Consider the following 256,150-nt stretch of genomic DNA (forward strand, 5'->3'; position numbering starts at 1 on the left):
GCACAAGGAGTATCCTGGGCTGACAGGATAAGCGATCTTAGGAGCAATGGGAGCCCTGCACCACTCCCTTCTCTGCTCCAGACCAACAAAAACTGGACAGTGGGAAACACATTGCTCTTCATACCACAGCTTGATCCATTTGTCTGGGAAAAAGAATGTGAGGATGAGGAAGGTTGGTGATCAGGCTATGCTTGGCACACAGAAGGGCTCAGCAAACACCCTACTGAATCAATGAACAAAGCTGCTGGGAGCAACCTGTACCCTGGGGCAGGCTGGGGCAGCCAGTGCTGCAGCTCCCCTTTAGTCTGAGTCCTTGGTGCTCGGCCACGGCTCTGCAGACCAAGTTCAGAGCGTTCACTGCCACTCTGGACGCTCCAAATGTCACCTAACTGGGACGTTAGTTGGACGTTGGGAAGACCTCTCAAACAGGTGGGTCAAGATCTAAAGCCTGACCCAGGGCCATCATGCTATGCCCCAGACTGGATACCGAAACTGGTAGGGAAGCAGTCAAGCCACTGGTGCCAATGACTAGGCACTGTTCTTATACCTGAAGGAGGCAGGAGATAAACACGGCATTTCTAAGGACAACACATGGTGCTGCATCTTTATTCTATGTCTGGTCACAGCAAACCTCACATGCTCAGAACTGCAGCCAGGCTGAGTGCCACGGGGCTACAAGCAGGTGGAGCAAAGGAAGACCATCTATCTACTCTGTTTGCAAACACTCTGGATGGAAAGCATAGATGCCCCACTAGCCACTCGGAGGTGACAAAGCCACATTCCCATCTCCAGACCCCAGGGGCATCTCTGAAGGAAGACATTCTCATTTGGAGCTTCCAAAATCCAGGGCACTTCTGGGACCCAAGCCTGGTTCCAACAAGTCATTCTGAGTCCAGGCTCCACTGCTGACGGGAGCATCTGGAGCTGGTGTCAAGGCAGCCTGGGGGCTGAAAAGGGCCTCAGGCTGGACCACAGAGCAGCCTGGGGAGGAGAGGGGCCCTGGGGCTCAGGGCCGACGATCCTTCCTACGGAGCTTGTGTCCCACGTGGGAGCCTCGCTGAGCAGCTCTCACCAGGCCCTTGAACTGCCCCTGTAGCTTCATCTTCTTCCTGCAAGAACAAGGGTCACGTCTCCCTGAGACCAGGCAGTCCCCCTTCCCTTAATGTCAAAAGATAGCGCCCGACCCCGACACCAGCTTGAACAGGGAGAAGGGGTGCTGCCAGGAGGTGGGCAGCATGTGATCAGCACAGACCATGCCCTTTGTGTCAATAATATTTGAAGGTGCACGTGAACAAGTAAAAATAGAAAACTGGAAGAGACTTGAGCAATTGAGTGGACAGTGTAATGAGCACGTGCCACCCCAGCCTGCACACAGCGTACCTGCGGTTGAGCTTGGTTCTGTTGAGGGGGATGTAGGCGTAGGGGTCGAGCCGACCCTTCTTCTTCACGTCACCCTTTGCTTTCTGCTCACCCAGAGAAACAGAGTCAATCGGGAGTGTGGGTTTCCCTTTCCACCCTTGCCCCTGATGTGACAGGCCGTGTCCTCCCTTCCCGTCATTCTCTGCCTCAGGTGGTGCCCAAGAGCTCCTGCACCCCGAGATGGCCACCCAGCAAAGGCCTGGGCCACAAGACATCTGTGTGCCCCTCGGTGTGGCCTCACGCTGGCTCCACAAAAGGTACCTCTTGGGGTGGTGATGGGCATTCGTCCCCCGAGCCCCCACCAGGGGAGCCCTTCCCCTGCCCCCAGCTCTTACCTTTGCCTTGTACTCAGCCCCAGGGATAGTCTTCTTGGCCACAGGGCGATGGATGCCAGAGCCTCCCGCTAAAAGGGGAACACAGAGGCCATGAGTCAGGCAAGCCAGGGCACCTCCTCCTGGGAGAAGGCGACGGGCACTTCTCAGAACACTGCTGGTGAGATGAGTCACAGCCAGGACCGGATGGCTGTCCCCTAGCAACAAAGGACGAAGACCCTCCTCGAGAAAGGACTGTCCAGTGACTTGACAATCAGACCATTGGGCTCCTCAGACTGATTTGAATCCATATAAACCTACCAGTGACCTCTGGGAAATATATATATTCTCGACTAACATAAAATAGCACACTCTCTCCAAACTGGACCTTCTCCATTTGTTCTAGAAGAAAGATCACAGGCTTTGAAATCAGGCAGACTGGGCTTCAACTCCAGGCAAGACTCTTAACTTCCTGGAGCCTCTTAAGCTTATCTGTAAAATGAGGCACTAAGGCTGGATTTCAGGTCAGCTTCACATCAACACCGTGAGACAGAGAGGCAGCTCTCATCCCATGGTACAGACGTGAAAACTGAGGCTTCAAGACTGAAGTGCTTCCAAGGTCGCTGTCATTTCCAGTCTGGGCTCCCACACAGTCATGGATGGAATCCCATAGTGCTGGCTGAGGACAGCTCTCTGAGATGACCCAGATGATCCTCCTCTACAGCTAAGAAGCCAGAAGCTCAGAGAGGTAGTGTGGCCAGGCCAAGGTCACACAGCTGAGAGCAGCTGGGCAAGCAGTCCTGAACCCAGGCTCCTGCTGCATTGTATGGTACCGCGACTTCTGCACCACACCTTCTTAGAGCAGAGCAGGTGAGCTGGGACATGGCCTGTCGGGCCAAAAAGTGGAAGCAGCCATGGCATTCTTCTACTGGTTGATGCCATGGGCTGTGAGCAAACACTTGCTACTGGGATCGGGGACTTCCTACACGAGCCCCTGGACCTCCAGATGCAGAGCAAGGGGCTGGGAGCAGGGACCCTGCAGGGGCTGCCTGGGGGGAAGGAGGCAGAGGTGAGACCTCCCTGGCTTTGGGCAGCCACCCTGGTACCTCTAGTACCTACTCCAGGAGCTCAGGAACAATTGTACAGAGCGACCCCCTGGGCAGGCCTCTCAACTGCCACCTTCAGCACAGGACTAACCTGGCCGACCCAAGGCCATATAAGAGAGACCCCAGGAGTAGGGTGGGCTGCAAGTCTCAGAAAATCTTGGGTGGGTGGGCAAGAGATGGGGCTTAGGGGCTTCCCAGAAGGGCTGGGGGTTCTGTACACAGACTTCCTAACCCCAGGTCCCCTGGTCCTCAGCCCAGTCTTAGGCGACGTATCAGGCAAACTTCGCTGGTGTCACCTGAGTGCAACCAGGCCTTGCAATCTCTTGGCTCTGCCTGCAACACACTCAGCCTCGTGCAGGTGACAGGGTACCTGCTCCAACAGAGAAGAGAGGAAGCCTCACCTTGGTACTGAGGGGGCATCTCTAGCTCCTCGTCGTCAGCCTCTTTCTGCTTAAGCTTCTGGTGCTTTTTCTATAAAGAAGCAACAAGCAAAGTTCATGAACAAGGGGACGTGATCATACTTGCTAACGGCAGCAGTAAAAGCAGTCATAACCTGCATTAGCAGAAAAGGTTCCCTGCCAAGCACTCGATCCCCCACTTACAGATGAGGACACTGAAGCTCAGACAGGGCAAGTAGCCAGGCAAGGTCACACAGCTAGGCAGCGCAGACGTGGGGTTACACTTTTAACAACCCCTGTGACCTTGGGCAGGCTGCTTATCTACTGTAGCCCCCTCTGGAAATAGCAATGATAGAGTCCCCACCTCCTGGGAGGATCAGTGAGGCGACACGTGGGGCTCTCAGCATTCCCCAGTGGTAGGTACCCAACCCCATGTGGAGCTGTCCCGTGGCAGCATGGAGGCCGGCTACTGCCCCTGCTGCCTGCACAGCATATGCCCTCGGGGGAGAGACAAAGGACCATCTCTCTTCCTTCAGCTGGACAGCGGAGCCAACACCGAAGGAAGCATTGGGTGCTTCGGGGGACCCAAGCCCCCACCATGCCCTGCAAAGGGGTTGGCCGTGCCATAGCACGCTCCAGACTGCCTGCTGTGTGCACCCCCAAGGCTCCACTGAGAAGTCAGGAAGCAGGGCGGGTGACTCTCTGGAGCAGGGAGATGGCGAGAAGCTATGAGGCCCAAGGCTTAGGTCTTAGGGCCCCGGCCCTCTAGCAGCAGGAATTACTACTCACGCTCTTGAGGCCTACGTCTTCCATGAGGTCACCCATCTCCTCATCCTCGCCTGGAGCCAAAAAGAGAGAGGTCTGTGATCATGCAGGGACCTCCCTACTCCATCTTCCCAAAGCCCACAAATTTCAACCTGCCTCCTCCCGGCTCGTCAGGCTGCAGGGTCTGTCAACTGCAGCCCCAGGAGACTGGTCCTGTGGAGGACAAGATCCTGACTCCTGCCCCTTCCTCCTCCCTATCCTGGGCCCTCTGGACAAGAGCCCCTCTAGGAAGTGGTGACCCGACTTCTAAAGTAATTACAGCTTTTGTTTTGGATACTCTAAGAAAGTGCCAGGTTTCCTGGGGAGCCGGGCACTCCTGCATACACTCCACTTTGTGAGGAAGACTGCCAGTTCCCCTACTTGAGAATCTTTCCCCTCCCCACACGTGGGGACATAAAGAAGCGTGAACCAACAAAAAGCGCAGGCAACAAAAATAAATTAAACTCCATTAAAAATGTTAAACTTGTGTGTGTCAAAGATGAATGTCCCAGGATGAAAAGGCAGCCTGGAGGATACGAAAGTATTTACAAATCATACATCTGATAAATGGTTACTCTCCAAGATAGTAAAAGATTGTGAAAAGAAGAGAAGCGAAAAGCAAAGGACAAAAGGAAAGATAAACCCATTTGAATGCAGCGTTCCAAAGAACAGCAAGGAAAGATAAGAAAGCCTTCCTCAGCAATCAATGCAAAGAAATAGAGGAAGACAAAAGAATGGGAAAGACTAGAGATCTCTTCAAGAAAATCAGAGATACCAAGGGAACATTTCATGCAAAGATGGGCTCAATAAAGGACAGAAATGGTATGGACCTAACAGAAGCAGAAGATATTAAGAAGAGGTGGCAAGAATACACAGAAGAACTATACAAAAAAGATCTTCATGACCCAAATAATCACAATGGTGTGATCACTCACCTAGAGCCAGACATCCTGGAATGTGAAATCAAGCGGGCCTTAGGAAGTATCACTATGAACAAAGGTAGTGGAGGGGATGGAATTCCAGTTGAGCTATTTCAAATCCTAAAAGATGATGCTGTGAAAGTGCTGCACTCAATATGTAAGCAAATTTGGAAAACACAGCAGTGGCCACAGAACTGGAAAAGGTCAGTTTTCATTCCAATCCCAAAGAAAGGCAATGCCAAAGAATGCTCAAACTACTGCACAATTGTACTCATTTCACACGCTAGTAAAGTAATGCTCAAAATTCTCCAAGCCAGGCTTCAGCAATACATGAACCGTGAACTTCCTGATGTTCAAGCTGGTTTTAGAAAAGGCAGAGGAACCAGAGATAAAATTGCCAATATCCGCTGGATCATGGAAAAAGCAAGAGAGTTCCAGAAAAACATCTATTTCTGCTTTACTGACTATGCCAAAGCCTTTGACTGTGTGGATCACAATAAACTGTGGAAAAATCTGAAAGAGATGGGAATACCAGATCACCTGACCTGCCTCTTGAGAAACCTGTATGCAGGTCAGGAAGCAACAGTTAGAACTGGACATGGAACAACAGGCTGGTTCCAAAGAGGAAAAGGAGTACATCAAGGCTGTATATTGTCACCCTGCTTATTTAACTTCTATGCAGAGTACATCATGAGAAACACTGGGCTGGAAGAAACACAAGCTGGAATCAAGATTGCTGGGAGAAATGTCAATAACCTCAGATATGCAGATGACACCACCCTTATGGCAGAAAGTGAAGAAGAACTAAAGAGCCTCTTGATGAAAGCGAAAGAGGAGAGTGAAAAAGTTGGCTTAAAGCTCAACATTCAGAAAACTAAGATCATGGCATCTGGTCCCATCACTTCATGGAAAATAGATGGGGAAACAGTGGAAACAGTGGCTGACTTTATTTTTTTGGGTTCTAAAATCACTGCAGATGGTGACTGCAGCCATGAAATTAACACTTACTCCTTGGCAGGAAAGTTATGACCAACCTAGACAGCATATTCAAAAGCAGAGACGTTACTTTGTCAACAAAGGTCCGTCTAGTCAAGGCTATGGTTTTTCCAGTAGTCATGTATGGATGTGAGAGTTGGACTATAAAAAAAGCTGAGTGCCAAAGAATTGATACTTTTGAACTGTGGTGTTGGAGAAGACTCTTGAAAGTCCCTTGAACTGCAAGGAGATCCAACCAGTCCATCCTAAAGGAGATCAGTCCTAGGTGTTCATTGGAAGGACTGATGTTGAAGCTGAAACTCCAATATTTTGGCCACCTGATCCAAAGAGCTGACTCATTTGAAAAGACCCTGCTGTTGGGAAAGATTGAAGGCAGGAGGAGAAGGGGATGACAGAGGATGAGATGGTTAGATGGCATCACTGACTCAATGGACATGAGTTTGCATAAACTCTGGGAGTTGGTGATGGACAGGGAGGCCTGGCTGCGGTTCATGGGGTCACAAAGAGTTGGACATGACTAAGCGACTAAACTAACTGGACTGAACTCCACGATAGAGAAAGAACTTCTTATAACTCAATAAGAAACAAACAACCCAATTCAAAAATGGGCAAAGGACTCGAGTAGACATTTCTCTGAAAAGATAAATGGACAATAAACATGAAAAGACGCTAAACATCATTAATCATTAAGGAAATACGAATCAAAACCACCATGAGATACCACTTCAAACACTCCAGGATGTATACTATCAACAAAATACAAAACAGCAAGTGTTGGTGAGGATGTGAAGAAATTGAAACCCTTGTGCACTGTTAGCAGGAATGTAAAACGGTACAGTTGTTGAAGAAAACAGTACGGCAGTTCCTCAAAAAATTAAAGACAGAACTACCACATGATCCACTTCTGGGCATGTATCCAAGAGAACTGAAAGCAGGCTCCTGAAGGGCCATCTGTACATTTATGACCATAGCAGCACTATTTACAATATAAAGTGGAAGCACTGCTTATGTCCACTACTGGATGATGAACAAACAACACGCGGTCTAGACGCAAAACAGAACAAGGAAAGGAAAGGGAAGTGAAGTCGCTCAGTCGTGTCCGACTCTTTGCGACCCCATGGACTGTAGCTACCAGGCTCCTCTGTCCATGGGATTTTCCATAGTACTGGAGTGGGTTGCCATTTCCTTCTCCAGGGGATCTTCCCGACCCAGGGATCAAACCCGGGTCTCCCGCATTGTAGACAGATGCTTTACCGTCTGAGCCACCAGGGAAGAACAACAGAACAAGGTCAGACTTAAAAAGGAATGAAATTCTGACACACGCTGTGACATGGACAAACCTTGAGGACATTACGCTAAGTGAAATAAGCCAGGCACAAAAGCACAAACATTGAATGATTCTGCTTATATGAGGTACCACAACTCACATTCAAATTCGCATTAATACAGACAAAAACCAGAATGGTGGCTGTCAGGGGCTGGGGGAGGGGGAAGCGGGGAGTTGCTACTTCATGCAAACAAGAGTTTCAGTTTTGCGAGATGAAGAGTTCTGGAGATGGGCTGTACAACAATGTGAGTGAATGGTACACTTAAAAAATGGTTAGACAGGGAATTCCCTGGTGGTCCAGTGGTTAGAACTCCATGCTTCAACCACAAGGGACACGGGTTCCATCTCTGATTGGGTAACTCAGATCCTGCATGCTACGTGGTGCCGCCAGGAAGAGAAAAAAAAGAAAAACACAAGAGACAGAACTTTGAAACGATCGGCTGGAGGAAAGACAAAGCGAAGTAAACCCAATGTCACAGGAAGTGTGTGACCAAGTACAGAACCTGGGCGGTCCCTGGGCTTGTGGGGAGTTCTGGGGGAACACAGCTAAGGCCGAGGGGCTGTGGAAAGGCCACACTAAAGCCTGCACTGCATCTTAGAGTGGAGAGGGTCTGGGAAGATGGAGGAGGGGCCAGGGCGGGGCACACTCAGTGTCAGGATGCCATGCAAGAAGGGAGCAAGGAGATGGGATACACTGAGATGAGAAGGGGGCAGTGAGAGGCCAGAGCAGGAGAGAATTAGTGTCGTCACACCCACCCCCAGTAAGTCTATCATCTCATCTTTACAACCACCCTCTGAGGTCAGTGCTGGTGTTACACCCACTGTGGGGCGAGGGAACCGAGGCACAGAGAGGTTAAGAGACTGTCCACCATCCCAGAGCTGGCTGGCCCAGCTGCCTGGGCAGCAGTGGCTGTGCTAGCTGAGAGGCTGCAGTGTGCCGGCAGTGAGAACCAAAATAAAGAGGAAGACGCACATTTTAGAAGACCGAGGCTTTTGTGATCTTACGTGACACGGAGAGATATATGTGCAGAAAGGGAACAGGAAAGATGAAACAGGACTCGGAGGTGTTACACCTGAGCAGCCCCTGGACAACAGGAGGCAGTGACTGGGGTAGCTGGGAGGGGCCGGCTCTTGCCAAGCTCTAAATGAGCTTCCAGATCTCAGACTAGTTTACATTTGGAATTAGAAAAAAAAAAATTTTTTTAAAGGAGGGGAAGCAAATAGAACAGAACAGAAGAGAGATCAAGAGAGTGTATGACACAGGGTAAGAGGAAGTACTGCCTTTTGAAAGTTTTGTTTCAATTTATGGAAGTATTGAATAAGTAGCTGAGTTACAACATAAAAAGATTTCTTAATGTGGTCAGCAAAGTTTGAGAAACTCAAAAAAAGTTGCCTGAGATACAAGCTCCTTATATCTGTTTTCACCTATGCTTCCCCGAAGATGGTCACTGACTGAATGACCAGATGGTGAACGGATGCGTAAGCAAATGCATATGGTCACTGACTGAATGACCAGATGGTGAATGGATGCGTAAGCAAATGCATGCAGCCTTGGCCCTCCTGCGGCGGCAGGTGGCCCCACCTTTGGCGCCTTCCTCTTCCTCCATTTTGGTGTTGGCATCCTCCTCCTCTCGGATGATCAGCCGGCCGTCGGCGCTCACCTTGAAGCCATGGTCCTTCTTCTTGCCCCGGCCTGGCCCAGGCTGTGTGGCTAGTGGGGTAGAGTCAGGCAGTGAGGAGGTGGCAGGCCAGTCCTTACCTGCTCACACCCTCATCATAACCCTCGGGGCCCAGATCTGCGCTTTGGATGGGAACCCGCAGTACAACCATGTGTGTATGTGAGAGGTGAGGGTGCCTGCCGGCCTCCCTGGAGGCCATCCTACTTCCGAACTCGCCCCAAGGCAAGCCTGTCCTCTGTGCCCATGGGCCAGACGTTTCTTGCTCACCCAGGACTCGCTGGGCCACCTTGGGGTCCAGGAAGTTGAGGGGCTCGTCCCCGCCCCCCTCCTTCAGCCACGCCCGGCTCCTCTGGCGGGCCAGTCTCCGCTGCTCCTTGCCCCGACTCCGCTCCTCCTCTTCGTCCTCCTCATCCTCTGAGTCAGCCAAAATCTCCTCGATGCTAAAGACAAAGAAGCCCCGAGTCAGGGAGCTCTGGCAGAGGCAGGGTGGCAGGGCACGGCCTGGGCAGGTTTCAGGTGGGGGGAGACCAGGTCCCCAGGACCTGGCCACGGGGCTCACCTGTCGCCTTTGCCCTGGACAGGTTCCTCCTCCTCCTCTTCTTCCTCTTCCACGGCGGCTTGGTTGAGGGCCCGGTGTTTCTTGGCCCGGGACTCAGCTTTCCGGATGTTTACCAGGACTTTGTGGTACTCCTCCGGCAGCAGTTTCTTCACCAGCTCAAACCTGGGGGGTGAGGGGGCACACAGGTGAGCAGTGAGGTGCCGGGGACGGGCAGTGTGTCCAGAGTGAGGGGTCCAGCTGGAGCCCTTCCAGTGCCCCGGCCCAGGGCCTTCTTGGCAGCGGTCCTGGTGGGACTGGAAGCCCCTCCACTCCTCCCCTGCTCCCTCCCAGGCAGGGCACAGACCCAAACTTGCGGATGAACTTGGTGAACAGGTTCCGAAGCTTCATGCGGAAGTGCCGTCGCATGTCATCCGAGAGCTTTGCGATGGCTCCCATCTGCAGGGCAGAGTGCAGGCTTGAGGGTGAGGCACCCTGCCCTGTCTGCCCCCCACCCCACGGCGTTCCCCTGGTTCCACGCGTCCTGTCTGTTTCCCTGTATTAATCTACGGCTGGACCTCTCTCCAGCCTTCGTGAGGCCTGGACTGAGAACCGTGTGGCCGGCAGGTGTCATCTGCGCTGTCCCTCTGTGGAGCTCCTCTGAAGGCTTGTACTGACTCCCATCACTCGGGGACAAGTCACCGCCTAGGCCATTCTGCCCATCCATGGCCCCAGTTAGATGGCAGGCTTTAGCGGGAGGGGGTAGGCTGTCCTGCCTCTCATCTGCCCTTCTTGCCTTGACCCAACCCAAGGCCAGATGCAAAGGCAATCAAGAGCCCTGATGCGACTCAACCCAGCTGCATGTGGAAAGAGAGGCGGGGGCGCTGTGGATGTTTGGCTCAGAAGACAGTCCCAGCTTGCCGCATGCCTTGCGCCCAGCAGGAGGGAGCCAGGGACCCAACACCAGACGGTTCTTCAGGGACCTGAAACCAGCAGCGGCATCCAAAGGAATCTTCTCAAACCCAGAAGATCACAGTGAAGAGGGAAAATGCAAAGGGAGCTTTGCAAGCTGCCCAGGGCAAGCCCAGGCTCCAGCTCTGTTCCAGGACTACTCTCACCTGCGCTGTGGACAGGGGAAATCCGGCCTTGGTTGGCCATCTATAAGACAAGGGGTGGCCCTGCCCTGCAGAGCCCCTGCTCCTACGGAAGGGCGTGGGGGATGACAAGAGGGGGCCCGGGCGCTGTGCCCCTTACCTCCACCACCGGCCCCTCCAGGGCTCCTGCACGGCCTCCTGCCGCAGAAGACAGCACATGGCTAAGAAAGTGTTGGAAGCCGCCTGACCTCAAGGCCCCACTGGGTCTCTGCCGGCAGCTCTCGGGCCGTGTTGCCACCGGCCGAGGGGAAGGGGACACTCACCACCAGCTGCACGTGCTTGGCCATGTGCGCCACGTCCATGACGACCACTGCCACCTTGATGAAGCCCAGCGCCGACTTCACCACGTCGCGGGTGCGCGAGGCCAGGAGCAGACACACGTTCTCCAGCAGCTGCTCCACCGTGCTGGTCCCCATCAGACCTGTGGCGGCCAGAGGGCCACTGTCAGGGACACCGGGAGCCCCACCCAGACCCCAGCTGGGCCAGAAGGTGGGAGTTGACCCCGGAGAGGCTTCTGTGCACCTGGCCAAGGACTAGATCCTTTCCATGAATCTCTCCTCTAGTCCCTCAGCCACCCTATGAGCAGGTGCTATGCTTCTCCCGTTTTAGAGAAAGAGAGTAAGGTTCCAGGAGGATCCTGAGTTTGTTCAGGGTTGTTAAGAAACAATGGTTGATATGAAGCAGAACCTTAACTAAGATCTGGGCAAGGGATCTAACCTCCCCCCGCCCCTACCCTCCGGGACTCTGGCAGCTGCGGAAGGAGGAAGGCCGAGCTAGGCAGCAGAGAAGGTGGGAGGCAGTTGGGCTCAGGTCCAGCTCTTCATTCTCCCTCCCAGGACCACTCTTCATTCTGGTAGCCACCCTGTCCTGACCTCCTGGGCACTGTCCTACCCCGAGGGCTTGCCAAGCCTTCAAGGAAATAGCGCTTACCTTTAAACTCGAAGAGGAGGTGGGTCAGGGCCAGGATGCTGCAGCTGACCATGGTCACTGCGCCCACGAGGCCGGGGTAAATGAGGATGAGGTAACGCTGCAGGGCCTCTGTGGGGCAGAGAGCAGGAGGAGTTGCCTGGGGCAGAGCCCCCTGCATGCGCTGCATCGTGGGCCCACCAGGAAGGGGGAACTCCAGCCAGAGAGGAGCAGCCTGCCCGGGGCCAGGGCCAGACAGCTCACACTACCTCATCTCTCTGACTAGTGGCTGAGGGGTGCCTCCTCCCCAAGCTGGGAGCAAAACATCCATCCCAGCCCCAGGCCTCCCAGGCTGGGAGTAGAACATCCATCCCAGCCCCAGGTCACCCAGGCCTCACCTTCCTGGTTTGGGCCAAACCGAAGGAAAGCGTGGCCCATCTCCACCAGCAGTGCGAAAGCATTCTTCCGAGCTCCCACCGAGACCTCCTTGGTACAGAGGATCACCTGCCGGGACAGCCCGTTAGCATGGGTTCCCCAAGCTGGCCACCCCAGGGCTGGCAGCCTGGGGCAGTGGGGCCAGGTAAGGGCGCTCACACTCCCTGGCCACCCCCACTCCCAAATCTGCCTTCAGGAGCCACATTCACACATGCGCCCCATCTCCCCACCCCCCGCACCTCCGGGACAAGGGCACTGATGAACTCCTCGTGCTCGGCCGAGAGCTTCTTCACAACATGTATGAGGCACTTCAGACGGGGCTGCGGGACAGGGCGACAACAGTCAGGACCCTCAGTGCCGCCTTCGCCCCGGAGGCCCCTAAAGCATCTCCAGGCAGGTCCTCTTCCGGTGCTGCCCATCCACCCTCGGGTGGAGTGGGGCCCCTGGAGTCCGCACCCTCTTGGCAGGCGAGGAGGTGCTCCGCAGCGAGTCCAGCAGGGTCTTCTTCAGGTCATCTAGGTGGCTCTGCACGAAGCGGGCCCCGGGGCCCTGGGGGCTGGCACACACCTCCTCCAGCACACGGTAGGCCTTCTTCTGTATCCCGTGGGTCTTGCTCTGGGAAGGGGTATGATGGACAGGGTGAGAAAGGAGGCTGGGCAGGCCTACCCATCCATCCACCTGCCTCAACTGTCACTCAGGCCAGTAACATCCACAGAGCAGCCACATGAGCTGTGACCAGCCCTGGAGGGAACCCAGCGAAGCCTGCCCTCTGGAGCTTGCGAAACCTGACTAGAGGGTAGGGAGACCACGGATGGTGAGAGGTTGACTCTGGGCCAGGCAGGGGACGCTGAGGAATGAAGCCCCCCTCCCTCCCTTCTGCTCTTCCAGGGCCACCTCTCTGGAGGTTGGGTGACCCCGCATGTCCCACCAAGGGCACTGCTCACGCTGCTGGGTAACTGCTTATTACACGTTGTGGTGGTGACAGTTTTCAGGAGGTCACGTTGGCCTGACTCTTGCCTGGTGGTTAGCTGCAGCAGGCAGGGGATGGGCTAGGGCCCACTGTGTCTGGAACTCTTAAAGCTGCCTAATGAGGCCCGAGTGGCAGCAGGGGGATGAGGGTGGGTGGGGTGAAGGTCAGGGCAGGTGCGGATGGGCCCAGTGAGTGAGTTAGGTCTCAGGTCTGCAAGAGGCATCTTTGAGCAGCTGAGGCCTCAACATGGCATCCACGTGACAAGAGTCCAGGACTAGATAGGTACAGAGGGCAGCCACGCCACAAGAAAGCAGATGAAGACTCGGTCTTGGGCGGCAGCAAGGCGTACAGACAGAGACATCCCCCTAACACACACACACCGCAAGGAGCCCCCACTTGCCCCAGGAGTGGTCGTGCCGGGCTCCTGGCCTCTGTGGCTCACCTCTAGATAGGGCCGGATGGTGGAGTAGAGCTTGCTGATGGCAGCTTCATCAGCATGCGGAGCCAAGGCCACAACCAGGTCCAGGACAGACAACCTGCTCGGGGACAAGAGACCAAGGAGGGGCTTAGCAGAGGCTGGGGAAGGGCGTGGACTATCTGTGTTCTCGTGTCTACTGGGGACAGAGGAGGTAGAAAAGGTCAGGGGCAGGAGGACAAGAGGCCTCAAAGGAGCCCATGAATAATCACTGCCTGTACCTAATTCAGCACTCATAAGATGCCAGCTACTGTTCCTGACCCTTGACATGTGTCAACACCTTCAATGCTCACAGCAACTCTCTTGCAAGTACTATCATTATGCCCATTTTACAGATGAGGGCTCAGAGTAAGTAAATACCTTGTCCAAGGTCACAGCTCATAAGTGGCAAAGCTGGGATTTGAACCTATGCAGCACGTCTCCACGGTCCTGGCCCCTCCCTAGCAGACTACAATGCCACTCTGGGAAGGAGCAGCCGGTCAGGCCTCGTGGAGGAGCTGGGTCATTCAGCACCTCAAGACATTCATAAATAATTCCAGAGAGAAACACAGGGCTTCTGCCAGCACACCCTCTAGTTCCCTGGGTTGCCCCAGCCCAAGTGGGGTACTCACCTGGTGAAGTCAGAGCTAGAGGCGTCCAGCACCTTCTCACTGGCTTTTTCCAGGAAACCATTCACCAGCTGACAGCCCAAAGGGATAAGGAGATGGTTGTTCAAGAAAAAATACAAAACACACATACACAAAAGAGAAAATACAAAACGACAGCAGGTCACAGGACTACTCCCTTGTCTCTTTCTCCTCCTCTCCTCCCTATTTAGGGCCCCAAGCCCAGTGCGCTGCTGACATCAGTCCCTGTTCTTCTTGGGGCAGAGGTCCCAGTGAGCCACGGTGGGTGGAGTCTCGACCTCGCCAACACCCCCAACCAACCCTCACCTACTGGAGACTGCTCCTCCCCCTCGTCCACCAGCTCACCTGAGGCTCAGTAATGGTGAGGTAAGTTTTGATGGTTTCCAGCACAGCCCGCCGAGGAGCTGGGGTATCTCCAGCTGCAGCAGGCTGCCCGTACAGGTTGAATAGGATGGGCAGAAAGTTCTTGGCAAAGCGGCTCACTTCGGCACGATCAGCCTCTGGCAGGAAGACCACAGTTTGCACAAAGGGGCAGAACATGCCCCCACCTCAACGGCCACTGGAGCTGCAGCCCAGAGGCATTCTTTTGAGGCACCTGTGATGGGACCAGAGGTCTGGGGTCCTCTGGGACAGGAGAGGCTGAGGCAGAGCACAGAGAATGGGGCCACCCCAGTCTATAGGGCCAGCGAAGGACCAGCCCCACATAAAGGCTGGACAACTGCCAGCACGTTGAGAGTAAAGAGAGAAAGGGCGCAGTTTTCAGCGTCCCATCAACTCAAGTCCCCAGCAGACACTCAGGCCCTCGCAAAGGATGGGTGATAGCTCAGGCAACGAGCAGGCCAGACGGGGTCAGGGAACCCAGGCCCCCGCAGCCACCTTCCACCAGGCCTGACCCCGCACGTACCTGCCTCACAGCCCTTGGTGACGAGGCTGCGCAGGGCCTGGCACACGGTGACCCTCAGGTCTGGGCGCTCGCTGATGGCCGTGCCCAGAGTCCGTGCCAGCCCTTTGAAGGCGGTGGCCACGTCTGTGGGCCTCGTGCAGAACCCAGGCAAGAGGGTCCAGATCTGGAGAGGGAGGGGATGACTGAGGAAGGTGATGCCCAGCAACCCCGTGCCCACCTGTCCTCCCCAGTCCCCCGACAACCCCCTTACCTGCCACTGTAGCGTGTCATAGATCTTGGACTCCACTGTGCTGCCTGCCTGGGCCAGGTCCATTGCTACAGTGACACAGGACACGGTCTGACCCTGGGCACACTCCTGGCCAACAGGCCTCATCTTTACCCAAACCAAAAGCCCACTGATGAGGAAGGAATTTGGGTGATTCCTCCGCTCCACTTATTAAACAAACACCTGTTTGTTTGAAAAAACTAAAAAGACCCATGTAAAATAGAAAGTGACATCTGCCCACACTCTTTCCCCGCCAATCTTCCTCCTCTCTTCCGTTTTTGTCACATTTCTCCAAACACATGCACACTTTTAAAAACAAAAGAACTGTACTATACATATACTGTTCTGAAACCTTGTTTTACTAGACAATAAAGTTGGCAACATTTGTTGAATAACTTCTACAAGTCAGGCTGAATACCGTGCACTTTCATGATTATTCATTTAATCCTCACACCATTGCGATTACTGGCCTCATTTCACAGATGAGGCGCAGACCCAAGGTGGGAGGATAAACCTGCCTGACATCACCAAACTGTGGAGTGGCTGAATTGAGATCTGAATATAACTGGTTCAGCTCACCATGAACTACACAGGTCCATTCCCACATCAGGTCTTTCTTTACAGAGAGCAATCTGTGTCCCATGGGGGGCTTTACCATGCCTGACTTCACTGGAGCCCCATTGAGGGATGTGGGGGCTGTCAGGACTTGTACTGGGAATAGCTCTGCATGTGTATATCGGTGTGTACTTGTCTCCCTTGGTGGCAGAAGAGGCCCCTGTGTGCCTGTCTCAGGGCAGGGTCCTGTAATGGGGGAGCCTGGCCATGCCTTGGACCCCACTGATGATGGCGCCCTAGCACTGGCCAAGCACCCACTTGGCCCGGGGAGGCTGCCGCACATCCTAAGGCTGAGGTGCTGGAGCAGCCCTTCCCGATCCCTCCAGGACTGCAGTGGGCCCACGGTACCTTTCCTCTTCAGGGTGGTGGCCAGGGGCAGGAAGTAAGCGGTAAAGAAACCGAGTCGCGTTTCCCGGACGTGGTCTCGGATGACGGGCAGCAGCCAGCTCCGGGGGAAATCCAGAGTCTCTCTGGGAGGAGGGAGGGAATGCCCGGTGAGAGAGGTGACGGCCTGAAGCCGTCCTCCACGGAGCCGAGGGGCAGCGCAGGCCCTCTTCCGCCCTCTTCTACGGACCAGCGCTGCACACAGAGCTGTCACCCCAGGGCGTGGACACCCTCCCAGGGGACAACAAGCCGTGAGGCTCTCCTGGGGCTGGTATGGAAGCCAGGCAGGGCCGCACTTACTCAGAGCCGTCGATTTCCAAAGGCACGGCCTCTAAAACCACCTCGGGGCCCATGCTAGCCACCGCAGCCCCCACTGCGCGGTCCAGAGCTGCCGTGTGGGGGAAGTGGGGGGAGAGGCGCAGGTCACACAGCGACTGGAGACACTAGGGCACAGTCAAGGGACCAGGCGTGAGATGGGCATGCAGGACAGGCACCATAGCTGAGTCTGGGCCAGAGGCTCCAAGAGGATGAGGTCAGGAGCGCAGGCCCAGGTTATGCTCCCTCGGAGGTCAAGGGCCAACGACCAAAGTAACCTGTCCTTGACCCCTCCTCAATGCCTCAGGATTTTGTAAAAAATTCTGTATTTGTTAGTAACGTGTAAAAATCAAGTGATTTTACATACAAATGTAGAGTTCCAGTTTATCTAGAAAAATGGGAACGTCTGGGAAGCGCAGACCCACACGGACTATTAGTAAATTAATAGGTGCTGTGGAGTGGCTGCCCCTGAGCTGCGCCCTCTGGCTCTCCATAGCCCACCAGAGCCCCGCTGCGAGCCTCATTCCTTGGCGACCTCTCCTAGGGGTCTGATTTGCCAACCTAGCAGCGCCCAGACCAGGCCTCTCAAGGCAGCCCCCGCCCTCCCAAGGTAGCTCCTTTTGTCCCACCAGCATCAGGGGGAGACAGTGAGGGCCCCACGAGGCCTGGAGCCTCCACTGCTGGAGAGGGGTCTGCAGCCTGTCCTCGGGCCCCTACCTGCTCCTGGAGCTGAGGAGGACCTCTGGGTGATCCCTGAGCCTTACATGGTTTCCTCTGGGCCCTAGTAACCTCCCTGGGACTTAGGGCTGCTTAAAATGCTATGCTCACTTGTTTTAGGAAATTTGAAGAATTAAAACATAACAGATAGAGGTGAGGAAGAATCACACTAGTTCCCTGTGAGTTTTAAAACCATCACCTCCAGCCAAGACTAGCAAGCAGGCATTAGGGGGTGCGGGTGGGGGTGGTTCTGACCCTCTTCTCATTCCTTCCATGTTGGCCCAGTCAGTCACCTTCCTGGGGACACAGTACTGAGCACCTGCTGCGGGCCCTTGGCGTGGGTGAAGGCGGGGTGGGAGTGTGGATGAAGTGCAGACGTAAGAGAGACACATGCCCCTCCAAGAGGCCAAGGTCTAACAGCCCAGTGCCACCTCCTGCCCTGGCCCACTCACCTTCTTCATCACAGGATGGGCCTGCCTCCCACAGGCTTCGAAGAAGACACACAGCAGCTGCAGCACAGAGCTCCATGCTGCGTGGAATCTGTACGTCAGGCCCTCCTCCACCGCCCTGCCAAGGGAGTGGGCAGTCAGGGTCACGAAAGTCCATGGCTGGCACCAGGAACTACTGACCACAGCAGGGCAGGGCTCCAGGGAAGGCCAAGGAGGGGAACCAGTATTTATCAAGTGCCCTCTGGGCTAAGAATCTCATTTATATAATCTTCACACTTCCAGAAAAGGCTGTGAGGTTATTTGTTTCATCCTCAGATGCTGGGAAAGATTGAGGGCAGGGGAAGGGGTTGACAGAGGATGAGATGGTTGGATGGCCTCATTGACCTGACTTTGAGCAAACTCCGGGAGATAGTGAAGGACAGGGAAGCCTGGCATGCTGCAGTCCATGGGGTCACAAAGAGTAAGACACAACTTAGCGAATGAACAACAACAACAGATGGGGAAACTGAGGCTCAGAGAGACTAAATACCCTTCATTGAGCCTCCAAAGCGCATGCTGTCACTGTCCCATGCTTTCTCGGTCTGACCAGAGGTAGGAAGCTGGGGTAGGAACAGGTGGTCTGGACAAGAGGGAGGAAAGCCACAGCAGTGGGGGGTGGGCAGGGCGCTAGCCCTTTCTGGCCTGTGCGCACTGCAGTCAGTTCATCTCTCAAGGCTGAGCTTCAGAGGCTTTAGGCAAGAATGGCTAACAGGGATCAGTGTGGGGAAAGAGGTGAGTTGGGGGGTGAGGTGGCAGTGCATAAAAGCTCTACTCAGTCTTCCAGAAACTTCATTCCAGGTCTTCGTAAGGAACGGAGCCCAAAGCACACCCCAGAGCTGAGCAGACAGACCCAGAGGCGACACCAAGCATCCAGGCCCCTTGGTGCTCCGAGGCTCCTCGCTGGTGGCGGGGAGGGCGAGGTGGCCCCATCTGTGAACAGCCCCTCTCACAGTGGTGTAGAGGGCAGCCCAGCACGTAAGAGTGGACTCTGCAGTCAGGCTGCCACTTAGCAGCTCAGCCTCCCCAGACTGTCAGCCGGGTCAGCACCTATCTCCTAGAACCACAGAACTACCACTAGTTTCTATTTATTGGTGCTCAACTACACAGCAGGCACTATCCTGCGGACTTTACATTTAAAACCTCATCTATGCTCACCTCCGTTAGCCTGATGAGGACCCTGAGGTGGAGGACGGGCCCCCAAGCCCACACTCACGAGCACAGTGACACTACAGCACCTGGGCTGTGACCAGCATGCACACGACAGCCACTGCTCTGGCTGTGTGCGCAAGGCCCGCCACGCTGACGAGAGGAACGCTTGTCATCAGGAGGAGCTTTCGACAGGCACACCTTACTCCCTCCTAACGCAGAGGCTGCCTTCTCACCTGAACATCTTGGCAATGCACTGGGAAGGGCCTGAGGCTGAGGAGGTCACGGAGCCAATGTCGGCCATGTGGGGAGCGACACATTCTTTCAGGATCTCCTGCAAAAAAGAGGCCACGGCCATTTGGGCCTAAGCTAGCCCCCCAGTGCCACTCTGCCTTCCCAGGTGACTGCTCCCTGAAGCTTCCAGGAAGTCTGCCTCCACTCCGAGAACCTCTTCCCCAGGATGTAGCCAGAGACCGTGGGCGAGCTCTGGGGGAGACAGGGCAGCAGGAGACCCCCTCAGACTCTGTTCCGCTCACTAAAGCTGGGGCTGGGGGTAGCGGTACCTGGAGGCACTGGGTGGCAGCTGTTACCACTGGCAAGTGGGGGGAGAGGAGGCAGGTCGTCGCAGTTCCAAAAAACCGAGGGAGGTGGCCCAGCCCCAGATCCCGATGCAGCCTGTCAAGACAAAAGGCTTCTGTGGTGCCCGGCCCGAGGCCTAGGGGACTCAGATGGCCCAGGTCTGACAGCAGCCACAGATCCAAGGGGCACCAAAAGGCCCTTCCGGTGGGCAACTGTACAGAGTGCTGTCAGGCAGGTAACAGCTACACGCGGTACGAGGTCCAAACAGGTCTCCAGGGTGCAAAACCAAGAGCATGCCCACCTCCCCACACCGTCTCCCAGACTGACTCAGATGCACTTCCCTGGGGAAAATCAAGGCTAAGTTTCTCAATACTCTTCCAGAAGATTTTATACATATACAAACACACAAAATAATAACTGCCAACGCTTATGGAACAATTATCACATGCCAAGTTCTGGTGTAACAACAAACATTAATTCACTTAAACTTCGTAAAAATAAAAACAACAACTGAGATTAAACCCTATCACAATTCCCATTTCAGAGATGAGGAAACTGAGGCACAGAGAAGTCAAATAACTTGTCCGAGGCCACCCAGCTAGTGGGGTGGGGGTGGGGGTGGTCTAGATTCACACCCTGGTAGTTTGGCTCAAGAATGCAAACCATGACACACCTTGCTTTTTCTCAATGTATCTTGGAGATCTCCCCACATCAGCATGCACCCATCTACCTCAGTTATTTCCAACAGCTGCGTAGTATTCCACTGTTCACACCTAACCAGTACCCACCCTGGGACACATCCAGGTTGCTCCTAGGTGTTTCTGCCATACGGTCACAAAGAGTTGGACATGACTGAAGCGACTTAGCACATCCTACAATTAGGGGAGTCCTCCTGTAGGCTAAACCCTGAAAAGTGGAGAACAAAATGATCCGGCCACTTTCTGGCACTTCCAGGTAAAGAGCAGTTTGGTGCAGGAAAAGAACATGAGCCTGGCAGACGCGGCACTGCTTCCCCACAGCTGCATGACACGCTCACACACAGCGCTTCAGTTTCTGGTTCATGAAATGGGCTGAGACCTTCCTCGTGGGGTGGCAAGATCAGTGAAATGAAACACGGATGCAGAGTACCCAGAACAGTCTTCAGAGGGCCAACCAGAAGCCTTCAGAGGACAGAGGATGACATAGGGGTCGAGCCGTCGGGGACTCGACTCTGGCTCCAGGCAAAATGCAATCACCAACTGACACTCTGTTTCATTCTCAATCTTATTTGGGATAAGTGGAGCTACCCAGTGGCTACTATAAGAGTGAGTGTTTTGTGTGCATGCTAAGTCGCTTTAGTCATGTTCAACTCTTTGCAAACTTATGGGCCAGATTCATGGAATTCTCAAGGCAAGAATACTGGAGTGGGCTGCCATGCTGTCCTCCAGGGGATCTTTCCAACCCAGGGATCAAACTCACGTCTCCCACGTTGGCAGGCCAGTTCTTTACCACTAGCACCACCTGGGAAGCCCCGTAAGTGTTATGACAGAGACACAAAACAGAAACTGGGTTCGAAGGACTGAGAATCCCAGAGAAGCAGACCATTAACCCAGGTGGGACGTAGGGTGGAGCTGCAGAAAGCAGATGATACCCTCTGAGAAGTAAACGACTGCACAGGGTGACAGCCGGGGGTGACAAGAACGGCCCTTGGCCTCCACCCTTCAGTGGGGAAGATGCTCTCAGAAGGCCTTGTTGCTCCTCACAGCTGATTGGTAATCGCTCCGGCAGGAGAGGCAGCAGCCCTGGCTAACCCAGGCTGTGCTCCCCAGCCCTGCCTTCATGAACTCAAGAGCTAGTCTGCACACACTCAACACAGAACCACCGCCACCCCCAGAAAAAGCTGAACCCCCTCCAACTTCTAGCTCATGGCCCTCCTGTCTGCAATGCACGGTGGGGAGCCAGGACCGCCCTCTACCGTGACCTTACCTGACCAGGTTGATATGGGCTTTCTCCATGACCTTCAGCCAGGCCAGCAGGGGCTGTAAATCATTCTCGCTGGGAACATAGTCGTACAAGGCCTAGGAGAGGGACCAGGAACAAGCAGGTGACAGCAAAGTGTTTCAGCAGCAGTCCAGTGACAACACCCCTTCCTATCACTACACGACAGCCTGCACACGGGGCCCTAGAACTCACAGCCCCCTTGGCTTTCCTTTCCCTGATCCATGAAGCCCTTCTGCTTCCGCTTCTAGGGGAGAAAAGTCTTTAGGAGCAGTTGAGAATAACTTGGTTAACACAACCCTTTGTGAACCTGACAAAGACCAGAACACTTCTCTGGAAAAATGCATGTGAACACACACACACACACATTTTTACAAACAATTTTTCTGGGGGGCTGGGGGGAGGGTTGTGCTCCCTTCCCCAAATCCACCTAGAGATCCCTGTTTGAGGTACCTGCTACCATGAGACCATGCTGAATGGTTTACTATGTTATAACTACCACAAAGTCAAGGGTCAGGGCCCCACCTGTGGACACTAATGTGGCTTTGGTGGATGGTCTCCTGGCTGTCTACCCACCTCCTATGCTGGGACAGTCCAGTCTGGCCTATCCAACCTCGCTCTGCAGACAAGTAACAGGGCTCCCCCCAGCACAGCCATGTCCCCCATTTCCCCATCCCTCTGTTAGGTCTCACTGTGATGATCTGGGCGTTGAGCTCTGCCGGCAGGGTACTTGCACGGGGCTTGGCATGGAAGAGGCTGTGAAAGGCCTGCATGGCACAGGCTGTCACCAGCTACAAAGGACGTGGAGGTTAGTGGGAAACTCACTTCGGAGGCCAAGGCAGCCCTGGGCTCCTCCACATCCCACTCCAGCTGGTGGGTTGCGGGGGGAGACCTGGGCCCCCTGAATCTCAAACATGCACCCGACGCCTAGATACTCAGACACAACTGTTGCTTTAGGAAGTCTTGGCAGCCACTGGGAGATTTTTTAATGATTTAAACGACATCAGAGAAATGTGAACAACATGTTTTTAAAATTATGGACTAAAAAAACAGGCTACAAATGGTTGGCGTACTATAATTAAAACTGTATCTTTATGTGTTTTCTTATCTAAAAAGAAAATGTCTAAAAGGATACACAGCAAGCTGCTTGTACTATTTATCTTAGAAAATGAGACTTGGCGGGAAAGAGACCTCTATTTTTTACTTTATACACTTCAGAGTTTTTTTTTCTTTCTAAGCAACGATCAAGTTATTCATATATTAAATATTTTAAAATACGTTTGTGAACAAACACTGTATGAGAACATATAAAGATTAACAGAATTGTGCTAGGATAGCAGAAATGCATGGCATCGCTTTTATGTGTCTTTAGAGCGTCATACTGATCTTACTAAATTACTAAGTGAGCAAAAAAAGAAGGTGAGAGAGAAAAATATAACCATACGCATGGATGGGGCGGAGCTCAAGCAGGGGAGAAGTGCTACCTCACCAGTCCCACCCGATCCCACCTCCTCCCTGAGCTCATCTCCCAGCTCTGGGGGCGCTGTCTGCCCCACTCCAGGGATGAGATGCGTCCTCAGGTGTAGCCAAGAGCAGGGTCGGGGCCAGGAGACCCCAACTCCCGCTTTTGGCCTGAACAGTGAGCTTCCCGAGTGCCAGCACACAGGCCTGGGGTCTGAAGCTCTGCCCCCCTCCTCCTCAGTGCACCCCCATGCACTGGGGCATGAGCTCACCACATGGTTCAAGGTCATGACCCGCAGGAGAGTCTCGCTGCAGCTCTTCACCAGGCCTTCTGGGAAGCAGGGCAGTAGGTCCTTCAGCAGGGTCAGCATGTGCAGCATGGTGGTGGCCTCCTTGGAGCCTGGCAGACAGAGGGGCAGCTGAGACTCCAGCCCACTCTCTGCAGCTGCCCCCGGCCCTGCCCCACCCACTCCACCGCGCTGCCCCACCTCCGGACTTCTCGATCTCCTGGATGCAGAATTTGGCAGTAGAAATGGCAGCAGGGTGATGGGCAGGGGCCTTTTCACCAAACATGAACTCACTGCCCTTGAGGATGGAGCACACCCCATGTTGGGCAGCCTTCCGGATCTGAGGGGCAAGAAAAGGGGACAGGGCCGGGTCAGCACTCAACCAGCAATGTGGGTGGTTGTCATGACCACCAGCAATGAGCAATGATCACATACCCATGCTGGGGGCATCCTTTGCATGGACTCCCGGGCTGATAAGTAAGACAAACCTGGGTTTCAGGTTCTGCTCTTCTACTAACTCACCAACCAACCTTGAGCGAACCAAACTACTTAGTCTCTGAGCTTCAGTGTCTCATCTTTACAACACAGATTCCTCTGTTTATGCCATCATCCAACAATACAGAGTGGTCACCAGTTCAGCAGTGAACCAGCAACTCATCAGGAGATAGGAAGTAAAGAAATGTATGCTGGAAGATAAAAGTACTTTGCAGACAATAAAACAGGGGCTGTTACTTTTTTATGCAATGATCAGGTAAGTGTCACTCCAGTGATATGACATTCCAGCAAAGACCTAAAGCAAGTGAGAGAACCGCCATGGGGATTCGCAGGGAAGGAGGCACAGGCCTGCCTGGGAGCAGAGTGCTCAGCATCAGGAGTGACTCAGGACTGTTATGACTGATACATTCCCCCCAGTTATAAATTTCAGGAGGAAGCAACGTGACCGAGCACCGATTACTGGGCACTGGCTACAAGCCAGGACCTGGACCAGGTCTGAGGAAAACTCCCGAGTGTCGCCATGACCTTGCAGCAAAGTTGATTTTATTATCCCTATTTACAGCTTAAAAAACCAAGACTCAGAGAGATTAGGTAACTTGTCCACAGTCCCAGCACAGTGAGTCAAGTATTCAATTCAGTTCTGTGTGACTCCAAAGCCCCCTCCAGCCCCCTCTCCTTCCACTGTAACTAAATACATCACTGACCAGTGAGGCAGCAGAAACTCAAAGAGGCCTGACTGTGACCATCCCTCCTGCAGGAGTGAGCAGACAGGGCTTCAGGCAGCAGCAGAAACTCCGGATAGGAGTCCAGCACTCAGGTGACCTCCCTGGGCCAACTCAGCAGCCCAGCACCAGCGGGCTTCCTGGAATGGGAGTGGCCGCCCCCCCACGCCCGGGGTCCCACAGGCTCACCTTGGGCTTGGTGTGCACAGTGAAGCTCAGCAGCCCGTGGTACACCTGCAGGGTCACAGGGAAGCTCCAGGCCTCCAGGTCCTGCTTCCGCAGAAGGGTGGCCAGACAGGAGAGGACCTGAGAGGAGAGGCAGAGACCCTCAGCTCCACCCGCTTCAGCCACGTGGGAGACAGCCCGGGTTCTCCGGGACTCCGGAAAATGCCAAAGGGCTTTCTGAGGGTCCACAGAGTGCCTACACCCCTCCCAGGAAGCGTGAAAGCTTTAGCCAAATCAGGTGGGCTCTGGAAGATAGCAGAGAGACACCCAGACCCAGACACTGACCCATCGGAGGGCAGAGGTGGAGCCACCGATGGCCTGGGCTGACATGATATCCACGAAGGCCTTGGAGGTATCGGAGAACTTCTTAATGAGCACAGGACTGGGCACACTGTGGGGGAGAGAGCAGAGACAGTGAGAAGCCCAGAGGGGTCTCCGAGGGCTACTGGTCTGGAGGAGAAGCTGGACAGAGTGGGGCAGCGCGGGCTCCGTCACGCAGCTGGCTCCCCTGTCGTGACACCCAGTTCAGTGCGTTTCAATGGCCCCTGAGCTCCCCGCCTCCCTCATATTCTCCACCACTACCAACCCAATGGCCCCTTATAAGCTCCCCTCAGTCCTTTCCCAATGTGTCCCCTGGTTGCAGGTCCCCAGACAAGCAGGCCCAACATTCCACCTCGTCCCTCCTGCCCCGCTGGCCGTCATGGCTGTCCCTGCCCACCACCCCAGTCACACTCTTGTCCTGTTACCATCCCAGGCTACCCGGAGCCTGAGCCGGGAGACTGCCACTGGATACTTAGCATTTTTTTGTTCTTTTTAATAATTCCTGTGTTACTCCCTCCCCTCCAGCCCCTCTCCCTTCTTCCCTCACAAGGAGCCAGGACTCACCGCTTGAGGACAAGGTTCAGCAGGTAAGCAACAGCAGCCAGAGACTCCGTGGACTCCACCGCTTCCATGGTTGTCATCTGACCAGGCCACGGGGTGGGAATGTGGGAAGCATGTCATGCTGGGCAAATGGGGTACTGGGGCCCCGTGCACCCATGGGGATGGTTAGGACCAAGAACCCTGGTGTCAGAAGCTGAAATCCCAGCTCTGTCACTGTGACTCTGGACTAGCAACTTAACTTTTCTGTGACTCAGGTTTCCTCACTTGGAAAACAGGGATAATTAAGTTGTCATGAGGTTTAACTGAATTAATACACATCACACTTAGAACACTGCCTGATGTGTGATGAAAACCATTATATCGCTATTTAGTTTACTTCATTATTCTAGAGCAGAGGTTAAAAAGCATTTTCTGCAAAGAGCAGCCAGATAATAAATATTTCAGGCTTTGAAGGCCACATGTCATCTCTGCTGCATATTCTTTGTGTGTTTTAACTATCTTATAAAAATGTAAAATCCATCCTTAGCCCTCAGGCTATACAAAAACAGGCCATGGGTCAGATGATGCCCATGGGCTATAGTTTGCCCCTTCTCCACAGTGGTGGTTTTCAGACTTTTAAACCCTTAAAAATTATTGAGGATTTCCCCAAAGAGATTCTGTTTATGAAAATTATATCTATTGATATTTATCATATTAAAAATTAAAATGGAGAATTTTTTTTTTAAACATAAGAATATGCAAGCACAATTCCATGAGCTGTTAAAATGTCTTCAGACATTACATAACTTCTGGAAAACTCTCAGGTACACTCACGACACAGAAAAAGGTAAATGATGGTCTAGTAGTACTATGGAATAATTTTGACCTAGCCAAGCCCCCAAAGGGCGTCCCCAGTGGCTCTGAGGTAAAGAATCTGCCTGCAATGCAGGAGATGTGGGTTCAGTCCCTGAGTTGGGAAGATGCCCTGGAGAAGGAAATGGCAACCCACTCCAGTGTTCTTGCCTAGAGAATCCCATGGACAGAGGAGCCTGGCGGGCTACAGTCCACGGGGTCGCAAAAGAATCGGACATGACTAGAGACTAAACGACAGCAAATCCCCTGAAAGGGTAACCCCCAGACTACACTCTAAAAACAATTTTATTAGAGAATCCCCTGGGTGTAAGCCAGTTTTATCAACTAGGAAAAAAATAAAAGAGAGGACTGGATTTTGTTTTATGAGAATCATATAGGAAATCCCACCAGCCTTACCAAGCCATTTGAGAGTAACTGAAGCCCTTTCACCTGTTCCAGGTTGTCTTTCTCTATCCCTGCATGCAGGGGTCCCTGTCTTCTCTCTACAGCCTGAAGAACCTGCTCCCCAAGTGCCCACCAGCAAGTTGCACTCACTCACCAGCGCAGCAAAATACTCCGTCTCAGTCTCCTTCCCACCCTGGGAGCGAATCACCTCTGTGACAGCAGCCAAGACAGCACAGATCTGCACATAAGGGAGAAGCCATCTGTGACATCTATTTCCAATCAAATCCCACCCCAGGGTAGCCTTTTCTCCTTCCTCCATCACGAATTAATCTCCTGACAAAGCCCAGAGCAGACAAGTTCCCCTCGCACTGAGCCAGGGGAACACATCACAGGGCCCAGCAAACTGGAAGACATTTGCCCCAAAACCCACCTCTAGTGCTCTACCCATTATAGAAATACCTGCACAAATGTGCAAACATTTGTGCACAAGTGTGTTCACTGCAGCAACCAATTGGAACAATAAAGCAGCCATCAACAGGGGATTAATAATGTAGTATCGTATAATAATGACAGATTCGAATACTATGTAACTACTGAAAAGAATGATGACCAATTATACAGATGAATTTAGAAATTCTGATCAGTGGGGGAAAAGTTGCAAAATAGTGTATATACAATATAATGGTGCTTTCAGTAACCTAGACAAAGTCTGGGTAAAAAAGTCTAGAATAGTATTAATAATTTGATAAGAGGCTGTTGAGAACTTGAGATCTGGCTAGTATGACTGAGAAACTGCATCTTTAAACATCTTAATTATTTATATTTAAAAACAAATACTTTAGCAAATACTTATGGGGAAACAGATTTAGAACTACTTGGGTATAAGAATCTACTTTTGCAATTGTAAGTTTCATGAACTTTAAATACTAATCAAGTACTGCCAATGAAAAGTTAGCATCCAAATGGAGATGTCAGACTAGATTCTGAAAACTCAGTACAGTAAGTATAATGTAAAAATACAGCACTTTTAAAAATATTGATTATAAGTTGAAATGACAATATTTGAAGTATACCAGGTTACAAGAGAGATACATAATTAAGGTTACTTTCACCTGCATCTTTTTTTTTAACTTTTATTTAACACAGCTGCTAGAAAACTTAAAATCCTGTGTGTGGCTCACATTACATTTCTGTTGGACAGCACTGTTCTAGAAAAGTACAGTGACTTGTCAACAGTAACCACCATAAAGAAGGCAAGCTGGGAGGCCAACTTCCATATTTTATTCTACTCATCTCACTTTGTTATCATTTATAGTTTTGACACTTCTCATTTAAACAATGAAAAAATATAAATATATATAATTTAAAATTATAAACAAAAAAGGTAACATTTAGGTCCTATTAGATAAAACATTTTCTAACCACTGTTATTCAGCGTTAATTTATTTAACAAATGTTTTCTGAAAACATTCTATATAAAAAGGCCTGTGTTAGGTATAGTTGAAGAGAAAAACCGTTTGCAAAATATTTTTTGGACATTTGGAAATTGTCTGGAAAATACACTGAGGGACTTTACACTTAAGATGAGAAGATACTCTTAGAAAAAGCGGAGTGGAACCTGCCCTAGGAGATTCAATAGGTCAGGGACACAGAGAGTAGGAAGGGTGACACATCACCCAGAGATTCCACCTGTTGTCAGCAGACAGCAGTCAGTTGTGTCCCCCTCCCCAGCTAGCCTCAGGCTGTCCTGAGCTCCCCCCTACCTCCTTGTGGGCAGCCGAGTTGGACTCCCAGAAGCGCTGCACTTTGCTGAAGGTGACGTTTGTGCAGTCAGACAGGCCGCTCAGGAAGGTGCCAGAAGACTTCTCGGTGAAAGCCGGCGTCACCTCTTCTTCTTCTTCCATGGCCGTCTCAGGGGCTTCGCTTTTGCCCAGGCGCAGGGACCCTGACTGCAGCTCATTATGCAACTTCACCGCATCAACTGTCAAGTCGCTCTTTCCTGAGAACCAGCGATAAACAGTAAGGCCCCCACTTCTACTCGAAACTCCTTGGCCAAGAAAACAAGAACCACCCCTAGGAAACAAAACCGACAGAGTCTGGGCTCCTAATCTGAGAAGCTAAATTCTGAACGCAGTCCGCCTCAGCAGCCCACGGTACTTATCAGACCCAGAAAGGGAACCCTCCAGCTAATGGTTTCGCTTGTGTGAGTCGGCTGGGGGCTGCAGTGAGGGGCCTGGGAAAGAGAAGAGGGTGACAGCGCTCTGTGAAGAGCCAAGATTACAGACGCAGACACTCGTGGTACCCGAGCCAAGTTATCTCCCTCCTGTGAACTCAATTTCCGTATCTGTTAAATGGGGAGGGTGGGCCCTTACAGCAGGTTCGAGATTGGACATTTTAACAGCGAAGCGTCTGGTGCCTGGGCCCCAGAGCGGCTTAGATCCATCGAGACTCAGGCCGACCCAGAACCCCGCCGCCCGGCTGTGCCGTGATCGCGACCCTGCTACCTGAAGGCCGGCTGAAGAAGCGGCTGCGGGCGGCCTGGCGGTGGCGGCAGATGACCGGGTTGCTGTCGCTGCTGTGGCCTTTCTTCCAGCGTTTCAACTTGGCCGAGACCCCGGAGGGCAACTTCCCCGAGCGACCCATGCCTAGTAGGCAGGGAGAGAGGTTAAAGGATTGGGTTCGGGGAACTAAAATACACGCAGGACCCACGTGGGTTCGCAGCCGCTCCACTTCCTCTTCCTCTGACGTAACTTCCTTATTCGCGTCCGTTTCCATGGCAAAATAATCAACATCCGGTTTCACGTAGTCTCCAGGCTCCACACTCGGTTGAAGGAGAGGCTGGAGGGAGACCCCATTCCTAGGAAGGAAGCTCTGGCTAGGGATGTTACCCCACGGCTACTGCTTCTTGGCCACAAGAGTGAACCTTATTAGACTGGAATTCCTTTACAGGTTAAAACACAAACGTACATTTATATTATTTTTTAAAATCTAATTTCAGGGAATTCCCTGGTGGTCCAGTGACTAAGACTGCTCTCCCTATACAGGGGGCCTGAGTTCGATCCCTGGTCAGGGAACTAGATCCCACGTGCCGCAACTAAGACCCTATGCAGCCAAATAAGTAAAAATAATTTTTTAAAAAAATTATTTCAAAAGGTAAGCATAGAAACCAGGTGGCGCCAGTGGTAAAGAATCTGCCTGCCAATGCAGAAGACACAGCAGACAAGGGTTCAATCCCTGGGTTAGGAAAATCCCCTGGAGAAGGAAATGGCAACCCACTCCAGCATTCTTCCTCGGGGAATCCCATGGACAGAGGAGCCTGGTGGACTGCAGTCCAGGGGGTTGCATGCAAAGAGTCTGTCCGCGCGCACACACACACACACACACACACAGGGTCCTGTATAGCACAAGGAACTATATCCATCTCCTGAGATAAGCCACAGTAGAAACATGGAAAAGAATATATATATATATAACAGAATGCGTATGTGTGTATAACTGAGTCACTGCTGTACAGCGGAGATTTGCACAGCATTGTAAATCAACTGTACTTCGATTGAGGGAAAAAAAGAAAGAGTTAAAACCTGGCCAGACCTGAATGAAAACCAGTTCAAGCTGGAAAAAGAGAAAAGCAGCCAGTGATGCTTCAAACCGCTCAGCTATTTTCATTTATTACTGGGGATATGCACTTGCTAAACCACTCTTGCCTCATTGTTATTGTTACTATTCAGTTGCTAAGTCTTGTCTGACTCTTTTTGACCCCATGAACTGCAACACCCCAGGCTTCCCTGTCCTTCACTATCTTTCCGAGTTTGCTCAGACTCATGGCCATTGAATCAGTGATGCCATCCAACCATCTCATTCTCTTATCTCATCATAGCACTCAATTCCCACTTACTTAATCTCGTCTTCTCCTAATTTCATTTCAGAAAATGAAAGTGAAGTTGCTCAGTCATGTCCGACTCTTTGTGACCCCATGGATTGCAGCCTACCAGGCTTCTCCGTCCATGGGATTTTACCAGCAGGGTACTGGAGTGGGTTACCATTGCCTTCTCCAAGGGATCTTCCCAACCCAGGAATTGAACCCAGGTCTCCCAAATTGCAGGCAGATGCTTTACCCTCTGAGCCACCAGATAAGTCCAAAATGGCATGCGCCGCCTGGGAAAAAAACCCGGGTCGCAAGAATGGGAATCTTGCGTGATACCACTACACCAGCTCCTGCAATCCAGAACTGATTGGATTCCATTGCAATCCACTCCCCTGGGCCCCTCCCCAAAATCCTTTAGCCAGAACCCAAAGTTTGCAAAAGAGCTTCCCTCCCCTCTCTTGCAAAGCAGCATTCCAAGATTCCTCCAGAATTCCCTTCCTCAGTTCAAATCAATAAATCTGATTTTGTCAGACTAAAGCTTGATCTAGGGTTTTAGGCTGATTAGGCTTTAAACATTCATTTTTTAAACTTTTGTTTTTTGGCTTCCACTAAAGTTAGACCCTTCAATGAGTCAATCTTAATGTACCAGAACTTGACAACCACTTTGCATCCTGCTTCCTTCACTTAATACAATGTGAATTTCCGCCATGTGTTACAAACTAACTGTGTCCTCTGCCCCCATTCAAATGTTAAAAATCCTAATTCCCATAGCTCATGGTATTAGGAGATGGGGCTTTTGGATGGTGTTTTACTCCTAAGGATGGACCCTCATGAAAGGAACTGGCAGAGCTTCCCAACCTTTTCCCACCATGTTTCCACAAAGCGAGAAGGGCCCTCACCAACCACACTGCCCCTCCCCCACCCTCCAAAGTTTAAACCAGACGTAACTAATCTACAGTATTAGAAGTCAGGATAGCAGTGTTCACCGTGGCAGTAGCTGAGAGTGGGCACAAAGAGAATAGTAACATTCTAATTATTTCTGAGTAAGGAGTTTACATGGACATTATCACTGTGTGCTAACTCACTGAACTATATACTTACAATTTGTGCACTTTTCTGTGTATATATTACACTTCGTTGTTTGACTAAAAATCAGAAGTCATCTTTGCACACAGGGCAGAGAGAGCATGAAGACTGTTGACATGACAAAGCACCATTGCAGTTAAGGCGGTGAAGGTAGCTGAGCGCTGACTCCAGGCCCTGAGCCTCCAGCCGCAGGAATCACCACCAACTCCTCTGGTCAGGCCCACTTCTGGCACAGAGGCTGAGTTTTAGGTCTGAGAAAAAGGAACTAGTGGCCTGAGGAGTAAAAGGGAACCAAACTTGGAAATTACTATAAGCAAGCCAGTGCTCATGACCAGCGGAGAAGGAAATGGCACCCCACTCCAGTACTCTTGCCTGGAAAATCTCATGGACGGAGGAGCCTGGTAGGATGCAGTCCCCGGGGTCTCGAAGAGTCGGACACGACTGAGCGACTTCACTTTCACTTTTCACTTTCTTGCATTGGAGAAGGAAATGGCAACCCATTCCAGTGTTCTTGCCTGGATGGGGGAGCCTGATGGTCTGCCATCTATGGGGTTGCACAGAGTCAGACAAGACTGAAGCGACTTAGCAGCAGCAGCAGCAGCAGCAGCTCATGACCAGAAGTCATGATGTAGGGACAGTCACTTGAGAAAAGACAGAGAAAGTGTTGGGCTCAAGTCTGGACTTACTTTCTGCATCACACAGAGCAAGAATTTAACCTCTTTGAGTCTGCATTTCATAAGGTGGTAAAAATAATACTGAACCCACTGGTCTACTCTGAAGATTGTGTTAAAATGATCACAACACGGTTTAAGTGTTGTTAGTGGTACCATGTGAAGGGTGCTATGGTGCCCTTTTGCCACCAGAGGGAGCACTGCAAACAAACTGTTAAAGCCAAAGCCCTACAGAGACAGCAGCGAAGACTAAGCCACCTGGGGTTTTGCAAATCAGATGGGGAGATGAAGAGGCCCAGGGCAGTGGCCGCCTTCAGATCCTTTTCCCAGAGAGCAGGCACGGTGGACCGGCAAACTGAGCCTGCACCATGACTGGATACGGCCCCTGGATGCTCAGTCTGGAGCAAGCGTTGGAGGGGCCACAGGCTCCCTGCTGGCCCTCCATCCTGAGGCATCTGCTCAGAGTCTCCTCCGGAAGGCATGTGGTGCCAGGAGAGGGGAAAGAGACATCCAGATGGCCTGAGCACATTCTAGCACACTCTTCCCCACCCTGCACCCCAGGGCTCACCTTTTTGCTGAAGGACTAACCTCCTCCACCCTGAATTCCACCAACGCCTTCCACCCAGAGGCATTAACTGTCTCCAAGACTAGCTACGTATATATGGCTCGTAAAGATGACTCTTTACATCAGGTGGCCAAAGTACTGGAGCTTCAGCTTCAGCATCAGCATGAGCCGACTCATTGGAAAAGACCCTGATGCTAAGAAAGATTGAGGGCAGGAGAAAAAGGGGCGACAGAGGATGAGATGGTTGGATGGCATCACCAACTCAATGGACGTGAGTTTGAGCAAACTCCAGGAGATAGCAAAGGACAGGTCAGCTTGGCGTGCTGCAGTCCATGGGGTCACGAAGATTTGGACCTGACTAAGTGACTGAACAGCAACAAAGGACCACTCACGTTTGTAGGATGGATTCTCTAGTCGAACCCTCAGAGTTAGAACTCAAGTACCACCACTTGCTGTCTGACCTTGAGCAAGTCGCCTTACTCTCTGAGCCTGTTTCCTTCATTTGTAAAATGGAGATAAGAATGCCCACCCATAGCATTTTTGAGAACTAAATAAGACAACACATGCAAACGTGCTTAACACTATCTGACATATAATGAGAAGGCAACAATTGTGAGCTGACTTATTGAAAAAGACCCTGATGCTGGGGAAAATTGAGGGCAGGAGAAGGGGTGACAGAAGGTGAGATGGTTGGATGGCATCCCTGACTCCATGGATACGAGTTTTGATGGCTATCTCCATCACTAACTCCAGTATATAGTGAAGGACAGAGAATCCTGGCATGCTGCAGTCTATGGGGTCGCAAAGAGCTGGCCATGACTTAGCAACTTAACATTATTATTATCCAAAAAAAAAATCTTCTTGAGTTACAAAGCACCTTCTCACCTACTATCGAAGTGAGGAGGAGAGAGAGAGCACATGTCCTCATTTCACAGACAGGTAAATATGGTTCCAAGGAGTTGAGTGACACCACTAAGGTCATACAGTCAGTCAGTGGGCAAAAGCCAGGAGATCCAACTCTTAGCTGAGGAGCCCCCTCTGTAGTCACTGCTCTTAAAACTCTCTTTAAGGCTTATGTGGAAGTAACAGGGCTGCTGCATCCAAAGCACTGAGCCCAGGGCCACAGGAAAGCCGTTTTTAGATTTGTGGGGTTGTAATCTCTTATGATGCTAAGCAGGAGGAAAGGGAAGTTGAGGTTTAGCCTCTTGCCCTAAACAAAGAGGAAGTGATGGTTTGGATGTTTGAAATGGGGCTCAAGCCCTGAGGGTAGGAGAAGGGCTTTGTCACCCTGGGCAGCCCATCGTGATCAAGCAGTGGAGTTGCAACTCCAGAGTGTTTTCCTAGCTGCTGGAGTTGTGTTAACAACCAGACTTTGGGCTTAGGCAGGCTTGCATTTGGAGCCACATCCTAGGTATGACCAGGGACAGGTGACTGGACTTTATAAGCCACAGTTTGATCATCTGAAAATGGAGCTGCTCTTTGGAGACAGAAATGAGATAACACATGCCAAATGCTTAGCACCGCACCTGGCACGCGACTGTTGCAGAAGGCTGGGTGCACCTGGCTTCTGGGGCAGTGACATTCATTTGGCAAAGAAGAGCTTTTAGGAAGAAGAGCTTACTTCCTAGAGTAAGTCTGGGGGCTGAGTGAATGGCCTGGTGTACTAAAACTGACAGAGAGGACCAGTATCTGGGCACAGCAGGTGTGAGCTTGCTCAACAGGAGAACTGTCTTCCAAGGTGGGGTCCACCCTTTCTTCCCACCTGGCAGTAGGTGTCCATGGCTAGCAGAAGGGAGTCTGGGTAAGGAGAGAGCGTGATTGCCACTATAATCTGGCATCCTGATTCCCCCCAAATCAGTCTTACTCCAAAACGAAATCTTTGCCACTTACTGCTTTGAATCCCACCCCACCCACCCCACTCCCCTTTTTTTTGCCATGAAGGATACAAGATCTTAGCTCCCTGACCAAGGATCGAACCCATGCCCCCTTCAGTGGAAGCACAGTATCTTAACCTCTGAATGGCCAAAGAAGTTCCATGAGGTGGCTTTTTGAAAATGAAACTGGCAAAGTAGATTGGGAGTATATCCTAATGGGCTTTGAGGGCCAGGCTAAGGGGTCTGGATTCTAACAGGAACTTTCGAAGCACATTGCACTCATGCTCCTACTGAGTCCTCACAGCTATGCTGTGCAGTGGGTGTCATTATCATCAGCCAAACAACAACAAGCACTCACACACACAGAAGGCTGCAAATAAGAAAAGAGTTTATTTTGTTCTTAAGAATTGTAATTCTGGAGAAACAGATTTGGGTGAAAACTAAAGAGTGTTCCAGGGAAGAGTCAGAGGGTTATAAAGACAAAAGCCACCGGAATACATTCTAGAGCAAGAAAGGAAATCTATGCCCTTAAGGGACAGGCTGTGACAAGTGTTTTAGGGTAAGAGTCTGATAAATATCTTGAGTTTCTGGAACACTGGGCAGATACTCTGGATGCCTTTATTAAGGCAATAAGTACTCAAAAGGTCACATTTCCATCCAGGCGGAGACCCACATAAGTCACACTTCCTTAAAGACCTCCCAGCTCCATTTAATTTTTTATTTGTATTTTAAAAGCTTTTATTTTTATTTATCTATTTGGCTGCCCTGGGTCTTAGTTGCAGCAGGTGGGATCTAGTTTTTGACCAGGGATCGAACCTGGGCTCCCTGCACTGGGAGCATGGAATCTTAGCCACTGAGTTCAGTTCAGTTCAGTTCAGTTGCTCAGTCATGTCCAACTCTTTTCGACCCCATGAATCGCAGCACGCCAGGCCTGTCCATCACCCTGTCCATCACCAGCTCCAAGAGTTTACTCAAACTCATGTCCATCGAGTCGGTGATGCCATCCAGCCATCTCATCCTCTGTCGTCCCCTTCTCCTCCTGCCCCCAATCCCTCCCAGCATCAGAGTCCTTTGCAATGAGTCAACTCTTTGCATGAGGTGGCCAAAGTATTGGAGTTTCAGCTTCAGCATCAGTCCTTCCAAAGAACACCCAGGACTGATCCCCTTTAGGATGGACTGGTTGGATCTCCTGGCAGTCCAAGGGACTCTCAAGAGTCTTCTCCACCACAGTTGAAAAGAATCAATTCTTCGGCGCTCAGCTTTCTTCAAAGTCCAATTCTCACATCCATACATGACTACTGGAAAAACCATAGCCTTGACTAGATGGACGTTTGTTGGCAAAGTAATGTCTCTGCTTTTCAATATGCTATCTAGGTTGGTCATAACTTTCCTGCCAAGGAGTAAGCGTCTTTTAATTTCATGGCTGCAATCACCATCTGCAGTGATTTTGGAGCCCCAAAAATAAAGTCTGACACTGTTTCCACTGTTTCCTCATCTATTTCCCATGAAGTGATGGGACCAGATGCCATGATCTTAGTTTTCTGAATGTTGAGCTTTAAGCCAACTTTTTCACTCTCCTCTTTCACTTTCAATAAGAGGCTTTTTAGTTCCTCTTCACTTTCTGCCATAAGGGTGGTGTCATCTGCATATCTGAGGTTATTGATATTTCTCCCAGCAATCTTGATTCCAGCTTGTGCTTTTTCCAGCCCAGCATTTCTCATGATGTACTCTGCATATAAGTTAAATAAGCAGGGTGACAATATATAGCCTTGATGTACTCCTTTTCCTATTTGGAACCAGCCTGTTGTTCCATGTCCAGTTCTAATTGTTGCTTCCTGACCTGCATACAGGTTTCTCAAGAGGCAGGTCAGGTGGTCTGGTATTCCCATCTCTTTCAGAATTTTCCACAGTTTATTGGGATCCACACAGTCAAAGGCTTTGGCATAGTCAATAAAGCAGAAATAGATGTTTTTCTGGAACTCTCTTGCTTTTTTGATGATCCAGCAGATGTTGGCAATTTGACCTCTGGTTCCTCTGCCTTTTCTAAAACCAGCTTGAACATCTGGAAGTTCACGTACTGGTGAAGCCTGGCTTGGAGAATTTTGAGCATTACTTTACTAGCATGTGATATGAGTGCAATTGTGTGATAGTTTGAGCATTCTTTGGCATTGCCTTTCTTTGGGATGGAGTGAAAAATGACCTTTTCCAGTCCTGTGGCCACTGCTGAGTTTTCAGCCACTGAACCACCAGGGAAATCTTTCCCACCTTCATTTTAGAGCATTCTGTTAGCAATATTGACTCCAGTTTTTATTTTCCTTTCACATCATTATCCATATTATACACATGGAGAAACCAAAGCTGGAGAAAGTTGAGTACTTGCTTAAGTTCCCAACAGCATTAAATGATAGAGTTGGCATTTTAAATTTACTTTTCTCTCAAGTCCTTTTCTTATGATCAGCTGATTACAAAGAGATGAAAGTGGCCTAGTTCTCATGTACAGTGCTCACAGGCTGGTTGGGGTGGGGGCGAAGAAATCTGGTGGTGATGATATGATCCATGCCATCATCCAGGTATGCCTAGGAGTCAGAGAGCCTCGAGCTTGGCAGGGTGTGGTCAGATCTAGGAGGCAGATTCAGTGTCAGGTGAGGGTTGCTTTCTGATCCACAGACTGCTGTATACTTGCTGTGTCCCCACATGGCAAAAAGGGCAAGAGAACTCTGTGAGCTCTCTCTCTCTTTTTTTAAATAAATGTGTTCATTTCTCTTCTTTTTTCTTCAGTTTGGCTGCACTTGGTCTTAGTTAGACACACAGTATCTTCGATTCTGGTTGAAGTATGCGGGATCTTTGATTGTGGCATGTGTGATCCAGCTCCCCGACCAGGAATTGAGCCACCACCTGCATTGGAAGCATGGAGTCTTAGCCACTGGACCATCAGGGAAGTCCTTGGGCTTTCTTTTATAAGATACTAATCCCATGAGCCCGCATGGCCTAAGCACCTCCTATAGTCTGCACCTCCTAATACCATCACATCAAGGTTATGATTTTTTTTTTGCATTTTAAAAACATTTATTTATTTTTAATTGAGGGATAATTGCTTTACAATATTGTGTTGCTTTCTGTCATACATCAACATGAATCAGCCATAGGTATACATATGTCCCCTCCCTCTTGAACTTCCTTCTCACCTCCCACATCCCACCCCTCTAGGTTGTTACAGAAGCCTGGTTTGAGTTCCCTGAGCCATACAGCAAATTCCCACTGGCTATCTATTTTACATATGGTAGTGCACCCACCACCCACCTGTGCCCAGATGTCTGTTCTTTATCTCTGCGCCTCCATTGCTGCCCTGCAAATACGTTCATCAGTACCATCTTTCTAGATTCCATAAATGTGCATTAATAGATGATATTTATTATTCTCTTTCTGACTTACTTCACTCTGTATAATAGGCTCTAGGTTCATCCGGTTATGATTTCTTTTGTATTTTTCATTTTGAAGGTTACGATTTCAACATATGCGTTTGGGGACATAAACGTTCGGTCCATTGCAGCGACACTGGAGCTCCATGGTGAACTGAAATTGACCAGAAAGGAGAGGTGGAGGTGTGGCCAGGCCTAGGGAAGAGCAGCTGCAAAGACACAGAGGTAGAGCTAACATAACGTGTTTGCTCTAGAGGCAGGATGCTAAAGACTGCCGCACCAGTACAGGCAAGAAACAATGGTCTGACACCAAGGCTGTGGCAGTGGGAGCGAAAAGGAGAAGACAGATGGGAAAATGTATTTAGGAGGGGGGATGGGTAGCACTCACGGACTGACCAGCTATGAGGAACGAGCTAGATTGCAACGTGCAGATATGTAGACTGTGCACTGCTCAGTTTCCCGCCGGAGGGATCTGAACTCCCACTCTCATTGGAACTGGTCTTTTTCTAAGTAACCAAGATACTGTAGAGACTAGCAATAGCCCTAGAGGGAGGAAAAATTACTCCCAGAGAGGCAAGCAGTTCCAGACTAGATGTGGAGGGTGTCTATGGAAGACACCACCTCTAAATAGCTGAAACAAAAAGTTGAATCTCTGATTTACTTTGGGAGTACACAGCACTGCCTGTGGGGCAGTCTCGTTGAGTGGAGCAGGGACGTGATCGTCCATGACGTGCTGGGAGGTGTGAAGGTCTGGGATGGGCACACTTACAGGAGGGAGAGTTTAGGGACTGGCTGGTGACTGTTTCTGTGTGACTGTTGCTGACTGACTGTTGCTGACTGACTGACCTACACAAGTGCAGTCACCAAGGCAAACTCTCATTGTTCCATTAAAGGGAGATGAGTTGTCACTGCTGATATGGTTTAAAACCCTTTGGGGTTGTTACTTGTTGCCTTGGCAACAGGACAGTCTTTGGGGTATGAGAACTTTTTTTCTTCACGAGACAGCTAGCTTAAACCGTTCACCTCCCTCCCCTCAGGAGCATTTTACTTTAACAGTGGACTATGTTTCTCAAAGGGTTAAATCTCCAGAGGGATTTAGGACCTGCTGGGGGCTCAGACACCTGCCTGGTCCAGGCAGTGGCAATAAGATCCAGTTTCTGTCCTTTCCTTCCAAATCCTGGACCTGGGGTGGTCCTAAAACAGGGATCACGGAAATTAGCTGCACAGTAGGGAAAGGTCCTGGCCCAGGGCTGGGAGTCATGTATCAAGTCAAAACTAGGACCTAGGAGTGAATGAAAGTTTGATCGGGGGACCTTCTGAAAACTACAGCCAGGAGGACAGACTCTCAGATAGCTCTGAGGAGCTGCCCTGGAAAGGTAAGGGAGGAGCCAGGATACATAGTCATGTTTGCTGCAAAGACAAAAACAACACAAAAAGAAGCAGAAAAAAACAAACAAAAAAACCCCATACAGTCAAACATCGAAAAATTACTGCTAATCACAAAAAAAAAAAAAAAAAACAGACATCTCAAATTAATGGGATATATATATATATATATATATAATACTTAGGATTGAATCCAAAAAATATAGACTAGGAGAACAATCTGATGTGAAGGAGAACAGAGGGCCCTGTTTGAGCATTTTTATCATCATAGTTTTTACACGCAGGGCCTAGAAACAAAGGACCTGGTGCACCCCTTGTGGTTTCTTTTCAGAGACTGAAAGAGTTCCATAACCCAAGAAAAAGAGTTTATACTATGGCCACACTGGCCACTCAAGTCCAAAGCTGGGTTTTGAGGTTGGAGAAGAAAGGCTTTTGTCAGGGGAGCACTTGGAAGCCAGTTCCAACTCTGTATCTTCAGACGGTGACTGTGGAATGCTGTAGAGTGTGACTTTTACCGGTCACTGAAGCACTGCTTCCTCTCCTGGATGCTCAGAGTCTTGAGACTTTAGCCACAATCATTTGGGCTCATGCTGGAGGCAGGAATCCCTTCCTGCGCAGGCATCAGCTGAGCTGGGGAGATCTGAGCATACTGTGATGAGTTTGCTTGATGTTCCACACATAAAGACTTAAAATGTTGTGAAGGGGAGTCCTGTGGACTAGAGGGCAGCCGCCCCTCCCTGCCTTCCACCCAGCAGGAAACATGTTTCTCCTTGTTGCGATTCTAAATCGGGCTTTGCTGAATGTTTGGTACTTGATAAGGGAATTATCTTTCTGCAGAAAAAAAAAAAACAAAAAACACTTGGGAAGGGAAGGCTGAGAGAGGCCTTTATTATTTTAAGCGACAAGGGCAATAGGAATGTAATCACTGATATCCTTATCTGAGTTTTTGTAGCAGCTTAACCAACAAGTTCCCTGGTGGCTCAGAAGTCTGCCTACAGTGCAGGAGACCCGGGTTCAATCCCTGGGTTGGGAAGATCTCCTGGAGAAGGAAATGGCAACCCACTCCAGTACCCTTGCCTGGAAAATCCGATAGACAGAGAAGCCTGGTAGGCTACAGTCCATGGGGTTGCAAAGAGTCAGACACGACTGAGCGACTTCACTTTCAACCAACAAGTTGGTGGTTAGAAGCTGTTAGAGTCCTGTGAATTTACCTGAGGCCTGAAGGATTTCCCTGAGGCCTGGGAAAGATTGAAGGCGGGAGGAGAAGGGGACAACAGAGGATGAGATGGTTGGATGGCATCACCGACTCAATGGACATGAGTTTGATAAACTCCAGGAGTTGGTGATGGACAGGGAAGCCTGGCGTGCTGTGGCCCATGGGGTTTCAAAGAGTCGGACATGACTGAGCGACTGGACTGAGCGACTGAACTGATGAACTGAAGGATTAGAGCACTGAGCTAGGAGGGAGGCTGTCTGCCCTAAGAGTTCAGGGACTGGGTGGGTGAGGGGCCCAGGAAGAGATGAGAACTGTCACTGATGAATGCCTGAACCGGGAGATAAGAGTAGGCTCAGAAGGCTCTGGAGCACAGGGCCCATTCCCACACTCCATGTAGGAAGGAGGACTTATTTGGCCATAGTTGCTCCCTGCAGGGCAGAGAGTGGTGACCAGGTTGGGAGCTCTGCAGTGGGTCCCTCAGGCTGCTCGCCAAGCTGGCCCCTGGCTGTGATCAGAACCCTCATACTGCTTTGTTCTCAGGATATGTGAAAGCTCTCCCTTATCTGCCCACTTCTTTAGAAGGGCCGAGGAATCACCCCTGACAAAGGTCTGTGTGTCTTGTGTTCAATAGAGATAACAAGATTTAAAAAAAAAGTACTAGAGGGCAACATACACTGGTTTATCCCTACCCTTTACTGTCATTTGAGAAATCTTGGTTTGAATGGCTCTAAGCTTCTTCCCACTTCATGGAAAATAGATGGGGAAACAGTGGAAACAGTATCAGACTTTATCTTTCTGGGCTCCAAAATCACTGCAGATGGTGACTGCAGCCATGAAATTAAAAGACACTAACTCCTTGGAAGGAAAGTTATGACCAACCTAGATAGCATATTCAAAAGCAGAGACATTACTTTGCCGGCAAAAGTTCGTTTAGTCAAGGCTATGGTTTTTCCTGTGGTCATGTATGGATGTGAGAGTTGGACTGTGAAGAAGGCTGAGAGCCGAAGAATTGATGCTTTTGAACTGTGGTGTTGGAGAAGACTCTTGAGTGTCCCTTGGACTGCAAGGAGATCCAACCAGTCCATTCTGAAGGAGATCAGCCCTGGGATTTCTTTGGAAGGAATGATGCTAAAGCTGAAACTCCAGTACTTTGGCCACCTCATGCGAAGAGTTGACTCATTGGAAAAGACTGTGATGCTGGGAGGGATTGGGGGCAAGAGGAGAAGGGGACGACAGAGGATGAGATGGCTGGATGGCATCACTGACTCGATGGACGTGAGTCTGAGTGAACTCCGGGAGTTGGTGATGGACAGGGAGGCCTGGCGTGCTGCGATTCATGGGGTCGCAAAGAGTCGGACACGACTGAGTGACTGATCTGATCTGAAGCTTCTTCCCAGATTTGTGAAGCTGTGACAGACACTGGATGAATCCCCATTTCTGCCCAGGAATTCTGGCTTTTTGCTGCAAAGCCTTCACTGTCCTCACGGTCTACCCCCTACCCTCCGCTCTATCTCCTTTTTTTCCCCCAATTTCTCTGGGTTCCTGCCTTCTTCTGGCACAGCAAGCCTCAACTCTATGACCTTTTTCCTTGGATCATCTCTGACTTCTCACTTATATACCTGGTCCCCTGCTCATCTCTTGCTCTTTTGAAAGGGTCACCTCACTTTGCTCATCTGTTGCATGTGGACTGGAGGTGGGGACTTGCAGTGGACGATTATCAAGATCTTTCCCAGCTCAGGGACACTCAGGGAGTTGGCCAAGGGCAAAGTCTCCATGGGTATATGAAATAGAGATGCAGTGCCCATCCTCAAGGAGTTTCTAGTTGAGTAGATCTGATATAAATAGATACATAAAAAAATCTTTGATAATCTAAGGTAGATATCCTGTGAGTGAGTTAGAGTTCCTCAGAATTCCAAGGAGGTGAGAGATTCCTTCTGGAAGCAGAGCAAATTGATGAAAGCAAAAAATTAGGATTCCCGGGCTCTTTCCCAAGGCTGGTGGTACAGACACCCTTGGCCTCCTGCCCAAAAGTATCCTAGTTACATGCTCAGTTCCAATCCCAGTCTTGATCACATGGCTAATAGCATTTGTTATCAATATGTTAATAATACATTATTGTTATTTATGACTATTTGCTAGTCTGAAAAGCCAAGGTTAAGGCTGGGAGTGTATGCGCATCAGTACTGAAGCAGAAGGAATGGCCAGAGGGAGAATTTCTAAAGAGGGAGTCTTCCAAGGTCCCCACATGGGCCATGCCAGGAGCTTGAACAAGGAAAGCTTCCAGGGCAGGTCTTGCTTTGCAGCCCTGGAAGTCCATAAACTCCAAGGGCAGCTTTCAGTGCTGGACCCCATTCCAGTGACCTCTCTGGTCACTGAGTTCCATCTTCTCCCAGCTGCAGAGGAAGGAAGCAGTGGAACATTGTGGTTAGAGTGCACACTTGGCCACTGACTGTCTGGGTTTGAGTCCTGGGTTCTTTTTCACTTCTGCCTGCAGTTGTAACTTTGGACTAATTATATCCCCAGGCCTCAGTTTTTTCATCTGTAGAATGGACAACCTACATTATATGAATTGTGAGAAGGTTGAGATAATACATTAAAACACTGGACATGGTAACTTTTGTTACCGAGTCCAAGTAAGGTCTGCTTGTCTCATGACAGGCCAGTGAATCCAAGAGACGAGGTGTTGAGGCAAGCAATACGACTTTCTTCGGAGAACCGACTGATCGAGAAGATGGTAGACTAATGTCTCAAAATAATCATCTTCCCTGGGTCTGGATGCCAGCTTCTCTTATGGATCAGAGATTGAGGGGTAGGGGAGGAAGCAAAATAAAAAGGGCGTTAATTTTCAAATATCTCCTAAAATAGCAAGCTTTGGACAGGGGGATGTGTTCATTTCTTTTTTCCTGCCATCTGCAGATGGACAGGGTTCTGAACCAAGGCACTTGAGTTTAACAGTCTGGCAGGGGGGCAGGATTCTCTGAGGCAGGCCATTATGTATGATCATAATAAAAAAGCAATGGAAAGCAAGTCAAAGAAACAGTTCCAACATGGAGTCAGAATTGACTTTTCCCTGCAACACTTTCACGGACGGTAGATGACATATCTAAAAATCAGTCTTACGTGCTTTGATTCACGTTTTTAACAAAGTGCCTTTTCTCTGCCTATCAAACCCTTCCCACTCTTTAAAGTCAATAAGTGCCCTAAATGCAACATTTACGTGGAGCCCACAGAGACTATTAGGTGAGACATACACACACGGACTTGGGAGGCAGCGAGCCTAGGCTTGAATCCTGGTTCCTGCAACCTTGGGCAAATTGCTTCATCCCTCAGTTTCCTCTTCAAAAAATAGGGAATCAATAGTACTAGGCTCTTAAGGCCATCATGAGGATATGAGGAGTGAATGAGTTAATGTTTGTAAAGTACTTAAAACACTGCCTGATACATAGTAGGTGCTTTATGAGTGTGTGTTAAAAATTTTTGTATAATTTGTCAAAGTATAACACACAGAACTTTTTTGTTAGGTGTTTTACACATGGGCCTTATTTGCACTTCACCTGCTATGAAGCGCAGAAAACACATTCTACCCATCTTTGACCCTAGCCCACTGCCTGACTCATGTATGGTGCTCAATAAAGTGGCAAGGTTGAAATAAACCAGGACACAGTGGCATGGGCACTGGAAAGCTGTCTAGATAAAACAGCAGATAAGCTGTCTACTTAAACTGCTGATTGGGTGTAGGGGAGGGACAAGCAGTAATCCTTCTCTTTCTGGAGTGTTTGATCGGCCTGGAGTTTGCTTCACTGTTGCTGGTCCAGGAGGCATTGACCAGAGGCTGTGAGAGACTAGGAAAGTTGGGACAAACAGCTCTGTGTTAAATGAAGAGCAAGTCTTTCAAACTAGCAGTCAGAAGCGGAGAAGGCAATGGCACCCCACTCCAGTACTCTTGCCTGGAAAATCCCATGGATGGAGGAGCCTGGAAGGCTGCAGTCCATGGGGTCGCTGAGGGTCGGACACGACTGAGCGACTTCACTTTCACTTTTCACTTTCCTGCATTGGAGAAGGAAATGGCAACCCACTCCAGTGTTCTTGCCTGGAGAATCCCAGGGACGGGGGAGCCTGGTGGGCTGCCATCTATGGGGTCGCACAGAGTCGGACACGACTGAAGTGACTTAGCAGCAGCAGCAGCAGTCAGAACCGGTGTCCTTATGCAGATCATTGTCCGTGGAAATGAGATAGAAACAACCACCATTTACTGAGCACTTTCCAGGTAGATATACTCACGCTCGGCCACTTCAGTCTGTCCAACTCTTTGCGACCCCATGCACTGGGGTATGTAGCCAGCCAGGCTCCTCTGTCCATGGACTTCTCCAGGCAGGAATACTGGAGTGGGTTGCCACGCCCTTCTCCAGGGGATCTTCCTAACCCAGGGATAGAACCCGCGTTTCCTGTGTCTCCTGTATTGCAGGAGGATTCTTTACCCATTGGGCCACCTGGGAAACCTTCCTGGTAGATAGCCACCAGCTGAATATTTACTACGTTCGTTTACAGACGAGGGTGAGCGAGATTAAGCGGTGTCCACATAGAGAATAAAATGAAAGAGTGAAGACTGGAACGCAGGCGTGTGAATCACAATGTGTTCGGATGGGAAAGTGATCTGGGCAAGCCAAGCGCGATTGGAATAATAACATTTTATTACAACGAAGGGCTTGTGAATAACTGCAATTCAATTCGATGACACTCCGGGCGGTATGCACTTCTGGGCACGGCCCAGATGTTCCACCGCCTTTGGGCGCTTACGTGCGCTCCGTGACCGCCACGGCTGACGCGGGGTAGGCGGCGGAGACCGCATGCGCCCTGTCTTCCTGGGAGAGCGCCCCCTCCGCCCGGCGGCTGCAGCGCCCGCACGGAGCGCATGCGTACACCCGGCGGGAGGAGGGTGGCCCCGAGCTAGTGGAAAGATTTGGCCGTGCAAGTGAAAGGGAGCTGACGGGTGGGGCGCAAGCGCGCAGGCGCAGCCGGGGGCCGGGCAGCGACTCCGGAATCTCGGTGATCCCCAGTCTGCGCCGCATCCCGAACCGCAGCCATGGCCGCCTACAAGCTGGTGCTGATCCGGCACGGTGAGAGCACATGGAACCTGGAGAACCGTTTCAGCGGCTGGTACGACGCGGACCTGAGCCCAGCCGGGCACGAGGAGGCGAAGCGAGGCGGGCAGGCGCTGAGAGGTGCGTAGCAGGCCGGGGCGGTGGATGTGGGCTGCGAAGGCCGGGGCTGGCGCCTCTGGGTCACGGCCGCCTGGCCTCACCCGCGCCCTCCCGGAGAACGTCTAGACCTTAGGCTTCTTCTTTCTAACAGTGTATTTTGCAGTTCAGAAAATGAGCCGGGGGTGGGGGATCGACTTGCTCAAGGTCACCCAGCCAAGAAGAGGACCCGGGCGCTCACCGCGCAGTTTTATTGCGCTCACCACACCGCCTTGCGAAATCGCTCTCGTCTTAGTCTGAGCATTTAGTAACTCGGGGACGGGTTACTAAATTGGATGCCCAGCTACAACCAAACCTACTCTAGGCTAGGGAGGCTGATGAAGTGGCAGGCCACATGCTTCTCCCCGCCGTGGGGGAGTGACGCGGCGCCGCGTTGACCAAAGACCTCCACGTGCTCCTGTAGGATGCTGTTTAGCAGCATTCCACAAACCGTGTCCAGAGTGCATCCACAAATGTAAATGAGTGGTTGCATGAATGAAGGCTTTGAGTTAATCCTCTTCACAACCCCATAAAGTATACAGATTTCATTCCCTTCCTTCCCAACTCTCCCTGGCCCTCTTTCATAGTTGGGAAAGTGAGAGTTGGAAAGAGGACTTGACCAAAGTTACATCTTATTCCTAGTCCACCACGCTGGCCTCTGTTCTGGGGATGAGTAACAGGTAGGTGCGAGGGAACTGGTAGGTAAAGGTGGAAGTGGCAGTGAGATAAGCTTGCCTACTCAGGCTGGCCCCCGCTGGCAGACGGTTCTCTGTGATTTTGAAATGCTAATAAGGAAGCATTCCCTGCTGCCAGCAATTCAAAGAATCTCCGGACTGAGGAGGTGCTTCCATTGATCCTGCTCTGCTCCCTTTTAACCTCGACTAAGTAGCAGCCATTGAAATGGGTCATTGATGCCTGGTTGATGTGAATCAGGTATTTGGCCCAAATTTGCTCTTCCTAGGTTCTTGCCTCCACTGTAGATCTTTTAGAAATGAAGCAAAGGCTTGGAAACAAATCTGGGAAATATAATCCTGCTGAGAATGTGTGTGAGTAATTTGGGATGGCCCAGTGTGACCTCATACCAGTTAGGAGAGGCCAGGATGGGGAAAGTGCTGGTAGAGGAGGCCATTTTCTCTCCTGTCTGCAGGAAGAACTGAATGGGTCTGTGGTGGTTTGCTGATGACTGACCCAGGACAAAGCAAATTGCAACTGTCCTCTAAGACTGGTCAAATGCCTTAACTTGTAATCTCTTAAAATAACAGACCCTAGTTGAGTTTTTAAGTAAATGTTAGTAGCATTAGTTTAAAAAGAAAGCCCATTAAATTTTTAAAATAACTGTTTAGGGGCATCACAGATGATTAAATAAAAAGTCAATGACTAAAAGCAAAAATTCTGAATGATGAAGACCATATGAATAATCTAATAATATAAAAGGCCCAAAATAAAGTATTAATTTCACCAGGGCTTTAAGTACTATAGGGCTTATAAAATCTTGCATGATTTCAGGAGCAAGTTAGCAAGAACTGAGTTTCATCACGCCGTCTTACTAAGGGAGGATGGAGGCCACATGGCACCAGCTAAGCCCATCCGTGGGAGCGTCCTAACTCTGCTTTGTTTGATGGCCAAGTTAAAGGAAGAGGCTTTAGAGTTTGTTGAGAGTTATAAGGGGAACTGCTCTTTTCCTCTGGGATCTATTTGTGTATCTAATGTGCAGCACTCCACAGCAATTAGAAAATTCAGTGAAACAACCACAGCTTTTCAGCATGGCAGCTGAGCCTTGCACTGAGGATGTTGCTTCCCAGTGACTCAGCCTTTTACTGGGGAATCATTCTTCCCCATAAAGTTAGGGAGGAGATGGTAAGTGAGTCTACTAGGACTTGTCCTGAGGCTCAGCGATGAGATGTGACTTTTCCCTTGTGGGTGCTGGTGAGTCTCTGGTGACTAATCCTCCCTTCCCCCATCAGTGTAGTTCCTACTGGCCTTATTCTCAATTGAATGACTGGCAGAAAATTCACGTTTCCTTAATTACTGTTGGTGGTCTCAGTACGAAGCAACACACAGGAAAGTTTGTGCTGAATTTCAATGAGGGCCTTGTAGCCTCCTGTAAGAAAACAGATTCCTGGAAAGGGACATCTCCCCATTAAAGTGGGAGGGAGAATAATGGTTTGTGAAACATAAACGAAGATATATATGGTTGTAACTTACTGGTTGGGCCAACATAACTCTTGATACCACCCCTCATAACTGCTGTGTGTAGAGGAGAGGTCTGCTCTTTCTCCAGTGAGTGGCTTCTCTTAAACTTGGTTTAACAATGTAGATAGGTAGATATATAGGGTAGTCAAGTAATTTGACTAGCAGAAAGGAACTGTGGATGAAGAGACTGTGATTTCCATATTCTAGGGAGGATACAATTTCATGCAACAAACTGGTTTTATCAGCATCCTCTAAGAGTTCTTGCTGTATCCTAATTGTTGAATTCAAAATCCCATTTCTCCTGGACCAGAAAGTAGAGAGGACTGAAATATATTAGTAATTGTCAATCAGAAGTGACAGTTCTAACTAAAATACAAACATCAGAATCCTTAGAAGTCAGGAAACTATGGAGATAGCCAGAGATGGTGGTTATGAGTTGGATTAGAGTCATACAACCTGGGTTTTTAACCTTTCATGTAATATCTGTGATCTCAGATAATTTGCTTAACTCCTGCAGTTTATATTTCCCCTACCCGGTAAGATGGATTGTAATGATATAACCTCATTGGATTGTTATGAAAACTAAATAAAATACATACAAAGTACTTATTAGTCCAATGCCTGACAGATGGTAAACCTTCTATAAATATTAACTAAAATGTTTATTAAGTGACTCCACGTTTTTAGTGTCCTTAGGTTAAAAGAATTAAAGCAAATAAAAAATTAAAATGTGCTTAAGCACAGCACTCTGGGGATTAGTAGCGCAGATCTCAGGTTAGTTCGTTGATAATACATTTGGGCCTTTGGTTAGATGAATTATTGGGAAGCTGCTGGGAAGTATATTGTCAACTGCAACATAAATCAACAAATGTTACCTTCCCCAAAGGCAGAATATTCTTTTTCCTGTATGTAAAATAAAATATTTAGGGTATACAAAATATTTAGCCAGATAATTTTCATTTAGGTTGTCTGTACCTGAGATTTATATGTAAGAAAATTCTGGCTCTAGGGAATTTCCTGGCGGTCTAGTAGTTAGAACTCCTTGCCGTCACTGCTGAGGGCCCAGGTTTAATCCCTGGTTGGGGAACTAAGATCCCACAAGCCGTGTGGTGTGGCTAAAGAAAAAAGAGGAAATTCTGGCTCTAGAGTGGACCTCATTAGCTTATCACTTTTAACTTAAAATTTCCAGATGCTGGCTATGAGTTTGACATCTGCTTCACCTCAGTGCAGAAGAGAGCAATCCGGACCCTCTGGACAGTGCTGGATGCCATTGACCAAATGTGGCTGCCAGTGGTGAGGACTTGGCGCCTTAATGAGCGACACTATGGGGGTCTGACTGGCCTCAATAAGGCAGAAACTGCTGCCAAGCATGGTGAGGCCCAGGTAAAGATCTGGAGGCGCTCCTATGATGTCCCGCCACCTCCCATGGAGCCCGACCATCCCTTCTACAGCAACATCAGTAAGGTATGGACAAAGTGAAGCTTGGCTCGCTGCACGCAGGACCAGGGGATCAGAATCTGGACTTCTCTCTTTTAGCTTTTATTAATATCTGCCTAGATCACTGAGTTTCTAATTTATGATAAATCCCCCTTTGTAATCCGCCTTCTCCAAGGAATGACCATTACTCATTAAAAGATTTAGTTAAGAGTTTATGTGGTTTATCTACAAAGAATTTCCATCTTTTTTTACATGTATTGCCATATTTTAAAAAACTGCACTACAGGTGAAGTGACTTGGGAAGAGCCTTGAGGCCCACCTTCCCAAAGTTGTGTTTCTTTTGGACTATTCAGTCTTCCCAGTCGTGGGTAGTAGGGGAGGGCGGGCAGGATAGTAATAATCCCCCTTCCCAAGCCCTCAGTGCCCTGGTGAGAGACTTTTACTTATCACTGTGATCCCTTAGGGGATGAGGAATAGGCAGAACAAATGCAGCTGGTAATAACTGGCAAGCTGGGATTTTTTGTTTAGGATCGCAGGTACGCAGACCTTACTGAAGACCAGCTGCCCTCCTGTGAGAGTCTGAAGGACACAATTGCCAGAGCTCTGCCCTTTTGGAATGAAGAAATTGTCCCCCAGATCAAGGAGGGGAAACGGGTACTAATTGCAGCCCATGGCAACAGCCTCCGGGGCATCGTCAAGCATCTGGAGGGTATGTATGCTTTTCAGAGGGGCCCTCAGGGAAGGGTAAAGCAGAACTACCACTACTCTGGACTGATTTAGTATGAAGGAGACCTTCAGGAAAGGGCTGGATGTACTGAGAGCCTTAGAGACAGTCCAGAGTATCTCCTAGTAGAAACATGATCCTTGCTTCTCAAAGCATCATCTGCAGAACCAGAGGCTGCCACACCCCACCGGGTGCTTGTTACACGTTAGAACCTCAGGTCCCACTTCAGACCTGATTTGGAAGCTGCGTCTGTCATCCAGGTGCATCTATCATTGCTCTATTACAGTAGAGTGATCACCCAAGGAATGCCCCCAGTATTCTTTCTTAGCCACTGAACAGTAAGAAAAAAGGATGAAAAGTATCTCTCCCCAAAGGAGATACACATGAAAGTTTGAGATGCCTACCTCTAGATTAGGATTGCTAGTTGAAATTGCTGATAAAAATCCTTCTTAACCACAGCCTGATTACAACTCCCTACATGAGTGTCAATTTGCATCCTAAGTTGTTTCACTTAGGGGCCTAGCAGAGGCCCAGATGTGCCACGTTTTGGCAGCTGTATGGACAACATAGGACGTTTGAGATACTAAGATGTATAGTCCTGCTTCACTGTGGGCTTCCAGATCCCCCTTGGGGAGGGATACCTTTCATCCCTTTTTTCTTGCTGTTCAGTGGCTGAGAAAGAATATTGGGGGCATTCCTTGGGTGATCACTCTGCCCTAATATAGATCCTTACTTTCATGACAAGTATCAGAAAGGGTGTCTTGTTTTAATTCCTGCCAGAGTCCTTGGAGGACCCATTTCCCCACCTGGAGGATGAATAGTAAAGCTGGAGAGGTCTGTGGATTCTTATCTTGCTTGACTGATCATGAGGAGGTGTATTTTCAGGTCTCTCTGAAGAGGCTATCATGGAGCTGAACCTGCCGACTGGCATTCCCATGGTCTATGAGTTGGACAAGAACTTGAAGCCCATCAAGCCCATGCAGTTCCTGGGGGATGAGGAGACCGTGCGTAAAGCCATGGAGGCTGTGGCTGCCCAGGGCAAGGCCAAGAAGTGAGGGCAAGCAGCAGATTACTTTCCCAAGGATTACCCTCCTCCCCTGCCCTGGCCCACCCTATTCCTCTGCACCTCTCCCTGGCACATGTCCCACTGATTACATCTGTAGGCATCGTAAGTTGTAGCTGCAGGTGGGGACCAGCGGCTCCCAATTCCACATTAGCCATTTTATCTCTTGCACCCACTCCCTTCATACAGTCTAGTCAGAATGGCACGTCTGGGGCATGGTCCTCAGTCCAAGCCGAGGGAAGACTTATCCAGAAGTGTTGAGAGGTCGTTACTGGAGGGTTTGATGGTGGTTTATTACTAAGGAGCTGCTTGAGTAGGGGACAGGGAGAAAACCATGCTGAGGTGTGACCAATGAGGAGAAGTAAGAGCCTGTTCGTGTCCCCAGAGGCCAGCCGGGCACAGTTGTTAGGTGACTCGGGGCTCTAGTCATTCCAGTGGAAGATGAATGTAACCTGCATGGTGACTCAATCAAATATTCCTCCCTGACTCTAAAAGGCTGGATCAATCCTGAATGTTTTTGCGTTGCATTTACTTTAAAAATATATATATATATAAATATAAAAAAAAAAACCAAAAACCCTTCTGGGGTTTTTAGTGGCGGTTGAAATATTCCCACATGTGGTCATCAGCAAATAAGTCATTCCTTACACCATCATGGGATAAGCTCCTGGCGTCTAAGGTGTAGGAGTTCATCCTGCTGTGTGTTTTAGAATCCCTCCCCTGCCTTACTTGTTTTGTGGCAGCGGAATGCCTCTCGATCATGTCCAAGTGTGTCTCTCACTGTGCCTGACTTCTGAATCATGTTCCAGTTGCTTGGCCCAGCACTTGGGCCCAGTACTCATTTGAGCATAACTGTACTAAAAATGTCTTTTTTCCAGATCAGTATAAAATAAAGGAGTGATGTGCAATATTTTCTGTGTGATATGTCTTACCTGAGGAAATCAACTCGAACATTCAACTTGAAATGTCTCTCACTGCCCAAGTTCGTGTATGACTAAGGGCTTTAGGATAGCCAGTCACAACTTCACACAGCCATTTTCTCTCTTGGACCCACTCCCTTCATACAGTCTAGTCAGAATGGCACATCTGGGGCATGGTCCTCGTCCAAGCCAAGGGAAGACTTATCCAGAAGTGTTGAGAGGTCATCACTGGGGGGTTCCAAATACCATGTATCTCACTGGGTTCTCCACTGCAGGTTGAAGAGCTGAACTCTTTTTCCTGTTGCCTCTCTACAGCTCTTGCCCAATGGTACTGGTTACTAAAATCAAATTCTGAAACTATTATACCTTCTTTAGAAAGGTAAAAGTTTGTTTACTAGACTTAAAAAAGCCAGTCCCTTTCTATTAGTAAACTGTAAACTTGATTCACACTTTTCCTTTTGGCTCCTAAAGTTTTATCCCTGTCAGTTACCTAACTTCCTCAGAAATTACACTTGCAGGAGAAAATGAATATACAGTCATCCCTTATCTGCAGAGGGGAGACTTGATTCCAGGACTCTTCTGGCTACTAAAATTAACAGAAGCTAGGCTGCAGTCCATGGGCTTGCTAGCAGTCGGACACGACTGAGCGACTTCACTTTTACTTTTCACTTTCATGCATCGGAGAAGGAAATGGCAATCCACTCCAGTGTTCTTGCCTGGATTATCCCAGGGACAGGGGAGCCTGGTGGGCTGCCGTCTCTGGGGGTGGCACAGAGTCAGACACGAACTGAAGCGACTTAGCAGCAGCAGCAGCAGCAGGGACTTCCTTGGTGGTCTAGTGACTAAGACTCAGCTCCCAATGCAGGAGGCTAGGGTTGGATCCCTGGTCAGGGAACTAGATCCCACATGCACGCAGCTGAGTCTGCATGCTGCAGTGAAGAGCAACTAAGACCCAGCACAGCCAAAATAAACATCTCAAAATTAACAGATGCTAAAGTGCCTAATATAAGATGGCATAGAACAGATGGCTCTCTCTTCATGGGTTTCCCATCCATGAATAGGGAGGACTGACTGTAATTATCTACATAATTGGGAAGGGGCATTGCTCACATTTACCTTTTCTCTGAGGCCTTTGAGAAGATCACTGGAATATGAGAAAGCCCATAATGCCGTCCTAGTAGGAACAAGTAACACCATCTAGAAAATTCTTAAGCTCTATGCTAGCCATTGGGTGAGGCATGTTATATACATAATCTTCAATCCTGATAACCTCTGAAAGGGCTAGTATCTCGTTTACAGAAGAGGAAACATGCTGAAAACAGAAACTTGCCAGAAGGTACACTACTGAGTACTGGGACCCAGTATGAATGTTGCCCTTATTCTAAAATTTAAGCAGCTTGCTTTCCAAGTTAGCTTTTTATCTGATGTGCACAGTAATCCTAGGAAGACTTTTAGTACTTTAAGTCTAAAGTAGCCTGATGGGATGTTAGTTTCCTTAGCTTGTACTGAATCTTAGAACAACAGTTGGTAATTTTGTGCTCAACCATGCCTGACACATAGCAAGTACTCAAAAGTATGGAGAACATAAAAAATACAGAAAAAGACAGGTGATTAGGCATTGTCTACAAAGACTCTGCTCTAGATGTCATGTCAGTTTAGATTCTTTACCCTACTTGAGACAACAGAAACTAAAATTCTTTTCATAAAAATGTTTTCTTTGTCATAGCAAAAATACACATTTGTAACACTCAAAGAACAGGCTATAATCTACTATCACACAGTTTGTTTGCTGGTGCCTCCAAAAGCAATTGCTCCAGAGAATAAAACCCGCTGAAAGGTTCACAAGAAAAATGTCCCACCTACAGAAAAGGTTTCTCTAGAGGCGGCTGCTGACCGACCCCTGGTGTCTGAGTAAAAACAGCCTCCTGATGCCGCGCACACATGGACTCTTAGAAAACAGCTTCCCCTCTGCGTGGGAAAGTGGCTTCTTAGGTCTGTAGGAACTCGGGCTGTACTCGGGCCACCTTCCGGAATTCCTTGGTGTGGGTCTTCGGGCACTGCATCTCACACCAGCTGATGGGGACCATCTGGACACCTGCAAGGGAAAAGGTGGTGTAGGAGCTGGGACCCCAGATACTTGCTCGAGACATTTCTCTTTTTAGGTGGGTGTGAACTGATGTCACCAAGCTGCCTAGTGAACCTCTCACCTCATACAGAAAACAGCCTTGCTTGTTCCACTGACTTATGGAGTAAGTGGCTCTTTTCCTTAGATTATATAAGGAGAATCATTCTAATCCCGGTAGTCAGTATCTACACTCACATTGCTTCTAAGATAATTAAAAAACGAGGGAAAACAGTGGACTAATCCCAAGCCCTAGCTCCCAGGAAAAGGTAAGCGTGTGGAAGCATGGACAAACTCACCGGATTCGCTGTGGGCCACCACCACGCCCAGCTCATTTTCCGCGGTGGTTAGCAGGTAGTTGGACTGTGCATCACCTAGGGAGATCTAGTCACATCACGTTGGTAAAGGAAAACAAAGACTTATACGTCTTCCCTCTCATAGCTACTTAGTGGTTTCTCTACTTCCATTTCTTCCTTTGACAAAGGACCACAAGTCTGCAGGGAATAAAGGATACCACTTTGGCCAAGACGATGTCCCCTGGGCGGAAACTCTTATAAATTTCAACCTGTAAAGAAAGGAGTGTTAAGTAAAAGCTCCGATGAGGTCTATAATGAAACTATTAACCCCACTGGGTAGAGCTAGTTTACTTCTAACTCCAGAGGGTAGAACCCCAATGGTAGATCTACCATTACTCAAGTAGATCAACAACTTTTATTGCTTCTGTGGCATCATCACATAAATGAAAGATCTGAACTCAGTAACCTGATCAGGAATCTGACTTAGACAAAAGGTACTATGGCTGCTCTGAAAGGGTCCAGAATAAGTCTGAGAGAACAGCCATGAATAAATACCTGGCTTCAAAGACAAAGCGTAAACTAGCTCCTCTCTGGTCAACAAAAAGAAGAAAAATCCTATGAAGAGGAAAGGAATAGTGAGGTGAGTTCCACACCTTCCGGTAGAGAACACCTTAAAATTCCTTGGACTCCACATTCCCACAGACTTTTGAAATTCACTGGAATAATCTAAAAAGACAGATTCCTAAAGCCACGAAGAAAAATAAGAACCAACCAACAACCTTGTCTTTTTCAGTAGCTCGGACGTCTTCTTTGCTATAAAGAAAAGAAATAACGGAAAGATTAATTATCTGTGAGAAATAATTATCCTGCAGACTCCTAGCAGACAAAGAGCTATAAGAGCAAAGAGGACAAGTCCTGATCAGGACCCTGCTGCCACCCAGAGGAGCAAGTGGAGAAATGTTTCCTGTCCTAACCCTGAGGGAACAATCAGTTCCCATTCTTGGATCAAACAGAACAGGATTATCAATATCTCCCACTAGAGGAAAGTGGATCCAATTTGGCAGAGAAGGATAAGGAACTCTGCTGCCTTAGGAGAGCTTGAATGGCAGCATCACAGAACCACACAGAATCCTGAGGGTGGAAAGAGCCTCAGATGTTAAATTATCTAGCTTAAAAGAACTGTCCCTTCTCAAAGAACCCATTGTGGGGAAAAATACCACTTCACCCACTACCCTTTTTATTGTCTTATAATGCTTGGGTTAATCGATATTAAACACAAGAAAAAAAGGTACTTCCTAAAATGCCTTCTTTACTTTGGTATGAATCATACCCACAATGCACCTCCAGCTTATTCAATTCTTTTTTGTTTTATTTAAAGTCCTATCTCATTAATATCTTCCTTCTGTCTTAACTCACATACTGTAATATTTTCTTTAGATACTACGTGGGGAGAATCAAAGCACAAAGAGGTGAGACAGGGCAGGAATAGACTGTAATTGTTCTTAAAAATCCCAGTTTCCCATCCTATCCTAATCTCATTCCAGGCGCTGAGGCGAATATGAAGACAAAAATACTCCTTACCGGATGGTTCCTCGAAAAGAGTTCTTAAGTGGTGTGGACCCCACATACAGGATGTGTACTTTGGCAAAGCGTGAATTGATGCTGGAGACCTGTGGAACAGAGGAAAGGGCAGCATTAGAGTATTAGCAATTGTCAGCTGAAGGAGGCAGGAATCAACTAGGAAAGACTAGGATTTTAGTCCAAGCATCCCTACTAAGCATAGAATTTCAGATAAGTTAACTCGTATTTATCCCTGCATAAGTGATGTTCATAAAGTGGAGTAAGAGCCACTCTGGCCACCTAAAACAGAGTTACCGAGGGAAATCAAATGAAATAATATGGCAGAGATTTTCAAAAATGTGCAGGTCTAACATAAATACACAAGGGAAGCATAGCAAATCTAACTAGACCTTTAGCAGATCTCACCAAGAGGCCTGTAGTGTGAATGGAACTTAAGTCTCCATTCCAGCTGCTGGGTAATATTTGGATCACTGTGCCTGTCCAGTTATTTTCAAAATAATGCATAGATTTTCTCTTTTTTTCCTTTCCCCTTTTTTAAATGTGGCCACGCTGCGCGGCTTGCAGGATCTTAGTTCCCTGATCAGGGACTGGACATGCACCTTTGGCACTGAAAGTGCAGAGTCCTAACCACTGGACTGCCAAGGAATTCCCCACATAGATTTTCTGTTGGAGAAATTATTTATAGAGAAAAACTAAGAGCTACAAGTTAACTGGCAGAGGGTGGGGATGGGCATGGAATACTGATGTCTTGTAGTTACTAATTGGTACAGCACTAATTTGCATTTGCCCTCAAAGACTTTATAAAAATCTTTCATTTCTCTGCAGAAAAAGTTTCGCTTTAGATGTTCAAAAATACACCTCCTTATGACCTTCTGGTACTCCTGTTTCCCAGACAAAAGTAAAAAATTATATAATGAGGAAACCAGCTCTGTGAAAGGACTACATAAGCTTGAACTTGACCACACTGATCATTACCCTAGAAATCTCTAGACCCAGCAGAGTCCAGTAAAACTTTCTGTGATGATAGAAAAATTGTGTTGACCAACATGGCAACCACCATTCACCTGTGGCTATTGACTACTTGAAATGGAGCTAGTGGAACTGAGGAAATAAATGTTAAATTTTGTTTAATTTTAATTTATTTAAATTTAAATGACCTTATGTGACTATTGGGAGAAGGCAATGGCACCCCACTCCAGTACTCTTGCCTGGACAATCCCATGGACAGAGGAGCCTGGTAGGCGGCAGTCCATGGGGTCACACAGAGTCGGACACAACTGAGCGACTTCCCTTTTCATTTTCATGCATTGGAGAAGGAAATGGCAACCCACTCCAGTGTTCTTGCCTGGAGAATCCCAGGGACGGGGAAGCCTGGTGGGCTGCTGTCTATGGGGTTCACAGAGTCGGACACGACTGAAGTGACTTAGCAGCAGCATGTGACTACTGGTTACCATACTGGACAGTGCAGTTCTATAATGATCATGATTTCAACACTGGATGGTATCCTAAGCAGGGAGGTTAAGACCAACTTACCTTACAGGTTACAATAGCTCCTACATCTGGCAGTAATTGGGACTCTGTTTCTCTCATCACAGATATGACAGGAAGCTACAGAGAGAAAAATAAAACCTGAATATCCTGGCTAAGCCTTGGATAAAGGTATTTGTGGCTTGACAGTAAAATGGGATACCTTGGGCCACAGTTGACGTCACATGGGCAGGTGGACTACAGATTCATTTGTAGCCCAGAGCAGAAAGCCTTAGAAATTTTAGGATACAGGAGGGCCAAGGGGCCACAGAAAGAAAGCTGCAAGAAGATACAATCTTACCACTTTAGATGAGTTCTAGAGTTTTTTTGTGATTTTCTTAAGAGTTTTTCAGCATACAACTACATTGCCTGTAATCATGGATAATCTGACTCTTTCTTCCAAAGTTATATCTTTCTTTTGATTTGTCATTTTATTGAACAGGCTAGAATTTTCAAATAAATGTTATATAACAGTGGCCATATTTGTTTACTTCTATTTAACACTTGTAGAGTTTCCTCTTTGAGCATGGTACTGGCTATTGGTGTAGGAAAGATACTTTTGAGCCTGATCTTTTCTTAACCTTTCCCTTGTTCAATATGCTTCAGCTCTCCTGGTCTTTTTTCAGTTTCACCAATTCACTAAATTTTTTCCCATCTCAGGATCTCTTTTCAATCTGCTCTTTCTGCTCACTCACTCAACTCTTATTTATCCTTTAGATTCAGACTAAATATCACTTCTGACTAGGTTGGATTTGCCTATTACATGTTCTCATGGTACTCTGTAATATTCTTTCAGAGCAGCCATCATACGTGTAAGCACACATTCATTTGAGCATTTATTTGCTTACAGTTTTTATCTGTACCCCTTGATAGCAGAGACCACGTATATTTGGCTCATTTTCACATCCCACAGCTATAAAATGAACAAACTTTCAAATCCTAGGGAAATTCCCAAAAGTGATCGAATACAAAGTCTCTCATTTTATAGGTAAGAACCTACAAAGGGAGTTTAAGTTTTTTACCTAAGGCAGAATTAAGGTTTAGTCAATACTGAATTCTCTTTCTACTATGATCCCAGTCTTTAGGGCTTTCCTGGTGGCTCAGCTGATAAAGAATAATCTGCCTGCAATGTGAGAGACCTGGGTTCGATCCCTGGGTTGGAAAGATCCCGTAGAGAAGGGAATGGCTACCCACTCCAGTATTCTGGCCTGGAGAATTCCACGGACTGTCTAGAGATATGGGCTTCCCTCATAGCTCAGTCAGTAAAGAATCTGCCTGCAATGAACCTGGGTTCAATTCCTGGGTTGGGAAGATCCCCTGGAGAAGGAAATGGCAATCCACTCCAGTATTCTTGCCTGGAAAATCCCATGTATAGAAGAGCCTGGCGGGCTACAGTCCATGAGGTCACAAGAGTCGGACACAACTTAGTGATTAAACACCCCCCACCACCACCTCCAGTCTTTAAGCCGCTCCTTCAAGAACTGCTTATCTGATCCCAAGCTAATCATGGATCAGCTTCTGGAACCAGGGAGAATAATATTATTCATACGTTCAATAAACATCTCCTGAGCATTTACCTTGCACTACGTGCATAGTAGTGGAAGGGTCTAATGGGGAACTTATAACTGAGTGTTTAATTGCATGCTGAACTAAGTGCTTAGAAAGGGAGTAATAGCTCTTGGGACCTCCCTGGTGGTCCAGTGGTTAAGACTCTGAACTTCCACTGCAGGGGGCATGGGTTTCATCCAAGATCCTGCATGCTGTGTGGCACAACAAACAAGCAAACTGACCCCAACAGCTCTTTCTGAGTATTAAAACAAACAAAAAACAAAACTCCCTTTTTTGACTAGGGCTTCTCTGAGAAAGTGATACTAGTGAGGTTATCTAAAGGACGGTGGTGGTTTAGTCGCTCAGTCGTGTCCGACTCTTGCAACCCCATGAACTGTAACCCGCCAGGTCCATGGGATTTTCCAGGCAAGAGTACTGGAATGTGCTGCCATTTCCTTCGCCAGGGGAATCTTCCCGACACAGGGATCGAGTCCGCGTCTCCTGCAATGGTGGTGGATTCTCTTCCGCTGAGTAGGTAGGATTTAATCGGGCTAAGGAAGAGAGGAGCGTGTTCCAGACAGACGGCGTGTGTACAAACACTCTGTGGTCCACTGGCGATACTGAAAGAAGACAGTAGGACTTCTGCAAAGAGTGAGGCACGGGTAACGGAGCGAGATGAAGCCGGACAAGTAGGCGACATTTGGCCAGGATTCAGCTCACAGCACGGCTGAGCTCGCCTCCGTTCTTTCCCCAGCTTGCTTCCCCGAGTGTCAGCAACACAGCCAAGCCAGACAACACAACTAATTTGTGATGGCTAAGTGTCCAGCAGCGGGGATCCCAGCTGTCAGAAACTTAGAGACTAACTCCTTCTCCTGAACCAGGCACTAAAGACGCGCTCGTAGGACCCTGGCTAAAGACAGCGAAATCAAAGGCAGCGTAAGACAAAGACAGAGGAGAAGGGAAGCTGCCCCATTTACCGCGCCGTTCTCGCTGGTCTTTGTCAAGCAGCCAGCAAGCGACGAAAAGATGTAGCCGTGCCGTGTGTAGGTGCCGCTGCCCGGGCTGCCCTCCTCCAAGTTACACAGACGTTCGCCTGCGGAAAAAACGCTGCATCAGCCATGGGTCCGCTGAAGTTGTTGATCGTCTGGCCTTCTTGCCCTTGTCCCTGCCCAGGATTTGCTCTGGATACCGCTGACTTACCGGGGATGCAGTACCTCACGGGTGGCGCCATGACTGCCACTGTCCCAAATCCCGAGGAAAATGAGGCCGACCTCTCATTGGCCAATATCCTGGTGCAGTTCCGCAGTAAGAAACGCGCTAATTGGTGTGCTCTATATGTAATCTCCGTAAGCGCTTCCAGAAGACGTAAACTCCATTTCCCAGGTTGCATCGGGACGAGTTCGGGGGCGGGGCTTCGGAACTCCTGCGCTTGCGCCTGTGGTCAAGGATGGGCGGGCGGTGGGTCCGGGTCTGCAGGCTGGACCTGTGGGCGGCGGGCCATGGTTGATTGGATTGAGCCGGGCCGGTAGACGCCGAGCTGGAGGGGGTGGCAGTGAGCGGCGGCGGAGGCTGCGGAGTTCGACTTGGCTGATTGAAGAATCGGCCGGCGGCAGGTAAGAGCGAAGCTGCGGCCTTTTCTGCCCAGTCCTGTCGCTTTTTATAGGGTCGGGCCCTGTTCCCGGGCCTTGTGAGCCCGAGTTCCTGCTTTGCACGGCCGTGCCATCGAACCGGACGGAGCGCACCCTCCGGGCAGCCCTGAGGCGTGGAGCTGGAAGGTCAGCCCAGCCAACTCGCCCATTTCACAGATTTGGAAATTCATCCCCAAGGATAGGATTCTAATTGTACCGTATCTCTAAGATAGTTCAAGATAGAGACCGAACAGGTACTCAAGTTAATTTTTACTTTCAGTCTTTCATTCTTTGACCATGCCAGCCTTATTGAGAAATAAAACGTTTCGTCAGTTTCTGTAACTGCAGCCTCCAATCTTGCGGAAGCGTGCTAGTCTGGAAGGAAAGTCTGTGCATGAATTAGTGTTGCTCTTACTGATGATTGACAGTTGCTGCTTCAGACTGTAAATACCCTCAAAACAGCATCTTTGTTCAAATGAGTTATGTCGACTCTGTTTCCTCTGCCCTTTGGTGTCTTTGGAATCTATGTGTTTACTCCCACCCCTAATAGCCCCCATGTCCAGTTTCCCCTTGGGAAAGAGTTGGTGACTGAGAGCCTTGGGGAGAGGAGAGTGCTGTGACCTCCACTCCCCTCTGATCTGGTGGCACGTGTCACTGTGTTGCTAGCACTGAGGGATCAGAGTGTTCAAGGCTTGTGTTGGGGGTGATGTTGCTGCTGCTAAGTCGATTCAGTTGTGTCCGACTTTGTGCCACCCCAGAGACAGCAGCCTAGCAGGCTCCCCCATCCCTGGGATTCTCCAGGCAAGAACACTGGAGTGGGTTGCCACTTCCTTCTCCCATGCAGAAAAGTGAAAAGTGAAAGTGAAGTCGCTCAGTTATGTCCGACTCTTAGCGACCCCATGGATTGCAGCCTACCAGGCTCCTCCGTCCATGGGAGTTTCCAGGCAAGAGTACTGGAGTGGGTTGCCATTGCCTTCTCTGTTTGGGGTGATAGGGAAACTCTATTTCCTGCCCTGTTCACTTCCATCACCACCCCTCACCCCCAACACACAGTTTTTTGAGCTCTGCTTTATCTCAGTTTCCTGAGATGAAAACTTCTTATGTTCAGTTGTGGTCCCATGGACTACATATTTATTCCCTGGCGTTCCCATACCCCCCGAAACCTCACTAAGTAAAATAAGGGAAGGGGGCCTTGGTCTCAGACTTCTTTTACATAATCTGGTCTTAAGCTCTGTACCTACAAGTTTTCAGCTTACATGTTTGTGTTGATTACTGGTTGGATAGTTTTCTAGAATGACTTCTACCTCTGAAGTGCAATGATTCCACCAGTGGTTTTCATTTCTCTCTGTATTGATCATGAAGAATGTAGCAGCTGACACTTATTTCGTGTTATCACGTTGGCAGGAGTGTCCTTGCTATTATCTGTAGGACAGATGGACATCTGACCAGCCTTTCCACTTCGGCATCCCTCCAGTTCGTTCATTCAACAAGTATTTATTGAGTACGTCCATGATCCAGGTATTGGTGCTAAGCACTTTATAAACATTTCATTTGTATCTTACCAACTGTATATATAGTCATAAAGTGGGTAGAGCAGAAAGGTGCCTTAGTATTTAATCCTACTCTCTCATTAATGGGAACACAAGAAAACTGAGTCCCAACAGAATTTGGTGGTTTGCCCAAGGTCACAGATCTACTTCAGGGCAGAATTGAATCCTAAGTAGTCAAGTTGTGGGGCAGCTGAGACTTGATAAGTCTGGTCTTTGAGGCATTTCCTGTAGAGTTCAGTAATTCCAGAAGTAGCTGAGACAATCTAAAAAGTGGAGAATCAGAAAATGAAGGGTTTTTTCCTTCTAAACAGGAGAGATGGTATATAATTTTTGTTTATTACAGATGAGGCACACATCTTATTTGCCTGCTGTTGCTGTTAAAACTATTTTAGTAAATAGAAAACTCTTCATTAGCTTTAGTAAGGGAATGAATGATGGTGTGGATAACCTAAGTCACTTGGATTTGTTTTGGGGTAAAATGTTTCATTCCACTGTTACATTAGATTGTAGCTGTACACTATTTGAAAATTCATGCTTCGAGCCAAATCAGGATTCCACACAATAGGAGTCCAAGTCAAAGGAGGTAGGAAGTTTGAGCTTTTCCTTTTTCTCTTTTCTGCGCTGTCCCTTTGTTCTCTAAGCCTCTCGGAGATGATGGAAATGGCCAACTTACTTTATCCTGCTACAGAAGTAGGTCCCTACTGAATTGTCTGTCTTCTCCTTGCTGGTCTTATCTGCTGGCTTTGTTTTTGCCTTAAGTCTTCAGAGGGCTTATGGAAGGAGGTAATTAAGTTTTCTTTGAAAGGCCTCTTGTGGGGATGTCAGGGTGTAAGGAGAGTACCTTGCTCCAGTTACTGAAATGACACCATCCCTACAGTGGAGCAGCCTCCTCCAGTTTCTGCTGGGCTTTGAGCTGCCTGTTAAATAAGTCAGTGGAGTTGCAGAGGACAAAGTAGCCATAGGGGAAAATCAGATAATTTCCTCTCTGATAAGACCTTTTATCTGCAGAATTGATGAGAATATCATCAAAGTAATCTGTATGTTCTGTTCTGGGCATTGCCTGGGTAGCTGACCTCCCGTGGCTGTTAGTTGAGGTAAAAATCACATGGAGGAGGTTAAGGCACTTTCAGAGGAGCCGTGCACAGCGCTAAAGAGCTGGACAGGCTGGTTGGGACACCTGGGGCCAGGGCAGCAGCTGCAGAGAAAGCTCTCAAGTGTCCAGCTAGAACAGAGCAAGGGAAACTCATTACGCAGAGGGCGGGCCCTGTGGTCTTCTTCTGCCGTCCTCCATACCGCCATGTCTCCTGCTTGGTGGTGATCTGCTCAGGACCCGTTGTTTTGTTCATGCTTGGAGTGGGACTGGGACTAGAATTGGAGACAGAGCATCTTATGTCATGCAAGGGGGAGGTGAGCTGTCCCCACAGGAGACAGGGACTCTCATGCCCCCAGGCCGGTAATGGCAGTAGGACGGATAAGTGTCTTTTGCCTGGATAGCACCAGGGAAGATCTAGGTGCAGGATTCGCATGGTGTGAACTCACTCCCTCACTGCTGTTCCTGGTGAAGACGGTTGTTAGGAGGTAGGGGCTTCCCTCGTGGCTCAGACGGTAAAGAATCCGCTTGCAATGCAGGAGACCTGGGTTCAATCCCTGGATTGGGAAGATCCCTTGGAGGAGAGCATGGCAACCCACCCCAGTATTCTTGCCTGGAGAATCCCCATGGACAGAGGAGCTTGGCGGGTTACAGTCCATGGGGTCGCAAAGAGTCAGACACAGCTGAGCAGCTAAGCACAGCACAGGGCAGGCAGGAGACCCCGGACACCTCTGCTACAGTGGCCAGGCCCACAGGGCCACGCGGATAGCTTTGTGCACATTGGTTGGGCTCTACCCAGTGGTCTGTCCACATAGACAATTCCAGAGACCCTGCTTGAGCTTGGAGCTGCCTCCCTATTTCCCAGCTGGTGACTGGCCCGGCGGGCCTCAGCCTTAGGTCTCCGCCTCTAAGCTGCCCAGTGGTGGGGCAGGGAGGGACAGGACCCAGGCTGGCCCCTCACGGTGCTATGCTCTCCTAGGAGCCATGCGGGGCCAGTGGAGCCTACTGCTGGGCCCTGCCCGCCTTTGCCTGCGCCTGCTTCTGCTCCTGGGCTACAGGCGCCGCTGCCCACCTCTGCTCCGCGGCCTGGTGCAGCGCTGGCGCTACGGCAAGGTCTGCCTGCGCTCCCTGCTCTACAACTCCTTCGGGGGCAGTGACACCGCCGTGGACGCTGCCTTTGAGCCTATCTACTGGCTGGTGGACAACGTGATCCGCTGGTGTGGGGTGGTGAGTGATGCCCGGGGGCAGGAAAAGGGTTGTTTGGGGAGCGCATGTGTCTGGCAAACTTACCCTGGGTCAGGACCCACACTGGCCTCCTACCCTTGGGAAGCTCCTGAGTCTTCTCTGGGCATTGCTGCGCTCTCTCATGGCATCCTCCTGACCTCCCCGGTGTTGGCAGGTGTTCGTGGTGCTGGTGATCGTGCTGACCAGCTCCATCGTGGCCATCGCCTACCTGTGTGTCCTGCCCCTCATCCTCCAAACCTACTCCGTGCCCCGGCTCTGCTGGCATTTCTTCTATAGTCACTGGAATCTGATTCTCATCGTCTTCCATTACTACCAGGCTATCACCACCCCACCTGGATACCCACCCCAGGTGGGTACCCCCCTCCAGGGGCATGGGGGTGGAAGAGAACTTCAGGCCATGGGAGCCAGTCCCAGGAATGGGGGGGAGAGTCCCTTGGTGTTTCTGAGGTACGAGACCGGTGCTGCCGCAGTCGTCACGTTGCTTTTCTCCCTCTGCACAGGGCAGGAATGATATGACAACAGTCTCCATCTGTAAGAAGTGCATTAACCCCAAGCCAGCCCGAACACACCACTGCAGCATCTGCAATAGGTGGGTCTCTGGGAACCCCAGCCATGGCCCTTTTGCTGTAGCCCCAGGGCAAAACCTAGACCTGGCATTTGCCTGGACATTCATGGGGTACCCTGTCATGTGCCAGGCCACATGTCCTGAGGACATGGGCCCCAGGATGGCCTGCGAGTTATGCGTTATCACCGCTTGGGGAAAGTGAGGTTCAGAGAGAGGGGTCAAGGTAGGCAAGAGACCCGAGTTACCTTGTCCAGTGTCTTGTAGCCAGTGAAGCAGGGTTTGAAGCAAGGCCTGGCTGTCCTCAAAGTCTGTGCCCTTTCCGCCTCAGCAGGATGCTGGTCCTTGTAGGAAAGGATTGGCACTGACATCTCGAGAACCTTGGCCACCGTAACAGAGCCTGTGTCCCTCCCTCACAGGTGTGTGCTGAAGATGGATCATCACTGCCGTATCCTTTTGCTATCTCCTCTGCCTGAAACCTCCTCCTTTAGCTCCAGAGCACTGCACAGGTTTAAGGGCCACAGACCCAAGGCTTCTAGCTTCACCCTGCAGAGAACACTGGGCTCAGGAGAAGTTAGTAGAAGAGCAGTTGTGGGGACCAATCATCTCCTGGGAATAATGTGCTGTCTGGGACGGATCTTCTGGGAGCAAGGCCTCTCTCCCTAACAGCTCTTTCTCTCGTAGACTTTCATGCTAACATCCATCGGATGGAAAGAGAGGTCTTGTTCAGTGGGTTGTCCAGTGGGGGTCCAGATAGAACCATCGGTCCCTTTCTGCTGTCCCACACAGATGTCTGGTAAACCTGTTTGTCTGAATATTAGCAGACACATTTTACTAAAGGATTTCGGCTTTCATGATCTCCTGGTGGGACTCGTGAGGGCTTTGAAAAGCTTTAACACTTTCCCCTCAACTTCAGGGAAGTCCCATATTTTCCTGCCTTTGGTGATGGAATCCTTGGGCTTGGATGATATTGTTAGGAACCACAGAGAAACCAGAGAAGCCAGGACACCCCCTGAAGTTGTGTGTTTGGTCTTGTCCTTAATCCTTTCCCCACCAGCCTGGCTAAACAACTGTGTGGGCCACTATAACCATCGGTACTTCTTCTCTTTCTGCTTTTTCATGACCCTGGGCTGTGTCTACTGCAGCTATGGAAGCTGGGACCTTTTCCGGGAGGCTTATGCTGCCATCGAGGTGAGCCCATAGTTAGGAAAAGAGCAGCTCAGTAGAGAGCACTTTGGGGTGTGGAATTTGTCCCTAAGAAGGGGCTGGTAGCACCCCCCTCTCCTAGAGGCTTGAGAGTGTAACCAGCACTGTTTTCCATCCCCTTAGAAAATGAAACAGCTCGACAAGAACAAACTACAGGCGGTTGCCAACCAGGTGGGCTCTCCCCACCCCACTGCCTCCTGCTGCTCAGGCCAGGGGTATAGAGTTGCTGAGGCAACTGGGGCCCACCTGTTAGTCGAGTTGTAGAGACTGGGCTCAGGCCAGTCGAGACTGGATCGGGGTGTTCTGGGGGCTGCCTGCCACAAGCAGACCAAGTGGCCTGGGGACCAGCTGGGAGTCCCTGGTATGTGAGTTTTTGGCTCTCTATCCCATTTCACCTTCTTTGGGCTGAGCAAGGGCTCTGCCTTGGTGATGGCCTGAGCAGTACAGAGTCCATGTTAGTCTGTGTAATGGGGTTCCAGGGGACAGAGGTCGGGCTGGGCCAGTCTGACGATCCTTTGCTCCTGGTCTGTCTGCATCTCCATCAGGATCCCCAGGCCTTCTAGGACTCCTTGTTTTGAGCAGATTGTCGGCTTGAGACTTGCCTCTGCTGCCATTTTGGTCCTTAGTGGGGCTCCCTGTTCTCCCCCTCCAGTCATTCTATTCTGGGTGTGATCTGGTCCCCTCTCTAGGGGATTACAGCCGCACAGTTCTGACTGGGAAGTGGAGTGGCTTCCCCTGGAGCCCCGTTTGTGTTGTCACAGCTAAAGGCCCAGGGTTGGTCCCTCCTGTGCTTTACTATCCTGTCCAGACCCGCTCTGCCCAGTGTATGTCCACATGACGATGCCACTGGCTTGGTCCACCCATCTGGCTGCTGCCCTGACTCCTCTGTGGCTGAACCCCCTATCTTCTCCCCCTGGGCCTGGATCACTTCCCTGCCTGCAGGTGCTGGGTTCTGGTGGAGACCAGCAGAGTCAAGGAGCCAGACTGTGCTGTTTTTTTTCTAGACTTACCATCAGACCCCACCACCCACCTTCTCCTTCCGAGAAAGAGTGACTCACAAGAGTCTTGTCTACCTCTGGTTCCTGTGCAGGTATCTTAACTCTCATTTTTGACAGTTGAAGGGAGGGGCAGCTTCAGAAAGCCTTTTACAGTGCCCACACAGGCAGGAACCCCTCCCTGTATGAACTGTTGCTGTTCTTAGCCTCACTTAGGTTGGCCAAGAGTAGAGCTTAATTTTCTTCAGCATTTTGGGGGAGGGAACACGAAGGACTTGGCACTGAGGGTTTGGTATGTGCGAAGGGAAGTTCAACTCCTTTTAAGAGCAGATGCATTTTGTAGAGGAGGAAAGCTGCAGATGTGAGGGGGTGAGGTGATTTGTTCCGTGATACGCAAGTAGAGATGGTAGAGCTGGAATCTGATGTGCCGTTTTATTTTGATCCTTGGTGCTGTTAGTCCCCTCTTCTTGTCTCCCAAGCATGGGTATTTTAGGAAATGTAGAACATTTTCATTAGTAATAGACTTATTTCCCCATTCTCCTTGCCACATAATTTATTCTTGGCCCATATAGATGGTTTTTCATGGATGCTGTTTTTATCAGTAGATGCAGTGAAGTAAAAGTTCACTTAGGAGCCATCAGCTGGGAGAGAAGGCAGAGGTCCCTCACCAGTCACTGTTGCTCAGCGCAGTTTCAGACCTACTCATGGCCTCTAACCCTCTCCATGCTACCCCCCAATCTTTGCCCTTCTTTTCTCAGTTCTGTGGCACTTGCCCTGGGTGCCCTAACCATATGGCACGCTGTGCTTATCAGTCGAGGTGAGACTAGCATCGAAAGGCACATCAACAAGAAGGAGCGCCAGCGGCTGCAGGCCAAGGGCAGAGTGAGTGGGGCTGGTTTTGGGGTGCTGGGGCGAGTGGTAAGCAAACCTGCTGTTCTGTAGAGTTGGTTTTTCTCCCATGGTCAGGGCCAACTAGGGCAGGCCTGAAGCCCGGAAGTTGCCTAGCCAATTTAGGCTCAAAATTGGTTTAAGGAAGAGAGTTCTTAGAAACGTTTTTCTTTGCTCTAGGTTTTTAGGAATCATTACAACTATGGCTGCTTGGACAACTGGAAGGTATTCCTGGGTGTGGACACAGGAAGGTAAAGTAAAACATCTAGATCAGCATTGTCTGTTGCACTTGCTGTGTTGAGAAGAACATCCTACACTTGTGCTGCCTGACATTAGCCACTAGTCACATATGGCTTCTGAGTGCTCGAAACATGCCTCATATGTTAGTGGATTGAATTTTAATTTCATTTTCACCAATTTAATTAGGCACACGTGGCCAGTGGCTACTATATTGGTACAGTAGCAGATGACTACAGTAGAGTCCTGAAAGCTTTTCTCAGGAAGGGAGCTCTCATTTGTATGGCAGTGTTGGATTTCAAGCAGGTAACTTGTGGGACTGAAGTTACTTGTGACAGAGGTCTAAGACAATAAATGAAGCTAGCTCCCTCAGCCCAAGAGACAAAGGTAAATCGTTTTTTAGATTGCAGCTACCGAGGCGATAGTAAGTAGGTGACCACTGAGTACCTGCCCTCCCTTTTCCTGTCCTCATTATTGCTGCCTGTCACTGTGCTCACAGTGCCCATTAGAAGTTAGCTCAAAACCTCTAAAGGCCTTCAAGGCACCAGAGTGAAAAGTGTATTTCTTGGACTAAATTGGAACTTCTGTTACTTTTGTGATGAATGCCAAGGTAGCTTCAGACTGCCTTGAGCTATCTTTGCTGAGGCTTGAGGATCAGGGAGGAAGACTAGGAAGGCCTGGATCTCAGGAGTATTTGTCTTCTTTTACAGGCACTGGCTTACTCGGGTGTTGTTACCTTCCAGTCACTTGCCCCATGGGAACGGAATGAGCTGGGATCCCCCGCCCTGGGTGACTGCTCACTCAGCCTCTGTGATGGCAGTGTGAGCGTGTAAGCTGGAGTGTGTCAGCCACAACTTGAGCACCACCCTGCTTCCTGCGTTGCCTCAAGGGCCTCCAAGGATAGCTTCTTGGGATCCTTGAGCCAAAAGAGCCAGTGGGCCTGCCCCAGGGTACCATGCAGGGACAACTCAAGGACTGATCTCCTGGCTGCTGCAGAAGCAAGGCACAATGTGGAGAAATCCTAGGACTCATGTCCCTTTACTCAGGCAAACATAAGTCCAGCCCCAGACTGGAGATCAGGCAGCTAGCAACCTTGCCAGGTTGACCCCGACCTCCTCCAGGTTACAGCACTGGGGTTGGCCGCCACCTCTTCCACTTGCCGTCTGAGGAAACAGCTGAATGGTAGAGATGAGATTCTGGCTTCTCAACAGGGCAAAGATATCAGGCCTACCGCTGAGGTCACTGCCACTTCTTGTGCTGCTGAAGGGAGCAAAAATAAAGGTATTTGATTTTGTAAAGACTGTAGCTTTTCACTCTTTGCCTTTCCGGTGGGACAGGGAAGGGGAAATCAGGGTCAGGGCCTAGTGCGCAGATGTTCTGGTCCCACCACCCGTGCCCCACTTGGAGGGGCTGGATGTCCTGAACAATTCCTATCGTTTCTGTTCTAGGTCAAGCAGTGATGCTTCTGAGGCATAAGTGCAAGAGGGAAATAACTGACAGCCCCGTTACCAAAAAATTCTTTATTCTCCAGCAGGTACACACCACCCTCCCTGGTCCTCAGGGCCACACACATCTGCATTCACCCTCAGCAGCATAGCTCCTTTTTTCTGACATATAAATGGAAGAGCCCCAAGACGAGGGATCATTCTTCAAACACAAGTAGTCTCACACGCAGTTGAGAGACTTCCCAAATCCATTAGGAATCAGGATTCCTGTATTTCTTGTACAGCCATGCGGCAGAGGCCCGGCATTGTGTTGTGTCTGTGGGAAAGGCAGGCAGGGGCCAGCGGTCTCCCTGCCTGAGCAAGGCGGCTCGATGGTTAGTAACTTCAGGTTAGAATGTCAGTCAGTGTAGGCCAGGGATGGGGGGCTCAGCTGCCAGGGCTCCCCAGCAGAAACCTGTAGGCAAAAAGCATGTTGACAGCATTGGTGGTGAGGCTCACTTCAGTCCCGTCTCTCCCTGTGACCTAGAAACTCACCATTCTCCCCTGGCTGACACTGCTTCCTTACGCACCAGCCTCTTCTTGTCATCCAGGGGTTTGGCTAAGGCCCGGATCACCTGTGGTTTGTATGGCAGCAGCTGTGGAGTTAGAGGATCTCATCTTAGCTTGTTCAACCAAGGTAACCCAAAAAGCTGCTCTGACTCTACATCTAATACTCTTCCTATTCTTCACTGACTCCAGACAGTGCTGTGTGGCAGGCTGGCCGTTCTGTTTTCAAGGACTCAGGAAACCCTTGCCTATCTGTACTATATAGTGCATACCTCAGTAGCACAGCCGGATGGCCAGTCCTGCATGCTTAAGGCAGAAAGGTGGCCCTGGCTCTTCTAGGAAGTTTCCAGGCCAGAGAGGGACACCTGCGGTACTCACCACGGGGGTGGGCAGGCGAGTGAGAGCGTGCATACACTGCAGTGCAGCGATCCGGACCGCCTAGAACACAACCATAAGGAGGTGAGGGGAAACCCATGAAGGGGAGGCGTACAGGCCAAAGAGTTGTCAGGGCTCAACGCACCATGGAAGGGCTGGCACTGAGGTTCAGGAACTTGGTGATGAGGGTGTCAACGTGAAGACTCATGACCTGGGGTGCTTCCAGTAGAAGAGGCTGAAGGCAGCTGAGGGTTGAGAGCTGCACCACAGAGTCGGGGCAGGACAGGGCCTCCAGCAGCAGGGAGAGCAGCTAAGGGGTCACAGGAAGCGGGGGGTGACCACATGTTTGATAAGCCTGCTTCTCCTCCCCTTTCCAGCCCCAGCATGGGGGGGACAATGGCTTCATCCCTGCTTAGAGGCTGTGATGGCAAGGCTTACCGTGGGCAGCTCTGGCAGGAGCACAGGCTTTGGCAGCCTGTTAAGTACATGAGACAGACCCTTCAGGTAGTTTGGCTTCACATCTGCAAAAAATGGAAAAGCTAAGGGGAAAACTGGGCTCTGACAGAGCGTGGGAATTCAATTCCAATCTCTGGTGAAGCTGGGACATCAGCCTATAGATTTTTATTTTTTCTTTTTTACAAACAAAAAAAGCCCCTCGGGCTCAGAATAGGCAAGGTACATCCATCAAAGGAAAAGAGTGGGTCAAGAATCTAGATGTTCATTCCAGGCAGCAGTACTGGAGTGGGGAAAAAAAAAAAAAAGAATCTAGATGTTCAGCCTTCCGGTAGAGGCCATACTATGCTCTAAAGAAGCACTCGGGTCCTAAATTCTTTTAGAGACTGTGGCCTGAACAAAGGAAAGGTCTATATATTTAAGGGCCTTCCTCTAACCTCTCCTCACCTTGCGGAGCAGCATGGAAGCCCCGGACCAAAGCGGGCACGTTATCCGTGAAGAACCGCTGGCGGAACATGATCCGCACTTCAGCATGGCCAGCACGAGTTAGCACGTCAGTGCAGTCGGACATGAGCAGAGAGAAGCCATCAGCTGCTGCCGGGCCTAGTTCTGGATCACTCAGGAGGCCCATGAGCTGGAGGAAAGAGAGCTTTTGAGGTACATCAATGGGGAAGGACCTTAAATACCAAGAGGAGGACAGCAGTCATTTTGGGGAGGAAGTGGATCAAGAGCGAAGTTCCTGTTCAGATCCTAGGTTCTGCTTGCTCAGCAAAGACTTACCCGCTCTGTAAGGCAGGAACTGAGAGGATGGTATCTAAGCACTAAGGCCTTTGTGACCTGTCACCAGAGAGAGAAAAGTCAGGGCAAGATGCCCAAACCCTGAGAAGCATGCAGGGTTCAAGGGAGAGGTTTCATTTAACCAGATTAACTGCTCTAACAAACTCCTTTCCGACTCCTTACCCAGAGAAGCAGTGTGAAGGCCTGACTACGACAGGGCCCAGAGCTCAGCCCAGCCTCCACTTTGTCCACAGCCAGCTGCAGAAATTCATCCAGCTGTTGCCCTAAAAAGGAGGTAGGAAATGCTGACGCATGTGTCTGTTTTGACAACAAAGGCTGTAAATCCTTTAAATGCAGAAGCCATTAGAAAAGAACAATGTCATTTTGGCTGTGGACTCGGCCCACTTAGCTCTAGGACACCAGCATGAGCCTGGTATTCTCATAATGTTGGGGTGTTGGCATTAGAAAAGTCTACTAATAAAAAGTCTTTTTTTCGAAAAGAGCTGTCCACTTCTAATAATTACCCCTGATAGCTCCCTGTAGGGAACAGGAGGACAGAACTAGACAGAGCACTCTGGTTGAAGCCCTTATCTTCTTACATCCTATAAAAGCTTTGCCCAGCTCTGGTCTTGACTCTTGTCCCAAGGGCTGTCCCATGGGAAGCCTGATTATATTAGCAAACTCCTTTTAAAGAGAATGACGCTTCCCTGGTGGCTCAGAGGGTAAAGCATCTGCCTGCAAGATGGAAGAACTGGGTTCGATCCCTGAGGCCTGGGTTCTATCCCTGGGTCAGAAAGATCCCCTGGAGAAGGAAATGGCCACTCCAGTACTCTTGCCTGGAAAATCCCACAGACGGAGAAGCCTGGTGCAGGCTATAGTCCATGGGGTCGCAAAAGTCGGACACGACTGAGCGACTTCACTTTCACTTCACTTTAAAGAGAATGAGTTACTACTAAACTTCAAGATTGCAACAGAAGTTGGTTCTCCCTCCAGTACCTGCAGGGTGCTTGTTCAGGAGTCCTGCAAAGCACTTGGCGGCAGCAGTAGAGGAGAAGGGGCAGCTTTGGCAGCAGCTCAGCTCTAAAAGCTCCCCCATGAGTCGGTTCAGCTGTGGGATTTCCACCTGTAGAAAACCTGGTCATGTCATGGACCCAGAGAACATTTGAACTCCAAGAGACAACCAGAAGAGAGTGGCAGCAGGGGCCAGGGTGAAGGGGAAGTGAATTCTCCAGTGGGCAAAGCAGAAAATCAGCTTAGCTGTGACAAATTTCAGCCCAGAAGTCACCTGGGCTCCAGCTCCCTTGGTCAGGATTAAACTGGGGTTTTCCCCAAAGGTTGTGGTCACTTACGTTTCGAGGCAGGGAGCAGACAAAGGCCATAAGCAGTGCGACCAGTCGCCTCTGCCCTGAGGAGCCATCCTGTAAGGAAGAAGGGCCCTATCAAGCCTGTCCCACCAGCAAGAGACTTGTGCCCCTGAAGACACCCATCCCAGATTTCCCAGAAAGATCTGAAGGGCAGATGTCCCAAGACTGTTCCCCATCTGGGTCTGATCCATCGGACCCTCACCTGGAATGGCTGGAATCTGCCAGAGAAGCTGTTTTCAGGCAGGAAGGAGATGTTGCCGTCCAAGAAGAGGGGCACGATGTGGGCGACACTCTGGGAGGCTAAGCTAGGGGGTACACCCAGTGTCACCAAGGAGCCAGGGTTCGACAGCAGCCCTGGGGTTCCCGGGACTCACTGAGTCCAGGGACCAGAGCATGCTCATTCACACCTTCAACAAATACTAACTCAGCACATACTACATGCCAGGAACCATTCCTGTCCTGGGCCTTGGTGCTACAGTAGTGACCCAGCCAGATCAAATCCCTGTTCCCTTGGAGCTTATCATCTAGCAAGAGGACTCTGTATATGTCAAAAATGCTTCACAGGTGACTCTCATGCACACCTATCTGTAGTTAAGAACCACTAGTCCATGGCTCCCCAAACCCTCATCCACAGTCCATGGGGCTAAAAGACCCCTTCTTTCTTTGCCAATAAGACTTACAAAACAAATAACCACCTTCACATTTACATCTGGGTGAGAGGACAGCTCAGAAGGAAATCATCTGCTACTTCCCAAGAATGCTAGCCTCCCTGGGATCAAGTCGAATGCATGATTATACTCACTCAGGGCTCAAGTGGGTGGTGGCAGTGGCAATGACCGATGCCATAGTGGCCAAGACCTCATCCTCCAACAGGACTTTTTTCAGAACTGAGTGCTCCTTCTCTGCCAAATCAAAACACACACAGGCACAGGCCATGACTGTGGCTCACACGATTAGGTCCTGTCCCCCTCGTGACTGGGCCTTGACTCTCGTTACAGCAGGAGCAGTTTGTAACCTGTCCTCTAGTAATGCTGTAGCCCTGGGAACCAGCAAGGCACCAGAAGCAGGAATGTCTAATGTGGGCCACAGAGAGTTCCTGAGAATTGCCTCTGACTAGACAACAGTGGGAAATAAGACTAGCTAATAGGAATATTCTTAACATCAGAACTGTTAGTTTTTTCAAAAACTTAAAGGTAACGTGGATTTATCTTCGTGGCTCCTTTTACACAGCAGCTACCATACACACATACATCACTGTTGTTAAGCATTACGAATTAACTTACTTAATCCTTACCAACTACCCTGTGATACACAGGTATTACTCTCCATCTCCTTTGCACAAGTGAGGGAACGGAGCTTAGAAAGCCTAGGTATTTCACCTAAGCTAGCAGGTGGTGGCTGCCCTAGTGGCTCAGACGGGAAAGACTCCGCCTGCAATGTGGGAGACCTGGGTTTCGATCCCTGGGGAAGGGCATGTATTCTTGCCTTGAGAATTCTTGCCATTCCAGTATTCTTGCCTAGAGAATTCCCATGGACAGAGGAGCCTGACAGGCTGCAGTCCATGGGGTCGCAGAGAGTCGGACACAATTGAGTGACTAAGCACCTAAGTGAGCAAGTGGTAGAGTTGACCATGAGACCCAACCAGGTCTAAACTCCAGAGCCTAATTCTAACTAATCTAATTACACAGCAATTGAAGGGGAGGGGGGAAAGTGTGCGTCCTTTGAAGTGTTGCTAACACTAGTAGATTTTGGTTCTCTCCAGCGGTCAGCTTGGCACCTTGTGATTAAAGTGAAATCTCATTACGTGGACACAGAATTCAAAAGACACCTCTGCTGGTGCAAAATACCAGCGAAACCCTGCAGGTGGCAGGGCTGTTCACCACAGTGGAAAGGCTGGGGTGAGAGGGACGGGTGAGAAGGGGCAAGTTACCTGGCGCGGAAGCCTGCACAACCAAGGCAAGCAGGCAGGGTACAGCTGTCTGATGGAAGTACCAGCAGCTCTCGGGGTCGCGCTGGCAGTTTTCGGCCACTTGCTGGAGGCTCTGACAGACAGCAATAACTTCACTGGTTCCTGGACTCACACTCCCTGTGTGGCGAGAAAGTTTTCCGTAAGGTTTTCTTAAAAGCACTCCCCGGTCTGTCAGATACGGGACACAGGAAGACTAATCAAAGGTAAGTATCTTATTAATATAAAGAGCCAAGTCATTTTATCTAGGAGCAGAGATCTGCCCTGCCAGCTCTGCAACAGAAGCACTGATACACAGCGTGGGGGTGTGGGGAGCTACCCTCCTGCACAGTCGGAGATCTATGTGTCAGTTATAACCATTCTCTTCGAAGCGGTTCTTCCGGATCTGCAGTTCTGCATCTGTGGACTCAACCAACTGCGATCATGTACTATAGTTTTTACCCAGTGAAAAAAAATGTGTGTGTGCTGTACAAACTTTGTTTAAGGGTCAAACATACATTCTCCTTTAGTTTTCAAAACAACCCCCTCAGCAGTATCATTTCCCCCATTTTGTAGAGGAGGATGTGAAAGCTCAATAAATTAGCAGTGGTTTTTCCAGGGTCACAGTAAGTGCAAAAGTCAGGGATCAAACCCAGGCCCTGCTCTGAATCCAGTGTTCTTTCTATTCTGTATCAGGTACTGGATCATCCTCTGTTGACTGGATCAACCACAAAGGACAGGGCAGTACAGAGTGCGGAGCTTAGGGAATTAGTGAGGGCCCATGGTGGGCACGCACAGGTTCGTAACAGCCACAGCTGTTAGCTGTTAGCAGCGCTCCTCAAACTCCAGGGTGTGTACAATTTACCGGGAGATCCTGCTAAAATGCAGATTCTGACCAGTGGGGCCTGAGATTGTGCATTTCTTTTTTTTTCAGCTGGAACACTGTTTAAGACTATATAACGCCTTGTCTCGAAGAGAAGAGAATACCGGAATAGGTTAGACTTTCTTTCTATAGCAAGCTCAAATTGTGTCAGACAGTTTTATCTGCTACAGAGTGCTACTTGCATGAGATTCTGCATTTCTAATAAGCTCCCAGATCTTGCCCACGCTCCTGGCTGATGCACTCTATTTTGAGTAGCATAGCCTTACAGTGGTGCTTTTCAATGGATTCCACACGGAAATCATCGAGGCATTCTTAATAATTGTTGCTCCTTAGAGACTGAATCAGTTGGACTGCATGAGGCCCAGGCAGTCAGCATTTTTTCAAGTTCCTATGTGACTCTTACTAGAGCCATCACTGGAACCACTATTTTAGACACATCAACTCCAAACCTGACTGCAGCTCCCCCTCCAGCCCAGCTCCTCAGTGACTGTTCCCTGTAGTCACCTCTGTTCATCTGGCACAGATGCTGCAGCAGAAGAGGCAGCGTCTCCTTGACGATGCTGGGATGTGTGGATATAGCTGATAAGGCTTGCAGACAGCGTGGATGCCGGGAGCACCTGGTGGGCCCATCCCCTCTAGCCAAATCTGACTCCTCTGAAAAGCAACCCAGGAGATCAGGTTTCACTGTGTGATGGCAAGCATGAAGGAACCCCCCCGCCCCACCAACTTCCCTGGGAAGGACCAAGCCACAGAAGATCAGAGACACATACCTGTACACAGATCCTCAGCAAGCCTGGGCACTAAGTGGCTGCTGAAGGCCATGGGGTAGAGAGTGGCCAGGGTTCCTGATGCTTCCAGTGCTGCCACCCTGCTGGGGCACAGGGCAGGTGAGCATTAGCTCAGCTGGGTCCAAGGCTCTCTTGCCTAGGCCTGCCATTAGGCAGATTCAGGAGCATGGGCTTCTGAGACCACCTTTCTAAAAATGCAGGATTCAAGTACCTATACCACTAAGTTGGAAAGGGCTTCTTAATGCCCCCCAAAAGAGAACATTCCTACAACAATTGCTCCAACCAGTTAGCAGCCAGAGCCAAGCACAGAGTCCGTGTCCTCTGGGAAAGCCAAGGGTCAGGAGCACAGTGCCCTGGAACAGCTGGCTCTATCTTGCTGTCTTATGTTCTCACCAACTCTGGGAATCCTCCTCCAGGAAGCTCAGTCTGTACAGGTGACCCACTGCTAGCTCCAAGTCCCCAGAAGACAGGAGATCTGTATTAGAAGGAGACATGGACCTCATCTTTCTTCCCCAGCAGCCACCACCATCCTTCCCAAATCATAATCCCAAATCCCAATTTGGGATCATAGAAATCCCAAATCATACAGAATTGTGAGAACCAGGGAATAAAGACTGCTCTTTAAGACAGAAAACCACAGCAAAGGGACCAAAAACTCCAATCTTTTTTCTTTCCCTTAAGTGTACCTGGTTGAGCACCCAACACTGTGAGTGTACGAATGCCAACAAGCTGAAGCTGGGTGTTGGGGTCTGTCAGGGCCATGAACATCAGTGAGCACAGCTGGTCCTTGAAGCCACTCAGAGGTCTTTCATCTAGGGAGAGACAGAGTCCAGGTTAGAGGGAAACCTCATTCAGCACTGATGCAAAGATAACTTGGGGCAGATTTTTTTTTTGGCTGTGTAGCATCGAACGTGGGATCTTAGTTCCCCAACCAGGCATCAAACCAATGCCCCCTGCAGAGGAAGCATGGAGTCCTAACTACTGGATCAGGGAACTCCTGGGGCAGATTTAAAGAATTTAATCCATTGGATACCCAGGAAGTACACTAGGAAAAAAAATGAACAGGTCTCATTTCTTAAGTGTTCTCTTGTGCTACAACTTGCGAACAACAGGTTGGCTGTTCCAGGCCACTTCTCTGTAGCACTCCTGGCCTGCCCTCCTTTACAGGGCTACAGAGCTCAGCACCCCCTGGCCAGCACACCTAGAAGACGGCCTCACCCTTGTCTTCATAGCTCCATTTCTGCTGCAGCTTCAAAAAACCCAGGATCATTTCAAGGATTGTCCTCCGCTGGTTGCTCTGTAATGTTTTAAGGGGTATGGGGTCAAAGACTACCTTTTAATGGATTTCAGTCTTGCTACTATGGAAGTGGGGAGAATTATCGTTGTGCATAAGAGTGTGAGGAAAAGAGTGAACAAGGGAACCAGAAGCAGCTAATGGGAGCTAATGGGAGCAAAACCCAAGATCTACTATATCTAGGCCCCAGCGCAACACAGCTTTCTCTGTGAGAGCCATCCTAGCCCAGGGTCCCATCATTTCCTGGAAAGATTCTGCTTCCTTACCTGACTGTGCTTGTGGAACTGTTCCAGCAGCAGAGGCAGCACGTTGCTGGTGACGTGGTCGCAGGCCCGGGCAGACGCGCCTGCAGCCGCCTGCAGCAGTTTGGCGCTAGGCCACACCAATTTCATGTCCGGTTCACACAGATGGTGCCTGCAGTCTAGAGAGGCAGCACATCACAGACCCGGGGAGTAGGCTGAATGTTGCCCGGTTCCCCTGCAGGTCACAGAAGCTGGAGGCTGAGCCCCAGGACTAGCAGTTATTACATAAATATCTTTCAATTCAAAGCAGGGCTCCAATACGCAAATCACTGATCTTGGGGACTGATCTTGAAAGGTCACTGGCCTTAAGGAATTTCCCTCTGTTGTGTGCATTCCCCTTTCTAGCTGCCATGCCCCATTACCCTGTAGAATGTTGCTAAGGAAGGAGTCAAGGAGGTCCTCAGCATCGGCCCTCAGCACAGAGCGAGACAAACACGCAGTCAGGGAGTTGAGGGCCGCCAGGCCCTCGGCCTCTACCCGCTCACTTGCCGTCTGGAACACCTGTCAGGGAGGGATCCCATGGCTACTGAGGTGAGCCTGCACCAGGTGAGACCCTACCCACCTGCTGCCTATTTCCTTTCTTGGGAGAGGGCGGTGAGAACCTTTAGGGCACAACAGTGGAAATTAACCCCTCACGTGAGTTTCATCTCAATTGATGTATTCTCACTAAGTCCTTAGTCCCACTAGGATATTGATACACATCTTTTCTTTCCTTTTCAATTCTGATTGTGCTGCACAGCATGTGGGATCTTAGTTCCCCACTGAGGGAATGAACCCACGCCCCCTGCACTGAAAGCATGGAGTCCTAATCACTGGATCGCCAGGGACGTCCCCACATACTTTTTTGAGAAACTGAATACCAACCTTGAGCGGTGGTTGTTGGGATCCCTTTCCCCAAGTCTCTTCCTCTCCCCCTCTACTCGGAGTGACCTATGCCCTTTACCATGGAAGGACAGGAAGCGGGCAATGGGAGACTGATCACGTCATCAGTAAGCAGCTGGCCCTACCCATATCATTCAACCAAAGTATGCCCCTTGGCTCTCCTGCTGAATAACCAGGCACAGCAACAGAGGGAAAAGGATAGGGTAGGTTAGCTCCCCTCATGCCTGACCTGACAACTAGGAGTTAAGAGCAGTCAGTTTATCTAAGTGACACTCACCTCTCTGCGGATAGAAGCCCAGAGGCTGGGGAGGAAGTCCTTTAGTTCTTTCTGCCCATATACGGCACAGCAAGCATTCTGCCAGGGAGAGCAGAGGTTAACGGCCGTCTACACTCTCAGACTTCCTGGGACGTGCAGCCCCCTCAGCATAATTGCACCTGAAAGAGGCGGCTCTCAGCAGTAAGACCAGCAGGGGTTCACAGCCATCCTACCCAGACCACTGAAAAACAGGACCTCGTCCCAACTGATGGAAACAAGCCTGAAGAGGGAGCCCCGGTCAGCCTTTCCTCAGCTGCCACTCTGTTACTACAGAACAGGACAAAACGCAGCTGTGGGCCGTACGTCAACCTACAGGCCAAGACCTTGGGTATCCCTCTCCTGAGGCCCAGGGAACAGCTCCCCGACTCTCTAAGAATCAGTCCATAATCCTGTAGCACTGCTAAATTGTCTAAAGACAGCTGGGTCCTCAAAAGAGAGAAATCGCTCACCAGAGTCTGCAGAGAATCCAGCTTGGCACTCAGAATCTCGGAGTCCACTTTCTCAATCAGCAGGGGCAGCAGAAACTGTGGGAGAGAAGGAAGAACTGAGCACAAGGCCAGCCCACCATGTCCTTGCTGCCACCAGCCCCCGGGGTAGGCACTACGTCACCGAGTTGCACTGAGTCAGGAGTTGTGACTGTAAACCAATCTCCCTCCCAAGCCATGGCCGGACTCCTGAAAAGTGACCTGAAAAGTGGGCTAGCTGGCAAAGCTAAAGAATCTCAAAAGATAGCACCACATAGGGACTGGATTACTATCTTAAATGAAGAGATGGTAAAGTTTTCTACTTCGAAGGTCTGAAGACACTTGCAGGATGCCATACCCTAGAATGCAAACTGGATCTTTCTTTTCCTCCATGCCTTTAACTGTTCTTTCTTCTGACCCTTCTGAGGGCTGACGCTACATGCCCTAACTCTGGCCAGACCCACCTCAGCAAAGCGTGGTGTGGAAGCCAGCACAGCTCGAAGACTCAGGATGAGATCTTCTCTCTGGATGCCATGGGGATCATTAGGTGGCTGCAAAAGGGAGAAGAGGCGTGGCCTTGTATCTCTTTTTAGACCATGCCTGGACACAGGACTGAACCTACCAACCCTGCAGAACAGGGTGAGATTTACAGCCAAATTGCCAGAAAAGTGGTACAAGGCCCCAGAAGGAAGACAGCTTGCTCTTTCGTGTTGTTCCTTGGGAAATTTCTGTCTGTCGGGCCTTTATTTTCTATCTGATCACGCAGTTTCCATCTGATCTATCATCTCACCACTCAGAGATAAACACCCTTAACTTTTTGGTGCAACTTTCTTCTCTGTATATAGGGTATTATGACTATGTGATTGGTAGACACTGTTTCCCTTTAAAATATATATAGCTTTAGAAACCATGAATCTTTTGAACATATGGTTTGCCGTCTATTTTTTCACTTCATACATTAGGTACATTTTTTTCATGTTATTATTCTTTCATAGCATTTGTTTTAGTGGCTGATACTATTTCATTGTGTGGTTGAGCGACAATTTATTTGGATAATCTCCCTTTGATGGACAATTCTATTTTTCCACCCTTATAAAAAGCTGTAATTCTGGCAATATAAAAGCATTGATGATTTCTGTATAAAGAGGCAGATTTCTTTAATTGAAGTATACAGCTGACTTGTAATACTGTGTTAGTTTCAGGTGTACAGCAAAGTGGTTCAGTTACATACATTTATATTATCTTTTAGACTCTTTTCCATTATAGGTTATTATAAGGTATTATAGTTCCCTGTTTTATACAGTAAACCTTTGTTGTTTATCTGTTTTATATATAGTGATATGTATTTGTTAATCCTGTTCAGTTCATTTCAGTCGCCAAGTCGTGTCCAACTCTTTGCGACCCCGTGGACTGCAGCATGCCAGGCTTCCCTGTCCATCGCCAACTCCCAGAGTTTACTCAAACTCATGTCCATAGAGTCGGTGATGCCATCCAACCATCTCATCTTCTGTCATCCCCTTCTCCTCCTGCCTTCAATCTTTCCCAGCATCAGGATCTTTTTCAGTGACTCAGTTCTTCGCATCAGGTGGCCAAAGTAGTTTCAGCTTCAGCATCGGTCCTTCCAATGAATATTTAGGACTGATTTCCTTTAGGATGGACTGTACTCCTATATATCCTGTTAATCCTGTATTCCTGATTTATTCCTCCCCAATCTCTTTTAAAACCCTTTGGTAACCGTAATGTTTGTTTCCTATGTCTGTGAGTCCCTTTCTGCTTTGTAAATGAATTAATCTGTATTACTTTTTAGAGTCCACATATAAATGGTAACATATAATTGTCTGTGTCTTACTTAGTATGAAAATCTCTAGGTCTTCTACTTTGTTGCATGTATCTTTTCAAATTAGAGTTTTCATCATTTCCAGATATATACCAGAGGAGTGGGACTGCTGGATCATAAGGTAATTCCATTCTGTTTTCCATAGCAGCTGCCCAATTTACATCCCTACCAACAGTGAAGGAGTGTTCCATTTTCTCCACACCCTCTCCAGCATTTATTATTTGTAGACTTCTTGATGATGGCCATTCTGACTAGGGGCTTCCCTGGTGGTTCAGATGGTAAAGAATCTGCCTGCAATGTGGGAGACCTGGGTTTGATCCCTGGGTTGGGAAGATCCCCTGGAGAAGGGAAAGGCTACCCACTCCAGTATTCTGGTCTGGAGAATTCCATGGACTGTATAGTCCATGGGGTTGCAAAGAGTCGGACACGACTGAGAGACTTCCACTTCACTTCACTTCATTCTGACTGGTGTGAGGTGATACCTCTTTGTAGTTGTAATTTGCATTTCTTGAATAATTAGCAAAGTTAAGGATCTTTTCATGTGCCTATTAGCCATGTGTATGTCAAGAAGGCAGACTGAAAACATAGATCAGATTTTCCTTTTTTTCTTTGAAACCCCACCAAAAATGCAGTAAGGGGATTTTCTTTTCTTTCTTTTTTTTAAGATATAAAGCTAAAGGGTGAAGAGGACAAGAGATATTAGGAACAAAATTGTAAAAGCAGATGGGTAAGAAGAAAATGACTTAGAGCCAAAACAACAGAATCCTCAGTAGGCTTGGGGAAAGCTTAGTAACTCTCCATATACACCACACAGTCTCCTCACAAAGCTTTGCAACCAGCAGTACCAGGTGCCTTTGGAACTGGGAGTGGGGTTAGAGAAGCAGTCTGACCTCCCAGATTGCTTCTCAAGTCCTTCTTAGCTGCAGCAGAATCTGGGGGTTTAATTCTTGGAGAGGGTGAGATAGAGCTGAGACAAAAATGCAGTTGAGGGCCAGGGTGCTGAATCAAAAGAGGTCTAAGTGGGAATTCCCTGGATGTCCAGTGGTTAGGACTCAGTGCTTTCACTGCCAAAGTCCTAGACCGGGAATAAAGATCCTGCAACCTGGGGGTTCCCAAATTATCCATGTAAGCCACTCTACAGGGAAGTTCATCCTCAATCAGCCCATTCTATGTGCTCAGAGCTCCCACTCAGCTTTATAATCCTCACTTTGAAACATGTGCAAACTCCCAAGGATTACTAGATATCTGAAGAAAGCCTCTAACCTGGAAATAGAGAACAACATAAATTGAAAAAAAACTTGGACGAAACAAAGACCACACGTGTGGGGAGAGTTTTCAAGAATGGTAAGAAAGTAATTCATTCATGGGTTAAATAAGAATAGAATGCTATTTAAAAAAAAAAAAATTCAAAAAATCATCAAAAATGACAATAAAAGGCCCTGGGAAATTCAAAGCATGAGTGCAGAAACGAAAAAATCAACCGCTGGGAGACGCGCTGGCCCTGGGCCTTTCTGCCCTCAGATCCCTTCCTCAGGCTGTAGGCTGCATTCTCCAGGTTCCCACAGTGGCCGAGGTTCAGTCAACGGGAAGCAGTTGTAGATGAATGCAGGTCAGAAGGAAAGGAAAACCCAGGACATTTCTTCCCATCTCTATTTAGTGGGCACGTTCACCACTGGCAGCATCTCCTCCTTGGCTCCAGGTCCCACTGAAGGCCTCTGTTTTGTCATACTTTCAGCCCCTGAGGTCCAGTAACATCAACTTTTCCCTTTGTCCCTCCAGCCTCAGGGTGGTAATGGTTTCCTGCTATTGACAGGTTGCCTCACTATCCCTTGTTTGGCTTCTCAGCTCTCCCATAACTTGTACAAACAATTTCCAGCATTAAATTATTTGTTTTAAATACCAAAGTGGTTTCTGTTTTTCATGCCTGGACTCTGACTGATAGAAAAGATAAAAATAAAATTTTCTTATAAAATAACAAAAAGGTAAAGGAAGGAAATATGAAAGAAAAGGTAAAAGACTGACAGGAGTTCCCAAAGGAAGGAGCAGAGAACTAACAGAGGGAAAAAATCATCAATGAAAGAATGCCAAGAAAATTTCCCAGGCCGGAAGGACATGACCTTCCAGACTGACAGGACCTACCGAGTACCCAATACAATGCATGAAAACAGACCTGTACTAAGAAACATCACTGTGAATTTTCAATATATTGGGGGGAAATAATCAACGCTTAAAAGCTTCCCGAAAAGAGGGAAAAAAAGTGAACATAAAAGTCTTGCAAAGCAGAAATAATTCAGACTTCTTCACAGCAACTGAAAATTAGAAGTAAGTATAGCAATGTCTTCAATTTTATACCCATATTATCAATAAGTGTGAGCAAAGAATGAAGAGATTCTAGATTTACGAAAAGGAAAACATTTTATACTCTTTTTACACCCACGGGAAGCTCATAAGGGACGAGCATCACCAAAATGAAGGAATAAACCATAAAATGAGGAATACGTAAATACAAAAAATGGAGATTTGATCCAAGAGAAAAGATAAAGGGATCCTTAGATGATGGGAAAGAAAGATTCAGTATTGACTCTGCATTAAGAGTAGGAAGCAACCAGCTAAGACTGTATGGCTAAGTTAAGACTGGTTTTTACATTTTTAAATGGTTGAAAAACAAGTCAAATAATATCTTGTGGCACATGAAAATTATATGAAATGTGAATTCCCAAGTCCATAAATGTATTTATTGCAATACAGACCCTGTATCACATTCCAGTGGCGAGGGCCATTTCTGTGCTGGAACAGCACAGGTGAAGAGTTTCAATGGGGAACATAAGGCCCACAAAGTCTAAAATAGCAGCTATCTCGCCCTAACTTCTACTGCTGTGATCCATGATGATGACGGCAAGTGGCCTATACAGATCGATAAGACCGTAAAGAATATTTTTAACACAAATTTAACACTGAAAGCCAGGTGTCCCTATTTTAACTGACAAGAGCTTTCTGCTTCCCATAGACCACACTGTGGGAAAAAAACACACAACTCTGCTCAAATAAATTTTCCAATTATTATCTATAAACTTGTTTTGCCTAGAACATCTCCGAGAAAATATATAAGCAGTTGGGAGCAATGATTATCTCTGAAAGGAAAATGGTTGGTGGCAGTAAAGAGGCTTAATTCTCTAAATGTTGCATGGTGTTCACTGTACTATCTTTCAAAAAAAAAAAAAATTCTTGCCCACCCTAAAATTTTAAGTGCACATATTCCTAAATTTTAGGAATTTATCCTACTGTTACATCCATAAACCCACGTATGTGTGAAATGATACATGTACAGGCAGGGTATGTTAGGTGGCAGCATTGCTTGTAACAGAAAAGATTAGCAAAAACCTTTGTCCCATGGAGGACAAGTAAAATTAATTAGGTATTTCCATGCAAAGGAAAATCACAGTCATAAAGAATAAAGAGCTAATTTATATACTGCTATGGAACCCTCTCCAAGATATACTGCTAAGTGAAAACGCCAAACGATAGGAAAAATGTGTAAATCCACTACCATTTTTATGGGAAAAGGGAAGAGCATTTTTTAATACATGGATGAAAAAGCTCTGTAAGATACAGACGTAACTGATAAAACTGGTTGACAGCGGAGAAATAAACTTGATGGTATATAGATTTTTCACCTATTTGTACCTTTTGTATTTTGAATCCTGTGAATATATTATCTTTTCAAAACAAACACAAAATAAAGAAAGTAAAAACAGAAAAATCTGGCAGCCTAACCAAGAGCTTTCAAGAGTTCAAAGGCTTAAATACTTCTGAGCAGAAATAGTGATACTGATTACAAAAGCAATGAAAAGAATATTAGGAGAGAGGTGGTCCCAGCAACATGATGTCAGCTAAAATAAGCTGCTAAGAAATTCCCTACGGCAAAAATGGCTTTTTATCTTAAAGGCAGGGAAAGTCAATAGTGAAAGTCACTCAGTCATGTCCAACTCTTGGAGACCCCATGTACTATATATATAGTCCATGGAATTCTCTAGGCCAGAATACAGGAATGGGTAGCCTTTCCCTTCTCCAGGGGATCTTCCCAACCCAGGGATCGAACCCAGGTCTCCCGCATTGCAGGTGGATTCTTTACCAGCTGAGCCACAGTGGAATCTTCCCAACCCAGGAATCGAACTGGGGTCTCCTGCATTGCAGGTAGATTCTTTACCAACTGAGCTCTGATGTAAATTTGATGTGTGTGGTATAATTCCTTTCATTTCTTCCAAATTACTAATGCTTTCATCTACATACCATGCATACCCATAAAGTGCTGAGACCCTGAGTATTCGAAGAGAGAAGGTGAATCAAGATGCAGAGTGGGAGAAGGTCTGAGGGCATCGAGAAAACACCTCCTGTACATGCTATGCTCAACTGTGTCTTCGTTTCTATTGCCTGAGATGTGCCCTGAGAATCCAGGATCATATGCTACATATCCTTCAGAAACCAAATGAAATCCTATTTTATCTGTGAGTCAGTTCCTGCCTACTCTAGCTCACACCCAACTCTGTCTTTGAATAACTGTACCACCACTTGTTTCGGTCCATAATCTCTTACTGTTACTTAAATGTTTCAACTTTCAAGGACATGAATCATGTTCTACAATCCTGTAGTTCTAAGCACTAAGTACATTTTTAGGAAGTATGTTTTTCCACTTCCCGGTTTACTGATGTGCTAAGTTCTTGAGGGCAGGGGTCGTTTCTTTTTGTTCACTGCTGTACCCTCAGTGCCTAGAACTGGGCCTGGCACACAACAGACACTCAGTATTTGAATGAATGAATGAAAGGTACTACTTACAGGAGTAAAATCAATAGGGAAGTAACAAGATGTCACTTCAAACAACTCCTCCACAAAAGGTCCTAAAGGCAACAGAGAAAGAAGGAGGACTTACAAGCCTTTCATCTGACAAGCCCCAACCAGCTAATCCAAAGCTACAAGGACGTACCCAGGCTGTAGTCTCTAGAGATGAGGTCATAGACAATGTGGAAGGCCACCAGAAGATTACGGGGATCCTTTTCCCCATCCATCACCTGGATGAAGCCAAAGGTGAAATCAGCTCCTAGGCCCTTCAGCTCTGGGGAGGAGAGAACAAGGTCACTACTGTCCCACAAGATAAGAAAGTGGGGCTTTCTTCTGGCCTGTGTTTTCCCTCTCTCACTGCCTCCCTCTTCATGCCTCCCAGAGCCGACCATTTCTGTTTTCCTATTCCAAGAGAGTCCTCAGTGAAGAGAAGATGTGCAACAATATATAATGGTTATGGAGGTAGGAATTTAACACCTCAGCTCAAGCTCCACCCTTCCTTTACTTTACTGGGGAGTGAGTGACTCCCAGTTTCCCTTCATCTTCCTCTCAGAGTACTGACTCTTTCATATTACCCTGGGCTAAAATCAGTCCTGGTTAAGGGGGAAGAAAAGTTGTGTTCACTTTTCAGGTTTCCGAAAGCCGTGCCTCTCACCTTCCTCCCGGGCTCGCATGAAGTTGGTGATGATACTGTAGACTGTGTGCCGGTCCACCTGGGGCAGGGACTTAGTAGGAGAGACAGAAGAAAGTGAAGGAAGTGCCCAGAGAATACCTCAGCTGACAAAAGTACTTCCTGCTTCATCGTCTCTAACTGGGTAATTCTCTTTATACCAGAATAAGATGAACCTCAGGGAAATGCAGAGAAAAGGTATGGCTATGGTCCAGCAGTCTAGCAGTGGAACCAATAACCCAAACCTGCCTGCTATGTGCCTCACTTTCTTTAGGTGTGAGAGGACACAGGTCAGATGTACTTGCATGCCTCCCTCTCCTTATACAGTAGCAAGGGACAGCAGGCACATATGGCCAAAGGCCTGTAAGAGTTCAGAACTCTTAGAAGGCAATTTATTTTTTGCCATGTAATTCTAGTTATGTCAAGGGCTGGAAGATAGAAAATACCGAAGTGACCATTATCACTCACCTGTACGTGGACCTCCTGAAAGATGGCTTTAAGCACAGAGACTGCCAGCCCTGGGGGCAGGGTCACACACAGGCTCTGGGGGAGAAGAGAAGTGTGAACACAGAGGGAATTCTGGAAATTTTAGTGTAGCCTTCAAGCCTAAAACTGGCCTATCTAACTACAGTGGGAATTACAACATCCAGGCTGGGGAAGAAATGCTGATGGTGAGAAACATGGTCCCTTTTCTCAAGCTGATTAGGTCTCTGCAGCTCCTTCCAGGTTGACTCTGAATTCCAGTCCCCAAAGGACACTTTTACTCTCCAGACTAAAAACAGAAGTGGAGCTGGCTGAGACTAGTTTAGCCCCATATCTAGGCATCTGCTTTGAAGTATCTGAAGTCTCACCCACTAAGGGGAAGGAGAGAATTCACTGGAAATAGATTCCTGTAAACATGGTATGTAATACAGAAAAGGAGAACTCACAAGTGCCCTCAAACCCTGCAGAACAGACGGGATCACAAGATGATGGTCCTTCAGCCGGTTCTCATAGAACAGGATCAGGTGGACCACTGAACAGACCAGAAATTCAGTCATTAGTTTCCACAGGCTGGAGAAGGGCCCGCTGGCATTGCTTCTTCCCAAAGTTTCTAAGGGCTGTTCCTGCTTGGGCTTCACTACAAATTGTCTCCTTCACCTAGGTATGTCCCAAGCCCTCCCATCTGGGGGGTTCCTTCCTTATCTGTCAAGAAAACAGGTGAGCATCTTGGGTTATCCCTTCGCACAGAGGTCACAATCAAACCCATTCTCAACCCGAGACCTGCCTTTCTACAGAACTTGGGTTGGCACGTTTTCTCACAGGGCCATATGGTAAATATTTCAGGTGTCTAGAACACAGTATGTCACAGCTACTCAGCTGGGCCACTGTAACATAAAAGCCGCATAAACGGTAGGTACATAAATGGACATGGCTATATGCTAATACAGTTTTATTTATAAGAAGAGGCTGCAGTTTGCCTACCCCTGCGATGGAAGATAAATAAGTTGTGGGTTTTTTTCCTCAGGACTTCAAAGCATTTTGATATTTCACTACTTTTCTACTCCAAAACACTACTTTGTCCATTTTACAGACAGAAGACATACTGGGAAAAAAAAACTGTCCAAGGCTGCATTTGAAATCTATGTGTCTTGTGTCTCAATTCTTATCTTCTTTGCCACATACACTAGTGATGTGTGACGACCCTGTGTTAGGAGTTCGAAGATACCTTACGTCCCTCCCTCCCTCCCGCCCGGTAAGCTGGCCTGATAGACACGGAAGGCTTTGGCTCAGCACGCCTACCAGTACCTTCCTTCTCCAGCAGCAAGGAGTGACACTGGAGGAGCACCTGTGACAAAAGCTGGATCCCACGGGCCCGAGTTCGGGGTTCTGGATTCTCTAGAGAAGACCTGGGGGAAAGTAAGATAGAAAGCCTGATATTACCCAGTTCAAACTTCGGAAGTAAATATTTTGTAATTAGTCACACTCACCCCCGGGCATGGAAGCTGGCCCAGGAAAGTACTCTGGAGGCGCTTGGCATTACAAACAACAGTAAGGCCAATCCCCAGATTGGCCTGGAGGTGTCATCAGGGGCATATGTGACACCAACAGAAGTGTCTGTCTCCAGGCACTGACTGGCTGTGGGGCTTACTCTCTCCTCAGTGATATAATTGTGACATTTCTCTGAAAGAGAGCTTAGCAGTTACCCACAGGGCTCAAGAGATAATTGGCAGCTTCTACCAAAACTTCCCTGGTGACTCAGACGGTAAAGTGTCTATCTACAATGTGGGAGCCCAGGGTTCAGTCCCTGGTTTGGGAAGATCCCCTGGAGAAGGAAATGGCAATCCACTCCAGTACTACTGCCTGGAAAATCCCATGGACAGAGGAGCCTGGAAGAGAGGAGTCCATGGGGTCGCAAAGAGTCGTACACGACTGAGCAACTTCACTTTCACTTTCACCTAAACAGGAGAAGAATAAATATATCACTATTAAAGCAACCATTATAGTCTTTACAACTGGAAATGTACTAAGTAAGATGGTCAGAATAAAAACTTTAACTATTTAGGATTATTGATATGGGAGGACCCAGGCTGAAGCAACAAGGTGATTTATCTTCAAAACAAATCACAGAGATTACATTTAAACATACCACAAGGAATCTAAGCAAAGAAGGAAGCAGAAGACTTCTGAAGGAGAGCTGGCCAGGGTACCTTAAGGAAACAAGGATAAGAGTACCTACGCTGAGCTCAGTCGTCCGGTAGTGTCCGACTCTTTGCTACCCCACGGACTGTAGCCCCTAGGCTCCTCCGTCCATGGAATTTCACAGGCAAGACTACTGTTGCCATTTCCTCATTCCCTCCTCCAGGGGATCTTCCCAACCCACGGATCGAACCCTCATCTCCTGCACTGCAGGTGGATTCTCTACCACTGAGCCACCGGGAAGTCTCAAGAGTACCTATAGCTAGAGGAACTGGGGCAAAAAAGATCAGTCTTGACAGGATACCTGGGATAGGAACTTACAGAAAGGGCCCCACTCAGAAGCAGAAAACTGTGCCTTTAAAAATGGACCAAGGCACACAGATGCTCACAGAAGCATTATTCGGAATAGTCAAAATGTGACAACAACTCAGATATCCCTCAACTGAGGAATGGGTAAACAAACTGTGGTATATCCATGTAATAGAATATTATTCAGCAAGCAATGAAGCACTGATACAGGCTACAACAGGAATGCATCTTGAAAACATTATTCCAAATGAAAGAAGACAATCATAAAGATTATATATTATTGTATGATTCCATTTATCTGAAATTTTCAGCATAGGTAAATCCACAGAAACAAAGTAGATTAGTGGTTACCAGGTGCAAGGAAGAGAAAGGAGTGGGGAGTGACTGTTAATAGGCATGGGGTTTCTTTTTGGGGTGATGAAAATGTCCTAAAATTGACTGTGGTTACTAACGGTTGCACAAATCTGTGAATACACACTTTATTATTTATTTTTTTAATACACACTTTAAAATGGTGAATTTATGATAGGTAAATTATATCTCAATAAAGCTGTTACTTTAAAAAAATGAACCAAGGCCACAACAACATATGGGAGAAATGCATAATAGTGACCTACCCTCCCATCTTCTCCCCAGTTTTCTATTTCTCTCTGTTTCAGAAGACTCGCTAGCTATGACACTTAACAACCCTTGCTACTAAGACTTTCCAATTTAAATGGTCTTCCAAGAACAAAATATGAGAAGAGCAGGCTTTATACTATAAGCACATGCCTCCTCTGGAGCTTGGAGTATCTGGTTTGAACAGTGGTTCTTCCAGCTGTTGTCCCAAGCCTTTCCCTACAGTGGGGAATCCTGTGCCAGGTCGGCCTCCCAGGCGGGGCCCACAGGGTCTGAGTCGGATGCAGGCTGACTAGGATGCCACAGGCGAGGGTGGGGCTAGAGAAGCACCACCCACCCTCACCTAAAGACTGACTTTAGAGGCTCTAAAGGCTGACTCAAGAGCTACGGTGGCCCACAGGCTGTGTTCTCAACACCTCAGTCAAGGGTCTCAATCAGTTGGCATGAAACTTTTTTCAAGAGAAACATAGGCTTAGCCTGAGGTACTAATATGGAAGGGGGAGGGGGAACTGGGCTGCAGTGGAAGAAATTGAGGACAGAATAACTGTTTTCAGAGTGTACTGCCAGGGCTGATGAGAGTTGTTCTAGAGCAGATCAGATCGCTTACCCAAGGGCTTCCACCACTTGTAACACTGTATAGCTTCCAGATTTCACATCTAGAGGAAAGCAAAAAAAGAAACATGAAACAACAACAATAACAACAAAAAAGTCCATCCTAGGGTTTAATGTCTATATTGCCAATGTTTCTGCCTATCCTGGGTTTACACCTGGGGGTCCACTGTGCTTGCCAAGAGTCCCTCCACACTAGAGGCATTTCGTAATACTTCAGATATGCAGCTCCAAGTATAAAAACTGAAAAGAAAGCAAATATATCATTTGAAGGTAACCTGATTGTTTACCTAGGAAAATTCAAGAGAAATACATGAAAAAATATTGGAAACAAAATAACTCATTAGGATGGCTGCTGCTGCTAAGTCGCTTCAGTTGTGTCCGATTCTGTGCGACCCCATAGACGGCAGCCTACCAGGCTCCGCCGTCCCTGGGATTCTCCAGGCAAGAACACTGGAGTGGGTTGCCATTTCCTTCTCCAGTGCATGAAAGTGAAGTCACTCAGTCGTGTCCGACTCTTAGCGACCCCATGGACTGCAGCCTACCAGGCTCCTTCATCCATGGGATTTTCCAGGCAAGAGTACTGGAGTGGGGTGCCACTGCCTTCTCCGGTTAGGATGGCTAGGTACAAAATTAATATGAAATTAACACTAGCTTGTAAAATTATATAAAGGAAAAAAGTAATAATAGCAACAAATAAAATTTTAAAGAGAGAGAAAAATACCTCAATATAAACGTAACAGAAAAATGTGAATATCTGAATGGTGAAAACTTTAAAGCACAAGTGAGAAAGTTGATGTGCAAAAAATAATACATCATCAGGCAAATTCTAAAAAAGAGGAATGAGGGTGGAAAGGCAGTTCTTCCAGATAGTAAAAGATTTTTATAAATAAATTTTACAATAATTAAAATATTGTATACTTCTGAATATACTTTATATTCTCCATAATAAAAGTATAAACAAAAAATAACAGTATAGTATGAATGGAACTTATAGTAAAAATGGAACAGAAAATCCAGAAAGAGACACAAATACATGAGAATATGATTTTAAAAAGCATTATTTCAATTAAAGAAAAACAGACTATTCAATAAATGCTGTTGCAATGACTGGTTATTTGGGGAAAAAACAAAAACAAAAAAATCAATGGCTCTGAATTTTTCACCAAAGTAAATTTCAAATGGATTAAAGAAAAAAAACAGGAGACCATTTCTAAGTATAATATAAAGTTATACTTTAACCATAAAAGAAAAGATTAGTTAAAATTAGCTACATTAAAAAAAAACACCTGGATTTTCTGCAAGGCAAGAAAAAAAATCGTAAGACAAACTAGGAAAATATATATGCAATTCTTGTAACAAAAGGCTATTTTACCAATATAAAAAGAGCTTCTACAAATCAATGAGAAAAAGACCAACAACCAACTTAAAAAATGGGCAAGACCAGAAGATGCTGAACTATATTAACAACAGGAATGCAAACAAACTGGCAAAGATCAAACATTTTGTATAACTCCTATGTTCAGTGATGGCAGGCAGAAATACGGCACTCAAACACTGCAGGTGCCATATAAGTTGGTTCAGCCTTTTTATAGAGGGCATTTTTTTCTTCCTTGGCCCATCCACTTGGCATGAGGGATCTTAATGCCCTGACCAAGGTTTGAACCCATGCCCCCTGCTTTGGAAGCACAGAGTCTTAACCACTGGACCACCAGAGAAGTCCCCAGGAAGAGCAATTTGAGAGTATCTTTTAAGTTACAAGTGTATCAATACATATGCTTTAACCCAGGGAATCTTCTCAAAATTTACCCTATGTACTTTAAAAAGTGCAAAATAATGCATGTACAAATTTTCTCACTTCAGAGTAGTTTATAATAGCAAATGACTGTAAATAACAAATGGCCATCAATGATAAGAAATCAGTTAAATTAGTTACAGTACACCCATACAATGGAATTCTCTGTAGCTAACTTAGGAAAAGAAACTGAAAAAAGGCTGAGGAACCTATATATTTACACTAATAATGGAACAAGATTTAAAAGCAGAACATAGAGTGTCAGTTCAGTCGCTCAGTCGTGTCCGACTCTTTGCGACCCCATGAATCGCAGCACGCCAGGCCTCCCTGTCCATCACCATCTCCCGGAGTTCACTAAAACTCCTGTCCATCAAGTCGGTGATGCCATCCAGCCATCTCATCCTCTGTCGTCCTCTTTTCCTCCTGCCCCCAATCCCTCCCAGCATCAGAGTCTTTTCCAATTAGTCAACTCTTCGCATGAGGTGGCCAAAGTACTGGAGTTTCAGCTTTAGCATCATTCCTTCCAAAGAACACCCAGGGCTGATCTCCTTTAGAATGGACTGGTTGGATCTCCTTGCAGTCCAAGGGACTCTCAAGAGTCTTCTCCAACACCACAGTTCAAAAGCATCAATTCTTCGGTGCTCAGCTTTCTTCACAGTCCAACTCTCACATCCATACATGACCACTGGAAAAACCATAGCCTTGACTAGACAGACCTTTGTTGGCAACGTAATGTCTCTACTTTTCAATATGCTATCTAGGTTGGTCATAACTTTTCTTCCAAGGAGTAAGCGTCTTTTAATTTCATGGCTGCAATCACCATCTGCAGTGATTCTGGAGCCCCCCAAAATAAAGTCTGACACTGTTTCCACTGTTTCCCCATCTATTTCCCATGAAGTGATGGGACCAGATGCAGAGAGTGTACATAAATAGTATTAATATATAGTATGTGCATAGCATTGTTTTTAAAGGGAGGGGGAATTATTTCTATTTGTATTTATTTATATCTCTAGAAGATAAAAGGAGTTAGTAATACTGATTGTCTCCAGGGAAGGAGACTGATAGCTAGGGGAATGAGTGTGTGTGTGTTCAGTCACTAAGTCCTGTACAACTCTTTATGAGCCCATAGTCTACAGCACACCAGGATTCCCTGTCCTTCACAATCTCCCAGAGTTGCTCAAATTCATGTCCATTGAGTCGGTGATACTATCTAACCATCTCATCCTCTGCCACCCCCTTTTCCTTTTGCCTTCAATCTTTCCCAGCATTAGGGTCTTTGCCAGTGAATAAGCTCTTTGCATCAGGTGGCCAAAGTACTGGGGTTTCAGCTTCAGCATCAGTCCTTACAATGAATATTCAAGGTTGATTTCCTTTAGGACTGACTGATTTGATTTGCTTGCAATCCAATGGGGTTGAGAGGTAGACTTAAAAAAAGGTTTTACTTTGGAATAATCTTTTAGGTTTAAAGAAAAAAGGTTGTAAAGGTAGTACAGAGTTCCTATATATCTCCTTGCCCAGTTTCCCTGAATGCTAACATCTTACATAGTACATTTGTCAAAACTAAGACAGATGAGCATTTGTATATTACTTTTAACTAAACTCTAGACTTTATCAGATTTTACCCATTTTTCCACTAATGTAATTTTTCTGTTTCAGGACCCAATTAAGGATATCACACTGCAACTAGCCATAATGAATCCCTCAATCTTCCTTGTTTTTCATGACTTTGGTATTTTAAAAAAGTATCAATATTTTCATAAAATGTCTTTTGATGATTTTTTTTTTTAATGTTTTTCTCATGTCTGTCCTGTGGTTATGGATTTGGGGTAAGAATAATAGCATAGAGGTAAAGTACCTTTCTCGTCGCATCCTATCACAGGTACAATATATCAACACAACTTACCACTGGTGCTTGTAACTCTGACCACTTGGTTAAGGTAGTGCCAGCATGTCTCTGCACCACGCATACAGTTATTATTTTTCCTTTTCCCGGATTCTTTCCTTTGGAAGGGAGTCACTAAGTCCAGAGTCCACACTTAGTGAGTTAGGACAAAGGGGAGATTCAGCTCCGTTTCTTAGAAGGAGGACTATTTATCTATGTTAATGGGAGTTATTCTAAGGAAGATTCATCTCTTCCCTTCATTTATTTAGTTATTTATATCAGCATAGGCTCATGCATATTTTATGCCTTGGGTTATAATCCAATACTAGGCTATTTTGTTGCTCAATTTTCTATCTTTAGCCATCAGGAGTTTCTTTACACTTGTTGGCACCAGCGTCCCTTTGACATACCCTATCCTTTTATTTTTTTAAAGTGCTTTCTTACCTTTTGGCACTACAAAATACTAAAGGTTCATGTTGCAATTTCCCTGCCCCAACCCTTGAATCAGCCTTTGCCCCAAGAAGTCCTGGTTCCTTTTATTGGAGAATGGTATTAAAAACCAACATGTGGAAGTAGCTCCACTCATTGCTATTGGGATATCACTGCTTCTAGGCCCTCCTCGGCAGAGAGAGCTGGGAAATACATGTACGTACTCTAACTTACGTGTATACACATATTATCATTATTTCTGTACCTATCCATATATGTCAAACTAAATATAAGATGATACTAGACTCTCCACTCTAATATAGTACCACAGGGTCCATTCTAGCCTTCCCCCTTGCTTATTTATAATTTGTTTCTTGGACAGTGAGGAACTTGGTACCCATTATCTACCATTTTTTATTCTTTTCAACCCTAGTGTAGCTATAAATTACTTTTGGAATTGTCAACCTCTGTGAGAAACAAATTCATAAGTAGAGCACAGCATTTATAGGCAGTTTTGCCTTCAGCCTTAAACAGTTTCCAGACAAAATATTGTTTTTCAAACACTTAATCGGCTTGCCGTCCATGCCCCCTTTCAGTTCAGTTCAGTCCAGTCGCTCAGTTGTGTCCGACTCTTTGCCACCCCATGAACTGCAGCACGTCAGGCCTCCCTGTCCATCACCAACTCCCAGAGTCTACCCAAACCCATGTCCATTGAGTCGGTGATGCCGTCCAACCATCTCATCCTCTGTCGTCCCCTTCTCCTCCCACCTTCAATCTTTCCCAGCATCAGGGTCTTTTCAGATGAGTCAGCTCTTCACATCAGGTGGCCAAAGTACTGGAGTTTCAGCTTCAACATCAGTCCTTCCAATGAACACCCGGGACTGATCTCCTTTAGGATGGCCTGGTTGGATCTCCTTACAGTCCAAGGGACACTCAAGAGTCTTCTCCAACACCACAGTTGACTACTACATAGTCTTGACTAGATGGACCTTTGTTGACAAAGTAATACCTCTGCTTTTTAATATGCTGTCTAGGTTGGTCATAACTTTTCTTCCAAGGAGTAAGCGTCTTTTAATTTCATGGCTGCAATCACCATCTGCAGTGATTTTGGAGCCCAAAAATATAAAGTCAGCCACTGTTTCCCCATCTATTTGCCATGAAGAGATGGGACTGGATACCATGATCTTAGTTTTCTGAATGTTGAGCTTTAAGCCAACTTTTTCACTCTCCTCTTTCACTTTCATCAAAAGGCTCCCTTTAGTGAGGATATATCATACACGAGTAATATAATAATACAGACCAGTTCCAAATTGGGAAAGGAGTACGTCAAGGCTGTATAGTCACCCTGCTTGTTTAACTTACATGTGGAGTACATCATGAGAAATGCTGGACTGCATGAAGCACAAGCTGGAATCAAGATTGTGGGGAGAAATACCAACAACCTCAGATATGCAGATGACACCACTCTTATGGCAGAAAGAGATGAAGAACTAAAGAGCCTCTTCATGAAAGTGAAAGAGGAGAATGAAAAACTTGGCTTAAAGCTCAACATTCAGAAAATTAAGATCATGGCATCTGGTCCTATCACTTCATGGCAAACAGATGGGGCAACAGTGGAAACAGTGGCTGACTTTATTTTTTGGGGCTCCAAAATCACTGCAGATGGTGACTGCAGCCATGAAATTAAAAGACACTTGCTCCTTGGAAGAAAAACTATGACCAACCTAGACAGCATATTAAAAAGCAGAGACATTACTTTGCCAACAAAGGTCCGTCTAATCGAAGCTGGGGTTTTTCCAGTCGTCATGTATGGATGTGAGAGCTGGACTGTAAAGAAAGCTGAGCACCGAAAAATTGATGCTTTTGAACTGTGGTGCTGGAGAAGACTCTTCAAAGTCCCTTGGGCTGTAAGGAGATCCAACCAGTCCATCCTAAAGGAGATCAGTCCTGGGTGTTCATTGGAAGGACTCATGTTGAAGCTGAAACTCCAATACTTTGGCCACCTGATGCAAAGAACTGACTTATTTGAAAAGATCCTGATGCTAGGAAAGATTGAAGGTGGGAGGAGAAGGGGACGACAGAAGATGAGACGGTTGGATGGCATCACAGACTCAATGGACATGAGTTTGAGTAAACTCTGGGAGTTGGTGATGGGCAGGGAAGCCTGGCGTGCTGCAGTCCATGGGGTCACAGAGTCAGACATGACTGAGCAACTGAACTGAACTGAGTAATATAGTTAATTCATCTGCCACAATCTGCATGGCATCCTGGGATGAAAGGAAGACTTCTCACTGTGGGTCTTTTTGCACCTTTTGAATGTTGTACCATGTGAGTATATTTTTGAAAATGCAATTTTAACAGCACAATGGTAATTCACTTAGATCTAACAGAATTATCATAGGAGAAATTTTCAAAGGAGCAACTAAGAGTGAAAGGTTAGCAATCTTCTAAGTGTTTGATTAACGTCGAGGAGTTTTAGCTCAATAAGGTGTGGCAATCAGGGAATTACTTCCACAGTCTATTCTGGGTCCTCAACCCACCTACCTTTAAATACAAGACCTAATTAGTCAGCTCTCGCCAAGACCAGACTTTGGCTAAGTGAAGAAGAGGCTTGAGAAAATGAAACTCCGGTTCCCCTTAAGTCTGTGGTCTCTGAACAATAGCTGTGAGCTGAGCTGGGCAGAGGCGTAATCTGGTACTAGAGTAAGAAGCCCAATCTGACTGAGGAAGGGAGTGCTCTAGCTGGGATTCACAGCTCGTGACTGGCACCAATTTAGACATCAGGCACTCTTAGCCTTACTCGTGCCAGGATGTGGAAGGCCCAGCTGCTGCCCCTGCTCCTGAGAAAGAGCCAAGGGAACAAATCTGCAAGCAGTGGGGTGGGGGAAGGGGCAGCAGCCAGACTAACAGGGCAAACTAAGGCACTGAGAAGTAGGTTCTACACCCATCCTGTAATGGCAATACTTAAGAGACAGACCCATCCCCAGGTTACAAATTACTGTACCACTTGGGAGGGTGGAAAAGGGTACTTCTCTGCAATCTCCTGGACAGAACCCAGGAAACTCTGCTGAAAAACCCATCTAAAAACAAATTTCAGTAGCAGCCACAATGGTGTTAGCATACCGGAAGCCACAGGGGACTGACAGCTGTTCCTAGCAAAGAATATCACGGAACTGAAGCACTCTCTTTCAGCAATACCATCAGATGCTGTGGATGCTCGGCCAGAGTCTCTCTTTGGAAATACCTCAAATGCTATAGGACAAAGACTTGACTACTAGGCCCCATTCAGTCACCTCTAATTTTTTCATTAAAAAAATATTGAGGTAAACTTTATATACAGTGAAATGTATAATTTGATTAGTTTTAACAAAAGTATACCTAGAGTAACCAACACCCAAACTAAGACACAGAATGTTACCATCACCAAAGTTCCCCTCATGCTCCCTATAGTCAATCTCACTCCTATAGCCTGCCTCGAATTTTATAAATGAAAAAGACTTCTTCAGCATTCAGTATACATTATTACAAAACTGGCTGCTTTATATCAATAATTACAAAGAAACATCCATTTGCATGTGATCTCTTGAATCCCAGTATATGGGCAAATTCTCCTAGCACAGCCTTCAGTCTTCATCCTTTCACAAAGATTTCATGTTGAATCAATGCAGCACCAACATAAAACAGAAGTACAAAAGTCATACAAAATTAGGAAAAAAAATGGGGACTTCCCTGGCGGTCCAGTGGTTAAGACTCCGAGTCTCCATGACAGGGAGTACGGGTTAGATCCCTGGTCTGAGAACCTAAGATCCCACATGCCATGTGGTACAGCCCAAAGGAAAAAAAAATAAGGAAAAAAAATGAAGAGACAGTAAAGCTGTTGCAACAGTAAATAACAGTAAGAAAAATGCAAGTAAGGTGGCAAAAAACTAGAATCAGTATTTTGAGGATGTTTTCAAAAAGCTGACTAAAACTAACATTTTAGTCTAGTTTTGTTGAGCCTATGTTAGAAATGTCTTTCAAAGTTTCATCTTTTTTTCCTTTTCATCCCTATGACCAGACTGTCAGGGACAGCTGTCAAAATAGCCTTCCACTTTTAGTGGAATGAAAATGTTCTGGAATTTTTATGGAGTGGTGATAGTTGTGGAACATTGTGGATATACTAAGCCACTTCTTTCTTAAAATGGTTACTGTGAATTTTATCTCTTATCTCATTTTTATCTCACTTTTTACAGTGAATTTTATCTCACTATCTCACTTTTTAAAAAGCCTTCTGATTCATTCCTAATAATCTAAAATGCACAATTATCTGCTCAGCAATCTCCATTTGCTCCTCACTGCCTGAGACCTGACTCCTTGGCTTGATGTCATTCATGATTTAGCCCTCACTCTCCTCCAGCCTCATCTTTCATCATAGCTCCTATCATTCAGTCACAAGAGTTCTCAACATGAGAAGCTCTTCCATATCCTCAAGCCTGGAGACATGCTCCCTTGGTTTGGAATGCCTCTTTCTTGCCCTTGTCAGTCTGAGGAACTTCAACTCTTCAAGATTCAGCTCAAATTGCAACTCTTCCTGTGAAGGCTTCCTTGATTTCCAAAACAAAATTACTCCCTTTTTCATGTTCCTTTAACTATTCTTTAACAGATTATCATTTGTTTGTTTTCATTTATTCATTCAATATTTATTGAACTCATTATTGTAAATTAATTAACATGTTAGGATTGGAGAAAGAAATATAGATAGGGAGCTTTTAAGGAACCCAGTTTTAGGGGGCAGAAAGACATTTAAAACAATTAAAAAACAACTAGTTCAGCATTACTATAGTGATACACACAGACTGGGGTAACATAGGAAAGGAGTAAACTTCTTAAGTGTATACTGGAGTAGGAGCCATTCCCTTCTCCAGGGGATCTTCCCAACCCAGAGATCAAACCCAGATCTTTTGCATTGCTGGCAGATTCTCTGCCATCTGAGCCACCAGGAAAGCCCATGTGGGACCACCTACCACTAACTTTATTTATTTTTAAACATTTTTAAAAATGTACTTCTATTTACTTGGCTGTGCTGTGTCTTCACTGCTGCATGGGCTTTTCTCTAGTTGCAGACGGCGGGCGGCTACTCTCCTGTTGCACTGCACGAGCTTCTCATTTCGGGGGTCTCTCCTGTTGTGGGTTTCCCTGGTGGCTCAGACGGTAAGCAGGAGACCCAGGTTCATACTTGGGTCGGGAAGACCCCCTGAAGAAGCAAATGGCAACCCACTGCAGTATTCTCACCTAGAGAATCCCATGGACAGAAGAGCCTGGCAGGCTACAGTCCACGGGGTTGCAAAGAGCTGGATACAACAGCGACTAACGCCCTTGTTGTGGAACACAGGGTCTAGAGCACGCAGGATTCAGTAGTTGTGGCCCCTGGGCTCTGGAGGACAGGCTCAATAGCTGTGGTGCGTGGGCTTAGTTGCTCCATGGCATGTGGGGTCTTCCAAGACCAGGGATGGAACCCCCCATCACTAACTTTAAGTGATCAGTTCTTCCAAATGAAAAACACCTGAATACCTGGAAGTTAATTATGCACTTGAACTCCAGGAATGAAAGAAGCCAATAAGTTAATTTTCCTAACAGCAGTCTCACAGGCATAAGGAAAAATAAATGTAAGTTTCTCTCCCTATTTAGGTAGATCTAAGATTTTCCAATGTATTCAAGATTTGTTCTCTAAAAATGAACCTACTAGCACCTGCTAACTACCTACTCTTCCCTTAATGGGGCACCAGTTCATGTGGGGTGCTGAGGAGTCGTCAAAGGAGTCTTTACATGAGCACTGACATAGAATGCACAATCACACTTCTGTCTGATGGAGTCGCAGCCTCTTGAGTAGCAGCCAAGGGGGCATGAGGGAGGATGGAAGGAACAGGATAGAGAAATCCCAGTCGGTACTCAGTTCCAATCAAGTTCTCAAAATTCCCTTTCTGCTGAGGATGCCACACTTTTCTCAGAAATGTATTTACTTTTAACAGCCTTCTGATTTCAAGAATAGTGGTCTCCTCATGGAATCACAAATGTGGGAAAATACAATGAAGACTGAAATGAAGGCAAATCCAAATAAGAGGAAGAAATTTTATATCCATCACCTGTAAGGCCAACGTGATCAAAATCTCCTTTCCCAGTTTTTGGACATAGTACTTTTCTTTTGCTCATCCTCAGGCTCAAATTCTTGAGGTCATCTTAAGAGTCCTCTCTCACCCTGTAACTAGTTAGGCCTCAAATTCCATAAATTCTTCCTTCAACATCTCTTATTCATCTTTTATACTACCTACTTATGCTAGTCTCCAGGGGACTCTACAGTAGGGTATGTTATGGAGACGTGTACAGAAGTAGCTACTAAAGTCAAGTAAAAAGTATGAGTGGTTGAGAAATAAGTTCCACAAAGATTCTGAAGCGTGAGATGATGTCTACCTAGAGGATCAGGAGACACCTGGGGGCAGACACTGAGCACTCAGACTGGGCCTTTAATCCCAGGTCTAAGGAAATGGCAACCCACTCCACTGTTCTTGCCTGGAGAATCCCAGGGACAGGGGAGCCTGGTGGGCTGCGGTCTACGGGGTCGCAAAGAGTCGGACACGACTGAAGCGACTTAGCAGCAGCAGCAGCAGCAGCGGAGGGATTTGGGAAGGAAAGAACTTAGGGGAACAGCAAATCAAGGTGGCTGCCTGAAACTAAAGATCCAGGAGGGGAGTGGCAGCCACCGAATGCCTGGCTGAGAAGTCTTTAACCCTTAGGCTGCCAAGTCACTTCTCTTCCATCATTTGCACCCTCTGCCTCTGACACCTACTTTCATCAGGAACTCAAATGGAAACAAAGTTGGTGGTAACTACCTTTGTGATCACAGGGTGTTCCTTCTGCAGTTACAATTTGTAGGAGACGCTGCTGCTGTGAGTGGCTGAATAGAAAGTTGGTCCCTTTCAGCAATCACAAAGCTTGACTTAGGCTGGAGGATTACAAAGCATATCTTATTCTGCTGCTGCTAAGTCGCTTCAGTCATCTCCGACTCTGTGCAACCCCACAGACAGCCCACCAGGCTCCTCCGTCCCTGGGATTCTCCAGGCAAGAACACTGGAGTGGGTTGCCATTTCCTTCTCCAATGCATGAAACTGAAAACTGAAAGTGAAGTTGCTCAGTTGTGTCCAACTCTTAGCGACCCCATGGATTGCAGCCTACCAGGCTCCTCCGTCCATGGGATTTTCCAGGCAAGAGTACTGGAGTGGGATCTTATTCTGGGGATGCTTCAAAACTCTGTCACCCTTCAACAACTCTAACTAAAGCTGTGATATAAGATTAAGAATACCAACTTAATCCTTCTCAAATTCACTATATGACTCTCTTACTCTAGGATGTACACTGACTCCAATTACCTACAATAGGTCATGCAAATCCCTCTGCTTAGAATCCAAGGTTAGGCATCTCAACCCCACCAAACCTTTTCAACCTTATCTATTATAACCCCTCGGTTAGTTATCTGTTATTACTAACCTCCTTTCCTAATCAGGAGGGTTAAATTACAACAAGGCTAGTATTACAGACTTAGCTGAGCTGAGTTACATTTAAACTAGACAATAGTTTAGGCCACTTTTTTTTCAGGCATAAAAAATACAAATTTTACAAGAATATTTTAAGAACTTGGCAGTCCTTATTTGTGCTGGCTTCTCAAATGTGTTCTGAATTTGAAAACCCTAAATTACTTTGTTCATAATGTATAAATGGGAGTTACAAATAACACTTTTTATAGTAATGTTCTTTATCTCGGTAGCTGGTAGGTGTATGCTTTTGTATACACCTACAAAAGCATGATTTTTTGTATACACTTACAAAATGTATGATTTTGATTTTTCAAAATCAATGAATGTATGTTTGAGAGTTGTACACTTCACTGAACACAAACTTCATACCAAAATAAACTAAAACAAACCCTAGTTAATGACATGCATACCAAAGCAGTCAGAGGGAGGTGTACTCATAGCTGCAATTTAAATGATGGACAGATACGTGATAAAGCAAATTATATTAAAATGTTAATGGTAGAATCTAGGCAGTGGGTGTGTGTATTTGAAGAAATTATTGAGACTCTGCTGGATGTTTGAAATTTTTAATAATAAAACATTGGGGAAAATGACACTGATAACACAGTGCAGTTGTTAATTACAAGCACTGAGAACACACTACAGTGCACAAAGGTGTACGAAGTTCAGCTCAGTGGAATGACTGCATCAGGCATTCATTTGCTCCTCGATGTTTCCATGTCACCCTGCAAATACCTCTTGCAGTCCTTTCCATGGTCCATTGTACTGTTTGCATGATCGCCTCTCCCACTACATTGTAAGTCCCTGGCAGTCACAGATCTAGTGTAATTTGTATTTATATATAACTTTGCATCATGTTTGAAAAATGTGTTAGGTAACTGTGGAAGCATTGAGTGAAAGTGGGATATCACTAAGGATCAATGGTTTATGCTTCTGACAAATTCACTTCATTCATTGTTCACACATCCTGAAAGTGATTATGTTCAGTTTTCAAGAGAAATGTATCCTTTACTTCTCCCTAAAACATGCAAAATTTCCAAAAATAAAAGTCATCTGTACTGACAAGATTACTTTGTATTCTATTACTTAAATGTCAGGTCTGAAGGCCTTCTAACATTCAATAACTACTTAGGTTTTTTTTTTTTCCCCTAAGAGAGTAAAGTCTCAGAATTCCAAGGAAATCTGTAATTTGTTTTATTCAACTCTTAGATAAGCTGCCAGAACTTAGAGATTCCTAAATTGATCAAAAGTAGGAAACAGGAGTTCTGGAGAAAAGATAAAAACAAGCACCACGTGCACCACATTAAAAAGTCACAAAGCAAATTAATCAAGAACTTTAACAAGAAACGGAGGGTAAGCTTTAAGAAGGATACGCAGAACATCTCAAACTCCCCCTAGACAGGTTTCTCTCCTCCTCTCTGCAACTACAGCCAGTCAGAGATCCGGCCGCCCGACCACTCCCAACATGCCACGCGACTCGAGCTGATGCCGCTGAAGATGCTTCTTCTTACGTCAACTTCATAGAAACAACGTGCTTTCGCAGCACGAGCCCCTGGTTCTAAACTGGAGGACCTGGGTCCGAATCCCAGCTCCTCCACCGGCCTCATCTGAAAGTCTCATGCCCTCGCTGGGCAGCAATTTACTCATCTCTGAAACCTTAATGATTCTCCTAACCCCGGCCGGCGCACAGAGTGGCAATAAACCGAGACGAGGGGCGTAAGGGCGTTTTAAGGAAGACTGCAAGCGACTCGCAATTTGTTTGGCTCTCAAGCATGCGTTGCTCACAACCAGCCCCGGACCAATGTCTCAAAGTCACCGCTGTCCCTTACTCCCTTCCCTCCAGGCGCCTCTGCTGAGGCCGCTCCCTCCTGGATGTCCCAAAGCGGAAGCCGTGCGGCGCCGTCTGCCGTACCTGCAGCCACTTGGTCAGCGGGGCCCTCCTGCTGACCCATGACGAAGTCTTGCACGAGGCCCCACAGGGTACCCAGAGGCGCCACCGCCTCCAGAGCCGCGGCGGCGGCCATGACGCGAACTGGAGACCGTGGGAGGGGAAGTGGGCGGTGGCACGGACCGGGTCTCTCAGCGCACGCGCCTCCCCGAGCCAATCGCCTGGCGAAGGCTGAGGGGCGGGGCGCTCCCTGGATCACGTGTCTGCCGGCTCCAGGCCAAGCAGTTCCCGGGAGGGATGGGGACGGTCCCTCCCAAGGGGCGGGGCCTGGAGTCGGGGCGGTGGCTCAAGGAAAGGAAGGCTGCTGCCGGGCACGCAGCCGGGGGCCATTGAGGGCGAATAATTCCCGGCCCAGCTCCCCGGGAGACGGGCGGCGGGGCGGGCACCTGGCTGGGTGGGGCCGAGGGGGCGGTCCGCACCCTGGGGGAAACCAATGAGAAAACCAGGCCCGGCCCGAGGGGGCGGTGCCGTCGGTCACATGCGCACCTGGGGCGGGCGGCGGCGGCGGCGCGGGCACCGCGAGCCGGCGGCAGGCAGCGGGGCTGGGCTGGGGCGGGGTTAGGCAGGTGAGTGACAGGCTGCGGGGGGCCGGCCCCAGTTGGGAGCCCCGAGCTAGCCGGGAGTAGCTGCCGCGGTGCCCGCCCCCTCTCTCCGCCCCTCCAGCGGAGCTGGTCTTCGGCAGGGCACCGTCGCGGGCCCCCCTGGCCCGGCCACCTGGGACTGTGCTGGGGAGTCGGCCACCTCCCTCTCTCCCCTCGTCCGCAAAGTTTGTGGCGAAGCCGGTGCCGGGGTAGAGCGCGCCCCGGGGGAGATTGGTGAGCGCCCGATGCTGGGCAGCAGGAGCCGTTGACCCGGGACGCCGCCGTCCGGGGCAAGAGCGCGGAGCAGCAGATCAGCCCGCCGCCTCCGGTGCATGGGGCCCGGCTGAAGAGCCAGCATGGGCAACTGCGTGGGGAGACAGCGCCGGGAGAGGCCGACCGCCCCAGGACACCCCCGCAAGCGAGCAGGTAAGACGTGGAAGGGAGCAGGGTCGTCGGCGCCCGGCTAGTTTTCCTCCTTGCGGGAGAACTGGTTCTCCCGAGCGACCTCCCGCAGCTCCTGGCGCCTGGGTTTCCCCGATGGCTGCTCCCGAGCCAGGCGGGACACCCCCCCCCACCCCCGTCACCTTCCCAGCCCCGGTGGCCGGGGAAGCCGAGTTGGGGCAACCGCGAGCCCTGACCCGGCTGCGAGCCTAACTCTCTCCAACTGGGAAGCTCCGGGTGGGGGTGGGGGCAGGGGCAGGAAATGTTTGCAGACCGCTGAGGGGCCGACGGAGGGAAGGAGGGCCCCGAGCTGGGGCGCTGCTGGCCTGGCCGCGGGGCCGGGGTAGGAAGCCCGCACGTCGGGGCGCGGCGCGGGCGGCCAGGCGTCCTCAGAACTCTGAGCAAGCGAGACGAGCACAGTCGCTCCTTCCAAAGACTGTGTCATTATCAGGCTGCAGATCATGTCTGCTGGAATCCGACTTGCAAAAGCAGCGCAGGACTCTGGGAAAGAAATCTTTTTCCCGCAGGGCTTTTTAGAGCCTCCGGGCCGTCTGGGAGTCTAGGAAAGGTGGGGTGCGGGGTGGGAATCGCGCTCATGTTGTTGGGATCCTTCCCAGCCTTGGGGATGGGATCTGCTCGCTGGTGATCCGCGAGGGCCGGCAGCGCCTTCTCACTTTCTGGGTACACTCCTCCTATCCTGGCGCTCCGCCTGGGTAAGAGGTCTGGCGGTCGTTTCCCCGGGTCTTGTACTCACTTCACTTCCTTCTTAGAGAGTGTTGCAAGGACCTTCTGAGAATGATAAAATCACACACTTTAGAGCTCAAGGAGACCTTGGAAACTTGTCTAGACTCCAGATAGATCTACCTCCTCTTGTCTAGATCCAGAGAATTTGAGCAACTTGTCCTCAGCCACACAGCTAGTTAGTAGTACAGCTGGGATTAGAACGCAGTCTCCTTTTCAGTCTCCTACTCAGTTGCCACATATCCCTTTATGTAAGAGGAGCCACAGGCAGAGTTATTAATGAAGTAGAAACTCTAGTTGGTGTTTCCTGTCTCCTTTGACACCACAGGTTTGTGTTGCTTGAGTTTCGGAAACTGGGAATGAAAATGAGGGGAAACAAGGGGAAAGCAGGGGAGGATGTCTGTGTGTTGGACAGGATGACTTGTGCAAGAAGCAACATGTTTTTTTTATAGGGAGGACGACATAAAATTTAGCATTGAAATCCACTTGTCTGAGGGCAACACAAGCCATTCTTCTGACGTGGAAAGAGGGTTCTCAAATCCAAGGGCTTTCTTTCATTCATTTATTCAACAAATACTTATTATTTATGCGCTTAGTGTATGTAATTGATTAGTAGGTTTTTTTTTTGTTTTGTTTTTTACTGTTGACAACTCTCTCCCCTTTGAAACTACCCTCCTGGCAAAAACTTTTCCTTCCTTAGCATTTTGGTTTTTCTCTGATCACTCAGGCCCACCAACACCTCCTAGTGTGGGACACCGTGGTTCTGTTTGTTTTTCAAAATTTATTTATGTATTTATTTAGTTTTGGCTGTGCTGGGTTTTCCTGGTTGCAGGGAGCAGGGGGCTACTCTTTTGTGATGTGGGGGCTTCCCGTTGCAGGGGATTCTCTTGTTGCGGAGCACAGGCTCTAGGGCTCAGGAGCTCCAGTCGTTGCAGCTCACGGGCTCTAGAGCGCAGGCTCTGTAATTGTGGTGCACCAGCTTAGTTGCTCTGAGGTATGTGGAATCTTCCCAGACCAGGGATAGAACCCATGTCCCCTGCATTGGCAGGCAGATTCTTATCCACTGCACCACCTGGGAAATCCCCATGGTTCAGTTTTACATTCTTTTTTTTTTTTCTCTCATCTCCCTCCCAGAGAAATCTTAGACCCACAACTCTTTGTCCATTGGAAAGACACCTACACTCTATCTTCAGCTGTTACCTCTCCAACCCCAGACTCATGTACTGGACACTGATGTAACTAACTTCAGAGTCTAAATGCTTCTAAACCAGCTCTGTGTCTCCCCGCCTTCAACTAGCTTCCCTATACGCTTCCATTCTTCCAGCTGTCTAACTTTATACTTTGAGGAACCCTCTCTGCTAACTTTCTTTGTCTCTATGACCTGGAGGAGTCATTCTCTGGGACCTGCTAGTTCTTCATTCAGCAGGTCTTACAGACCTGCTCCTTGTTACCTCGAAGCCAGCTCATCTCCCAGGCTGAAGTTAGTTTCCCAACAGAGACAAGTACATCTTCAGTCATTCATCCAATGCCTACACACGCTGGTATCCCAGAAGACATCTGTTAATTCACCTGTTCCAAACCCTGTTCAGAAATCTTTCTGCACCTCCCACTCCTGCAAGAACTTTAACTTCCAAGGCTGTTCAGGTCTGGTCCAGTCCTTCCCTTTATGACACAATTTCTTTCTCTTCCTTGACATTAAGGTCACCTGTGTTTGCTCATGCCCTTTCCCCTTTCTTATCAAGAGCGTTTCTTCTCCTCAAGGTCCACCTCCAATCCCTTATCTTTCTAGAAGCACCTTGCCTGACAAATCCCCCAGCTCCCCCAGCAGATAGAATTGCTGTTTCTGAGTCGCCTTATGCCACTTACGTAACAGTGATCCAATCCATATTATTAGACAGTTCTTTGATGTTGTAGTCTTCTATCAGCAACGGCACTATAAGCCTTCAGGACCTTGTGTGTTTGTGTGTTTGCCTCTCTCACTCACTCATATTGTCATACACACACATACTAGGCACTTAGTACAGTGACTTGTACAGAGGAAGCACTCAATTTTTGTTGATTTTAAAAAGCTTACACAGGAATTCCCTGGTGATCCGGTGGTAAGGACTCAGCATGTTCACTGCTGTGACCCAGGTTCAATCCCTGGGAACAAAGATCCCATGAGCCTCACAGCACAGTCCCCCAAAATTAGATATAAATAAATATAAATAAATAAAATTTTCACCTTAACATTTTACTGAGGTATATATCTGCATTAAAAAAGAAAATCTGCTAGTATATCTTTATTTCACTTTCGTGAAATATTTCACTTTTGTGGGTCCTGCTATAAACAGCTTTATTCATGAAGTCCAAAGCCAAGCAGAACCCTGGAGGATGACAAATTTGGTACAAGCGAAGGAACCATTCTTAACTTCACAGTGTGTACCTGGTGTTTCCTATGACACCTGTAGTTTCCCTGTTGACTGCTGCTGCTGCTAAGTTGCTTTAGGCATGTCCAACTCTGCGCGACCCCATAGACGCAGCCTACCAGGCTCCCCCGTCCCTGGGAGTCTCCAGGCAAGAACACTGGAGTGGGTTGCCATTTCCTTCTCCAATGCATGAAAGTGAAAAGTGAAAGTGAAGTCGCTCAGTCGTGTCCGACTCCTAGCCACCCCATGGACTGCAGCCCACCAGGCCCCTCCGTCCATGGGATTTTCCAGGCAAGAGTACTGGAGTGGGGTGCCATTGCCTTCTCCGTCCCTGTTGACTAGGACATAATTTTATGTTACAAGACTAATGCCTAAAACTCCCACTGTAACTCTTACCCATCCTTTGTCACTGAAGAAACCCTCAACAGAATGCTGAAACCCTACTTCTAGTCCTGGGCCTGTAGCTGGGTAACCCTGAGCAAGTCATCAACCATCTTAGGGTTGCGCTTGCGTTATATCAGAAAGGGAGGGGACTATAGAGCTGTTTTTATCATCTCCACAGAGGTAGCGATTCTAAACTGGGATGTTAATGAGCTGAAATCTCACGCCTGGTTATGTCACTCATTGGCCGTAGTTCTGTCTTCCTGGTCACTTGGTGGGTGAAGTGGAGACATGATGCCCACTGGTTAGGGAGTCTTGCTTTAGCTAGAAGGATTAGTCAGTAGTCTCATCTCATCAAGATTTGTGGTTGTCACTTTTTTTTTTTTTCCAATCTATTACTTGCAATAGGTTCCCAGTAGGTCTGTGTTCTTGCCTTCAGGTGCTGAGTGGTCTTTTCAAACTTCGGAGAATACATGAAGGAGGGGAATGACTCCTCTGGGGGCTCTCATCAACCTGTGCTTGTGTCCTGGATAGATGCAATCTCTCTGCCTGTGAGTGGGTGAGGCAGCCCCTCCCCTGCCCATCCCAGGGAGAAGTAGATGTGGTAGAACAGGCAGGTCTCTTGCCCAGCTCCACCCTTTGAGAATGTGGCAAGGCTGAAACCCAGATATCTGTGATGTGCCAAGCATATCCACTTACATTCTGGAATCTCAAGCTCGGGGTGGACAGACCCAAGGCCCTGTTTTGGGCTGGCTGGGCTTGGCGCTGTGGTTGCAAGAGAGTGTACTTCTCGTTGTGTGGGCTGCTGTGACTATTCTTAAGGGAGTAATTGGGCAACTTCTCCATTTGTTCAGTAAATATTTACCGAGTGCTAGGTACCTTGCTGGCTGTGAACTGATATGGTCCTTGGCCTCATGGAGCTTATAGTTTGGGGTGGGGGTCGAGGGCAGACAGTAAACAATCTGACCATACATGGAGATCCTGTATGATAATACATACAATTATGTATCATTATATATGCTGGTGACTCCCACATATATCATTTCAACCCATTTGGTCTAACTCCAGCCATGTATGTTCTGCTGCCTACTTAACACATCTTATGTCTAAAAGTCTTCTCAGTTTAATGTGTCCAAAACAGAATGAACCCTCCCACCCTCACCGCCCCCCCGACCATTCTCCCAGTCTTTACCATCTCAGCTGATGATGATTTCCTTCTTCCAGTTGCTCAGGTCCCCCAAAATTCTATCATCATCCCTGGTTCCTCCCTTTCTCTCAATCCCACATCCATTTAATCAATAAATCCTGTTGACTTCGCCTTAAATATATCCAGCACTCGACTCTCACAATCATTACTACTTTCATCCTGATCTAAGCTACCCATCGGCCTTTTAACTGACCTTCCTGCTTCCTCCCTTGTCTCCCGACAGACTATTTTCATCACAGCAGCCAGAGAGATGCTGCAAACTGTAAGTCAGATTCTGTTACTCCTTTGTTCCCCATCTCATCCTGGGTCCTTGTGTTGGCCTCAAGGCATGACAGGATGTTCACCACCTTGCTTTTCCTCAGCCTTCTCTGGCTCTTCATTCCTGCGCCACCCTCTGATAGCTAAATGGGTTTCCCCCCTCCCCCTCCAAGACTCGCCACATCTCATCAGTCACGCCCTCCCAGGCCATCCTTTTTAAAATTGATCCCCTTCCCTCCACTGCCTGCTGTCAGCATTATCTCCACCTTTTCCCTCTTTTATTTTTCTCCCTGTCACTTCCCACCATCTGACATTGCCTATCTCCCCTACTCTGTGCAATCTGAGATTCTTATTTGTTTGTTCTATGGCACCTAGATCCATGCCTGTCATGGAGTAGGTACCTAATAAATATTTATTGGATGAAGTTAGTGTGTTAAACAGAGTTGTAAGGTCTGTGGAAGAGCAGGAGGGAGCAGTCCTGAATGCTCTTTCATCTTAGGTGGGTGTTAGGTGGGTGGGTGTATCCTAATGAACAGATTTAACTGCAACCTCAAAGTGGTATTCTGTTCCTGGGACTGGCTTCTGTCTCGGCCCAGGCCTGGAGAAGCTCTCAGATACCTAGGATATAATTCCCCACTGTTTGGGGGCCTCTTGCAAGGAGATACTGGGGCTGAAGGAGGAGGACAGGATGAAGCCTCTTACAGAGTCCCAGCCAAGCAGCAGCACTTTGCTGTCATTTTGTGTGGGCATCTATGTAGGAGTGGGCTCTTCTCCCGGGCACACATGTTCTTTGTGGCCATTAACTCAAGGGTGGACATGGGGAGGTCTGATAGAGTGTGAGGCTGGAGGGCGGGTGAAGTAGATTCCAGGCCTCTTTACACATTGAATTGACTTGCTGGGGAATTTTTAGAATCATAGAATTTTAGAGCTGAAAAGGAACTTAAAAATTTCTTTAACCTCTTTTCTTTTCCCCAGCCATTAAAAAGAGAATAAAGGTATGTCTACTCCCTGCCAAGTTCACAGAAATATGGTGCAACCTATATAAAAACTGCATGGGCTCCTTTAAGTTTTGAGTATGCTAAGGTCAAGAAATTGTGGACAGGGGACTTCCCTGGCCATCTGGTGACTCTGAGCTTCCACTGCAGGTGGTGTGGGTTTGATCCCTGGTCAGGAAACTAAGATGCCACATGCTAAGCGTGGCATGGCCAAAAAAGAAATAAAAAGAAATTGTGGGCAAGGTTAAGTTTGTAAGGGGAGTGGTCAAGGTCAAATGCATTCAAAGGGTGAGGCTATGGTGTCTTTGCCACTTTCTTGAATGGTGCTCTTGGGCAAGTCATTTGTTTTTTGCTCAGTTGATCATCTCTTTAAAAAAAAAAAAGATGGTATTTCCAGTTTATTTCAAAGATGTTGTGGGGATAAAACAATCAAACATTGTTTTTAAAATTACTTTCATGGCTAAATGGTCTGCTCAAATGTGAGGTTCTAATCCAGAGTGTCGTCTGGCATCCAAGGGAAATGAGGTCTTAGTTCTCTGCTCCTTCCTAGCTGTGTGTGCTGCTTTGGGCAGGCCTCTTGATCTCTTTGAGCCTCAGTTTCCTCATTTGTACAGTGGGATGACTACTGCCCTGCTCAGCTCCCAGAGACATTGTAAGAATCAGGTGAGATCCTGTATGAAAAGAGACTTTGTGAACTTATGAAGTTCATATTATTCAAAGCTGTAGGATTTTTACACACAAAAACCATAGCCAGTGATTTTCCCCAGATCATTGAAGCTTACTCTTTTTTAAAGAGCAAAACTATAAAAGAAATGTTTAAAAACTATTTTTGGATGGGAATCTTTCTGAAACGGATGATACCCTTCCAAGCAAAGTATGCTGAGCGTGAATAACCTCCTCTTTGCAGCTCAGGGGTGTTGAGTTCATACCTGTATGTACAAAGCACCTGCTTGGTGGAGGGGAGGGGCCACAAAAGCCTCTTTCTCTGAAAATCCTTTATCTCTGAAAGAAGATAGGGGTGAACTGGTGGCGGGTGGAAGGTGGATTGACAAGGGAGAGCCCCTACACAGTGGTCTGCCTCAAGGGCCCAAGCACTGTTGGCGTGGGGAGGCTCTCGAATCCTGTTCTGGGCTCTGAATGAGAAGAGTGAGTCCTGCCAGATCAGTTACTGTGTTCATGACAGTGCAAAGCCCCCAGGTTCCTGAGACGATAGGGCAGTAGGCCCCAAACGATATGATGGTTCCCAGCTGCTGTGCTTCATGTTTCCACCCAAAACTGTTGTTCTGTCTTCTCCCTGGTAATCAGTGTCACTTCTCCTCCTCCACCCCGCCCACAGTAAAATAGATTGTGGTTAAATATACGCAACATGAAATATCCCATCGTAACAACTTTTAAGTGTACAGTTCTGTAGCATTAAGCGCTTGGCGTTACGGTACAGCCTTCACCACCGTCCATCTTCACAACTTCTTCATCTTCCCCAGCTGAAAATCTGTACCCATTAAACACAGAGTCACCATTCACCCTTTCCCCAGCCCCTGGCAATCACCATTGTACTTTGTGTCTCTGTGAAATGTCACAGCTCTGGGTACCACTCAGAAGGGGAATCATTCACTATCAGGCCTTTTGTGTCAGGTTTATTTCACTCCGCGTTAGACCTTCAGGGTTTACCCGCGTTGTACTCCCACTGCTTCTTAGGGCTGAACCCCACTGTATGTCTGTGCCGCATTTTGCTTATCCATTGTCTGCTGATGGACGCTTGGGCTGTTTCTGCCTTTTGACTGTTGGGAATAATGCTCCTGTGAACATGGGTGTACAAGTATCTGCTCGATCCTGTCAGTTTTCTCGTGTATGTGTCTAGAAGTGGAATTGCTGGATTGTATGTCAATTCCATGTTTAGCTTTTTGAGGAAGTGCTGTCCTGTTTTGCTGAGCCATTGCATCATTTTATATTCCCACCAATAGTGCACAAAGATTGCAGGTTCTTCTCATGCTCACCAATACTTGTTATTTTCCATCTTTTTAATAGTAACCATCCCAGTGGGTGTGCAGTGGCATCTCCGCGTAGTGGTCACTTCTTGAGATAGTGTCTCCCAGGCTCAAATAGCAGCCCCTCTGACTTCATGGGGAAACAGAGGGCAGAGATGGTTAGAACTGTACGTAGAGAGTTAGTTAGTGTCAGTCACTCAGTTGTGTCCAACTCTTTGCAACCCCACAGACTGTAGCCCACCAGGCTTCTTTGTCTATGGAATTCTCCAGGGAAGAATACTGGAGTGGGTTGCCTTTCCTTTCTCTGGGGGAATCTTCCCAACGCAGGGATCAAACCTGGCAGATTCTTTACCATCTGAGCCATCTGGGAAGCCCCATAGTAGACGGACTTAAAGAGAAGCCTGAGGGCCCTCCAGAGAGGGAAGTCCAGGAGCTTGGGTGGGTAGATTTTTGTGACATCTTTTTTGGTCACTCAGAATGTCGCTTGCTTCTGGGTTTCTAATAATGTGGTCAGTGGCTGGGATAGGTGAATAGTGTCTTCCAGTTAAGCAAAGCAGTTCTGGGTTGTTACAATTCACGTGGCTCCCAAAGAACGTTGATGCTGTCTTCCTCATGGCGTGTTCCCTTTTGCACAGAGATGCAGGACTGTGGTTCAGATGGGAGCGCTTGGGATGGGTGAAAGGCAGAGGGTCTTACAGAGACGTGGCATTCTGGTGCATTTGTCAGCTGCTCCAGGCCACATGCTTTTCTGTAAGCTGTTGGGGGCAAGATCTCCCTGCTTTCTGAGCCCACAGGAATGGGGAACCGAACTCACTGTGTCCCCACACCTTTGACCAGCCACAGCTCCTCAACTTGTGGCCCTGGTTGCCCTTGGAGAGGGGAACCTGTCAGGAAAAGGGGTGGGGCGTGGTGTGGAGGCAGTAGGGGGCGGGGATGGCGCCTCATTGGTACCTGTTTCCTCTGGGAGGCTGGCACTAGAGCTGAAGCCTAGGCAGCCAGCCCGTTACCAGGCAGCCTGGATCTTAGAGGTGAGCCTGTGGGCTTGAAATTCTGTTGTTTTAAAGAGAGGGGGGATTAGCAACAGCTCACCTTTGCTGGGTGTGTACCATGTGCTAGGAGCATCCTTCAGCAGTATGTTGGTTAATCCTTACAACCCTCCTACGGGTGGATACTATTATCACCTTTTTACAGAGGAAGAAATTGAGCCTTAGAAAGGTACTGTCCCCTCCCTAAGGCCATTCAACTTGTAAACAGCAGGGCCTGATTTCAGAGCCTGAGCTTCAGCCCCTATATAGTTCAAGATTGGGAGGGAGGGAGCAAGATTTTGTTTTGTTTTATAAATAAGAACTTCTAATTGAGCCCCTTCAGGCACCCTGCTTACCGGGGTCAGTCAGTCATGCATTTGATTCTTCTCATTTTGCCTATGGGAACATTCCTACCCATCATAAAGGAAGGCCACCACAGTCAGGAATGTAGGTTGATATCTGGTGGTCACAAGGCTGAGCAGACACAGAACTGGAACTCAGTTTAAGTACTTTGACTTGAAAATTTCAGTGCCCTGAGCTCACTCCATGCACTGCCACCCCCCACCCCACCCTGCCCCCCCTCCCCAGGATGTGAATCCAGGAGGGGACTGTGAAGTCTGCAGAGCTCCAAGGACTGTGGTCACTCTGCTCCTTCCCCGTGGCTTTTGTCTCCTCTCTTTCATTTCCTGGCCCCTAGACTACATCTAGGGGTCCCATGCAACCATTGGATCTGGTACTTGGCACACAGTAGGTGCCTAGTAAACGCGTTGAATGTTTTTTGACAGCGGAAGCAGTAGAACCTCAACCATTGTAGTGTTCCTGGAGAAAAACATTAGCAGAATTCAAACAACATTGTTTCCTCCCTCTTCTCCCAGAAGGAACCTCTACTTCCCAGCACCCAGATGCCAGGGACTTGAAGAAAAGAGTGCCCTGGCTCTGCAGGCTCTGACTTATCCCCAAATTCCCAAGGGAAAAGAGGCAGCAGAGAGTCTCTCTAGCTGGATCAGGTGTTACTCTTTGTAATTAATAAGACTAATGATCCCTTGCTATGTTCAGCAGTTTGCCGTTTGCCAAGTGCTTTCTCAAATATTATGTCTCATTTGATCCTCACAACCATTCTGTTAGGTAGTCAGAGCAGGAATCATTTTTCCAGCTTTATGGATGAGGATACAGAGACTTGGGATGTTAAGAGCTATTCAAGGTTGTTGACAAATAAGTGGCAGAGAGGCAGAAGCCATGGGAGGTAGTGGTTCCTCTGCTTTCTCACTGTGGTGAGGAAGCCTGAGATCAGAGGCTCGTTTTTTGCATCTGTGAAATGGGGACAAGAGTAGACTGCTTACGTAGTCAGGGATTAAAGGTGATGATGTGTATGAAGTGATCACCACTGTGCTTACGTATAGCAGATGCTTAGCCAATGATGGCAGTGGGTCATTAATGACAGTAACCAAGGCCAAGTTCATTGTTCCTTTGGGGGCTTGTATTCTGCTGACTCTTGTTCAGCTTAGAGTTTTGGGAAGAGCAGAGTGTAGTCTTCCTACCCCAACATGGGAAGTCTGACTCTGGTGCACTCTCTGGCCCTTCCTCTGCACTGAGTGTATAGCAAGTGCTGACCATGAATTTCTTTTCTTTTTTAAAAATATCTATTTATTTGGCTGTACTGGGTCTTAGTTGCAGCATGTGGGATCCAGTTCCCTGACCAAGAATTGAACCCCACTCACCTGCATTGGGAATGTGGAGTCTTAGCCACTGGACCACCAGGGAATACCCCACGAATTTCTTTTGATTTGCAAAATAATGAGCTCTTTCAAAGAAGGCGTTGATGAGAAGAAGATTTTCTTTCCATAACAGGTAATTATGACAGTTGTGACAAATATTTTATTCATTTTGTATCCATTTGCATTCTATTATCCTAGCTCCTCCAGCTCATTAGCTGTGTAACCTGGGCAAGTTGTGTTGGATTTGGGAGCCTCACCTTTTTCATCTGTCAAATGGAGATAACAGTACCTATTCCACAGGACTGTCATGAGGATCAAATGAGTTAAAACACATAAAACCCTCAGAGTGGTAGCTGGGACATGTTAAAATATTCATGGTTAGTTGTTAATGGTAGTTGTTATTTTTTTATTACTATCACCATGCTTGGTGATGTATTTAAGCCAGCTGTTCCCAGCCTTCTTTTCCCTCCACCAGTTGAGATATATGGCCAGTGAAGTTCATATACAAAACCTACCTTCTGCTGTGTACCCTGCCTATTTACCATTCTTATAACTCCACTCACTCATTCAGGAAAGCAAAATTGGAAGTAAGTTGCACAAGAGTGATTATTATAGAGGCAGCCTTGAATCTAGCTTCATTTTTTTTAAATGGGAAGCATTCACAAAAACCGGAGGACTTCAACTCTTGTTACAGATCTCTTGCAGCGTCCAACATACTCTTGCTAATTCCAGCAACAACCAGTGGCTACTTTTCTGGCCTCTCTGGAACAGATACAAACTTGTTGCCTGGTGGGTCAAGGCTCAGGAGTGCCCTCAGGTGCTGTGACCCAGCTTCAGCTTGGCAGAACCTGTCTGGGTCCACTGGGGCTTACTTCCTGGACCCTGGCACCTCCTCCATGAATCTCCAAGAAAGTGGTGATAAGCATCCACAGCAGGCCCACTTTTCCACATTTGATACACAACCCCCTGCAACTGGCTTCAAAAGGAGCTGTTTTATAGTTATTGTATCCTGCTATTTATCGAGCACCAACCACACGGCAGGCACTGCACTAGGTGCTTCGCACACATCTCCAATCCTCCCGGTAATTCGCTGGGAGTGACACTGTCCTCATATTAGGGGAGTGGCTCCATGATATTAACTGTCATGCCCAGGGTCACATGGTGAACCGTGAAAGGATTCAGATGCCAGACTTCTGTTTTCAGTGCTCAACCCTGCCTTCCTTCCATGCGACACCTGCCTCACCATCAGTTTCAACTGAGGGCTCACGAGGCCCTAAACAGGTATAGCTGGTTTACTGACATCACTGCCAGCCATGACTCTCAAATAGTCTGCTTCTGCCAGTGCTTGCACTGCGTATCCTGAGTATGTCAGGAAGAGCACTGTGCAACAGCCTTCATGGGTTTTTCCCTCCTTCCATCTCTCCCTGCCCCCCATACTCCCAGTGTCTGCCTCTGTACCACGGGATATGGCACAAGGCATTGGTTTTTTCACTTAGCCAGTGTGCTCTGTGCCCCCCAAATAGACTGTTGCATGGCCAGAGCACTTCCTTTCATGAGCGCTCGGCCGCTCCAGGCATCATCCTCCCCAGAGTCAGTGCACTGTGCGTGGTAATCTCCATGTGTGAGGCACCCTACTGTGGGTTTGAGCTCACTGTCTTCAGTTTCCCTGTCAGCCCCTGGAGGTGGACATAATTACCTCCATTTTACAGGTGAGGAAGCTGAGCCTCAGGGAGGTTAAGACCCTTTCCACAAAAGTGCTGCAGCTTCTCTTTGAATCCTAGCAGTTATACCCTGGGTACCGTATCATCACTGCTGTGGGAAACTGCCTCTAAAGAGTCACCCCATCTGCCTTGTCCATGGTGTTTGCATAGAAAGTAGTGCGAAGAGTTCCTTTCTTCTAGGAGTTCACAGTGTGATGGGCTGAATAATGTCAAGCTCCTGTGATCTTTTTTTTACTTATTCCAAGCCCATTTCCACAGGCATACCTGGGTGGGTAGATTCGTGCCACTCACACCAAGGAGGCAGGGCGAGCTGAGGAGACAGCCCCCGGGAGCTGACGATGCCCTTCACAGCCATGTTCACACCCCAGGTTGACTTCTCTGTTTGCTCTTTGCCTTTCTTCCTTCTGGCCTCTCATAGCAAGTTCTTAGAGCCCAGAGGTCATCTGGCTGTGGCCCTTGTGATATTCCTGTTTGTGGCCCAGTGCTAGGCTGGCGGACATGGAGAAGGGAGGCCTTATTTCACTGGAAACCTGCTGCTATTATGGCTTTTTATAAGGCCCCAAATGATTTTTGGGAAACATCCACATGCTGAATGCACTGTTATTTGGTCCTGCTCCCTGAGGAACAGAATGGGCTAGTCTTCAGAGTCCACAGGCAGAAGGAAGGCTGCATTGGACCCTTTAATCTGCAGCCGACCCCTCCTCTCTGAAACCTAGCTTTGACATATGTCCCACGGAAGATCCAGGGCCTGGATATCTGATCCATTGTTGGCCCTCAAGCACATTTTCCTGAAGCCGCAGACACAGATGCTCAGTCTGCTGCTTTGACAGCACCACTCCTTGGGCATTCAGGGGCCGAGGCCCAGGGAAATATTCAAGGAGAGACTTCGGCCTGCGAACCCTGCTCCCCTGGTGTCTGGCTCACCACCTGATGCTGGTTTGGATGTGAATTGATGGGGACCCCTTTTGTAGTCTGGGTCTGGGGCCTCTGTTTTAGAAGTGAAATGATCCAAAAGCTGTGGGGTGGCCAGGCTTGCTCAGAATCCACCCTTACCTTTTAGAAGAGAATTGGCATTAATAGGGAATTCAGCTGGAGGAACTGGTTCAGGAAGGTCAAGCCACTGAGCTGTGGCCTGTCCTGCCAGTCAGAAGTGGTGGAGCTAGTACCTGACCCAGGCAACCTGACTCTTATTTCCTCTTGTCTTTTCTGTACATGTGTGCTCAGTCGTGTCTGACTGTCTCTAAACCCATTCTGTACATCCTGCCTCATTCCTGTGTACACGTGTTACATATGTATGTCTCGTCACCCATGATGGCTTACAGTCTGGGGAATAGAGCAAAGACAAATAGAGGTGTGATACAATTTCAGGCAGGGTAATGCGTAGACAGGTGCTAAATCATGCAGTGTAGACAGACAGAGACAAAGGCAACATGTAGACATTTTAGAAAGAGTTGAGGTTGGATAGGGCAGATATTAAGGGTGAGTGAGGAGAGATTACTGAAGGGTTAGTGATCTGAGTAAGGGGTTCAGGTTAGAGGCAAGCAATACAGTTTTCTTTATTGTAAAAGTAGGATGTGATTAGGTAATAAATGTGGACAATATCAGAAAATCCAAAGAAGAAAAAAATCTCCTTCTTATTCCTACCACCCAGAGAGTCCCCATTCCTGTTTGGTGTTTATTTTTCTAGCCTTTCTTTTTTGTTTTGCAGACAGTAGAATCAAATCGGCTGGGTACACTAAGGTCAGGGGAAGGTCTCGAATAGTAGATGGGGAGTTTAAAGCAGAGAGAACCTTTGCTGGTTCCTTCCACAGGGGTGCAGTGAATGAAGTGGTTCAGGAAGAGGCACCCAACACCGCGAGCAGATGGGACCAGAGCCTGGGGCGAAGCAGGGGCTCCTCCACCCCGGACCTGGGTCTCAAATTTCATCACCCAGTGCTTGAGTCGCAAGTTTACTCCTCACTGCTACCGCCCAGGGGGTCAAAGGAAAGAATTTGTCTCTAGGTGTGTCAACAGCTTGCTCCCACCCCCACCCCCACTCCCGCATCCCACAGACTCTCTTTCCTATTTACTATCCGGTGTCTCCAGCAGAGTTCTCCTCCCCTGGAGTTGGGGACACACGGCCGATTTTGCCACACCACAAAGCTTTGCTGCTGCCTGAGGTCATTTCAGGGGAGAAACTAAATATAGCGGAGGAGAAGCATCAGGACAACTCCATATTGTTCGGGCCGTTTAGCATTGCCCTTCTGCCGACAGACAGGGTCACCTGGGACTCGGCGCCCATCGCCTGGACTCTGCCCTGAATCTTCAGTTCTCTCTCTGTGTTCCCCAGCCGGGGCTCACTTACACAGGACTGGGGTTTTGGCTCCGCCCAGGCCCAAGAGAACCTTTAAAGGAGTTGCCTAGGGGAAGGGGCAGCAGGGAGAGTCCGGGCCCGGGGTTCTCTGCCAGCTCAACCACTTGGCACCTGTGTGGTCTTATGCCTTTGAGTCTCTGGCTCTTCATCCGAATGATAGACGCATTGATCTGAAACAGGAGTTCTGCGCTGTTGTGTTAAGCCCCTGGAACCCTTTCAGATGCACACTCACAAGGTAGCCTGATGCGTACAACCAGATGGGCAGTGCACTGGTAGAGGCTGGGGAGACTGGAGCCCCAAGAGGCTCCATCGGAGTCTCAGGGTCCTGCAGGTGCAGTTTGAAAACCACTAGGTGAAGTGACCCTGTGAGGTTTCTTCCAGCCTTAGGATTCAAGGGTCTGTCCTTATGATGGCCTGTGGCATAAATGACCCATCAGTAGGGGTAGAAACTTTGTGACCTCTTGGAGTCCTTGATGGTCATCTTCACAGGGGCAGGAACGGCACAGGGACAGAAATCTCGGGACAGAGGTTTCTGTAGTGGGGGCCACCACTCCCCGGGGGAACACAGTTTGCAGATCAATTGGACGTGCTGGCCCACACTCTCACAGGCTGTTTTTCTCCGGCCTGCTCCTGCTTGCCTTTCCTTTGAATGCTGGTTTGTCCCAAAGATGAGATAAAAGTGAGGATATTATGCACTTCAGGCAAGGAAAATGCATTTAACTCAAGTTGCCTGGGGCCAAGTTACATATTTGATACGTGGAGTATTTGTAGAGCATGGTGGCGCCTCTGGCAGAAATCAGAAAGCCAGGATCTGGGGCCAATTTTCTTCATTGAGCAAGTTTGTTTGTCAAGCACCTGCTTTGTATTCCTGGAGAAGATTAGGGGAGATCCCGGCTTTATTAGGACCCCTCGATTTTGAGTAACAGAAACCAGCTGAATCTAACTTCAGCACAAGAGGTGATTAATTACAGGGTCTCAGGGGTGTGCAGGAGCCCACACAACACAGTTGCAGCCTGGCCTTCAGCAGAGATTGGAAAAACCTTGTTAGATTCTCCCTCCTCCTCTCAACTCTGCTGCCCCTTGGGCTTCCTCCTCACCTCAGCAGCCAGGCGTTCTCCTTCCTCAGCCCACACGGCCACAAATGTTCCTACCACAGCTCCAGCCACACTCAGAGGGCCTCAGCTCTCCCAGCCTCATTCCAGACTCACAGGGAAGCGGGTCTAATTGGCCCAACTTGGTCCACTCAGCTCCAGCCAGGAGGTGGGCTCACATACAACAAAACCCGTCTAGTGGGGCCACTTCAGACCCTGTGCCGATTGGAGGCAGCTCCGGCAGAAGGGCATTGGTGAGCCACACAGGCAACTCCCAAGCCCTCAGCCAGGAGCTCCAGGCCCAGGGCGGGAACAGGTGTACATGGAACACCTACTTGCCACACAGGGAGACAAGAAAAGAAGCAACCCTTGGCAGAGGATGTTGTACACGGCTCCTCCAGCCGGGGCTGTCTGATGGAGGTGATGGGGCTCCCAGGCTGGTGTCAGCAGTGGCCCCCACAGAGCTGGGGCCCCTCTGCGTCAGCTTAGGGGCAAAGGGTTTGTGTTGGCAGGATTACAGCGAAGCAGCTGGCCTCATGGGAGCCATGACCAGAGAGTAGTCAGGGATGGAGGCGGCTCTGTCTTTGAGCAGCTAGTGACCTCTTGACTTGTGTCTGAGCATCTGCTCCTGGCTCCCTCCCTATAGACTCAGCTTTCTCTTCTTGTTGGCTGTTCCACGACCGAGCACACCAGTGCCAAATTCTCGCAGCCACTTTTCTGGGTGCAGGGACCGCCCAGGTACAGGCAGCAGCAGCTGGGGGACCTGGTTCTGCAGGCTGGGTGGCTGCGTCTTACAGGACTCTGGGCAGGGCAGGTGCTGAGAAAGGGTCTCTTCATCTCTCCTGCCGTCAGGGGAGTGCTTGTGGACACAGGTGAGGGGAGCCTGAAGATGGAAGAGAGAAGGGCTCGGGAAGGGGGACCAGCCTGAGCTGAAGCAAGGGTGCTCGGAGGGGCTGGAGGCAGGTGTGTGCTTCAAGGAGGGGGCAATAAGAGGCAAGGCCTGAAAGGCACCTTGCGAGCCAAGCTGCGGGCCAGGGGTGTGGAGGTGATGAGGAGCCACTGGGAGCATGTGGCTAGGTGGATGCCAGGGACTTGAAAGGGTACTCTGGACTCAAAGGCTGAGAAGAGAGCTGGGGCAAGGCCGAAGCCAGTGAGGCTGGATAGGGCTGGGAGGGGAAAGGTCTGCACTGATGTCTTGGGAGTGGAAGCGCCTTTGAAGAAGGAATCCACAAGGTCGTGTGACAGGTTAACCAAAGGAGAACGAGGGCCAGAGGTGTGGGAGACGGGTGGGAGCATCAGGGAGGGCCTGGCGACCCCGGGGACTTGGGGAAGTTCGTCAAAGGAGAGAGACCGTCAGCCTTGCAGAGCAGAGGGCTGCTATAGCACTTGTTGTTTTAAGTTGGGAGAACTGAGTCAATGTGGAAAGGGAAGTAAGTCCCAGGCTAAAGGAGACTTCTGGAGAATGGGTCCTGGGCCCACCAGCTCTGCTTCTCAGAAACTGTGATCCTGCTCAAGTCACTTGGCTTCCTCATCTTCAAAATGGGAACAGTATCTGCCCAGTCCCCTGCTAGCCGTGTGGGGAGGGTCAAAGGTCACATACAGGACAGTGCTTTGTCACCGGAAAAGCTTGTGCAGCTGCAGGCAGCCTTGTTACTGTGGCTGCTGGTGTGCCTGCCTGCATGCTGACCCCTCTGCTGGGTCAGGGAGCCTTCCTTCCCGAGGCCACCCGACTCTTGGCTGACCTCGCTGCTGATGCCCTGTCACCTGGGGTCATGTTGAGATCAGCACCCTTCTGGAACTGGAGCCTGGGGGTACCCAGAGGGCCAAGTAGGTGTAAGATCAGTCCCCTTCATTGACGACAGGCGTTCCCCTGATGGGTGCTGGGTATGTGGAGCCCAGTGGGCAGGACTGAGGCTGAGCTGGCCCTCCAGGAGAAGGTGAAGAGACAGTTGGGGAAGGACCAGATGTGCGCTGGCTTACCCATCTGCATTTCAGAGTGGAGCTGGAAGGTGCTTTTTCCCCCATATGGGCCTCCTTGGCCTGTTCCCCACAGAGAAAACTATGGAGCACTTGTGTCAAAGTTCCCAGGAAAAGGGGAAATGATGAAACCCACATCCTGTTTTGCCACCGGCCTCGGGAAGAGGACCCAGGTGGGGACAGTAGATGGTGGCAGGGACAGAAGTTCTGGCGAAACCCTGGGGCCTGCAGAGCTGGGGGAACAGAGACTTGAGGAGGGGACCCAGGGTCAGGGAGAGACAAGTGTGTGGCCCTCCTTCCCATCCTGTCCCCGGCTGACTCCATGTCGTAGCATCCAGCAGCCTGGGAGCCTACTCCGTCCTCTCCGCCGCCCCTTCCTCAGGATGTGGCCTGGCTTTCCCTGGCTGCCCACGTCCTGGCTTCCTGCCGGTTCACCTGCAGCTTCCTGTCTCTGGGAAGGCCGGCTTCCTTTGCCCACCTGGCTTTGGTTTGGGTCTTCCCCCGGTGCTTTCTCTTCTTCCCCCTCCAGCCCCTTCGGCCGTTTCTGTCTGTTTCCCTCCCACGGAGCCTCTGCTCCCTGCTGGGCCCCGAGGAGTATTACTTTCCTCAGTCGCAGCAGCTGTGCATTTTGCTGGCTTACCCAGCTGTTCTTGTCCTTGACCACAGAGGTCATGTCATCTGTTACAGTAAATAGAAAATGAGAATGAGAGGGTGGCCTGGTGCCTCTGGGCTGCCCTTCCAGCTCCCTTCCTGCAATCCTACCGGGAAAACAGTAATAGTAACAAAAATAATAAGGTTAATGCTTATATTAATCCTTTGCATTTTCACTTATTGTTTTCCAGATGCTGTGCTAAATATTTTACATGCATTATTTACAGTTAATTTTTGTAACAACCCAGAGATATAGGTTTTATTGTCATCCTCTCACTGTTGAGGGTGACTGAGGCTTGAGAGGTTATGTAAATTGTCTGACATTACCTATGAGTCAGTGGCAGAATGAGACTGGAACTCACGTGGGTCTGACTCCCACAGCAGTCTCGTAACTGTGGTGATGTATCTGCCTGCCCCAGAGGAAGAGAAGTTGCCACAGGGCCAGCATCCCCTCAGCCCACAAAAACTTCAAGTTCACCTTTCTACCAGTTGCCCATTGGAACTAATAACTGCCCAGATAAGGAACCCTCGTGGTGTCCTTCTCAGAGCTGTGCTTTCTTTCTTCTCTTTTCTCTGTACCCGAAACAATCAGAGACCTTCAGATGGCAGGGGTCATAGTTTTCTCTTTGCTGTGGACTCCCCCTGTACCAGCGTTCCATTTTACAGATGGGAAAGTGCCTCCTAGTCTTAAGAACTTTGTTTGACGTTATCCTGACAAAGGAGCTCCAGAACTTGAAATCATAGTCTAATCTCTTCACAGGCATCTGGTACCCTTCCCACTGAGTCACGATGCCATTCTGCTCTGAACGTGCTAGAGGTATGCCCCAGAGGTTGCCTCTTCCACACATTCTGTATTGACTTGGAATACGTCTGCTCTTTGCGGTCAGCCCTCTGTCTTCGTTTCTTATCTGTGAGTGTTGAATGTCAATGGGAGAGAGATGGAACGAAATCTCTGGGGACTGGGACATATAGGAAGTTTGAAAGAGTGTCTTCAGTATCATAATCACATCTTAGGTTTGGAAAAATATGTCGTTTCTAAAATGTAAACTATCAAAGGTAGAGTTTGGCCAAAAAGTCTTGCCTGATGTTACAGTAATTCCCAAGTGGGGCATGATACAGTTGTGGGGGTGTGTGTGTGTGTGAAGTCTGTATTTATCAAAAGAGGTGTGTGCTTAAAAAGGCTGGGAAACACGGTTTCCCAGTAAGAGACTGTATTATCCTATGGCCCTACAGGTATTTCCTGGAGGGGCCTGTGGATGCCTTACACTGTGTGGGGGCATCTTGCCTGCTTTGTCTCAGCTGGACCAAATTCTCTTGGGGCTCTGGGTGGCCTACCTCACGGCTTTGTCGTGTGCCATATGAAGGTGATATCTAGGGTAGAGGACCCATCCTGGAGTTCAAAGCTCATCTGAAATGTATACCTTTGTAAAGCTAAGGTGTGCACTGTTTGTGTGCCTGGCCCCGGCTTGGTCCTGGATATGCAACTGAACAAAACAGGTATGGTCCTCATAGAACCCACAGAGAAGCAGAGAGATAGTTTATACCCAAATCATCCAAATGCATACTACAAAGGAGAGAAGGCAATGGCACCCCACTCCAGTACTCTTGCCTGGAAAATCCCATGGAGGGAGGAGCCTGGAAGGCTGCAGTCCATGGGGTCGCTGAGGGTTGGATACGACTAAGTGACTTCACTTTCACTTTTCACTTTCATGCATTGGAGAAGGCAATGGCAACCCACTCCAGTGTTCTTGCCTGGAGAATCCCAGGGATGGCGGAGCCTAGTGGGCTGCCATCTATGGGTCGCACAGAGTTGGACACGACTGAAGCGACTTAGCAGCAAAGGAAAGAAGAGGGTACTGGGAGAGAATCATGGGGTAGGGGAGTGGATTATTTGGGGGTGGAGGGTCAAAATCACTTCCTTGACAGAGATACCTAAGCTAGCACCTGAAGGCTGAGTCTGAGGGAGCCGTGTTTGTCTCATGTGGCCCCACTCCCGGCCAGGGCTACTTGCTGGCCTGTGAGACACCTTTTGGATGAATGAGAAAAAGATGCCTGTTCTGTCCCTAGCCTTCCTGCTAGAGCCCACTGCTGATGCCTGAACATGAACTAGGTTTCAGCCTCTGCTGGCCCCAGGTCCTGGCCCTTATGTGCTGATACAACCTAATGTGGGTGAGGGCGGGGAGGGTTACCCAAGCCAGATGGAAGGAACTGCACAGGTGAAGGCCCTTGGACAGCAAAGGGCTTGAGGCCTTCTAAGAAGGGGAAGAAGCATCAGAAGAAGCAAGTCACCACCTCAGCTTTTCTCCCCCCATAAGGAGGTATTTTCCCTTTCAAGGAGGAAGGAGAGAGGCTGTCGGGGGCCTTGTCCAGAGCTGTGAGGCTGTCCAACAAGCCTGTGGAGTCTGGTTTCCATGGGGCCATAGTTAGTGTCTGCTCTGACCTTCTTCCCACAACAGATGTCCCTTCCACAGGGTTCTAGGAAGAGAGAAAGATCCATAGGAGGGTGTTATAGGGAAGCCAGGACAGAGACCAAAGCCTGGGGCCTGTCCCTGCCAGCTTCCATTCAGCCACCCCAGGCCAAGTGCGTGCTTTGTGCCAAATTCTTTGCTAATCGTGCCAGTTTGGAATGTCATGAACCTTTGACCATTTTCTTATTTTACCTGGGACACACCACCTTTCATTCCACAGGTAGGGATAACGGACTCAAATGTGAATGATGCTGGTGCAGGGAGGCTCTGCTGCATGAAGGGCTCTGCTCGCCCTGGGGAAGGTGGCAGGGAGTGCTGGAGGAAGTGGCATTTGAGTCAGTCCTAGGTGCATCAATGCACGTGTGTGCATGCGTGTGCATGCTCAGTTGTGTTCGACTCTTTGCAACCCCATGGACCCTCTTCTGAGGAACTTCATTTTCTTCTCCAGGATATCTTCCCCCACCCAGGGATTGAACCCAGGTCTCCTTTGTCTCCTGCATTGGCAGGTGGATCCTTTACCACTGCTCCACCTGGGAAGCCCTCAGCATTGATGCCATGGACCATTAATTTATGGAGGGGCTAAACTCTAAGCTCTTGGAAGGAGAGAGAATATGAAATGCTGAATGTTGACACCTGGCTCATGTAGGTTCTCAGTCTGGCTTAGAGATTCATTTGGAGATTCAGTGTCTCTTCAGGGAGACTCTCCAAATTCAAACCCAGGTTTTCTGTCTCTTTGCCCAAGGCCTGCCATTGTGCCAGCTGCCTAGTGACAGAACAACTAAGGAATATTTGAGGAACTTGAAATCATGCCTTGGGGAACTGGGAGTGCTTATCAAGAAAACACTAAGGCGTAAGGAGATCAGGAAGGTGGTCTTTAAATCCTCTAAGAACTGTTGTCAAGTGATATTATTACCTTTTGCTGAGCCCTTCCTGTGCTGGCTCCTGTGCTAGGGGCTTCATACATATATATATAATCTTATTTAATTTTCACAGTAATCCAAAGAGAAGAGAATTAGTATCTGTATTTGATAAGGGGGGGACCTGGGGCTTAGATTAAATGACCCACCCAAGATCATCTCTCTGGGATTTGGGATGGGTCTCTGACCCTGCATAGTTGCTGAGAGATTTTAACCACCACACAGTGCTGCCTAGAGATTCTGTCATGTGGTTTCAGAAACTGGAGCTGGCACTTGTGGGTAGGAGTTCCAGGAAGGTAGTTTTCTGTTCCCCATAAGGTGATTTCTCTTCCTAAAGGAAAACAGCCTGAAATTAGACTGGGCTGCCTTCTGAGAGCCGAGCTTCTACTGCAAAAGACCTCCAGGATCTCCAGCTCCACTGGGCTCTGATTCCACAAAAGCTGAAGCTCTCCTGCCCTAGCCTGGTAGGGGCTTTTTCTGAGCTGCGCAGTGAGGGCCACCTACAGCCAACATGAGCAGCAGTACCCAGACTTCCTGAGTCCCAGCCTGGACTCTGTGTTGTGGTGTCTCTTCTCTCTGAAGCCCCAGTTACAGGGCTGAATTCTGGTTTCTTCCAGCAAGAGCTGGGCAGTAGTGTGTATCTGACCCCTTTGGAATGGGCTTCACAACCACCTGGGCAGGTCTCCGGACCCTGGCACTTGTTTAGGCTGCAGGGCAGGGCAGATTGGTCAGGCATACGTGTTCTGGGTTCCTTGGGGCTGCAGATGTTTACATGGATGCACGGATTGTCCTTTGACTCTAGCTTTGCCTCATTGACTTGTGGTGGCCATGTGGCTAATCCTTGGATGGAGAAGGGTGTGGCGTGGCTCTCAAGCCCCTGCCACATGTCATCGAGTGAGTTGATATCTCTGGGAGCCCTTTTGTAAACTCCAGGAGGCTGCAGGAGCAGGGGCCAACCAATTGGAATTTCAAGGCCTGGGTGAGATTGCCTTTTCAACTCCAGAGCCAGAGTTTAGATTATGGCCAGAAATTACAGTTGGGGAAGCACTAAAGGCGATATTATCTAGCTGCCCATCCAGTGGGGAGTTGCTTCACTCGGCACCCCTGCCAGGTAGTCGGCCAGGCTTCCCTTCAACAGGGCTAACTTTGGGTGCCTCTAAAGCAGGGAAGTCCTTCACACGGGTGCGGCCCTCTGCAGAGTGTGTCCCTGGGCGCCGCCTTGCTGCCCCTCACCGTGGCCTTGTTGCGGGTGGGAAACGTCTGTGCTCGGTGAGCTTGGGTGACCCTGGGTGGGCCTCCTTGGTGTCCCCCACCCACTGGTTCTGCACGAGCAAGTCTGCTTCCCTTTGGTGAAGTTTTCCTGTTACCGCTCCTGGGATGGGAGTCCAGGGTAAGCATTGGTGACCTGTCTTACACATGGCGAGTATCAAAGATAAGGCATGGGCCTTGCCCATATCATTCCACACGTGACCAGGCAAGAGACACAATCTCTGAGGTGCTCAGTCTTGTCCTTTGCCGCTCAGCCACAGTCCGCCTCCTCCCTGATCTCTGGCGTGTTTTATGGGCAAGATTCAGAAAGCCCTTTCCAAACAGCAAGGAAAAAGCTTTTAGCTTCTTTCTTTCGAGTGCACCTGGCTGGTGGAGTGAGTGTGGGGATGGACACGTCAGAGCCACGTGGTACCAGGAACAGGACATAGCAGTGGGAGGAGGGATCTGGAGGGGGACTGAGTGTCTCAGCGAAGAGCTGCTGTGTGAGAGGCTGGGGCCACCTTGTCAGTTCCCTCCTATTTCTCCTTCAGAGGTCTTTCACCTCCCTGCCTCCTTTTTCTTCCTGCTTTTCTCCTTTTTCTCTTCTTGTAAGGCAGCCTTGAGCTGTTCTGCTTTCTAGCTCTTTAGCGTCTTCTTTTCTGTCCACCTGGAGATCCCTGAGCTTAAGATATAGTGTCCTTGACACATCATATTTCTTTATAACTTCTTCCCCTTGAGGGCTCGGCAGCCATACCTGCCACTTCAGAGCAACTCCTAGACCTGGGAGCTTTAATGTTGAGCCTCTGCCGGAGAGTCTGGATGCCTGGCTGCCAGCCTACCTGGAGCATTTAATTGCCCTGCAGGTGACATCTATTCCACAGGGACATTTCACGACACTGCCATAATTATGAAGGACAGGGCAAGTGGTCGGAATCTGATGTGTTGTGGCAGGTCAGCAAGAGGACTCAAAGAGCAATAGAAGGAAACTAGTCATTTGTGGAGTATCTTCACATGTCAGGAACAGAGCGAGCTTCTCTTTCCAGTGGGCCTGGGAAGTGGCACCTTTATCTCTGTTTTACAGATTTGAGAACTCAAGCTTGCTGAGGGTCACACAACCAATTCATGAGTGGGGTCAGAGTGAATCCCCTTCTGCTGACTCCGGAGCCCAAGCTCCTTCCTTCGCCTCATCTGCGCTCCCTCTCCTTAGGGCCTCCGTCTTCGCTGTTCCCCACCAGCGCTGAGCCCAGCACCTGGCATGAGCAATCACCATGGCGGTTGGAGAAGCTGGGCTCAGGCTGTCAGACAGGGACCTGCTGAGCTGGGTAGACCTGGGATGGTTGGGCAGACGTCTGAGGCTCCTGTGGGCAGGAGGAAGGCAGCGGCTGTCCTCTGTCCTTGGGCCTTCTGTGTGGGTGTGACTTGGTGGCACCAGGTTCGCAGTTGAGAGCATCCAGAAGTGGGCTGAGGCACGGTGGTGCTGGCTGTAACAGAGACCCTGTGTTCTGGCAGGACCTTTGATCTTGGCAGGCTCCCCAGGCTGACAGACCAGCTTCCTGGTACCACTGTGGGAGGTGGTATTGGGGAGGTTATGCCACCGTCTTCCCCATTTCTCTCGTTCTCCCCACCTTCTGCCCCATGACAGCCCACAGGCCGAGTGTGAGGAGACCATCCAGGGGCTGGAATAAATGTTGGTGTGTATATGGTTTTGCATCTCTTAGCGCTTTCTCCAGGGGGAGTTGGGGCTTCAGACCATCAGATTTGTTTTTCTTGTCACCTCCACTGCCTTTGAGGCTGCATTTCTCTGCTTTCACCACTGTGTTCGTCACCCCTGTTCGTGCCTCCTTATGGATTCCTCATGGAGCATTTGCTTTGACTTGTACACCCTTTTCACCTCACCTCCTCCCCTGACGCGCTTTGATCTTAGGGGCTGGGCTGGGCGTCAGGACTCACCCTTTTCCCAGCAGGAACTGAGAAAGGTGTAGACGATGATGAAGACTTAGGTCCCACTGGTGCTCGGCTCACCCTGTGAAGGGAAGTGTATTTATTTATGTAGCGCTCCCCTGCTGTATGAAAGTGGCCTAATGATACAAAGGCTTGAAGAGTGAAGTTTATTTTTTTGTCTCTTATAGTGGCTCCCAGAGAAGGCAATGGCACCCCACTCCAGTACTCTTGCCTGGAAAATCCCATGGATGGAGGAGCCTGGTAGGCTCCAGTCCATGGGGTCGCTAAGAGTCGGGCACGACTGAGCGACTTCACTTTCACTTTTCACTTTCACGCATTGGAGAAGGCAATGGCAACCCACTCCAGTATTCTTGCCTGGAGAATCCCAGGGTCAGAGGAGCCTGGTGGGCTGCCGTCTATGGGGTCGCACAGAGTGGGACAAGACTGAAGTGACTTAGCAGCAGCAGCAGCAGCATAGTGGCCCCGATTCTCCCTGATGTGAACAGACCACATGAGAGGGCGCCTCTGCTGCTTGTGTCATTCTGGGATCCAGTTCCTTTAGAGGTGTTGCTTTATCACAGGACATCATTGTCCACGTGGTTGAAGCTTGGATGCCAACCAGGGCAAGGGAAAAGAGGAGGTGGAGGAGACAGACCTGCTGCCCTTAGACCCAGGTCCTCTAGAGCTCACATCCCTACAGCTCACATTCTGTGGCTGCCCTGACTGCAAGGGAGGCTGGGAAATGTAGTCCAGCTGGACTGCCCCTTGCCAAGAAGGAAGGGAGAATGGATTTGGGTAGACAGCTGCCAGCCTCACCACAGACAATGGAGAGTATTTTCATTTGCATGTGCTAATAAGAACTTTCCCTGCCTGTAATGTGCCAGATCTCTTTGATAACTTGCACACATGCCTCCCTGCTTGGCAAACATCTGTGCACCAGACTCAGTGCTGCACAAACTGGGTGAACCAGAAGCTGAGTAAGGCGATTCCTGCCTTTTAGCAACTTGGTGTCACCTGGAGAGGGCAAGTGTGCAGCCAGTCTGTAAGTGCCAACACAGAGGTTCTCTTGTTCTTGTGTGCAAGGCGCTGCAGATGCAAAGTTAAAAGACTAGGCGTGGCCTCCGTATGCTCACAGTCTTGTGGACTAGATGGAAGTGAAGTGCTGGGATCAGGGCTGGCTTGGGGAATGAGGAGGACTTCTCGGAAGGGGTGACGTTGGAGCCAGGCACAGGAGGTTTCAGTTTCAACTGAAGGAAAGGGAGGGGAGGAGGAGGGGATCTTCAAGAGTGAAGTCCAAGAGAGAAGGCATGCAGACTTGGAAACCCGGGCAGGGTCACCAGCCTGGGGGTGGTATGAGCATACTGGGGAGACGGGGAGTCCAGATGTCCACATGGCTCACTCTTCGCTCCATTTTGGCCTCTGCACCCGCTCCTTGCACCTGCCTTCCCTGGCCACCCTTTCTACAGTTGTGCCCCTTCTCCTGATTTTATTCTTCTGCTTTATTTTGAGCATAACACGTATAAGTGCCGGGCACATCTATACTGACCTGTGCATTGTCTGTCTCTCCCAGTAAAGTGTAAGCCCCATGAGTGCAAGGATTTTGTTTTGTCTAGTCCCTGGCAAATAGCAGGTATTCAGATGTTTGTTGAATGAATAAATGAATGAACAGAAATGTGTGTTGAAGATCAGATTCCTGAGAAACCTTGATTTCCATGCTGAAGAGTTTGGCTTTTATTCTGGAGGTGGTGAAAAGCAAAGGAAAGGTTCTGAGCAGGGGAGTGACACAGCCACTGGAGACTCTGGCAGCAGGAAGAAGGGTTGGAGCAAGGAGAGAGTGCCCCTTACCTGGTCCTGCCCCAGGTCCAGGGCAGTATACCCTTCAGCCTGTGCCCCACTGGTGCAGCCCAGAAACCTTGCCTGGGTGCAGTCATTTTTGTTCAGAGCCGAGCAGAAACTCAATCTCTGGCAAGTCTTCATTCCTAGTAGCGGAATGGATGTGAGCTGACCTCTGCTTTCCTTTTTTGAAGGCCAAAGAGGGTCTAATAAGCACTCTTGTGCACTTCACTGGTGGAAGTGAAAATTGATGCAGTCTTTCTGGAAAGCAATTTGGCAAAAGGTAGCCACGTACCTTAGAGATATCCCTACGTTTAACCTAGAAATTCCACAAGGACGTTTTATCATAGGAAAGGAAGCCAAAGTATGTGCAAAGCTTTATGTATGAAGACTCGTGCCAATGTGAAAAATAAGAAATTATCTGTATGTGTGACTTAAGTACCTCTGAAATCCACCCCTCATCTCCATCTCACCAAGACTCTGCCTGTCACAAAACAGACCCTCCATAAGCTGGAGCCCAGGCCTTTGTTTTCTCTCATGAGCTAATGCAGCGGCCTTCTTCCCCTCAAACCCACCCTATGCATGGATTCCAAAATGCATGTCCTTCTTCTCCAGCATCTCTTCTGGGTTCTTGTAGCTCTTGAAGATAATGCCTGCCCTGGCCTTAGACCTTCCATGGCCTGTCCTCACCTCCGCTGTGCCTTGTATGTCGCCTCCCGCCTTGCATGTCGCCCTCTGGCAGCACTGCTTGTGCTTCCCCAAACCCTGCTCACCTCCAGGCCCTTGCTCCCCTTGCTTCCCTTGCTTCCTCTGCCTGGCTCACTTCCACAAACCCTGCTGACTCATCCCTGGACTTGGACCGGACTTCGGGACCTTTCATTGACTGAGAGAGACCCCATCTCCTGTGTTCCCATGATCCTGTGTGATCACAATTCTTGCATTTGTGTTTACGTTGGTTTCTACTATCTCCTTACATTTCTGTCTCCCTTACCAGCTCTGACCTTGAGAGCCTGTCTCATCGACTTTATGTCTCTGCTCCCCAGCATGGGGTCTGGTACATAGGAGAAGCTCGATACATTTTCTTGAATGAGTGAATGAATGAATGAATGGAGAATGATGTAAGTTTTTTGTTATGAAGAAATACATTCTGTACAGTGCTAAACGTGTAGCAAATACCCCATAAATATTTACTGAATGATTCTGTGTGAAACAAAAACAGTGGGATTTTGGGGAAGTGTCTCATTAATTCTGGATTTCCTTTATTTCCTGAGTTGATCTCATAGGGTGGACCCCTGGGCATCTGCCTTTTTATAGAGCTTCCACAGGTGAATCTGGTGAGCATCAGGGGCTGCAAATCACTGGCTTTCTAGCTTAAAATAAAAACAGGACCAAGGACGTACTAATGGTGTGAGTTTGGGTTGTACATGCTCCGTGTCCCTGCGATACGTGTGTGCACTGAGAGGAGCGGAGAGAATTCCTCAATGTGTTATTGCCAGTTATTGCTGGGTGTCAGGATCTGGGTGACTTTAATTTTTTTTCTTTTTGTTTTATTGTGTACTTTTTCTCTATGTAGCATATGTCACTTTTATTTAAAGTCATTTACTTTTTAAATGTTTTACATTTCATTCACTGATTTGTTGCTTCAGGTGAGGGGTCTTGTGCGGCAGCGCGTGGGCTCCTCTCTGGCTGTGGCTGTGGGCTTGGGAGTGACAGTGCCCAGGCTTAGTTGCCCTGCGGCCTGTGAGATCCCAGTTCCCCAACCAGGGGTTGAACCTGGGTCCCCTGCATTGGAAGCGGGATTTTAACCACTGGACCGCCTCCCCGCCTCCCTGCAGGGAAGTTCTGCATATGTCATCTTTTAAACAACATAAGGAGTGAGAAGGGCGGTTAGACAAAGGAGTCCTGGTTGTGCTCACCATGGCAGGTCCTGGGGTCCGTCCTGGGCTGCAGCATTCCCTGGGCTCCTGGGACCAATTCTGACTCTGGGTCTAGAACCCAACGCTTTAACCCTTTCTGAGCACCCGCTCCGGGGACCTTGGAAACTGCTGTAGACACTCCCTAGGTCTGGAGCAGGCTGCCTTGTCATCCCAGGTCTCCAGGTTGAGGAACGTAGTGGGATTTGGGGTAAGAATTGGCCACCACAAGGTAGTCTCCAAATAGGTCCAGGACAGAAAAGCTGAGCTGGGCTGGGCCAGAGGTGAGGCCACAGACCTGGGGATCAAGGCCAGTAGGGACATGGTGATACTGGGGGCTGGGTTGAGAGCCATCTGCTAAGTGTGAGGCAGGGAGGGGCAGCCAGGTGGGACTCTGAGGGCTAGGAAGGTGAGACAGTTGGGGAGCAGGTAGCAGGGGACCGACTGGGTCGAGGAAAGCAGCCAACTGGAGGGAGTACCCTGAACCAAGAAGCTCTTGGTTTGTAATCTCTTGACTCTGGAGCTAACCTAGCTGCTGGGGTTGTCCACGGGGGTGGGGGTGGGGGTGGGGGTGGGGGTGAGGGGTGGTCTTTGCTTGTTTGTTATCTAATGCCATCTTCCTCCCAGAGCCTTTTTGAGTCTTTTTCCCTGTATGTCCTCCATCAAGGTGAGCTCTTTCTTTCCTTTAAAGCCCTGATGGTCCTGTCCATGCGTCTTATGGTTTTGATCACTCTCTGACTTTGTGCTCTTGTTCTGGGCATGTCTTGTGCTCTCCTGAGGGAAGGATGAAGTCTCATGCATCTTTACAGTCCACACAGGCCATGATCAGGTCCAGGGAAGGTGGAAAAGTGCCTCGAACTTGCTTTCCTAGCTGGAAAGGTCAAGGCCAGGCTACAGCAGGGAGGGCTCTGCTCCTGGCCTTGTGGCTGGCCTCCTGCCTGGTGCTTCCCTGGGTCACCACGGCGACAGGATGCTCACCCGCAAGCAAATAGCATCCCCCCGCACAAGGCTGCCGGCCTCAGCAGTTCTTGACCCCAGCTGAGTTGAAACTGAGAGGATGCCTGTTCCAGCACCCGAGAGCCCAGCCCACAGGGCTCTCTCCCTGTCCCTTTAGTGACTGTGCTGAAAACAGATACCTCCCGCTGCCCCGGGTTTGCTGCCTCCTCTCCCCACTGCCACAGCCTGTCGGCATGATCCACGGCAGGGGGGAGGCTTGGGGCAAAACAGGTGGTCTCCTAGCACCCAGCTGCCAGCTGCATCCTGTATGCCAGGGAGCCTTCCCACGGGCCTGCTTTCTTCTGGGTTTTAGCTCCCCTGGGAGCCTGCCTTTCTCCTCTGCCCTGGAGGGTGGTGGGTGGGGGTGGATGGAGGTGGGGAAGGGGATGAGGAGGCTATTCCTGGCCAGCCTCGGGATAGTGGAGCACACCTGAGGGAATGAGGTCTAACCTGTCCCCTCAAGTCTGAGTCAGCTCTTGCTTGACACAGATCTGCAGTCCTCGTCAGACTGGTCTCAGGCAGGGCAGGTGCTGTGGGCCATGGCCCAGCTGCCAGAGATAGGTCAGGCCCTGCAGCCTTCTCCTCTGGGAAACCCTGCAGGCAGGGCTGGCTACAGCCCTCCTGGTCACCCAGCTGGCGGCCTTTACCTAAGACCAAGGCCTGAGGGTGGCTCCACTGGGAAGTCGGGTGTTTTCTGCCTTTGGGCAGATCCTCTCTGTTGTCCCCTCTCCACTCTCACCCTCATCTCCTCCCAGAAGACCTGAGCTGTGTCCCACCATGTCATCCTTCTCTCAGCCTTTATTGAGCTCCTGTTGTGTGCCAGGCACTGGCCTGGGCCCTGGAGGTCTTGAGATGGGTAAGGCCCAGCCCTGCCCTTAGAGTTTGTTTGTAGTGCAACTCCTATGAAGTGGTGTAAACAAGAGCTTTATCGATACAGGACAGAAAGAGAAAGACTCTTTCCTTAGAGGTGCCTTGGGGCAGAAGACGCCCTAACTCTTGACTGAGCTGTTTCTGCCTTGTCGTGACAAGGATCTTTTACTGCCTTTCCCCATAAGGCTTATAAAGTTTTCTACCAAACCACACTTAAAAGCTTAAAACACATAGACACACAACAAGAACCTTGTTTTTTTTAAAAAAGTCAATGCATATACAAATATATATTCTAGAAAGTTAAAGGCCCATCACCACATCCCACTGGTGGAAAAATTGGTGTGTATCCCCCAGATATTTTTTGCCTGCCCGTGCTAGTACTATCTTTATAAACTTGGGCTTATTTGAAGGTGCCTGTTATCTTGGGAAGCACACAGCCTCTGAGGACCACCACCTACCCCTAGCAGTTAGTTATTCCAACTCTAGACCTTTACCCGGAAAAATGGTGTCAGGCTCACAGTCTTCCTTGATTCCCGCCCCCCATACACACACCAATTTGCACCAATTTGCATAGAAGTCAGGGCTTCCCTGGTGGCTCAGTCAATAAAGAATCCACCTGCAATGCGGGAGACCTGGGTTCAATCCCTGGGTTGGGAAGATCCTCTGGAGGAGGACATGGCAACCCACTCTAGTATTCTTGCCTGAAGAATCCCATGGACAGAGAAGCCTGACAGGCTACGGTTGCAAAGACTCAGACACAACTGAGCGAGTAAGCATAGCACAGCTCAAGATCTAAAACTCTGTGTTGAAAGCCTTGGATTGGCTAGAATTTCCTACTAGCCTCCCCTCCCAGCTTGTGCCCCAGGCTCCTCTTGCCTTGACTAGAACTGTGTGAGCAGTGGAGAAGTCCCATCTAGATCTAGAGGTGGGGCCAGTGGTTTTTCTGCCCATGCTTCCTCTTTCTTACCATGCCTCTCACCTCTTCTGTTCCCGGCCCATCTCTTGACCTCAAATAACTGAGTCACAAAAGCATCACAACCTTCTAGAATTGAGCAAAGCATCTTTTCTGGGCTGGAATTCTATCAGCTCCATGAGCCACTCATTTACATATACAGATCAGAAGCTGTAATTGACAGATGTCTTAGCATTTCCATTAGAAAAAATATAGTCTAAATGTAGTTGAAGAGAAATTCTTTGGAGGCTTGTGGGGGAGGGTAATAAGAGGTCTCTGTCATGACAAGGTTGGGGGTTGCTCCACAGTCCCCCAGTGGTGGCATGGCTGTGTAGAACCGGAACCAGTTAGCCAGGGGTGGGCACTGGAAAAGAAAGCAGGAGACAACTAGAGTTTGTTTTAGAAATGACCCCTGCTTACCACACTGCAGCTGGTGTTCGGATATTTCTGTAGTGCTGACCTTGTCAACAAAGAGTGAAGAGCAGTATTGGGTGGGAGGACAGTGGGCCCGGGAGAGGGTACCCATCGGGGCGTGGGTGGACTCATCGGACTTCAGCCTGTCTTGCTGCCCAGCACTCGCTATTCCAGCATGACTCCAGGCCTTTGTTGCTTCTGTACCTGCCCCCTGGGCCCCTCTGTCACCCACTTCAAGGCCAAGTTCTCAGCATTGTATCTCCTCCATGGAGCCTCTCGGATGTGCTCATCGTCTCCTTTGCTTCCCCACCGCCTTCTGAGTCTATGTTGCTTCTGGCTTGTCTGGCGGTCTAGTCATTCCTTCATTTGTTCACTCGTTCATTCATTCAGCTAGTACCGAGGACCTATATGTGTGAGGTGCCAGGTGCCACTGTGAAGGAGAGGCCAGGGCCCTGCCTGTGAGTGGCTGGTGTTCTGATGGGAGACAGACAGACAGAGAAGTACACTCACCACCAGAGAACGGGGATCGCACCACTTAGGAGAGGAGAGACTGGGACGGGGCAGGGGGTTGGGAGAAGCCCACCCTAGTTAGGGCAGCAGGGAAAGCCTCTCCTAGGAGGTGCTGTTTAAACCTTAGGGTCATGAAAATATCATCCTCACAATCTCAGGCCCCTCAGTGTCGGGTAGGATCTGGAACACGGTGGGTGTGCAGAGTCGTGTTGAAATGAATCTAGGCCACGACCCTTTAGTCTGGGCCTCAGCGGCCTGGGAGCCAGTAACCGTTGCCCTCTCCCGCTTTAGGGCTCCCTAGCCCCACCTCCAGCTGTCACTTGACCGGGAAGAATTGGGTTACTTTTGGGGGTGGGGTGGCAGGGTCCTGTGAACTTGGGTGTGGGCCAGCCGGGCTCCTCCCAGGCCAGGCTCGTCGCATCAGGGGCCGGGGAGAAAGCAAGCATGAACAGGGGCTGACAAGCTCCAGACAGCCTGGAGGCTGTCCGTGTGGCCGGTTCTCTTGTATCTGGATCTTCCTTCAGGGACGGTTCGCAAGCACCGCCACTGCCGTAACCCCAGAGGGAAACTGAGGCCCAGAGCTTGGAAGCTGCCTCTTTCCCTGGCAGCAGTGGAGCTCAAAGGGGGTCTGTATATTCAGGGAGAAGAGATGGAAAGTCTGAGATGCAAGGATGAGGGTGAGACGTGCCCCTGTGCTGACCTCCCAGCCCACTGGGGCCTGCTTATTTCCAGAGTCCTTGTCACAGGGTCAGAGATGGAACATGTGAAAATGTTCTAACCCGGCTCCTGCCCACCCCTTTGACAGATGCATAAACAAGGTCTGGTTGTCAGGGTGTGGGCTCTGGTATACACTGTCCATACACCTCTCTCTGCCCTAGTACGGACCAGTTTGCCTTATGTGGGAGTCAGGATTTCTTTGAACAAAAGTTGCGTGGATCAGTTATTTATCATGTATTTGTTTATATTTTTTAAATGTGCTGCAGAGTAACACACTACAAGAGTTTCCTAAATTATGCATTCAAGTGTTTTCAAAATAAGGAATGTGAACATAATGTGTCCCCAAACGAGGAAGGCTCAGTGTGCATCATTAGTGTGATTCAGCCCTGACCAGGAGACGATGGAAGCTCGCGTCCCGCTCCCCGGGGTTGCACGCTGCCTGGCGCTGGCGGTCAGCCATGTGTGAGACTGAGCCATTTCCACTTTAGTGGGGGTCCTATGGGTGTTTGAGAGTCTGTCTCTCCTGCCAGTCTTGCAGCATTTTGTGCACCAACTGTTGTAGCTCTTGTGTGCATGGGTGCACGATTGCACGTGTGGTCTGCTTTGCAGTGTTGGGTGGGAGCCATGAGTTTTTGGAGGGCCAGGCTCTTGCTGTAAGCTGTCTTTGTGCCCCTTGTGAGCCCCGCACAGGTCTGTCCACAAGTGGATTGGGTTGAATCTTAGATCCAGAGGTCCAGCTGCCTCATTTTCCAGATGGGAGCCTGCAGGGAGATGACCTGCCCCAGGCCACAGCGGCTGAACCAACCAGGTGGTCTTGGGGCCAAGGTGTGCAGCCTTCAGAGCCGAGTCAGGAGCTGCTCTGCAGGTGAAGGGGGTCTGTCCCCAAGAGGCCCCATGGGCGGTGAGGGTAGGAACTACAGCCTGGGATTCCTGGGGGCTGTCGGGGGAGGGTGGGCGTGCGATTTGTTGTATCCGTGTTCTCTCCGACGCGCCCCCATCAGCTCCACTTTACCTGCCTCCCATGGTAAGTGAGCTTCTCTGAAAATCATTCACTCTTTTCTCTGAAATGAGGGTTTTGCTGCTTAGAGAAGAGCTTCCCTGGAGCTGGTCGAGGCGCCCTCTCCTTGTTTAACTTGGGGGCCTGCCCTTGCGGCCTGGCCAAGGGCGGGCTGTGCTGTGTGGGAGGACGGGCCCTGCCTCTCCTGCACTCCGCACAAGCGCCAGGCCCACCCCTGGAGGCCCTCAGCCCCTGGGAGCTCCCTGCCCCTGACCCACTGCCTCCTCAGGCGTTGCCAAAACAAACAAACAGCCGGAGGTGCCTGGGTGCCCAGAGGCCCTTCCACACAGCCACCCGCAGGGGCTCCCTGGAGGCCGCCGCAGTCGGCACCTTCAGCCATTTCCGTCTTCTCTCCTCCTGAAGGGCCAGGGCCTTCCAACTGGAACCTTCTCTGAGGAAGGGGAGGGGCTGGGGGAACTTCCCGGGTTGGGCCCCTGCCTCTGACTCTGGCAATCTGGATCCCATTACCCCCTCCTTGCTTTAAAAAAAAAAAAAAAAATTGTTTTTCTTTTTTTACTTTATGTTTCACAGGAACTTCAAATAACTCAGCTTGGCTGTACACAGAATAGGACTCAGTAATAAATGTTTGTGGAAGCGAAATTAGACCCAAGGAGGTTTGTTCATCGATTCGGCTCAGAAATGCTTTCTGAGCATCTGCTGGAGTAGCTCCCATGATGAACTTTCACAACCTCCCAAGCCCTCAACACTCAGGAGAAGGTCGAAGCTTCCGGGGGTTTCAGAGTTGGCCCACCACCTAGTTGTGTGACCTTTGGATTAGGTGACTTAGCACATGTAAAGGCTTAGAACAGTGTCTGACATATGATAAAAAGTTAGTACATGTAAGCCATGGTTATTAGTCTCCTGGTATTTACCATAGCTCTCATTGTAATGCTGTAAGGGTAGCTGTTATTATCCCCATTTTCCAGATGAGGAAACTGAGGTTCTTAAAGGGTGAATAACATACCCAAGTCAAGCAAGTAAGTGGCAGAGCCGGGGTCCCATCTCAGACCTGGAGTCTGAGGCTTTTGGCAACCCGACTGAGCTGCTTAGCCGGCTCCGGGCTGGGCATTCAGATGCCAGCACTAACGAGACCAGGTGCTGCCTTGAAGAGTTCTCAGCCTGGCATGGAGGCCAACACACACATGGTCATCAACGACTGAATTTCCGGAGGCACCACATGCATTAGAGTCAAGCCAGGCGGAGTGGGAGGCAGGGCAGGGCTGGCAGCGATGCCGCACAGCACACAGGGCTGGTCAGTGGTGCCACCAGCTGGGCCTTCCCTCCTGGCTGGAGGCAGAGCGGCTTCTGTGCCTGTCAGCTGTGCGTGTCAGAGGAAAGAGGGGGTCATCTCCCCTTCCCCCTCCCAGCCCCAGCCAGGGCCTTCTCACAGCCCTGGGGACGTGGCACGCATGCAGAACAGGACGGGGTCTGGGACAGGCACTGGGCTGAAAGTGAAGGGATCTGAAGCCACTCGCTGGATTCCTACCACTCTTCCAGAGTCCCTGAACCTCAGTGTTCTCATTTGTAAGATGGGAGTATAACACTTGCCAGGCAAGGTTATTGTAAGGATTAATTAAAATGATGTTTTAAAAAAACTCTTTATAAAAAAAATCTCTTTATAACCCTAAATCGAGTACTTAACATGACTAATAATAATCACTGCCATTTTTTAGGTCCTCACACAACACTAGATTACACACAGTGCCTGCCTAATCCTTACACTGGCTCTTTATGGTGGACGTCATGGCTCCCATCTCATGGCTGTGGAAACTGGTCCAGAGGCTCAACTACCTGGGCTCACACAAGCCACCTCTCTATATTCCAGACCTTCTGAGCTCTCTCCCCTTCCCGGCCCTGCCCCTTGCTAGTACCGAACCAGCCACGGGAGGGTGTGGCTGTCAGGGGGCCAAGCCGAGCGAGGTACTCTTACCAGGCCAGCCACTCAGGCCTGGCAGCTGGCGGTGGGCAGGGATAGAGGGACGGGCTTTACCTGCCCACGGCCCCCAGTGGTGGTGGGAGCAGCAAGCTCTTGTCCCTGCCCATCTGGCGAGTGAGTTTTGTCGGCCTGTGAGTCACACAGCATTGATGAGTCAGGATTTTCCCTCCTTCTTGCCCAGAGCAGCTGGGGAGAGGGTGGGGGGTTTTGTTAGGAAACAGGACCTCCCTCCCTCTGCTCTCCCACTGTCCCCCAGTGCCTTGGAGCTACACGTTTTCTATCCAAAAGTCTGTGGCTCAGCCTGAGTCCCTACAGAAGCGGGTATCTGGGTGCTGGTCACACAGGCATGACAGAGCAGGCCTCGGGCTGAGCAGAGTGGAGAGAGGAAGGGCCCTCCTTGTTGGTAAGGAGAGTGAGGCAGCTAGTCCAGGGCTATGTGACTCCAGAGCCCCACCCTGGGCCTCTCATTTTGGCTTACCCACTCCTTTCTGCAAAGAGGGGCTTGTGAAGCTGGGTTTCCCAAGGCACAGGGTCCCCTGAGCCCTCTGCTCCTTGCCTTATGGCCAGTTCTGGCTATGAGCCTTCAAAGGACGGTCCAGATGGTCAGCTCAGGCAGGCCTGGGGTTCCCCCGAGCACCCCCCTGCCAGGCCCTCTCAGAGGCCTCATTAAACAGTCAAAGCAGCCAGTCAGGCTGTCGGCCTAGTTCCAGATCAGTGCTTCTCAGCCCTGGTCACATATGAGAAGCGCCTGGAGAGCCTTTAAACCCCTCTGATGCTGGGCCCTACCCCAGGCAACTCAACCAGAATCCTGAGGCCCAGGCAGCCAGGTTTTGGACTTGACGTGCTGTGTTGTTGCCTCTCGAGAGTCTGCCCTCCAGGAGCTGACGGCCAAGTTGCAAGGGGACAGAACCGTGTGCAGGGGACATGCACACAAGGAAGGCAACCTGTGACTCAGGGCCGGTGTGGGAGGCTCACACCCCACAGGGCCAGGGGTGAGGTGCGTGTGGGCCCAGAGGGAAGCTCTGTCCTGTTGGATGGAGGTCAGGAGCAGGCAGAGCATGGGAAGGAAACCAGGGAGGATGCTGGCCTGACCCGGTCCATGATTCACAGGCAGTAGAGGAGGAAGGGGAAACAATGAGTCAGGCCCGGCTATCTGCCTACAAGGCCTGAGCCAGGCTCTGGAGGAGAAGGGACGTGCTCAGATGAGGAGTCCTCTGTTGCTCCACAAGCAGAATGTTGTGGGCCCTGAACTTCGCCGTGTGAGAAAGTGGGTGAGCTGGGAAAAGGTGGATTTCCAGATCTCAGGGGTGTCCAGCATCTGTGTGCACCTCACACTTGACCCAGGCACTTCTCACCGAGGCTCCCCAGGGCCTCTCAGCATCTCTGAGGTGCACAGAATTGAGCAGGTGTGCACAGAGAGTGAAGGGCTGGCACAGGCCAGTGTGGAAACAGACCTAGGCCTTCTGACTCCAAGTTCACCCACTTAAGAAAGGCCTGAAGGAAAGACAGGTGTGGACTGTAAATGAACGGGAGAATAGAGCCGCAGCCTGCGGAAGGGTCGTGGGGTCTCTTCTAGCTGTAGCCGCAGCAGTGCTGGGCAGATTTGCCGTTGTGCTTGCCGTGGAGGCGGAGGGACCGGTGCTTGGCGGAGGAAGCCAGGACCCCGGGGGCACCTGGCGCTGGGCACACCTCCATGGGCTGTTAGGTGGACTGGCTAGCTGAGTGGAGGGTGGACGGAAAGAAAAAGAAGCTGGAGTAACAGCAGAGGGAAGAGGACTCTCGAGTCTGGAGAAGAGCAAAGTGTCACCCTGTGATGGGGTGGTGACTTATTCCGTGCCGTTCTAGAGTAGAGCTGGTGGCTTAATAACAATAATGGCAAAACCAAGTACAGTGACAGGAGTAAAGCCTCCTCTAGCCAGTGTGGAGCTGGTGTGTGTACGTCTTAGTCTTCAGGTGGAGGGAGCTAGAGCTATGGTCCTAGGAAGACTGCACCTCGGGTGTGGAGGCTTAGGTCAGTTGATTTATTATATATAATCTTCTTGAGCCTATTAGCTAATGAATACATATGTATATATTTTCAGTCTTCCCAACCTCCCTAAGAAGTGGGCTGTAATTAACTCCCTGCTTCTCAGAAGGGGAAGCTAGAAAGTTTAAGGCATTTACCCAAGGTCACGCCACTGATTTATGTCAGGGCTGATGTTTAAAGCCCAGTCTCTCTGCCTCTAGCACCTTGACCTTCAGTCTGTGTTTCTCTGTCCTCCTGCCCGCTCCTTAGTTGGTGCTCAGTGAGGGGTGACTGTAACACTTTCTTTCTAACCACTTGATCCATTCGACACTGGAATAGGTTTCTTCCTGGCAGTGAGCATGTCCGGAAGTGCCCGCAGAATCTGAATTGCCCCTAGTCTGCACCACTGAGCCCCAACCAACCATGCGGACTTAGAATCTTGGGCTAGTGCCCAAGTCTGTGTTTCTGTCAAGCCCACAGGAGCTGTGGATGCCCTGTCAGGCCCTGGTGTCCTGGGAGGGCCCAGCTCTTAGAGTCCTTTCTTTCCTGGTGAGGACAGGAAAGGTCAGACCGCCTCCTAGCTCCTCCAGTCTTGTTCCTGAAGTGTGTTCTGCTCGCTGCTTTTCCTATCAGAGTATTCATTATCTTTGGATCACACTCTCGATGTTTTCATGTTGTAGTTATAATTCAGCTTTCACTGGCAGTGGAGTGGTGTGCTAGAAACAGTTTACCTACCCCTCGAACCCCCCACCTTGACATGCACACAGGCAAAGGCTGTGGGGGTCTGGAACAGGTCACATGATCCCCCAGAGCCTCATCCTCACCTGTAGAATGAAGAATCTTGGGTAAATGACTTTAAGGTCACTCCTGGCTTCAGGATTCTGCCAGGCTCAGGGGGACCAGCCTGATGGAGTGGCACAGGTGTGAGTGAAGCACCGGTGGCAGTTGACATCCAGGGCGACCGAGTCTTGGGTGTCAGAAGTCAGGCCTCTAGGCACCCGGCTGCCAAGCTGACGCTGATGTGGATCCTCGCTGCAGGGACCCTCCCTCCCTGACTACGGGGCTGTGGAAAGCGGTGGCAGAGGTGACCTGTCTCTCCTCTCTAGAGTCCTGAAGTAGCAAGGGGAGCTGGCCAGGTACCGGAGACCTTTCCAGCAACCTCTGGGGAGTTCCTGTTTTATTTATTAGCCGCCATCCTCACTCTCCTGCCCCAGGAGAAGTGCTGACCCTATGCTGTGCACCTGCACAGGGAAGCGAGCATCCATCAGACCCTCTCTTTGTCCCTGTCAAGCTTAACCTCATTTAACCCCCTGCATCCTCCTGCACAGGACGAGAGAGACCAGGAGTTCCCTATAGCAGGAGTTTTCAAACTTTTCAAAATCACAGCAACTTTATGGAAAAAAAGATGATAACGTTTCATTCTGTTCATTGCATAAAGGAGATGAGCATTACTGACTTGGCTTGATTACTAATTACAATAGTTACTGTCTTTTACTAAGTACTAGGCAGAGTGGTCTCTGTAATCCTTAGAGCAATCCCATGAGGTGGCAGTTACGTCCTCTTCACAGATGGGAACACTGAGGCTTAGAGTGATGAGGTGGGTCCCTGCACTCACACAGGTGGTCAATAACCCACACTGTCCATCTCTGAAGCCCCCATTCATACGTGAGTAGTCAGATTGGGGAGGGAGTCTTTGCTAAAGTGTCTGATAACTCACAATCATCTGTAATTAGGTTCCTCCTAGAGCCAGTAATCCTGGGGCTGTTCACATTCAGGCCAGGACTTTGTTACACCTGGGAGTAGAAATCAGCACGTGATGAGGATGGGAATATATTAACTCTAAGAAAGGAACAGGCTGGGTTTTGAGGTTTTGGTTTTTTCTTTTTTAATTCATATGAACTTAAAACAAGCAGAACTACTCTCATTTCTGAAACACCTGATGTGCTAACTCTGCTTATGAAATACATCATTCTTCCCTAGCCAGCCCCAGAAAAGGAGCTGTTGGTTGTATGGCAGCCTGGATCCCAGAGTAGGCCCTAGGGACTTGGGGGTTCTGTTTGTAGAGCTCAGAAAGGCCAATTTTTCCCTCGGGAAATGGGATGGGGGGCAGCTGGGGGAAGTCAGCTCAGGTCAGGGTGAGAGTTGATCCCAGCTCAGCATGGGATGGTTCTTTTTGCCTTGCCTGGCCCTGCTGCCAGGGGCCCTGGGGCTGGGGGCACAGAGCGGAGAGCAGACGCAGGGCCTGCTCCCCTGAGCACAGCCCAGTAAATGTGTGCACTGTGGGCAAGCGCAGTGAAAGCATGCCCTGTCTCCACGGTTCTGTGTGCCCCCTTGTCCACACCCAAGCAGGGGGCCTCTGGGTAAGTTTATTTTCCTTGGCTGCACTTGCATCTCTCCCATTGCCACGCAGGCTCCAGGCCCTCACTGGGCATGGTTTCTGACATCCAGGCCCCCATCCTCCAGCGGGTTTTCTCGCTGTACACCTCAGGAACTGTTTTTGTCCCTCCTGGCCTGCCACCCTCTGTCTTTCACCTCTCTCCCTTCCTGGGATTTCTTCTAGCAGATTCCTTCTGCTCCCCCATCTCTGATCTGGCCTCTGCCTCCCCAGTTCCTCCCGTTTTTCCTCAACAGCTCTTTCACTTCATTCACTCACTCATTGGGCAAACAGTGGCTGAGACCTGCTAGTGTGCCTGCCCCCAGGATCCCAGTGATGAATTTGAGGTGGTCCCAGCCTCATAGGGGAAGACTGGACCATCTCAGGGAACTGCAGTTGCCCCAGGCAGGGTGCCATCACAGAGCTGAGTTCAGGGCTCCCAGAGGAGCCTTGAATCCTTCAACCCTGCCCAGGACCCCTGAGACCAGACGTGTCCTAGGAAGGGTTGCAGTTTAGGAAACCTGGGGTGTCACTTAGCAACTGGCCCCATCCCATTCCCTCCCTGAAGCCTAGAGCTGGGCCTGAGGGAATGAATGGGGAAGATGGGCCCAGGCTGTAAAGAGGCCACGTGGGGAGGCCCCAGCTGAGCAGAGCTGGGCCAGCACTTTCCTTTCGAAGGTTACCCAGGCTCTGAGGGTCATCCTAGGTTAAGGCTGACTATAAATACCGTGCTTCCTGAAGGGATTACCTGGGCTGCGCTTCCCCTGCCTGCACCCTTCCTGGCCAGGCTGATCCTTTTCTGGGCCCACTGTTCTTTTGGGCCTCTTATCCCCTCTGCCAGGTGCAGCACTTCAACCATGTCTCTCCAGCCCCCTGCAGCCCTGCTCTGCCTGCCAGGGCGGAAGAGGAGGGGAGGAGAGACTTGAGTCTGCATCCTGGTCAGAGGGCCATTGCAGCCCAGGCCGTTGGGATGGGGAGGCCCTTGTCCCTTCTCCTTCTGCCTGGAGCATCATCTCTCCCACCAGCTCAAGCACGCCCAGGCTTGTCACATAATCAGTGCCTCTGGAGAAAACACTGCTGGCCCCAGCCTTGGAGCAGGGACCTGGAGCTGGAGCTTGGTAAACGAGTGTGGAAATAGAGCTTGGGGATTGCCATAGGTATAAATAGGGCTGTTTCCCGGCTTGGGTGGACTGACTGTCCTGGGAAGTCTCTGGTTCCCTTGGCTGGTCTCAGACTTGGTGTCACTCCCAAGTGGCTCAGGGGTGCCAATCCCCAAAGCCACGATAAGGATCTCCTGGAGTCTGAGATGAACGAGTGAAGGGACTGCCTGATTTTGCCTCGCAGCAGGCCTTTCTCCCAGTCCCCCCGCTGCCCTCTGCTGATCTCAGCTGTGATCCTCCACTGCCTCCCACCCCGCTCACTGCGCGTTTGTCAGACCCTTGCTGAGAAGCTGGGCCACGATGGTTCAGAGGGAAGCAGCCAGGAAGCAGCCCCATTGTCCTTCCATGGGTTCTTGAGAACCCCCTCTTGTGTAGTTATTCTGAATTAAGCACTGTGAATCTCACACACACACACGTGCGTGCACACACGCTCATAGAGGCACTCCTGCTGCTGCTGCTGCTAAGTCACTTCAGTTGTGTCTGACTCTGTGCGACCCCGGAGACGGCAGCACACCAGGCTCCGCCGTCCCTGGGATTCTCCAGGCAAGAACACTGGAGTGGGTTGCCATTTCCTTCTCCAATGCATGAAAGTGAAAAGTGAAAGTGAAGTTGCTCAGGTTGTCTACTTGAAAGTTACAGTCGTGTCCGACTCCTAGTGATCCCATGGACTGCAGCCTTCCAGGCTCCTCCGTCCATGGGATTTTCCAGGCAAGAGTGCTGGAGTGCGTTGCCATTGCCTTCTCTAAGAGGCACTCCAGCTCTATGCAAATTGGAAAGGACCTTTAATGTTCTCTCTCCCACTCTCCTTTCAGTACCCTCCCCTGGGGGTGATATATCACCAGACACCGTTCATTATCTGGCCAAACCACAGCGTCCACCATCATTATCCTCCCCCGACCCAGACATCGTGCCCTCTGTTTTCTTCTTTCTTTACCCTCTGAATCTGCTCTCAGCAGCGACTCTGGAGGCAATCCGTTGAACTTGCTGATGTTAGGGTGTGGATGAGCATGCCAGCTCCACTTCTGTTTTGCTGTGTTCGGTGTGGGGTTCATCAATCAGAATTGAGTGTGTACCCCAGCCTCGCCCTCCAGCTCTGGTCCTGACACCGGTGGCGTTTCAGGCTACCCTGCAAGACCCCAGCTTTTGCCTCTACTGAGAAACTTACATTCTCTTCTCAGTTCCCTGCCCACCACAATCACAGAAACCCAGGATTATCATGGGCATTTTGTCCCTCCACAGACAAGCAGGTACCTTGATCTTTTATTTTGTGATGTTTCTTAATCTCTTTTGCCAACTTCACGGGGGATAAGGACCATTTCTGTTACTCTGTCTTTGACCTGGAGCTTAACTAGGACAGGTGGAGACACAATTAGAGGCCCCTAGATGCTGCTGCTGCTGCTGAAACCAGCAGAGCCTGCCTGGCCCTGAACAGAGTCACCCAGAGCTGCCAGGAACTGAAATCCTAGAGGCCGTGGGCCTTGGGTTCTCCAGTTCTCCACCACTCTCAAACCCCACCCCTTGGCGTCCCAGACTCTTCCTACTTTTCTGTGGCTTCTTCTCGGAACTTTATGTACCCCTTTTCCTTGTTAACAGCTTTCATTGTTAATAATTTTCATTAATCTTATTACTAAAGTATTAATGCTTATTGTTGGAAACTTGGAAAATAGAAGCAAAAAAAGAGAAAAATCATTGGTAACCGCCAATCAGATATATCCAAACATTTTGGTATAAATCCTTCCAGTCTTTTTAATATATATATGTAATTTTACATATATTTTTAGAAATAAAAGCTGGAGCACAGAGCACTTGCTGTTCTCTAACCTGTGTCTCACCATATCAAGGACCTGTCCCCATGCTACTTAGCCTCCTCCTGCCCGATCAGAGTGGCTGCCAGGGATGCAAAGATGTGATGTAGCCTCTCTCTTGTGCACTGAGTTTATTTCTAGAAAACCAGTCTGAGCTAAATAGCTTTGTAGATGAATTTCCACCACACACGTGTAATTATTTTCTTTGAATATTTTCTTAGACACTAAGGACTTCCTTGATAGCTCAGTTGGTAAGGAATACACCTACAATGCAGGAGACCCCAATTCGATTCCTGGCTCCAGAAGATCCACTGGAGAAGTGATAGATTCCCCACTCCAGTATTCTTGGGCTTCCCTTGTGGCTCAGCTGGTAAAGAATCCTCCTGCAGTGCGGGAGACCTGGGTTCAATCCCTGGTTTGGGAATATCCCCTGGAGAAGGGAAAGGCTACCCACTCTAGTATTCTGGCCTAAAGAATTCCATGGACTGTATAGTCCACAGGGTCGCAAAGAGTTGGACAGGACAGCCACTTTCATTTTAGAAACCAGATTACTGAGCCAAAGGAATGCACACTTTTAAGTTCTTTTGGTAACATAGCGAATGCCCTCCAGAAAGTTTGTATCAATTTGTACCACATATAAAAGTGTTCATACCCTTTCCACTGCCCAGTATTTTTAATGATAAGACATTAGGGAAATGAAATTTAAAATATTAATCATCAGTTTGCTTGTATGTTTAGAGTAAAAGCTTTCTTTTATGTTTTGTCTGTATCTTGTCTAAAATTGTAAGCATTGGTGTTTAGGGATCCAGACAATTTTGTCATGTCTCTTACACGTGCTTCCCTTGGACCTGGCGAACTTTTCCTGGGTACTTTGTTGCTGTGTTTGATTGACTGCAAAGGGAGCCAGCCCCTGGCCCAGAGGCGCTGTGACTGCCCCCTGCTGGTGAAGAGGTGCAGTGCCGACTGAGAAGGCTGGGCTCCTGCTGCCCTTTCAACCCTCCCCCTTCCTACCACTGCGCCCTATTCTAATATTTTCTAGTATTTTCAATCTAAAAGGACCAGCGTGCAGGGTGAGGAATTTTTAAGCCTTTGTGTCTTGGGTGATGCAGATGCAGTTAATACCTGGGGAGGCTCACGGGCGTCGTGTCCATCCTGGGATGAGAAGTGTGTCTCTGACAGCACAGACAGGAAAGCATGCTATTCTCTGTGTGGAGGGGAGGAGACTCTGAGGGCCAGGTATGCAAGCAAAGCCTCCTCCAGATACGTGGGGCCTCCTCAGGTGACAACTTTGAAAGGTGACACCATGGGGGCGTGTTTATATTAGAGTGAGCTGAATGCATACACAGTTACACTTCAGATATCCTGAGGTCACAACCTCAATTGTCAGGGACAAAATCAAAACCTGACCGTGTAAGTAAGGGTGGCGGTGGGGTAGAGGATCTGAGCAGAAACAACAGATGTCCCAGACAAAGCCTAGTCTCTGTCTTCTTTAGGAAACCTCTGTCTTAGAACCAGATGCTCTCAATTTTGACGGTGCTGACAAAGCTTTCTCAACCCTCAGCAGATTAGGAGTGGCCCATTAGCTGGGCCTGACCTCTACCCAGAAGGAGCAGCGGTTAGATAGAGACCAGGAGGCAGTGACATCTGGCAAAGAGGAAGGAGATGGGAAAGCTATAGAAATGCGCTCAAGAAGTTAAAAGGTCCTGGCATCTGGGTTCTTGGGTGGAGGGGCAGAAGTGCCATATGCTGGAGGTCCCAAGGGTGTCACTGCATAAAGCCTGTGAATCTGGAGGGACCAAAGCTCTTGTTAGGGAGACACCATGCTGGAGGTCCCAAGGGTGTCACTGCATAAAGCCTGTGAATCTGGAGGGATCAAAGCTCTTGTTAGGGAGACACCACTGCTAGAGGACCAAAGAGAAAAGGATCAGAAATCGTGAAGCAGGGGGAATTTGATTGATCCAGGCAGAAACACCTCCAGGCCAAAACTCCACAACAAAACACGTAAACAGTTCTGTCATCCTCTATTTCTTTCTGCCTCCTTTCTGGCGTTCGCACTTAAGCCTTTGATCCACCTGGGCTTTGATTTTTGCGGCGGGTGTGAGGTAGGGATCCTGTTTCATGTTTTTCTATATGGAGAACCTGTAGTCCCAACACTGTCTGTCAATAGCCTGTTGTAAAGAAAAGTGTCCAGTGTTTCTCCTCTACTGCTCTCACAGAATACTTCTGACGATAGTTTTGTGGGTGTTTTTCCCATGCCCTGTTCATATTTTTAAGGCTCTCGTTTCTTAAACTTGGTGTTTTCATCTCTTGTGTCTGGTAAGTCCCGTATCTGAAGTCTTTGTGCGTCTGATTCTCTTGCCTGTTGTTTTTGCTGGCTCGGGCTCACAGTGCCTTGTTTCTTTGTATGTTGTGATTAAAAAAAAAACGATGACCTTATTATTTATTTTTCTTGGAACTTCATCTCGGGAATTCTTTGAGGCCTGGTTTGAAGTTGTTTTCCTACAAAGAGGATTTGCATTTCCTTGTGCTAACCCAGGAACACTTCAGATTAAACGTCTGGCTTTGGAGTTTTCTGTCTGCACAGGTAGGGCACACCCACGGGAGGGCCGTGTGTGGATTCAGTGTAACCCGCGGTGGGACCCACACGCTGTCATCACTTACCGTGTGACTGCAGGCCAAGTCATTCAGTCTCTCTGCCTGGCCCACTATCTGTGAAATAGCAATAATAATACCTAGCACCTAAAGCCATTGGAAGGGTGAAGCCGGATGATGTAGGTAAAGTGCTTCCAAAAAGCACTTTGGAAGTGTTTGGAAGCACTTTGTGTGTTTTCTTTCACACAGTTAGACAGTGAAAGTCTTCCTCTTCCCTTGAGGAACCCCTCTTCTGCTCCAGCCCAGGGCTCCTGCCCCAGCTTTAGTTCCCCATCCTTCCTAGGATCTGACTCGTAACAGGAGTTGAGTGCTTTTGACCTCACCCGTGTGGCTCATTCTGCCTTCAGCTTTGAGATGACTGAGCTTCCTAAAGCCTTTGAGGGATGCTTCTGCCCTCAAGTCTTGACCTGGGTCCGGAGTTGTCTTGGGGGTCACTTGGGGCTGGGTAACAAGAATCGTGACATTTCACAGAATTGTTTTCTTCTTCCAGTGCTGCAGGGGTTTTTTGGTTGGTTGGTTACCATTCAGAAAACTTCTTTGTAACTTTATGGTGGAATATTAGTAACAAGACGTATAAATGTTTATTATTTTTAGTCATGGGACTATACTTGGACAATAATGTAAGTGTGAAATAAACAGCAGGTGTGTATTGGCACAAAAACAGTTAAATCCTTTTCTATAACAAGGATTATTTTTAACATAAATTGTTTTTTGTTTTTAAAACTCTATTTAGAACTCCAGCTCTATTGAGAAAAGTGAGGAAAGGGAGCTGAAAGGAAATGCGCCTAAGTGTCAGCAGTGGTTACTTCTTTTTTTAAAAAATCATATTTATTTATTTTTGGCTGTGCTGGGTCTTCGTTGCCGCGTGGGCTTTCTGTAGCTGCGGCGAGCAGGGGAAGTGCTCTAGCTGTGGCGGTCAGGCTTCTCTTTGCGGTGGCGTCCCCGCTGCAGAGCACGGGCTCTACGGCACTTGGGCTTCAGTCGTTGCAGCTCCTACCCTCTAGAGCATAGGCTCATTACTTGTAGTCTGTTGGTTTAGTTGCTCCACGGCATGTGGGATCTTCTTGGATCAGGAATTGAGCCCATGTCCCCTGCGTTGGCAGGCAGGTTCTTTACCAGTGAACTGCCAGGGAAGCCCCAGCAATGGTCACTTCTAAATGGTGGAATTCTTGAGTAAGTTTTCTCCAGTGGCAGCACAGTACAGACAGTGGTCAGAGAGTGACCTTCTGGTTCAGAAAACCTGGCGTTAAATTGGTACCTGTGGGGCTTTAGACCAATGACAAGCTCTCTGGGTCTTAGTTCCCCCATCTACTGGGTCGTTTTGAGTCTAAAATGCCTAGCCTGTGATCTGGCACAAGCTGGGTCCGAAAATGGTCGCAGTTGTTTTTTTGTTTTTTGACACGACTACATTTTTTCCAGATTTTTAAAATACTGAACACGTGCAATTTTATAATCAAAGAAAGAGAATAAAATTAAGACTTAAACAGCAGCAATAAAGGCAGTATATGCTTTGCTGACAAAAGGGGTTTTCACCCCCAGGTGGGGTTTGTGCAGTTTCCAGACTCTTCCCTGAGTCCAGGAAGGGACCCAGAGACCCAGATGCTCAGGGACCACAGCAGTGAGGACTAGGGAGGCTGGGCTGGGAGAGGGCGGACCACAGCCCTGGCTTTCCACATGCAGAGCTTCTCCCTTCTGTCCTGCCCAGGACGCAACGAGCCCCTGAAGAAGGAGCGGCTGAAGTGGAAGAGCGACTACCCAATGACTGATGGGCAGCTGCGGAGCAAGAGGGATGAGTTCTGGGACACGGCGCCCGCCTTCGAGGGCCGCAAGGAGATCTGGGATGCCCTCAAGGCTGCCGCCTATGCGGCCGAGGCCAACGACCACGAGCTGGCTCAGGCCATCCTGGATGGAGCCAGCATCACCTTGCCCCATGGTCAGTGGGCAGGGCAGGGGCTATCTCCACCAGAGCAAGGGGGCTGTTGGGGAAGAGAGCCAGTGGCCAGCCCCATGTCAGGCACTTCCATGCAGGCTGTGGGTGGCAAGTGTGGCTACTCATTTGTTCATTCAGGCAACTGTTACGAGCATAGACCAGGAGTGGGACACCAAGAAAATGAGAACACAGCCCCTGCTTGCCTGAGGAGGGTGTGGAAAGACACAACACCTCAGGGCAGTGTGATGAGAGCAAGTTAAAGATTACTTGGGGCCCTTTGGGATCCTAGCACACCTCAGGTACCAACCTTCTGTTGAGTATTATTATATGATGGGCACCAAGCTAGAAGCTTCTGTTGCATCATTTCATTTAAGTTCATAACAGCCCCTGAGGCTGTGCAAAGCAGAGAATAACAGTGGGAACTCTAGAGAGTCAGAAACTGGGTTTTAACCGTGTCTCTTTCCTAACTATGTGACCTTGAGCTTCTCACATTTAAAACCCAAGTGACTTAACAGTTATAAAGTGGGGATACTTCCCTCATAGGATGGGTGTTAGGATTCAACAAGATACAGATAACATCATTTAGTCCAGTCTCAGCATGTAGTAGGTGCTTAAGATACAGGAAATATATTACTACGTGCAATACATTGTACCAGTAAGAAGATTGAAGCCCCCCCTAGGTATGAGTCATGAAGAGCAGGGCTTATGCTACTTCAATCACATATGCTCAGGAAGGGGTTGCTGAATGAACAAATGAAAAGTAATTTGCTAAGGTTGAATGAGCCAGACCTGGTGGAGCCAGAATGTCAGCCCAGGTCTTCCTGACTCTACCTCGGGCCCCCGCCAGCTGTACAAGGAAGACGTGACCGTAGGGTGGGTTTGAGGACTGTGGGGTGACCATGACAGGTATATTTGTCTGCTCAGTCTGCTGTAGCAAAACAGTGCAGACTGGGTGGCTCACCACAGAAATGTAGTCTGAGAAGCCCAAGATCAAAGTGGCAGCTGATTTGGGTTTTGGTGAGAACTGTCTTCCTGGCTTGCAAATGCCACCTGCTCACTAAGTCCTCACTGTGGGAGAAGAGAGAGAGAGCTTTCTGGTATCTCTTCTCATAAGGGCACTAATCTCCCTGGATCAAGGCTCCACCTAAATGACCTCACTTAACCATAATTGCTCTCATATAGGCTCCAACATCCAAGTACAGTGGTGCTGAGGGTTAGGGCTTCAGTGTATGAATATGATGGAGGGGACACAAGTTAATCCATATCAGTGGGTCCCCAAGCCAACTCTGACCGCCCTGCCTTTCCCACAGGCACCCTCTGTGAATGCTACGATGAGCTGGGCAATCGCTACCAACTCCCCATCTACTGCCTGTCGCCGCCCGTGAACCTGCTTCTGGAGCACACGGAAGAGGAGAGCCTGGAGCCCCCTGAGCCCACCCCCAGTGTGCGCCGAGAGTTCCCGCTGAAGGTGCGCCTCTCCACGGGCAAGGACGTGAGGCTCAGTGCCAGCCTGCCCGACACGGTGGGGCAGCTCAAGAGGCAGCTGCACACCCAGGAGGGCATCGAGCCATCCTGGCAACGATGGTTCTTCTCCGGAAAGCTGCTCACAGACCGCACGCGGCTCCAGGAAACCAAGATCCAGAAAGATTTTGTCATCCAGGTCATCATCAACCAGCCCCCGCCGCCCCAGGACTGAGGAGCCCATGGACCCCTGGGCAGAGAGGCCAGGGGGCACTCTGCAGGGCCGAGAGGCCTCCCGCCTGGAGCACTAGGCCCCCCCACCCTGCCGCTGCCTTTGAGAGCTGTCCTTTCCTTCAGGGGCACCTCTTGTGTATGGCTGCTGGGCAAGCCCTGAGAGGACCCTGTTTCCCGGGGACACCGCGGGCCACCAGTGCGCGGCACACCGGCCTTGCCAACTTGGTCAGAGAAAAGGCAACCAGGGCCCTCCACCCGGTCTCTGTCTCCCGAGGCAGGTTCAAGCCACGAGGGCCAGCCCAGAGGCCCCTGGAGCCCGGATCTGTCCTCTGGTGCTGATGGCTGTGCTCACTCCGGTTTTCTGCTCAGGGTCTGAAGCAGCTGCTGTCTCCCTCCCCTGACTCTGCTCTGGGCACAGGGCCAGTGCCCTGGAGGGGAGGGGACCACACGTGAGCCCCCAGGGGCCAGGAGCCTGAGGCTGGCCTCTGCCTCTCCCAGCCCCCGGCACAATTGGCAGAGAGGGGGCAGTGGCTGGGCAGTGGTGGCTGGGGGTCTGCACAGGGCCATCTCCTGGCTGTGACCCTGGCGGTGGGGGGTCTGCAGCCTGGTCGTGGCCCCACAGCAGGTCCCTGTGTATAGACATATCTGCATATTTATCAATAAAGCCTTTTGCTCTTCCTTCTTGCTTGCCTGGCTTTGACTCTGGGTTCTCCTGCGGCTCTGTGGAGCCTGGAGCCAGTTCAGGGGGGTGGAGCAGGTGGGTGTGCAGCCTGCCCAGCAGCTCCGGGCACGGCAGAGAGTATGGTGAAGCAAGCTGCAAAGTGCTGGTGTTCAGGCCTGCATTCTCATGGGTCCTCAGGAAAACCCACTTAACCTCTGAGCCCGCTTTGATTATCTTTCAAATGGAGGTGGTGCCACCTGCCCTGCCCCCTTCCTCCATTGCTGGCAGGATTCAATGGGATAATGGACGTGAACTCACTTTGAAAGCCAAGGTGGCATCACAGGCAGCATTAGTTAACCTGCTGCTCTGCTCCTGCAGCTCAAGGGTGCTGGCTTCCCTCTGCAGTCCCTGAGCCAGGCCCTTGGGACTGGGGGATGTGCAGTGTCCTGGAGATAGTACCCTCGGTGACATTACAGTGAAATCTCTGACGCATTCTGATGATGAGCCTGTGTTGGCTTGCCACCAAGAGAAGCAGAGGGCAGAAGGAGCCGGGTCTTCTGTTTCCTTAAGGGGGAGCATGCAGGTAAGCGGAGAGGGGCGTCTTAGATAAGGTTGTTTGGCTTAGGGCAAGCCACGTGAGTGTCATGGAAGCACAGGGCTGTGGTGTCTGGTTCACTGGCAGGTTAAACCTGGGTTGTGGTGACCCAGGACTTGCTCCCACAGATCCAGGTGTGGAACTCAGCGAAGCAGGTCTGCCCTTTCTCCAGTTGGGAGTAGTTTTTTTCTCAGTGAGCATGACCACCGGTCAGGGCAGCCTGACAGGGAAACCAGGGAGGGAAGGATGATCAGCCGGAGATCATCCTTCCATCCTGGTGTCCTTGTCACCCAGGCTTAGCCCTGCATTCTGGCCCTTTTGGTGGCCTCTTTTGAAGCAAGACTCTGTATAAGTCCCACAGAGGTCCCCTGAGACAGACAGACGGGTGAGGTTTGTCGGGGACTCATGGGTTTCCCAGGTGGCGCAGTGGTGAAGAATCCGCCTACCAATGCAGGAGACACAGAAGTTGAGGGTTCGATCCCTGTGTCGGGAAGATACCTTGGAGGATATGGCAACCCACTGCAGTATTCTTGCTGCGAAAAGTTCATGGATAAAGGAACCTGGCGGGCTACAGTCCATGGTGTCAGAAAGAGTTGGACACAACTGAGCACAAGCATTAACATGGACTTGCGGCCAAATGCAGCGATGCTTCACTAGGGGGCACTGTGGGACGCCAGAGACGCAAAGATCTGCGAGAGCTACAGGCAGAGGGAGGCACCTGCCCTTCTCCCCAACCCCCCATCCAGCCCTGCAGCCCAGGGGAGACAGTGTCTGCGCCTCCCCAGAGCCAGCGAGTCTGTTCTCAGGACAGCCTGGGGATGTAGGCCTATCTTGGGTTTCCACATTTGGCTTTTGGGACCCCACACTGGCACTGGCTAGGCAGGATTTCGAGGCATCCAGCAGGTGGCACTGCCATCAGAGCTAAGAGCAGCCAGTGGGTCCTTGGAGCAGCCTGGGTGCCTTGGCTGAGGCCCAGCTGGGCCTGAGCACTCAGGACAGGCGCCTGGCAGGCTCCTTCCTGCAGTCCCCGCTCTCAGGGCACTGGGCCCTCCGGCTTAATAGGCCAGGGGCTAGGGGTTGCAACTGTCCCATCCTTCCCCCTGCGCCCTGGGGCTGCCCGGGGTGAAGGTGACAGGTGGGGGAGGCAGGTGGAGAATTGGGCCAGTGAGCTCATGGCAAAAGCACCTAGCGGGGCGGGGGTGGGGGCCCTGGCATATAAAGCCCCCGGGGCCTGCTGAGGAGGGTTGCGACGGCACAATGGCAGACTCTGAGGAGGTGCAGCGGGCCACGGCACTTATTGAGGAGCGGCTGGCACAGGAGGAGGAGAATGAGGTAGGGCTGGGGTGGGGGCCAAGGGGGTTCCGGGGACACCCAGCTCTGCTGTCAAAGGAAGGCAGAACCCGGCTGGGGTACCTGGCAGGAAGGAAGACAGCCCAGTTGGTGCTATTCCAGGGTGCTCCTGAGAGGGGGTTGTTGGTAGTGGGAAATGAAGGCTTTAGCCCCCAGATCTTGAGAGACAAGTGGCGAGCCAAGCTGGGTTCCCCGAGACCCTGTCTGCTCACTTGGGCCTTGAGAAGACAGGCTAAGCTACACAGAACAGGACAGCCAGGATGCGGCCTGGGAGTGCGGGGCCCCGAGATCCCCCAGCTGCTGGGTGGGAGGCTGGGACAAAAGGAACTCCAGTGTCTGGTCCCTGAAGAAGGATAAAGACTGGGAGCAGAGTGAGGAAGGGATGCTGGCAAGGGAGACATGGGTTTTCTAGGACCATCAGCCACACCAGGGGAGGCCTCTGAGCACGGGCCTCTGAACAGTTGCATTTTCTGTGGAATAAAGAAGCAAGGGAGGAAGGTGTGGGCTGGTCCCACTGTTCATTTGATGGAAACGAATACTTGACCTGGAGTTTCTCTGCCAAGTGCCTGATGCTGGGAGGAATGAGGGGCTCAGTAAGGTCAGCCCCTGCCTCTCCCTTTCCAACCCTGTGTTCATTTTAGCTGACATTTGTCAGGCGCACAGTCGACTCAGAAACAAGGCAGAGTGGAGAGAGGGTGAAATAGAAGTGTAACTCAGAATGAAGGAGCACAGAACGGGGGTGATCACATTGACCATGAACCCTCTTGAGGACTTCTCTGTGCACAGGAGGGCAGTGTCAGGCCTTCAGGGATGGCGAGTGGTGATCAGGATGGGGAGGGTATTCCAGGCTAAGGAAATGGCAGGTGCTAATTTCCAGGTGTGGAAATGTGACTGTCAGGAGGGAGTCTGGCAGTAGGAGCTGAGGCTGGGAAGGCAGGCAGGGCACAAACCAACAGGCAAGGGCCACATGAAAGATACTCTGTGGCAGTGGGAAGCCACTGCATGTTGTTGAGTGAGGCACAGTGGTGCCATCTAACCTGTTTTAGGAAGGCATCTCTGACAGCCTTGAGAAGAACTTGGAGGGGGGGAGACTAGCCCTACCAGGAATGGGAGGGAGGAGATAAATTCGTTTAGAGGTTGTGTGTGTGCGTGTGTGTGCACTCAGCTGCTCAGTCATGTCTGACTCTTTGAGACTCCATGGACTGTTGTCCACCAGGCTTCTCTGTCCATGGAATTTCCCAGGCAGGAATACTGGAGTGGGTTGCCATTTCCTCCTCCAGGGGATCTTCCCAAGCCAGGAATTGAACCTGTGTCTCCACCATCTCCTATAGACTTCATTCATAAAAGAAAAAGGTGAATGGGATTGAGGAAGAGGGGAGGGTCAGGACTCCGGTGGAAGAAGACACGAGGCCCAGGGAAGGGAGGGCAGGTTTGTCTCGGAAGAGCTTGGACTGAGCCCACTGAGTCCCAGTCGGGGCATCCCTGGCTCTCCAGGAATGCCATTTCTCACTCCCCCAAGGGCATGAGCACCAGGGCCAGGCAGGTGAGTCACGCTGCTGGACCATTTCTGGAATGCTGCCACTGGACACAGAGATCTTCAGCAAGAGGACAGGGAGCAGTCCTCATCCGTTCATTCATCCAGTAAATATAGAGGCAAGGCTGTCAGGACTCTGCGTGCCCACAGAGCCAGCCTTGCCGCCAGTGCCTCCTTCGTGCCAGGCACGGTGCTACAAGTGGACAGGCATTCTCTCATTTCATCTATGCGACCATCTATGAAGTAAGGTGGATTTTGTTGTGTTGCGTTTCATCAACGAAAACCCAATTCAGGAAACATTTCTTGAGCACCCGCTGCATGGCAGTCCACAGAGACAAATCGGAAGTGAGGGGCTATGGAGTCTGAGTAAGGCACGGGTGAGCAGTAGAGACCCGGTTGTTCCCAGCAGGCCCCAGCCCAGCAGCATTCTTAGAGGAGAGCCTCATATCCGGCCTGCACCCCTTTCTTGGGGTGGGTGGGGAAGGAGGACCTCGGAGACCAGCCCAGGGACTGGGGCTCTTCGATGGGGACTTTACTGGGCTAGGTCATCACTGAAGACTTGGAGGTGTGCAGAGCTGATAAGCTTGCCTGCCATCATCCATGAACTCATTCATTCATTTACTCTCCAAAAACTTGCTGAGCACCTACTATGTGCTAGCCTCTGTCACAGGTGCTGGGGTTGCCAAGGTGATTAAGACCAACCCATCCTCTAGATGCTTCAGGGGCTGGCCAAGATCCCACATGCTGTAGTAGCTGAAGCCCTAGGCGTCCCCTGGTAAAGATGCAGTGTTTCAAGCAAGGCCAGCCCTTGGGCGACCTCAAACCATGTATACTTCATATGGAAGGGAGGCGCCAGTGGACCATGGAACATCTGAAAAAAAGCCCTGGAAAATCAGCCCTCAAATGACCGTTGAAGAGTATAACCCTTGGAGTGCAAAAGGCAGCTGAGAACTCTAGAAGAGGGAGTCATTCCGCCCCAGCTGCCACCTGGACTCAGCACCCTCCAGCCTGAGTGAATATCCTGGCAAGGTGGGGACTTCAGAGATAGCGGGGGCGGGGGCTGCACTTCATAAAGAGTGTTTTCCTTTAGAAGAGAGGAGGAGGTGATAAGGAAGTAGTCCAGGCAAGTAGGAGCTACAAATGGGGAGGAGACCTTGACAGAGTTTCCACCCTGTATTATTACAATGAGAAGGTTAATACTTGGGGGCTTCCCCGTTGGCTCAGATGGTAAAGAATCCACCTGCTATGCAGGAGACTGGGGTTCGATCCCTGGGTCAGGAAGATTCCCTGGAGAAGGGAATGGCAATCCACTTCAGTATTCTTGCCTGGAGAATCCCATGGACAAAGGAGCCTGGCAGGCTACAGTCCATGGGGTCCCAAAGAGTCAGACATGACTGAGCAACTAACACACACCCAAGGTTAATACTTAGAGTTCACTTTAAGCTAAGAGCTGGAGAGCTGCAGGTCCTACCCCTCAGATATCCTGAGAGCAACAGTTTCCATGCCCTAGGATTTCACAGATCAGTAAAACCTGAGGGAAAGAAGTGGGTAACTGACAGAGTTCTCAAAGTTTTACATTGTCAAATAAGCCCATTAAGAAATTCTCATCATTTATCACAATTATTTTATCAAAGTGAATTTTAAATGTCCCTAAACCTAACCCCCCAAAAGACCTCAGTGCTTATAAATATTGAATATATTTAATTTCATTAAAACTCATTCTGCTGGCCCTTAATCCTATTTTGCTGGAGACCCAGGGCTGTCAATAGGCAGGTATTTGAACAGGAGTTGGGGTTGAGGCTGAGTTGGGGAACCCAGCTCTGAGGTGGGGAGCGCAGCTCTAACCTGGGCCTCTCCTGGACCAGACAGGAGTGGAGCAGGTGAAGTGCTGTGAGGTCACACAGGAGGAAGACTTTTGGGGGTGTCCTTGAATTAGTTGTGGGGGAGGCTGTCAGGTCCCCTAGGCACAGCAGGCAGATCCTGGAACCTGTCCTCTCCCTGGTTCCCCAGAAACTCCGAGGAACCACCCATCAGAAGTTGCCCATGGAGATGCTGGTGTTGGAGGATGAGAAGCACCATAGGCCTGAGAGTCCGTCCTTACAAAAGGTTAAGGTAAGTGCTAGGAGAAGCAGTTACAGTCTTGCTCCTCCTAGTATAGTCCATGAACCTGCAGCTCAGCACCGCTGGGGCATGTGAGTGATGCAGCCTCCTGGCCCCACCCCACACTTGTGAAGGGGAATATGCCACCCCCAAATATATCACTTTAGTATACTGATTATTTTAAAAAGTCATTTGAGAAAAAGCCAGTGTAAGAAGAATACACTGACCCTCCTTTGCTCCCCAGAAAGCAGGAGATAAATCTCCCATGTGAAGTTACCCTCCCTCTATCAGGAAAGCAGAGAGCTTCCTTATCACCAAATATCAGGAATTCAGGGCTGAGAAGGCTGTATAAACAAAACTTGTTGTTTTCTTCACTAATTAGCTCCTCCAAATCCAAACACCTTTGTCTTTTCAATACTTCACAAATTTATTGTTTCCTTGCCTAAAAGGTATAAAAGCTGCCTGCTTCAGTCACTTCTTCGAGTCTCATATTTTTATGGACTACCATACACATGAAATTAAATTTGTTTCTCCTATTAATCAGTCTTACATCAATTTAATTGTTCAACCAGCCAAAGAATTTAGAAGTGAAAAGGGGGAGGAGTGGTGGTGATAAAGTTTTCCTCTGCACACCTGCTGAGTCAGAATCTGCAGGTGTCTAAGATCCCAGGGGACCCATTTTGGAAGTGGCAGTGATGAGGCAGCCATACAACAGGGCGTGTGGTAATGGGATGCCGGGAGGCTGTGTGTGCTGACAGGAGAGATCTCCATGCTGGTCAGAGAAAAGCAGTGTCCAGACCACAACATGGAGGATGGAAAGGGCATCAACTGAGCTGTGATAGAAGTTACCTCTGCGAGAGAAGGGCTTTCATGTTTCTGTATTATTTTTATGACCACAGAGAGGGATGGAGGGAGGGAGAGAGGCGGAGAATTGCACGGGAAGATGAGAATCAGGAGCTGGTTCTGGAGGCCTGTGCTAAGAACTGCCCTTGAGATTTCCTCATCAACCCCCCCAACCTATGTGGAGCCTTGAAACTGGGCAACTCCCAGCCAGCCCCCTCAGGCCTGCCTGGTCCCTCGATCTGAGGCATCTGTGTCAGTTTCACTGGCTTCACCTAGTCCTGGGCGGCAGAGTTAGACCTGGATTCTTTCTTCCTTGAGAGGAGCTCCCTGTCCTCCACCTCCGGCTCAGCTCAGAGGTCCCCAGGCCCCACACTCCGTGTCCCAGTGTGGGGTTGATGGGCTATCCCCACGCAGGGCCAAGAGCGCGTGCGGAAGACATCTCTAGACCTGCGGAGGGAGATCATCGACGTGGGCGGCATCCAGAACCTCATCCAGCTGCGGAAAAAACGCAAGCAGAAGAAACGGGAAGCCCTGGCCACCTCCCAGGAGCCACCTCCAGAGCCAGAGGAGATTGTAAGTGTTCTAGGGAGGACACTTGTGTGGGCAGGGGGAGCCGGGGGAGGGGAGGATGGCGCGGATCACCTCGGGGCGGCCCCCCCATGACTGCATTCACGCCCTCCAGACGGGCCCTGTGGACGAGGAGACATTCCTTAAAGCTGCGGTGGAGGGGAAGATGAAGGTCATCGAGAAGTTCCTGGCGGATGGGGGTTCCCCTGACACCTGCGATCAGGTGATGTTCTTTCCGGGCCCGGCACCTGTGCCAGCCTCCTCTTAGAGCTGCGCCTTGTGAAATGAGAACAGGCATCGGTGTCCTTTGAGAGGGGGCCCCTCAGAAGATTTGGGATGCCCCCTTCCTTTCCCCACACAGGTCTCTAAGGAGACGCTCTCCAGCTTGAACCACCTCCAGAGTAATACATACCTGGATATTTAGGGGGAAAAGAGGAAGGAATCAAATACAGAGTTGAAGACCAGGAGAACTGGGCTGGAATCCCACCGGCACCATGCCCTGGTTCAGCTTGTGTGCTTGGGGGGCAGTGAGAAGGTCCCCAGTGCATAGGAGGCCTCCGAGGCTGGTCCCACAGAGCATGAAGGAGCTGGCAGAATGTAGACCATATGGGGACACAGCACAGGGGTCAGAATCAGGCTGGGATAAACCCTGGTCTCAACCTGGGTGGATGATGAGGACAGGCTGGGGCCCTGACTGTTTCTCTGGGGACAGTTTCGCCGGACTGCCCTGCACCGAGCTTCCCTGGAGGGCCACATGGAGATCCTTGAGAAGCTTCTGGAGAGTGGGGCCACTGTGGATTTCCAGGACCGGGTGAGCAAGAGGCAGGTGTTGGGTGAGGGGCAGGAGGTAGGTCCCGCACTAATGGACTCCCTGTCCCTGCAGACCTCCCACCTGGGACATAAACAGAGTGCCTCGGGGCCAGGCCCCACTGCTAGTGTGCTGCGTGAACTCGTGTGGGCACCACCTCCTCCCCAAGCCTTGTCTGTAAATCTGGCCTGGACAAATGGACCCCCCGAGGGTTCTCCGGCTCTACTCCACCCACTACCCAGCCACTGGAGTGTCACTGTCCTTCCCTGGACCCTTCCCCTGGATATCTCCCTGCCCTCTTGGCTGGGGTCCTTTCCCCGAGGGCACACTCTTCCCTGAAGCTCTGCAATGAGGCTCCATCCTTCCTTCCTAGCTGGACTGCACAGCCATGCACTGGGCCTGTCGTGGGGGCCACTTGGAGGTGGTGAGACTCCTGCAGAGCCGAGGAGCAGACACCAATGTGAGGGATAAGGTGAGGCAATAATGCTCACAGATGTTGGGATGGCAGAGTGGAGGGGAGGGAAGCAGAGGGCGGAAAAGCAGAAAGCAGGTGGCTAGCGAGCTAGTTTGGTTTCTGGGGTGCCTCAGAGCCTGGGAATAAGTCTTGCCATCAGCAGCAAATGCTTGGAGACCACCATCTGGGAATGGAAGCAGGAAGAGCAGAGGAAATCCACTATCTTGGTGACTTTAGGACCATCCAAAAGATGCAGGATTTGTTCACCCATGAAATCATTCATCATCCTTCTATTTATCTATCCATCCATCCATCCATCCAGTGATTCATTCATCTGTTCACTTTTTTATCCATCCACCATTTTGAATTCACTCAATCCTTTCTGTGTAACCTTGAACAGATGATGGCCTCTGAGCCTCTGTTGCTCATCTATGAAACGTCTTTGTAGAGTTCTTATATATACTGGATGGGGAAATGTATGTCAAGTAATTATTTGTTTAACATAAGACTGATGTTTTGTAAGCTTTTGCTGTGTATGTCACATAGTCATCTCTTGATACGTGGCATCTATTATAATTATTTTAAAAGGGCAGAGGAGTGAGCAGTTGTTCACATCTGAGTGAGAGGGGAATCATAGAAGGCATCCCAGAGGAGGTGGCAGGTAATGCCTTAGAGTTAGATCATCAGAGAGGATGATGGGAAATTACAGAGTTCCCTCCCCCTCCTTGGGAGAAGGCTGGAGTTGACAGCCCCTCCACCCTTAGAGGCACCAGAGCCCAGGTCCCTTCAGCCAGCATTTTCTGCTTCCTCCCACCCAGCTGCTGAGCACCCCCCTGCATGTGGCAGTCCGGACGGGGCAGGTGGAGATCGTGGAACATTTTCTATCCCTGGGCCTGGACATCAATGCCAAAGACAGAGTGAGTGTCTGGGTTCCCTCCTGCCCAGCCCTGCCGCAGGGGGCTCCCTGTGCCCCCTGAGGGCTCCCACATGCTCCCATGGACCATGCTGAGTGTCACACTGGTTCTAGGAAGGGGACAGCGCCCTGCATGATGCTGTGAGGCTCAATCGCTACAAAATCATCAAACTGCTGCTCCTGCATGGGGCTGACATGATGAGCAAGAACCTGGTAAGTTCCCTCCTTCCCTGATTCAGTAAACAGGGTGCACTGGTTTCCCAGGCCCTGTCCCGGGCACTCGGAGGAAAGACAGAACTGAGCAAGACTTGGCCGGCCTGCTCTCGGGGCACTGTCACAGTGGAGGCTTCTCCGGGCCCCTGGGGATTTGGGGCCCACCAGCTTCCCAACTCTCTATGCTTTTCTACATCCAGAAAATCTAAGTGCAGAAAACAGCCAGGAGGGTAAGAGGACTTCCCAAAGGCCCCCGAATAGAACACAGGGGGTCCTAAAGTCCAGGCTCAGGGAGGCCAGAGTTGTGGAGAAAGAGAGCTGAAAGGAAGCTAAGCACTTGGTACACTCATTCCTAGCACCCTGCACTGGCTCCTGTGGTCCCCTAGTTTCTTTAGGATCCTATATCCCCTCGTCCAAGCTCTTCTCTGGGGCCTAGAGCAATCACAAAAGGGAGGAGAATTGAGTAAGGGGGCATCGTGACTCAAGAAAGGCTGGCAGGAGGGGGCACAGTGCAACATAGGGGTGGGAGATTAAGAGGTACCAACTATTATGTATAAAATAAGCTACAAGGATATATTTACAACACAGGGAATATAACCAATATTTTATAATAATATAAGTGGGGTATAACCTTTAAAATTGTGAATCATGATATTGTACACCTGTAACTTATATAATATTTTACGTCAACTATACTTCAATTTTTTAAAAAAAGAAGCTAGCTGTATGGAAAAAAAGAGGGAGGTTGAGGGGATAGCGGGAATCAGGAAGATGAGGGGAAAGTGTAAATGAGGACTTAACCTGGGCATTGCTCACATCTTGAAAAGAAAATTTTCTGTTGTGGAGGGAGTCCTGCACATTATAGGATGTTTGAGCAGCATCCCTGGCCTCTACTCAAGATGCCAGAAGTACCCCCGACCCCCAAGTTGTCATAACTGAAGATGCCTCCAGACATTGCCAGCTGCTCCCAGCTGGTGAGGCACCTTTCTGGGACAGACTTCTCAACAATGACCAGATCTCCTCTTGGTTCCCCCAGGCAGGAAAGACCCCCACAGACCTGGTGCAGCTGTGGCAAGCCGACACCCGGCACGCTCTGGAGAACCCTGAGCCGGGGTCAGAGCAGAATGGACTGGAGGGGTCCACCGAGAGTGGGCGGGAGACCCCCCAGCCTGTGGCAGCCGAGTAAATGCCTGTCCCGGCCTACCAGGCACCTGGCCTGTCCCCTGCGTACAGCCCGAGGGTCATAAGAATGGCCCTCAGAGCTGAGGACACCATTCCTCTGCATACACCCCAGGAGCACCCACAAGCTACTGCAATAAAAAAAAAAAAAAGTCATTTTTGCTATGTGTGATATTTATTCTACTTGTGCCTGAAATATTTAGGAATGAAGGAAGACTGGGAGCAAGGATGGGCGCAGCCGAGAGGGGAACTTGGAGCCTTTCCACCCTCCTACCCGAGGCCTCTCCTTGCCTCTTCCCTCTCACCCCACTTCCTAAGACCCAGCGTGGATCAGCTGCACAATGCACTCTTCCTGGGGCCCCCTCATGGTGACAGCTTTCCAGTGGGGCTGTGTATGCCCAGTGCAGGCCTGTCATGTGGCAGGCTCGGCAGGAGGAGCTTGGCAGGGGTGTGGGGCAGTCAAGGGGCGGCAGATCCCAGGCAGCTTCTCACCCCGCTGGCGGCACCTCCCACAGGGGCGGGCCGGCTCAGCCAGTCAGCTCAGCCAACCTTGCAACTGCCAAGCAGAAGACAGGAAGCCAGCCCGGCTCCTGGCTTTGGGGCTGGGAACTGTGGGAGGAGGGCCCAGGCCCCACTGGAGGCAACCTTTAGTGTCAAGACCCCAGGAACCAGTCCTCTGTCTGGCCAGAGGACACAGGCTTGTGGCATTTCTCCAGAGGCTCTCTAGGGGGAGGGAGGACCTCCCTGGAACCATAGGCCTAGGCTCTGACCCTGGAAACACCCAGCCTGGGCCTGCTGAGGGCCAACAAGTCAGGGCAGGGGGCAGCAAATTTTTAACTCAGAACGTTGATCATTAACAGGGGTAGGAAAGAGTCCAAACCCAGCATCCCCCGAGGGCAGAGACCAGCTTGATCTCGAGCCTCCTGCAGAGATGCCGGTCCCCCGAGTTTGGTCCTCTGTGAGGCTAGGGCTGAGCAGGGTCTTGTCCAGGACCCTGGGGGGCTGGCCCTCAGGGGAGGGCAGGGGGATGGACCTCTCAGGCATCTACCCGCCTGTGACCACCCCTTTCACTGCCACGGCCGAGGTGGACTATGGGAAACTGGAGGAGAATCTGCATAAACTGGGCACCCTTCCCTTCCGAGGTAAGTGGGATCTGTCCACTGGGGGAGTTGGAGGGGTGTGAATGACCCTGGTCTCCTCAGCCAGCGACCAGAGGAGGGTACACAGGCTCTGTGGAGCTGTTCACGGACAGTCGGGTACCCTGGGGGTCATTCCATTACAGGAGAGGAGCAGGGGGGCACTGGTCTGGGGTCAGGAGGCAGACAGGAAGCTAACTGCTGGCCTGTGATCTTGGAATAAAGATCATCTCCCCCAAAGCCTTGTCAGCACCCTCTTCTGGGCAAAGCCTCCTTTGGCCAGATTAATTCCTGTTCTGCACCCTCTGACTTGTTTCCCCCTTTACACAGGGGCCTCCCCTCTCTGAGATCAGGGACAGATCACATTTGTGACACTCAACATGCAACGCAGCCCAGGCATATAAACGAAGATAGAAGGGGCAAGTCCTGCCCATCATCCCGCCCCGCCCACCCTATCCGGCACCCATGGCAGTTCCCCAAGGCAGTGCTGTCAGTCACTCCATTTCACAGCCAGGAAGCTGGAGCTCACACTGATGAGATCCCTTGCCCAAGGTCACTCCAGCTGAGGTGTGGCTGAGGTGGGATTTGAACTCAGGTCAGGCTGCATGGTCACATTCGGCTTACTCCACTGCCGACCCATGAATTTCCCCCCCAGACCAGATTCCAACAGATAGACCCTGGTCAGCCCCAACTTCCCAGGGCTTCCAGGTGGCGCTAGTGGTAAAGAACCTGCCTGCCAATGCAGGAGACACAAGAGACACAGGTTTGATCCCCTGGAGGAGGGCCTGGCAATCCACTCCAGTATTCTTGCCCGGAGAATCCCATGGACAGAGGAGCCTGGCCGGCTACAGTCCATGGAGTCACAAAGAGCTGGACACAACTAAAGTGACTTAGCACACACAGCACCAACTTGGGAATGGAGTGGTTCTGACTGGGGTGATACAGTGGAGCAGTTCAGAACATGGACTCTCGATTCAAACCACAGCTCAACCACTGACTTAGCTGTGAGATAAATCTCTCCAGACCTCAGTTGCCCCATCTGACATGTGGGAGTAATAATGGCCACATCATAGGAGGGTTGGGAGAAGAATCTGAGAGGATGCAAGTGAGAGCATGCTGTAAACTGTGGAGGGTGATATACATTAGCAGGCATGGACTCCAACGATGGCGCTGATTAGAATAACAGTATGATCGCCACTGTGGGCAGAGACGCACTGTGACAGCACCCGTGGCCTAGCGAAGACCCCTTTCAGATCTCTGTGCTCAGGCGATGTGACCCTTCCCTAGGACACAGTGGGTGCCCTGTGGATGCCCACATTGAGCAGTGACACAAAGGATATTTCTGCTGGGGCCCAGCTCACTGGAGCCTGAAGGTTTGAGCTGAGGCCTGATTCTCTTGAAACAAAGTAAGAAGCTCCTTGAATCTCTGAGAGAAGACTGGGCCTCACCTCCCAGGTTCAAGGACACTCTAGTGCAGGGGTGGGGAGGGTGGACTTTGATCTGGGGTCTCTGTGCACCCCAGACTCTTCTCTGCACCCTTCCTTTCCCTCCCCTACCCCACTCACTCCTGCAAGGGATACTGGGGTGCCTGGGAGCATGGCTGCCATGACTGGCAGACTAGCCACTGGTCCATTTCCCATACAACCTACGCAGGCGTCAGCTCTCACTTACCCCCACACACGTGGGAGCAGGGCGCTGTGCGGAAGAACCCAACATCCAGGGTTAGAAGACTTGTAGGAGTATGTTTCTGCCTGTTACGACCTTGGAAAAACCACTGAAACTCTCTAATCCGGTTTCCTCATTTTAGAATGAGAACTGGGCCACAGCGTTCAATGCAGTTCTTCTAAGGAGCCCAAACCTGAGGCCCTGGCACAGAGAATATTGGGCTATAATGGCCCTGTCACAGCTCCCAGGACGCAGTCAGAATGCCTGGGAAAGGGGCAATGAGCCACTTTAGCTCGAAAATCTGTGTCTCTCTTGCTGGATCTTTGCCTCTTTTTGCAGCCAGGTTTCAGGGGCAGAGGAGGGAACCATCACACATCCCATTGCCACGGCGTCCTGCAATGAATTAAAGGTTCTCCAAAAAGGCGATGATCAATAGGCTGCCTGGGTGGCTTAGATGGTAAAGAAATGCCTGCAATGCTGGAGATCTGGCTTTGATCCCAGGGTCGGGAAGATCCCCTGGAGAAGGAAATGGCAACCCACTCCAGTATTTTTGCCTGGAGAATCCCATGGACAGAGGAATCTGGCAGGATACAGTCCATGGGGTCACAAAGAGTTGGTCATGACTGAGCAAATATAGATAGAATAAAAAAAAATAAAGAGATGGGAACCTGTCTTTGAGGAATCAGTGAACAGTTAAGAGATTCTCCTGGAAGACATTCCCTGAAACTTTTTATTATTTATTTAGCATTGTTAATTTGCATTAATTATTTGAATAAAGAATATTCATTTAAATAAAACTTATAACCAAAGAAAAAAGGGAGGGGTTTTTGCAGAAGGGCCGTTTGTCCCTGAACTCACACCCACAAACAACCTCAAAAATGAACTTTGAATTGTTATTTCCAAATGAGGTTAGTGGATTACCCCAGAACTACTCCAGCAGGAGCAGAGAGATGATGTTTCCCATAAAACTTGAAGCTTCTGTCTTATTCCCTTATTATGTAGGCAAGTCCATGGATTCTTGTGATGTGTCATATTAATATTTTTGTGTATATTGAAGCCATTCGTTTGTCAGATAAAATATTTTGTTTAAAATATCACAATTTTTATAACTGTATTTTGGCATTAAAAAAAATGTGTCTATGTCTCTGGGAGTGACCCAGGCCTGTCTACCCTGAGAGGCCCTGGGTATAATTTGGGATTGAGGGCCAGACTCTCGGTTGTCTGTAACTACAAGAACCTGGCCAGCCAGCCCACCCATTCATCACCTGAGCTGTGCGTATTTACAGGGGAGTCAGGAGTAGGGGCAAAGTCTGGGTTTGCAGGGGCATCACTAAGGCAAGAGGTAGCAGCCCCCATCCTGAAAGAGCCCCAGGGATCTGGGGCTGGGTGAAGCCGCCTATTCTATGTTTTCTGCCTTCTCAGCCCAATTGTGACCTCATGTTACTTCAGAATGAGCCCCTCCCTTTTTCTTCTGGGCCCTCTCTGTAATGGGGCTAGTGGCTGCAAGTGGAGATGGAATGCTCTGAGCCAATAGCGCGGTAGGCCCCGCACGGGGGGAGACACGAGGCTTAGGCAACAAGGAATGGATGCCAGCCCAGTCAAGAAGGCCCTTCAACCCTAGCCAGCTTGACCCAGCAGCCTCTGTCCCTTGGGGACCACCAGATGAGGACGAAAAGAAACCAAAGACTAAAGGATAAGATGGCCTGGTTTGCAGAATAGATCCCAAGCAGGAGGCAGAAGGGACTCAGAATTGGGGAAGTTACTCTTTTACTGACTTGAGGAACAACTGGCAGAGTGGGAGAAAGGTCCCAGGCCTCAGGCCGTTCCTGTCAGGTTGGACATAAAGGATTGTGTGGTCTCCCCCCACCCCGCCCCTCAACCACCTTCCTCACAATGAGGTTCATTGCTGAGGCGGGAGGGGCATCCTAGGGAGGGTGCAGTGGGGGGCCTGCCTGCCAGACACCCTCAGAGAGCCTGTCCTTTCAAGCATGAACCAGACCATCTGGGCTCCCCCACTCCCAGTGTGCTCTTAGCTCTGCCTGCCTGGCGTGGGGTCCTGGAGCCCTTCTTGGAGCTCATCCAGCAACCATCATGCAGGGTGGTGCTGGGGACCGCCCTGTTACTGGGAGGTGGAGGCCTCGTGTTGTGGATGCAGAGGAAGAGGAAAAGGAAGACAGATTCTGAGACCTCACAAGAGGTGCAGGAGCCAACAGACAGTGAAAAATTGAATGATGAGAGTTGGATCAAATCGCACTTTAGCCGTCTTTCCGAGGAGAAGCTGGCCGCCAGCAACACTGCCTGCCTCAACACCGCCGGGCCCAGCAGCTCCGCCGCTGCTCCGCAGCCGGACAGTGGCAGCGGGGAGGCCAGCACCACGATTCGCGTGGAGACCTTCACCACGCGGCAAGGAGACGAGGGCATGGCCCTTCACCGGGAGTCCTTCACCAGCAAGCAGAGAATGTCTGGGACTTCCATGACCAAAGAGACCCACAAGGAGTCTGGGAAGTCCTCGTCCACGGAGGAGGCCACGTGGGCCGCTGTGGCAGCCTGTACCAAGGAGATTGACACCAAGGGGCAGCAGCTGGCTAACTCCATGTTGCAACGGGCCACAGCCTGCCAGAACTCGGGCCACCTGGAGACCAAGGACATCAACCAGGAGGAGCTGAAGGCCCTCGAGGAGGTGGAGATGAAGCTGAAGGGGAACTTCCTCACCCAGCGGGAATCCACCGTAGCTGGCGCCAACCACACTCACACCTACCACAGCCACTGCCACCATGGCCACCAGGGTTATCCAAACCACCAGTCCCACAGCCTGCCCAACCGCAGCCCCCAGGGCTACCACCCCTTTAAAGCCACCTAACCACAGATGGAGATGCCCCCTCCCCCCGCAGGGCTGGCACACAAACACAGGCATCCTGTGTGGCCCATTTCTCTGATGGGGCAACCTATGTGGCCCAGACTAAGATGCTGCTGCCCAAGTGCCTTCTTCCTCAGGTCCCCTACAAGGGGTTCTGGGCCCCTTCAGCTCCATGAGTGGGGTCTGCCCCTGATGGCCTCTGATGAGGGAGAGCTGGGGAGAATTGAGGTAACTGAGGCAGACTCACAGGCCCCTGAAGAACGCCCGAGAGAAAATGGGAGAGGCAGATCCCAGGAGCAGCCGAGAGCAACACACTGATGCCAAATGCCTGAGCTGAGCCAATAAAGCCTTGCATACCCTTACTCTTGAGTCTGGAGGCTCTGTGGCCAGCCCCGGGTCTGGGCGAGCCTCTGGGGAGAGTGTTCCTCCTCCCAAGTCCTCTTCTGGTAGGCTGATTCAAGGATCCCTAAATTAGCTTCTGGGGTCTTAGGTTCTGGGTATGGGAAGTCTCCACAGGGCTCAACTCCCGCTAACCTGCTGCCGCCAGAGGAGGAGGAAGCAGCCAGGAGCTGCGAGGTGCGGGGAAGTACGGTGCAGTTGGAAGTAAGTAGGGGTGGGATGTAGGTCTACAGTCCTCTTGGTGCTGCTCTCTCCCCTCCCCCACTGGGATCGTGCTGGTGCCTCCCCACCAGCTACCGTCAGAGCCACGGTATTGGGCTATGTACTCTGTCTCCTGGTTTATGCTGCTGTGGCTGGGGCTGGGGCTGCCACTGCTGCAGTACTACTAAGTAGCAGCATTGCTCCTCATACTACACTCACTCCCCTGCCTTTAAAAAAAAATTAATATTTATTTATTTAGGCTGTGCCAGGTCTTAGTTGCAGTATGTGGGATCTTTAGCTGCGGCATCTGGGCTCTAGTTTCTGATCAGGAATCAAACCTGGGCCCCCTGTATTAGGAGTGTGGAGTCTTAGCCATTGGGCCACCAGGGAAATCCCTCCCTCCAACCACCACCTTTTTTTTTAAGTTTTTAGTACATGCCACGCTCTGTGTCATGTACGGCACAGACCCAAGAGGAAGGTATTACGTTATCTCCACTTTGCAGGTGAGGCTCAGAGGTGTAATCTTCCCAGAGGTGACATAGACAGTAGGTGGATGTTGCTGGGGTCAGAGCCCAGCGTGCCCTGACTCCAAAGCCTGTATCCCTAATCCCTGCTCTGTGCTGCTCCCTGGTCTGATGCCCACTGTCCCCTGAACTGTTGTCTCTCATAATTGTCCCTGTCCTCTTCCCACATGTCCTGACATGCTCTGTGCAAGAGACCTGCAAGCCTGGGACTCTCCCTACTTCTTTCTGGATCCCAAGAAGCCATTTTTGGGGCAAATGGTGACCTCCCTGTTAAGCTGTTAAAGGCAGACAGCTGTCTTCCCCAGAAAACTTGAGAAAAGTCAGCTACAGGGCACTGTCTAACCCCCAGTGTCTCCTTTACATAGACATTTCTTACCATTTGTATCTATTATGGATTTACCAGTGGTTTCCAAACTGTGGGCCTCAAACTCCAGGAAGGAGGTGCCTAGAATCATTGCAAAGAATGGATAAATCCATAAACACTCTAAATGTTGTCAATTGTGACTTTATGGAGCACAGTTAGGAGTATTTGAATATTTCTGACACTACTAATCAGTGACTATATAAATGTTGATATGTGTGTGTGTAAGGTACTTCATTGGAGAAGGAAAGGTACTTCATAATAAAAGTATTAATTAGGAAAAAAATGGAGCCAATCCTTCTGGAAAATGTTGGAAGATGCTAATTAGACAGAAACCAAAAGCAGTGAGTTTTGGCTTCTGAAAATGATCGTTAAAATATGTGCATTTATCTGAAAGACCTTAAATCCCTTATTAAAAACTTAATACCTAAAATTTCAGATTAGCTAATTATGACTTTGGAATCTTAGCTTTTAAAATGTTTCAAACTGGCAAAAATTTCAAATAAGGTCCACAGTTAGTATTGTACTCCTGTTCACTCTCTGGTTTTGATCACTCTTCTCTAGTTAGGTACGGTGACAGAGGGATGTATAGAAATCCTCTGTACCATTTTTGCAGCTTTCCTGTAAATCTGAAGGTAGTTCAAGTTAAAAGTCAAAAAATTATTGGACAAGTCAGTTATGAGCTCATGTCAAAGTTTTACTACAGTTGTACTTCAAGGAAAATAGCTTCTAAGGAGCCAATTCAAGTATAAACTCTTGGTGAGGATATTTTTTATAAGAAAGGAGAATGGTTAAATCATTGTTAGACTAGATACAAAGAAAAGTTAACAGTCACTAGCCTCTTGCCTGAGAGTCTGCTGGGGGGTGGGGAGTGGCTGGTTTCCCAGATTAAGGCTTAATTCCATTAAAACTCATTAGGAAATTGCTTCAGCATTTCATCAGGAACTTTCCTTTCTTCCTAGTGGGAGGTTATGAATTACATCATGCAAAAAAGTTCTGCCCCAGACCAGGTTTGGGATGATTTTTCTTTTATACTACCAATTGTTAACGCATAGGTCAACAGGCAGTGTGCTAGGTGTCACAGAGGAGGCCAAAGTGAGGCAGCTGCCATCCTTGACCTAGATTCTTCTAGACTAGTGCTGAGCAAGGACAAAACACCGTGGAGTCCAGTGGGGAGGGGGCTTGAGGAAGGCTTCAAGGTCCTTGCAGCATGTGGGGGGCTGCCACTAAGGAGGTGTTCTGGGCAGAGGGAAGAGCAGGAGCAAAGGCGTACCGCAGGAAGATGGTTGTGTGTCTGGGGGCTCTGACAGTCAGTTTGGCTGGAAGGGAGTGTTTGGAGATCAGCAAAGGGGAGGAGGAAAAGCCTGAAAAGTGACTCCAAAGCCTCAAGCCAAGGAGGACTTAGGAAAATATCTGTTCAATTTCCTCATTTCACAGCAGAGGCCAGTTGGAGAAATTTTTCCTAGTCCCAACAGGTGGGGGTAAGGGAGGTTGAAGGATTCTGAGGATCTCCGTGCATTTTTGAATAGACAGCAGAGAAGGACTACAACAGGCAAGAGAAGTTCAGAGGAAACACGCTCAGGGAAGACTGGATTCCAGGAAGACTTCTCGGAGGAGGTGGCAATGATGATGGGCCAAGGTGTGTAATACTGACTGGGGAAGCTCCTTACATACAAGAGATTGTGCTTCCTCTTGGCCACAGTAAGTCACCCTGTTGCTTGTGTGTCTTCAGCCTCCACCCAACTCCCCTCATCAGGCCACACTGGCTCCTAGAGCACCCAGAGTAACCATGCGGCAAGGGAGAGAGGCTTCTGACATGAGCCTCTTTCCTCTAGAGCTGGAGGGGCTGAGAGGTCCCTGAATGCAGCCTCCCCCCCATACCAACCACCATCCCCCTCCTCAGACTGAAAGTTGCCTTTTTCCAGTTTTAAGGCTTGAGCACTTCCTCTGACTCCATAATGACTATAGCTACTTGAGTGCTGGGTTCTGTCTATTGTAGGCATTTGTAAATAGGATCTCACTTAAACTTCACATAACTTTAAAAAGGCACTAAAATTACCCCCATTTTTCAGTTGAGGAAGCTGAAGTTTGATTAAGCTATTTGCTCAAGAGTTCCGAGCTGGCGAGGGGCCACACTGGGAGTTAAACTTGGGCTCTGGCTGCCAACTCTGCTGCTCCCTGCTTCCCCAAGCGCTCACTTTCCTCATTCGCCACCCATCCAGAGTTCTGGCCTTTCCTCTGCATTAGCCCCGCCTCCACACCCAGCGGCACATTGGGCCTGAACCTGGACATCTGGTCAAGGAAAAGGAGGGGGTTCTTTGCAGTATCACTTCACAGACTTCAGAGTGGTTTTTTCTCATACATTTTCTCATTTGAGCCTTTAAGACAGCTCTATAAGGTAGGATTAGTGCCCTTATTGTCTGGAGTCTCAGAGAGGGGTGGAACTTGCCCAACAGCCAGAGGGGCCTGAGGCCAGCGCTTGCCTGGGTCTACCACACTTCCTCTTCCCCAGCCTGGACTCCCTGCCTTCTTGAGAGTCAGGTCTGGGTTGGATGCTCCCTTAAGTAAAACGAGGAGAGGCCACTAGGAGTCTGGAGCACAGGGCCTGCTTCACCCACCCCTGGCCAAGCTCAAGACCCAGCTGTCCTGCTGTTTAGGCCAAGTCCACCTGTGGGACATGGAGGTTTCTGGACTTGGCCACCAGAATGAAAGGGGACTTGGGAGTGAGTGACCATGGCTGGAGACATGTCTGAATCAAGAAGCCCCCTTCAAGAGGGCTTGGGGAGGCAGGAGCAGAAGCTTGACCTCTAAATCCTTAGCCAGAGGTTACTGGTCCTGTCACGGCTGGACTGGAGCCCTCTCTGGGGTTGGTAACTCTTGTGAGTGGGATGATCCACAGAAATCACTGAGACTTCTACCATGGGCTCCTAGCCTGACATGGAGGAACTGATGCTGAGGCGATCTGACAGAAGCAGAAAGCTATTTGCCTCCAGATGTTCTCTGCAATGTTACCAAGACACGAAACTGGGGGAGAAATGCTAAGTATCCAGGAAGTTCTCCTGGCAGCCCGCTCAGTGGACTTGATGGGATAGTGAACAGCACAGAGAAAGCCTTGTGGTGTAAAGCTGACTCCCCACCAGCACTGTGTCCCCTTAAGGATGACTCACAGGAACAATCTTTCTCGGTCCCAGTGCCAGGAAAATCTGTGTTTCTCCAGGGCAGCTGCTTTGCTTTATCTTGATTTCTACATATCTGTCAGCTGACTACATTTCCCTTTTAGCTTTGACTGTCAGGAACCTCCAAATCAGATATCTGTCAGAACTATATGGCAGTGATTTTGTATATTAATATAGCCCCCACTTTCTTTCCTTTCTCCCCAATAGTCTTCTATTTATTAACAATCTTCGTGTATTGTATGCTACATTTAAGGGAAAATATTTGGGATGGGATGGAGAGGAGAAAGAAGAGGAAAGAGAAAGTTGAATGAAAAAAGCTGAGAGGAAAATGGCTTTGCATTCCCTTTAGATTGAGTTAAAGAGCATCAGTTCTACTGGTCTCTTGTGGATATGAAATGATTGACACCTCTAATGTTAGAAACCTCACAAATTGGATAAAACAGGAAATGCAAAATGAAATAATGAGATGCCACTTTTCATCCAGAAAATTGGCAAGAATTTGCTCTGACAGTACTCAGGATGGATGTGAACAAGCATTCACAGTTTTTTCCGTGTGCTGCTGCATATGGACTGGCTGACTAGAAGTCTGGCACGTGAGAGTGCATTTACTTGTGACTCAGCCATTACACACCTGAGTCTCTAAACTGAGAGAAACTCTCAAACTATTGGTTTCAGCATTGTTTATAATAGAAAAATAGGAAATAGTCTAAATGTCAAAAGGAGAATGAAAAGTAAGTTGTGGTCTAACTTCACAAGAGAGTATTATATAGCAATGAAAACGAATGAATCAGGGCTCTCTGTACTGCTGTGGACAAAGCTCAAAACTTAATGGTGAGCAAAAATGGCAAAGAGCAGAAGATTATGTGATTCCATTTCTATAGTCTTAATAGGCAAGAAACTTATTATATATTGTTTATGGCTCCAGATTTGTGTTTCAAGGGTAAAGAGACACAAATGGGAACCATGAACACTTGAGACAGGCCAGAGATGAGGAAGAGATGGGGGGAGGTTGTCAGGGTACTGGGTACACTGATGTGGATTATATTATTATCTATTCTTTTTGGTATGCTGAAATATCTCATTAAAAGAAAAAAAATGGTGTGAACACTGTCACTGCAACAGGGTACAACACTCTGCCTGTCTCAGGACAAAGATGGGAAGGAAATTACGAAAAACAGTGGTGATGGGGAGATAGGAACCTGGGTGAGTTAAGACCAACGGCCAGTTTTTCACAAGCAGATGGTAAGGTGTTGCTTCTCTTGCAGGCTTCGTGGTCCAGGGCTCCAATGGCGAGTTCCCCTTCCTGACCAGCAGTGAGCGCCTGGAGGTGGTGAGCCGCGCACGCCAGGCCCTGCCCAAGGACAAGCTCCTGCTGGCCGGCTCCGGCTGCGAGTGTGAGGCCTCAATGCCCGGGCCTGGCGGTGGCTGGGTGTGGGGGCTGGCTCCCTGGCCTGGGGCTGGGTTCAGTCTAGATCTTGCTCTGTCTCTTCTGCGTCCCTTGCTTGCCTCGGTCCTAGTCTGGTCCACTCCCTCCTGCCCTCGCCCACCATGGCCTGTAGGGAAGACTTCTTTCTTCCTCCTGTAGCTACGCAGGCCACGGTGGAGATGACGGTGAGCATGGCCCAGGTCGGGGCTGACGCCGCCATGGTGGTGACCCCTTGCTACTATCGTGGCCGCATGAGCAGCGCCGCCCTCATTCACCACTACACCAAGGTGGGTTAAGGTAGGGCTGTGGGTTTGAGGCCTGGGCCCAGAGGAAGCTGGGTAGAGCAGAGATTCTGCCCAGGGAGGGGAGGAGAGAAGCTAGGAGCAGAGTGGTGAGCTGACTTCCCATGAATGGCAGCTTGGGGGAGGGGAGGGACACCACCAGGTACCAGCTGTGTGACTGTGGGCAACTGACCTAACCCTGCTGTGTCGCTCTTCCCGCCCCCTCAAATGGGAGGAATAATGAATCTTCCTCCAGGGAAGATTGGATCAATCAAAACGAAAAGGACTTGGAGCTGTGCCTGGCACACAGAAAGCACTCATAAGTATCACCCAGGATCAGCGCTTGCAATCAGGGTGCCCAGCTCTGTGACTTCTCATCCAGGAGGTGGGCCGGTCCAGGCAGTCCTGCACAGACCCAGGCTCCGACCGCCTCAGGCCTGGGGCAGCTGGCCTCCCCTCTCTTCTCTGCACCCCTCAGGTGGCTGACCTGTCTCCAGTTCCTGTGGTGTTGTACAGCGTCCCAGCCAACACGGGGCTGGACCTGCCAGTGGATGCGGTGGTCACGCTTTCCCAGCACCCCAATATTTTGGGCATCAAGGACAGCGGGGGTGATGTGAGTGGCGGTGGCCCTCAGCCGGGGACTCCTCCTTCTCTTCTCCTTTGATACTGACTTCAGGGCAGCTCTAGGACCTGCTTCAGTCCTGGGCTCTGGTGTGGGTTCCCTCTGTCCTCTGGGCTCTCTGGGGTTCATCTGAATCAAGGGGAGCATCTCTCTGAGCCCTCGAATCTCATTCTCCCACACTTGCCCAGCCCCCAGCCCCCAGCCAGGCCGGCAGCAGAGCCTGTGAGCCCAGCTCTCACACTAGCTTGGCCGTTATTACAGGTGACCAGGATTGGGCTGATTGTTCACAAGACCAGGAGTCAGGATTTCCAGGTGTTGGCTGGATCAGCTGGCTTCCTACTGGCCAGCTATGCCATAGGTAGGCCTCCCACTCCTCTCAGACTGTGACGAGTGGTCATGATACAGGCAGCTGGGTTCTGCTGGGAAAGATGCTGAAGGCCAGGACTGTGTGGACAGGGGGCTTTTGCCAGCCTGCCTGCTGGGAAACCTCAGAGATATGTCTCACCACTTACTTATCTGAATAGTGGATGCTTCTAAGTGACCTTGTTAGGCGGAGGAGGGTGGCCGTGAACAATCCCCTGGCCTGTAGTGGGGATGCCTGCAGTTTGTTCTAAGTCCCAAGCTCCCTGCTTAGGTGACAAATTTAGCTCCTTTAATCTCACCTTGTAAATTATCCTCTAAGGGCAGAGGCCTTGGGGCGCTTCCCACCAGTCTGGGAGTGCATTTTCCTCTCTCCCTGGGCCCAGGCCAGAATTAATTGTTAGGCCTGCAGGGTTGGCCTGGGGATCTTCAGCAGACTGATCAGACTCTGTTGCAGTCTAGGATCCTAGGAATGTTACCATTTAGACCAAGTGCTCTTGTCTGCTTGGGGTCAAGGTCCCTGAGTTCAGACTGGATTTGGGCCGCGGAGGGGAGGGGAGCACCTGCTCCCATCAGCTGAAGCCCCAGTGATTTGAGATTTGAGTTACTTTTCCAGCGATGCAGGGGACAATGCTGCTTCATGTTCTCTCTGGTCTCTGCAGATTTTGGCTTGTGATATAGGTTCTGCATAACTCCCCTCTGCCCTGTCACAGTCTATAAAGGGGAGAGTTACAGGAGACACATTTATGCTTCCTTCCTGAGTGGTAGGTGGAAATAGCACTGGCTCTGCAGGCTGGAGATCTAAGCTGGAATCTGAGCTTTGCCATTTATTCACTGAGTACCACCGGGCAAGGTAAACGACCTCTCTGGGCCTGAGTTCTTACTTGGCAAAGCAGGGAAATGTGAAGATTAGAGAGCATTGGCCCTGGGTCTGTCATAGCCCTTGACACAGTAGGTTTTTGATAAACAGCAGTTACATTCACTCATGAGAAATGCCCACTCTGTCTCCAGTCTTGAGGCCACTCTGCTTTGAGTCACTCCTAACTAGCTTTGCAATCACACTAAACAGGCTGGCAGAACTTCCGAGATCACAGCCAGCCCGTTTCCATTGCCCAGATGAGAGCAAAGAGGACCGGCAAGTGTTAGATGACTTGTCGAAGTTCACACAGCCAATGGGAGGAAACGCTGGGTCTCCTGACTAAGTCTAGTGCTCATTCTCCTCCCCCATGACTGTCCCAGGCTGAATTCACTGGGGGGAATACAGTTTCCATAGAGCAGAGGCTTGCCATTCATGCCATCTCCTTCCAGGGCTGATGAGTCAGGGGGCAATTGCAGGAGTGTGGAGGTGCCAACTGGCAGGTGGGACTTTACCGTGGGGGAGAGGGGGATGAGGGAATGGAACCATCCTTGAGTCAGCCTTCAGGTTCTGTTCCTTGCCCCTCAGCCTGTGGGATTCTATTTTGAATATGCTGGCAAGGGTCTCTCTGGAAATCTGTACTCCATAAACTCACAGACTGTGTCTCAGATGTGGCTCACCGGTGGCCTAAAAATCCACAGCCTAACTCCCAGAACAAAGAGGTGCTGGGGACCAGGATTTCGAATTCGCTTCGAGAGGAGCCTCTAGCTGATATTCTGCCTTTTACCCTGTGGCAGGAGCTGTGGGAGGCGTGTGTGCCCTGGCCAATGTCCTGGGGTCTCAGGTGTGCCAGCTGGAGAGACTCTGCCTCACAGGGCAATGGGAAGATGCCCAGAAACTGCAGCACCGCCTCATCGAGCCAAACACTGCGGTGAGCTCCCAGCCCGTGGGCCCAGCGTGGGGGTGGTCTGTGTCCTTGTTGGAACAGGAGCCAGTGCTGGCACAGGGGTCCCTCCTTGGTCTCTCCTCTTTCAGAAAGGCCTTTTAGAGAACATCCCAGTGTGGGAAACTCTTTGTGCCTCCCCAGAAAATCTTGACTTCAGACAAAGTCGAGCCCCGTTGGTTCTCAAACTTAAGTGTGCATTAGAATTCATTCAGGGAGCTGGTTAAAATTCTGCTCCTTTAGGCCCAGGAATAGTCACTGAGACAAACGTCCTGGGTGATTGTGACATAGGGAATCCTGGAACCGTACTTAGAGATACACTGCCTAGAGAGAGGGAAACATGGGCCTTTATGTCAGCTTTATAAGGGGCCAGATCCTGAAAAATGGAACGACAGGTTAATAAAGGCGTGGGAAGCCTGGAGGTATTCAGAGCCCAGCTTTCCCAGGAGAGTCTTGTCCTCAAATAATCCATTCTGCAGTCACACCGTGTACCCCGAGTCTGTGTTGGGCAAATCAAGAAGAGGCAAGGTGGAATGCCGGTCAAGTGCAGGCAGTGCTGTGCTGAGCCACACTGGAGTCTCAGGCAAAAAGAAACACATGTGTCCCTGGAGACATGTTTTCATTTATACTTTAAATTAAACTTCTTACTCTAGTATCACTGTGGATTCACATGAAACGATAAGAAACAATACAGGGAGATTCCATCTACCCATCACCCTGTGTACCCCAATGGTAACATCTTACAAAACTATAGCACAATATCAAAACCAGGATTTTGACTAACATATAGTCGAGATATAGAATATTTCCATTACCATAAGGATCTCTTATGCTAGTCTTTTGTAGTCATACCTACTCACCTCCTGCCCCCACCCCCTCCTTAACCCCTGGCAGCCACAAATACGTTCATTTCTATAATTTTATCAGTTCAAGACAGTTATGTAAATGGAATAAGATCATCTAGAACCTTTCGAAATTTGCTTTTTTTTCACTCAGCATAATTTCCTGGAGATTCATTCAAACACAAGTAGCAGTTCTTTTTTATTATTGAATGTGGCCAGAAGCAGCTTTGTTTAACCATTTAGCTGTTGAAGGATAGCTGGTTGTCCCCAGTTTGGGGCTATTAAAAGCTGCTGTGAACATTCATGAACAGATTTTAGTATAAGTTTTCATTTTTTCTGGGATAAATACACAACTAGTGGGTTGTATAATTTTTGCATGCTTATCATTTTAAGAAACTGACCAACTTTTTTCCAGAGTAAGTGTACCATTTTGTATTTTTGCTGTTGTTAGTTGCTAAGTTGTGTCCAACTCTTTTGTGACCCTATGGACTGCAACATGCTAGGCTCCTATGTCTGTGGGATTTCACAGGAAAGAATATTGGAGTGGGTTGTCATTTCCTTCTCCAATTTTGTATTTACATCAGTGTAAATGTATGAGTGACCCAGTTTCTCTGTATTCTCAACAGCATTTGGTGTTGTGACTTTTTTTTCATTCTGATAGGCATGTTGTGACATCTCATTGTGGCTTTAATTTACATTTTTCTGATGGCTAATGCTATTGAACCTTTTATAATGTATTTATTTGACATTTATATGAAATGTCTATTTTTGTCTCTTACCCAGTTTCCAATTGGATTTTTTTTTTTCCACTGTTGAGTTTTAGAAGTTCTTTATACCTTCTAGATACTAATCCTTTGTCAAAAATGTCATCTGCAAATACTTCTCCCAGTCTGTAGTTTATCTTCTCATCCTCTTAACAGATGTTTTGCAGAGCAAAAGTTTTTTATTTTAACGAAGTCAAATTATCAATATTTACTTTTATGTTTATGCTTTTGGTGCAAGTCTAAGAGCTCTCTGCTTAGCACAAGATTGTGAAGTTTTTCTTTTCTTTTTCCTAAAAGTTTTATGTTTTACAAGCCTGTGACCCATTTTGAGTTAATTTTTGTAAAACGTATGAGACTTAGATCAAGGCTCATTTTTTTTCTCTTTTTTGGCCTGTAGATATCCACTTGCTCCAGCACCATCTGTTGAAAAGATGGTCTTTCCTTTATTGAATTACTTTTGCACCTTTGTCAAAAATCAGCTGGGTGTATTTGTGTGTGTCTATTTCTGGATTCTCTATTCTCTCATTGATCTATCCCTCTGCAGTACCACACAGACTTGATTGTTGTAGGTGTATAATAAATCCTGAAATCAGCTAGACTGACTCTTCCTACTTTGTTCTTTTCTTCCCCAAAACTGTTTTAACTAATCTACATCTTTTGTCTTGCCATATACATTTTAGAAAAATATTATCTATATCTATGAATACTTTTGCTAGGATTTCAGTAGGAATTGTCTTAAATTTGTACACCAATTTGGGAACAACTGACATTTTTGCTTTGTTGTCTTCAAATCCTTGAATAGGCTATGTCTCCATTTACGTAAACCTTCTTTGATTTATTTCATCAGCATTTTGTAGCTTTTGGCGCACAAGTCCTCTACAAGTTTTGAGAGATTTACACCTAAGTGGCTCATATTTTTGAGTGACTATAAATGATATTGTATTTTTAATTTCACTATAAAATGTTTATATCTAGTATGTATAGGAACCAACTGATTTTTGCTTGTTTATCTCATATTATATATGACTTTGCTAAACTCACTTATGTGTTCTAAGAGATTTTTTTCTATATTCCTTGGGATTTTCTACATAGACAATCATATCACCTATAAATAGGGCATGTTTTAATCTCTTCCTTTCTGATCTGCATGCCTTTTATTTCCTTTCTTGCCTTAGTGCACTGGCTAGAATTTCCTGCACTAAGATGAACAAGAGTAGTGAGAGTAGACATCTTGACTTGTTTCTGATCTTAAGGAAAAGTGTTCAGTCTTTCACTGTTAAGCACAATGGGAGGTAGGTTTCTGTAGATGCTCTTTTTCAAGGTGAGGAAGTTCTCCCTCTATTCTAGCTTTCAGAAAGTTTTTAAAAATCATAAATGGATGTTGAACTTTTGTCAAATGTTTTTCTTTATTGATTAATATGATCATGTGTTTTATTTCCTCTTTAGCCTGTTAATATGGTGAGTTACATTAATAATTTTTAAATACTGAACCAGACTTGTATCCGAGTGGAATAAACTCCACTGGCGCACGATGTATAAATCTTTTTATATATTGCTGAATTCCATTTGCTAATATTTTATCAAGGGATTTCCCTGTCTATATTCATGACAGATATTGGTATACCGTCTTTCTTTCTTTGCTTCTTTTCTTCTGTACTGTCTTTGATTTTGGTATCAGGATAAAAATAGCTTCATTCATTGATTGGGAAATGTTCCCTTCTCTTCTGTTTTCTGGAAGAGATTATGAAAATTGATATTATATCTTTGAACATTTTTTAGAATTCTTCAATGAAACCATCTGGGCCTGGAGGTTTCTATTTTGGGAGTTTAAAAATAATAATAATTCCATACTAGGCTCTGCTGATACCTCACTGGCTGGAAGGGGTAGAAGTGCTTCCTTACTGCTCCCATGTGGCCTCCTCTGACATCTCGAGTGTGTCTGACAGGGTGGCCTCCTTAAGGGTGGGCAGTGGTCAAAGTTCTGACTCTCCTGCGGGATCTGGCTGGAGTAGAGTGATTATTGTTCACAAGTTCTCCATCTTGCTCAGCTGCCCCTTCCTTGTCTTCGACCAGAGGGAACAGCCTTTTGTGGGGCTTTTCTTGTCTCTGCTTACTGGCATTTCAGGGTCACTGCTCCTTTGGCTCCAAGTCTAGACCGAGGAGCTTGGCACTGTGCTGTTTCTTGGGTCCCGAGATTGCTAGTCAGTCTTCCTTCTCTCTGCCTTTCAGACTTTTATGTTGGTTTTTATATAATGTCCTGGGCTTTGCATTTTTTTTTTTAGTTCTGCTTTTTGAGGGGAATAAAGAAAAGTACACCTATTCCATCTTCCTGGAAGTGAAAGCTCTAAGCAGTTTTCTTTATTTATTTGGCTGTACCAAATCTTAGCTGCAGCATGCAAACTCTTAGTTGTGGCGTGTGGGATCCAGTCCCTGACCAGGGCTTGAATCCAGGCTCCCTGTATTGGGAGACCAGCGTCCTAGTCACTGGACCAGCAGGGAAGTTCTTCAGGTAGTTTTCTAAACGGTGATTTTTCCCTCCCAGGATATTAGAGTAGTTGGGAAAAAACACTGAAAAATTTTAAAGTAGGTACATTAACATTTGCAACACTTTTTACATTTAATTCCAAAAACATAACTTATTAGAATTTTACTTCCCTGGCTTGAATGGAAGCAAACACATCAAACCAACTTTTTTCCCTAAATCTGCTGCTACTGCTGCTGCTGCTACGTCGCTTCAGTCGTGTCCGACTCTGTGCGACCCCATAGAAGGCCTAAATCTACTTCTAGAAAAAAAAGTTACCATTAAAAATATGCAAAACATGTATAGGGGGCACATGTAATTAATGGCCTCAGGCTACAAGATTCTGGGCACGGTTCTGTTAATCTTGCCTTTATTTAAAACTTTGACTCTTTGCTCATCGTGGGCTTTTTTTTGCATTGATTTTTACATTTTAAAAAGTATTGCATTAAATATTCGTCTCATGACTGAGTATTTTGGTGCTCTGTCAAGTTTTGCCTGTGAGGCAGGTAGAGTGGTGGGCGGGCTCAAGATGTCTCTCACGGTTTACATCTTTACCTCAAAGGGACAGATTAATTCAGATGTAGAGAAAGGACAGCTGGGCAGGCAAGCTTGAGTCTTCCTGGCTGTGAAACTCCCCTGGCATAGGACGCCCTATAGATAGGTCGTAATAACTGCAGGAATAAAGTCCTTTAGGCTGAGCCCCATCCGGCCCCAGGCTGTACTATACATACCAACATTCCACTGGGGCAGGACCTCTGCTCTCCCACTCCCCTCCCTGTGAGAGAGAAAGTCCCAGAGCCTGCACACCACCAGACAGGAAAAGGAGGAGCTTCCAGGCCCCTAATAGTAGAATCTTTTAAATTTATTTTTTATCCAAGCATGGTTGAATTACATTGTTAATTATTGCTATACAGCAAAGTGACTCAGTTATACACACATATATATTCTTTTTCATATTCTTTTCTATTATGGTTTAATCACAAGATATTAAATATAATTCCCTGTGCTACAGAGTAGAACCTTGTTGCTTATAATAGTGGTATTTTTCTCATCCAGTTCTTGTGACATGGGGTAGCTTTCTTTATCTCCTAATATTACAGATGAAGCAGCTCGGGCTGCCCCTTGGGAAGAGAGGATGCTTACTGCCTTGGCGTGCCATCTTGTCTTACCCTTCAGTTTGTGCCCCATCCTGTGCCAGCTCTGGGCACACACTCAGGAATGCCTGGAACACCTTTCTGCTGCCTGGGCTGTAGGCTCAGCCACCCCAAGAGCAGCTTGATGTCACCTTATTGCCCTGCCCTGCTTGAACACAATGTGCTTCCTCTGCCCTCCCACCCAGCCAACCTCTTGCCCTGGCTATATTTAGGACTTTCCGTAGTTTTTACCTCCAAACCATTCCACCCTTTCTCAGGGTCTAAAGAGGGACAAATCAGAGATCTTCAGACACCAACGGTGGAAGAAGGCTTTCTTCTAGGTACTTCTTGTTTCCATCATCTTTCCCACCCTGCTCAGGTTTTGGGTGAAATGCCCAAGTTATTGGGCCTTCCGAAGTGGCTCAGTGGTAAAAAATCCTCTAGCCAATGCCAGAGATGCAAGAGGTGCAGGTTTGATCCTTGGGTCAGGAAGATCCCCTGGAGGAGGAAATGGCAATCCACTCAGTATTCTTGCCTGGAGAACCCCATGGACAGAGGAGCCTGGTGGGCTACAGTCCATAGGATCCAAAAGAGTCAGACAGGACTGAGCGACTGAGCACACACACTCACACACATGCCCAGGTTATTAGAATATCATGGCTGGAAGCAGGCCTGGGAGGAAGCTTGCTAAAGTCTACTGGCCTCTAGTGGTGAAGAGTTACTAAATGTCAGTCATTCATCAGTGGTTCCCAATTATTTTTACCCCAAACAACCTTTTTTCTATTTTTACCCTTCAGGATGCCTGTATTTCTCAGGTTTTACTTCCCTCAAAGTGAAATCTCATTAAGTAATAATTACTTCTTTTTAAGTAATCAAAGACCAATCTAACACTTCTGATCAGCCTGAAACAGCCAGTTGCTATGCTAGAAGCAAAGAAACAAGATGCCTGATTTTAAATTAGGTCTTCCATTACAATGGAAAAGTTTAGAGATCATGTTGTGCAGACCCCTCCTTTTTTAGGCAAGTGAACTTGCTCAGAGATAAGTTAATGATACAAGGTTATTCTTTGGACAACAGATGTATTGTTTTCCCTGTGAAAGCATTTGGAATTGGGGATCAGGGAAGAGTTATGGGTGGATGGGAGGACCCTGCTGTGGGAACAGGAGAGGTCTGGACCATGCTGATTTCCCGCAACCCGTGTGCCCAGGTCAGGTACCCGGGAACTGGGCTGTAGACCGGAGATGCTCTAGCCCCCAGACTCACAGCACAGCTGCCTTCTCCCTTCTCAGCTTGAGGACTGAATGCTGGTCTCCTCCCCAGTGGGGTGGATTTCTCTAAAACCAAAGGAAGCACGTTCCTTCATTCTAGATTTTGGCCTGTGTTCTCTCCCACCCACCTGCCTTCTGGATTCCCAGTCTACCCTGGGTGTCATAGATTCGGCAGGGTTACTTCACTAGGGAAGGAGGGTGGGAACCCTAACCTTCTGAAAGTGAAATGCCTGGGTTCTATAAGTGTGTGTGTGTGTGTGTGTGTGTGTGTGTGTGTGTGTGTGTGTGTGTGTGTGAAGGGGACTCCCCAGTCTCTTCTAACAGGTGCTGCTCCTTAGGTGACCCGGCGCTTCGGGATCCCAGGGCTGAAGAAAACCATGGACTGGTTTGGCTACTACGGAGGCCCCTGCCGCTCCCCCTTGCAGGAGCTGAGCCCTGCCCAGGAGGAGGCGCTGCGCCTGGACTTCGCCAGCAACGGGTGGCTCTGAGCGCCGGCCGGGGCCTGCCGGACCACGCCCACCTCAGCCTCCTGCTGGGTGGTGGCGGCCTGAAGAAAGCGTGGGGGAGACAAGGGCTCAGGGTTCGAGGCTCCTCTTCTTACTTCAGTCCTCCCGGTAGACTTTCTCCAGGCACTACCAGGCATGCTTATTTCCTGTTCTCCCAGCCCCATGATCTCTGGTTATTTGTATCCCGAAGTCTGGGTCTTTAGGGACCTTCAATATAGGAAGGAACATGACTTACTTCTCTCTCTACTGTGCTTTTCTGTCCTTGAACCAGGAGGCAGACTGGAAGGGTGTGTGTATGTGGTGGTGGTGGCGGGGGGGGGGGGGGGAGCGGTTTGCGGGGGGAGTTGGGCACAGAATGGCCATGTTTTAATGGAAGGAAGACTGCTCAGGCTGAGGGTACAAACCTGTGTCCAGCACAGTGCAGCAGGAAGCTGGGGTAATTCTGAGAGCCCTAGTTCTGACTCCTTCCAGGAGAAGCCGTAGGTTGGAAAATCTAATCAGAAAGCTGTCACTGGTCTTTGAAAGTCCCCCGAGCTACACTGTAGTCCTTTCCTAAATCTATTTTGATTCATCTCGTATTGTCTCTAGCCTTGATCCCAGCCATCAAGTGTACCAGTGAGACAGCCCAGTGACTTAACCAGAACTAGTAAATAATGACACCTGGTGGATAAATGTTACATTCTAGAAGGCTACGCTAGCCAACCCAGGTCTGAAACATTAAGAAAGGGGGCTTGACCTGAGAAAAGACCATCTTCTTGCCTATACACACTCTGCTTTTATTGTTAAGAACAGTTACTTTGTTATTGCAATAAAGTTTAATAAGTTAAGTTGGCATGCTTATGTACAGACTAACACTCCACTGTTACACACATCTTAGGTTTCCTGCTCAGATATCAAGACCTTTCTAGAGGCAATTTAGCTCCCAAGGTCTGCTTTTTCCCTGCTCTGAGAGAGGCTTTAAGAATACTGAACAAACATAAGCATTCGATTATTGGTGTCCTAGGGAAAAAGCTTGTTGAAGTTTTCCATGGGAGAGGTAAGAGGCAAAACATTTCAAGTGAGATATTTAGAAACACCTAGCATATTAATTTAAAAGGCTGCTTTTATGGAGAAGGACATGGCAACCCACTCCAGTACTCTTGCCTGGAAAATCCCATGGATGGAGAAACCTGGTGGGCTACAGTTCATGGGGTCGCAAAGAGTCAGACACAACTGAGCGACTTCACTTTCACTTTTCTCTAAAATGTTTAACCTTATTCAGTGATAATCTGACTAGTGGCAGGAAACCTGAGATGATTTTTTTCAAAAACTACTCTGGTTAAAAAGAAAGGTAAACAAATCCTTGTTTAGGGCAAGGACTAGAGGACAGAATATAAAAGGTATCAATCTTCAACAGAAACTGGGCATCTGACTGACACTTAGAAGCTTGGGGCTTAGCATCTGGGCTCTTCTCACAGTTGACTTCTAGAGGATCTGGGCTGAGGAGAATCAGGTTCAGGAATGGGGCAAAAAGTCAGGGCTAGGGAGGCAGGCTGGTGTACTGGGGAAGAGCTCAGCCTTTGAGCTTAAATTCTTGGATCTGTAGAGGCCTTAGTGTCAGCAAGATCCTGGAACACTATGTACATGCCCTGAACCTCATCGGTGATAGCAGGATAATAATGGTACCTTCCTCTCAGGACTTATAAGATTGTGCATATGAAAGGGTTAGTGTGGCAGGTGACTGTGCAAAGAGTTGCCCGAGATACCTGCTGGGTATAACGATAACCTGTTTCAGGACTTGGGCACCCTGACGTTCAAGATGAGTACAGTGGGGAAAGTGCTTTGGAGCCATAAAGTCCCAGATACAAATCCTACCCAGCTCTGCTACTCACTAGTTAGGGCAACCTCAGCCTGTCTGCTGTTGTTGTTTGTGTTCTTTTTTTTTAAATTCTGCATGTGCCTACCTTGCAGAATTAGATGATATTTCATAGTAAAGTGTGCAACCCTCAGTTTCCAACCCTCATCTATGACTAACTTTTAGAAACAGCAAATGAGCCAATATCTATACAGATGTAGAGCAAGAGAGTCAGGAAAACCAAGTATAGGTAGTTCTGGCGATTTCTTTATTCCTCATAAGCACTTGTTTCCACAGTATAACACAGAGAATAAATAGAGGCACACAACTATCACTTCCACCACAGTCTGCTGTTGAGGAGACATTCAGTGTGAGGATAAGGGGCTGGGGATCAGGTGGGGCATCTTGGGATCCCAGGGTAACTGGAGGCCTCTGTGATGAATTGTGCAGGAGTGCAATCAATCCAGATCTGATTCCTAGGCCTGATGGCCAAAGCTCTTGGTGGAAGAGTCACAGTGAACCAAATGCTCTTTGAGTTCATTGCCTTCCCAAGATGGGTCAAATTCTACCTGAACCCCAAAGGGTTGAGGTGGGTCTGACCTACTGGTCCACTGAGAAGGAGCTGTGTCAGCCCAAGCCGTCCTTGAGGATTCAGTTCACTCCATGACAAGGCCTGATGTGACCCAGAGATGTCTGCCCTTGACCTGGAGTAAGTAATAATTACAAGCTATAAGATGATTATTTACATCAGTTTCTTTCTGACTAAAAGGATCCTTTCCCATGTCTAAGGAAGGAGAGAGGGGCACAGATTACCTGCTGGAACTCAGGGTAGGAAGACAGCTTGTAAAGTCAAGGGAGAGGAAAACAGCACTTCACTGAACCCTTCACAGGGGCAACAAGCAGACACAGGACCAGGCTGGTCGGACAAAGCGGAAGGCCTGGGGCCATGATGCCAACCGGGAATGCAGGACAACATACAGAGAAGCTCTGGTCTTGACTTTCACGGGACTGCTATACTGTCAAGGCCACCCCTACTGTTTCCTTCATTTCTCACAGAGCACTGAGCACTTGGCCCTCATCTGGGGCTGGGATCATCTGCACCAAATAGAGGCAGAAGGAAAATATTCTGCATCACTTGGCAGAAAATGAAGTAGAAAGGCAGCAGCCGGTCTGCACCGGGTGATCTATGGTGTTAGGGACAGAAGTACCAACGAGTAAGAGAAGGGAAGGACATGCTGGGTGACCACTGCTGCAGTGGCCCTAGCCTCAGACCTTCTGTGACCAAAGCCCTGCCTTGCAGGTGACCGGCCCCTCCCGGGGCTTCTGCTCCATGGTCATTTTCGTCTCCTCTCACGTTGGGTTCATTTGTCCACCCTGAACGGGTGGTGGGCATTGCTGTCAGCCAGGCACAGCCCCCGTCAGGCAGTGAGGCTCCGGGCTGACTTGGAGGCGCTCTGGGCCCGCTGGACCACCGCCGAGCACTTCTCACGCCGCAAAAGCTTGTTGTTCTCAAACAGACCTTCATTGCGGGGTATTCCATGAGAACCATCAGGGAAAGTCAGCAGGCCTTTGACGGGGACAGAGAAAATAAGGGTGTGACAATGGCATTTGTGGCTCGGAGGCCAGCTTGCTACGTTGAAGCCGAGGGAGAGAAAATTTGCAGCTCTTGGGTGCTCAGTCCATGGACCCAGCACTCTGTATTGCTGGGTGTCCACAGAAGGATTAAAGCTGCAAAAGTGTGCTGCCACCCATTTACTCGCCTCAGTCACCTGTCCTGCTGGTTGGCAACTTACCTAAACCATCCACTCTGCCGTTTTTAAATTCTCCCTCAAAGGTCATGTTGTCATGTCGAATGAAGACTCCGACGCCGTTGAACTTGCCCTGGGCAAACTCCCCCTCATACCTGGGGAAACGTGAGATGTGAGCCTTTAGGATAACTGAGTCAGGCAGCTACCAACACCAAACATGTGGTTTATTAACGCTAAGGAGCAAAGCTGATTCCACTCTTCCAGAGCTCCCCCAACCCCACTCACCCATCTCACCCAGCAGAGAGGAGTCAGAGAGCCCAAATGATATGAGGCTCTAATCTCAAGGAAACAACCAAAGAGCACAGTGGTGGGCTGAGAGGTCACTGACCTCCTTGCCGTCTCAAATTTTAGATGTATTTATAAAGTAACCAATAAAAGAATGAATGCTACTCTTTGCCTGTTTTCAGAGAGTCAGGGACAAGCTCAGATTTGACCAGGTGTTTCTCGCTATCATTTTTAGATCAGAGCTTCCCTTCCTTAGTCTAAGGCTGGGAAAAGAATGACCAGGTACCCACCTTGAGCCATCTGAGAAGGTCAGCACCCCGAAGCCATTAAAGAGCCCATTCTCAAAATGGCCCAGGTAGGTGCCACCATCTGCAAACATCAGTTGACCAAAACCATGTCTGCGGCCTGAGCAAAGAGAAGACGGGTGTCAGGTTGGGATGGGGCAGCTTCAGGGCCCTCTGTCACTGTCTAACATCCTTTGCCTTGCATCACCCCCCAACAAAGGAAAGAAGACAGTGACATTAGCAGGGCAGAGAACCATTGCCCAGAGTAATAACTTGGCTCCAAGGATTGTTGTGGTGAAAAGGGAAAAAGAGCAGTGAGTTTTTCTTTCCCTTTCCTGAGATCAAAGAAGATAAAGAGAACAGTGAACAGGTCTGGACATTCCCAGTTTTTACTTTAACTTTTCCTAATCTGTAGTCTGTAACTGAAATTGCTTTTCTGCCCCCTAACTCTGCATGAGCTACATTTTGCACCTATTATCCTTTGCATGCGTGTGGGCTAAGTCACCTCAGTCGTGTCCAACTCTTTGTGACCCTATGGACCACAGCCCGCCAGGCTCCTCTGTCCATGGGATTCTCCAGGCAAGAATACTGGAGTGGGTGGCCATGCCCTCCTCCAGAGGACTGAACCCACATCTCTCACGTCTCCTGCATTGGCAGGCAGGTTCTTTATCACTAGCAGCACCTGGGAAGCCCTTGACTCTGCTACTTACATCCTGTATCTGGTGCTTACCTTTATAGCACTCTCTCTGCAAACCACCTCTTGTAGTTTTTCTCTTTTTACATATCAGAAAGAAGGGGCAGGGCCACAGGACTGCCAGACTGAATTACTGGGATACTGACACCAGCCTGTGACTGGTTTTGAAACCATGCAAGAGGAAGAATACAAGATTCTTACACCTTCGCTCCTCATCACAGACCCCTGACTGCAAGCACTCATCTTATATAAGCCCATAGACTCCTTATGAAGCAGAGGGGGCACAGTTCTTGAGGCATGAGCCTACTGTATTTCCCTCTCTGCCTGCTGAGAATTAAAGCCACCTTTCTATTTTCTCCAAACTCTGTCTCCACATTTTTTTATTTGGATTGGGTGGGCAGAGAAAGCCAAGATTTTGGCCAGCAACAGCCATCAGATTTGGAGCAGATCTAAGTATGAAGGTAAGAGAGCACTTAAAAATCACAATAGCTAAAAAACAATTTTTTTAAAACAAAAATCACAATAGCTAATGTTTACAGGGCCTTCACTATATGCCAGGGACTCTTTCAAACACTTTGTATTTATCATCTAATTTGATCACTACAACAACTTTAGGAGGTAGGCACAATACTATTTCTTAAATATTATTTAATATAATAGTATTTAATACTTAATACTTAAATACTATTTATTTTTATTTATAAGAGTTGACTCATTGGAAAAGACTGATGCTGGGAGGGATTGGGGGCAGGAGGAGAAGGGGACGACAGAGGATGAGATGGCTGGATGGCATCACTGACTCGATGGACGTGAGTCTGAGTGAACTCCGGGAGTTGGTGATGGACAGGGAGGCCTGGCGTGCTGCGATTCATGGGGTCGCAAAGAGTCAGACACGACTGAGCGACTGAACTGAACTGAATTAAAAATAAATAACAATATTATTTCCAATTTTTTTTTTTTTTTTGCCACACCATGCAGCATATGGGATCTTAGCTCCCTGACCAGGGATCAAACCCAAATCCCCTGCAATGGAAGTGCAGAGTCTCTACTACTGGATTGCCAGGGAAAACCCCTCTTTTTCCCATTAACAGATGCAGAAACCAAGGCAAGGGGAAGCTAAAAAAAAAGGTACTCAAGGTCATAGAGCAACCAAGAGGCAGAGCTAGACAGCAAATGCAGTCGGCACCCTGACTCGGGAGCCCTCAACAGTTAACTACCTTGCCAGTCTAAGAAAAAATTAAAGTACCTTCTGAGACTATGAAGCTGTGGGGCAAACCTAACAGCCGGACTGGCAAGACTGGTTTGAGCTTTGCCCCATCAGTAGGGCTGTGTTTACCCACTGGACTGACCAGAGAACAGAGTAAGATACTAGAGAAGCAGCAATGCCTTTCAGGGTACCAGGGAGTTCTTTTGGTGGATAGAGACTGCCCAGCAGAGCCTCAGGAAGACTCTCTTCGAAAATGTCACGTTGAAGGTGAGAGCAGTTTGGGAGGCAGGAGGAAAGGCTGGGATGTATGGAGGTAAGGTCACATCCCATATGCACAATTTCTCCTCTCAAATCTCAAGAATTCATCAGCCGCAGGGATCTACCATGAAAAAAGTGAGGTGTCTGGAAACGGTGTGAACTGCTCTTCGCTGGCACAACTATAAAGTCTAGTCTCCTCAGGGCAGTTCCTGGCTTGCTAGGATTGGACCCATGAGACTTTTAAGTGGCCAGACTGTTTCCAAGCTGAACATTATTAACCTGCTTCCTGTACAGTCTCAGGCTCTGAGGAATTCTGCCATGCCTATGAATAGATACTTCCAAGTATAATGAGCTGTCACAGGAAACTCAAGGCCATGGATGTCATCTTCTCTTGAGTGTCTGCCCTAATTTCCTCAACTTCTTAAGATTCCCTAGAATCATTGCAAGTGCAATGACAAGTCATTGCAATGAATTTACACTTTCTAACTTACAGGCACTAAAAATCACTCATTTTGCTCTGCTGAGTACATGAGCAGTTATAAAAACAGTTCCCAAATAATGCCATGAAAGGAGAAAAAGAGTGCTGGGGGTGGGGGTCCCCTGGTCGTCCAGTGCTTAGGATCCAGCGCTTTCACTGCTGAGGGCCCAGGTTCCACCCCTGGTCAGGGAACTAAGATTCTGCAAGCCATGAGGCATGGCAAAAAATAAACAATAAACGAGTGCTAAAACACTTTAAATTTAGAAGTGGGAACATTTAACTTATTTTTGGAGGTTGGCATAGTAGTAGCATTTTCCAATTCCTTTATTTATAATCCTAAAATTGAATAAAAGGAAAGGCACTATTTGGATTAAATCCTGGATACAGAAATGAAGTCTCATAAAGCTTGCTTATATGTCCTGATGTATTTCGCCTTCAGCCAAATGAAGGGTACATCACTGGATGTCCCCCATGGGTCCTCTCACCCTCCTTCCACTCGCCACGATACTCCTCTCCACTGGAGTAAGTGAAGGAACCTTTTGTCAGGGTCATGGTGACAGCTCACAAAAAGGATGAAATCTGCAAGAAACAACAGAAGAGAACCAGTGTCTCTTGGCTGGAGGAAAGGCCTGGAGAGCAATTTTATAGATACCTTCTAAAGGCTACCAGCCTGGTAAGCATGAGTACATTTAACAAAAATCCCCACCCCAAACCACCACCACCACCACCATCATCACCACCTCTGCCCAGTCTTATCCTCTTACTTGTCTCAACAAGTTTCAGCCAGTTCTAATTTTCTAAGCCCTGGGATGGAAATTTAGGATTAATCTTTAAGCATTTGCTTGAGACCTACTATGTGCTTAGTCAATGCATAAAATATAGTCTTGTCCCTTGATGAGTTTGTAGTCTAGTTGATAAAAGTAACAACTGAAACACTGAGTAATACGAGAGATGATACAATTAAATGTCAAACTGGATGGCAGAGATTACAAAGACAAGGGATGGGCAGAATTTAAAACAAGCAGTGAAGGACGCAAAGGGCAATTCCAGACTGAAAAAACACAGGGATGAAAGCACCAAGAGCAACATAAACATGACATGTGCAGCGGGAAGTAAGAAGCCAGGTCTTGAAGGTTTATTTACAGAGTAATGGGAAGTAAATTCATTTATGTACACCCAGCCTAAATCTTAAATCTGACAAGAATCCAAACCCCCTCATTTTGGAGGGAGAACCATTTGGAGAAAACAAGCCCAAAGAGGTCAAGAACCAGTTTAGTGAGCAGTGACGATGATGGTGCCCATGCCTCCCCGACTGCCACTAGCTCTTTTCCCCTGTACCATGTCTCTGCTTTTAGGGTCAGGCCAGCTTAATGAGACCTTTGGAAGCTAGGCAGAAGGGTTGATGGCTGATAAGGTAGGGGGAAAGAAGAAACCTCTGGGGGTTACAACACAAACTATGAAAGCAGAGTCTAAGGAAAATGAATGTGGCAGAAGGAAGCAGGATGGGTTGGAACAGCAAAAGCCTACAGCCAGAAAAGCTACAAAAGATGTGATCGTTTAGTCAACTGTAAAAATGCACATGACATACTCTTCCTCCATCCATGTCTTTGCAACGTGACATGGCAGATCCTCCACTAAGAGGCAGGTTATTTATTTCTCTGCCCATTAGATCTGGGTGGGTTATCTGACTTGCAGACTGCAGATGCCTGGGTGAGCTCAGGCAGGACTGGAAGAGCTGCCCTCCTGAGCTCAGCCCTGAATTACACACCCACAGAATCACAGACTAAATAAATGGTTGTTGTTTTAGCCACTATAATTTGAGGATGGTGTGTAATAACACACCTAGCAAAAGCTAACCGATATGCCCAGGTTTGAGCTCCTAAGGCCTGAACTAGGGAGATAATAGGGGAAAGTGAAAGTGAAAGTCACTCAGTCATGTCTGACTCTTTGCGAACTTATATACAGTTCATGGAATTCTCCAGGCCAGAATACTGGAGTGGGTAGCTGTTCCCTTCTCCAGGGGTTCTTTCCAACCCAGGTATCAAACCCAGGTCTCCCGCATTGCAGGAGGATTCTTTAGCCGTTGAGCCACAAGTAAAGCCCAGGGTAATGGGAGCAGGAATTATTATTAGATATGTCACAGGATAAATGAAAACAACCGATAACATTTGGAGACTGGCTAGGTATAGCTTCATACAAGTGGTAAAAGAATGTTTATCTTCAAGGATATTCTATAAGAAGGGGTTAAGATACTCAAAACATAATTAAATATAAACAGAGATAAACAGAATGATTTGATGTTATTTTTTAGCATACAATCCCTATTTCTCTTTCTTTCTTTCTCTTCTTCTTATGCCCTCTCCTCTGGCAACTATCTTGCTTATTCTCTGTAGCTGTTTCTGTTTTGTTATGTTCATTCATCTATTTTTGTTTTATAAATACCATGTGTAAGTGAAATCACATAGCATTTGTCTTTATCTGACTTATTTCATTTTAGCATAAAACCCTCTAGGTCCATCTATATTGTCACAAATGGCAAGGTTTCATTCTTTATTATGGCTGAGTAGTACTCTACCATATATATACATACACATTAATATGTACCACATCTTCTTTACCCATTCATCTATTGATGGGCACTTAGATTGTGTCCATATTTTGGCTATTGTAAACAATGCTGCAATGAACATAGGGATGCATATCTTTTCCAATTAGTGTTTTCATTTTCTTCAGATAAATACCCAGGAATGGTAGTACTGGATCATACGGTAGCTCTGTTTTTAATTTTCTGAGGCACTACCATACTGTTTTCCATAGTGGCTGTACCTATTTACACTCCCATCAATAGTACACAAGGTTTCCCTTTTCTCACATCCTTGCCAATACCTATAATTTGTTGTCTTTTTGATAACAGTCATGCTAACAGATGTGAAGTAATAGCTCACTGTGGGTTTTTAAAAATATTTTTAAAAATTTTATTTATGGCAGTGCTGGGTCTTAATTGCTGTGCACGGGCTTTCTCTGGTTGCAGCTAGCTGGGGCTATCTCCTGGTTGCGCTGCACAGACTTCTCATTGCAGTGGCTTCTCTTGTTGCAGAGCACAGGCTCTAGAGTGTGTGGGCTTCAGCAGTTGTGGCCCATGGGCTTAGATGTCCCTCAACATGTGGAATCTTCCTGGAACAGGGATCAAACCCATGTCCCCAGCACTGGCAGGCAGATTCTTAACCACTGGACTACCAGGCAAGTCTTCTCACTGTGGTTTTGACTTGCATTTGCCTGATGGTTAGTGATGTTGGCCATCCGTACGTCTTTGGAAAAAAATCTATTCAGGTTCTCTGCTCATTTTTTAATCAGGTTGTCTGCTTTTTTGAAATTGAGTTTTATGAGTTCTTTGTATATTTTGGATATTAACCCCTTATCAAATATATTATTTGCAAATATCTTCTCCTATTTAGTAGGTGGCCTTTTCACTTTGTTGATAGGTTCCTTCACTGTGCAAAAGCTTTTTAGTTTAAGTCCCATTTGTTAATTTTTGCTTTTGTTTCTCTTGCCTGAGCAAACATATCCAAAAATTATTGCTAAGACTGATGTCAAAGAGCACGCTGCCTATCTTTTCTTCTAGGAGTTTTGTGGTGTCACAACTTATATTTAAGTCTTTATTCCATTTTGAGGGTTTGTTCATTTGTACATGGTATGACAGAGTAGTCCAATTTGATTCCTTTGCATGTAGCTGCCCAGTATTCACAACACAATTTACTGAAGGGGCTATCTTTTCACCATTGTATATTCTTGCTTCTTTTGTGGTAGACTAGTTGCCCATATAAGTGTGGGTTCATTTCTCTGCTCTCTATTCTATATCTGTGTGCCTGTTTTTGTGCCCGTACGTATTATTTTGATCACTCTAGCTGACAGACGAGCCTGGTAGGCTGCAGTCCATGGAGTCGCTAAGAGTCAGACACGACTGAGTGACTTCACTTTCACGCATTGGAAAACGAAATGGCAACCCATTTGTTCTTGAAGAACCCAATGTTCTTGCTTGGAGAATCCCAGGAACCGGGGAGCCTGGTGGGCTGCCGTCTATGGGGCTGCACAGAGTCGGACACAACTGAAGCGATTTAGCAGCAGCAGCAGCAGCAGCAGCTTTGTAGTACAGTTTGAAATCAGGAAGCATGATACTTTCAGCTTTGTTGTCTTTCTTAAGGTTACTTTGGCTATTCAGAATCTTTTGTGTTTCCTTACAAATTCAAATAACATTTTGGAAAAATATCAACAATTTTGACTAATGAGGTAAGTGCTGAGTAGAGGAAAAGTAAATTAAAGCCACTCATCTATTCTTTATCAGTGCCTTATGGGGTATTCTAATTTTGGCCTATGTCATAATGATTTTGATACAGATGTTAAAAGCTCATAAGTGATCTGATGTGAAGACAGCCTGGCCTGAACAGAGCAGAAGCCCTGTGCTCTCACCAAATACACAGGGATATTAATTTCTACCTCTATAATGAAGGCCAGCTTTGTGGAAGTTGGGTGGCTCAGACCATAAAGAATCTGCCTGCGATGCAGAAGACCCGGCTTCGATCCCTGGGTTGGGAAGATCCCCTGCAGGAGGGCATGGCAACCCACTCCAGTATTCTTGCCTGGAGAATCCCATGGACAGAGGAGCCTGGTGGGCTACAGCCCATGGGGTAGCAAAGAGCTGGACACGACTGAGTGACTTTCACTTCACTGCAGAGTCATTCCCATAGATTCACCAGGGATTTTTCTCAATTTTCCAGTTACTCAGGAGCTCCATATCCAGGGTCCCTTAAATAGTAGAAGACATCCCAAGACAAGGATCGTTTTCTTGTCTTAATGCCCCTCAATACCTCTAGGGTCTATTTCTCAGTGAGGTGATGCTGGCCTCTGGTATGCCATCTCTGTCGCATCAATGTTCCACAAGGTCAGCATCTAATTTCAGGCTCACAAGCTTCTTATAATCAACCCAGCAGCAGAGTATGCCTGGGGTAGAGGTCAACATGACTCCATGGAAAATACAACATTAATGAGAGGAAGAGACGCAGTTTGCCGTCAAAACTAAAGAGGAAAACTCTTTCCAGTACAGACAGACATGTTGACAGCTAGAGGCTACCATTGGCTCTTCCCAGAAATAATTACATCCGAGAACAAAACTGTCAGCTGTGGCATAAATGGTATGGTACTATTTCATTCCTTCAAAACAAATCAGAATATGAATGGTTGCATCTTCTACTAAATATTGAAACTAAACAACTGTTCTGATACATAAACACAAAATCATTATTTCCACAGGAAGATGATGTTAAGGACATTCCCTCTAAATGTTCAGAAGCAGCTAATTTGTCTTCAAAGTTTTGGAAGGAGTTATTGCAGTGCACATTGAGGAATCAGACTGATGATAAAGGGGCTCAGTCTCTTGTATGTTTACTTTTTCTTGTATGAAATTTCCAAACAGTGGCATCCCACCAGTAGAAGGAATCTGAAAGGGAATAATGCTTCTCTAAAATTTGAGGATTATCTAGGGACCAAGTACTAGCCAGCCCCTCCAATTGTAAATGTTTCGGTATGCTGTTAGCTTTTGGGCAATATATCCTAAACATTTCAAAGAAGCGAAAGAAATGAAAGATTAGCTTCTCATTACCAAATAGAGTAGACTGTATTTTCTGAAGATATTTGCGGCCATATTTCCTGTCTTACACGTTCTTCTACAATTTGACCTCGCCACTGTCCCATCAAAAACTTGTGTCTAACTCACCTATGAATCTGGCCAGGCTTGTGATTGCTCCAACCAATAGAAGGTGACGGAAGTGATGATGTGTTCTGAGGTTAGATCATAAAAGGTGATGCAGTTTCCATCTTGCTCACTGGTAAACTTGAGCTCTGAGACCTGAGACACCACATAAGTAGTTTGATTATCCTGAGGCTACCATGCTCAGAGGCTGGGCCACATATAAAGTCACATGCGTTGGTGCTTTCAGTTAGCAGTCCTCATCACTGAACCACCCTAGCCTAGGCACCAGGAGTGAGTAAAGGAGCTTTCAGAATGATTCCAGCTCCCAGCCACTGAACCTGCATCTCAGCTGAAGTATCATGGAAGAGAATGAGGTCATTGCCATGATGCCCTCTCCAAATTCCTGACTCACAGGATCTGTGAGCATCATATGGCAGGTTTTAAGCAGCTAATTTTGGGGTAATTGGTTATACAGCAATTGTAACTGAAACATCATCTCTCAACCTAACCCTGCCACTGTCCTTTTCCATTTGTTTTTAATGTAGTATGTCTACAGGTACTACAAATTCTCATTCCTTTTTGTTCTAGGGATATAGAGCAAACTTCAATAGTTGCTTGTCAAAATGATGTCAGTTCCCAAGAACACAATGAGAAGTGCTAATTAAAGGAACCAGATGTACACTCCATTCCTCTCAGGCCGTGGTTGAACACACTCGAATAGAAACTTCTACAAGTGTCCAAATAATTGATATTGTCACTGCCTGAGACAGTGTCAGGGTTTTCATTTATGACTTCTGTAATTAGCCATGCTAATTAATAGCTGTATAGCCACTGACCCCAAAAGGAACTTTATCAGTAATCATAGTTATTGAGATAAATCTAGTTTAATGAAGTATAGCCAGTGCTAATATAGACTACAAAAACCACCAATACTTTAATAAAGGATGCAAATCAGTATTTGTATCAGCTATTCAAAAAATCTTTTTAAAGAGAATAGATGACCTAGGAGTTTAGGGTTCAGATACATATGTGGAATCTAGCTAGAAAGTCAAGATAAGTCATCCTTCTTAACAGATGCCCACCCTTTCTCTCTTGATAGATAGGTTGCAAAGGATCAAACCAAACATTTATCTAAAAGAAAATGACTATTTTGTCCCCATAAACCAACATACTGTTAGTCTACACAATCCACTATATCCTCACTATCTTTATTTTCTCCTGCCCCAGACATTTCCAAATAGAACTAGAAGGCAGGGATGAAAACTGTTGTTTCCATTTCATTTGTCTTTTTATAAAATTTCAGAAATCAAACTGGTCAAAAACATTTATGGATCCACTGTAATTAACATATATCCAAATCCAGAGGATTAAAAAAAAAAAACTAAAAGAAAGCAGATTTTCAGTTTAAGAATATTTTTTGAGGCATCCACTTTAACTACCCACACATATTAATAAGCGTCACATGGTTCCCCTAAAGCCACCCTCCCCAGGGTATGACAGTCTTGTCAAAGTTCTTTAAGCTCTAAGGAAAGCAGTTTTTAGGCTTTTAGAATTCCAAAAAGAAGAAAATGAAGGCTTTGATGAACAAAGATCAGGCTTGTAAGAGACCTAGAACAAGAAGTCAAATGTTCTTTTTAAAGTATTTTAAGTGAGCTTAAAATAATTGTCTCTTTTAAGTCTGTAAATCTCTTTCACTATAACAATTCTTCCTTCCACAGGAAAAGTAAACAAATGTATCACTATTAGATAAAGGTCTTATTTAGGAAGACTGTGAGACAGTTAAGATTGCTGAAAGTGGAAAGAAAATCCTGACGCCAGAAAGAAGGTCAAAACAAAAAACCAGAGGCCTTGGGGCGATGGGACTGCCAGGATACTATTCTAGTCAATGAGAAAGTAAAATGCCTGGGCTGGGTTCTAACATAGTCGAGTGACTTCCGTTGGTACCTAAGCAGTTTGGAGATGCTAGACGTAGGGATGCCACCATCAGCTAATTTAAGCATCCCCTTTCCCAAGACTCACTGAGTGTGTGCGGGATGCCTCTCCACCAAAGTGTGACAGGCTAACCCTGAGCAAACAAAGCCCTAGACCGCAAGAAGGCAACTCTTCTCGTCGACCTCCCCATTTCTTCTCCCACCGGTCCTGGCCTTTCAGCACAGCTCCTTCCCTCCACCCGGGGTCAGCTCTTCCACGGGGGCGGGGTCTTCCGCTCACACAGGTCTGCCATCCGCTCTTCACAAAGCCCCCACCCACCCCTCTCGCTATCCCGGGCGCCATGGGCTCCCTCCGGCCTCAGACCCCGCAGCAGAGACGGAAGCCCGGGTTTTGGGACCCCCGCGGGTGCCACCCCCCCGGATGGACCCGCGCTCCCCAGCCCCTGTCATTTCGGGCTGGGGTCCCCAGTCCCTTTTGCCCGATCACACTCTCCCGGCCCCCTCCCACCCGTGCTGCCAGTCAACCTGGGCCGGGGCTTCAAGGATGATCGTCTCACCCCGACGCCAGGCTGCAGCGGCCCGGACCTCCGTTCCGCCCGGCTCGCCCTTGCCACCTGCCTCTCCGCGGCTACCTCCAGTGCCTGCCCTACTTGACGCCGCCATCCCGGGTAGCCACACTGGGACCAATTCCCGCAGCCCATTGGCTGTTACCTAGGCAACCGGTAGCAACGCCACTCCCCATTGGGCCAGCCCCGGGCTCTGCGCCATCTTTGTGCGGGTCAGTGGCTCAGGCTCCCTGCGCTAAATACCCGAAAGAGGGGTGGGGCTGAACTACAGTCACGTCTTAGCCACCGGGAGAACTCAGAACTCATCTACCAGGGGTAGCCTACCTAATTAGCCAAACCAAACCAAACCAAATCTGAGACAGAAACAGCAATGACCACCTACACCAGCGTCTCCTATCCTGCTTAGATCTCCGCAGTTGTCAAAGGCACCAATGAGGAGCTAAAGGACAGAACCCAAAACTGACTTTTGAGATTGCGACTTTGTAAATTGTAAAGAGCAAGACAGGACAACTGCAGTTTCATAAGTATCTGCCCTGTGCCAGCATTGTGATATCAGGGCACTTTTACATTCACTATACGGATTTGTGTTGTCGTTGTAATTACTCATACCATTTATATTTAAAATATAGTGTCAAGATTGGAACAAATCCTTTCAAATATGCACACCAACCAACTTACCCATATTTATTTACTGAACAATGTGAAAGCTGCATGATGCTAGGTTTTGCCAGGTTAGAATAGACATGATCACCGCTCTCATAGGATTTACTGACTCCACGTGGAGAAGAAAAGATTCGTGCAAGTGCAAAAATCCAAGACTATTTAATTATTAAGAGAAGGCAAGCACGTGAACAGAGTAAGTAGATTTTTCCTCTGAATTTGGATTTCCTAATCTGTAGACTAGGGTGGTAGTAGCAAGGAGAAGGCGATGGCACCCACTCCGGTACTCTTGCCTGGAGACTCCCGTGGACGGAGGAGCCTGGTGGGCTGCAGTCCATGGGGTCGCTGAGGGTCAGATACGACTGAGCGACTTCACTTTCACTTTTCACTTTCATGCATTGGAGAAGGAAATGGCAACCCACTCCAGTGTTCTTGCCTGGAGAATCCCAGGGACGGTGGAGCCTGGTGGGCTGCTGTCTATGAGATCGCGCAGAGTCAGACACGACTGAAGCGACTTAGCAGCAGCAGCAGCAGCAATAATGATAAAGTCTCCCCAGAACTTGTATGAAAATACAATATAAAATTCTCAGTACTGTGTCTGACCTTGTAGGAGTCTGACACTGTAAGTCTTCAGTAAACTGTAGGTTTAAATGATTGGGATTCAGTCTTCAGATCCCATCTTTGCTACCAATTGTGTGTGCCTTCAAGCAAGTTGGTAAGCTCTCTAGCCTGTGAAATGAGTTTACACTAGCAAACCTATAAGATTTGGTCCAGCTCCAACTCACTGGTTCAAGAAGCTGAACTACGTGGTGTTAGCTATGGATATAAGTACAGTAGTTGAGAGAACATATTGTTAATAAAACAGATATTAGATTGGAGAATGTGTAATTAGAAAATATGAAGAAATAAAGTTAAATAGACTGGTCAAATTATGGAAAGACTTGAAAAATTAGAAGATATGTTTTGCAAAATGTGGTTTCTCAAATCTGCAAATTTGTAGACACAGAAAGTAAAATAGAGGTTACCAAGAGCCAGGGGAAGAGGAAAGTATTGTTTAACAGGTACAGAGTTTTTGTTGGGATGAAAAAAAGCTTTGGGTATAGACAGTGGTGATAGTTACACAACATTGTGAATGTATTTACTGTCACTGAATTAGACACTTGTGGACAGTTAAAATGATAAATATTACATATATTTTGCCACAGTAAAAAAAATATGGTTTCTTGATCAGAGTGGTGACACAATCAAACCAGTGTTTTAAGAAAATTAATCTGGCACTGACACCAAAGATGATCAGAGAGAGAGTGAAAGCAGAGAAGCACACTCAGAAGCTCTGACAGTTGCGGGGTGCCGGGCTGAACGTCCAGTGCAATACAGCAGTTAACTGCTGGCTATCTGTTTTGCTGCAGTCCGTGGGGTCACAAAGTGTCGGACACGACTGAGAGGCTGGACTGAACTGGTCTGTTTTGCACATGATGGTGTGTATGTGTCAGTGCTGCTCTCTTGATTTGTCCTGTCCTTTCCTCCCCCATCTCCTGTGTCCACTATATGTAAAATAGATAGCCAATGGGAATTTGCTACATGTCTCAGGAAACTCCAACAGGGGCTCTGTATCAACCTAGAGGGGTGAAATGGGGAGGGAGATGGGAGGGAGGTTCAAGAGGGAGGGGATATATGTATACCTATGGCTGATTCATGTTGAGGTTTGACAGAAAACAACAAAATTCTGTAAAGCAATTATCCTTCCATTAAAACTAAGTTAAAATATATATATAAAGATTAAAATATCTAATAAGTTCATACTGGTAAGTCCAATTCAAATATGGGACTGCAAATCTTTTACTTAATTTCTTCCACTCTATGTCTCTACTTTTCTTCTACCCTGATTCTCAAGGGTACAAATGATGTTAAAATATCTCACAATTACTTATTTGGTACATTCCACACAATTGGTAAATTATACACAATTGACAGTGCTAATATTACCATCATGGTATTGCCAAAAACAGTTGTTTTGTGCATATTCTCTCCCCATTCTCCTCATCCTTTTTTTTTTTTAATTATACTTTATATTGTCACTTTGCTTATTTAACTTATATGCAGAGCACATCATGTGAAATGCCAGACTGGATGAAGCACAAGCTGGAATCAAGATTGCTGGGAGAAATATCAGTAACCTCAGATATGTAGATGACACCAACCTTATGGCAGAAAGTGAAGAGGAGCTAAAGAGCCTCTTGATGAAAGTTATAGAGGAGAGTGATAAAGTTACCTTAAAACTCAACATTAAAAAAAATTAAGATCATGGCATCTGGTCCTATCACTTCATGGCAAATAAATGGGGAAACAATGAAAACAGTGACAGACTATTTTTCTGGGCTCCAAAATCACTGCAGATGGTGACTGCACCCATGAAATTAAAAGATGTTTCCTCCTTGGAAGAAAAGCTGTGACCAACCTAGACAGCATATTAAAAAGCAGAGACATTACTTTACCAACAAAGGTCCATCTAGTCAAAGCTATGGTTTTTCCAGTAGTCATGTATGAATGTGAGAGTTGGGCCATAAAGAAAACTGAGTGCCTAATAATTGATGCTGATGCTTTTGAACTGTGGTGTTGGAGACTCTTGAGAGTACCTTGGACAGCAAGGAGATCAAACCAGTGAATCCTAAAGGAAATCCGCTCTGAATATTCATTGGAAGGACTGATGCTGAAGTGAAGCTCCAGTACTTTGGCCACCTGATGTGAAGAACTAACTCATTGGGAAAGACCCTGATGCTGGAAAGATTGAAGGCAGGAGGAGAAAGGGGCAACAGAGGATGTGATGTTTGGATGGCATCACCAACTTGATGGACATGAGTTTGAACAAGCTCTGGGAGTTGGTGATGGACAAGGAAGCCTGGCATGCTGCAGTCCATGGGGTCTCAAAGAGTTGTACAGGACTGAGGACTGAACTGAACTGAACTGACACTTTATTAAAAAAGAAAGAAAGAAAGAAAGAAACTATTGCAACAATGTAGCTAAGACATCCTGAGAGTACCAAAACTATGGAGGGATCAGTGAGGATGGACAGAAAGGGGTAAATATGAAACACATTTCATAGAAATAACTAATAAGAAGCAATGTAGTGTTGAAAGCATGGAGGTAGTCTGACTGGATTTGGGTCCAGCTCTGCCATTTATCAGCTGCGTGACCGTTGGCAGGTTAGTTTCCTTGGTTTCCAACATCATAAGGCTGTAATGCTAGTTACATGGCTTAATCCCAGTAATGCATGTAAAACCACATGCTTAGCATTTTGGTAAGTGGTAGATGGCTCAGTGGGTAAAGAATCTGCCTAACAATGCTGGAGCCACAGAAGACAGGGGTTTGATCTTTGAGCGGGAAAATCCCCTGGGGGAGTAAGTGGCAACTTACTCCCGTGATCTCGCCTAAAGAATCCCATGGACAGAGCAGCCTGGTGGGCTACAGTCCATGGGGTCGCAAAGAGTTGGACATGACTGGGCAACTAAGCATGGATTCAGCACAAGCTCTTAAAATGTCTAGGGAATGTACTGACACTTTTCAGTAAAAGGAAAATCAAGCTCTTAGAGGTAAATACAGAAATAATTTCTGGGGGGTTTCTATAGATAAAACTCAGAATTCAAAGGAGAACTCTGAATCTTGGAGCTCTCCTTGACCATAATTTGAAGCTTAAAGGCTAAATGAGATGAATAATACTAAGAGGTCACCTCTGTGGCTATGGCCCCTGGGACATAAGAGGCTAGTATTACATAATTATTTGATGTCTAGTTAGGAAAAGGAAATACATGTCTTATAACTGAAAAGGAAAACTGAACCGTCTGTATGGACCTTTGCCTAGGTTTACTTGGCAAAAAAAAGTGTTTAAGACATTCCTATTGTTAAAAATAAGACACAGGCCGCAAATAGAATCACTTAGGCTAAGCTCTATGTCACCAAACCTAAACCTAATACCTTTCTTAATTACTGTTTCAGCCTCTCCCAGACATGGAATCTTAAACTAGGCAATCTGGAATTACCTGGTCAGCACTAGTGAGGTAATCTTTCTAACAGACCCTGTCATCCTGGCTCTTAAAGGAGGGGAATCTTGCCACAACCAATCTGCTTTCGCTGTAACTTCCTTGGCTCTTTGCCCTCTGCCTATATAGGTCTTTCATTTTGTGTAGCTCCTCAGAGCTCTTTTCTATCTGCTAGATGGGGTGCTGCACAATTCATGAATCATTTAAGAAAGCCAGTAAGTTCTTTAAAATTTATTCAGTTGAATTTTGTTCTGTAACACCATCAGTTCAGTTCAGTTGCTCAGTTGTGTCCGACTCTTTGCGACCCATAAACTGCAGCACACCAGGCCTCCCTGTCCATCACCAACTCCCAGAGTTTATGCAAACTCATGTCCATCAAGTCGGTGATGCCATCCAGCCATCTCATCCTCTGTCATCCCCTTCTCCTTCTGCCCCCAGTCCCTCCCAGCATCAGGGTCTTTTCCCATCCAGCCATCTCATCCTCTGTCATCCCCTTCTCCTTCTGCCCCCAATCCCTCCCAGCATCAGGTCTTTTCCAAGGAGTCAACTCTTCGTATCAAAGTATTGGATTTTCAGCTTCAGCATCAGTCCTTCCAATGAACACCCAGGACTGATCTCCCCTACTGTCTTCAATTTAAGTCTGAATTTGGCAATAAGGAGTTCATGATCTGAGCCACAGTCAGCTCCAGGTCTTGTTTTTGCTGACTGTATAGAGCTTCTCCATCTTTGGCTGTAAAGAATATAATCAATCTGTGATGTCCATGTGTAGAGTCTTCTCTTGTGTTGGAAGAGGGTGTTTGCTATGACCAGTGCGTTCTCTTGGCAAAACTCTGTTAGTCTTTGCCCTGCTTCATCCTATATTCCAAGGCCAAAGTTGCCCGTTACTCCAGGTGTTTCTTGACTTCCTACTTTTGCATTCCAGTCCCCTATAATGAAAAGGACATCTTTTGGGGGCGTTAGTTCTAAAAGGTCTTGTAGGTCTTCATACATACAATTAAACAATAGTTCTTTTAGTTCCCTACTTCTAGTTAGTTGGGGCAATAATTTGATTCAAGAAAGAATGATTTTTAAATATTGGTTACAATGTGGCTGGTCATCTTTTGTGAAAACCTATGCTTTTAGTCTGTTGGTTACTTTAAACATAAAAACAAAAACAACATCAACAATATTAACAAAATTAAAAGTTACCATTCGTTGAATGCTTTTTCATGTGCTAAGCACTATGCTTAGTGTTTTATGTACTTATCTTGATTCCTACTTAACCAATTGAGGAAGGGATGATTACTCTTATTTTATAGAGGAGGACGCTGAGGCTTAGAGAGTTTAGTAACGTACAAAATAATGTGTGGAGCTGGAGTTGAAACTCAGATGTCTCTGATTCATTCTTTTCCCAATGATGAAATAAATATTCACATTTTAAGACAAGAGAAGAACTTGAACTTAAACATTTTGTCTGCCGGTTTGGACTTCCTTCTTCCTCTCTAGTGTGGACTGTGCATCTGCCTTATGCATTAATCAGACCTCCTCAATGGCGAAATACCTGCTCAGCTATAAAGATAAAATTTTCTTCTTCTGGCTCCAGCCATATAACTCCTTAGAAAATAATGTTCATTTCTCAATCCTTGTGTGTACAGACATATTTGGTGAACTATTAACATATGTACAATTCCAGTATATCATTTCCCTTAACGATAGCAATTAGTGAAGAACAGACTGATTCAACCACCTGGGGAGATACTAGACTCCGTGTAATAGAAGTTCTTAGCTGAAATACTTACTTATGACTTTATTAATGTTACTAGGTATGTTACTTGTATTCTGCCTATTTTATGGAATTATTGTTTCTCGCATTACCAAATGTGAAACTGAGTCTCCAGTAAAATTAATGATGATTAGTTGACTTGAAATGACTGACCAGATACATAGTCCTATAGATCAATGATGTAATATTGTAACTCTAGATATGGGAAGAAACAACAAAAAGGAACTATTTTCTGGACCACAACAGACAAGTAGGACAGGTGGTCAAGAGGCTCTGGGATACTGTTAACAGAGCCTAGTCCAGTAATAGCACATGGAATGGCCTATGAATGAAGTTCTGACCTGAGCTTGGAATCCACACACCATGGGACAAATTGGTCACAAAATGCCTCCCAAGCCCTGGCTGAAATTAAGACCGAAAGAGAAGGGACTGTAAAATAAAGAATGTTACCCACCATTCAGTTCTACAAGAATCAAGTCATTAGGCTCGGCAGTCACTGACCTACAATATTTGCCATGATGTGATGGGACCGGATGACATGATTTTAGTTTTTTGAATGTTGATTTTTAAGCCAGCTTTTTCACTCTCCTCTTTCACCCTCATCAAACATTAAGTAAGATATCTCTTCCTTGTGAATAGCAGTAAACCTCTACCAAGATGTGTGCTTAACTGCAGTACCTATACCTCAAAATCATGCTTCCCCTCCCCTCTTCAGAACTGTGTTCATAGTTGTCTGAGAGATGCTCTCCAAGATTATAATCTTCAGGCTGGATGAAATAAAAATTTCCATTTCTTTTGTAAATTGACTACTGATTACTCCCACAGTGCCCGCCCCCACTCCTCCCAGTGATCTAATTCCAGTCTTCCTTTAAGACTTAGCTCATAGCACATGCTGAACTTAAAGCCTTTGCTGACTCTCCAGTCAACCCTGAAATTGCTGAACTCCTATTATGGAGTTTCCAGCTCTCATTATTGGCTCTTTTTCTTCTACTGCCTCAGAGAGCTGTGGTCTTCAGCTTGTGGGCAGGGGCTATATCGTCCTTCTCTTTTCCACTAATAAAAATATACTGAGCACCTACAAAGTCTAGACACTGAGGTCTCACAGTGATGAACAAAAGAAGTCATGGACTCTTACTTCTCGGATCTCATAATTTTTTAGGCTAATGGTACCGTATTTTTCTTCAATTAACAAGCACTGAGATTTGAGTCACGCATTGTGTAAACTGCATGAGGACTGGAATTTTTAAAAACTTTTTTACTTAGAGCAGGGATTTTGTTTCTTTGCTTCACTCCTGGCTCTCTTGAAAACAGTAGGTGCTCAATAAATATTTAATGAAGAAGCGCAGGATGGAATGACTCAGACATAAAGACCACAGTTCCCTGATCTCACAGCTGGCTCATAGTAGGTATTCAAGAAATGAGTGACTGACTGATGAAGTCACTTCAGTTCAGTTCAGTCATTCAGTCGTGTCTGACTTTTTGTGATCCCATGGACTAAGGCACGCCAGGCCTCCCTGTCCATTACCAACTCCTGGAGTTTACTCAAACTCATGTCCATTGAGTCGGTGATGCCATCCAACCATCTCATCCTCTGTCGTCCCCTTCTCCTCCCCGCTTCAATCTTTCCCAGCATCAGGGTCTTTTCAAATGAGTCAGCTCTTCGCATCAGGTGGCCAAAGGATTGGAGTTTCTGCTGCAGCATCAGTCCTTCCAATGAATATTCAAGACTGATTTCCTTTAGGATGGACTGGTTGGATCTTCTTGCAGTCCAAGGGACTCTCAAGAGTCTTCTCCAACACCACAGTTCAAAAGCATCAATTCTTCGGTGCTCAGCTTTCTTTATAGTCCAACTCTCACATCCATACATGACTACTGGAAAAGCCATAGCTTTGACTAGATGGACCTTTGTTGGTAAAGTAATGTCTCTGCTTTTTAATATGCTGTCTAGGTTGGCCATAACTTTTCTTCCAAGGAGCAAGCGTCTTTTAATTTCATGACTGCAGTCACCATCTGCAGTGATTTTGGAGCCCAGAAAAATAAAGTCTTCCACTGTTTCCACTGTTTCTCCATCTATTTGCCATGAAGTGATGGGACCGGATGACACGATCTTTGTTTCCTGAGTGTCGAGCTTTAAGCCAAGTTTTTCACTCTCCTCTTTCACTTTCATCAAGAAGCTCTTTAGTTCTTCTTCACTTTCTGCCATAAGGGTGGTGTCATCTGCATATCTGAGATTATTGACATTTCTCCCGGCAATCTTGATTCCAGCTTGTGCTTCCTCCCAGCCCAACGTTTCTCATGATGTACTCTGCATATAAGTTAAATAAGCACGGTGAAAATATACATCCTTAATGTATTCCTTTCCCCATTTGGAACCAGACTGTGTTCCATCTCCAGTTCTAACTGTTGCTTCCTGACCTGCATACAGGTTTCTCAAGAGGCAGGTCAGTGGTCTTGTATTCCCATCTCTTTCAGAATTTTCTACAGTTTATTGTGATCCACACAGTCAAAGGTTTTGGCATAGTCGATAAAGCAGAAATAGATGTTTTTCAGGAATTCTCTTGCTTTTTCAATGATCCAGCAGATGTTGGCAATTTGATCTCTGGTTCCTCTGCCTTTTCTAAAACCAGCTTGAACATCTGGAAGTTCATGATTCATGTATTGCTGAAGCCTGGCTTGGAGAATTTTGAGCACTACTTTACTAGCATGTGAGATGAGTGCTATTGTGTGGTAGTCTGAGCATTCTTTAGCATTGGCTTTCTTTGGGATTGGAATGAAAACTGACCTTTTCCAGCCTGTGGCCACTGCTGAGTTTTCCAAATTTGCTGGCATGTTGAGTGCAGCACTTTCACATCATCATCTTTCAGGATTTGAATTAGCTCAACTGGAATTCCATCACCTCCACTAGCTTTGTTTGTAGTGATGCTTCCTAGGGCCCTCTTGACTTCACATTCCAGGATGTCTGGCTCTAGGTGAGTAATCACACCATCATGATTATCTGGGTCATGAAGATCTTTTTTGTACAATTCTTCTGTGTATTTTTGCCATCTCTTCTTAATATCTTCTGCTTCTGTTAGGTCCCTACCATTTCTGTCCTTTATTGAGCCCATCTTTGCATGAACTGTTCCCTTAGTATCTTTAATTTTCTTTAAGAGATGTCTAGTCTTTCCCATTCTATTCTTTTCATCTATTTCTTTGCAGTGATCACTGAGGAAGGCTTTCTTATCTCTCCTTGCTATTCTTTGGAACTCTGCATTCAAATGGGTATATCTTTCCTTTTCTCCTTTGCTTTTTGCTTCTCTTCTTTTCACAGCTATTTGTAAGTCCTCCTCAGACAGCCATTTTGCTTTTTTGCATTTCTTTTTCTTGGGGATGGTCTTGCTCCCTGTCTCCTGTACAGTGTCACGAACCTCTGTCCATAGTTCATCAGGCACTCTGTCTATCAGATCTAGTCCCTTAAATCTATTTCCCACTTCCATTGTATAATCGTTAGGGATTTGATTTAGGGTGTTGCAAAAACAACACCCAGTTGTGGATGTGACTGTTGATGGAAGCAAGGTCTGATGCTGTAAAGAGCAATATTGCATAGGAACCTGGAATGTTAGGTCCATGAATCAAGGCAAATTGGAAGTGGTCAAACAGGAGATGGCAAGAGTGAACATCAACATTTTAGGAATTAGCGAACTAAAATGGACTAGAATGGGTGAATTTAACTCAGATGACCATTATATCTACTACTGTAGGCAGGAATCCCTTAGAAGAAATGGAGTAGCCATCATGGTCAACAAGAGAGTCTGAAATGCAGTACTTGGATGCAGTCTCAAAAACGACAGAATGATCTCTGTTCCTTTCCAAGGCAAATCATTCAATATCACAGTAATCCAAGTCCATGCCTCGACCAGTAAAGCTGAAGAAACTGAAGTTGAACGGTTCTATGAAGACCTACAAGACCTAGAACTAACATCCAAAAAAGATGTCCTTTTCATTATAGAGTACTGGAATGCAAAAGTAGGAAGTCAAGAAACACCTGGAGTAACAGGCAAATTTGGCCTTGGAGTACAGAATGAAGCAGGGCAAAGGCTAATGGAGTTTTGCCAAGTCACAGCAAACACCCTCTTCCAACTACACAAGAGAAGACTCTACACGTGGACATCACCAGATGGTCAACACCGAAATCAGATTGATTATATTCTTTGCAGCCAAAGATGGAGACAGTCTACACAGTCAGCAAAAACAAGACCGGGAGCTGACTGTGGCTCAGATCATGAACTCCTTATTGCCAAATTCAGACTTAAATTGAAGAAAGTGGGGGAAAACCACTAGACCATTCAGGTATGACCTAAACCAAATCCCCAAAGACTGTTGAGGTAGGCTCCTTTATTTGTTCACTGACAAATAAGAGCCAGCAGTGCGAAGCTAAGGGCGGTGCCGGGCTGGAAGGGAAAGGGGGCGTGTCTGACCGGAGCTTGCCCCTGGAGCATGCGCAATCTTCAGAGAAGGTGACGGGCATAAAATGCGGAGGACGGGATTGTGTAGGCGTTGTTTTTGATTGGATACAGTCTGCGCGCTAGGGGTCGTGCCTACTCGTCGCCAAGTAAACAGGGAAGGTAGGGGCGGGGCCAAGGAAGCACTGGGACCTGGTTGGCCGAGAGAGGGTTGAGGGTTTCACGGATTGGTCCGGGGCAGGAACTCAGCTGTGTGGAGCGCACCGGGTCCCGGAGCCCGCGGCCTCAGGGATGGACGAGACGAGCCCACTCGTGTCCCCCGAGCGGGCGCAACCTCCGGACTATACCTTCCCGTCCGGCTCGAGCGCTCATTTTCCGCAGGTGCCGGGGGGCGCGGTCCGCGTGGCGGCGGCGGCCGGCCCGGTCTCCTCTCCGCCGGGCTCGCCAGGCCACGACCGGGAGCGGCAGCCACTGCTGGATCGGGCCCGGGGCGCGGCGGCCCAGGGTCAAACCCAAACCGTGGCGGCGCAGGCCCAAGCCCTGGCGGCCCAGGCCGCGGCGGCGGCGCATGCTGCGCAGGCCCACCGCGAGCGGAACGAGTTTCCGGAGGACCCGGAGTTCGAGGCGGTGGTGCGGCAGGCCGAGTTGGCCATCGAGCGTGGCATCTTCCCCGAGCGCATCTATCAGGGCTCCAGCGGAAGCTACTTCGTCAAGGACCCTCAGGGGGTGAGATCGGGCTGGGGACTGCGGCCGCCAGCTTCGGGGAGGGTGGACCTGTCCCGGGGAGTTTGAGGCTTTGCACAGTCAGAGGGAGAAGGGGTTTTGAAAGGCTGCGAAAGGAGAAAACTACCGTGCGGAGCTTCGTGGGCAGGATTTTGGAATGCCCCTGGGAACTGGAGATGGAGAAGCTCTGCGGAATGAAGAAATAAATCAGAACTTATTTGGTAGGGGAGGAGTAAGCGGAAAATGAAAAGAGGAAATTGACCAGATAGAGGCGAGGAGCCCTGCGGTGTGGTGGGGCAGTTGGCCTCTGGACAGAGACGTGCAGGGAGATGCTGCTTTCTAGTAGGTTCCTTAGCTTTAAACTACAGACATTTGTTCAGCTACTTACTTACTGATTTGAGCTTTGAGCCCGTCCTTTCTTTTTGGACCGAATCAGTGTTGTCACTGTTCATCCAGGCGCACCGGTGACCCATCAGGGGCTCTGATGGGTCCCTTCCAGCCTTCTCTGTTGTGGGGATGTCTTCTGCCACCGATCCAGGTCTCCTATTGACAGACGTTGCTGATTGAGTGGACTCATCAGTTTCATCTGTCTGGTTATTGCTCACTTCTGAGATATTGTTCAAATCCTTTTTTATTGTTGCTCAGTTTAGAGTGTAAAGTTTGAGAAACATGGGACTGTCAGTTACCTTTTACTTTCATTTCTCATCCAGGACTAGTGTTTTTCTCACTTTTATTTTGTCCCTTGTATGTGTTTAAAGGGGGATGAGGATGGGATGGGACATGGAGTGAGGAAGGCAGCTGAAAAGTGACATTTATTCTTTTGATTAGGGTTTCCGTGGTGTCTCAGTGGTAGAGAATCTGCCTGCCAATGTAGGGGACGCAGTTCCATCCCTGAGTTCCAGGAAGATCCCCTGGAGAAGGAAATGGCAAGCCACTTCAGTATTCTTGCCTGGAGAGTCTGGTGGACAGAGGAGCCTGATGGGCTACAGTCCACAGAGTTGCAAAAGAATCAGACACAACTTAGCGACTGAACAGCCCACCAACAGATCAAACTAGAGGTGTCTTTGAAATATCAATGAGTCAAAAAAATTTCAAGTCTTCTATGTTCATGTTCTCAGGTGGGCCAGAATGACTTACTGGAAAAATGTACTATTGTTATTAAACTGATGGAGATCAGAGTTCCCTCACATTTTCCCTACATCTCTCTTATGTGAACTCTTGAGATTGGTGGTGTGCTCTTTTGACAGGAGTACTGAATGGCCAGGATGCACTGTGACTTGTAGTTCTTGGTCAGGATCATATTGGATCCAGTTATTCTCCCAGATGTTATCCTGGAATTAATCACCAAGAACCAGAGAGCATTTCCACAATCAACTCAGTTACCACAAACGAGATGGGAAAAAGGTTTGAGAGTAAAGTTTTTCCCAATCTCTCAGATAAGGGAGTAGTGAGTTAAATCGAAAGCTCAAACAGGAACCATCGCTTCTAGAAGAAAAGAAAGATAGGGGGTCCTTGGGTTTAAATGTCAGGAAGATGTTCATCATTTTTTATTTAGGAACCAGACTGAAATCTAAGATATGAATGGTTTTTATTTTGTTGCTAGCTTGTTGGCTGAAGGGGCTAAGAGCAGGTGGAAGATTTTTGTTTTTCTTTCATGACACTGTTACAGCTGCACTGCAACACTGGAAGTGTGTTGGGTCAGCAGAGAAGTGATCTGATGCTCTGACAGGTGGGAGTAATGCGATCTCTCAGCTCCACCTGGCAGGTAAAGCACTGTCACCTTAGTACATAGCCCATGGAGAGTAGTAGACTATGGATATGTTTCTTGGTGACTTGCAGGATCTCAGTCTCCCAGATTTCCTGGCCACTGTCCTTTCTTAGATGGGAAGTCAAAATACATATGACCAAACAAAACTTATTAGTGTAACCATTCTGTTCCCACTGATGAAAATGTGGTTCAGAGCAGAGGATCACTTCCTAAATGCTGTGGTGGGTTACACTAGACCACAAACTAACTGTAGTTAGTTTTGTCATCTTTAGCCCTGCTCCAAATGTGTTTATTTATTTTGTTTAGAAATACTTAGATAGTATTTACTGTATGCCAGGTACTCTTAATGTGCTTTACAGGGCTTCCCCGATGGCTCAGCGGTAAAGAATCCGCCTGCAATGCAGGAGACTCGGGTTTGATCCCTGGGCCGGGAAGATTCCCTGGAGAAGGAAATGGCAACCCACTCCAGTATCCTTGCCTGCAATGTCCCATGGATAGAGAAGCTTGACAGGCTACCGTCCATGTGGCCGCAAAGAGTCAGACACTACTGAGTGACTGAGCACACATACACAGATAAAAATAATGCATTAAAAAAAATAAAGTGCTTTACAAATAATAATTCACTTTATACTCGTAACACCTTCTGAGGTAGGTACTATCGTTGTCCCCACAGATGATGACACTGAGACACACAGTACAGCTAATTTGCCAGAGTCTCAAAGCTCTTAAATGGAAGGCAGGTTTCAGACCCAGGCAGACTGGCGCCAGAGTTCATGCTTCTAACTACCAGGTCCTGCTAGTTCAGAGTTAGTCATCTGAATCTCTGGTTTCTCTTTTCAGCTCCCATATTGGTTAGGACTAAATTTGGTTTGGACTAAATTTTTAAATAATAATAACTTGAATAAAAGTACATTTGACTCTCATGAAAGAAGTCTCCAGACTGCTTGGAGCTGGCATGGCATTTTCCTTTATCCGGGAGACAGTATGAACAGTATGAGTCCATACGTCCAGCTGGTCAGCCATCCCTAGCATGTGGCTTCCACTTCATGAGCCAAGATGGGTGCTCAGACTACAGATATCTTGTCTGCTTTTCAGCCAGTTGGAAGAAGGAGAGGAGGAGGAAGAGAATGCCCTCTCCCTGGAAGACACTTCCTAGAAGTTGGCACTAGACTGTTCTCCTTACATCCCATTGTCCAGAACTGAGCTTCAGTAGTGACTGGGAACTGGAATCTTTATTTTGTCCAGCTAAAAATCAGGTACCTGTGCCCAAGGAATAAGAGGGAACAGAGATTGGGCGAACCAGCAGTTTCTGCCACAGGTACTTTTGGAGCTGGACAGTCTGAAAGGTTCTTGAAGATAACAGCCCTGATTTCATTTCCCGGTTGAGAGTGGTTTCTTCCTCAGAATGAGCAAGTACGGACCTGAAACGGTAAGATGGAAAATGCTGGATCAGAAGTCATGGTAGAATGCTCAGGTCACCCTCCTCACCTACATCCTTGTGTTTCAGGTCTCAGGCTGCTCACGAAAGTAGTTTTTGAGCATTTTCTGTTTTGATTGGCTGGTAATACTAAGCATTCATATTGCCAAATTGTAGAACAGCATATGACTGACTAGTTTATTAGGACAAATAAATGAGATACCACATGTGAAAGCCCCTGGCCTAATTCCTGGTGCTTAGCAGGAGTTCAGAGTGTTTTGCTTATTTTTTAAGTCACATGCTGACTGACCCCTGGATTAGGCTTTCTTGGATACATGGCATTGAATAAAGCAAAAAGTAGTGTAATTCTAAAAGGATCCATTCCTATTTAGGATAGTAATTCATTAGACAATTGTAAGTGGTATTTGCAAAACAGTTTTATAGATACTTCTCACATGTCCTAGGAGCTTGGCCTTATATCAGTAATTTTCAGCCTTTTAAAAATACTTTCTTCACCAAGAGTTTGTCTTGAAAATAGTACAGTATTATTTTCCATTTTTCAAATGTAAATTTATATTGTAATATTGAATGTGTTTCTTGTAGCCACCTGTGTCTTCCAGGAAATTTTGATGTCTACATTTGGTTGAGAATGCCACTAATAGCCAAATAAAGAATAAGGATCTCAGAGTAACTTTTCTTTAAATCATTTTATTTATTTATTTGGCTGTGCTAGGTCTTTGCTGCTGCACAGGCTTTTCTCTAGTTGTGGTGAGTGGGGGCTGAGGCTTCTCGTTGCAGAGTACGGGTTCTAGGGCTAGGGCTTCCGTAGTTGGAGCACGTGGGTTCTAGAGCACAGGTTTAGTGGTTGTGGTGCATGGGCTTAGTTGCCCCAAAGCAGGTGGAATCTTCCCAGACCAGGGATCGAATCCATTGTTTCCTGCATTGGCAGGCAGATTCTCTACCGCTGAGCTACCAGGGAAGCCCCCAGAGTAACTTTTTTTATTACTTAAATGTGAAGATACAGTCGTGTTTATATACGATACATAGGTGTAGTTTGGAGACTTTTAAGCATCATCAACACACCATCTGTGATAGGGAGCTGTCCCAAGCCACAAGTTATAATCGATGAGGCAGGTTGGGTTGATAGCAGTGAACAGGAAAATAAATACAGGCTGAATCTCTTTTATTACATTCTATTTGGATCCCATCTTCTTTCAGGATCTCACATATTTGGAGTAGTCCATCCCTGTCTTTTGTAAGAGTTAACATGTAAATCAGGCTTCTCTACCTCAATAGTTAAGTCAAAAAGTGCTGTTTCCATCTAGCCTCTACAGAATACAGACTTACCTTTTTCACTCTCATTTCCTTATGAGTGTATAGCAGAGATTTCAAGAGGTTGCATGATGTGTGATATCGAAACAGATTGAATATTAAAGAAGATGTGAGAATACAGTTTTCTTCTACTGAGCTAAAGATTCGAGATTTGCAAAAATGTAAAATAATACCAGTCTTCTCACTAAAAATTGTTTTTTAAAATATAGTTATTTTTCAAAAAAACATGTCACATATATTAACATGTAATTGGTCTGTTTTTATGATTAGGTGAATTAAATAGTTTTGACATTTTAATTTTAAGTTCTAATAACAGCAAATATAGATTTTGCCCATGTAAACAAAAGCTTTGGGGGTCTTTAATAGTTTTTAAAAGTTTAAAGGAATCCTGAAACCAGAAAGTTTGAGAACCATCCACTTTGTATTTACCAAACTTAAAAAAAAAACACCAAACTTTTATTTTATGTTATTTCTGCATATTTCACTGTATAGTATGCGTGTTGTGCTTGAGTTGTCTTAGATTGTAGTATAGCCTAGCCTCGTACACTGCTCCTTGGAGCTGCTGGATGGACACAGAAAACCCTTGGGTTTCAGGTTTCAGTAGTCGTGGGGCTGGCCCAGCCAAGCCCCGTCGTCACTGCCCTGTGCACTGTTCTTTTTATCCTGAACTTCATGCATTTCTGCTCCTCCGGCTACCTGCATGTTAACCCGTTCCTTAAAAGGGATTTTAGTAAGTGAGTGTTAAGGGAGGGTGTTTTTTAAAATACTGACATCAAACGGAAGCTTTCTCCTACGTGTAAAAAGAAATTGAAAGTTTATTAAAAAAGAGAGATAATATGGTGAAATGAATTAGGCAGTATTTTTTTCTTTCTCAACCAAATAATGGTGGGTGGTTTTAGAGTTTGTTTTCTATGAATTAGGAGAATATTCTTGAGTCTTCGGTAACACAGTTGATTATGTGATGTTAACATTAGCTTTAGAAATTAGGCCAGACGCTGCTTTATGTGTCTCTAGGAAACCCACAGAGTGCCGATACACTGTATTGCGCCAACTAGGTGAACTGAAGCAACTTCGCCCTGAAAGGGACTTGTCCCCCTTCTGTCTGAATGTCCTTCTGTTCCTCCATCCTTCCCGCCCCCCACTACCCCCCTATTTGTGCATGCCAGACATTATTATTTAATGAAACCCTTGTTACACTGAGAGAATCATGATGACTAATGCTTTTAGAGTCGATGAAATGCTTTCGGATTCTCCTTATGCTGGAAGGAAATTGAGAAGTTAGAGAGGTTGGTCTATAAATGATGCTTGGCTGCAATCTTGGCCTTTAAGTTCTGCTCTTTTTTTGGCTGAGGGATCATGTGGCTTGAGGGATCTTAGGAACAGGAATCAAACCTGTGCTTCCTGCAGTGGAAGTTTGGAGTCCTAACCACTGGACCATCAGGGAATTCCCAAGTCCTGCTTTCTTTAAGTGGAAGTATTTAAGCCTCAGTCCTGGTATTTTTCAGCCCCGCTAGTAGTCTTGGTTTCCCTTTCACTGGGGACCAGCTTGCTGAACTCCACGTTGTACTTCAGTGAACCGGCTGGTGGGTTCTGGGATGGGCCTCAAGTTGTCCTGTGGTTTCACTGCCCAGGTTCCAGAGAGTTCCGGTAGAGTCAAAAGCCATTCTCTGCGAGCTGAGCCAGTTACTACTACTGCTGCTATGTGATTCAGAGCCCAGGGTTGTGGAGACAGAGAGGAAGATTGCCAAAACAGGCCTCTTCCTAGCCACTTTGGATAATAATGTAATTCTGAATGAACATATGCATTTGACTTTTTCCCGTGAATAAGTTTATCTTTAAGAATCAATTGATTTCTTTTGTACTTCTTTTCTCTTGCCTTCTTGCAAGGCTTCTTGAAGGGACTGGCCTCAAGATTGACCAGTTATTGTTTTAGACATATGCCTAGCTAGTTCCTAATATGAGTACTTACATATTGCAGGCAGATGAATGTATGGTTTTTGCTGTGACTGGCCATTCAGGAAATGACACCCACAGGAAAATGTCTTATGACCCAGACTAGCTTGAGTTGGCTGTGGGCTGAGGGGAGAGGGAGAGTCATATGATATTAAGATGAATCACTTGAATAGAATATTTACTTTACTTTTCTTCCTTTGAAAGTACCAGTTTGGGGACTGGAGGGAATGAGATAAATATAAAACAACCTAAGGGGACTGACTGGCTTGGGGAAGAAAGCCTTCAGGAGGGAAGATTGCAGCAGCATCCCATATGTATGAGGATCTTTGAGGATTAAGTTATTGTCTGCTAGAGAAGATGGATCTTAATCTTTATGGCCTCTCATGTCCTGATCTCTTGCTTATCAGAATTACTTAAAAGAACCCATACTAACCCGCTAGCAGACTCTTTTTCCTGCTGTGATTTTTCTCTTCCATTGCTCACTTAATTTGTCATTCCTAAACTTGTTATTTTAAGATGGGTGGGGGTAGTAAGGCTGATAGAGGAAGTCAGCCATTGATAAAAGAATTTTCTTAACCTCATTCCGTAATACTTTACTGATTTCCTTTCAGTTGATACTTTCCTTAACTGATGCGGAGCAACAGTGAGTATTAATGTACCTTAGAAGTTGGGGTTTGATGGTGTTAAAATCTGTTGTACCATCGATACCAGATTGGCATCTTCTTTGGGCACAGCCCTTTCTGGCAGCGTTATTCTCAGCTGCGCATGTGCGCTGGTGTCTTCCCTTCAGGGGGAAGTGTCTAACTGTACATAGGGATTGTCTGCCTATGCCCTCTCATTTCCTTCTAGAGTCTTGCTGACCTGGTCTGTGAGCCACTGGCATGAACTTGCCTTTAACACCCTTTTCCTTTGGTCTCTGTAGAAGATCATCGCTGTGTTCAAACCCAAGAATGAAGAGCCATACGGGCAACTTAATCCTAAGTGGACCAAGTGGCTGCAGAAGCTGTGCTGCCCCTGCTGCTTTGGCCGTGACTGCCTTGTCCTCAACCAGGGCTACCTCTCGGAGGCGGGGGCCAGCCTGGTGGACCAAAAACTGGAACTCAACATCGTACCCCGCACAAAGGTCAGTGACCTGTCTTCCGGATGCCTTTCTGCCTGGCCAGAGTTTTCCTGGGCCTAAGCCCAGGTTAGTGGGACTGCTAGATCCAGTGAAGGGCTATTTTTACCCTGAGTCTAGGGTTCTCGGCCTTTTTTTTTTGGTGGGGAGTGGTATGTGCATGCTTATGGTTTGATCATCTGATGAAAGCTGTCCTGAGAAGGATACACATAAATTTTTTGCATACAATTTCAGGAGGTTCCCTTCTGATACACATGTATGGGCTCCCTGGGGCTTTGGATCCCAGGTAACCCCAAGCTGGTTAGAAACCTACCTACTTTTGTAGCTCACTCTGAGATTTCTGAGCCATTCCAGGATTTAGACACAGTCTACAATGGACTAGCTGATTGTCAGCTAAGCACTAATGCAAGGTCTGGCAAGCAGGACTCTAGGCTTGGCTGAGGGTTAGTGTAAAGGTCTGGCCTGAACACCTACAGGAAACTGACAAGGAATTCTCATCACCCATCTTTATGCTATGGAATTCTGGTGCTTGTCTGAACATTACAAAATTGGGTTCCCGGATCTAGGCAAATCCACACTTAGAATGGATTTGTACATACCTTATATGTGTTGCAGACTTAGCTGAAGTTCTAATGCAGGATCTGGACCATACCTCCCACCCTCTTTCAAAAACAGGCTTAAATAAAATTGATTGTAACAGTTTCAGAAAGTTTACTGATACTGGGTTAAGAACCACTCTGCTACAGGATGTCTCATGAAACCTTCCAAGGATTCCAAGGCGAAGAAATCTTCTGGTCAGTATATGAACATCTAAGGATACGTCATCACTCATTTAATATACGACTCCCTGAGATTTAGTAACAACTTAAGGTGGAACTCTGGTCTGATGCCCTATGGCTGCAGGGCCATCTTTGTATCTCTCTCTGGGTCTTAATCTTCTTTGAAAATTGGATAAAAGCTATAAATTTTGTTCCCATAAAAAATATACATATTTGCAATTACCGTATATAATTTCAAGAGGATGGTTCATGGGCCAGTTGAAATCTACCCTTTGACCCACAGGAACTAGATTAAAAACCCCTGGCTGAGGTTTTCTTTGCAGGTTTAGATGGCAGACTGTGGGCAAAGAGCCTAATCAGCAGACAAGAGCTTCCCTTCAAATCTGTTTTTTCCTGTTTTCCCAGGGTATGTTACAAGAAAATGTGATAGTTGTGGATGTTTAACTATGTTTGCTCCTTTGCCAAAAAACTTCAAATAAGCCAACTAGTTTGTAAGGAAGTAGAAATCAGGGAAAACTTCTTGAAATTTCCTTCTCTCATTCTCAGCACCTAGCAAAATACTATACTTCTAGTAAGTGTTCCTTAAATACCAGCTGAATCAGTGAATAGATATCAAACCATGAAAAAAGAACAGTAACAGAGATCCCCCAACCTCAGGCCAATGGAGTGAATGTTAGATATATTTGATTGTAGTTCCCGGCTCGTAGCTCCCATCTGACATCTAAGTCACCCTGCCCTTGTGTAGTGCACTCCTTCCCTTTGAGCTTTCATTCTCTCTGTGTGCATAGAGTGAAGCAGCACCCTGAACATCTTATATGATGATGAATGCTCCTAAGATCTCCTGCCTAACCTGAAATCCTCCCACCAGGCCCCTCCTAGACTCTAGAAATCCTAAGTACTCCTTGCTCATCACGCTGTAATCTCCCTGCTTTGCTGAGTAAGTAGCAGACCACCCAGGCCCCATGCCTGTCTGTTTTGCCTGTGCTTCTCAGGGCAGTGCCTAAGAATCAGGGATCAAGTTCAAATTCTGGTGCTGCACCTCTTTATTGAGTGATCCCTGGGCGAGTGAGTTAAGACACTCCCGCATTCTCTCCCTTTCAGTTTCCTCACTATAAAAATAGGGATATAAAGAGTTTCTCCTTGGACTTCCCTGGTGGCGCAGTGGATGGGAATCCACCTGGCAGTGCGGGGGACATGGGTTTAATCCTTGGTCTGGGAAGACTCCACATACTGCGGAGCAATTAAGCCCATGGCCACGACTTCTGAGCCTGCATTCTAGAGCCTGTAAGCCAGCACTCCTGAACCTGTATGCCACAACTGCTGAAGCCCATGCACCCTAGAGCCTGTGCTTTGCAACAAGAGAAGCCACTGCGATAAGAAGCCCGAGCATTGCGAGGAAGAGTCATCCTTACTCACTACAACTGGAGAAAGCCCAAGCGCGGCGGCGAAGACTCAGTGCAACCAAAATAATAAGTTTAAAAAAAAAAAAAGAGTTCCTACTTGATAGGGTGGCCATTAATATTACACAAGATAATCCATGTGGAATATGTAGCCCAGCGCCTGGCACAGTGTAAACACTCCATACGTTTTAACCTGTGGTATTTTTATGACCATTCTAATCATTAATGCCATGCCCCACAATCCTGTTCTCCCCCATCTCTAGTCTTCCTCTTTCCCTGTTAGAGAACCTTAATGAGGCCTGAGGGTCTTTTGCATCAAAAAGTCAGCAACAAAAAATCTTGTCTTCCGTGAGACTGAGATGAGACAGAACTTTGCAAGCTTAACATACATTTGCAAGCTTAACATAACAGCTGCTGGAGAATAGTAAGAGGAGATCTCAGTCTTTCCTGCCTCCCCACCCTTGTGACAGGATTCTATCCAGTTGATCACAGTATCTGTCACTATGGAAACGGGGCTTACAGTTGTGCTAGAGCTTCAAATAATAAGGCTCTAATTCTCACTTGATCACTATCTCTGCTCTCTGTTCCTACAAGGTTTCAGGTTATGAGAGTTTCATTAGTCATAGGGAAAGAGTGGTTAGTTACAAAAATTGATCAAAATAAATCTGATGAGGGAAAGTGTGGTATATGTCTTGAGAACAGGGTTTTCATCATAGAAACTGGCAAGATAGTCTTAAGAAGGCCTTTTTCCCCATTTGTTCTTGTGCCGATGTTTCCATATTTGTAAGGTAGAAAGTGCTAACCTATAATACATCTTGGCACATCTGTTTTCGGTACCATATTAAAACTGGGTGGATGGATGGATGGATGGGAGCAAGGGAATTACTTTATGCTATCTCTAAGGTTCAAGGGCAAAATTAGTTACTTGTAATGAATTTTACAAGGCTTAGGAAAAGAAAGAATTTTCTTATAAATTTTATTTTTGGTATTTATATACTAAAACTCAGTGCTATCTAAAAGAAGCTTGTAACTCATTCATTCATTCACTTAGTGAATAGGCATATGCCGGGCACTGTTTTGTACTCGGGATGCTAATGTAAATAAGATGGTTCTCATCCACCCCACATTTCATTAGTTTTAAAAAATGGATAATCACGAGACAGTGGTTAAGTGTGATAACGGATGTCCAAATGGATTATGGATTATCGTGGTATTTCTGCAGTTTGACAATCAAGTGTAATATTGGTGTTCCATTAAAAAATTTTAAAAGGTAAGGCATGCATCTAGTGCAAAAATTAGAAGGCACAAGAGATTAAACAAACCGCCCACTCTCATGGCTCAGCAGTTAGGCATTGGCCTGCAGTGCTGGAGACGCAGGAGACTTGGGTTTGATCCCTGGGTCAGGAAGCTCCCTGGAGAAGGAAATGGCAACTCACTCCAGTAATCTTGCCTGGGAAATCCCATAGACAGAAGAGCCTGGTGGGCTACAGTCCATGGGGTCACAAAGAGCTGGACACAGCTGAGCACACCCACATACCTAAACAAAGAAGAGTAATCCAGCTTCTCTCCCACCCCTGTCTTCTAGCCACTTGATTTCCTTCCTCAGAGGCAGATGTTATTACTAGTTTCTTGCTTAGTATTCCAGATATAGTCTATGTAAATACATAGCAATGCATTAAAAATTAAAACCAATTTTAACATTTCTTTAATTTTTAAATGTAAATTATTGCACACAGTATAGAATTCAACAGGAAGTAAAAAGGTATGGAATAAAGTGCAATTTATTTTTATCTGGAGAGAAAATAGATCCTGGACCATCTTCTCCTAACTCAGAAGCTAGCTGTAGTGTCAGCATAATTCATTTTAGATGCTATAACAACCCCTGAATTGCAGTGGTTAACACGATAGTTTATCTCTTGCTTACATCAAGATCCATGTTAGTTAGGCAGCTCTCCTAGATCCACGTCACTTTATATAGCCACAAGAGATCTTGGATCCTTCCGTGATGTGGTTTTACCATCTCTGAGCCCTTCATTTCTTCCAGCTGCACAGATTGGGAAATGTGAACTAAGGATCATGGGAAATTTTAGGGGCCAGGCCTGAAAGTAATGTGCATACATCACTTTGTCAACATTGCATTGGCCTGAACTAGTCACAAACTGTCTCCTACCAGTTAGAAGTGCTGAGAAATGTATCCTTTCCATATGCTGAAGAGGAACAGTACTGGTGAGCATCTAGCTATTATTCTTTGCCATACTGGTATAGTTCCTTAAACTTCATTCTAACCTTGGTGTCTCTTCTGTTTCCATTGTAGGTAGTATACCTGGCCAGTGAGACCTTCAACTATAGTGCCATTGACCGAGTGAAGTCCAGGGGCAAGCGGCTTGCGTTGGAGAAAGTGCCAAAAGTTGGACAGCGGTTTAATCGCATTGGGCTACCACCAAAGGTATAGACTGCGCCTAGGTGGCACATCAAAGGTGGTGATTATAATGGCATAACCATCCAAGAGGTGAAGTAAGGTGTCTGCAGACTCGCCTTTGGACACTTGAATAGCCTGCCCTGAGGCACCAGTCTTATTCATTTCGTTGAGGGCCTAAGGTTTGAGGAGTAATTCTCCAGAGAATAGAGACTATAGCTTCCTTACTTTACTCCTCTGGACCATTTAACTGTGCCTTTTGAATTTGGATGAGCAATTACTGTCACCACCCTTTTCTAATATAAACTCTATAGGGCCTTAGTGGGTACCTGGCTTACTCCTGGGATCTTTGGACTTGGGCTATAGGGAAATACTTCTGTTCTTCCTCTTTGGTTGCAGGTTGGTTCATTCCAGCTCTTTGTTGAAAGCTACAAAGATGCAGACTACTGGCTACGGCGTTTTGAAGCGGAACCCCTTCCTGAGAACACTAACAGGCAACTGCTCCTGCAGTTCGAGCGGTTGGTGGTCCTGGACTACATCATCCGCAACACTGGTGAGCAGCTGTAGGTGGTCCTGTGCCCTGTGCCTGGCTGTGAGGAGCCACAGGGCAGACATGGAGATTGCTTGCAGAGCTTGGTATCAGAGTACCCTGTCAGGATGAGTTTTTAATAAGACAGAAGGGTTATACACATTGGAGAGGGTGCTGAAAATACTTTTTTCTAGACCAGCTTTGTCTAGGCACATCATGTGTAATTATCAGAGGCGGTGAGTACTTATGTTTCATCTTCGCCTCTCTCCCAGTCTCGTACAGAAGACAATTTGGCTCTTCTAAAGCAGCACAAAGAGTGCTCTCATCCTTGATCCCTAGTCATTCGTGGTAGCCTAGCCTAGTACAGGACAGTTTTGTCTTTAAATACCACATATAAGTGGACTCATATCTTCCCAGGTGGCGCTAGTGGTAAAGAGCCTACCTGCCAGTGGAGGAGATGTGAGAGGCCCTAGTTAGATCCCTGGGTCAGGAAGATCCCCTGGAGGAAGGCATGGCAACCCACTCCAATACCCTTGCCTGGAGAATCCCATGGACAGAGAAGCCTGTCAGGCTACAGTCCATACGGGGTCTCAAAGAGTTGAACACGACAGAAGCAACTTAGCATGCATGCATTCAAGTGGACTCATACAGTATTTTCATTCTGTGACTGGCTTAGTCACTTAGCATAATATCCTCAGAGTTCTTTCATATTGTAGGATGTGTCAGAATTTCTTTCCTTTTTAAGGTTGAATAATAGTCTATTGTATGTATATGCCTCATTTCACTCATCCATTCATCTGTAGACAGACACTTGGGTTGCTTCCACGTTTTATCTATTGTGAATAATTCTGCTGTGAACATGAGTGTACAAATATCTTTGAAACCGTGCTTTCAGTTCTTCTGGGTGTGTACCCAGAAGTAGAATTGCTATATCATATGGTAATTCTGTGTTTAGAACTTTGAGGAACCGCTATACTGTTTTCCATAGTATGGAAAACATTTTACAGCTGCATCGTTTTACATTCCCAAGAGCAGTGCACAAGAGTTCCTGTTTTTCCACATTTTCACCATCATTTGTTATATTCTGGGTCTATATATAAATACATGTGTATAGTAGCCATCCTAATGCTAATAGGTATGAGGTAGTATCTCATTGTAGTTTTGATTTGCATTTCACTAACGACTAGTGCGAGATCTAACCAGTCCATCCTAAAGGAGATCAGTCCTGGGTGTTCTTTGGAAGGACTAATGTTGAAGCTGAAACTCCAATACTTTGGCCACCTGATGTGAAGAGCTGACTCATTTGAAAAGACCCTGATGCTGGGAAGGATTGAGGGCAGGAGGAGAAGAGGACGACAGAGAATGAGATGGTTGGATGGCATCACCGACTCGATGTACATGGGTTTGGGTGGACTCCGGGAGTTGGTGATAGACAGGGAGGCCTGGTGTGCTGTGGTTCATGGGGTTGCAAAGAGTCAGACATGACTGAGCGACTGAACTGAACTGAACTGAATGACTAGTGATGTTGAACATCTTTCCGTGTGCTTTTCCCATACGTGCTAAGTCGCTTCAATTGTGTCCAACTCTCTGAGACTGTATGGACCGTAGCCTGCTGATGGTTGTTCCATCCTTGTCCAACTTTGATTATATATGCAAAGGTTTATTTCTGAACTCTGTAATCTAGTCCATTGGTCTATCTCTGTGTCAGTACTACACTGTTTGATTACTATAGTTTTGTAGTAAGTTTTGTAATAAGTTTGTAAGTTTTGGGGGAAATGTGATTCCTCCAGCTTTACTCTTTTTCTGGATTGTTTTGGTTCTTTGGCGGTCCCTTGAGATTTCATATGAATTTTAGGATAGGTTTTTCTGTTTTTGCAAAAAACATCATTGGATTTTTATACAACTGCATTTAATCTCTAGATTAGTTCGTCTTCAGTAGTATTGCTGTCTCAACAGTATTAAATCTTCCAATCTGTGAACATGAAGTATCTTACCATTTATTTATGTCTCTTTAATTTCTTTTAGCAATATTGTATAGTATTGATTATACAAGTCTTTTACCTCCTTAGTAAACTAGTTCCTAAGTGTTTTATTCTTTTTGATGATATTATAAATGGGTTTGTTTCTTAATTTCCATTTTGAATTGTTCATTGTTATTGAATAGAAATGCAGCTGATTTCTGAGGTTGACTTGGTATCCTGATCCTGACTTTTGCTGAGTTTATTTATTAGATCTAACAGTTTTTTGTAGAATCTTTAGGGTTTTCTGCATAAGAACATATCATCTATAGAGATAATTTTACCTTTTCATTTCCAGTGTGGATGCTTTTTATTTCTTTTCTTGCATAATTGCATAGTTCTTTCAGTACTATGTTGAGTAGAAGTGGTAATATTGGGCATTTTTCCTTTGCACTAGATCTTAGAGGAAGAACTTTTAGTCTTTCAGTATTGAATATGATGTTTGGTCTGGATTTTTCATATATGACTTTTATTATTTTGAAGTACTAGTCTGGTGGTGACAAATTTTCTGTTTTGTTTGTCTGAAATTGTCTTTACTTCAGCTTCATTTTTGAAGGATATTTTTACTGTACATAGAATTTGAGATTAGCAATTATTTTCTTTCAGCAGTATTTAAAAAACGTTTCATTAATCTTCTTGCTCCCATGGCTTCTGTGGAGAAGGAAGTTGTCCATATGGTAGCTGTATTTTTCATTTCCTGAATTTCTATTTGATTCTTTTTTGTAGATTATTGTTTTCTGCTGATACTCTTATTTCTTAAACATATTAAGGATTTTATCTTGGACATTTCAGAGCTTATATCTTTATTTGGGGCTCCTATAGATGTATTTGAATTTTCTGTTGTTTTCGTGTCATCTTGTCTCTTTGTATGCCTTGTTATTTTTAAGTGTCAGATATTGTATATCAAAAACTGTAGAATTATTTGGAGGTCAAGGATGTTGATATCAATCCTGTCTGGAAGAAGATATTTGCCTCTGGCAAGCTGCTGGGGTCATCAGAAACCTAGGATCACATTAATTTTAGGTATTGAGAAGAAATTCTGCTTACTTCCAAGGTGTTAGCCCTTTAGGTTTCAACACAGAGCATGGATGATCTACCAGGGTTTCCTCTTCCTTGCCAGTCACCAGGCCATAGTTTTGTCTCCCTAGCTCCCTGGGGCTGTTAGCATACTGTTCTACCTCTCAGCCTCGTAACTACCTCTTCCCAAATCAGCAGCAGGTGCTGTAAGAAAAAAGAAGCCACAAAGGGTGGACTCCCCTCTCTTGAGTCTTTTTCTCCCAGATCATGACAGTCTAATTCTTAAGGGTCTTATAAAATCTCCAGTGCCTTCAAGAAATTTTAAAACATTTTGTCTATAATAGTATGATTGGTTTCCATGTGTCAGAATGTCTAATTCACCACTACTGAATGTGGAAATCAACCGTTTTGTCTATTAACTTCATATTTTTGTTCACAGATCGAGGCAATGACAACTGGCTGATCAAATACGATTGTCCAATGGATAGTTCTAACTCTCGGGTAAGTGGTTACTCTGTATCCTTTTAAGGAGAGGATGAGGTGGGATATATGCATAATATGGAAGCACAGAATAGTGTGATATTTAGGTCACGTAAGTTCAGAGGAATCAGGATAGCACACGTCTTTAAAATTGAGGTTAATATTTGGTAGTCGTTGTTCAGTTGCTAAGTCATGTCTGACTCTGCGACCCTGTGGACTGTAGCCAGCCAGGCTTCCCTGCCCTTCACTGTCTCCTGGAGTTTGCTCAAACTCGTGTCCATTGAGTCCATGATGCCATCCAACCATCTCATCCTCTGTCACCTCAATATGTTTTTTTAAGGAATATCCTGCTGATTGATTTTAAGAGAGACAGAAGGAAGAAAAGTTCAAATAAATTTGGAACCTGTTGCATACTCTGACCTTCTTTGGAGATTCACATTGTATGGGAGCATAGTAAAGGTCTGAGAAATAATGCCTCAGTGCACCTGGTGATTTCATTTGGCCTGATGATTTCTAAACTTTGACCATGGAATACTTTTCTCACAAGACTACAGTTCCACAAAATATCAGTTTAGAAAAAGCTGCTTCCTACAACTTTTTCTACGCTCTCATTGCTTTTCTATTCCACCACGCTTCCCCTGTGCATTTTAAAAACTTAGCAGGAAGGCTGCCTGGAGAAGGAGAGGAAGATGGACTTTTATTCTTTTTAGTGTCTTCCCCTTCCAGTTTTATTGAGATATAACTGATATATAACTCTGTGCAAGTCTAACATGTGCATTGTGATGATTTGATGCCCATATATACTGCAAAATGTTTCCCACAGTAAGGTCAGTGCTTCTCAAATTCTGTACATCAGAATCATCTGACGAGCTTATTAAAAACAGTATAGATTCTACAAGCCTTTCCTCCATTAGATCTCGGGTAACACTGAGGATCTCACACTTTTAGTAAGGTATCCCAGAGGATTCTGATACAGGTATCCTGAGCCCACCTGCCCTGTTCTGTGGTGGCACTAGTTAGCCTGAGTGTGGAGCCAAGTACACAGTCATGGGAGGGTCTGACACGCGCTGTCCCAGGCAGCCTCTTGCACTCTCTCTGCACTTAGCTCTCGTCCTTTTCCTCTTAATGCTTCTGTGAAGCAGAGGAACAGAGTCCATTGTGCAAATGCAACCGGCTGTTATCATCCACGGTTCTAGTATCTTGCTGGAAAATGTCACCACCAGTGAAGTGGCCACTGAGTCAAAGGTCCACATGAAAGGACCTTGACTGACTTATAACTGATTTTTCTTCCTTTTTTTTAATGGGCTTCCTAGGTAGCTCAGCTGGTAAAGAATCCACCTGCAATGCAGGAAGAGACCCCACTTCAATTCCTGGGTTGGGGAGTTCCCCTGGAGAAGGAATGGGCTACCCACTCCAGTATTTTTGGTTTTCCCTGGTGGCTCAGACAGTAAAGAATCCACTTGCAATGTGGAAGACCTGGGTTCAATCCCTGGGTTGGGAAGATTCCCTGGAGGAGGGCATGGCAACCCACTCCAGTATTCTTGCCTACAAGATCCCATGGACAGAGGAGCCTGGTGGACTATAGTCCATAGCGTCACAAAGAGTCAGACACAACTTTTTGTCATTTTTTTAGACTCTTAGGGTTCTCACTGCCTTTCCCTGTGAGGAATGGCTTATAGTTCTCTTTTGTTATTGTCATTTCCTGTGTTACCAAGGATTGTGACAACTTTTGAGGAACCTTTTCTAAGAGAAAGGGACTCTGAGAACCTTGAATTAGCCAAATCAAAGTGTCATAAATATAGTAAGTCCAGGTAACAATTTGGAAACCAGTTCAGAGATTGAGTAAGGACCGGTGCCTGAGCAGGTTGAGATGGGAGCCTTTGCTGCTACTTTAAAGCTCTGGAGGAAGGTGGGACTCCCTAAATATTTAGTCTTCCGTTGCTCTTCAGGACACAGACTGGGTGGTGGTGAAGGAGCCTGTTATCAAGGTGGCGGCCATAGATAATGGGCTGGCTTTCCCTTTGAAGCATCCTGACTCCTGGAGGGCATGTAAGTCTCAAGACCACTGTGGTCTGGCTCTTTTCCTGCTCTTTCTCAGTGTTCTTATCTGTGCAATGAAGAGAATAATACCTCTATCACAGGATTGTTCTAAGGACTAATGCAATAATGCCGCTCAGCCCCTGAGCACAATGGCTGGCACACGGCAACTATTCCACAGTGTAAACTTAGTATCCTTTTCCCCATACGTTATTCCCATCAGAAGCACAGAGCTGAGTTTTCACATCTCTATGTTGCATTTTTCTTAGTCTTTCTGAAGACTGTCTTATCGTAATTTATTCGATTTGTTTCTAAATATAAGCTGCTGTTCCTGTTCTGTCTTCCTTGTCGACATCCTGGAAACCAACCCCTGGCCCCATTATAACTGAGAAACCTTTAAAAAGAGAGAGATACAAGTAGGGGGTTACTAGTCCCTTTGCAGTACTTGTCTGTCTTTTGAGAAGGAGCGTCTCAATGTTTCAGTGGCAAGTACTGATAACTGCTTCTAGATAGGCTTGCATCTTGAAAAGTCATATAATGTCAGGGAAAGCGCACAGGCTCAGGGATTAGACAAACCTGGGTTTGAATCCCGGTTTCTCCACTTAACTGTTTAACCTTTAGGGTTAGCAACCCCTGTAACTTTAATTTTCTGTTGTATTTCAAATAAGAGGGATATCCAACTTTACCCGTGCTCTGATAGGTGGAGGACATAGATGGACAGGGACTTTTTCAACACTAGCTTTGATTTTGACTTTTCCTCTTTTCAGATCCTTTTTACTGGGCCTGGTTGCCCCAGGCAAAAGTCCCGTTCTCTCAGGAGATTAAAGATCTGATTCTTCCAAAGATATCAGACCCTAACTTCGTCAAGGACTTGGAGGAGGATCTGTATGAACTCTTCAAGGTTAGCCCTGGGAACCTTAGCCTTAAAACCATATGGAAGAAAGAATTCCAGCGGTTTTCCTAATTTGTCCTGATACAAGCCAAGATAGAATGGAAACATCCTCTGGCTTGTGTTAGCCAGTGGAGAGCAAGGTTTCCTCCCTGAGGACAGCGAGACCTAGTTTGGGTTGGTGTGGACAGTCGGCAGCTGGGTGGAGTCACACTGGTTCGTGTCCTGTGTGTCACGCGGCTGCAGTGTGTCTACAGAGCTCTCATCCTCAGGTGGAGCCCCAGAGCCTGGAGTTCTTCAGAGACAACCATGAAACTGAGGACAAGATGGTTACTTGTTCTCTATTTTGCTGTCTGTGAAATAGGGAGTCATCGGGGTTGGGGTGAACATCACTAAGCCGCCTAAGCCTCCTGAGGGTTTTCTAGTTGGGGGAGGAAAATGGGTTCTTCTGAGGCATTCATGCAGGTTATATCTCCTTCTGCCTTTTTTTTGCAGAAAGATCCTGGTTTCGATAGGGGCCAGTTCCATAAGCAGATTGCTGTCATGCGGGGGCAGGTAAGCCTGGGACATCCTCCTGGTGTCATCCCCAGGATTTCTCTGAGAGGGTCATATGCTCATGTTGAGTGAGTGTGTAAAGGCCATATCTCACACCCATTTTAGTCTGTGCCATCCACGCTTGTGACTCTGTCTTAACACCTAAGAGGAAAGGTAGCCGTCCCAGATCTCCCACCTCTTCCATGGTATCAGGCATTTGGTGAAGTACCTACTATGTGCTTGGTTCTGTGCCACTTGCTTGATAGTTCATTGGTGGATTTAGCTGGTGGTCTGGGTCCTCAGGTTGCTCAAGGTAGCTGTAACCCCTGGTGGTTAAGAGCTAGGCTCTGGAGTCAGACTGCTGCTTCACCACTCCCCAGCACCATGGCCTTAGGCAGGAGCTTCTGCTTCCTTTTTATAAAGTAGGACAGTTACCCTACTTTGCAGAGTTGGTCAGAGAATCACATAAGATTATGTGTACCAAGTGTTTAGTAAAAACCATGCCTGGCACATGGTAAGCACTCAGATGCTGGCATGGTTATAATTTTTGTTGTTATAGTTACAAGCACATTATTTCTTCTTTCTCCCCTTCATCTTCAAAGGGAACCAAGGAAAGCACCAAGGCATTGTTGATCTTCCATAGCAGAGCAAAGAACAGCTTGAAAATTGCTAAAAGCGCGAGGACACTGACATTCTGCATATCACTTTGAAGTCTTAAAGACAGCTGGAATAGCCTAGCAGTTAGGGCACAAACTGGTCAGGGTGTGTGATTTGAAGCCTGACTCTGCCATTTATTAGCTGTGAGGTCTCATTGAGTTACTTAATCTCTCCTCCTTTTAATTTCTCCACCTGTAACATGGGATTAATAACAGCACCTATCTCATAAGGTTATTATGAGATCAATGATTGAAAACAGTTGGAGTAGTGCTGGTATATTGAAGTACTCAATATGGGTTAGCTATTTTACTAGGGTTTTGTCTACAGCTCCTCACATCTTTTGGAGAAGGCAATGGCACCCACTCCAGTACTCTTGCCTGGAAAATTCCATGGATGGAGGAGCCTGGTGGGCTGCAGTCCATGGGGTCGCTAGGAGTCGGACATGACTGAGCGACGTCACTTTCACTTTTCACTTTCATACATTGGAGAAGGAAATGGCAATCCACTCCAATGTTCTTGCCTGGAGAATTCCAGGCAAGGGGAGAGCCTGGTGGGCTGCCGTCTCTGGGGTCACACAGAGTTGGACACGACTGAAGCGACTTAGCAGCTGCAGCAGTCTCACATCTTTGAGGGACAGGAAGCTTTTCTCAGTCATAATTATCCAGTTAACCTCTTTCCTCCATTTAGCAAAAGGTTTCTGTTGAGGGCAACTCTTGAGCTTACCAAACCCGTTTTCTCTAGAAATGGGACAGACAGAGGATGTAATAGCTGTAGTTATTAGAGCTGCCTGAAGACCATAATGTGGTCTTCCTACATTTCCCCAATAATGTAAAGGCCCAGTTAGGCTGGCAGAATTGTTGGAAATCTTAAAAGCCACGTGACGTACTCTGGTATTGTGAAACTCAGCATAAAGGAGCAAACTTCTTCTCTAGTTTGTGTAGATTGTACTTCTGTCCCTATTGTACTGTCTTCTCTAACCCCTTCCCAGTCTCTTGCAAACATAGCAACTTTCCTCTCGTTATATTTAGTTAAGGCCATTATCTAGAGTGGCAAAAGGCAGAGGGGCGGGGGTTGAGAGAGAGACATTTTAGCTTTCTTTCCATCATGTGCTCTTAATGTCCTTTGAGAGCGGGTGGCATTTTACAACCTAGAGTGCCTACCTCTGAAACTGTCAGGATGAGTCATGGATGAGTGTCTAGCTCCTCCTCCTAGCACATGGGTAAAAGGAACGCACCACCTTCTATCTGCCTGAGCCGCAGTCATGGAGTGGACTGTACAGGGGCCTGGAGCCAAAGGGGAAGAATGGGGAACCCTGGAGAGATGGATTCGGGTGATAGAGTTGTTACTCACCATAAAGGCTTCTAACCAGATGTGAGATAAAGAATGCAGGGTCTGAGGGAAAGCTTCTTTAGATAACATCTTCAAAGACAGTATTTCTTTTTTGGCATTATGTACCTGCTATAAATTTTTCTTCAACTTTTAAATTAGGAACATTTCAAACCTCAGTAAAATTGAAAGAGGGGAGTCATCTAGACTCACCAGTCATTACATTTAATTAGCCACGTTTGCTTTATCTCATATCTCTAAATGTTATCTATCTGAATATTATCTATACATCTGTATAATTTTATCTCTTTTATAATTTGTCTCTCTCCCTAGATAGATAGATGTAGCCACGTTTGCTTTATCTCATATCTCGAAATGTTATCTATCTGAATATTATCTATACATCTGTATAATTTTATCTCTTTTATAATTTGTCTCTCTCCCTAGATAGGTAGATTTTGTTTGTTTGCATCTGGCCAAATCTTTTGGAAGTAAGTTGTAAACAGTTTGACGTTTTACCCCAAAGATGTAAATGTACTTGAAAGGTGGCTTCTAACCTGAAGACCCAGCCAGAGAGGTAGTAAAATCCTGTCATAAGCTGGATGGTCTCCTGCATGGTCTACTCTAATTCCATTTGAACCTCCTCTTAGTTCTCTGCCCTGATCTTGTACTCAAGGCTCTTTGAAGCAGTGTAGGGTGCTCACAAATACCAAGACAATGAATTTAAAAAGGAACTCATTACTGGTAGGATCTACTTCTGACCTCTGATCCAGGTGAACTCTGCCTCTTTGAGGGTAGCATTTGTAGGCCAAGGATCGTTATGGCTCAAGGCTTGTGTGTCTATGTGACTGGGGGCAGCCGCCCAGCCACCCATCTCGTGTGTCTCCAGCCTGGCTGTGAAAATCTTCAGCATCCAACGGTTTAAAGGCTGTGGGAGGACCACTTCAGCTTTTGTTCTTTCCTATCAGAGAAGATACATGGTGGTGATTGTGATTGTGACAGGGGAAAGAAATGTGTTCCTCTGTTCACATGTCTGAAATATCTGTAAAATACAGACAAAAATTTGTGAGGAGCCAAACATACTGTGGTATCCTGGAACAGAAAAAGAACAGTACTGGAAAAGCTAGTGAAATCCAAGTCAAGTCTGGAGTGTGGTTAACACTCATGTTCCAATGTTGATTTCTTAGTGTTAGTAAAGGCACCATGGTTATAGAAGATGATCAAATTAGGAGAACTTGGGTAAATGGTACATATCTTTGTAACTTTTCTGTAGGTATAAAATTATTCTAAAGTAAAAATGTATTTAAAAAAAAGATGACAGCATGAGAGGTAGAGTTCAACTGAAATGGCTTTTATTTTTTAAATACATAGTCTTTGTAGGAAAATCAGAAAATAAGGATAAACTAAAATCACTCTATCTCTAGGTCACCTTTCTTGACCCAAAAATAATCACTGCCAACCTTTAAGACTTTTTTTCCTCTGTAGATAAGAAAATAGGATTTTAGAAAATAAAGGTGGGGATCACACTAATACTGGTTCCTTATCTCCTTTCTTTTCTGTCCAAGACATTGTGATCAGTTTTCCATGCCCGCAGAATATGTTTTTTAATTGCTTGTTTCTAATCCCTTAAATTATTAACTGATCCCGTACTCTCGGGCATTTATATAATTTTCAGTTGTAAACCATACTGCACTGTATAGATTGAAACTTAAGTGTTTTGTGCATGTCAGTGATCGTTCCCTTAATCCTTAAAAATGAAGTTGCTGAGTCAGAGGGCTTGTCCACTTCTAAGCCTTTATGGTCCACTTGCCTTTCTGAAAAACTGTTCCATGATCTGAACACTCCCCAACTCTGAGTCGGTATCTTCTGTATCTTTACTAACTAGACAGGCGAAAGAGGAGGTCTTTGTTTTCATTTGTATTTTTTTTTCATTTGTATTTTTTAAAAAGGTAGAGAGGTTTCCATTTTCTGTGATTGCCCTCTTACATTCTTACTTTAGTAGATAGCCTATTGGTAGTTTTCCATTAGTGTCTGGTTTATTTTTGTATTGATTTACAGGAGCAGTCTGCCTGCAGGTCTCCCTTCGGAGGCAGACCAGGATGCCTAGGCACTGCTCTTACTGATCTCCTTTCCCCCCCTGCAGATCCTAAATTTGACCCAGGCCCTGAAAGACAACAAGTGTCCCCTGCACCTCGTCCAGATGCCACCTGTGATTGTTGAGACGGCCCGTTCCCACCAGCGATCTTCTAGCGAGTCCTACACACAGAGCTTTCAGAGTCGGAAGCCCTTCTTCTCCTGGTGGTAGCCCCAGAGACAGACAAAGGCATATTGTCTGAGACTTGGGCTGGGAGGAAGCCTGGGGAGCCGGTTGCAAGAAAGCCAGAGAAGCCGGTGGAGATCAGTGCTCTTAAGAGCCCTCCCTGTCTGCTCACCACTCCCTCCGAGCTTTCCCAGGCCCCGGGAGAAGCATGAGCAGAGGGACAGAGGTGCTGTGGACCCTCCTGAGCGGGGGAGGGCTGGCGCTCCATGCAAGCCGTCCGGATGGGGGGAAAGGAGCATCTCCTGGGGGCAGGCTGGGAAAGTCCCTTCCCTCCTGGACACCCTGCTCTGTTGCTATTCCTTGTTATATTCTGCATCAGAAAAAATACAAATACAAATTTCAGTACTAGTAGCAAAACCCAGGTAGAATCCCAGACCCTCTCATGGCAAAACCTCTGATCCAGACCTAAATGTGCATGGACCCAAACATCCAGGTGTCTCACAGTTCTTACTGTGTGGACCAAGGCAGCTGGGTGACTCGCAGTGCCAGGACAGACAGAAGCCACACTTCCCTTTTGTGTCTTGCCAAGTCTTCTTTCTGTCTTTCTCCCACCAGTGCAATAGGTTGACTCCAGACACGATTTTCACAGTGGGGGGACATCTGCTCTGGAACTCCCAGCAGTTTACAGCGATTGTCTACATCACCTCTGCTCCTTCCCCGCTGGGGACCCAGCCCCTCTAGGCCAGGACTGCAGGTTGCTTATCACTCAGGCAAAGACAGGAGGGAGGAAGTTACCTCCCCAGCATGGGAACATGATCCATACCACTAAGTATGTGCTGGAAGCTGTGATGTTCTGTGGGTGGGCTTACCCCTGCCTTGCTCCCCTAGTCCTTGGCCTTGGCCAGAGACAACAGACTTTTCCAGTCTGCTGATTTATTCCTGTTGTTTTTGATGTTTTTTCTCAACTCTTTTGACTCGATAGGTTCAGTTCTGGGTCCTGGAGTGGCTCCCGATGAGGGTTCCAGGGTGGGTCTAGTTCATGAGAGGACAGGATATTAAGTCCTTGGGTTTCTTTGTGTGATACCACTGCTGCTGGGTGGAGGCAGCGAGACTTGTATTCTGCCTCCTAATTAGCAGCGTCCCTTTGCTCCCTGACTTCCTGTTCCAGGCCAGTCTTCCTATGGCTTCTCGAGAAAGGTGGGGCCCTAAGGAGAGAGGCGTTCCCACTGTCCTCAGTGCCCGCCCAGCCCAGTGTGCACCTCTTGCTTCCATGTCTCTTTCCGCTCAGCTCTCCCCCTTACCAGCTGTCCGAGCCCTTTCTACACCAAAGCAAAGAATGGCCTCAGTGGGGAGTACAGAGGTGCCACCCATGGCTATGGGGCAGCCCTGGACGGTTCAAGTTTCTGGCACCCTGCGATTGGTCAGTCAGCCTTGGAAAGAAACTATCTTGAAGGTTTGAAAACCAACCAAAGAAAAGGAGTGGGGACTGTTGCCGTGTGCCCTCTGCTTGCCTAGCTCCCGCTATTGCAGGAAGCGGAGTGGAGGTGTGCAGCCCTCTTGTCTGCTGGGCTGGTCCCCTTCCAGTACAGCCCCCAGGAGCCAGCTTACCCTGGGCTTCCACCCCGCCAACAGAAGTCTCTGGAGCTGGGTGTGCATGCCCTGTGGACAGAGGCGCTGCTCTCCGCCAGCCCCAGCCCTGACAATCCCATTGAGCTGACCTGGACTTTGGCCTTGGGGACCATGTTTGTGAGAACTTGGGAGCAGCAGGGCTCCCAGAGGCCGGAGGGGACCAGGGTATATTTAGCTCTCCACAGACATCTGTTTATAAATGTGTTGTTGAATTGCTCCACCTGGGGTGGAGAGGGCCTGAGCCGTCTAAAGGGCTGGTTGCTTCCCCCACCGAGCAGATCTTCACGTTGCCCTCAGCCAGACCAGCTCTGGGATGCAAAGGAAGTTGGGTCCAATGTAAGAGGGAGCTGGTCCCAGTCCTGGCAGGTGAAAGTACGGGGCATCCTTTCCTGGCCCACATCCGTTCTCCTTGAAGCCTGTACTCAGGTTGCCTTGAATGTGGACTTTGGGAGAGCCCGGGCCCTGAGTGCCAGGGCAGGCTTTTGGGTGGCCCTCACGAAGCTGCCCGGCCCAGCCCTCTGCCAGCCATCGGCCCATCTCCCAGTGTCAGGGAGTGGAGGCTGGGCTGTGAGAGTGCGGCTGCCTCTGTATTGTTCTTCTAATGCACTGTAGAAATTGTATATGTAATGTATTTAAATCAATGCAAATGTAAGAATAACAAGTCCAGTTCCGACCTTTTTTGTCTAGCTTTCTTTGGTGGAAAGAAGACAAGGTAGGATGCCTTTTTAAGGACAGAGAACCCTGTGTTGCCATGGAGTTGCCGAGATATGGCTCTTGAATCTGTTTTCCTCTAGTAGAGGAAGGTACAGGTTCTCATTTCCCAAAATATTGTTTTAACCCATTTGACACCAACACCTGACCTGAACCTACATTGATTGATGCAAAGCTGTTTATAATCATCATGTATCTTTCTTACCGTGAATATTTCTTGCAGAAATATTAGTGTTTTGTTTTGAGATGTTCCTCTGATAGGGATTTTACAGTTTTTGCAATGTCTGCTTTCTAAAAGCTGAAATAATTCTAAATTCCAAAATCATCTTTCCCCAAGGGGTTGGGATAAGGAATGTGGACTGGCTTTTCTTCTTGGCCACAAGAGGGCAGCCCTGCATCCCTGTCCACCTGAAGCGATTTGAACCCTGGTTTCTCTAAGTGAGGATAATCAAGCAGATAGGAGGGGCGAGAGGGAAGCTAAATGCTAATGGCTTCTTTTGAGCCAAAGCCAGAATAGCAGTCAGAAATCCTCACCTCAGGGGTTTTCAGGAAACTTCAGTAATGCAAAAGGCACGGTTTGTGCAGCTGCGGAGCCGCCTCAGACTGGTTTGCCCACAGGGGTGTAGAGGGCAGTTGAGGAGCAAGTACCCACTGCATTGACTGCACTCATCCCACCCTGGGCCTGTTGCCCACTACGCAGCTCTGACTGTAATAGGAGCTGGTGGAGGGGCCAAAGACCCTTCTCCTCTCCTTGGACCAGGAGGCCAGCTCTATTTTCTCCTTCCTGGGAACTGCCCTCTCCTTGCAGTGGGCCCGAGCCTCACCCCCGGCTCCAGAGTGTCCATTTCCAGATCTTCCCCTTGCGTGACAGACTCACATAGCTCTCGGTGCACATGGTTTATTTTGCCACGTGAACTACGTTTTTCCTGTGCTGGCCTGAGGGGCAGGGGTGTGGGACGAGCTGCTGGACCGTGGGCCACAGTTGTAGCAGGAGTAGTGGGATGCTGCGTCAGAGTGCCTGTCACTCGACTCCCAGGAAAACTATCCTGCAGCCCAGGCATAGTGTTAAACTGAGAAGGGCTGAGGCAGAAACGGGCACTGCTTTTCCTCAGTCTGGTGAGGAACGGGTCCGCTGTGACAGCTCAGTGGAAGCCTCCAGGCCTGTTCTGGCCCGCGCAGGCCAGTGGCAGCAGTGAGGCTGTTGTGAGGCTGTCTCTTCTTTGCCTTCCCCAGCCCTTTGGCAAAAGTCTCTGTGAATCCTGGGGAGGATACAGCTGGCCCGGCCCCTTCCCCGGCTCAGTGTCTGATCTGATGGAGGTAGCTTATGGGTCCTGGCTTCCTCCAGTTCCGGCGGATCCGGGCGCTGGCCCTCCTAGAGTTCACATGCTGCTCACTGGAAGCCGTCTCCGTGGCTCTGCTCTGCGGAGCGCAGGGCTCTGCAGTTCTGCAGGGAACAGTCATGTTAAGCCAACATCAGTAGGAAGGAAAGAACAGGGACTGAAGAGATTTTGGTCCTAATGAACTATTAAAGCACACTGTTCAGAGCCAAATGAGACCAGGGCTCTGGTCTCATCTCTGCCCCCAGAGAGCTGCATGACAAGGCATAGCTTTCAGACTGCTTTTCTGTAAGGGGAGTTGGACTAGATCAGAGGGTGTGACACTCTTGTGTTTCTCCACCCTCCTCATCCTGTCCTGTACAAGACCAGAGGGCAAGTAGCCTTCTTACGATGATTCCGGCAGGGATTACTGATCAACTGAAATTCATAGGAGCAACAAAGCTGATCTGCTGCCCTGGCCCTGATGACCTCTGAAGGCCTGTTCAGATCTCGTGTTCTGACTGTGGGCACAGAGCATAACCCAGAGTGACTGCTTAGGCCACCTAGATGGTTCAGCTTGGTCTCTTGGGGGCTTGCTGTTCCTGAGTGGGCAGCGACCTAAGCAAAGAGGCGAAGGACTGGGGGAAATTTCAGGTGAAGTTTCTCAACAGTTTTTAACCCTTGATGCCTCTATGGTACTCCCCTATGCTATCTTCTCAGTAGTCCCACAGCTCAGATGATCACCCAGCTTATTTTTGAATGTTACCTGTTCAACAACAGGTAAATAGGATTTTTTTTTTCCCCATCCAAACCATAGTCCCTCCCTCGCTCCTGGTTCAGAACCTCTGTGAAATGAGGTGGCACTGAGTGGACCCAGGCACCCCTTCCCATGGGAGTTCACAGGGTCATAGGTGGCCCCAGCAGTAACAGTCTCTTAAGTGCCAACCACACGGTAGGCACTGTGTAGACCTGGCAACAACCCCAATGGCAGGTACCTCACAGGGAGGCCAGGTGAGTGGCTTCAGGCCACACCAGCCGGGAGATGGAGGAGCGGGCCTGTCGTGCTCCATGGCCTACCTGAGCCTGCTGCAGTGGTGTACCGAGGGGCCTAGGGGCTTCTGCCGAGGGGGCCTCTTCCTGCGCAGCCTCTTCAAGGCCTCGGCCACACGATGGTCCCCTGCACACTCCCAGACGATCTGTGCCCGTTCCTCAGCCAGCTGGTCCCCGCTGCGCTGAAACAGGCCCTGGATCTGCAGCAGCTCAGCGTCCTGGAAGATGTTGGCTGCGGCCTGCTTGCGGCCCCGGACCTCCGGGGGGGCCCGCCAGGGGGGTGGCTCGCTGACCACAGATGCAGGGGTGCCCATCCTGGGTGCTGAGGAAGGAGCAGGGAGGGATGTCAGCAGCTCAGTGGGCCCTTCCCAAGCCTGGGGGTCTTGACCAACGCAAGGGCTTCTGGTGTTTCTGTTCTCCAGTAGCTGAAATAGAGTAAGTCTTGACTTGAAATCACTGATTTCCCGGGGCACCTTGGGGAGATAATAACGATAGTCAGACTTTACAGTGTTTACAAGCCTGACCTAGGTATTAAGGGTCACAGAAGGTAAGGATTGTGCATCTCCACTTTAGAGATGAAGATGCACACCTCAGATGTTAAATGACTTTCTCATGGACACAAAGCCATGTGTAAGTGCATAGCCAGAAGCAGAGGCCAAGTCTCTCTGGCTCCAGAGTCCACGCAGAGCCCAGGCCCGATAACACCCATAGCAGCTGAAATGTTTTAAGCACTCAGGTTGCAGGTACCCCCATAACAGCTGTACTCACATAACATCGTTGAATCATGAACGAGCACAACTGTCCTAGGAGGTAGATACTTTTTAACCTCCTCATGTCACAGATGAGGAAACTGAAGAACAATACTCTGATGCTGAGACCCAAGCTCTGTGGCACAGAGGCAAGTGAGGGGCTGTGGCCTTGGGCTCCACAGGCAGGAATCCGGCTTCCGGCCGCCTCTACCACTTACTGGCTAGGTGATCCTCCTCGCCTCCACTGCTTCCTGTGTAAACTTAATCAGCAATACAAGTACCTACTTCTTAGAGTCACTGTGAGGACTGAGTGAAGACACAAAGCATTAAGACCATGCAAGATGTCCCACCAGTCTGCTTTTCCATCTGTAACACAGAAGAGCATCCTGTCTTCTATTTTCAAGCTCCTGGGGGGGAGAAGGGATGAGCCAAGTCCATATAATTTAAACAGGATGAAATAGACCAATCAGATCTAACCACAGTCCAAAGAACCACAGAGAGAAAGGTAGGGGCAGAAGAAAGGGCTACGGGATTGAAGTATCCTCTCAGTGCAAGAGGCTGAAATCTATGATAAGTTCAATAAAAGTTAGGCTCGGGCCAGTGCCACACCCCACCCCCATATGCAAGAAATGAAAACAGAATTATCTCAGTTCTACGTAGTTTTTGGTGAATGGTAAAGGGATAAGAGGCTTACCCACCTTATCCTTGTCTTCACTACAGCCTGAAATGGCTATGGGATTGGAAAATAGACTGGAGACCAGAAGACCAAAGACTTGGCATTATACAGAACTCCCGGGCTTCCCAGTTAGCTCAGATGGTAAAGAATCTGCCCTCAATGTGGGAGACCAGGGTTCAATCCCTGGGTCAGGAAGATCCCCTGGAGAAGGTAACGGCAACCCACTCCAGTATTCTTGCCTGGAGAATTCCATGGACAGAGGAGCCTGGCAGGCTACAGTCCATGGGTTGCAAAGAGTAGGACACGACTGAGCAGCTAACACACCCAAGCTCTTCCTGGCTGTGACCTTAGGCAAGTTATTCAATCTCTCTGGGCCTGCTTGCTCAACTAGAAAATGGGGCTAATAACACTTCTCAGGATTATTGTAAGGATTAAACGGGTCTAGTGTGTATCAGGTCCCCAGTGGGAGCTAAAGAAATACAAACGCCCCTCTTCTTGGCCTTCAGGACTTTTTCACTTACAGCAGGGGTGTAATGTGGACCCTCCTTTTCCTCTGAACAGTCTGGCCTGAGCCAGCTGAAGGCCTTGCCTGTGCTCCCTTCTCCCTGCACAGTCCTGAGCCTAATGAGGAAGGCCTGGTTGCTAAGTCAGATCCCACTATGCAGCTAATTACAGAGAGATCTGTCAGCCAGCAGCCAGCTTAAAAAAGAAAGAAATCAAATTTGAAATAAATTTAAATAAAAAATGTACATACTCAACTGTAAAAAGTACAAAGGATCAGAATCATAGAAATAAGAGCATTACCAGCTTCCTATCCTCAACCTACCCACCTGCAGACGTAACCCTGACTCTCACCTGCCTTTGATGCTCTTGAGAATTTGAGCCGTCTCTCCCTCCCACTCAGACTCCTCAGATATGACTGTTCCCCACCTGCCCTTGCCCTGGCCTTCCCTCCTCCTCACCTCAGTAGCCACCCTCCTTCTAATAATTTCTACACTCACCCTGTTTCTATCATAACCCGCTCTCTCTTTTGAAAAGATTTAGTAGCTAAAATAAACCTGCAGAAGACTTTCAGATAAATTAATTTTTAAAAAATTGTGCTTTTTATCTGGAAAATGGGGATTTTAAAATCTGCCTCTCTGTAGGCACAATTATGGGAATCCAGTTAAGACCTAATATGTGTGGTAATTAAACCTCCAGAGCTGGATGATATCCTGTGACCAGAAAACAAGTCACCAAGTCACACTTCCAGGCTGATAAAGAGAAGTAAAAGCTAACTACTATGGGGTGTTTGTCTTGCCAGGTGGCGCTAGTGGTAAAGAAACTGCCTGCCAGTGCAGGAGACATAAGAGACGCTGGTTCGATCCTTGGGTCAGGGAGATCCCCTGGAGGAGGGCATGGAAACCCACGCCAGTATTCTTGCCTGGAGAATCCCATGGACAGAGGAGCCTGGTGGGCTACAAGTCCAAAGGGTGGCAAAGAGTCAGACATGACTGAAGCGACTAAACACGCATGCCGGGGGTGTTTATTCTGAATCAGCAACGTGCATGATACCATTTCATCCTCAAAACCATTGTTAGGAATCAGGCACTGTTAACCTCATTGCCATTCATAGGGGACTAAAGAGGAGCTGAAATACATAGCCCTGAGCCCGAGCTCACCCTATCCTCAGGTGAGCCCTAGTCTAAGTGACTGCAGCCAGAGCTTTTGAATCACCAAGTTGCCCTCACAGCCTGGCAGCTCAAAGCACATTTCTTCCCATTATATCTGTGAAGACTGTTTCACTATTCTTTCCAATTCATGTAGGGGAAAACTCGCCAGTAGAAAGGGAAGAAGGATGAATGTCCCACACCCCAGGTAAGAGTCAGGGCATGGAATTTGTTTTAATCTTCACTAGCGCCAAAGCTGTTTACAGGGTGACAGGCCGCCCCCAGCCTTGAAGCCGTGAACCCATGGCACTCTGAAGGGGAAGAGCCCCAGCCTCCACAGAAGGAACCAGGAGCTGCTACGCGGCCCAGTGCACAGAGCTCTGGCTTGAGTCAGAGGACTAGCTTCGAGCCCTAGTGCTGCCTGCCACTCACTGGCTAAGACACCTCAGGCACTTCACATGGCTTCTGTGGGCCCTTCCTCTTACAGTTGAAAGGAAGGGTTTATTCTTATAGTCTCCGGGGCGTGTGCTGGTGTTGAGAGTCAATGATTCCATGACAAGGCTGGGTCCACACAGAAGTGGAGATGAGTTAGCTTCTCTGCCAGGGCCCAGGAGCTACATGTGTGGACACGTCTGTATAGTTAGGTGCCAGGGGACTCCCCTTTTCTGCCCTCCTTAGTCTTCCTTAGAGGCCAGACACTGTTGGGCTGCTGTGGGGTTAGGGTCTGGTAGAAGAAAGAACTCACTGCTCGAAAGCATTCTAGTGACCCAGACTGGCTGTGGCCAAGCCCAGAGTAGACTCCTAGGCTGGTCGGGGTGGTGGGAGAAGAGCTGATAGTCCTGCTCTGGGACTCAGGCAGTCTCACCCGCCCTTCAGAGAGATGGGTCATAGGATCAAATAGCAGCAGCTGTCTTAGGGAGGAAATGGCTCAGAGCCTGACTTTCCAGATGGTCCAGCCACCCACCTCTACCAGGGCTGCAAGGCCCTGCCTCCAGCAGTCAGTTACAGAGTTACAAACAAACCAACAAGGAACCATGTGGGCAAGTCTGAGCCCCCAAGCCTCAACCATATCCTCGTGAACCTCGGGGAGGCCTTGGCAACTCCAGATTTTGAGGTCCCTCACTCCTGGCTTGGCCTCCCACCTTGGAATTCAGACAGCAGAGTGAGGCTGGGAATAAAAATCAGTGGATTCCAAGTAGGATTAGATGGTAAACTTTGAGAAAGCTGAATCAGAAGATTCAGGAGAAAATTTCCTGTCTCATTCAATGTGTTACTTTCCCACTGATTTCCTGGACAAGACCTGAATCCAGGGAAGTCAGTGTGTACTTGAACAATGGCCCTTGTTTAAACTGGGAAATGAAACCATGGGGCTATTAAAAGATTATAAATGGATCTTTCATTTCAGAGCTGGCATAAAAGATAGGCATGGATCTGTGAGCTAATGAGTAAAGACTAATTGCAAAATCCTTCAATTTGATCTAAACTAGCTTAAAAATGAACTCCCAAAGTAAATATCAAATGTTGAAGTTCAACTTGTTTTGCAACAGGCAATAAAGGAACTGCTAAGCTCTGACAAAGAAATATATTTAAAAGTGACTCACCATGCACTGAATTTGCAGTACACAAATATGGTGTCCAACCGAGCGTTTTTTGTAATGTATGAAGCTCAGTTCAGAGAGCTTTTCACACTGTGGTCTCGGGGACGTGCAGGGAGCTATGGCAGGCACAACACACTCGTGTGACCTGGGCGGCAACTGAGCCCTCACTCACTCAGCTCACCCCCTTCAGATAGCACTGGTGATGATGATAATCTGTAACCAGAGGCCAAGGGCCTCTTAGGAAAAGAAAAAAAAAAACCTGGAGGCTCTGGCCCAAGGCCCATATCAACATTTGTGGCCTTGGCCTGTTTCCCTGCCCGCTGGACAGCAGCCAAAATCTGTGGCTCCTTCAAGCAGGAGGCTCAGTCCAAATGGCTATGTGGGTGCCTCCCACAGGGCCTAGCTCAGGCAGTAGAGAACTAGACACAGGTTGGTCTACAATTCTGTGTCCCAGAAGGTAGAGAAAGGAAATGGACCCTTTTCCCAGGTCAATTCTCAGATATGACCTGAAAACAAACTCCTGCTAGACCTAGGAATAACTCTTTTGTAGAGTCCAAGAACCCTGAATTCTGGTTCTGCCATTGATAACTGAATACATTGGCAGGTCTTGGTTTTCCCCTGCCTCAATTTGCTCTTCATCAAAATGGTGAGAATAGATAACCCTTAGGGGATAGGGAGATTAATACTTTAGTATGCCAAGGATCTATCCCAGCACATTACATCATGAATGAATGATGGAAGGGTGTTGTTATTGCTGTTATTTAGTCGCTAAGTCGTGTACAACTCTTTTGTGACCCCATGGACTGTAGTCCTCCAGGCTTGTCTGTCCATGGGATTTCCCAGGAAAGAATAGTGGAGTGGGTTGCCATTTCCTTCTCCAGGGGATCTCCCTAACCCAGGGACCGAACCTGTATCTCCTGCATTGGCAGGCAGATTCTTTTACCACTGACCTACCAGGGAAGCTGACGGGAGGGAGACAGGCTATTTAGCCTCCAGGGATTACAGAATCTCTGCCATTTTCATTCTCACTACTGTCATGAAACTCCCTCAGAAAGGGCCTTCACTCTTTGGAGAAGAGAGTAAAGGGAGATAGGTTCATCTGTGGACTTTTAAATCATACCTGCAGTAGAGGCTCCCTGTCAAGCTTGCTCCCTGTCAAATGCAGAACAGCACTTCCTGAGAAGTAGTATCTTTAATCCTCACAACACCCCTACGAGGAGGCACTATCCTTGTTACACCCATTTTACAGACGAGAAATCTGAGCTCAGAAAGGTTTGGTAACTTCCCAAAGTCACACAGATGGGTAGGTGATGAGACTGGGATGGGAACCCTAGTCTGATCCCAGCGCCTACACTCTCAACCACTGCTATTTTTGTTCCTGCCAGATGGCTGAGGAAGTCTTCATGGGGAGGAAGGACCCAGGAGGCTTTGAAATCTGCTATCTGCTTCTCCAGGGTTTGGAAGGTGCAGGGATCAAAGGCAGGTCTCCCAATACTGTGTGTCTGTGCCCTCAGCACTCCATGGTCCCGTGGGGAGTTAGAGCGATTACTCACCACGCAGGAGCGCAGAGCCAATAGACCTCAAATCGGGATAGGGTCAGCTAAGATGCGCCCACTCCAACCCCTTTCAACGCTTTCGAAAGGGCGAGCGCAGCTCTGAGCTTCCTGCCGTGATGGTGCTCACAAGGACCAGACGGCGTTCATCAACAGGACAAGACCTTGGGAGGGGGTATCCTGGCCGAGATCACACGACGACACCACCAGAACGGGTCTGCCCCTAAGTCTTAGACACGGCCGCTTCGCATGACGGGCCCTGACTGGACCTGGGAGTTCGGGTCTCAGCGACACCTCTGCTCTGACAGCCCTCCCACCCGCCTCCACCGCAGCAAAAGCTTGGCTGCCGACCTACGTACCTGGCCTCCCGAGGAGGGCCACCTCGGTCGCAGCCGCGGCTCCCCGGAGAAAGCGCTCCCCAGCCCCGGAACAGCCAATCCTCAGCCGAGCCTAGGTGAGAGCTCCCGGCGAGCCTTCCAAAATCGAACGCGGAGACACGGTGAGCCAATCGGCGGCCGTAAAGAGGCGAGGGGCGTGTCCCGACTCCGCCCCCTTCTCTCCACTGGCCTGGAAATCAGAGTGCGAAAGGGCCCCAGGTCCAATTAGCGGCGGAGCAGCAGCGAGGGGCGTGCCCTCTCAGCACTTTCCCTCCGCCCACTGCCACCCTCGCACTGCGCCCGGAGGTGCCCCTTTCATTGACGTCAGTCCTCCAGGAGAGCGCGGTTTTGCTGGCTCCGGAGTGGGGGCGGGGCCGCATTCCTGCCCCGGGGTGCGGCGACGGCTGGCCCTGCCGGGTACACGTGACGGATGCCCCCCTGCTCTGGACCCGAGGCCTGTGCGCGCGGCGCCGTGTTCCTTGCTGCTGCGTGTGGCCCTCTGCAAACAGACTTGCAGCTCTTTGAACTCTACTCCACTTGTCTTCTGGCTCCAGCTTTGAGGGAGGAGAAGGGACAGTTAGTGCGGTAGTCAGACCTTTGGTTTCAAAGCCAGAATGTCCTGGGTTCTAATCTTGAAATCGGGGAATTTACAGTTTAGCAAAATATTGAAAAACTAAAAACATTTAATTGTTTATTACAGTTGTGATAAACATTAGGAAGGAACCTAAGCTCCCTTGGGGAGGTCCTAGAGGCAGAGTAATATTTTTCTGTGAAGGAGGTGTTGAGATTGAACAGATGAAGAGGCCTGGATCTGGGAACAGAGGAGGGCACATGCTAAATAAGGCTAAGGTCAGGAGGTAACTTGATTGAGAAAGTCTTGAATGGAGGCCTGGAGTTAGGTCAGCGAGAGAGAGGTGGGGAATAACACTGTATGTGTTTATTTAATAGACACTTTATAGCACTTACAATGTACCAGTAATGCCAGTCAGACTTTACAAATATTAACTCATTTCATCCTCATGACAAATTTGTGTTTATAGAAATTCACTTTGACTACAGCTTGAAACTTGGGTTGGAAGGGCAGGAGTGGATGTAGGGTGTCCAGTAGGCCCTTGATCAGTACTTGTTTGCTTCATTGGAAGACAAGTTATTTGTGCACTGGTTTAAAAATGGTCACAAAGGGAGCCTGGGAGTAGGCAGCTGGGTCTCCCTGACTTCTTTTTCACTTCAGAGCTGACCTTTGTAGTCATTTGAGTTCTCTTCTGTAAGAGTTGCAAAGGGGGAAGAATAAGAGCCAGCACATGGGACTGTGGGTCCCTTTTGGCTAGGTGGAGGGTATATTTGGGAGCTGTTCTTCCTCATCCCGAGGTCTCCAATTCTTGTGTCCTGCACAAAAACATTGGCAATTGCTTTGTTGTAGTTTAAAAGGGTTTTAACAGTGGTTTCTCTGTTGTTCCTGAAGCCCTGTGGAAATATTGCAAAGAATAAAGAAATCAGCAATGTTCATCTTCAATACAAAGTATTGCAAAACCTTTCAGTCAACTGCTTGGCTAAGGAGGGTACCATGCAGACATTTAAACCAAGAGGCTGGGCTTCTGAACCAGGAGCTCCTTCTACCTCATTCTCAGCAATAGGAAGGCCAAACTCTTGGCATATTTGTGCTTGAAGAGCTTAGGAACTCTGATGCCATGAGCTCTGATGAGCGTACCAGGATAGGAATTAGGAGCTTGTGGTTTCTGGGTCAGATGTGACTAAGGCTGGGTGGAGAATATCTGGTGTCTCCAAACATCTTTGCAGGCGTGTGACCATTGTGTGCTTACCATACAATGGAACAGTTTCCATTATTGCAGCTTTATGATTCAGTATTTCTGATGAGAAGATGAGGCGCTTCCATAATCGTGTGGGCATGCAAGAGTGGGGCATCTGGGATCCACAGAATGCCTCTGGAATCCACTCCCCAACAGGGCTCTGTTTAAAGAGGGAAAGAAGGACTACTACTCTGGGGAATGGAGTCTTGGGTAATTCAGACCAACATCTGGTTTTACCAGGGATCAAATTAAACTGAGACAATCTTAATTGGGTAGAATCTCCTTGGGAGAAATATTTGAGGGGCACCAAGAAACGCCATAATTGAGATAAATATTTTAATGCAATATCTTTAAAAATTAATGCAAAATATCTATGATGAATAAAATGTCGACATTTGATGGCAACCCACACCAGTACTTTTGCCTGGAGAATCCCATGGACAGAGGAGCCTGGTGGGTCACAGTCCACGTGGTCACAAAGAGTCAGACACGACTGAAGCTACTTAGCACAGCACAACCTAAAGACAGGTTGTTGCTTGTTTTATGACCCTGCCTCATTTTTCATCGAGAACAGTCATTTCCAATCAGCCCATGGTTCCCAGGCAGGTCACCACTGTGTCCCCTGCCAATTGGATTTATGAGTGTTGACAATAGTGTAGGAATAGATTGGCAACATGGAGATTTATATACGCTTGTGTTTTTTAATCATAGAGCTTTAATCCACTTTTTTCATTTGGTTCAAAATATGGAAAGATGTTTTGACAATTGTATCTAGGGATGCACGTTTTTCCTTTAGCCCTGAGCTCCAGTACGGCTCAGCAAGGTGCTCATTTTTAGGGGAATAGAGCCTAGGAAAGGGATTCTAGCTGCTCAACCTTAGGCAAATGACTTAACCTCTCTGCTTCTCTATTTTCTCATCTATAAAATGGAAATCATTATATTACCACCTCTGAGCATTGCTGTAAGGATGAGGTGAGTGCTATAGGCACAGTGCTTAATATAAACCTTGCTACAGATACTAGAGCGGCATTCCGTGTCTGCCCTCTCTATCCTGCAGGAATTGTTCCAGCAGCTGTACAGTCAAAAATGGTCCCCCAGAGGGGTTGAGGCTTATTCCCATGGGTTTGTTGTTGCTGAATGTTCTGTTCTGGGGAGAGCAGAGAGAATTTCCACACTCAGCTGACAAGCAACAGTGTCTCTTGAGTCAACTCCATTTTTATTGATAAATAATCTGGTCGTTTTAAACTTTTTTAAAAATGCCCTTCTGCTTAGGGCATTACACGAAGCAACTTATTACAACTTTCTTCTCTGAACTAACAGTCTGAAGAGACTGAAAATAACAAAGTCCTATAGGCAAATGGTGCATTATAGAAACATCTTTTTAAAAATACACCACTCATGTTAATCTAACATTCAAGGTCAATATTGTATTAGTCTGCTTGGGAGGCAAAAACAAAATACCACAGTGTCTGGGTGACTTAACAACAAAAGTTTATTTTCTCACAGTTCTGGAGGCTGAGAAGTCCAGGATCAAGGTTCTGACTGACTCAGTTTCTGGTGAGAACTCTCTTCCTGACATGCAGATAGTGCCTGCTCACTGTGCCCTCACGTGGTGGTGAGAAAGAGAAAGATGCCTCTCTGATGTTTCTTCTTGCTGCTGCTAAGTCGCTTCGGTCGTGTCTGACTCTGTGCGACCCCAGAGACGGCAGCCCACCAGGCTCCCCCGTCCCTGGGATTCTCCAGGCAAGAACACTGGAGTGGGTTGCCATTTCCTTCTCCAATGCATGAAAGAGAAAAGTGAAAGTGAAGTCGCTCAATTGTGTCCAACTTTTTGAGACCCCATGGACTACAGCCCACCAGGCTCCTCTGTCCATGGATTTTCCAGGCAAGAGTACTGGAGTGGGGTGCCATTGCCTTCTCCGGATGTTTCTTCTTATAAGGACACTAATCTTATCAGATCAGACTCTGCTCTTATGGATGTTCCCAGGTAACCTTAATGAATTCATTACTCTAAACACAGTCACAGGTTAGAGCTTCAGCATGTGAATTTGGGACACAAGTCAGTCCATCAGTTCAGTTCAGTCGCTCAGTTGTGTCCAGCTCTTTGTGACCCCATGGACTGCAGCACATCAGGCCTCCCTGTCCATTACAGCATCCAGAGCTTGCTCAAACTCATGTCATCCAGGACTTCCCTGGTGGTTCAGTGGCTGAGACTTCACACTCCCATGTAGGGGGCCCAGGTTCAATCCCTGATCAGGGAACTAGATCCCGCATGCCACAACTAAAGACCAAAGATCCTATGTGCCACAATTAAGACAGCCACATAAAGAAATAATAATAAATAAATAAAAATATAGATAAGTAGATACAGAATAAATACAGCTATAAATGTGTTTATATGTGTACATGTATGCATGTGTATATGTGTACACATATATAACCATGAACATACACAAACATACACATTTCCCATCTGTCTGCTGAAAGGGCCTAGAAGCAATGACACTCGAAGAGGAATAAGCACACTTAGCACCAGTTATTGATTTCTCAATATCATTCTCCACA

General features: G+C 48.1%; 12 protein-coding genes and 1 non-coding gene across 39 annotated transcripts; 7 read left to right on the forward strand and 6 right to left on the reverse strand.

Moving 5' to 3' along the window:
• Window positions 1–575: 575 nt before the first annotated feature.
• Window positions 576–29,507, reverse strand: RRP12 (ribosomal RNA processing 12 homolog). 2 transcript variants are annotated; one of them, XM_061402976.1, is made up of 34 exons: window positions 29,264–29,506; window positions 28,523–28,758; window positions 26,914–26,997; window positions 25,527–25,603; window positions 24,927–25,032; window positions 24,606–24,722; window positions 23,401–23,539; window positions 23,185–23,312; window positions 22,144–22,242; window positions 21,440–21,531; window positions 19,459–19,570; window positions 19,132–19,229; window positions 17,714–17,828; window positions 16,530–16,672; window positions 16,194–16,315; window positions 15,216–15,280; window positions 14,966–15,128; window positions 14,407–14,561; window positions 14,047–14,114; window positions 13,403–13,496; window positions 12,447–12,605; window positions 12,230–12,310; window positions 11,954–12,059; window positions 11,580–11,687; window positions 10,913–11,070; window positions 9,863–9,954; window positions 9,520–9,681; window positions 9,228–9,400; window positions 8,864–8,992; window positions 4,024–4,073; window positions 3,238–3,307; window positions 1,755–1,822; window positions 1,381–1,463; window positions 576–1,109 (listed from the first exon to the last, which is right to left on the reverse strand). In XM_061402976.1, the coding sequence occupies exons 1-34, from the start codon at window positions 29,400–29,402 to the stop codon at window positions 1,007–1,009; spliced, it is 3,894 nt and encodes a 1,297-aa protein (XP_061258960.1). In that variant the 5' UTR covers window positions 29,403–29,506; the 3' UTR covers window positions 576–1,006. The 2 variants fall into 2 exon arrangements, with proteins under 2 accessions (XP_061258960.1, XP_061258961.1); XM_061402977.1 differs by lacking the exons at window positions 576–1,109; window positions 1,381–1,463; window positions 1,755–1,822; ... (3 more) ...; window positions 9,228–9,400; window positions 9,520–9,681 and adding an exon at window positions 10,750–10,787 and having other exon boundaries at window positions 9,952–10,478; window positions 29,264–29,507.
• Window positions 29,508–45,784: 16,277 nt separating this feature from the next.
• On the forward strand, window positions 45,785–52,405 carry PGAM1 (phosphoglycerate mutase 1). The gene is made up of 4 exons (XM_061402998.1): window positions 45,785–46,063; window positions 49,461–49,735; window positions 50,237–50,417; window positions 51,318–52,405. Exons 1-4 carry the CDS (start codon window positions 45,925–45,927, stop codon window positions 51,485–51,487), a joined length of 765 nt encoding a protein of 254 aa, XP_061258982.1. The 5' UTR covers window positions 45,785–45,924; the 3' UTR covers window positions 51,488–52,405.
• A 1,704-nt stretch (window positions 52,406–54,109) lies between these two features.
• EXOSC1 (exosome component 1) lies at window positions 54,110–60,799 on the reverse strand. Of its 4 annotated transcripts, XM_061402999.1 has the most exons (8): window positions 60,690–60,799; window positions 60,467–60,582; window positions 57,948–58,022; window positions 56,415–56,503; window positions 55,613–55,646; window positions 55,052–55,102; window positions 54,837–54,921; window positions 54,110–54,510 (listed from the first exon to the last, which is right to left on the reverse strand). In XM_061402999.1, the coding sequence occupies exons 1-8, from the start codon at window positions 60,718–60,720 to the stop codon at window positions 54,404–54,406; spliced, it is 588 nt and encodes a 195-aa protein (XP_061258983.1). In that variant the 5' UTR covers window positions 60,721–60,799; the 3' UTR covers window positions 54,110–54,403. The 4 variants fall into 4 exon arrangements, with proteins under 4 accessions (XP_061258983.1, XP_061258984.1, XP_061258985.1 ...); XM_061403000.1 differs by lacking the exon at window positions 57,948–58,022; XM_061403001.1 differs by lacking the exon at window positions 57,948–58,022 and having other exon boundaries at window positions 55,606–55,646.
• Window positions 60,800–60,895: 96 nt separating this feature from the next.
• Window positions 60,896–70,188, forward strand: ZDHHC16 (zinc finger DHHC-type palmitoyltransferase 16). Of its 8 annotated transcripts, none has more exons than XM_061402989.1 (13): window positions 60,896–61,102; window positions 62,522–62,635; window positions 63,171–63,250; window positions 64,737–64,984; window positions 65,157–65,351; window positions 65,503–65,591; window positions 65,984–66,012; window positions 66,622–66,755; window positions 66,894–66,941; window positions 67,775–67,860; window positions 68,524–68,647; window positions 68,834–68,904; window positions 69,601–70,188. In XM_061402989.1, exons 3-13 carry the CDS (start codon window positions 63,199–63,201, stop codon window positions 69,713–69,715), a joined length of 1,191 nt encoding a protein of 396 aa, XP_061258973.1. In that variant the 5' UTR covers window positions 60,896–61,102; window positions 62,522–62,635; window positions 63,171–63,198; the 3' UTR covers window positions 69,716–70,188. The 8 variants fall into 8 exon arrangements, with proteins under 8 accessions (XP_061258973.1, XP_061258974.1, XP_061258976.1 ...); XM_061402990.1 differs by having other exon boundaries at window positions 62,546–62,635; XM_061402987.1 differs by lacking the exon at window positions 60,896–61,102 and having other exon boundaries at window positions 61,112–62,635.
• A 207-nt stretch (window positions 70,189–70,395) lies between these two features.
• Window positions 70,396–106,109, reverse strand: MMS19 (MMS19 homolog, cytosolic iron-sulfur assembly component). 6 transcript variants are annotated; one of them, XM_061402980.1, is made up of 31 exons: window positions 105,869–106,109; window positions 92,281–92,329; window positions 89,856–89,956; window positions 88,997–89,082; window positions 88,536–88,610; window positions 88,053–88,122; window positions 87,543–87,671; window positions 87,395–87,456; window positions 81,189–81,275; window positions 80,710–80,784; window positions 80,222–80,299; window positions 79,425–79,563; window positions 79,027–79,181; window positions 78,685–78,763; window positions 78,153–78,278; window positions 77,860–77,941; window positions 77,449–77,546; window positions 77,183–77,332; window positions 75,781–75,936; window positions 74,653–74,752; window positions 74,053–74,155; window positions 73,836–73,904; window positions 73,483–73,609; window positions 72,670–72,770; window positions 72,490–72,546; window positions 72,157–72,343; window positions 71,695–71,777; window positions 71,402–71,566; window positions 71,260–71,319; window positions 70,870–70,970; window positions 70,396–70,789 (listed from the first exon to the last, which is right to left on the reverse strand). In XM_061402980.1, exons 1-31 carry the CDS (start codon window positions 105,978–105,980, stop codon window positions 70,762–70,764), a joined length of 3,090 nt encoding a protein of 1,029 aa, XP_061258964.1. In that variant the 5' UTR covers window positions 105,981–106,109; the 3' UTR covers window positions 70,396–70,761. The 6 variants fall into 6 exon arrangements, with proteins under 6 accessions (XP_061258964.1, XP_061258962.1, XP_061258966.1 ...); XM_061402978.1 differs by having other exon boundaries at window positions 77,449–77,549; XM_061402982.1 differs by lacking the exon at window positions 105,869–106,109 and having other exon boundaries at window positions 77,449–77,549; window positions 89,896–89,956; window positions 92,281–92,328.
• On the reverse strand, window positions 76,737–76,858 carry LOC133239699 (small nucleolar RNA SNORA28). The gene has a single exon (XR_009733945.1). It is a non-coding gene; the product is annotated as a small nucleolar RNA SNORA28 (small nucleolar RNA).
• A 249-nt stretch (window positions 106,110–106,358) lies between the features above and the next one.
• UBTD1 (ubiquitin domain containing 1) lies at window positions 106,359–157,502 on the forward strand. 3 transcript variants are annotated; one of them, XM_061403006.1, is made up of 4 exons: window positions 106,835–106,911; window positions 111,887–111,925; window positions 154,908–155,135; window positions 156,443–157,502. In XM_061403006.1, the coding sequence occupies exons 3-4, from the start codon at window positions 154,961–154,963 to the stop codon at window positions 156,826–156,828; spliced, it is 561 nt and encodes a 186-aa protein (XP_061258990.1). In that variant the 5' UTR covers window positions 106,835–106,911; window positions 111,887–111,925; window positions 154,908–154,960; the 3' UTR covers window positions 156,829–157,502. The 3 variants fall into 3 exon arrangements, with proteins under 3 accessions (XP_061258989.1, XP_061258990.1, XP_061258991.1); XM_061403005.1 differs by lacking the exon at window positions 111,887–111,925 and having other exon boundaries at window positions 106,359–106,911; XM_061403007.1 differs by lacking the exon at window positions 106,835–106,911 and having other exon boundaries at window positions 107,254–111,925.
• Window positions 157,503–159,172: 1,670 nt separating this feature from the next.
• Window positions 159,173–168,206, forward strand: ANKRD2 (ankyrin repeat domain 2). The gene is made up of 9 exons (XM_061403008.1): window positions 159,173–159,415; window positions 162,978–163,079; window positions 164,325–164,483; window positions 164,593–164,700; window positions 165,190–165,288; window positions 165,659–165,757; window positions 166,558–166,656; window positions 166,767–166,865; window positions 167,902–168,206. The coding sequence occupies exons 1-9, from the start codon at window positions 159,341–159,343 to the stop codon at window positions 168,049–168,051; spliced, it is 990 nt and encodes a 329-aa protein (XP_061258992.1). The 5' UTR covers window positions 159,173–159,340; the 3' UTR covers window positions 168,052–168,206.
• Window positions 168,207–168,398: 192 nt separating this feature from the next.
• Window positions 168,399–190,119, forward strand: HOGA1 (4-hydroxy-2-oxoglutarate aldolase 1). 2 transcript variants are annotated; one of them, XM_061402996.1, is made up of 7 exons: window positions 168,399–169,186; window positions 179,629–179,757; window positions 179,949–180,076; window positions 180,549–180,683; window positions 180,954–181,050; window positions 182,706–182,839; window positions 189,718–190,119. In XM_061402996.1, the coding sequence occupies exons 1-7, from the start codon at window positions 168,976–168,978 to the stop codon at window positions 189,865–189,867; spliced, it is 984 nt and encodes a 327-aa protein (XP_061258980.1). In that variant the 5' UTR covers window positions 168,399–168,975; the 3' UTR covers window positions 189,868–190,119. The 2 variants fall into 2 exon arrangements, with proteins under 2 accessions (XP_061258980.1, XP_061258981.1); XM_061402997.1 differs by lacking the exon at window positions 168,399–169,186 and adding an exon at window positions 176,730–176,826.
• Window positions 171,990–174,064, forward strand: C26H10orf62 (chromosome 26 C10orf62 homolog). The gene has a single exon (XM_061403004.1). The coding sequence runs from the start codon at window positions 172,995–172,997 to the stop codon at window positions 173,703–173,705; it is 711 nt and encodes a 236-aa protein (XP_061258988.1). The 5' UTR covers window positions 171,990–172,994; the 3' UTR covers window positions 173,706–174,064.
• A 1,845-nt stretch (window positions 190,120–191,964) lies between the features above and the next one.
• Window positions 191,965–205,044, reverse strand: MORN4 (MORN repeat containing 4). Of its 4 annotated transcripts, none has more exons than XM_061403009.1 (6): window positions 204,908–205,043; window positions 202,444–202,575; window positions 197,159–197,252; window positions 194,043–194,157; window positions 193,513–193,622; window positions 191,965–193,286 (listed from the first exon to the last, which is right to left on the reverse strand). In XM_061403009.1, exons 3-6 carry the CDS (start codon window positions 197,223–197,225, stop codon window positions 193,138–193,140), a joined length of 441 nt encoding a protein of 146 aa, XP_061258993.1. In that variant the 5' UTR covers window positions 197,226–197,252; window positions 202,444–202,575; window positions 204,908–205,043; the 3' UTR covers window positions 191,965–193,137. The 4 variants fall into 4 exon arrangements, with proteins under 4 accessions (XP_061258993.1, XP_061258994.1, XP_061258995.1 ...); XM_061403010.1 differs by having other exon boundaries at window positions 204,876–205,043; XM_061403011.1 differs by lacking the exon at window positions 202,444–202,575 and having other exon boundaries at window positions 204,908–205,044.
• Window positions 205,045–215,986: 10,942 nt separating this feature from the next.
• Window positions 215,987–242,771, forward strand: PI4K2A (phosphatidylinositol 4-kinase type 2 alpha). Its single transcript, XM_061402985.1, has 9 exons — window positions 215,987–216,543; window positions 223,933–224,133; window positions 228,621–228,752; window positions 229,122–229,275; window positions 232,726–232,787; window positions 234,716–234,815; window positions 235,571–235,704; window positions 236,188–236,247; window positions 240,353–242,771. Exons 1-9 carry the CDS (start codon window positions 216,109–216,111, stop codon window positions 240,512–240,514), a joined length of 1,440 nt encoding a protein of 479 aa, XP_061258969.1. The 5' UTR covers window positions 215,987–216,108; the 3' UTR covers window positions 240,515–242,771.
• A 920-nt stretch (window positions 242,772–243,691) lies between these two features.
• AVPI1 (arginine vasopressin induced 1) lies at window positions 243,692–251,935 on the reverse strand. Of its 5 annotated transcripts, none has more exons than XM_061403016.1 (3): window positions 251,760–251,935; window positions 245,203–245,497; window positions 243,692–244,253 (listed from the first exon to the last, which is right to left on the reverse strand). In XM_061403016.1, the coding sequence occupies exons 2-3, from the start codon at window positions 245,487–245,489 to the stop codon at window positions 244,106–244,108; spliced, it is 435 nt and encodes a 144-aa protein (XP_061259000.1). In that variant the 5' UTR covers window positions 245,490–245,497; window positions 251,760–251,935; the 3' UTR covers window positions 243,692–244,105. The 5 variants fall into 5 exon arrangements, with proteins under 5 accessions (XP_061259000.1, XP_061258999.1, XP_061258998.1 ...); XM_061403015.1 differs by having other exon boundaries at window positions 245,203–245,600; window positions 251,760–251,911; XM_061403014.1 differs by having other exon boundaries at window positions 245,203–245,648; window positions 251,760–251,911.
• Between the last annotated feature and the right edge of the window lie 4,215 nt (window positions 251,936–256,150).

This window comes from Bos javanicus, chromosome 26 (assembly GCF_032452875.1).
Source record: "Bos javanicus breed banteng chromosome 26, ARS-OSU_banteng_1.0, whole genome shotgun sequence".
Classification (NCBI taxonomy): Eukaryota; Metazoa; Chordata; class Mammalia; order Artiodactyla; family Bovidae; genus Bos; species Bos javanicus.

Bases quoted from the DNA above. Each gene is read 5' to 3' on its own strand.
- RRP12 (XM_061402976.1), bottom strand. From the start codon at position 29,402: ATGGGTCGCTCGGGGAAGTTGCCCTCCGGGGTCTCGGCCAAGTTGAAA. The intron at 14,562-14,965 runs GTACGTGCGGGG...TCTTCCTGCCAG, and splicing joins CACCAAGGGCTGTGAGGCAG to AGGCTGATCGTGCCGAAGTG. The intron at 1,823-3,237 runs GTGAGGCTTCCT...TTCCCCTTTTAG, and splicing joins GATGCCCCCTCAGTACCAAG to CGGGAGGCTCTGGCATCCAT.
- PGAM1 (XM_061402998.1), top strand. From the start codon at position 45,925: ATGGCCGCCTACAAGCTGGTGCTGATCCGGCACGGTGAGAGCACATGG. The intron at 46,064-49,460 runs GTGCGTAGCAGG...TAAAATTTCCAG, and splicing joins AGGCGGGCAGGCGCTGAGAG to ATGCTGGCTATGAGTTTGAC. The intron at 49,736-50,236 runs GTATGGACAAAG...TTTTTTGTTTAG, and splicing joins TCTACAGCAACATCAGTAAG to GATCGCAGGTACGCAGACCT.
- EXOSC1 (XM_061402999.1), bottom strand. From the start codon at position 60,720: ATGGCGCCACCCGTGAGGTACTGCATCCCCG. The intron at 60,583-60,689 runs GTAAGTCAGCGG...TTTTTTCCGCAG, and splicing joins CGTGAGGTACTGCATCCCCG to GCGAACGTCTGTGTAACTTG. The intron at 54,922-55,051 runs GTATCCTTTATT...TGATGTGACTAG, and splicing joins ACATCGTCTTGGCCAAAGTG to ATCTCCCTAGGTGATGCACA.
- ZDHHC16 (XM_061402989.1), top strand. From the start codon at position 63,199: ATGCTTCGAGCCAAATCAGGATTCCACACAATAGGAGTCCAAGTCAAA. The intron at 65,592-65,983 runs GTGGGTCTCTGG...CCTCCCTCACAG, and splicing joins CACTGCAGCATCTGCAATAG to GTGTGTGCTGAAGATGGATC. The intron at 68,905-69,600 runs GTAAAGTAAAAC...CTTCTTTTACAG, and splicing joins CTGGGTGTGGACACAGGAAG to GCACTGGCTTACTCGGGTGT.
- MMS19 (XM_061402978.1), bottom strand. From the start codon at position 105,980: ATGGCCGCCGCCGCGGCTCTGGAGGCGGTGGCGCCTCTGGGTACCCTG. The intron at 77,942-78,152 runs GTACACTTAAGG...CTTCTAATACAG, and splicing joins AGTGTTGGGTGCTCAACCAG to ATCTCCTGTCTTCTGGGGAC. The intron at 74,156-74,652 runs GTGAGTATAATC...TGTACCCCCTAG, and splicing joins ACCACCCACTTGAGCCCTGA to CTTAGCCTCCCAGAGTGTCG.
- UBTD1 (XM_061403005.1), top strand. From the start codon at position 106,842: ATGGGCAACTGCGTGGGGAGACAGCGCCGGGAGAGGCCGACCGCCCCA. The intron at 106,912-154,907 runs GTAAGACGTGGA...TGTCCTGCCCAG, and splicing joins ACACCCCCGCAAGCGAGCAG to GACGCAACGAGCCCCTGAAG. The intron at 155,136-156,442 runs GTCAGTGGGCAG...CCTTTCCCACAG, and splicing joins CAGCATCACCTTGCCCCATG to GCACCCTCTGTGAATGCTAC.
- ANKRD2 (XM_061403008.1), top strand. From the start codon at position 159,341: ATGGCAGACTCTGAGGAGGTGCAGCGGGCCACGGCACTTATTGAGGAG. The intron at 164,701-165,189 runs GTGATGTTCTTT...CTCTGGGGACAG, and splicing joins CCCCTGACACCTGCGATCAG to TTTCGCCGGACTGCCCTGCA. The intron at 166,657-166,766 runs GTGAGTGTCTGG...CACTGGTTCTAG, and splicing joins ACATCAATGCCAAAGACAGA to GAAGGGGACAGCGCCCTGCA.
- HOGA1 (XM_061402996.1), top strand. From the start codon at position 168,976: ATGCCGGTCCCCCGAGTTTGGTCCTCTGTGAGGCTAGGGCTGAGCAGG. The intron at 169,187-179,628 runs GTAAGTGGGATC...CTTCTCTTGCAG, and splicing joins GGGCACCCTTCCCTTCCGAG to GCTTCGTGGTCCAGGGCTCC. The intron at 180,077-180,548 runs GTGGGTTAAGGT...TGCACCCCTCAG, and splicing joins TCATTCACCACTACACCAAG to GTGGCTGACCTGTCTCCAGT.
- C26H10orf62 (XM_061403004.1), top strand. From the start codon at position 172,995: ATGCAGAGGAAGAGGAAAAGGAAGACAGATTCTGAGACCTCACAAGAG.
- MORN4 (XM_061403011.1), bottom strand. From the start codon at position 197,225: ATGACCCTGACAAAAGGTTCCTTCACTTACTCCAGTGGAGAGGAGTAT. The intron at 193,623-194,042 runs GTGGGTACCTGG...ACGTTTCCCCAG, and splicing joins ACCTTCTCAGATGGCTCAAG to GTATGAGGGGGAGTTTGCCC. The intron at 193,287-193,512 runs GTAAGTTGCCAA...TCCCCGTCAAAG, and splicing joins CGGCAGAGTGGATGGTTTAG to GCCTGCTGACTTTCCCTGAT.
- PI4K2A (XM_061402985.1), top strand. From the start codon at position 216,109: ATGGACGAGACGAGCCCACTCGTGTCCCCCGAGCGGGCGCAACCTCCG. The intron at 216,544-223,932 runs GTGAGATCGGGC...TGGTCTCTGTAG, and splicing joins TCGTCAAGGACCCTCAGGGG to AAGATCATCGCTGTGTTCAA. The intron at 224,134-228,620 runs GTCAGTGACCTG...TTTCCATTGTAG, and splicing joins ACATCGTACCCCGCACAAAG to GTAGTATACCTGGCCAGTGA.
- AVPI1 (XM_061403016.1), bottom strand. From the start codon at position 245,489: ATGGGCACCCCTGCATCTGTGGTCAGCGAGCCACCCCCCTGGCGGGCC. The intron at 244,254-245,202 runs GTAGGCCATGGA...TGTTCCCTGCAG, and splicing joins CACCACTGCAGCAGGCTCAG to AACTGCAGAGCCCTGCGCTC.